Source organism: Dasypus novemcinctus, chromosome 27 (assembly GCF_030445035.2).
Source record: "Dasypus novemcinctus isolate mDasNov1 chromosome 27, mDasNov1.1.hap2, whole genome shotgun sequence".
NCBI classification, from domain to species: Eukaryota; Metazoa; Chordata; class Mammalia; order Cingulata; family Dasypodidae; genus Dasypus; species Dasypus novemcinctus.
The window spans coordinates 29,239,666-29,528,023 of record NC_080699.1 but is presented as its reverse complement, the minus strand read 5'-3'; the positions used below and the strand labels follow the sequence as shown (position 1 = coordinate 29,528,023).

The 288,358-nt window shown below is 46.0% G+C and overlaps 3 protein-coding genes, 1 long non-coding RNA gene and 1 pseudogene across 15 annotated transcripts in view; 4 read left to right on the top strand and 1 right to left on the bottom strand.

Annotated features, from left to right (window-relative positions):
• Window positions 1-3,297, top strand: part of ZNF202 (zinc finger protein 202) — a 17,767-nt gene extending 14,470 nt beyond the window's left edge. For both annotated transcript variants that reach the window (XM_058289471.1, XM_058289470.1), the window contains 2 exons: window positions 8-127; window positions 658-3,297. In XM_058289471.1, the coding sequence (XP_058145454.1) occupies window positions 8-127; window positions 658-1,649 (1,112 nt within the window). In that variant the 3' untranslated portion in view covers window positions 1,650-3,297. The remainder of the gene's footprint in view (window positions 1-7; window positions 128-657) is intronic.
• Window positions 3,298-74,896: 71,599 nt separating this feature from the next.
• SCN3B (sodium voltage-gated channel beta subunit 3) lies at window positions 74,897-106,877 on the top strand. 3 transcript variants are annotated; one of them, XM_071212389.1, is made up of 6 exons: window positions 74,897-75,107; window positions 82,665-82,828; window positions 85,146-85,371; window positions 90,703-90,841; window positions 102,440-102,523; window positions 102,914-106,877. In XM_071212389.1, exons 2-5 carry the CDS (start codon window positions 82,730-82,732, stop codon window positions 102,501-102,503), a joined length of 528 nt encoding a protein of 175 aa, XP_071068490.1. In that variant the 5' UTR covers window positions 74,897-75,107; window positions 82,665-82,729; the 3' UTR covers window positions 102,504-102,523; window positions 102,914-106,877. The 3 variants fall into 3 exon arrangements, with proteins under 3 accessions (XP_071068490.1, XP_004459600.1, XP_071068489.1); XM_004459543.4 differs by lacking the exon at window positions 74,897-75,107 and adding an exon at window positions 75,337-76,452; XM_071212388.1 differs by lacking the exon at window positions 74,897-75,107 and adding an exon at window positions 75,555-76,452 and having other exon boundaries at window positions 82,669-82,828.
• On the bottom strand, window positions 85,798-286,633 carry GRAMD1B (GRAM domain containing 1B). 8 transcript variants are annotated; one of them, XM_071212386.1, is made up of 21 exons: window positions 202,662-203,776; window positions 153,617-153,827; window positions 146,990-147,010; window positions 137,062-137,146; window positions 136,394-136,497; window positions 135,550-135,645; window positions 134,211-134,291; window positions 132,341-132,456; window positions 130,322-130,478; window positions 128,345-128,534; window positions 126,615-126,758; window positions 125,460-125,578; window positions 125,136-125,278; window positions 122,868-122,971; window positions 121,455-121,658; window positions 120,269-120,359; window positions 116,186-116,293; window positions 115,803-115,920; window positions 113,062-113,155; window positions 107,798-107,842; window positions 85,798-91,848 (listed from the first exon to the last, which is right to left on the bottom strand). In XM_071212386.1, exons 1-19 carry the CDS (start codon window positions 202,682-202,684, stop codon window positions 113,066-113,068), a joined length of 2,205 nt encoding a protein of 734 aa, XP_071068487.1. In that variant the 5' UTR covers window positions 202,685-203,776; the 3' UTR covers window positions 85,798-91,848; window positions 107,798-107,842; window positions 113,062-113,065. The 8 variants fall into 8 exon arrangements, with proteins under 8 accessions (XP_071068487.1, XP_071068485.1, XP_071068488.1 ...); XM_071212384.1 differs by lacking the exons at window positions 85,798-91,848; window positions 107,798-107,842; window positions 202,662-203,776 and adding exons at window positions 152,770-152,790; window positions 244,109-244,210; window positions 285,678-286,633 and having other exon boundaries at window positions 107,881-113,155; XM_071212387.1 differs by lacking the exons at window positions 85,798-91,848; window positions 107,798-107,842 and adding exons at window positions 152,770-152,790; window positions 193,004-193,066 and having other exon boundaries at window positions 107,881-113,155; window positions 202,662-203,721.
• LOC139437754 (uncharacterized) lies at window positions 142,431-146,580 on the top strand. 2 transcript variants are annotated; one of them, XR_011647645.1, is made up of 2 exons: window positions 142,431-142,586; window positions 145,366-146,580. It is a non-coding gene; the product is annotated as an uncharacterized lncRNA (long non-coding RNA). The 2 variants fall into 2 exon arrangements; XR_011647644.1 differs by having other exon boundaries at window positions 145,362-146,580.
• Window positions 226,568-227,450, top strand: LOC139437725 (cyclin-A2 pseudogene; annotated as a pseudogene).
• Window positions 286,634-288,358: the final 1,725 nt, after the last annotated feature.

Below are 288,358 nucleotides of genomic sequence, written 5' to 3'. Positions count from 1 at the left end.
TGAGCAGCATTTCCAATCCCCAGACTAGATGGGATCTCCCAGGTTAGAGAGGAAGAACCTTGGGTCCCAGATATCCAAGAGCCTCAAGAACCTCAAGAGACAGAAATCCTGAGTTTTACCTACACAGGTGAGGAATGACGAAAGGGCTCTTGCCCACCCTGGCAGTTCCTGCAGTCAGTGCTTCTCTCGCTCTAGGTTCCCCTCCCGTTGGTCCTGCTGTGTGTCCCTGAAAGTCACATTCTCCTCCTGTCCTTCTCTTTTCCACCCCTCCCATTATTTGTGTGAGGGATAATATAATGTAAAACAGTGGGGGGTGGGGAACCAAGCAAGCCAGTTTTTTGGAATTGTAGCTTTACCATTCCCTAGACAAGTCACTTAATCCCTTGCTCCTGAATCTTCTCATGGATAAAATGAGAATGATATCTTGGCATACTAAGGCTTCTTGATAATCACATGAGATAACCTATGAAGAAGCACCTGGCAACAGGTACTCAGTTGACTGATTATTTCCTTCTTCCCTAACCTCTACAGTTTTAAAATCTGGGTTCCACTCTGTATGGTCTTGCCTTCCTAAAACCCTTTTTTAAAAACCTTCCATTGCAGAGAAGTCTTCATACCTCTATAACTGCCTCTCTTCTCATCTCACCCTCTTTACAGGAGATAGGAGTGAAGATGAAGAAGAGTATATTGAGCACGATCTGAGTTTGGAAGATCTACATAGATCTATTTTGGGAGATGCTGAAGTTCCCCAGACTCCAGATTGGGAAATAGTCTTTGATGATAATCCGGGTAGACTTAACGAAAGGAGATTTGGTACAAATATATCTCAAGTTAATAGTTTCATGAGTCTTCGGGAAACCATGCCTCTCCACCCACTGTTAGGGAGACATCATAACTGCCCTGTCTGTGGAAAAAGCTTTACTTGTAACTCCCACCTTGTTAGACACCTGAGAACTCACACAGGAGAGAAGCCCTATAAATGTATGGAGTGTGGGAAGAGTTATACACGGAGCTCACATCTTGCCAGGCACCAAAAAGTTCACAAGATGGGCACCCCTTACAAGTTTCCCCTCAACCGGAAGAATATGGACGGGACCTCCCCGCTGATCCAGGCAGAGAGAGCTCCACCCGTGGAGAAGCCCTATAGATGCGATGACTGTGGCAAACACTTCCGCTGGACTTCAGACCTTGTCAGGCATCAGAGGACACATACGGGAGAAAAGCCCTTCTTCTGTACCATTTGCGGCAAAAGCTTCAGCCAGAAATCTGTGCTAACAACACACCAAAGAATCCATCTTGGAGGCAAGCCATACTTGTGTGGAGAGTGTGGCAAGGACTTCAATGACCACAGGCAGTATCTGGCTCACCGGAAGACGCACGCTGCTGAGGAGCTCTATCTCTGCAGTGAGTGTGGCCGGTGCTTCACCCACAGCGCAGCCTTTGCCAAGCACCTGAGGGGACACGCATCGGTGCGGCCCTGCCGCTGCAATGAGTGTGGGAAAAGCTTTAGTCGAAGGGACCACCTCGTCAGGCACCAGAGAACGCACACTGGTGAGAAGCCGTTCACATGCCCGACCTGTGGAAAAAGCTTCAGCCGAGGATATCACTTAATCCGGCATCAGAGGACCCACTCAGAAAAGACCCCCTAGCTAGGCCCCCTGTCTGAGGAGATCTACGCTGCACCCTTACCCAAGGATGGGCTGAGAGAAGGCCTTGTGTCAGCCTGGGAAGACCTTTTCGGACCGGCCCAGACCTCACACAACCTCTCTCTTGATTAAATAAAACCCCTGGGCAGAACCTCTTCACTTTCTCCGACACGTTGAAGATATGTTTTGCCCAGAGTCCAAACTGCATTGAGGTTTCTCCTTGAGTGGCAAGTTCCTGGCCTCTACCTCGGGGGTATGAAGTAAAGATTTAGAAGACTTAAGAGGTTGTGGCTACTATGTTGTCCAAAAAAAATAGGCTGTTGTATACCCCCAAAGACTACTGGCCAGCCTCAAGTTTAAAGTGGCCAAGGACAACCCTTTAGGCTTAATAAGGGACCAGCGTGGAGGTTCCTGTCCTGCCTGGGCTTCGATGTTAAAGCACACAGCCCTGAACTCCAGCCAGGAGATCTGGGTCCTGATGACTTTGCCACACATTCACGGGAGAACTGTACAAATCCCTCGCCATCTGAGTCACTTCTTAACCATGCACTTTCCTTTGATGCTGGGGGGAAATGGGAGAAGTACTTGATGGGTGAAAATCTCGAGGCTGCTGCTTTTGGACCTTTTCAAGCTGCTCCCTTCCCCAATGTCAAAAATGATTCCTGGTGCCAGACACTCCTAGACAAGGAGAGCTTAGTCAGTAGCCTCTGTTTCCTTGTGGGTTTTATTTTTTTTATTTTTACTTTTTCCTGTTAGAATACCCTTATGTTTTTAACTTCCCTGCTGTTCACTCAGACTCTTGGTTTTGTTCCTGGCACTTCCTACTGCGAGTGATATGTAGCATTTGGGTGCTCAGGGAATCGTAAAGCATAATTATCATCATGATGCAGTGATGTACATTCCCACATATGCACAAGCCCACCCGCCCAGCCTCCCACCCTTCACATGGGTTTGTGAGGGGATTCTGGAACAGTGTCGGCTAGTAAAGGCACTGTACTAATCATAGAATCAGGACTGACTGGGTCACCTCCTTTACATGAAGAAAACTGGAGAAGATCTGAGACTATGAAGAAATTAAGAAAAAGCGACTGCTGCTGGCCAGGGTCATCAAGACTATTCTGCCAACACCCAGTCCCCGTCATTCCTGTCACCATTCTCTGATGTCAGGGAAAATCCTGGACCCTGAGGAGTTTGCCAGTAGTATATGGCTTTCATGTATTTGTGCTGTTTGCTTTTTCTTAACGTGATTTCATTTTCATGTAATTAAGAACTAAGTAGTGTCTTGTGGCCCCAGGATCTCTGTTGCCTGATAAAGGTTACCATGGAGATGAGGCTGAATAATTATGACCCCTACCTGCTCTGTTTGGGAGTGGCAAGGACTGGGAAGACCATCCTCCATAAATGGAGCACAGGGTATGGGATTAAAGCATGAGAAGGGAGACTTTTCTGTGCCTGTTTCTTTTTCTCTATTACACAGTCCATCATGTGCCCATGGTGGGTTCACGAGACCCCGGCCCTAACAGCTCAACAAGGAAATTCTCATTTCAGTCAGTGATGCTATTCTGATGGACTGGTTTGGTTTTAATACCAGTCAACCATTGTCCTGGAAATATAAACATATGAAATAAATAAAATTAACACTGGCAGCCTAGTCGCCCTTGTTTCTGAAACTTTGCATTTTACCTATTTATTTTCCAAGGCCTTGGGACCCTAATGCTTCTAAAGATGATTAATACAAAGAGATGCGGCATACAGAGCAAGCAGTTTTGCATGAGGATAGAAAAGATCTGAGATGGTTAGTAGAGCCACAGGTGGAATATATGGGCTCTGAGATAAGATCTGAACCTCGAGTTTACGAAAGAGACTTTTCTAATATGCAGGCCTTTCTCAACCATAGAGTAGGGTCTAGCACAGTTTGTCCTGGGTAAAGGTCATGGTGTCAGAGTATCATTTTTCCTAGTTCACTCCATTAACAAAATACTGGAGGTGACAATAAATTGACTTTTTAGTCTCATTTACCTGCATTGTTGCAGTAAGTCAAAGTCTGTCAAGTCTACGTAAGGGAAAGTTTGTGAGACTGGTCCAGTTTTTTGGAGCATCAATTATTTCGGTTGCTCATCCCCTGCAAAGTTTCATAGTTTACACTCAATTCTTTGCCCTCTCATAAATTATTGTATTTTCTGAGGTTTCTGGAGGGGCATGCTGTCCCCCCAAATCCAAACACAGAGCCACTGTTAGCAGCAGCAGGGGAGGTAAGAGGAAATGAACAAACGAGCAGTGCAGCTGATTGGGGAGGTGAGGGGGCACAGGACACCCAAACAATTCAGAAGGGGTCCCCCTCCAGAACAGAATCCTGGCATCCTTGAATACCGCACTATAGGATTAATAAAAGTTTCTGGGGAGGAAAAAGGATTTTTAAGAATGTTTTGGAGGAGGCTATAATGTAGTCTTACATTAATTGGAAGCTTCGAGCATCTCTAGGTTGTTGGAAACTGTGCTAATAAAGGTATGAAACTTCGCCAGGTAATTTAGGAATATTCAGCCTCTTGCAACAAATTTCCAAGAGAAATACATGCAAAGGGAGTAGATAAAGGCAAAATATATTTTTCTTAGCTGAAACTTGGGCCTCAAACTCCAGAGCAGCATCTAGGGAACTACAGTAAACTCATGGAGAACGTCAAAGGTTGAATTAAAGCATGAAAACAAAGGCAGACTAAACTTGTTGCCACCTCCAAAGCGCAACCAAATGGTGGTTCTGATAGATGTAGCTGTTAACTCCGTTAACTAGGGAATAAGAAGAGTAAACAATGTCCCAATGAGTCCTGAAAGTTGGCAGAGACCAGTCCCAACCCTCTCAGGTCAGAAGAGCAGCCTCTAGAGCACCTTGCTGCATGAAAGATGACAAAAAACAGTGATTTGATTCATCAAAATTCCTGGATGGACGGCAACCCAAATGAGAGTGTAGGCTGAGAAATAGTAAATGATGGCATGCTGGGCAGATTAACTATGTGCCCTTGCACAACGCTATTTTAAAAGGTGGTTTTACCTCTAGCATGTCCCCCTGTGACTCCCAGCCACGATAATAATCTCCCCGAGAGATGTGTATCGACAGATTTTTTTTTCTATCTCCTTATATTTCTACTGATGTTGGCTGACTGACCCATTAATTCACTCAACTAAAAGCCCCAAAATGGGGCTCCACTTGCCTTTATTTTGGCAAAGTGATCAGTGCAGTGTCCTTCAGCCTTAGCATCTCCCTAGGAGGGGGATCACTAGGCCTAAGGAACAGGCAGTGAGTTTTCTTTACACACTAACCTTTGTCTTTAATAGCAAGAACAAACAAAGAATGGTTGCCAGGCAACAAAAGTAAGACTATCCCATCATGTGCAATTCCAGGTTTTATTGTGTGTGTGCTTGCTCATGTGCACACAAGTAGAAGGGGAAGATGGAATGCAGCTTGAATCCTTAAAAAAGCCAATCAGCACAGATGAGTCTTCTTGGGAGTCCTTAAAGGAAAAAGGGATGCTTCATGGGAGACTCAGCGCTAAAGGACAGAATAGTAGGTAACTGCAGCAAGACGAGCCGGCCCTCTGCAAAAGGGTATGAAGAAAAATAACCAAAACCTTCATATAAATGGAGTATAAATCCTAGCTTAATAATGTTCTGCGCAGAATGTGACAGTGGTTCAGAAAGGCCATTTGCACAGGAAGAGAAAACTGCAACTTCTCAGGGTTTTCTGTAAGACTGCTGCTCTGGCTCTGTGTGGTTTCTTCATTAACTGTAATTCTATTGATCACTTGGAAGAGTCCAAGGGACTATTTCTAAGAAAAGATTTCCGAAAGACTACAGCAGTTACTTGGTGCTTTCTTCATTTACCAAACCTCTGCAAGAGCTCAACAAAGAAACATTTTCCAAGGCCAGAGATCTGTGGGGTAGTCAGAAGAATACACCAAACAATGAGAAGGCAACCCTGAGCATCAGTACAAAAGCTTCCAGAAAACTGGGTCAACCGAAAAAAAGGGATGGGGGGATGGAGATCTCTGCTTCTTTCATTACCTTCAGCAAGATATTTTGAAAAGTCCTCTTTAAAATATAACTGTATTTTTAATAAATTACTGAAATAGAGAAGTTGCATCTAGATTGGGATGGAGTGATGAGAATCTGTGTTTTAACCTTGGTGAATTGTTCAAGACAAAAGCTAGAAGATAGTGGTTAACTCTGAACATTGGTAAGTATGCATTGTACAATATCAGGATACTGATTACAATAAAAGAAATAGTTTATAATTTTCTAAATAATAGAGGGAAAATTGGAAGTAAGAATTTAAAACAAAAAAGTGGGATGGTAATAGACGATCCAAAAACAAAACGTAAGCATAGACAAGCTGAGAAATAGAACTATAAAAATGATGGAAAGTCCAAATACATGAATTAAATAGACTAAATGCAGTAGTTAAATGATAGAGATTGTCAGAGTGGGCAAGGAATGTAAATGATAGCAATAGGCTATGTGCAAGAAATACAAAAATATAGTAGTAAAAGATTGAGGGTAAAGAATGGAAAGAGTAAAGGAAAGTACTAACCAAGAGAAAGCTAAGAGGGAAGCAGATGTGGCTCAAGCGATAGAGCTTCTGCCTACCATATGAGAGGACCGGGGTTCCTTCCCTGGGACTTCCTGGTGAAAAAGAAGAGAAAGCGTGCCCACGTGGCAAGTCAGTGCCTATGTGAGTGCCCCCGTGGTGAGCCAGTGCTCGCATGAGTGCCTGTGCGAGTGCCTGCATGGTGAGCCAGTGCCCCATGCAAGTGAGTCCCACAGCAAGATCGCAAGATGATTACACAACAAAAGAGAGACAAGGAGAGAGTCAAGGTGAAGCACAGCAGAAACCAGGAACTGAGGTGGCGCAGTTGACAGGGAACCTCTCTCCCCAGCAGAGGTCTCCAGGATCGAATCCTGGTGAATCATAGAAGAGAGAAAATCAGAAGACAAGACAACACAGACAGCAAAAACAGGCAGGGCAGGAGGAGGGGAAGGGGGGAAAATAAATCTTTTAAAAAGAGAGAAAGCTAAGAAAGTTATTTTAATAATGAACAACAAAAAAAGTAATACAAAAGGCATTATGAGAAGTAAAGGGGTCTGTATATTAAAGGTTCAATCCTCCAGGAAAATATAACAAGTCTAAATTTCTATATGCCTCATGAAGTAGCCTTAGTTTATATAATAAAAAAAAAATTGATAGAATTGCGTTGAGGAATTGGCAAATCTATCATTGTAGTTGGCAATTTAATGTACTCCTCCCAATTGTTGATAGATCAAGCAGATGAAAAAAACCAGTGAGGATACATATTTATACAACAGAATGTATTATCTTATGAGGAATAAAATTCTATGCCTACAATTTTAGAGTATATATTCTTCCCATACAAACATAATTTTATATAATTGCTAATATATTTTATAATTGCTAATATATAATGCAGTAAGTCTCAACAAATTTCAAAGGGTGAGTTACATAGATGATGGTCTCTGACCACAATACATTACTTAAAAAATCAACAAAAACTTTAAATTGTTTGAGACTTTAAAGCATTCTTATAAGTAACATTTGCATCAAAGAAGAGATCATAATGGTAACTCACTAATACTTGAAATGAAATGTAAATATTTCATATCAAAATTTGTAGGATGTAATGAAAATAGTACTTAGTAGGTTAGAAAAGAAGAAAATCTAAAAATTAATGAGCTAACTGATAAACGTAAAAATTTTGAAAACTAACAACAAAATAAACCAAAGAATGTGTAAAGGAGATAACTGCAGCAAGTAGTGACAAAAAAAAGCAATACAGTAGCTCAACTACGTGTAAAGCTGTAAAGCTGGTTATTTGAAATGACAACTGAACTCTGGCAATACTGAATAAGAGTTGGAACCAAAGAAATTCAGTAAGTAATGAGGAACTAAAGGATGGATAAATAGGTGAATAAACATAAATCAATATTGGTTTGTGAAGCAAAAGTAATGTGTACAGTTTAACAATAACATAAGATGGAGAGGGTAGTTGGAGTTAAAGCTTTCTAAGCTTTTAACACTATTGGAAAAATACTGAAGTCCTACTTTGTTTTGCAGACAGTAGTAATCAAGGATACATATTGTGATCTCTAGGTTAACCATTAAAAGAATAGTATGGACTGTGACAAAGAGGAGTTAAGGATGACACCAAGACTTTGTCTTGAGCAACGGGAAGAATGAATCCTAGATCCCTAGAATCTTTGGTCTCTGGCCAGTTCTCCTCCAAGTTCACCCAGGTGATAGCTGGAGAATGCCCCAGGGAACCAGCAGCTGCTGCAGATGCTATGAGCCCAGGAATAACATGGTTTGGAACCTTTGTCAACAAAAATTCTCCAAATTATTGCTAGGAGAGAAAGAGGTCAGAATTCCTCAGCCTGATACTCACTCTGGCAGCCAGTACACAGGAGTCTGTTAGGTGGAGCAGGAGCCCCCCAAATCTCATTAATGTGGGGGTTCCCTGAGCCCTGGCCCTTGTGCACTGAATTCTGAGCCATGGTTTTGGAAGTCGGCATTGTCACCAGAGCTAGAGTGGAGCTGCCAAAGGAAGAGGAAGCAAGCAGAGTGATCAGAGTGATGGCAAACGCCTGGCCCAGGGCTGCCAGTTCTCAACCAGAGACTCTCATCCTGGACACAGATTGGAGGCCAGCACCCAGGTGGGCAGGAGCTCAATGAACATCTCTGCGAGTGAGTATAGGGGAGGCTTCCTGAACATTAAAGAGATGGAGGAGGACACAAATGGGAAGATAGGGTCCATTTTAATCATCTAATTTCTGGGTTAAGGAGAAATGGCAAACTAAATTAATAGGAAAGTGACAAAATAGAGGAAAATTGGCAATGTGTATGTCTGGCGAGCATAACAACTCTACAGTTGTCCCAAAATTGGTGACATGGGCCAAGAATACCTGAACTGCCACTATCGGAGGCTAGAGACCTTCCTTGGGGTTTGCAAAGAGGTGCCCAGTTGACTTTGCTACCTCAACCACAAGAGACTGGAATCTTCCCTAATCCATGCCTCTGTGGTGAAGCAGAGGTTGCATGGTCTCACACAGACTTTCCCTTCCAACAAGAGGGCACTGAATCCACTTACAGACCCAGTTACATACAGTGGATGCAAACACGACCTAACAGTGCCCCCACACTGCTGTCCATTTCTGCTTTTGTTAAATAAATTTAAAATATAACAGTGATCTACTGGGGTGGTATAATTAAAAATCTTGAACTAAGAGGCAAACAAATAATGAATCCCAAGATGGTAGTGGGAAAGTTAAGATTGAAAACACCAGTATTATTAAGTTCGCAATAATTCTTTTTAAATGTTTTGAAAATACCTTTTTTTAACCTTTAAGTATCAGAACAACTACATTTAGAGCACTTTATATATGTTAATTTTCAGATGGTTCAAAACTGGTGCTAAGCCTAAGAGCAAATTTATTTCTGGGAAACGTAACTTTTAAAACAATTTCAGTGTGAAAAACTATTTTTAGGGACAAATTTTGTTCACATAAACACATATGGATAAGCTAGTATCGGATGTGGCCACAGTCATCAAGGAAAAAAAAAACATTTGTCATCTTTTACATAAGACCTATTGGCTGTCCCACTACTGTGTGTGTGAATGAACAACCCCACTTTTATATTCACATTTTTTTTGTGTTGAATATCTATTTTGAATTTAAATAATTATACTTTGATTCCTCAAAGCTTCTCATTTTACATAATTGATTTGCAATGACCTTAAACTGTAAATAAAAGAAATAAATGTGTGAAATAAAATTAATGCAAATGAAGAAACAAGTGAGAAAAAGGAATTAAAAATAGGTGGTACAGGAAAATGGATGTGGCTCAACCAGTTGGGCTCCTGTCTACCATATAGGAGGTCCAGGGTTTGATCCCTGGGACCTCCTGGTGAGGGCAAGATGGCCCACGCAGGAGTGTTGGCCAAAACGTGGAGAGCTGGTGCAGCAAGATGATGCAATAAGAGACACAGAGGAGAGAAAATGAGAAGATGTAGCAGAACAGGGAGTTGAGGTGGCACAAAAGACTCATTGCCTCTCTCCCACTCCAGAAAGTCCCAAGATTGGTTCCCAGACCCACATAATGAGAATACAAGCAGTCACAGAAGAACACACAGCAAATGGACATAGAGAGCAGACAACAGGGGGAATGGGGGAAGGGGGAAGAAATAAATAAAATAAATCTTTAAAAAAAAAGGTGCTAAAATAGATAACTAGTAAGATGTTAGCTAAAAACCCAATTATATAAATATTACATTAAATGTAAATGTTAAATACTCCAATTAAAAAACCAAGATTGTCAAACTACATACGTAAACATTTCTAGAGACATACCATAAATAAAAAACACAGGAAGTCTGAACATAAAAAGCACTCTTTAAAATGAATTGTCCACAGAGAATGGATATAACTAAGAAAGGAATAAGAAAGCCTACTGCAGTACTGGAAGAAGAGAGAACATGCTATGGGAAAGACTATCTGGATCCTGACAATAAAAGCAATTTGGGAGAAAGGAATGGGGATTTGTCGGGGGAGAGTATTAAAAGAACAAGAAACCTCTTGCTGCTTCTTAATTTGTGCCCACCAATCAATAACATTCATTCCTTGAGCCAAACCTGTTTGTGGTAGGCTGAATGCTTGATGCATCTTATTTTAATTATCAATATATAAGTATTTTTATTCTTATTTCACAGATTAAGAAACCAAGACTCAAGGGAAAGAAGTAACTTATTCAAGCTCACTTCATCATTATCAGAATAGGTGCAAAATTAAGACTGCCTGATTCCAAAACTAATTATTTTCACATCAGTATATTGCCTAGAATAAAACAGAGGAGAGGGGCTGTGGATTTCCAGGAGGAGAAAGAAGAAAAGGAGTAAAGGTGGTATTTGTATCATTCAAATACTGCTACATAATAGCACACATCTTGGTGGCTTACAACAACAAGCATTTACTTAGCTCATGCATCTGTAGGTTGACTAGGTTCTTCTTATCCCTGGATGGGTGTTCCTGGGTGTCTTTGCTCCTCTGAGGCATAGACTAACAGTCTATGGAGTGGCTGGGGGCTGCTCTCCTCTGCTTGTCTATCATTTTCCTGTGGACCCCATGGGGCTAGCCAAGGTATGTTGTTCTCACGATGGTTGCAAAAGCACAACAATGCAAGCCCACCCACCCAAACAATTTCAAGCCTCATGTCTCAAGTCTATTAACACTCATTGGTGAAAGCAAGATACATGGCTGAGCCCAACTCGAAGGGCAGGGACTTCCACTCTTCCTTTAGTGGGGAGGACTGTTACGTCATGGGGCAGAGTGCAGGTATAAGAAGAGGTGAAGACTGGGGATCAAAGTCACTCTTCCATTCCCAAGCAAGAGTCACAATTCTATTTTCTCAATACTTTAAATTCAAGCTAATTTGGAAAATGCTAGTTTTTATAAAAGTCTTCTAAGATTAGTCCTCACATCTACACAAGAAACATTTTTGTCTGTCTGTTTCCTTGCATGCTGATAAGATCAATACTTAGTAATGATCAACGGGATGATTAAAGTGCCCTATGTAACTGTATGGAAAAATCAAGAGCAAGAAGACTTGATTGCGCATGGATTTATTCCCTAGAAAGATTTTTATTTATTTGCTCATTCAACAAATATTTATTGAATATCTCCTAGCTTCTGGGCACTGTGATGGACTCTGTTGCCTATTCATTTATTCAGTCAACAAAATTAAATGCACCAAGAGCTGGGGGATGAAGAGGAAGATGCAATGATGAATGAAACACAATAGGCACAGAGGACTGTGGGAATCTGGGTGACAAGTAGCATTATTACTCAAGTTAGACACACGGGAAGGGACAATGTGTGGGAGAAGAAGATTGAGCTCAGTTTTAATTATATGAGTGTGAGCCAACTCTAGGTTATCTAAGTGAATATATCCAGGAGCTAGAAGTGGATCTGTTGTGGGAAAAAAAAAAGTCTGGAAAGGAGATAAAAGATTTTGGAGTAATTTCCAATATAGATGTAAGTTTAGGGATGGTAGAGGATGAAATATCTCAAAGGAGGGTGGATAGATTAAAAAGAAATACTGGCTAAGGATAGAAACCTGAGTTTACTAACACTTCCACCAAATAAAATTGAAGGCAAGATAGAGGGAAAGGAGGAGAACCAGAAGAGAGAAGTATTGAAAACATCCAAAAGAGATGAAAGTGTTAAGAGGAGTTAAAAGAAAATTTTAAAGGTGGACAGTGTGGTCAAATGCCAGTTAGTTCACTTTCGCTGAGGACTAAAAGAGAGCATTTGATTTCATATTAGATCAATTATGAAATGTGGGGCAAAAAGTAGATGAGCAAGTAGGAGTGAAGAGAGAGTGTGGGAATACAGAATGCTTTTGTAAGAAGCTTGAGAAGAAGAAAAAAGTGAGTGTGCCAGCTTGGGGAGATGCAGTGCCAACTAAAGATGTCAGCTTTTCTTGGAATAAAGGAGACTTGAAGCATTAGGGGAATCAAACTAACATTTATTGATTATCTGCTATTTTCCTGACACCATGCTAGGTGTTTTTATAAATATTATTAAATTACATAAGAAGGAACAAGGGGGGAGGAAAACATTAAAAATACCACAAAAAGAAGGATGATTGATGAAACCAATCCTTTAACATGATATGATTGATCAAAAGTACAGATTAACATGGAACAAGATCTCATTTGAGACGAACAAAGATGTTTAGGTGAATATAAAAGATGGTATCTTATAGACTGGGGAAAGGAAAAGTAAAGGGAATCCATAACTGATGGTTTCTATTTTCTCCTGTGGTAATTGCTATATTCATCTAAAAATGAGGCTCAAAAAGAGGAAGAAAAGTTGGAGCTTAGGAATTGAGGGTAGGTTGGTTAAAAACAATTAGAAGACTTTCAGAGAGAATTTGAGGAGCCAACTAAAGTGTCATTAGGGAGGGTAGAATGAAAATGTAGCTAAGACAGTCGGGTTTTACTGAGCTGCATCCTCAAGAACAACTAGTCCCACAAGGCCCCCACATCTGGCACCCTAAACCTGGAACCCTTCCCTGCCATATTTGCCAAAAGAACATTCCCAATGTTGTAGTTTCAACATGCTTAGTGGCAATGCTCCAATATGTGTTCATCAATTGTAACAAATGTACCACACTAATGAAGGATGTTGTTAATGTTGGAAAATGTGGGAAAGGAAGGGAGTGGGGCATATGGGAATACCCTATATTCTTTTTATTGAACATTTATGTAATCTAAGTATCTTTTTCAAAAATTAATTTTTTAAAAAGAACAAGACACACCTTCTAGCTCCACAACCTTTTAATGTCCCTACAGCATCAACCTGCACCCTAACTTATTTTGTTAAAATGGATTGTGTTTAATTGATACAAGTCTATATATAACATTTACAGACCTAGAGTGAACTAGGAAACATCCTCACCTCCCCTGTGATATTTTTCATAACAGTAGTTTTTGAAAAGTGGATTGGGAGTTTCAAAGTTTCAACCAAGCTTTGATCTTTTGAGAGAACATGGTAGAAGAGGAATCATTGCCTGAGATCAGAACAAACCTACTGTAAAGAACATAGCTATACACCAGTGTTCTTCCATTCTATCTAAATAAATATGCTGTTCAATCAGTCATTCTCATTATGGAGGGGACTGCTATATGAACAGGGAAATTGCTAGTTATAAAAAGTTTTGTTATTAAACTGGCTAACAGAATGAGTTGTTCTATATAAATAATTTTTATGATGAATTTTCTTAATGAAAATTTGCCAATAATTTGGTACAGGGCATATCAAGGAAAAGGTCATACATTATGGAATCATAGACTGTTAGAACTGGAAAAATGCATAGAGCACATCCAGTTCAGTCGTTTCCAATATATAGTCCCTGAACTACATGACAAATTGTTTGTTTGTTTTTTACTTTTATTTCATACACTCAGAAAGTATTTAATAAATATGTAATACTATGTAATAAGTATTGTTTGAGGTGTTAGGAAAATCACAGCAAATCAAAGAGGCAAAAATCTCTACCTTCATGAACCTTATATTATGTGCAGAAAGAGAAACAATAAAATAAGTTATTATTTAAGTAATGTAGCACATTAAAAGATAAATTCCAAGAAGAAAAAATAAAGTAAGGGAAGTGGAGAGGGAGTTCAGGGATGGGGCAGGTAGAAGGATAATTAAAGACTCCTCTGAGAAGGTGACTTTGAACAAGACGTGAAAGAGTTGGGGTAATGAGTCATGCAGACAAATGGGAGCAGAGCATTCCAGAGAGGAGATAGTGAGTACGAAATCCCTGAGACAGGTGCGTGCTTGTTATGTTTAAGCAAGAACCAGGAGACCCGTGAGCCTGGGACAGAGGGAGGAAGGGGAGAGAGCAGAAATAGATGCGGTTAGAGGGGCAACAAGGAGCCATGTCATATAAGTCCTTGTAAGCCATAGAAACGACTTGGGATAAGACAGGACCCGCTAAAGGGCATTGTTCAAACAATCGATATATGAACTCACTGCAGGTATAAAACATGTTGATAGCTGAGAATAGATTGCTGGGGAGCTAAGATGTTGGATGGGAGACTACTTGGCAGGCTAATGCTGTAATCCAGGTGAAAGATGAGCTTAGTTTGGAGCAGAAGAGTTGCAGCAGAAGTGATGAGAAGTGGTAGGGGTAAAATTTTGTATTTCAAATAGGATTAACAGGATTTGCTGGTGGACATGAGATATAGGAAAAAGATGACTGAAAGAACTGTGTAAGGTTTTGGTCTGAGACAGTGGAAGAGTGTGGATGCCACTGGCTACAATGGGAAGACAACAGCGTTGGTAGGTAGACCACAGGGCACCAAGACCATTAGGAGTGTAGCTCAGACATGGAAGAGGTGAGTGTCTATGAAGTTAGATATACTAGTGGAGATGTCATGTAAGTAGCTAATAGAAGAGTCTGCAGAGTAGGATTATAATTCCACCCATTTGTTAAGCATTCATTATACATCTGCTCCGTGTCAAGCACTGCATTAGGTATAATGACTGTCAAGTGCTCCGCCTCCAAGGAATTCATGAACTGGGAGGAAAGACTGGCCTTTAGCCTAATATCTGAGATGTGCTATGGGAATATATTAGGTAGTGTAGAAAAGGGATGGTCAACCTTGCCCAAAATGATGATTCAAGTAAGAGGTGAAACAGGGCAGTGTTTAAGAGTACAGTTTCTAGAAAAATAGACCTGTAGACCTGGATTTGAATCCTACCTCCATCATTTAGTAGCCATTTGACCTAATCTCCCTAAATTTCCTCAGATGTAAAATGGGGAGATTAATAGGTCCCTTAGAAGCCAACATTTTTATTATTTGTCCTATTAAACCAAATTACTTAAAAAGCAATGATATGATAAGTCAAGCTATTGCTGCCTCAGTTGTGAGACAACATGGGCCCACTGGGAAAGCCTGTCCATATTTTGGTGACCTCCTGACATGCTGATTCTTTCTCCTGCTCCTGGGATCAAAGAGAAAAGCAACTCCGCCCTTCAAGACCATTATGAGTGTCTGTTCTCACAGCAAAGAAGCCACTGAGGGGGAGAATGTTGCTTCAAATCAGTTTCCCCAAATGACAACGTACACTGAGGAAAATAACATTTTCTCTCTCAACTCAGATTCGTTCATTATGCCCACCCAAACTTACCAGACAGTTTTATCTAAGCCATCGTTAGCCCAATAATACAGCATCATCCTTAAAATGTCTGAAATTTGCAGCCATCCTATTAAATTTAACAACATGAGCCCCTTCCATTTTCAAGTAAATTCTATGGTGCCACAGATAAATGAAGTCCCTAAATTAATCTTTATTCTGTCTCTTTCTGCAAAGGAAATTAAATGCACCCACTGTATATTGAGTCTTTCCATTCTAGTCCCAGTTGTTGTGGTCTCAGTCAGAGGCCCTCATGGGCCTGGGCATCTCCAACAGCAGGCTAGAGAAGATGCCTGCTGGTAGTACCCAAATTGGCTCCAACTGATGTATCTCATTTGTCCTGCTCCTCCAAGATCTAAAAAGCTAATGAGGCATGTAGGATTATCCCAGCAACAGCCCCTCACCCACAAAGTCGAGAAAATGCAAGGAGGTTCCAGAGACAGTGTGACCTTTGCATCATTACCGATTCCATTACATAGCACTGTTCTCCAACAAAAATGATAGTCTTAGATTTGTGTTTCTATCTAAATCCCCATTTCTATATACAGATGCAAACACTAGGATAGTAACTTAAGGGAAGAAACGGTAAGTAAAAAATATATATGTGATAAAAAGAGAGGCAATGGGTCCCAAAGAACATCTTCTGGCAGTCTGACCTGAGCAATCTAAAGAGGTAAGTCAAAGAGATCAGAGTGCCTATGAAACTCAATATAAGTATCCAGGACCATGCCCAAGAACTATGACGTGATAGAAACTTGCTTATCCAGTGTGATGGGAATCAGTAACTAGTCAGCTAATCTAGAAAGCAAGCTAATCATTAAAAAGGAAACATTCATGCTATAAACATTTTACTTTATTTTAAAAATTAAATCTGTGTTTATTCCCTACTCTGCAAAGGCCACATTGAGAGTGGTTAATCCATCTGTATTTGAATTAGTGACTCTGGAGATTAATAACAGCAAACACATATCACTTAAACTATGTGCCAATCCCCTAAATGCTTCAGCTATGTTTCCTAATTTACTCTTTGCAAGACCCTATGAAGAAAGAATTTATGATTATATAATTTCATAGATAAAGAAATCGAGGTACGAAGAGGTCAAGTAACTTACCCAAGGTCACACAGTTAGAGACTAGTAGAACCAGGCAGATCTGGCTCCCAGTTCTTGCTCTTAGACATACTATACTGCCTCAAAACAGAAAAATGAGGGAAACGGACTTTGGCCCAGTGGTTAGGGCGTCCGTCTACCATATGGGAGGTCCGCGGTTCAAACCCCGGGCCTCCTTGACCCGTGTGGAGCTGGCCATGCGCAGTGCTGATGCGCGCAAGGAGTGCCTTGCCACGCAAGGGTGTCCCCCGCGTGGGGGAGCCCCACGCGCAAGGAGTGCGCCCGTGAGGAAAGCCGCCCAGCGTGAAAAGAAAGTGCAGCCTGCCCAGGAATGGCGCCGCCCACACTTCCCGTGCCGCTGACGACAACAGAAGCGGACAAAGAAACAAAAGCAGACAAAGAAACAAGACGCAGCAAATAGACACCAAGAACAGACAACCAGGGGAGGGGGGGGATTAAATAAATAAATCTTTAAAAAAAAAAAAAAAAAAAAAAAAACAGAAAAATGAACTTGATAGTAGCAAGAACTGTGCCTGAGACCACCGACCAAAGCCTGTACTCTGAGCTGCCCTGGTCCACGCAAATGAATGCCATTCTCCAACAAGATCAAGTTTTCCTCTCCTGCAGACCTGCAGAGCACTTGCAGTTTAAGGAATTACCACTAGGGGTTGTCTCCTAATGCTGAAGACTCATTCACTCCACAGGGAAGCTAGGTTTGCAAAACTGTAAGAGGGGGAGCACCCGGGGCTCAAGGGGTTGAGAGCCCGCCTCTCCAACGGGAAGCCCCGGGTTCGGTTCTCAGTGCCTCCTGAAAAACAAAAACAAACAACAAGCAAAACAAACAAAGAAACAACTCAGGGAAGCCAGTGTGGGTCAGTGTTGAGCATCAGCTTCCCACGTACGAGATCCCAGGTTCAATACCTGGCCCCAGTACCTCAAAATCAAACAAACAAACAAAACAAACAAACAAAACCTATAGAAGGAGTTAGTGGAAAGAAACAAGGAAATGTCTAGGGTTCCAAATTCTTGAAAGCTGCCCACGGCTGCCTCAAGTTTTCAAGAGATATATGGACAAAATCCAGGCTGCTTATGATGAGCTAGGTCTTTGGACCCCAAACTCTCAAGTGCAGTTAAGCTGGGAGGCAATGGATCCCAGAGAACATCTCGCACTTTGACATGAGTACTCTAAAGAGGTAAATCAGAGTGACCAGGATGCCTATGAAATTCAGTACAAAAATACAGCGCCATGCCCACATTTTGAACCCCTTTCCTTGTTATACCAAAAACCTATTACCCCTCCTCAGAACTGAAAAGAAGTTCGAGTGGGGACTGGGAAGGCAGCATGTCCTTACTAAGGCTAGTACCCCCCAATTTTATTCTTCCTTGAAAATGACTGGTCACCATCTACTTAAGACAGAAACCTGGGGTTTCTCCCACAATCTTCACACTCTTTCCTCTCCATATCCCATCAGTGATGCAAATTCTAAATTATTCTTAATGACCCACTTCTTTGCCCTCCCCTCATGCCCACTGCCACTGCAATGGCTCAGGCTTCATCATATGAATTATTACGACAGCATTCTAATAGACCCAACTCCTTTCAAGGTTACCCCACCATAATTCATACTCTACATAATTGCCCGCAACTTTATAAGTAATAAATCTTATCCTTTAAATTCCCGGTTTAAAATTGCTCAGTGGCTCCAACTCCTAAGCTTTACATGCAAGGCCCTTTGTTCATGCTGCTGCTTCTGTAGAAACTCACTCTTACCTACTTTCACCAGCTAGCTCCTTTTATTTTTAAAACTCAATTTACGTTCCACTTCTTCCAAGAAGTAAGTGTGTTGCCGTCTTCCCTGCATTGGCTTCTATCATGGTCCTCCACACATTATAGTGCAAACATCAGTAACTTTTCTGTCTTCTCCTGGAGGGCAGTAATGCCTTCCATTTTTGTTTACCCAACACCTAGCACCATGTGACCAGCTGGCCCATGCGCAGTTTTGATGCGCACAAGGAGTGCCGTGCCACGCAGAGGTGTCCCCCACATAGGGGAGCCCCATGCGCAAGGAGTGTGCCCTGTAAGGAGAGCCGCCCAAAGTGATAAAAGTGCAGCCTGCCCAGGAATGGCGCCGCACACAGGGAGAGCTGACGCAGCAAGAAGATGCAACAAAATGAGACACAGATTCCAGGTGCCGCTGACAAGAATACAAGCAGACACAGAAGAGCACACAGCGAATGGACACAGAGAGCAGACAACTGAGGGGGAGGAGGGGCGGGGAAGGGGAGAGAAATTAATTTAAAAAAATAAATCTTTAAAAAAAAAGTAGGAAATCAATAAGCATTTATTGAATAGTAATTTAATGTCTGAAGAAGTCTAGGAGAAGGTGTAAAAGTTGATTGATGCAGTCATAGGTTCTATTTGGAAACTGGGAGTAATGATAGAAGAAAACATGGTGTTTGACTCACTAACTAGCCTGAATTAGTGCACCCCCACACACACACAAATTCAGGTTCACCCAGAACCTCAGAATGTTACCTTATCTGGAAACAAGGGTCTATGCACTTATAATTGGTTAAGTTTAGGGTGGGCCCTAAATCCAGTGACTGAAATCCTTATAAGAAGGTCTTGTGAAGACTCAAATAGGCACAGAAAGGAGAACACCATGTGGAGATAGAGACAGAGTTTGGAGTGATGCATCTACAAGCCAAGGGTACCAAGGGTTGCCAGCACCCACCAGAAGCTGGCAGAGAGGCATGGAACAGAGTTTCCCTCAGAACCTCCAGAAGGAACCAACCCTTGCTGACATCTTGATTTTGGACTTGCTGGCCTTCAGGGCTGTGAGAGAATACATTTCTGTTGTTTAAAGCCACCCAGTGTGTGGCAATTTGTTAGGACATCCCTAGGAAATTAACATACCAATTGTTTAGTTTCCTAGTCTGCTCAAATCAAATACCATGAAGTGGGTCAGGTTTAACAATGGGAATTTATTCCTCATGGTTTTGAGGCTGGAAAAATGTCCAAATCAAGGCATTATCAAGGCAAGGCTTTCTTCCTAAAGACTGGATACTGGCAATCCTGGAGTCCTCTGTCACATGGCAAGGCACATGGCAGTGTCTGCTGGTCTCTCCCTTCTTTTCCTAGTTTTGTTGATTTCAGGGTCTTGCTTCCATGGCTTTCTCTCTGTCTGAATTTCATTCTCTTATAAAGGAGTCCAGTAATAGGAATAAGATCCATCCTGATTGAGATGGGTCATACCTTAACTGAGGTACCTTCATGAAAATTGAAGTAACCTCATGAAAAAGTCCTATTTGCAATGGGTTTATAGCCTCAGGAATGGATTAGATTTAAGAACTTGTTTTTCTGGGGGTCCATAACAGCTTCAAACCACATACCAATTTAATGAAGATGGTATTTTGGGCAGGAGATAAGGCAATGCTTCCTTTGACCAGATACCACACACCACAAGCCCCAGAGAGCTATAAGCAGAGAAGAAAGTAAGACAATTATTGAGCCTTTTGCCCCAAACCTCATTGCAGAACTTGAGTGGGTGCCACCTTCACCCTAAAGCCCAAAACTGAGTATCGGGTCTTATCAATCCAATGTGAAGAAATTCTAGAATATACCTGTGCACAAATACAAGAGGAAAGTTTATAGTTTAACCACACTGGAACAGAACATACATTGCAATGCTTAGAATAGAGCAAGCCTAAGACACTTGCTACCAGTCTTTCTCAAGTGGATTTGCTACCCCGGTCTATGCCATCTAAAAATGTGGCAGTGACTGAGAAGACCACACCCATGTGAACTACTAACTCGGACGGAGTCTTCACCCACAGGCAAAAGGGCACTGTGATCTAAACCTGACAAACCCATTGTATCCTTTCTCCTTCTTGGCAATGGATGGAAGAGGAGTGAATAGAGGGAAGCAAGAGTTGAGAAGAGCAGTTTAACTTTGCCACCTCCTCTTCCCAGCCACCAGACTCAGACAATCATAGATGGAGAGTGTTGATACACAAGTCCCTTCCCCACATCATTGTACCTCATAGCAAAGGATTTTACCAGGACCATCTCTTTTAATGTGTATCACTAATAAAGCTGAGGTATCACACAGCCTGCTGGAATTAATATTCGAAGGGAAAACATACCTAAATCCAGAGTCCTTGAAAAATAACACGTATTTTTACTAAAAGTTTTCATAAAGCAGTCAAGTTTTATAGCACACACCTTTCTGATTTTTGTGCCTCTAACACTGCCCACTGCCTAGCATATTGTAAGTGCTCAATAAATATAAGTTGAAGGAATGAATATAAATAAACAAACTACCTATTGTAGGGTATTTATGTTTCTCCTTTGCTACTCTCTGAGCAACTCTGATCTCTTGCATACCTTTAGCACCTACCACAGGGCTGGAATATAGTAAGTACTCATGAACCGTTTTGCTTATGAATTCTGAAGTCAACTTTTGAAAACATAAACAAGCACTGAAGAAATTTAAAAAGATCCCACCAGTTTAAACTCTAGATTTATAAAAAGGAAAGGAAAAAAGGAAACTTTAAAAAGAAAAAATTAAATATGCAAAAGCAACATGTCAAAAGAAAATTTATATGTAAGAGAAAGCTCAATTGACGTTGCATTCTCCACATCTCTTCTACTCTATCAACACCAGATGGCGACATTTTATCATGATTTGAACATTTTAACTTATTCGGCAAATAAATACTAGAAGGTATTAAGCTAGGGACTAATAATTTAAAAACGAATGACACATATACCTCAACATCAAAGAGATTGTAATCTATTGGGAGAGTAGTAGATAGTGATACATATAATTAGAAACTATAATAATGATGATACAAAATAATAGGTAACATGTTCAAGGGGTATAGCAGTTTGATATTTATGAATTCCAAAAAGAAATATTGGATTATGTTTGTAAACTGGTCTTTTCCTCTGGGCATATGAGATTATATTAGATTCAGAAGTTTGCTTGATTAAGTAATCAAGTAAACTTCTTGTGTCAGTAGGGTATTGAGTCCCCGCGCCTTGGTGGGTGGGGACTCACAGATAAAAGGTATAGCAAAGGACAGAGTTAACGGTTCTTAATGTTGGAGTTTTGATGTTGGAGTTTGATGCTGAAGCCTTAAGCTGGAGCCCCGGGAAGTAAGGACACAGAGGAAAGAGAAGCCAGCCCTGGGAAGAGAGGATCTGAGACAGGAGAACACAGAGGAATAAAGATGGCTCCTTAAACATGGCAGAAACCCCAGGGGAGAGAGACAGAGCTGTTCACCTGATAGTCTAGAGCTGACCTTGTGGAGAAAACAGATGAGCTGAGCCCAGAGGAACCCTGGAAGCCTGGACCCTCGCAGACATCGGCAGCCATCTTGCTTCAACATGTGGAAATAGACTTTGGTGAGGGAAGTAACTTATGCTTTATGGCCTGGTATCTGTAAGCTCCTACCCCAAATAAATACCCTTTATAAAAGCCAACAGATTTCTGGTATTTTGCATCACCATCCCTTTGGCTGACTAATATAAGGGCTAAAAGACCTGAAAAGACATTTCACAAGAGAAGATACTCAAATGTACCACAAGCACAAGAAAAAGTGACCAGTATTATTAGGCAAATGCAAATTAAAAGCTCAGTGAGATATTACTATATCCCCACTAAAATGACTAAAATGAAAAGAACTCAGGAAACCAAGTAATGACGAGGCTTTCAAGAACTGGAAATGTCACATGCTACTTAGAGGAATACAAATTAGTTTAACTACTTAGAGAAATGTTTGGTAATTCCAGTTCTGGGTATAGGCCAACAGAAATGATTACGTGTGTGAACCAAAGACATGTTCAAATATGTTCATAGAAGCTTTTTTGTAATAGTAAAAAGTGGAAACAACTCAAATGCTCATCAATAGTACAGTGTATAAATAAACCCTGGTACATGCATAATATATGCAATAAGTAGAATATTACATGGCAATGAAGGAATAAGTACTGCTACTTACAGCAATAGGGATGAATCTCACTAAATATATTCAGTGATAGAAGTCTGATTGTAAAGAGCATGTACCATGTGGATCTATTTATGTGAAGTTTGAGAACAAGCAAAACTAATATAGGGTGATAGAGGTCATAATATTGATTGCTTTCGGGTAGGGGGAAGTGGATATTGACCATAAGTGGGCAAAAGTGAGCTTTCTGTTGTGCTAGAAATGTTCTTCATCTGATCTGGGAACCACTACACAAGTATGTACATATGTAAAAATTCACCAAGCTGTTTAAGATTTGTGCATTTTGTAGTATGTACTATTCCTCCATAAACAAGTAAATAAAAGTAATAGCTAGCACTGTCGAATGTTTATTAGGTGCTTTGGCAGTTTGAGATTATTTTATGAATCCCCAGAAGAGAAAGATTATGTTTCCAAACAAATCTATTCCTCTTAGTATGATACCCTTTGGTTGCATTAAATTCAGTTGAGGGACATTTGATTAGATTACTTGGTAATATCAAATTAGGGTTTTTGATCAGACTATGTCAATGAGACATGACTCAGGTTGAGTCTCTGCCCACTTTTATCCTCTTATAAAAATGGAGACAAAGAAAGACATGCAGATAGACAGACACAGGAAAAGGAAGCTGCTGTGTTTGATCCTGTCATGTAAGAGAGAGGACGAAATGATTGCTTAAGCATGAAGCCCCAAGAGACTGGGCCTAAGGAGCAGCTCAAGAGGAGATGAACCCTGTTGTATGCCTCATAGTTTACAGCTGAACTCGGGAAGAAAGCAAAGCAGTCAAAACTGATACAAGAGGTCCAGAAAGAGACAAGTCCTATTCCTGCTTGCTCTCAGCTGAGCTCAAACATCAGAGAGATCAGTGGCCATCTTGCTTCAATACATGGCCACTGACTTTATTGAGAAAGCACTCTTATGGTGCCTCAGTTTGGACTTCTCATGACCTTAGAACTGTAAGCTTATACCCCACATAAGTCCTCTTTATAAAATTGAACCCATTTCTGGTACTTTACATCAGCTGCTCTTTGGCAAACTAACCAGAAATTGGAACCAGGAGAGTGGGTTCACGCTGTGACAATTAAATGCTGGTATGGTTTTATAGGTGGGCAAGTGGTATTTTATGGAGGAATTGCAAGATGCTTGATTCAAAGGCCTAGATTGCTTTGAAGAGACTGTTGGTAGGAATAAGGACACTAAAGAGACTTTTGATGCAGTCTTAGAAGTAAATGATGAAATTAATATTGGAAACTGGAGGAAAGGCAATCTGCATTTTAAAGTCACAGAGAACTTAGCAAGATTGACTCCTGATGTTGTATGGCAGGTAGAATTTTAAAACTATAAGTCTGGACATTTAGTCAAGGGGATTTCCAAACTAAATGTGGAAAATGCACCCTGGTATCTCCTTATGCAAAATGTGAGAGGAAAGAGATATGCTGAGAACTAAACTGCTGGACACAAAGAAACCAGACAGATAATTTGGAAAATTCCACACTTATGGAAAATATGCCCCCAGAGAATAGTGACCAATTTAAGAAATTAACTATACTTGGAACTTGTAAGTCAAGATTGGAAATACAGTTATCCAGGAAGAACTTGTGGAAAGTCTTACTGTCTGATGACTTGGACCTCCATTTCTTGCATGCTAAACCAACAAACTTTTTGCAAGATCTGTATGAATGAAACCACTGTCAGCATGGACTAAAAGGGACAGGGATGGGGGAGATTGAAGGGAAAATGGTGTAACAGTTTGGGATTATTTTTGTGAAACCCAAAAAGAAAAAGATTATGTTTATAAACTAACCTATTACTCTGCATGCCCTTTGATTATATTGGATTCAGTTAAGGGGCCCTTGATTAGATGATCTGTTAAGATTGCTTTGGAGTTGCAACTCCTACTCTCTGGTTCATTGGACTTACCCAGGTCAGCTAACAGGGAGGTGAAGATGGTCAACCACCACACCAGGGAATCAAGAGTGCCAACGACTGCAAGCAGAGGAATTGCATCCATCATCCATGTGGAATCTAAGTCCCCTCTTGATCCATAGTGGAGTGGACATCACCATCCCAGGGTCCACAGAATGGAGGAATAAAATATGGATTACAGTTGACTTACTGATATTCTACTATAAAACTATTGTGACTAGTAATAGAAGAAATTGTAACACTGAGGTGGAGAAAGTGGCCACAGTAGTTGCTGAGGGCAGGGAGAGGGTAGAAGAGATGTGGTGTGGGGGCATTTTTGGGATTTTGAGTTGTTGTAAATGATATTGCAGGGACAGATGCTGGACTTTATATATCCTGCCATAACCCACTGAATGTACTGGGGGAGAGTGTGAAAGACCGGGTAAACTACTATCTATGTGGTGCAGCAGTGCTCCAAAATGTGTTCACTGAGTACGATGAGTGTGCCACAATGATGGAGGAGGTTGTTGGTGTGGGAGGAGTGGGGGGGGAGAAGAGGAGTATATGGGAACCTCTTATATTTTTTAATGTAACTTTTTTTTGTGATGTATATATCTTCAAAAAAATACAATTCACAAAAATGATGGGGTGGAGGGTGGGGAGTGGAGTATATGGGAACCTCTTATGTTTTTTTAATGTTTTTTAATGTAACGTTCTTTGTGATCTATTGACTTTAATTTTAAAAGTGTAAAAAAAATAAAACAAATTAAATAATTGTAAAAAAAAAGATTGCTTTGAGGGCTTTTTTTTTTTAAGATTTATTTAATTTATTTATTTTCCCCCTTCCTTCTCCCCCTCCCCCATCCTGCTGTTTTTACTCTCTGTTTGCATTTGCTATGTGGTCTTCTGTATCTATTCCTCTTTTTGTCTTCTCTTCTCATTTTTTCTCCTCTAGGAGTCACCAGGATTTGATCCTAGGGACCTCTGATGTGGAGAGAGGCTCCCTGTTAGCTGTGCCACCTCAGTTTCTGGTCTCTGCTGTGCTTCACTTTGACTCTCCCCTTTGTCTCTCTTTTGTACATCATCATCTTGCTGCATGACTCACTTGTGCAGGCACTGGCTCATCATGTGGGCACTTGGCTTACCATGTGGGCACTGGCTTATTGCACAGGCACTGGCTCACCACACGGCACTCATGCAGGCATTTGGCTTGCCACAAGGGCACTTGGCTCACCATGTGGGCACTGACTCAGCTCGCAGGCACGCTTTCTCTTCTTCTTTTTCACCAGGAGGCCCCAGGAATCGAACCCTGGTCCTCCCATATGGTGAGAGGAAGCCCTATCACTTGAGCCACATCCACTTCCCTGAGGGCTTTCTTTCATTCAACCACATCAGTAAGGTGTGACTCAGTGGGTCTGATATAAAATGGAAACTCACTTGAGATAGACACATGGCAAGAGAGAAAGCACTGGCATTTTTGATCCTGAGGCCCTGTAGAGAGATGATCCATTTGCCTGATAGTATGCAGCTGATCTTGGGAAGAGAACAGACAGCTGAGAAGGCTAGGAAAGGAATGAGCCCTATGCCAGGAGAGAGATTAGGCTCTGAGAGACAAGTCCTATGCCAGCCTATAGCTGAGAGACAGGGAGCCCAGAAGGACAGGCTGAAGCCTCACAGTGATCATAACCGTCTTGCTTCAACACATAGCAACTGACTTCAGTGAGGAAACAACCTTGAATTGGACTCTTTAAGGCCTTGTAACTGTAAGTTCTAACCCCAAATAAATACCCTTTACAAAGTCAACAGATTTCTGGTATTTTGCATTGGCACCCCTTTGACTGACTAATACAAAAATAGCTTCAAGAGGAAAACTGAGGAAGCCGAGGTCTGGAATTAAGACATCTCCTTGGGCCAAGAGAGGGACTCCACCCATGTATATGAAAAGTTTGAGTGTGCCTTGGCATTTGAAGAGGGTGGCCCTTCTAGCTCAGAGTTGAGGGAGAGTTTGGCTTGCTCAGGCTACAGAGAGGGTGAAGCGAATTCTCCAGTGGTCTAGAGTATTAGGTCACCACCCACTGGTCTGAGGGGTTGGGTCTATTCCCCATAGATTAGGGAGAGTCAGGTTACCACTCCACTTTTCTGAGGAGGTTGGGCCTATATGCCAGACATTAGGGAGACTGTAGCTGCCATCTCAGTGTACTAAGGAGGTTGAGACTGTCTCCCAGAGACTGGGGACAGTGTGGCCATCACCCCAGTGTTCTTGAAGAGTGAGGTCTGGAGTTCAATCACCACCCACATGCTTGAAGAAGATGGAACCAGAAGTATGGCCATTGGGTAAGCCCTGGAAAGGGTGGTCCCCATGAGGCCCTGAGGAGTAGAAGAAGCTGTCATTCTAAGGATGACTCTCAGATTTGAAATCTAATGGAGTATGCCCTGCAGGTTGTCAGAACTGTTGGGAACCCCTGAGGCCTTTCCCTCCCAATTTCTCCTTATGGTGATGCGAATGATTATTCTATGTCTGTCCTTCCTTTGTATATTGGAAGCAAATAAGTTTGTAAGTTTCACAGGTCTACAGTCAGAGGGAACTTTGCCCCAAGACAAACTGCGTGCTTGTAACTGGTTTTTATATGATTTTGTACTTAGCATTGCTACTGAAATGATTTAAGGTTTTTGGAATATTGTGATGTAATGAATTTATTTTGCAACTGTAAAGACATGTCTTTTTAAACTATTTGGAGATTATTTTATGAATCCTGATAAAGATTATGTTCGTAAACTAATCTATTCCTCTGAGTGTGAAACCCTTTGATTGCATAATTCAGTTGAGGCATCATCGATTACATTACTTGATAAGACAGATTCAGGGCTTTTGATTGGACTAAGTCAGTGAGGCATTACTCAAGTGCAAGATATTTAGTTGATATAGCTGTCACAATAATTCTATGAGGCATGTCCAATGGCTAGCTCCAGTTTACAGATCAGGATGCTGATGGAGTAAATTAGGAGATTGGAGTGGTCAGGTCAACCAGAGGTGGGAGGGTAGGAGGATACTTCTAACATACACCACATTTACCACAACCCAAGACTAGCAGAGATAGGAAAACAGATGCCACAGAAAAGCAAATTCAAAAGGAGGGAATTTTTTAATGCAAATTTCAGGGTCATGCCCTGCTCAAGGCCGAGAGGCTCTTTGCCTACAGACATAGCCCTGGAGAAGGAGGGAGCACTGATTTGGAACCCGAAGACTAATCCCAGAGTGAACTTTTTGGGGAGTCCCTTGTCCTCAGAGCTCCTGAGTTTCCTCCTTTTAAATTCAGAATAATAATACTTATTTTCCAAGTTCTCATAATGTTTAAAAAATAATCTGTGCAAAATGCATAGTACTAGTTACTCATTAAACACTATATTTTGGTGTCTGTTTCTTTAAGAAACAGAGACCACAATGACATTGCAGGAAGTTCCACACAATAGTTATTTTAAAATCTAAGAACACTTCCCTGTTTGAATAGGATAAATGGATTTGAAAAGCTGTAAGGAAAATCTTCATCATACCCTCAAATATGTGAAGAGGTCTTAAACCCCAGAGTGCAAGAACTCCAAGGAACATTTGGGGAGAGTTGGTGAGCAGGTTGGAAGGCAGGCAGAGAGATGGGAAGACATGCCATGCTGAATCAGACCAACTCCAAATGCAAACAAATTAGGCAGACAATTGGGAATTGCCAGCCAATCAAAGTCAACTTTGAACAGAAAGAAAGCAGGAATAGAAAAGCACCGGATTTAAACCAAGAGACCATTTCAAGACTTGATTTTAGACCCAGAGGAAGAAAAGCAGAGTTTCAATGAAGTTCAATTAAGGCATGAAAAATCCAATTTAGATTGAATTGGTAGGCCTGTCTCAGCACTAGCCTAAGATGCTTATCTGATCAAGGCGCTGTAGTTCATATTCAAGAGCTTATCCCAGCCTTGCACTCTCTGTCTCTCTGTCTCCCTGTCTCACTGTCTCTCTCTCTCTTTCTGTGTGTGTGTGTTTCTCTCTCCACTTTCTCTGTCTGCCCCTCTCTTTTCCCTGCACAGATTCTCCCTCGTTCCTCCTGTGACCTTTGCACTCCTCGCCACCTTCTCAATGTTCCGCTTCATTTGTCAGTGGTCTGATATCAGATGGCCTTCGTTTTGGTACAGTTGTCATTGTCTTCTCCTGCACTGGTTTCTGTATTAGTTTCCTATGCCTGCTATAACACATAACCACAAACCTGGGGGCTTAAAACAACACAATTTTATTTTCTCGCAGTCCTGGAAGCCGGAAAACCAAAACCCTTGGGGAGAATCTGTCGCTTGCCTCTTCCGCTTCCGGTGGCCGCTGGCATTCTGGACATACGGCTGCGTGGCTCCAACCCCTGCCGCCATCTTCACATTGCCGTCTCTTCTGTGTGTCTCTGTTAGTGTCGGAAAAAATACGGCGCTTACTGGTCCACGGAGACTGAAATGACTATAGACAAAGAAAGATTTATTGAGAAGTTCTCCCAACAGAGGGGGTCTGAAGAACAGACTTCAGCCCCCTGCTGGAAGGTGGGACTTGAATTGATACAGAACTTTCCTAGGTGGGGGAAAGATAGTTGGTGGGAGGGGGTTGAGGGTCTGAGTGAAGTGCAGGGACCAATAGGAAGCCCTAGAGGTGAAAACTTTCCCTAGAAGATAGTGGGTTAGGGAGTTATGGTTTCTTGGAATTCTGCAGGAGATGTTTCTTTGTTCTGTAGGAATTTTATCTCCCTCTGATATGTAGGTAGGGAAGGTTTCCATTTCCCTTTACTCCCATCTCTATGTGGTTTCTTTATTTAACCTGTGGGGAAGCGCCCTGCCCTTAGGCAAGTAGGCTTGTGGGGGATGGGTTAGCCTTTCCCCAGTGCATATCAGGGGAAACTGAGCTACAGCTTGTTAATTATGGCAGTCTTCTAACAGTTAGCTTCCTTTGTTCCTCTCTTATAAGGACACTTGTGATAGATAATACCAGAAACTCTCATTTCAAGAGCTTTAACTTAATCACGTTACCCTACAAGCAATATTCACTCTTTTTCCAAATAAAGTAACATTTACAAATTCAAGAGATTAGACTCAATATCTTCATGCGGCCATTATTCAACTTAATATAGTTTCCAAGTCCTAGAACTACAGAAACATACGTTTGAAAAAGAAAAATCTCCTTTAACAATCCACTAACACATAGTCATCATCAAGAAGTTCTTCCTTCTTCCCTTTTCCAATCAGACTTTTGTCTTCCTGGCCCCCAAAAAATCCTTGCCCAGGCTGCCTCAGAGCCTTGCCCTTTGTTCCCTGCTTCTCTCCAGATGTGTCCCCAGCTTGCTGCCTCACTCCATCCAAAACTCTGCTGCCCTTTCCTCCTGGAGGCCTTTCCTGCACAGCCTACTTAAAGTAGCCTTCCCATCACTCTCCAGCCCCTTATAATTTATTTTTCTTCAAGACACAGGATACTACTAATATTGTTTGTCTCATTGCTTAATTTCTATCTCCCCCACTAAAATGTTTGTTTTCTGAGAGCAGAGAGTGTGCCTCTTTTGTTCACCCCTGGATCTCTAGTGCTTGGAACAGTATCTGACACAGAGTAAGAGCATGGTAAATATCTATTGGATAAAGGACTGAGAAATTTCACGCGGTGGGTGGCTGGGATGGAACAGAGAAAGCTTGGAAAAGACCTTCCCCCACTCCCTACCACAAACTCAAAGAACTGTGGCTGTGCTTCCTACCAGCTCGCATACCCCTGCCCGCGCCAGCTGAATGCCCGCCCCGCTGAGGCAGCAGCTGCCACCAGTCCCACCGGGCTTTCTGACCAGCCACCCGAAGGGAGTGGGCAGGGAAGCCATGAAGCAGGAAAAAGCAACCCAGGAGAGCAGAGCTAAAAAGGGACGGCCTTTGGGTTGCAGCAATCACTGCACATGCAAATGCCACTTGCTAATAACTAAAAATTAGATGTCACCTATTGGGATTCTCTTTGAGTTCTTAGCAGGAAAAGCTTCCTGTGATGCCGCACTTGGATGCGGTGTGAATGCCATCCGCATTCCTTTCTGGGGCCTCCAGGAGCAGTCCCGGGAAGGCATGGGGTTTGGGCACTCCCGCCTCCACCCCCCCTCCCCCACCAAGGAAAAGCGAAATTTGTCCAGGGTCCAGTAAAGAGCCATTCAAGTAGACAGGCCCTATAGCACGTGAATGCACAACTTAGATTTTAGAGGCAAGCCTCGATTCGGATTCCCAATATATATTACTAGCTATGTATTCTTTTTTTTTTTTAAAGATTTCTTTTTATTTATTTAATTCCCCTCCCCTCCCCCGGTTGTCTGTTTTCTGTGTCTTTTTGCTGCGTCTTGTTTCTTTGTCCGCTTCTGTTGTTGTCAGCGGCATGGGAAGTGTGGGCAGCGCCATTCCTGGGCAGGCTGCTCCCTCCTTCGCGCTGGGCGGCTCTCCTTATGGGTGCACTCCTTGCATGTGGGGCTCCCCTATGCGGGGGACACCTCTGTGTAGCAGGGCGCTCCTTGCGCGCATCAGCACTGCGCATGGGCCAGCTCCACACGGGTCAAGGAGGCCCGGGGCTTGAACTGCGGACCTCCCATGTGGTAGACGGCCGCCCTAACCACTGGGCCAAAGTTACTAGCTATGTATTCTTTAGCTAGTCTCTTACTGAGCCTCGGTTTCTTATCCATAAAACCAAGATAATGCCTATCTCTTAGAGCTGCTGCAAAAATAGACTGGTCGAGACTAGCCCGGGAGAGTTGGCGTGTAATTCCCCAAATGCTTTTCCAAAGGAATGTGGGGTGAGGAGGAGCGCTGTGATGGCCCGCACCCCGATATTCTTTGACAAGGCTGGCATAGGGGTGTGAACCAGCCTGACTCCGGAGGCCACCATTTGCATTTCGCAAGTAAGGAAAAGGGTCTAGACAGTAGAATGGATTTGCGCCAAATCACACAGTTAATGTGGAAGAGGCTGCTGGAAGGCAGACCTCAGGCTCCCAGGCTCAGACAGCACTGCTGTTCCAGGGTGTTTGCAGCAGCCCGGGGGCTGTGTCAGCCCGGCTTCTTCCACCACCACCCAGGCCTCAAACCACACGGTTCAGACTCGGCTACTGCAGCAGAGGAGCTCAGACTCAGCCACAGCCCCCTGGCCAGGCTCTCTAATTTTCCTTCCTCCATCCATCTGGCTTGTGACCCCCAAGCTCCTTACTCCCTGCCTGCTCCTAGCAGCACACCTCAGCCGGGTGGCCCCCTGGCCTGTGGCAGAGCAGAGTGTTTCCCGAAGATGGAATGAAGGGAAATTGCCAAGTCCCTTGGGGGATCGCTGGGCCCATGTGGCCAAGCATTTTCCAGGCTGGCTTTTGTGGGACATTTGATTCCTTTCCAATCCTTTAAAGCCCCTGATTTAAGCTTGATGGCGATATCATATCGCCAAGACTTATATACATTAAAAATGACAGCAAAATACAGATCTCTTAGGTCGCAGGCCACATCCCCGGAACGGCCTGTCACTACTCCCTTCCTTCTCCTTCAAAGACCATGGCTTGGAATGGAGGACTCAGGGTCTGGTTCAAATCTCTGTTGCCGCTCACTAGCAGTGTGACCCCTCTGTGCCTTGGTTTCCTCATCTGTAAAATGGGAATATAATATTCTCTCTCTCGGAGGGATATTGTGAGATTAAGTAAACTGAGACATGTAAAGCCCTTATCAAAATATCTGGAACAAGTAAATCCTTAATCAATATTGTCTTATTATTATTATTAGGAATATTGACTTCTCTCTTTAAACAGAAAATCACCGTGGATCTCCATCTGCCCCATAATATGTATTTCCCCCTCTTTCGGTCCATAACTAAATATATTTTAGTGTGTGAACTAATAATGGAGTCTTTCAGTGATGGTCTTCTTACCTGCTCTAAGGAGAAGCTCCCAGCTGGGTGGGGACCAACCCTGTTGAACTCTCTGAGCCTCACTTTCCTCCTCTGCCAAATGGACCTAATCATGTGTGTCTCGTACAGCTAAAAGGATTACCTGAAATAGCATCATCGACAAATGGCAGATAACCCTGGCATCCTTACACTGATTATCTGTCCAGGTATCTGGACTAATATTAGGTTTATCGACAAGAAATCATCTGTTTTTATGGGTCAGAAACCTTGAAATAGCAATTTCATAAAGCTCAATATAATAGCAATCATTTTAATTTTATTTATTTATTTATTTATTTTTTAAAGATTTATTTTTATTTATTTAATTCCCCTCCCCTCCCCCGGTTGTCTGTTTTCTGTGTCTTTTTGCTGCGTCTTGTTTCTTTGTCCACTTCTGTTGTCGTCAGCGGTACGGGAAGTGTGGGTGGCGCCATTCCTCGGCAGGCTGCTCCCTCCTTCGCGCTGGGCGGCTCTCCTTATGGGTGCACTCCTTGCGCGTGGGGCACCCCTACGCGGGGGACACCCCTGTGTGGCACGGCACTCCTTGCGCGCATCAGCACTGCGCATGGGCCAGCTCCACACGGGTCAAGGAGGCCCGGGGTTTGAACCGCGGACCTCCCATGTGGTAGACGGACGCCCTAACCACTGGGCCAAAGTCCGTTTCCCCATTTTAATTTTAGAAAATTGCAGCCAACATGTATGTAATGCTTCTATGTGCCAGACACTGTCAGTTTTGGTTTACATAGAATATGCCATTTTATCTTTATAACCCTATTAAATATATGCTATTATCATCAACATGTGTCAAAAGAAGCAATCAAGACACTCAGATATTCAGTAAATGTGTAAAGGTAACACAGCTAGGAAACGGCAAAGCTGGGATACAAGCCAGGGACTACCATTTCAGAGCTCACGTGCTCCATCCCCAAGGTCTGGGACCCCGTCCCTGAACCCCGAGCAGTGGCTCAGCTCCTGCCACCTGCTGCAGGAATGCTTGGATTGTTCGAGTCCCTGATTACGATTGGCTTCCCCCTAGTTTCTCCATCACTAGGTCTGTCTGTCCAAGGGACTCGACACCCCCCCCCCACTTTTGTTGGACGTCCCTGATGAAAAGTACTTTTCTGAATTGCTCCCCATAGCCTGTGTCGCCTGCTCACCCTATGCCATGTTCTGCCTACAGGACAGTTCTGCCTCTTGCACCTTCAGCTAAGTCTGTCCCTCCAGTCCTTTCCCCACTCCCAGGGGCGTTCTAGTGCCAAGTACCTGCCTTGCCCTCTCAGTCCTTTCCTGCTGTCTTAAGTAGATCATACCGCACGCTGCTCCTGTGTGTGACGCTGCAGGGAGAGTTCTAAGGAGCAAGGAGTATGAGACCTGGCTCCTGCGTATAAAGGGCCTGTAATCTCATTAGAAGATAAAACATAGGAAAAGAAATGCAGTAAAGGCCTAGCATCGGGGCCTAGCATCAGGGAGAGTATGAAGTATTGTCATCAAGATATAGCCCCAACAATCCCTCTTCTCATCTGCCACAAGTCCAGTATCCCAGTGTTACAGGGTACTCCATAGGGGTACACACTGAGCTTACCAAAGAGGATCAAGGTGGCAGAGCAGCTCCGTGGCATGTCACTCCACCTTCCAGTTCACTCCCTGGAGCTGCCGAATCCCATTCCTGACCTCACTACGCGTGCCCCTAAGACTTTCATCCACAAATCAGGAGGCCCGTGACTCTACCTTACGATCTCCCCAATGCCTAGCCTGGCTGGAGCATGGTAAACTGCAGCCGGAAAAAAACACAGTCTTTTGTCTTCGACCCACACAAACCACGCATTTTCAGGCAATATTTTTTTTCAGTCTCCCTTCTGCTAGCGGAGCCTCATTTATCTGTAGCCATTAAGTCTATCCACAGGCAGGTATCAGGCATGACTGGGAGGGAAATCAATATGAGCCAGTGAAATAAGATAGTGCCTCCCTCCTTTGCTCGTCTAAATGGGGAAAGCTTCCAATGGTGCAGAGAGCGGCTGATGCCCAAAGCCCTTTCTCTTCCCATGCACGGGAAACTCAGAAATTATTTTCTGCCAAGAATGTGGGCCAAGGTTAAATTCAAAGTCTTTAATGAGCTGATGAAGCCAGTCTAGCTTTCTCTCTCACGTGCTGGAGCCTATTAAGGAATCTGTTCTGAAGAGTAGTGAGAAGGAGAAATCAGAGACTTAATGGTGGAGATGTACCAAATGATCAGGCCTTCTATTTCCATGCAAGACCACCCAGCAAACACCCATCTTCTACTTCTAAAAGTCCACAGAAGCAAGCCTTTATTTCCAAACCCCATTTGTAAGACTTTGTATTGGAATACATCAGAACTTCTTTACTATGTCTAGCTTTTATTCATCTAAGATCATTTATTATTGATGATGACTTTTTCCCTGAGCTTCAATTGTCTAATAAGCTTTGGAACTTAATTTTCACCACCCATTCACCACCACTCATAGTAGATAATGGATAAAGTAGAGGAGGAAAGTAATGGTCATGGCACTGAGCTATAGCTACTGTACATCACCTTAGATAAGTGACCATTTTCACCTATGGAACCAGTCTGATCAGGAATCAGAGTCCATTAGGTTTAGGCTCACATATTTCTGTAATGGCTTCTCATGGGTCTGCTGTGGACAGCTGTGGTTGGCATGATATAATGCAGTTTCTGTGTTGTGGTATTATAAGCTCTGGGCTTGCAGTCAAAAGTCAGAGGGGCCAAGCCTAATCTCAAACAATTGCTAGCAATGAGCAGTTTGCTCTAGTCCAGGAGTTCTTAATTTTTTTGCTCCATGGACCTCTTTGCCAATCAGAAGAAAACCATGGACCCTTTACTAAGTGTACCCTATACTGTGTGTTATTTAATAAATATATCACACCAGCACCAACACATCCCCACAAAAATAATGTTTTTTGAATTTCAATTCAAGCTCATGGACCCCTTGTTAAGAACCCCTGATTCTAGTCATTTAAACTTCTAAGCTTGAGTGGCTTCATCTGTAAAATAGGAGGGAATAAGGCTATCTCTCAGAGTGATAGTGAAGCCTGAAAAAGATAAAGCATGTGAGAGGGTCAGGAACAATTCTGTGCAATGCAGAAGTGGCAGGCTAGTAACATTGCTGCTAGAAATCGCTCTTTATTAAATGCATTAGTTACCTAGAAGTCTTTTAATTCTGGCCTCTATGAGGATGCATGTACAATGTGGGTGTAGGAACTGTCTGCCATGTCAATTCCCGGTTTTGGAGGACAGTGTAAATTTTAAATGAAATTTCGAGATTGAAAATATATCAAGGCAGTAGAACACAGACCACATTACTGGGGTCTAAAAGCATTTGACTGAGATTGGTAAATAGTACCGTGGACTGATTAATGATTTCTGCTTGTTAGAGAAGGATCAAGGAGACGGGTTCTGTGTAATTTATTCCCCAGATGCTACTCAGGAAAGGGCTAGCCAGTAAAATCCATTTGTGGGTTGTGAAATACTTAGTGTTCATTTGCACTGATGTTTTACCATGAAAAAAAAAGTCCATTTATAAAGAGGATAGCAGGCATCAGGAAGTAAGTAGCACACTTTCCCACCCACCTGCTTATCCATCTTCAGGAAGTTGTACACTCAGGTTCCTGGATTTTGGATAAAGGATGGAGGCAGAACATGAGTTCCCTGCTACCCACACAGACTCAGAAAGCAATGGTCCTTTTTCCTTGGATCTCCTACTAAAGAACACCCAAAACCAGAACCCAATTACCCTGTGGACTACTTCAAAAGAGACCAGAAAAGTCCTTTTAGAGCGACAACCCATATTCCTTCATTTCCAGACTGTTCCCGGAAGGGAATTGCTGCAGAACCAGCAAATAGCCTGTTCAGACTGTCCAGTGGCCACTCCAAGTCTTTGTGGGAGGATGTGATCAGTCTCTGGAATGATGGAAAGAAGAGAATAGCCCATCAATTGTAGTTAAACCCTGGATTACACTAAGAAAGACCTTATCAGGGAATAAGACCTGCAGCACAGGGGACTTGCAATGGGATGCCCTCGTGTTACAGGGGCTAGAGAGCAGTCAGTCTAGATTGGAAAAAGAGGACAACAGTTCCGGGAACAATATATTCAGGAGAAAAAAAAAATGGAACTGTGCTAATACCTGATGATTTAAGTATGTGGAAAACAGCATTGAGACAGGGATTTACAGTTCTTTTGAAGAGTAGGAAGATTTGGTGATAAGGTCATGAAAAAGTAAACACATTTTAAAATGAGGCAGTTACTAACTTCAGAAGAAATGAACATGTGTACAAGAAAGGAAATACAGTTATCATACTCTCTTGATTCAATCAGAGTATTACACAGTAATAATAACATAATCCTAAAGTATAAAGAATAGCAAACATACATGTATATAGCTCGTTACAGCATACTTCTAAATGTTTTACCTCTGTTAAACTCATTTAACTCACAGACACTTGGTGAGGTGGCTATTTCAATCCCCAGCAAAGGCACAAATATTTCAAATTTGGCTCCAGAATCTAAGCATTTACCTACTTCCCTGTGCTACTTATGGATTTAAACAAAAAAGTGTGATATTCGCCCATATGCATTGGATTGCAGGGCAGCCAGTAAGTATTCTGCATGTCCCCTAGCAGTTACTCGATATTTGGACTATCACCCTTGGAACAAGAGTGGGAGAATGGAGAAGGGGAAATCAGAGGGTGAATGTGCTAAACCCTCTTCTGCTGTAAATGGAAATTGATACATATAAATAAAATAGAAGAAAGAGAGCTATAGCAGCACAAGCATATTATTTTAAAGTGGAGAGGAAAATATCAGAAGAAACAGTTAATAGAGGTTAATTGGCTGCCCTGAGGGGATGGGATTTTGGAGTGGAGAGTGAAAGGGGACAGCTTTCATTCCTGGAAGTCTTGTACTATTTGACTTAAAATTATATACTTGTATGACATTGATAAAAAATAAATAAAATTTAATTCAAAAGTGTAATAAGATCTCATCAGTTTAGGATTGTTTAGGCTCGTCCTGCGTGGAAACAGAAGCATAATCCAGTGATGCTTAAAGTGACTTTCTAGGCTAAGGACCTTGTAAAAAGGAATATTTAGTCTCAGGGAACAGCCTAAGGTGACTTTCATATGTTAGGCAGAAGGGCAGAGACACTTGTATGGAGCCACCTAAAATTCTGAGCCTGGAAGCATCTGCTGGCATCCTGCTCGTGTAGAAGTTCTGTAACAGACCCCTGTGCAGTCCAGAGGAACTCCTTTATGGAGAGAGACACTGAGCATGTTAGTGGATTAACTCCATCCCTACATACAAAAGATGAAGTTAAATTGCAACGAGGCAAGGAAGTTTGTGTGAGAAAATCAAGCCTCATCCCATTTACACTGGAAGGAAAGAGAAGATACGCAACCATTAGGGGACTATTTTAGAATTTTTTTAAACTTATCCATTTATTTAGCTTATTCTTAAACCCTTTCCTCTTGCTTTTTGATGGCTTCAAACACCTCCTCTGCAGCACCTACTGTCCTATCCGCCCACCAATTCTGGTGCCAGTTCTACTCGCTGTAACAACCCACTCTACTAGACTCTGAATAACCTCATGCAGGCACACTTTGGTAAGACTTGCCCCATGCCTGAGCTGGTATCCCTTAGTTGTTGTCCAGGAGATTCCCTGTTGACACTGGGCTGAAATACCCCTGGACCAGGTGGGCACTTACACAAGGGCCACTCAAAGTGTGGGAGCAATTAATTCGGTGTGATAGACCGCTGGCCAGTGGAAAATGGATACCATTGATAAATGCTTCCCTCTTCCTCCCCCAGAGAAGAGTCATTTTTAGCATGGGAGAGCCTGTGAAATCAAGCATCTGTTTCTGCTTGATATCGAGTGGTACCAACTTAGTGGCACACCCTGTGTTGCCTCTCCCTCCTCTCTCCCTTCCATACCCTGGGATCATATATCCTAACCAAGTCATAGCCCATAAACTTAAGCCTCAACCTTGTGCTGAGGAACCCAGACTTAAGGCTACAGAAGGTTAAATTAAAGGCCTTACCTAATATAAAGTAGATCATTTTAATTGTTCCTATAACTTTTAAATAACTTAAAAGCTTTCAAACAGAAATCTTCATGCCCAAGTGTTTTCGCTGGAGAATTGTAGAAAACATTTAAGGAAGAATTAGCAAAAAATTCTACACAATATCTTCCAGAAAACAGAAGTGAACTAAGCAAATCCTAACTCATTTTACCCAAATAATAAAACCAGACAAATGGAGTATCAAACACACACATGCACAGAATACAGATTAAAATTTCTCATGAAACTGGAAGCAAAAAAATAATAAGAAATCAAATCCAGCAATATATGAAAAGAATTATACACCACAACCAATGGAATAAGACTGGAATAAATCTCTAACCTTGCTTTGATTTTTGCAAACCAATCAATGTAATCCACCATGTCAATTAGCACAGAAAAGAATTTTGACAAGATTCCACATCTTCATGATTAAAAGTTTCATAAAATTAGGAATAGAGGGGAACTTCCTGACTTTCATGAAAGAATCTTTAAAAACCTATGACTAACATCATACTTAACAGTGAAAGACTTTCCTCCTAAATTTGGGAAGAAGGAAAAGATGTTCACCATCACTGCTCTTATTCAATGTATTAATGGAAGTCTTAAAGCAATAAGGCATAAAAAGTTATTAATGGGAAGCAGATGTGGCTCAACTGATAGAGCATCTGCCTACCATATAGGAGGCCTCCTAACCCATGTGGTGAGCTGGCACACGCACAGTGCTGCCGCATGCAAGGAGTGCTGTGCCATGCAGGGGTGTCCCCATGTAGGGGAGCCCCATGTGCAAGGAGCGCGCCCTACAAGGAGAGCCACCTGGCGCAAAAAAAAAGTGCAGTCTGCCCAGGAGTGATGCCGTACACATGGAGAGCTCATGTAGCAAGATAATGCAACAAAAAGAGACACAGATTCCCAGTGCCACCTGACAAGAATGCAAGCAGACACAGAAAAACACACACAGCGAATGGATACAGAGAGCAATAGACAACGAGAGGAGGGGGGAAAGGGGAGAGAAATTTTTTAAAAATAAATCTTTTTAAAAAAGTTATTAAAAGACTTACCTACTGTAAAGGAAGAAATGAAACTCTCCAATTGCAGATGGCATGTTTATCTATCTAGATATTCCCAAGGAATCAACAAAAATAGTTTGTAGAACTAATGAGTAAGTTCAGTGAGTCACAGGATACAAGATCAACACGCAGAAATCTGTAGCAGGGAAAGGCTGTGGCTCAAGCAGTTGAGCTCCTGCTTCCCACATGGGCAGTCCTGGGTTCAGTCTCCAGTGCCTCCTCAAAACAAAAACAAAAATAAAACAACGGGCAAACAAATGAAAAAAACCAACTCAGGGGAGCTGATGTGGCTCCATGGTTGAACTCTGGCTTCCCACATAGGAGGCCCAGGATTCAACTCCCAGCGCCAGTACCTCAGAAAAACAAAACAAAATAACTATTGTATTACTGTACATGAGCAACAAAACATGTGGAAGCCAAAAACTAAAAACACAATACCATTTACAACTGCTCCAGAGAAATGAAATACAAATCTAACAAAACAGGTACAGATTCAGTATGCTGGAAATTACAAAATACTGAAGAAATGAATCAAAGGACTAAATAAAATGGATATACTGGGTTCAAATATTGGAAGACTCAATATAGTAAAGATGTTGATTTTCCCCAAACTGATCTACAGTTTAATGCAATTCCTATCAAAATTTTGTAGACATAGACAAGCTTATTGTAAAATGAATATAGAATGGCAGAAGAATAGAATAAAGTAATTTTGAAAAAGAAAATAGGAGTAATCACTCAACCTGATGCTAAGACTTGGTAGGTAGCGACAGTAATCAAGATAGCATGGTGTTGGTGGAGGAACAGACAGATAAATCAATGGAATAGAATAGAGCCCAGAAATAGACCAATACAAATATACTGAATTGAATTTTTTATTAGAGAAGTTGTGGGTTTACAGAAAAGTCAAGCATAAAATATGCCACTCTATTGTTAACATTTTGCATTGTTGTGGTACATTAATTACAATTTATAGAAGCAAATTTTATGGGGACCTCATATTTTTTAATGTAACATTAAAAAAATAAAGACCAAAAAAAGCAAATTTTTATAATTTTATTATTAACTATAGTCCATGGTTTAACTTAGGGTTCACTGTATTGTACAGTTCCATGGGTTTATTTAAAAAATTTTAACCTAGTAACATATATAAATATACATACAACTTAAAATTTCCCCTTTTAATCATATTTAAGTATAAAATTCAGCACTGTTAATTGCATTCACAATGTTGTACTGCCATTAGAATCATCTATTACCAAAACATTCCATCATCCAAGATAGAAATTGTACATTTTAAGGCTGAGTCCCTATTCTATACCCTACCCCCATCTCCTGGTAACCTATCTTCTAGATTCTGACTCCAAGTTTGCTTATTCTAATTATTTCTAATTATTAGAATTATTTCATTCTAAATATGCCTGGCATATTTCGCTTAACATGATGTCTTCAATGTTCATCCATGTTGTCACATGTATCAACTTCATTCCATTTTATGGCTGAATAATGCGTGTGTATAAACAACATTATGTTTATTCCTCAAGTAATGGACGCTTGGGTTGCTTCCATCTTTCGGCTATCGTGAATAATGCCATTTGAACATCAGTGTGCAAATATCTATTCAAGTCCCTGTTTTCAGTTATTTTGGGTATCTCCTGGAGGTGGGATTTCCAGGTCATATAGTATTCTTGTATTTAGCTTTCTGAGGAACTGCTAAACTGTTTTCCAGAATGCAAAATGTAGCACCATTTTACATTCCTCCCAGCAATGATTGAGTATTCCTACTTCTCCACTCTAGCACTTGTAATTTTGTGTTTTTTTTATTAAACAGTAGCCATTCTAATGGGCTTGAAATGGTATCTCATTGTGATTTTGATTGGCATTTCCATAATGGCTAGTGATCTGATCATCTTTTCGTGTGCTTTTTGGCTATTTGTATATCTTCTTTGAAGAAATATCTATTCAAGTCTTTTGCCCAATTTTTTTAGGAGGTACTGGGGATTGAGCCCAGGACCTCATACATGGGAAGCAGGCACTCAACCACTGAGCTACATCTGCTCTCCAGTGAAAGAGTTGGGTTTTTCATTTGTTTGTTTGTTTTTAGGAGGTACTGGGGATTGAACCCGAGGCTTTGTACATGGGAAGAAGGTGCTGAACCACTTGAGCTACATCCAATCCCCTGCTTGTTTTTTAAATTGGGTGGTTTGCCTCTTTGTTGTTGAGTTGAAAGATTTCTTCGTATATTTTGAATATTAGACCCTTATGGGATATGTGGTTTCCTAATATTTACTTCCATTGTGTAGGTTGTCCTTTTACTTTCATGATAAAATCCTTTGAGGTACAAAAGTTTTTAATTTTGATGAGGTCCCATTTGTGTATTTTTTTTTTCTTTTGTTGTTCATGCTTTGGGTATAAAGTCTAAGAAACCATTGCCTAATACATGGTCCTGAAAATGGCTCCTTATATTTTCTTCTAGGAATTAATAGTTTTGGCTCTTATATTTAGGTCTCTGATCCCATTTGAGTTGACTTTCGTATACAGTATGAGAAAGGAGCCTCCTTTATTGTTTTGAATATAGAGATACATACTATTTGTTGTAGACACTATTCTTTTCAAATTGAATCTTTGTCCCCTTGTTAAAAATCAGTTGTGCATCAGGAAGTGGATGTGGCTCAAGTGATAGAGCATCCACCTACCATGTAGGAGGTCAAGGGTTGAAACCCAGGGCCCCCTGACCCATGTGGTGAGCTGGCCCACACACAGTGCTGCTTTGTGCAAGGAATGCCATGCCACGTGGGGATCCCCCCTGCATAGGGGAGCCCCGCACTCAAGGAGGGAGCCCCACAAGGAGAGCCGCCCTGCACAAAAAAAGCACAGCCCACCTAGGAGTGGCACCACACACACACAGAGAGCTGACACAGCAAGACGATGCAACAAAAAGAGACACAGATTCCTGGTGCTGCTGAGAATGCAAGTGGACACAGAAGAACACACAGCAAATGGACACAAGAGAGCAGACAATGGGGGGGAAGGGAGGGAAGGGGAAAGAAATAATAAAAATTAAAAATCTTTTTAAAAAAAATCAGTTGTCCATAAGTTTGAAGGTTGATCTCTGTGCTCTCAATTCTATTACGTTGGTCTATGTGTCTGCCCTTGTGCAGTATCATGCTGTTTTTTCCCCAAATCAATTTCATTGATACATATTAATAAATCATACAATTCATCCAGAAAGTACAATAAATAGTATTTGGTCTAATCACATAGTTGTGCATTCATCACTTCAGTCATTAGTAGTGCATTTTCATTATTTCAATACTACTGCTAATAATAAACAAAAAACAGACAAACAAGAAACTTCACCCCTCAGTCTCTCTCTTTCCCCTGCTGTACATAATTGCTATTTCTGGCTATTCTTGCACAATTATTTATTTACTAAGCAGTTTTATTCAGATATATTCACATACCATACAGTCTATCTAAAGTGTATAATCAACAGCTTTTAGTATAATCACAATGTTGTGCACTCATCATCACAAAAAGTTTTAGAGTTATTTCATTACTCCAAAAAGAAAAACTCCACACCCCTAACCCTACATAACCACTAATTAAAGTTCATCTTTATAAATTGATCTATATTTAAAATTTTACATAAAAGGAATCGTACATTATGTTACACAATATATTTGGTTCATAGTAATTCAATCCTACAGTATTTGTCCTTTTATATCTGACTTGCTTTGCTCAACATAATGTTCCCAGGCTAATCCATATTGTCATGTGCTTTATGACTTCATTTCTTCTTACCACTGCATACTATATCAACATGTGAATATACCACAGTTTGTTTATCCATTCATTGGTTGATGGACGCCTGGATTGTTTCCAGCTTTTGGCAATTGTGAATAATGCGCTATGAAAATTAGCGTGCAGATGTCTCTTTTCACTGCCCTCAGTTCTTCTGGGTATATACCAAGTAGTGATTGCAGGGTCACATGGCAAATTTATATTCAACTTCTTTAGGAACGGCTGAACAGTCCTCCACAGTGGCTGCACCATTCTGCATTCCCACCAACAGTGAATAAGTGTTCCTATCTCTCCATATCTTCTCCAACACTTGTAGTTCTCTGTCTTTTTAATAGTGGCCATTCTTTCAGGTGTGAAATGATACTTCATTGAAGTTTTGATTTGCATTCCCCTAGTTGTTGGTGATGTTGAACATTTTTTCATGTGTTTTTTTCCTATTTGTATTTCTCCTTTGGGAAAATGTCGATTCAAATCTTATGCCCATTTTTTAAATTGGGTCATTCGTCTTTTTATTGTTGAGTTGAAAAATTTCTTTAAATATCATAGATGTTAAACCCTTAACAGACATGTGATTTTCAAATATTTTCTCCCATTGAGTGCTGCCTTTTCATCCCTTTAAACAAAGTCCTATGAGGTACAAAAGTATTTAAGTTTTAGGAGGTCCCATTTATCTATTTTTTTCTTTTGTTGCACGTGCTTTGGGTGTAAGGTCCAAGAAACCATCACCTACCACACGATCTTTAAGATGTTTCCCTACATTTTCTTCTAGTAGTTTTATGGTCCTTTTATATTTAGGTCTTTGATCTATTTCGATTTGATTCTTGTATAGGAAGTGAGAATAGGGATCCTCTTTCATTCTTTTGGTTATGGATATCCAGTTCTCCCAGCACCATTTGTTGAAGAGACTGTTTTGTCCTATTAACATGGACTTGGTAGGTTTGTCAAAAACCAGTTGACCATATAGGTGAGGGTTTATTCCTGGACTTTCAGTTCTATTCCACTGATCAATGTGTCTATCTTTATGCCAGTATCATGCTTTTTTACCACTGTAGCTTTGTCATGTATCTCAAGGTCAGGCAGCAAAATTCCTCCCATGTCACTCTTCTTTTTTAGAATTTTTTGGCTATTTGGGTACACTTTCCATTCCAATTCAGTAACTGCTTTTTCTAATTCTTTAAAGTAAACTGTTGAAATTTTTATTGGTATTGCATTGAATCTATAAATCAGTTTTGGTAGGATTGACATCTTCACAATACTTAGTCTTCCAATCCATGAACACAGAATGTCTTTCCTTTTATTTAGGTCTTCATTGATTTCTTTTAGCATTGTTTTGTAGTTTTCTGCATATAAGTCCTGTCCTTCTTTGGTTAAATTAATTCCTAGGTATTTAAGTCTTTTTATTGCTATTGTAAACGGAATTTTCCTCCTGATTTCTTTCTCAGATTGTTCAGTACTAGCGTACAAAACATTGATTTTGCATGTTGGTCTTGTAGCCTGCCACTTTGTTGAAATCATTTATTGCCTCAAGTAACTCTGTGGTAGACATTTCAGAATATTCTAAATATAGAATCATGTCATCTGCAAATAATAAGAGTTTTACTTCCTCTTTTCCTATTCAGATGACTTTAATTTTTTTTCTTGTCTAATTGCCCTAGCTAGAACTTCTAACACAATGTTGAATAACAATATTGACAATGGGCCTCCTTGTCTTGTTCTTGATCTCAGAGGGAAAGCTTTCAACATTTCCCCATTGAGTACCATGTTGGATATGAGTTTTTCATATATGCCTTTTATCATATTGAAGAATTCTCTTTCTATGGCTATCTTTTAAAGTGTTTTTTATCAAAAAACAATGGTGGATTTTGTCAAATGCCTTTTCTACATTGATTCATGTGGTTTTCTTCCTTCAATTTATTAATGTGGTGTATTACATTGATTGATCTTCTTATGTTGAACCAGACTTGCATATCAGGGATAAATCCTACTTGGTCATGATATATGTCTTTTTTTAAATCCCCTCCCCTTGCATCTTGCTTGCTGTCTGCTTCTCTGTGTCTGTTCTCTGTGCATTCTTCTGTGTGTATTTTTTTTTAAATTTATTCCCCCCGCCCCCTTCCTTGAGGCTTGCTTCTTCTTTTTTGCTCTCTGTGTCTATTTGTTGCATGCTCTTCTGTGTTTTTTTTACTTGTCGCCCTTTTTGTTGGGTTACCTTACTGAGTTGGCTCTCCGCAGTGCTTTCAGGCCGGCAGCACTCTGTGGCGCTTGTGGGCCGGCTGGTTGGCACTTGGTGGCACTTGCAGGCTGGCGGCTCTCTGCGGTGAGTGGGCAAGCCTGCCTTCACAAGGAGGCCCGGGCATGCAAACCCAGGGCCTCCCATATGTTAGTTGGGAGTCCAATTGATTGAGCCACAGCTGCTTCCCTGATGTATGTCTTTTGATTTGCTGTTGGATTCTGTTTGTAAGTATTTCATTGAGAATGTTTGCCTCTATGTTCATTAGAGAGATTGGCCTGTAATTTTCTTTTATTGTAGTGTCTTTATCTGGCTTTGGTATTAGGGTGATGTTGGCTCCATAAAATATTTGGGTAATTTTCCCTCCTCTTCAATTTTTTGGAAGAGTTTAAACAGGATTGATGTTAATTCTTTTCAAATGTTTTGTAGAATTCATCAGTGAAGCCATCTGGTCCTCCACTTCTTTTTTTTTTGGAAGATTCTTGATGATGGATTCAATCTCTTTTAATGTGATCGTTTGTTAAGTTCTTATATTTCTTGTAGCATCAGTGTAGATTATTTGTGCACTTCTAGGAATTTGTCCTTTTCATCTAGGTTGTTTAGTTGCCATATAGCTTCTCATAGTATCCTCTTACAATCTTTTTTATTTCTGTCAGGTCAGTTGTAACCTCCCCCCTTTCATTTATGATTGTATTTATTTGCATCTTCTCCCTTTTTTTTCTTTGCTAATCTAGCTAGGGGTTTGTCAATTTTATTGATTTTCTCAAAGAATCAGCTTTTGGTTCTATTTATTTTCTCTGTGTTTTGTTTGTTTGTTGTGGTTGGTCTCAATTTCAATTTTTTCTGCTCTAATCTTTATTATTTCTTGTCTTCTGCTTGCTTTGGGATTGGTTTGCTGTTCTTTTCCTAGTTTCTCTAGTTGTTCAGTTAAATCTTTGTATTTAGCTTTTTCTTCTTTTTTAACATAAGCATGTAGGGCTATAAATTTCCCTCTCAAGACTGCATTCACTGTATTCCATAAGTTTTGATAAGTTGTGTTCTCGTTTTCATTTGTCTCAGTACATTTGCTGAATTCACTTGCAATTTCTTCTTTGGCCCACTGATTATTTAGGAGTGTGTTGGTTAGCCTCCACACATTTGCAAATTTATCTTTTTCCTGTCTATTATGGATTTCCAGTTTCATTCCATTATGATCTGAGAAGGTGTTTGTATAATTTCAATCTTTTTATATTTATTGACAGCTGACACAACATTCTGTATATGTCTGTTAGGTCTAACATGTTTACCACATTGTTCAAGTTTTCAGTTTCCTTTTTGATCATCTGTCTAGTTGTTCTATCTAGTGATGTGAGTGGTGTATTGAAGTTTCCAACGATTATTGTAGAGATGTCTATCTCCCTTCAGTTTTGCCAGAGTTTGTTTCATGTATTTTGGGGTAACCTGGTTAGATACAAAGATATTTATGATTGTTATATCTTCCTATTGGATTGCCCTTTTTATTAATATATAATGGCCTTCCGGATCTCTTATAACTTTTTTCCATTTAAATTCTGTTTTGTCTGATATTAGTAAAACTACCCCTGCTCTTTTCTGGTTATGATTTACATAAAGTATATTTTTCCAACCTTTCACTTTCAGCCAGTTTGTATCCCTAGGTCTAAGGTGAGTCTCTTTTAAGCAGCATATGGATGGTTCCTATTTTTTTTTATCCATTCTGTCAACCTGTACCTTTTGATTGGGGAGCTTAATCCATTCACATTTAGTGATATTCTTGGAAATGCATTATTTACTTCCACCATTTTATTCTTTGTTTTTTATATGTCATACCATTTTTTGTCTGTCTTTTTACTATTTAGCTGTCCTTTCTGCTATTCTTTCCTCTATACTCTCCTCCAGGCCTCTCTCTCCTGTCTTTTTCTGTCAGGTTCTAAGGCTTTCTTTAATATTTCCTGCAAAGGCAGATTTTGTTTGTTTGTGAATATTTTATATTCACCTTCATATTTGCAGGACGGTATTGATGGACAAAAAATTCTCAGCTGGCAGTTTTTCTCTTTCAGTGTCCTAATTGTATCAAACCACAGTCTTCACACCTCCGTGGTTTCTAATGAGAAATACTCACTAAGTTGTACTGGGTGTCCCTTGTATGTGAAGGTTTGCTTCTCCCTTGCTGATGTCAGAATTTTCCCTTTATCTTTGACATTTTACACCCTGAATAGTGTGTGTCTTGGGGCAGGTCTATTCAGATTTATTCTGATTGGGGTAGAGTGTGCTTCTTGGACATGTAAGTTCATTTCTTTCAATGACAGTTGGGCAATTTTCTGCTATTATTTCCTCAAATACTCTTTCTGCCCCTTTTTTCTTATCTTCTCCTTCTGAAACTCCCATGATGTGTATGTTGTTGCATTTTATGTTGTCAATCAACTCCCTGAGCTCATGCTCAATTTTTTTACATTCTTTTCTCTCTCTGTTCTTTTCGCTGCTAAATTTCAGCTGTTCTGTCTTCAGTATCACTTATCCTTTCTTCTCTCATTTCGAGTTTGCTGTTGTATACCTCTAATGTGTTTTTTATCTTACCTGTTATATCTTTCATTCCCATGAGCTCTGTTACTTTTCTTTTTGGAATTTCAAATTCTTCCTTGTGTTTGCTCAGTGTCTTCTTGATGTTGTTTATCTCTTTTGCCATATTGTCTTTAAACTCATTAATTTGCTTTTGGAAATTTGTATACATCTCATTAATTAGTTGTCTCAAATCCTGCATCTCTTCTGGGGCTTTAATATATTCCATTTTCTTAGTATGGTTTGTAATTTTTTGCTGATACTTAGGCATCTGATTAGGATGTAGTTTACTCAGATACACAATTTCTTTCTCTTTCATTGAGATTTAGTGGCAGGACTCTGTGTGTTACTGCTACTCTACGATTCTTGGTTCAATCTAAATCATTAGGATTGTCCCTGTTATTTGCTCAAAACTGGGCTCTGGGCCCAGTAATTGGATGTAGTCCCACTTCATAGGACCTTGGAGGAGGAGGCTATAAAGGCCAGAAAAACACTTTCTTACTTATTTTAAATTTTTTCGTGTGTACTTCCTTGGTCTGCCAGCAAATGGCACTCTTTGGTAGTCCTCTCAGTTCAATGCTTGGTAGGAGTGCATTTGTTGCAATACAGATGGGATCAGTATGAAACAGGTTCCTGCCTGGAGGCTAAGATCCTTATAATTCAAACTTACTGAGACAGATCCCCAGCCTTCTCTGGCAGCCCCTTCCCTTTTCCCAGGTAGGAAATATTTCCACACCCTTTTGCGTCCTCAAAAATCAGTCCTGGTTAGCAGAGAAGGAGATTGGGAGGGTTGTATCTGTTTAATCCATTGCCAGCTCCCAAGGCAAACAATCATGTGGCCCTCACCTAGCCTGGAAGGACTTGTGGGACACAGCAGACCAAATTTGCAGGTCAAAACCTGAGTCACCTTTAGGCTGTGTCCCTCTCTCTTTACTTTCCTGGGGAGGTGCATCCTCAAGAATCAGTCTCAGCTAGGAAAGAGGAATATTGAGAGGGTTGGATCTCTCTAGTCCTGTGCCAGCTCCCAGGGTTCCAGATTTTCTCAAGGTTCTTGGCTAAGCTACAAAAATGAATTTTAAGAGCAGGCCAGTTTAGTTAGGCTAGTAATTTATTAATGAATGGAGAGAAGAGAAATGGGAGAAAAATAACAGATATATGGGTCCCAGGTAGAGAGAAAGGGACTGAAGAGATAAGGAGGTCTGATTTACAGACAAAAATTCCCATTTAAGATTACAAATTCCCAAATTTACTTGCATGCTGATCCAAGCAGGGGGAGAAAGTGGCAAGAACAGGGCAAAACCATGGCTAGAACAGGGCAAGGGAAAAGGGCCGATTTAGCTCTACCTTGCTCTTTGAACCATTAATTATTCTGCCCCCTCACTAATGACGAGAGGAGTCCCAACTGTTTGCTGTTTTGATTGAGTATCCCACCCCTCAATCCCTCGGAAATGTCCAGTAAGACCCCTGGAAAATATCTGGGGTTTCCACTTGATTCCTGAGGAAATCTCATTCTGAATGGGAGTTCTCCAAGGTCCTCCCAGCAGCCATTTTGTGGGGTATCCATGGCCACGTGTTAATAGCAGTGGCTTTTCTGCCAGGTCCCAGATTTGTCTCTTTCTTCCCTAACTAGCCCCTTTACCACGGCAAAAAAATGGTGCAGTCCCACAGAGCCTGGAAGGGCTGAGTGGGACACAATAGACTAAATTTGTGGGTCAGAAGTTGAGTCAGCCTTAGGCTGAGTCCCTATCTCTCCACTTTCCTAAGGTAGTGGATCCCTGGAACCCCTTTGTTTGTAGCCACGGGCCTAGAAGTCTGAGTATTCTAAAGTATCTTTAGTGTCAGGGAGGGTACCAGAAGCAGCAGGTGCTGGCTTCAACTCACAGTTCTGCTATCGTGATTCCCCTTATTTGTCCCTCTCTCTTCTGGGCAGTGTCCAGTGTCCGCCTGGTGTCCTAAACCCTAGAAGATCTTTTTCCAGGCTGTTTCAGCCTATCCTCTAGCTATCTTTCTTGAGGAGAAGAGAGTCCCATATTTTTCTAGTCCACCATCTTCCCAGAAGTTCTCCCATGCTGTTTTGATTACTGTGGCTTTGTAATACGTTTTAAGATTGGGAAATGTGAGTCCTCCAACTTCATTCTTCTTTTTCAGGATGACTTTGGCTATTCAGGGCCCCTTACCCTTCCCAATAAATTTGATGATTTGATTTTCCATTTCTTTTTTTTTTTTTTTTTTTTTTATGGTTCAGAAACAGACCCTCACAGGTATGGTCAAGTGATTTTTTTTTTTCCTCAAATTCTACTCAATTTATTCATTTTAAAAAAAGATATTACATTAAAAAAATATGAGGTCCCCATTCGCCCCCACCACCCCCACTCCACCACTCCCCCCCCAATAAAACTCTCCCCCATCATCATGTCTCATCCACTGCATCTGGTGAGTACATCTCTTGATTTTCCATTTCTGCAAAGAAGGATGTTTTTGACTGTGGTTATGTTGAATCTGCAAATTGCTTTGGGTAGAAAAGACATCTTAACAATATTTAGTTTTCCAATCCATGAACTTGGAATATCATTCCATTTTTTTAGGTCTTCTTTGATTTTTCATAGTAATGTTTTGTAGTTTTCTGTGTAAAAGGCCTTTACAGCATTGGTTAGATTTATTCCTAGATATTTGATTCTTTTAGTTGCTATCATAAAGGGAATTTTTTCTTTATTTCTTCTTCCATTTGTTCATTGCTAGTGTACAGAAACACTACTGATTTCAGGGAGTTGATCTTGTACCCTGGTAGTTTGCTGAATTCATTTATTAGCTCTAGGAGCTTTGTTGTGGACTTTTCAAGATTTTCTGTATAGAGAACCATGTCACCCTGCAAACAGAGAAAGTTCTACTTCTTCCTTTCCAATTTGGATGCCTTTTATTTCTTTCTCTTGCCTAATTGCTCTGGTTAGAATGTCCAGTACAATGTTCAATAATAGTGGTGACAGTGGGTATCTTTGTCTTTTTCTTTATTTAAAGGGAAAGCTTTCAGTCTTTCACTGTTAAGTATGATATTAGCAGTGCATTTTTCATATATGCCTTTATCATGTTAAGGAAGTTTCCTTCTATTCCTAGTTTTCTAAGTGTTTTTATCAAGAAGTGGGGCTAGATTTTGCAAATGCCTTTCTTCATCAATTAAGATCATCTTTTCCCCCCTCCATTCTATTAATGTGATGCATTACACAAACTGATTTCCTTATGTTGAACCACCCTTGCATACCTGCTCTAAATCCCAACTGATCGTGATGTATGATTCTTTTTGTCTTTTAGTTAACTGATTCTTCCTTCTGCCAACTCCAATCTGCTGTTAAACCCTTCTGGTAACTTTTCATTTCAGTTATTATGCTCTTCAACTCCAATAGTATTGTTTGGTTCCTTTTTAAAATTTCTCTCTCTTTTTGAGATCCTAATATTGTTCATTTATTGTTTTCTTGATATCTTTTAGTTCTATCTCTGTATTTTCCTTTATCTTCTTGAGCATATTGATGATTTTTTAAAAATCTTTGTTCAGTAGGTCCACAGTCTAGTCTCTGTTGATGTTTTCCGGATTTTTATCCTCTTCCTTTGGATGGGCCATCATTTCCTGTTTCTTTGTCTGTCTTTGTTGTCCACTGTACACTTTAATATTTTAAAATGTTAACTCTGGGATTTATTTCTTGAGATACTTGTTTCTTGAGTTTGTATCTAGCTAGTGATATTACAGAGATTTCCATGAATAGTTGGAGCTAGTAATATTAAACAAATGTAAACAAAAACACCTTTCACCATCTTTGCAAATTAGCTTTGTATTGGTTGACACTTTCCTTCAGATTTCAGCTTTCCTATCAAGAAGGTCAGTCCAAGGGAAATGCAAAGTGCAGGGTCCTCCCTGTCTTTTCTGGGTCTGTGTCTTGTCCTGAGATTGTGCGTGGTAGTACCTTAGGGGTTCCCATGTTTACAGGAGTTTGAATGTTCCATCTCCTTCCCAGCAAACAAACCTTCTCCTTCTCCTGGATGTTCCAGTGCTGGTCTTAAATGCTGCCTCAGGGCTTCCACCTCAATTGTTTCTTATACTGCTTTCATCAGTTCAAGCTGCTTTTGCCTGAAGGACAAATTCTAGGAAGGGGGGACACATCAGAGGAGAGTTTCTCAAGCCAGTCTTTCCCCACCAGAACAAGACTAGAGACCCAGAGGGCTCCAAACTGCCCTAGGGCGGCGCTCAAGCAGGAGCCAGGAAGAGCACCAGCAGCTTCATCTATGGCTCCCCAAAGCTGCACCTTCTTGACTTGGCACCTGCTCAGCAAATGCAGCCCTTCAACTGTCCTCCACAGCTCTGAGCAAGTATACTGTCTTGAAGTCTACTCTGCTACCTTTGTCCAGGGCAGGTGGGGACGATGGGCATCCTCAGAGCCAGGTCTCCAGCAGTCTGTAGTGACTAATCAAAAGCAGTGATCAATGATCACACTAGTCCCCCACTCCCTCCCCCATCTTGGAGAACCAGATTTCTGTGTCCCTCTTTGGCACCAGCAAGCTGTGCCAGGGGTCAGACCCCACTGCTGCCTGCTGTGGAAGTAAGGGATGGCAATAGTAACTGCCAAGCAGAGAGAGTTTTGAAATAGTTGATTCCGACAGTTCTTAACTGTTTAATAATTGTTCTGGAGGAAAGACTGATTCCTAGAGCTTCCTATTCCACCATCTTCCCTCAGTTCCAAGCCAATTGATTTTTAACAAAAGTGCAAAAGCAATGTCTTTTCAACAATGGTGCTGTAATAATTGGACATGTTTGTGCAAAAATAATGAACCTTAACATAAACCTCACATCATATGAAAATTAATTCAAGATGGATCATGAATTATGTTTTAAATGTAAAACATAAAACTATAAAACTTTTAGAAGAAGGGAGTGGAGGTGGCTCAAACTACTAGGCACCTCCCTCCCACATTAGAGGTCTCACGTTTGGCTCCCAGTGCCTCCTAAAGAAACAAGGGAAAAACAGACAAGGCTCAACCAATTTGGACTCCTGTCTACCATATAGGAGGTCCAGGGTTCGATGCCCCAGACCTCCTGGTAAGGGCAACCTCGCCCATGCAATGAACTGGCCCACGCAGAGTGCCGGCCCACGCAGGAATGTCACCCTGTGCAGGAGTGTCGCCCTGCGTGGGAATGCTGCCCAGCATGGAAAAGCTGCCCCGCACAGGAGTACCAGCCGACACAGAGAGCTGACACAACAAGATGACACAACAAGAGACTCAGAGGAGAGAAAATAAAAAGACATAGCAGAACAGGGAGTTGAGGTAGTGCAAGAGACTCATCGCCTCTCTCCCAATCCGGAAGGTCCCAGGATTGATTCCTGAAGCCACCTAATGAGAATACAAGCAGACATAGAAGAACACACAGAGAATGGACACAGAGTGCGGGGAAGAGATAAATAAAATAAATCTTAAAATAAAAAAAGAAACAAGGAAAACAAACAGACACAGCAAGTGAAAAACAATAAAAGGGTGGGGATAAATAAATAAATAAATAAATAAATATTTTTTTAAATTTTAGGAGAAAATCTTGGGGTTAAGTGAAGATTTCTTAGATAGAACACCAAATGCACCATCCATAAAAGGAAAACCTAATTTGGACTTCATAAAAATTTAAAAACTTTTGTGCTCTGAAACATTTCTTCAAAGGATTAAAAGGCAAGCAATAGACTGGAAGGAAAAAAAATTTTTCAATTTTATTGATATGTATTAACAAAGCATGAATCCATCCAAAGAATATAATCAATGGTATTTGCTGTAATCACGTTTGTGCATTCATTATCCCAATCACTCCCAGAGTACTTTCATTATTCCAATAATAATAATAAACAAACAAAACTCATCACCTCTCAATCTCTCTATGCCTCACCTGGCAAACATAGCTGCTATTTCTTTTCCTTCTCTCTAGTACATTTGTATTGATATTTTGTAAAAACAGTCTTATATATGCACTATCACCCATATTCATGTTTTACATACGGTTTTACTATTTTATACAGCCCCAAGTTGCAGTTTTTAGCTTTCCTTCTAATAATATACATGACCTTAGACTTCCCTTTTCAACCACTGTCATACCCATACAATACGCTGCTAGTTACAAACGCCATGACATGCTGTCACTATTTCTACTCATTTCCAAAGATTTACAAACAATTTTTTTAACAATTCTGCACAGATTAACCCTCAGCTTTGCATTCTCTACCCTCCTCCTATTTTCTGGTGACCTATATTCTCTTTATTAATTCCATGAGTTTACACAGAATATTTAGTTCATAATACTGTAATCATACAGTATTTGTCCTTTTGTCTGGCTTGCTTCACTCAACATAATGTCTTCCAGGTTCGTCCATGTTGTCATGCTTCATGACTTCATTTGGAAGAAAATATTTTAAACCACATATACAACAAAAGCCTCATATCTATAATACATATTTTTTAAAACTCTGAAAACTCAACAGTAAAAAAACAATTATAAAATGTACAGAAGACATGGACATATATGTATGTGTGTGTGTGTGTGTATATATATATACACACACAAAAAGGAGATATGGATGACAAACAAGCACATGAAAAGATAATCAACACCTTTAGCCATTAGGGAATGGAAAATTTAAACCACAATGAGTTATTACTATACATTTTAGAACAATTTTAATAAAAAATAATGGAGAAAGTGGATTACTCATAGATTGCTGGTAAGAAAGGAAAATGTCACTGTTGCCCTGGGAAACAGCTTGGCCATTTCTTGTAAATCGAAACATGCAATGCAGTATGACCCAGTAGCTTCACTTTTTGGTATTTATCCCAGAAAAATGAAAATTTTTGTTCACATGAAAACTTGTACACGAATGCTCATTGCACGTTTTTTCATAGTAGCAAAGTACTGGTAATACTCCAAAAGTTTTCATGAAATACATGCTATTCATCCATATAAATGAATGAACTATTGATACCTGCAACAACCTGAAGGAAACTCAAGGGCATTATGTTTAATGGAAAAGTCCCTCTCAAACGGTTACATATGATACCACTTATAGTGCATTCTAGAAATCACAAAAATATAGAGATGGGGAATAGATTAACACCTGCTAGGGGACAGGGATGTGGTGGAGCACAGCGGGTAGAGTCAGATAGGAGGTGGTGTCCATACAAAACTTAGCACCAAGGAGTTCTTTTGTGGTGATGGACCAGTTCTGTATCCCAGCTGTGGGGTGGTTATACGAATCGGCACATGGGATGCTGCTGCATAGAACTATACCTACACACACGTAAATGAGTTGAGGTTAAAAAAACTGGTGAAAACTGCATAAGGTCTGTAGTCTAGTTAACACTAAGGTACTGATGCCAACTTTCTAGTTTTGGTGCTGTACTGCCGCCCGTCACCATTGGGGAACGCTGGGTGAAGAGTGCATGGGACTCTTTATACTAATTTTGCAACTTCCTGTGAGTCTATAATTGTAAAATTAAAAGATAAAAAAACAACAGAGAAATGAAAAAGTAACTAATTAAATCATAAACAAATACACACACAATCCCAAATTATCTACCTCTCCAAAATGTTAAAGCCTTTCGTGTGTGCTTTAGAGACTTTGAGGGACCCATTTCCCTACGCTTGAGATGGATGTGGGGATGGAGAGGAAAGGCCTAAAAGGAGGCAACAGCTAACGAGAACAGAGGGAAGTGAGTCAAATCCCCGGCAGCTACAAGAGATATATGCCCTGAACAAAGAAGGAGGCTACGGAGTTAAAGTAGGAAGCTGGCACGGAGCATGGAGAAAGTAACAAGCTGGAGCAAACCTGGGGTTGAGGAGTTTGGAGTGGAGGGAGGAGGGCATCTCTGCAAGGCTGACACCAAAAGGAGGAAATCATCTGGAGAGAGAACACAGGGGCAGAGCCTGTATTTCAGGCATAGCAGAGACGGCTGCTCAGCCTTGTGAGCCCTGTCCAACAATGAAACAACCCCTTGCTAAAAGAGCACTGCCACCTCTGTGGCCTCGGATAGCAGGAGGTCTGCTGGCTCACCCCTCTTTTTCCATGAGCCCCAGGTATATTAATAACAGCCATCGACATAACCTACAGTGGTGTCAAATTTTTACGTTTTGCTCAAAAACGTTTCATATCCACGGGCTCATGTGAGCCTTGCAATACATTTTCAGGGAAGGCTTTTTTTTTTTAGTTAGAAAATTAAGAAATACAGAGGTTTTTACCAACTCACATGGGTATAGTGCACCATTTCAGGTCTCCTGGCTGTGACAATCAACTCTGAAATATGAATTGAACGTCCACTATGTTTAAAGTATTTTCCTATCAGACCATGTCAACTCCTAGTCTGTGTACTCTCTTGCAATATGTACAGAAAATGAGATCCTCGGAGAAAAAAAAATCCGGCCTTATAGAAATAGCTCTGTTTTTCAAGGAGTCAAATGACAAAGGAAAAGCATCCTTTCATTTGTTTGTGAGTTTTATTTTTCTTAAGAAAGGAAGGTAAAATATGCAAATTGCACTCTGACTGGCTTTATGTTTTCAGGTATTTCCTGAGTGTTAGTCATACGTGGGTCCTGGATTATTCAGAATTTATTTTTATCTTCCAACCTCCAGCTGGAGCTTAGAGTGCTGTTCTTCGCCTGCTGGGTGAGGTTGCCATAGAAACTCTTTCAGGGGAAGCAGTGTCTCTCTTTATAATATTGTGGCTGCAACAGGGGCTAAAACAGACCAGCCATTCCCAGGCAGTACGAAGAGCACGCTGGACCCAGAAAATGCTCCACCCCCTCTCCTCCAAGATTTTCCTATGCCCCAAGATGTGGCATGTGCTCCCAATAGCTCAGTGTCCAAGGACAGAAAAGAACATCTATTTTGCTTCCTGAAGCCTCATGTTCACTAGCCTTGGATTGGCTGGAAAACCCAGATCTGAATTAGGAGCACAATGTGCTGGAGCTGACTTGAATGGGTTCACAAGATCAAATGTGTGCATCTTTTCCCAATTCCATGTTCAGGGTCATTGTGTTGGTTACTTGGAATTAGCCAGGGTGGGAGAATTTACACCACAGAAATTGCCAAGTGCTTCAAATCAGGGCTTTTTTTCTTTAACTGGCTCACTATTGAGCTACTTGAAGAACTCTATGAAGGGGGGCGGGGAAGCAGATGTGGCTCAAGCAATTGGGTGCCTGCCTACCACATGGGAGGTCACAGGTTCGTTTCCCAGTGCCTCCTAAAGAAGATGAGCTGATGCGACAGGTGGGCATGGCAAGAAGACACAATGAGGAGACACAATGAGAAAACACAATGGGAGAACACAACAAGCAGGGAGCAGATGTGGTTCAAGGGACTGGGTGCTTCCCTCCCACATGGGAAGTCCCCATTTCAGTTCCTGGTGCCTCCTTAAAAAAAGAGATGAGCCCACAGAGAAAGCACACAACAAACAGACACAGAGAGCAGGCAACAAGCACAAACAACAAGGGGGGGCAGAGAAATAAATAAAATAAATCTTAAAAAATAAAAGAACTCTATGAAGATTTAATATCTGATTCTAACTCCTCTGTTTTCCAAACATTACTGAATTACAGATGCTTTTGAGCCCAAGAGAAATAGAGTGAATCAAATTTATCTCTGGGACAAGATCCCAGGTCACTTCCCTAACTTGTACCATCTTTGTAAATTTTATGTACCTCTGTTATCACACTGTGCAGTTTTTTTTTAAATGTAAGTCACCTTAGCTGGGTTATCATCTCCGTGAGAGCGAAGATTCCTTCTTATAGGTCATTGTATCCTTAGTGCCAATACAGCACCTGGTATGCAGCAATTAAGTCAATGCATGAATGAATGTTAGAACAGGAAGGGCCAAGAAATAACCTCACACAGTTACTCTACTGGTAAGAAAATGACACCCAGGAAAGTAATAGTAACTTGTCCAAGGACACAAACCATATTAATGGTAGAGACAAGATGAGAACTTAGCTGACATCTTTTTAAGCTCTGTCACATTTTCACCTTGCTCCACTTGTCCAGCACTTGTGACCAATACCACATCTGAGCTGTGGCCTCAGCCTTTCCATTTACTTCTGATCATTACAGCCTACAGACTTGTTATCAGAGGAATGAGGAGACCCTTGCACTGGACTTTCCTCATCTTTATCTGGCTTTCTAGTATCCTTAGAGTAGTCCCTGTTCCTACCCCCAAAGAGAATTAACTATCAGGGAAGGAGCCAGGACACTTACATCTGACTACAGTGCCCTATTCTTTTTCTTCCTTCCCTTTCCTTCGGTGTCTCTCTTTCTCTCTGTTTTCCCACGTCTCTGTCTCTTCCTCTCCCACCTCACTCCCACCCTCAGTCCTAGAAAAGCTCCTTGACAAGTGGGAACCTCTCTTAAATTATAACTTGAGTTCTTTCTTTACAAATCTTTAATGGAAAATTCTGAATCTCATGAAGACTACAGATGCTCTAGATGTATAGGAGGGATGTTATATAAAAGGCAGTGTGAAGGGGAGCAGGTGGTGGCTCACGCAGCTGAGCACCTGCCTCCCAAATGGGAGGTCCTGGGTTTGGTTCCCAGTGCCTCCTGAAAAAAAACCAAAAACAAACAGCAAGCGAAACAAGCAATGAAACTAACTCAGGGAAGCCAATGTGACTCAGTGGCTGAGCACCAGCACCCCACATACAAGGTTCTGGTTTCAACTTCTGGTACCTCCTAAAACAAAAGAAAAAAAATGCAAAAAAAGAAAATCATATTAGTAGATTTTTGAAAAAAATGATCAGCTGTGCATGTGTAATGTTCCTAACACAATGCCTCGTTTTCTTTTCTCCCCTGCTCCCTTCCCTATAACCTTGGTTCAAAACTCTTCTTTCTCTTCTCCTCCTCTCTCCCCTCCTCCTACCTCTTCATCATCAAATAGAATCTAAATGTTCAGAATATGAGATAATGTGCCGAGTACTCAATAAAATACTGGTTTGTAATTTGATAATATGCTTCTGGTGGTTTTTACTAGCAAGTCCGGAGGAAAAAAGCATTTGCCAGATTAATATCTACCAGATGCTAGGTGAGATGTTGATTTACTCCTGCAAAGAGGCCACATCTGAAATAGTAGCTGCAATTGAAGTCCCCACCTGATTAAATTTATAATAATCCATTTTCACTCAGATCCATCTGCCTTCTGCACAGGTCAAACAGTCAACCATCGACACTAACAGAGTCACTCTGACCCACTCAAGCTAAAACACTGAAGACAATCTCTGGTCAGTGTACCCAATCAATACATTCATCTTGACTCTACCTTCTTTGGATCCATTCCCATATATATCCCCCAGATTTTTTCAATAAAAAGTGTCAAAATCTTGCAATTCTTTTTGTACATGCCTTCTCAGAGGTCACATTTGTACCTGACCTCCGGATGTTTGCCAGAACTTGAGTCTGTTTAGAGGTTTAGAAGCAATGAGAAGTGGTGAGCGTGAGTCCTGAGGACGCTCAAGTCTCCCAAGCAAGACAATTACCTCAGGAGAGGTCATTACAGGTCATCAAGGAAAGGTAAATAAATTTCCCCAGACAAGGGAGGAAAGGCTATTTCTTACTGGCAAAGGAGGTTCTGCAGAATTTTTGGATTTAAGGTTCTCAGCTTCTTCAGAATCTGCCCATATGTCCTCATCTTAATTTTCAGGGTCCCTGATCTTCCAAATCAATGCTCTAGCTTTATCATGAAAGGCCCTATGATGTTATATATGCAATTTATATTTAATCCAGCTACTTGGAGAACTGGACTTTGGGTTTGGTTTTCAGAAATCTCAACCAGAGCCTACAGGAGGTAAAGATTCATAACAGTTAAGTCAGAGAAACTCTGTATTTTTGTTTTTTTAAAACCTAGACATTGAGCTGGGTATTTAAACCCTGCACTCACTATTTTCTTTCTCTGAGTCCTCTGGTGAACTTGGAAGAAACCAGTCACCCCCACTGTTCTTTATTTCTATTGACATATTCTATGGCAACATCTACATGGTAATTCAGAGCCATGTCTCCTAGAAACACCTGACTCCAAGGAATTCCAGGTAATAATTTAAGTAACTGTTCTGCTACTATTAGTTCTTGACTAGTATCCTACTTACCAGTGACATCATAGCCATTGAAGCTTTACATCTAACCAGATCAGAGAAGCAATTCCAGATTCCCAGCCTTTAAGTTCTACAAGTAGGAAATTCTGGGAAATATAGATCCTAGCTTAATCAAGTTGACACAGCACAACTTAGCACAACTCTCTAGGGATGTGCAGTTAGAACCAAGTAACATTAAGAGTAAACCCAGAAAAGAATGTGGAAATACACAAAGACCCATCCAACCTGCAGAGAGACAGGAACAAAAGTGTGATGATAGTTGCTTGGGAGATAGTTTTTATCTGTGGAGCTAATGCTGGGAGGTTTAAAAAGCTGAGAATTGAGAAGCAAATTATCACTGCTCCCTTTTCATCTTGACAAGCTATTGGGTTCGTTGTTACCCTGTTCCATATTTTAAATATGGGCATGGGGAATGGAAAGTTACAACTCAACAAATCCCCAAAGAATCTACCCTCAGGGGATATATGTGCTAAATATTATTCTCTAACTGTGTTAGCTATAAAATTCTACGTGTCTTGCTATTGTAAAAAACATTCAGTATTAAGACATTTTCTTCACATAATTTATTAAAGCATTTTCTCAAGCTTCCTTTCTGATTTGATTTTAGTAGCTCTTTATGGAAACATGGAATCAGGTGGATGAACTAAATCACTTCTCGTAGTCCTTTTCAGCCCTCATTCTCTAATTCTACTGAAGTATGAAATACCTTCATTGCTATTTCCTAACATGTACATGCAGGGTGATTTTTAGGTGATATCTGACAAGATGGAACATAGTCAAAACAATTTGCATCTGTAGGGAATTTTGAAATTTACAAACCACTTTCAAGCATGTTTTCACATTTGAGTCTCAAGACAATCTGATGAAGTGAGCAAGGCAGAGATCATAATCGCCATGTTTACAGATATGGAATCATAGTCTCTGGGCTTTTAAAGAAGTTGCTATTTCCAGAGCTGTTTCAATTCATCACACATGATGTAACAGAAGTTATGCAGCTGACTATGGCTGCTGGGTCAGTTGCCTTTTTTCCACCCAGCAGTGATGATGATGATGGTTGCTCTGCTTCATCCCTACTTCATCATTTGGCAGTCCATATGACCAAAGGACCCATTTTGAGGTAGTACAAAAAGAATATGCTCTGATAAAAAGCTTAAGTTTGAAGAATGCCTCAATGGCTTACACACTTTGTGGCTATGGTGAGTTACTGAATCTCTATGAGTGTCAGTTCTTCCATTTTAAAAAGTGGAATAATAACATCTGCCTTGCAAGGTTGTGGAAATGACATTACAGAATGCATACTGAGTGCCTAGCCCAATGCCTGGCACACAGAGGTGCTCAAAAAATGTCATTTTTCCTCTTTAAATCCTCCTACTTCTTTAAGGTTGAATGCAGCATCAAAACCTCCCTCAACTCTCTCTTATTTTTCCAATTTCACATCTACCCAGTACCACTCAGCACCCCACTCAATTGTTTTTGAACTGCTTTATAGTATGTTCATTTTCATTCATTCAGCAGCTATATGGTGAGCACGAACTATTTTTTTCAGACACTGTGCTAGACTCTGTATATAAAATAGTGAAGAAAACATACATGCTTCTACCATGAAGGACCTTACAGTCATGAAAAAATCAGACCACATACCAATTAACACCAGATAACTGTGCATTAACAAGTAGTGATCAATGCTGTGTAGTCAAAGATCAGGTTGCTATATGGAAGACTAAGTTTAGCTTGAGAGGTGAAAGATGTTCCCCTTGGAGTGATATTTAAATAGAGGCATGATGGATCAGAAAGACTTAATCAGGTGATGATAGGAAAACAGCATCCTGCAGAAAGAGAGCAGCAGGTGTATAATCCCTGGCAGGGGGATACAAACACTTGGAAAGGCCAGTGTGCCTGGTGCATAATGAATGAAGGGGTGTGGCCTGAAAGAGGATGGAGAGAGGCAGGCACAGGCCAGATCATGCGGGCCCTGTGCTTAGGTTGGCTTTTCCCAGAAGCAAATTCTAAAACAACATTTTTAGCATCTACAGTTTGTTTAGGAGGTAACCCCAGGTAGAGGTGTAGGGAAGTAAGAGAATGAAAAAAATGAAACCAATGTATAAGATATTAAGCAGGTCACCATTGGTGGGTAGCCAGATCTCAATACCACTGGGAAGCTGGAGACAGTACATATAGAACATATACCAGGGGCAAGAAAGGTGGGCTCTTTATCAGCCAAATTCCCATGCTCCTTGGGGCATTAATTCTCTGGCACTTCTGGCTTACCCTGTGCAGGCCTAATATACTCCATGACCAGATAAACAAACCAGGGGCAGAAAGTTATAGATGAATGTGGAACACAGCCTTTGTACAGGTGAATAATGCCCATGATATTTGGGAAAGAGAATCAAGGAATCCTTATTGGACACATTATAGAGTTTGAATGTTATTCTAATTATAATGGGAAACCATGGGAAGATTTTAAGCAGTAGGGAGATATGATACAGTTTAGGTTTATTAGTTTTGTTTGCCCAGTTCCATTGTAAGAACCTTGAGAACAAAGAACATATATTACATTCCTTTAGCACTAGCCACAGTAATTACACAATGCTGCTTACATATTAGGCACTGAATAAAGGCCTATGATGGATCTAAGTTAATGGGCCCCAAAAGATCAAATTAAAGCTTTTATCTATAAAGATGTCTTGCATCACTTTCCATGAACTCTTTTAAAGTGGTCAAATGGCATATGGGCCACGTTAGTGTCCCGCGAGTTAACTATAAACTGGACTATTTGTAGGAAATATTTTAGAGAATTCAACCATCTGATGGGGTAATCTGGACCCATTAAACTCTGAGAGGGCAGGTGGAAGAGTAGTTGAGGACTGATGCAGATCAGACAGGCCCTGCTTTAAACCTTATCGACTATGGGATCTAAGTCAATTACTTAATCTCTTTCACCCTCATTTTCCTCTTCTGTAAAATGGGTGTAATAATAATAATGATATTTACCTGGCAGGGTTGTATAGAGGTTAAATAAAATATTATCTTCCCAGTATGTAATTAGCATTCAGGAAATGCCGCCACAACTGAATTTACTTAGGTTTATTCAGATAGGTTTTCAGGAGCTCAGATAAAGATTCACTCTCAAAGTAAGGCCAGCCACACAGTCAGGGGGACCTCCTAAGCCTGGATGTGTTTCTTCAAGCCGACACTTCAATAAATCTTCATTTCCAATGGACAATTCATTTCAGAAATGGACTTTCCCCTGGGAATGGCTTTCTGCTACACACATTTGGAGAGTGAGCAGAGGGTGCAGGAAACCCCAGCCTGGCACCTGCTCCTCCCTCCCCCAGCCCTCTCGGCTCCCTTATCAGCTCTAGTCCACTTACTCTCTAGAAGATTCTGAGTGCTATGCACAGTGAAGCAACTCCATGGGCTGCAGAAGGCCTGGTTAGGCCATACCAGAGAACTTACCTTTTTTTATTTGAATTTTTTATGATTTCAAAGAGATATGTTCTCCTTGTACAAACTTTGGAAAATGTATAACAGTATAGAAAAGCAGGAAAATAAAGCTATTTACATCCTGTTTTAGGATATGATTGTATTCACCCAAGACAAGTTCAGCTGAATATTTAAAAACAAATCCATCTGAAAGTCAATTGCTTTTACAGTGTCTCTGACCTAATTCTCCTTTACAGTATATCTTCCTTTCGTCTTGCTTTGACCTGTGTGAAAACCATAGGCCAAATACTGGGTCACTATTCTATGCCTCCTGTGTGTAGGTGTTCGTCCACTTTTGTACCTCTGTCCACTCTCTGGACGCTTGAAAGGGTGTCTCCATCTGATTGGCTGACAAGAGTAGTGATGCCCAGATCACAGCCGAGATGACACTGCCTGCTGGGGGCTACAAACCCAGAGCCGAGCAAAGATCAGCAGCTAACTGGAGACTAGTTCAGGCGAGGAGTTGCCAAGCCGTCTCCTAAGAAATATTCACACTGCAGGATTTGTTGCTGTTGTCAACATCTCACTACTGTTAGGACTTCAAGTGGTGTCTTCCAGTCCCATCTTGTTTGGTTGGGAACAGGGTATTCATTTCAAACCGACATCAGGAAATGGCTTTTTTAGAAGAATCTAAATAAAGCTCTTAACCTTGGCAGCTGTTCTGAACACTCGGCTTACCTCACTTGATTACAGTGAATTTCATGCTGCTGCATCAGGAACTTCTAGGAAAGCTTTGTGTGTGTTGGTGCACGTTCCATTGAGGGGATTCAAGGCAGGTGAGTCTGGGAGCCAAAAAGTGGAAGTTGTGGCTTCTCAACTCCACATCATGAAACAAAACAAATAGATTACATCAGCTGGAACAGAGTTCTCTCTATTGTTCATCCTCCTTCCTGCTGGAAAAATGGAAAAAAAAAAGGAAGAGACAGAGAAACATACCTAGAACCACATCGGGAAGATTTCCAGTATCTTTCAGACCCTCAGAAAGTTCTTCCTTAGTTCCAACCCAAGTTTCTCCAAAGGCCATTTAACCTCATCTTGTGTTCACTTCCTCTGAGATAATTTCTTGATACAAAGAGAAGTGGTGTAGGATAGGAGGTAAGCATTCTGCTTCTGATGTCAGACAAATCTGAGTTTGAATCCCAGAGTCTACACTTACTAGTCACATGACTTTATGGACTTGAACTTGCCTCTCTGTGTCCTGTTTCCTCATAAGTAAAATGTAATAACAACACCCACCTCTTAGGGTTGTTGTAAGGATTAAATGAGATTTTATATATATATATTTATATATATATAAAATAGTCCACAGTTTGGTGCTCAGTAACTATTAGTTACCAACATGTTAATAACAATGATTTATAGAGCATTTGCTATTTACCTGGCCCTGTAATCTCATTTTTAAACCTTGAATGTGAATTAGACTCTACACAAACACACCCTTTTTTTTTCAAGCCATCTTTCACTATCTGTATGGATTGGCAATTTTTCAGCCACTTCCTGATTATTGAAAGTAGAACTTAAAGGAATCTAAGCTCTTTTTTTTTTTTTTTTCAATTTATTTAAAACTCAAAATCATCCTGTTCTTGGTCAGTCTCAAAAACATACTGAAATCCTTTGGACTCTTTTCACTCTGGTCCCAAAGACAAGGCCAAAGCAATGGAGCATGAGTGGTAAGACTGAAAGAAGATGCAGATCCCTTCCTCCTAGTTTCTACTTCTACACACACACTACACACAAGGCTCAGGAAATGTATCTTCCTTCCTGCATAAAAACAAGAGATGTCTTCTCCTCTGAGATCTGACTCCACCCTCAAGACCTTTAAGGCCCAAAGGGACACCGACAATACACAGTTGCTTATTTATTTGGATTATATTTATGCATCCTAAATTCCAGGGGGAACTATGATGCTATTAGAATTCAGCTTTGTCCTTTCGTGAACAACCTCCCCTCATAATTGCCTCCTGTGCCCTGCTTTCCATTAACCAAGTCTTTTCTCATACCCTCACCACCCAACAATAGCAAATCCCTTGTAATCCTTTCCAAAGGAGGCTGCATCGTACACAATGGACTTCTACTCCCGAGGATGAGAAGCATCCATTATCTTTGCTCCCCATTGCCATATTCAGGCCATTGTCAAATCCACTTGAGTCAACTAGCTCTTCCTTATGGAGCTCAGACAATTCACTTTGTCAGTCTCTGCATCCTCCTCAAAGTTCTGTACCAACTGCCTTACAACTCGTCCATCTATTCAGTGATTTCTTCATCTGAAGGGTGGTTGTTCTCTCTACTCATTCCCCATCATCACCACTGGGGATGTCAATAATCCATGCTGATAATGTCTCTCATATTCTGGCCCCACATGTTGTTTTTCTTTCTTTTTGATTCCAAAGACCTGCCAAACATTCACCAAACTTCAGTCAAGTCCAGTCCAACATTAGGTAAATTCAGTAAAGAGTTGTTGACTTACTGATCTAGATGTAAACCTGAACTTTCTCCCTCTGTTTTGTTTCTTTAGATGTTTTAACCTTGTGTTTTGCTTTCGTTGCTTTTAAAAAATTTTTTCTAGCTGAATATTGGCTCACCGAAAAAACAATTTTAATTTGTACAGAACTCCTTAATTCCAAAATCCTCTATCTGCAGCATACTTTGGTCACTGAGCAGGACCTTCATAATTAGACTTGCTTATCTCTCAACATGGTCCCATATTTAAGATGACAATCACCAAAATGTCCTCTCTGACCACCATCTACTGCTATTCCTCCTATCTTAACTCCTTGCAACCTCTGAAAGTTCTTCTCTTTCTTATTGTCACTGCCAGTCACTCTATGATTTTTCTATTCTCCTTTTCTGTCTTCTCTGGATTTCACTCAGAAGTGGCATATGATTAAACATTTCACAAGCATACTCACCACCACCAGAGGATGCCTCAGGACCTTGAACTTCTCCCGTTCCACCTTTCCATTGTCCAGCCTTTGGAAACAGTTACCAAGTGCTACTGGAGAAAGCCTTGAAGCCATGTGTATTGGAGCCACCAAAAATTCATTCTTGGTTGAGTCTACTGATATTTACATCATTTTCATTCACCTTTTATTAATTTATCATCCCATTTCCCAGAGAATTTTCCTTAATCTCTTTTATTCTCCTCAAGGCCCCAGTTCTGACCAGTTCCCCTCTTATAGTAGCTGACTTCATGCTTGTTTTACTGAGATATAATCTCTCTCATTTGAGCAACTTCCAAATTCTTTTCTTCCTACCTCAACATCTCTGTGTATCCCTCCCTTTTCTCCTCCTTGTCTCCTAAATCTGAGGTTAACCCCTCAGTCAGCACTCCTGATCTAAGCCCCTTCTCTCCAGGGTACTAGGCCCCTCCACCCTTCATCTCCTTTCTCTTGCATCTTCAGTCTTTCCTCTCTGGTTGACTTCTCAGTTTTGCCCATGTGACCTTCCCTGAGAAAACCCTTCCTTCTCCTGAAGTCGTCTCTCATCATTTTCCTATCCCGCTCTCATTTTCACTATCAAATATTTTGAAAGTAGAGTCAGTTAAGCAACCATATCCATGATTTTTGCACCAGCACTTTTTGCTTAGCTTCCTCCATTGTGCCTTGCCGCCTCTCTCCTTTCTACTGAAACTTTTCCTAGAGATGATCATTGATTTCCTAATTGCCAAATCTCTCAGCCATTGTTTATTTCAATCAACTCTCTGCAGCAGCACTCACTGTTGACATGAAACATTCCCTCTCTTTACTCCCTGGCACAGCACTATTTTGGTCTCCTGCTATCACTTTGATCATTTTTTCCCATCTCTCATACTGTCTCCACCGCTTCCTCCGCCCTCCTAAATTTAGATATCCTCAGATCTCCTCTTCATAGTCTCTCCTTTAAATATCATTCATTTCCATTACTTCAGCTATCATTCTGTGAAGATGTCTCTCCAATCTTAATCACCAATCCATTATCTCTTCTGCAGACCCAACTTAAATTTCAAGACAAACTATCAGTCTCTGAAACACAAAATATACCAAACATGATCCAAGGTTCATATCTTCTCTATAATTTCTAATGGTATGAAACATCATCCCCATCTACGATGACTGGAGTGACCTTCTCTCACTTGCCCCACGTCTTATCATTTGCCAAGTCTAGTTCATCAGAGAGTGTCACACTTTCTCCAGATGCCGTACACAGACCCTTCTTTTCTCCCATTACAATTATCACAATCATTTCCCTATTTTTTTCCTAGTCTATGTTTCTTACTCTGCTGGGTTAATTTTCCTAAACCCATTTCAGATCACCTTACTCATATGCCTTGAAGTCTTCAACAACCCCCAGTTATCTATCAAACTAACTTCAGACTCCTTAATACACAGTCAGGACTATTTACTTAACTTTCCAATATCACACACCATTATATCTCTAAATATGTCCCGTATGCTAATAAACTAACTCGTTCACCTTCCCCACCTTAGGCTTGGAATGTGCCCACCTCTATGCTTTTTTTCATGTTTTTTCCTCAAGAATGCCATGCTTTTTTATCACTTCCTGTTGAAATCCTACCTTTGCTTCAAGATCTGTTTCAAACGTATTTTCTTCCTGTTTGTTTTCCTATTTGGGATGTAATTTACCTTTCTTCTGATCCTCTATAGCTTACTCTTACTCTGCTTTGTATGATAACCATTTGTGAAGGTGCCACATTCTCGCCACTGTGGTCTTATTCTCACTATAGGTTATGAATCTACTTAATGCTATTTTTAAGTACTGTTAGTTTCTGCAGTTTCAAAGTTGAATAAAAATTCCTCCTAATTTCCCTGAGAAATTAAACATCTTCTTACCCACAGGAAATCTGCATTTGTGTTTCTTACCCCCATTCCACTATGCACGTTTCTCATTCACCTGGAAGGGGAATGAGCTCCTGTTCCACTCCTAAGAGTGGAGAATATAGAAAAAGTGGCATACTTTCCCACAATGGCAAAATTTGTGAACCCCCAAGTTGGAAGTTTGAATGTGACTCTTTGTCCTTGAGGTGCAGACCACAGACTAGCGGTAGAGACAGCCCTAAAAGCACCCAGTTATAATATTTTTCATCAAGAGTAGTAGTAGAAGCGTGTGCTATGGGGGCTGTGGGAGTAGGGAAGAACAGGCCTGAAGGCACGGTGGAACTGGGAAACTACTCCACTAAGAAGGGTTTTCTCAGTGTGACTTCATTAATCATTCCGAAATGCATGCCTTTCCCAAACACTAGATGTGGTCATATTCTCTTGCAAATAATTACAGAAAAACAACACAGCCTAGCTTTTTAAAATTATGTTATTGCTTCAGATGGTCTGGTTTTAGAGGTCTTTCCTCATCCTCTTTCAAGTCCTGGAGTAGGCATTTTGGGCCCTATTGGGTCACATGCTACAAGGGAAATCTGTGTACCTGAGAATGGTGAGTGAGAGCAATCGAAGAAAGGAAGACAAAGAACTGATGGTTCTCATTCTGCCACATGCAAGCTAAGTAACCAGGTCATTTATCTTCTCTTGTATTTAGTTTCTTTAAAAAAAAAAAGGAACAATTAGCAAAAAACAACAAGCGGACAATGAGCAAAAACAATAAGCAGACAGCAAACAAAGAAAAGAGGGAGCCAACTCTTGAGCCAGTGTGGCTGCTGGCCTCCCGCATATGAGGTCCCAGGTTCAATCCGCAGTTCTGGTACCTCTAAAAAAAGAAAAAAGATAATAATTGTGCTTACTCTTCTAATTCGTTGTATGGAGTAAATGAGTTAATCCATATAAAATGCACAGCAATGCGCTGGAGCGAATGCATGCCCTCAAATATTGTTATGATCAAGAGGAGAATGATGAAATTGATAATGGGGATGCTGATAACTATTGAAAAGCTGATTATTTCTCATCATGCTGAAGTTTACACCATCTCTGTAAGGACTAAAGAAATTATCCAAAGTGGCATCTAACACCTCTTGGCTTTATAAGATTTGACAAGATCCAAAACACATCCACATGCATTATTGAACCTCACAGCAACTCTAGAGGGCAGACAGTTTGAGATGGAGAATAGGTTCTGAGAGGTTAAGTGAAAAGGTTAGCATTATTGTGGAGTAGAACTAGGCCTGGGACACACTTGGGGCTAGTTACGTGGTTTCTTTTTCTGCTGTTTCTGATGAGCATTGAAGAGAGTCAGAGCGCAACTGTTGTTCCTGCTCAAATATCAGAATAACAATAGTATTTATAGCAGCAGCAAAGGTAGTAATGACACTTCTCAAAGAGAACTTTCTTTGGAGGAGTCCTCTAGAAGATTGCACTTCAGGTACCAGCCACAATTTCAGAGGCCCAGGCCACTCACTTTTGGCTAAGTGGCTACAAATTTGGGGGTTCCAGCTACGCTGTGAGTTCAACAATTCATTAGAATGACTTCAGAACTTGAAAACCTTTGCTTACAATAAGAAGAGACAAATAGGGCAAGGTCTGGGAAGGTCTCAAAGGCAAACTGCTCCACATGCAGTCAGGACACATCACCCTCCTGGCACAAAAATGTATTTTCTCAATCATGGATGCTCTTCAAGTGCCCCAAATTTATAAGGGATCTCATTATCTTTACATAGGCATGACTGATAGAAATACTGTCTAAGTGGCTGAGCTCATTCTGCAGTCCAACCTTCCATACCAGAGATTGGGGAGGTGGGGCTGATAAGACAAATGATGGGGCTCAAAGCCCCAACCCTCTTAATCACACTGTCTGGTGTGGCCAGCCCCTCCTCTAAGACTGCAGGTGTGACTGGCCCCTCCTTGTTCTCTTATTAGCATATGAACTATCAGGTGTGGACCTGGCTTCACCAAGAAGAACAAAAGGCACTCCTATTAGGGAAAATTCCAAAGACCAGCCAACTTTTTCATTATACCACACACACAATTCTTGAAATATATTATAACTTTTCTTTTGAGGAGCTTGAAGCACCATATCAATTTCATCTCCTTTATTTCCATTCAAATGCTTGGAGCATCGTAACTACTTATCAACAGCTCTTTCCTGGAGGGCAAAGCTATGGGCTCCCTGGAGACTGGTGGGAAGCAGAGTGACGTGGGGTCCTTTTGTACACCAGATGGTGTTATGGGTGGAGCTAGGGTACTCCTTAGTGCCAGAGATGTTCTGGTTTTCCTGGTCATTCAAATGGAACTCAAATCAATGTAAAAAACATTTCTGTTCCCATTTTACCTGCCAGATTCTCTGCAATGAGCAGATCCAGCAAGGGATTGTATAGTCTGGTCATTATGTTTCCTGTTGTAATCCCAAACTTTCTTGGCCAGTGACAGCAACTACACAGCTGGTGGGCAGGATAAGGAAATTTGAGTAGTCTGATAGCTCTCAGTCTTTGTGTTCTTGGGCCACGATTTAAAATAAAAAATGAGGGGGTGGAGAGAAGGGGAGAGAAATAAATAAAATAAATCTTTAAAAATAAAATAAATATGTTTCACCCCTCTCCTCATCCCAAGGGCTGTGAACTAATTTTAAAAACCCACTGAAAGCAGCAAAAGCAGGTCGTTTGGCTTGCCTGGGTTTGGCTCTGATTTCTGCACCTTGACTCTTAGTTCAGGTATATGTTGTTTTTGAAATGCTCTACCTCACATTTTCTTGGGGTTCTCCCATGCATCAAAGTAGCCCGTAAGGATTCCAGACCTTCTTCCTTGTCCCTATTTCTCCTGTTCTTCTCCAACCCCTACTCTCAGGGGATAATTTTGCTGCCCACTTTGCTAAGACCAAGAGATGTATTTTAAAGTTTCCATTCTTTATCTATACTCAACAGTGTCACTGCCAGTACTGCTGTCTCTAATTCTTCCCCCACAGTCTTAGTGAAATGAATTCTTTCTCCCATGAAAACTAACCTCTTTCTTTATATCTCAGATACCATTTCTTCTTCCCTCTCTAGAGTCATTCCTTCCCCTCCACCACAATGTCTCTGAAGATCTCTCAGGCCCCATACTCCCTCATCCTCTTCCTCAACTCTGAATATATTTGGCTGGAGTACCTTCTAAGGAGCAGTGCCCCTCTCATCTCATACTTTCTCTTCCCTGCCTATAGTGGCATTGCAATTTTCTGGTTCTTTTATTTCCTTTTTTTTTTTTTTTCTTTCTGATCCTTCTATTGACACTGGCTTCAGCTATTTACTCTTCACACTCCATTCTCACTCCTTCATCCATTTACTTATTTGTTCATTCTGGATCATAGAGGCCATAATATCTGCCTGATACCAATCCAGACACTGGGATACAGCAGTGAACAGGTCAAACAAGGCTCCTGTTTTCATTGTCTCTACATGCTTGTAGAAGGAGACAAAATAAGCAAATAAGTAAAGGGAGACAAAATAAGCAAGTAAGTAAAGGGAAAATAAGTTGTGAATGGTGATAGAAGACACAAAGATAAAGAAACAGGGAAGATAGAAAGTAACTCCAGGTGAAGGTGGTGGGCAGGAAACCAGTTTAGAAATGATGACCAGGGAGTGGCCCTCTAAAGAGAAGAAGTCATTTGAGGGAAGACCTAAAAGACTAGAAGCCAGACATGGGACAAAGAGCATTCTGGGCAGAGGGGACATCTAGTGTCAAGGCTCCATGTTGGGAAAAGCTTGATAATCTTGAGGAGTATTTTTTTTAAGTGTATGTAGAACATTGTGGACAAGGCAGGGAGTGGTGGATATGAGTGTGGAGAGGTGGCCAGGGGAGACGTTGTTAGGCCATGGTGAGAAGGTAGGATGTTATTCTAGGTGTAGTGGGTGCTATTGAGAGGCTTTAAGCAAGAGAGATCTGTGTTCTTAAAGATTATAAAGTTGCTATGGCTACTGTTTGGAGAATGGAATGGATGGTTTCACCCATCATCTGTAAGGGGTGGTGATCACTAAATTGGAAAGGGTTAAGAAGACATAAGCAAGGAGGAATTGAAGCCAAAATGGCAGAAAAGAAGAAGGGATGGTTGAATTTAAATGAGCTAAATGTACTTCGGGGAACTTAAGGAAATAGCGAAAGTGACTGGAAGTCACTGCCAAATATCAAGGATAACAGAAGACTGAGGAGAGCAAATGCCTCCATTTTCAAAAGAGGAGACGAGTGGGAAGGTACTTAGGGATATTAGAGGCCAGTACATTTTTCCTGAGACCTCATGCAAAATCCTTAAATCAAGTATTTAAAATGGGGCCCCTTTGATAAGGGGGAAATATGTTTATTAGGAATCAGCATGATAGACCTAAGAGAAAACTATGCAAAACTAAGCCAAATTCTTCCTGTGGTAGATGTGGTGGTAGGGGAGTATGTTAGAATTATCAGCCTGAATATATCTTTTTTTTTTCTAAATATATCTTGATCATCATACTTATCTTAAGTTCATCAAAACTTTCAATCAAATCCTAGAATCTCAAAGATGATTAGAACTTTATCAATAATTTATTTCAAATTTCTAAGCTATAGAAGTTTGTTTGTCTTTTCCATACAACACACCAATAATTGGTTATATAACAACTGTTTGAATTTAATAAAAAGTTATTCATTCCACTTTGGAATGGTTTGAAATGTATTGCTGAAAACTTGATTCCACATAAATGGAAACCATTGATCTTCTTTTCTTGGAATCATTATAGGTCTAATTCCTCTCCCATAATTACTTTTGTTTTAAATTTTCACAATGTGCTATCCTGTATAAATTGGAAATAGGAAGATGTGTTTCTGTATTTATTTATGATTGAGTGAACCACACTAAAGAAGTCTAATTAGTCGTGCATTGTCAAGGAGCTAGATGAGGTACCCAGAAGCATGCCAAAAGATTGTTTTTCGCTTGTTTATTTTTCTTGTTCATTTAAAAAGTCTGTTTGGGTCAAGTGATTGTCAATCTGAGGAAAGAAACGAGGCTAAAGAAAAGCGCGATGTTGAATGTTGAATCTGGGATTCAATAAAAGTATGAACAGGATGTGATAATTGTTGAAACGAATAAATGTTAACAGCAATCAAAATTTGCCATATTAAGAACAAAATGACTCTGCAACAGGTCAAGTGAAAAATACTTAGATTTTTACTGACCATAAGCTCATTGTGTGTGAGATGTGGCCGTAACTGCGTTTAAATAGATGTACCCTCTAAAGCAGGGGGTCTTAACCTTTTTTGTTCCACAGACCCCTTTGCCAGTCGGGTGAAAACCACAGACCCCTTACTAAGTCCACACTGTGTATTAGTTAATAAATATAGCCCACCGGCACCAACACATGCCCCGAGGAATGGGCTCTTCTGAATTTCAGTTCCAGCTCACCGACCCCTCTCTCAACCATCATTCCACCGGCTTTGCACTGCTCAGGTCAAACCACAGGGTCAACATCAGCGCCTCTTCTAAGGTGTCACTTTGAGAATCATGCTGAAAAGTAAAAATCCTCCTGAAAGAGCAACTAGGATGGCTAGAAGTTAGAAACCACTAAGAAATACACTAGAAGAAGCATACGAAACTTATCCCTAAACAGACAAACAAAATACTAGAGTGGGGAGTGAAGAAACCCGTATTGGTTTTTTTGTTTGTTTGCTTGTTTTTTTGTTTTTTAAAGAATTGAGTTGTATTTCACTCCAGAAAACAGTATGAAGGTCACTTAATGGGATTTAGGGAGGAAAGGTGTGCAGAATTCAGTGGAAAATGCAGAATAGCCTTAAACGTGTGAGGGACTCGCTTGTGAGGGCGTAACCTCTCACCACTGGAAAAAGGCCAAGCCCACTCGTCCGGAACACTGTTGCGGGGATCCAGGAATCGCGAAGGAGGATGGCAACTTTAATTTCCCTTCCAAGGCTCATAGGTGTGCCTCAAGGGCGGGGCTTCAAAAGAACACAGAGTCGATGGCCTCGTAGCTCGCCGCCCGGCAGGAAGATCCCGTCCTGGGGCCAGGCTGCTGCCCTGTGACACATCAGGAGGGAGAATTTCCTGCCGCCGGGTCACTTACAGCCACCTGTCACTTTGGAATAACAGCTACCCCTTTTGGAAAGGGCGCGGGGGTGAGGAGAGGGGAGGAGACGACGTTCCTCCACCGCAGTTCCAGGCATTCCTAAACTGTTCCGTCAATTTGCGTTTGTAATTGAATTTCAAGGTTCAGGTTTCCCTTTCAGAGATGGGGCGGGGCGGGGTTGGGGCACCGAAACAGCTGCGAGGACTAAGGCGTGGCTAAGAGTTGGAAAACCACAATCTATCTGCATTTAAATAAAAATTTTAAAAAATTTAGAGCAAGAGGGAGGATCGCCAGGAACCAGAGGGAGGGGACGAGGAGCCCGCCTTGGCCCCCACTCCGAATGCCACTCTTGGACCGACTTTTGGATCCCTCCAGGGAGAAATGAGGTGAACAAAGGAAGAGGGGCACCCGCCTTCTATCTCCACTTCCCCGAAACAGGGAGTATCTTGCTGCGTTCGGGGTGCCCCGAACCAATTCATCAAGGCTAGACAAAAAGATAGAGCAGGAGGACCGGAGGGGACGGGGTCGGGGCGGGGGGCGCCGGGCCTCGGGCTGCGGACCGCGCAGATGACATCACTGCCCCGAGAGCGACTTGGCCCTCCCCTTCCCGGAGCCGGGGGCGCGCCGGGCCGAGCGGGAGCCGGAGCTGGGTGGCCTGGAGGGTGTGAATTTGTGCAAGGAGGTGCGCGAGTGCCCGGGAGAGGCGTGCAGGCGAGAGGGCGAGACCCGCAGAGGGTGGCGAGCCAGCGAGCGGGGAGCGGCGGGGCCCCGCGTGGGCGCCGCTCTGGGCTCCGCCCCCGCTCCGCTGGGCTCGGGAGGGGCCCGCCTGCTTGGGGGTGGGGAGTGTGTGCACGAGGGGGTGGGTCCAGGGTGGCCGTGCGGGCGCACAGCCGCCTGCGCAGGACGAGGCTGACAGAGGCGCAGGAGCCGGAGCGCCTCCGCAAGGGGCAGCTGGGCACGCGCCACCGAGGGTCGGGGCCCCGCACGATCCCGGGGCTCGCGCGGGGCAAAGGGCCCGCCCTGCCCACCCGTACCACCCCTGCGATCGCGGGCCCAGCGGGAGCTCCCGCCTTCTTCCCGACCCCTCCGGACCTTCCCGGGAAGCCGAGGACGCGCGCGGACGGGCCCGACGGGGAAGGAATTCTCCAGGCGGCCCGGGTGGCATCGAAGGTGGCGGACACGCCCAGCTGGAGATCCGGTCGGAGCGCAGGAGGTGGATCAACATGGACCCCTTCGACCGCCCGGCCGCCTAGAGCCTGCGGGGCTGCTCGCGTCCGGGGGGAGCTTCCCGGGAGGCGCAAACGCGAGCGAGGCCCGGGAGCGAACGGGCTGTCAAGTTCCGGGGTGGGCGGGGGAGCTACTGTCCGTGGTGCTGACTCGGATCCCGGCAACCGGCTCGGGAGCGAGAGGAGAGACTGGGAGAGCGCGCTGAGCTGCTGATCCGCTCCACCGAGCTGGGGCGGGCTGCTGGGGTCGCTTCAGGCTGACACCACCCCCTCGACCCTTAAAGCCCGCGGGGACTCCCCAGTCTCGGGCGCTTGGCCCTTCTTTCAATCAGAAAGTCGCCCCCGTGGGGCAGCTCGTCCCAAAGGGTTTCCTCGAAAGTGTCTGAGAGGGCGCAGTCCTCGACCCAGGGCATCTCTCAGTTCAGCCCCGGAAGCCACCAGCCGAAAAAGATGCCAGCCTTCAACAGATTGTTTTCCCTGGCTTCTCTGGTGCTTATCTGCTGGGGTAAGTACCGGCACCCTGCCGTGCGAGGTGCAGATAACAGTAATAATGCTCACAATTACAACGCTGCTTGATGTCGTTGATGACAGAAAGGAGCCCTGGTTGGCTTCTCTCTGTGCATCTCTGCCAAGCGTGGAGCCCATAGGGATTCCATGAGAGCTGGGATTTGGAGATTGGAAAAATTCCGCCCTCTACCTTGGCCGCTTTATTCCAGAATCTCCCTTGGTGGTTCTTCCATCCCTCCTCCAGTTTCCTGACCATTCCAAAGGATTTTTCCCCCTTTGCTGAAAGGAAATGCAGTCACATTCATTATCAAAAATCCCCTCTGCTGCAGTTACATCTCATTCTTAACGAGGAGCTAATACTCATGATAATCTTGCAGGGTCTTCAAAATAGTTTCCCTATATTATACATATATGCTACATGCGTGCATTCTGAGAGGGAAAATACTTTAGTTGTTGATCTACCTGCTTAATTTTAATAATGAATGGGAGGAAAACAGGTTTCAGCTATTTGCTCTTATGTATTTGATAAAGAGGGAACTGGGATTTTTTTTTTTTTTTAATGAAGATGTGGAGCTAAGATGATTTGGTGTTTGTGGAGCTGGGTTGTTTGCCTTTGAAAATGAATAGACCCTTGATATTCTGCTGTGAAGAACTGAGGTGACCTTCTCCCTCCAAATAAGGGAGTCCTGCATTTGCAACTGTAAAGCTGAGCTGGGGTGGTGTCAGAGATGGGCTTGGAGTGGGGTGAATGAATGTGTGTAAAAGGGAATTGGTGAGTCTACATGATAGTGTCTGAAAATGGCATGGAGCAAATGTTTTACTGTGGGTCAGTGTTTCTCTCTAGTGTGCTAGTAGGTCTGAGCATGATGGTGTAGACATCTGAATGCACTGGTGAGGGTATGTTAGTGTGTGCATCCGTGTGTGTGTGTGTGTAGGTCTGGGTATCTCTGACTTGGTGTCTCTGATTTGAGCCTCTGATCAAATATAGATGCTCTCCAGTTGATGTATTGCTTTATGTGATCTTAGCTACCTTACTCCATGCTAAAATCAATAACCAGTATTGTTGAAACAAGCTCCCATGGTTGGCATGAAATCCATTCTGCCTGTGCAGTGGCAGACATGCTGAAGGGAATCACCTCTTTGCCTTAGTATTACTTTGTCAAGCCTCCAGGACTGACTCTGGCTGCCAGCATTATGTGAATTTTGCATGTGACCGGAGGTAGAGCCAAGCTTTCTGTTGAGCAAATGCCTGATGAGATGGGCTAGGAAGGTTGAACAGGGAAAGTAATTCCAATCCCAAGGGCAGACTCACCGCCCTCCATCCCCAGTAGAGTACATCAAGCCAGGAGCTGAATCAGACATAATAGGTTGCCTATGATTTCACCTACCTTGAAGATTTAAACTGAGATTTTCTCAGGGGAAACTAAGACTAGCGACATGAGGCTGAGGAGAGGTTATTCTAGCTTGTTAGATGAGATGGATAGGGCTGGGTTTGATAGAATTCTTCAGAGACTTAAAGACCCTCTCCAAGCCCTAATAATTCCTTATCTAAGTTTTTAGGGTCCCTGCCTGAATTCTTAAGGAGGGGAAGAGCATAGTATAGTCCAAGAACCTCTCTTCTGGGACTTGAGAAGGCTGGGTTGGAGCCGTAGCTCTCTGCCACTATCTTACTATGTAATAACCTCCACCCCGGGTTCCTCATGGGTAAAGTGAAGAAATTGGAGCACACAATCTCTAATATCCTTTTCAGTTCCACCGCTGAATGGTAGGGAAATATTTACAGAATATTGCTAGAATTGGCAGAGTGCCCAATCCTCCCCCCTCTCCCCCCCAACACACCCAAGACCTTTGGAAGAAGTGTGTGCATTACACTCATCCTTGCTCAATCTCAGTTGCTTTGTAACCTGAAAACCTGAATATTAGTTTACCAAACTGAAAAGCTATAGAGGAAAATAGGGGTGGTTCAGGAAAATCTGGTTGTTAAATGTAAGAGGGAGCACTTTGCTTTACGATACCATTTCATTTTATTTGCATGTAATTCCAGTTTTGGAAAGCACTTGGATATGTTCCCTTTTCCCAAGTTGGTTTTTCACATGATACCCAATATGAATGGAAAGAATCTTCTCCGTTCTTTTATTTTCTGCATATATTTTAAAAATTCCCTATTTCCTTTAATAAATTATATGATGATGATAATGATAATAATAATAATAATGTACACCTGCCGGGTGCCTTCCAATTTACTATTTTCAATCCATTACTTCTTTGAATCCCCATTACAAGCCTATGAGGAAATCAAGGAAAGTAGTATTGTTTCTAGTTTAGAGATGAGAAAATAAAAGAGAAAGTCCTTACTAACAAGTCGTATGACCAACCCCACAGTTCAAAGGATCAGGAATTTATACTGCTAAGGGCATGCAAACAAGGACGGGTGGACTTTGCAGCCATTTTGCAGTGTAACCAGGACCTCATGAGCAGAGTTCTCACCTCTTGAAACTGGAAGGAGTGGAGCTTTTCTCTGGTGATGCCTTGGATTATTGTCATCTCAGGGGTAACTCAGGAAAGAGAGAGGCTGTTCTACAGGCTGCCATGCCCCATTCACCATCCCTACTGCACAGTCTACCTTCTCTTCTTTCACTTTGAAGAATGGACAGTGCCCCCAGTTAAAGTCAGCCCATCCACTTGTGCACTGGGGCACATCTCCTCTTACCTAGTCAAGGATTTTAATCCAAAAAATTATTCCCTGTAAAATCCTGCTACTCACCTCCACTATATCCTTTATCCAAGCAAAACCATCTCTCAGTTCTATCACTCACCATAATAGCCTCTTAACTGTCCTTACTTCTGCTCTTGTCCCCCTCCATCCCCTCAGTTTATTCTCAACATAGCAGTCCATTCAAAACCCTCCAGTGCTCCCTATTTCAATCTAAGCCAAAGCCTAAGTCCTAACCATGGCTTACAAAGCCATCCAGAACCTGGCCTTGGCCTCACTCTCCTCAGCTCTTTCTATTCTCATCTCCATGCTTTACACATTGATCTCCTTGCCTTCTCTTGGCAAACACACTCCCACCCTAGGGCCCTTGAATTGTGGTTTGCTGTGTTTGATCAGTCTTTACCCAGATATCCATATAGCACACTCCCTGCTCTCTTTCCTCCAGTGTCTGCTCAATGTCACCTTCTCAGTGAGGCCTTCTCCAATGACCCTGTGCACTCTCTCTCTCTCTCTCCTCTTCTCTGCTTTATTTTCCTCACAGCACTTACTACCATTTAATATTGTTTATTTTCTCTGTCCCTGCACTGGAATGCTACCTCCATGAGAGCAGGGATGGTTTCTGGTTTGTTCCCTGTTGTATTCCCAGTGCTTAGAGCTGTGCCCACTACACAGTAGGCACTCAATATATTTGTCAAATGGAATGACAACTAAATGAACAAATAAATGAAGGACCACATAACATTGACAAGGGACATTTGTATAAGGCATGCTCACATAAATTATTCCATAGAATTCTCATAATATTAGATAATATTTTCAACATTTTGTTGATGTATAACCAGAGTCTCAGGGAAGTTAAATAGTAGATCAAACCCAGGCCTTCCATTGCCAAATACCATCTTCATCCTACGTCTATAATTGTAATTCTAAATTCCTTGGAACATTTTCCTCTTCTGCATTCAAGGTCATCATCTTGAACTAACTTATCCTTACCACCTCTCATTAATTATGAATGTACTCCAAGGTTCTGTGCTACACAGAGTTCTCTCTGTACACCCTCTGCCCCTTCTGTTCTCTCCCAAACTTTTAGACAGGCCACACCTTCTTGTTTGCAAGAACTGTCATCAAGCCTTCAAACTGGTCCCATGCTGAAGATGTTTCTGATGAGTTCTTCCTAGAAGTGGTCCCTATCTGTTGAGTGAAGCTCCCCATGCAGAAGCCAGAGGCCTCCTGGTGGACTGCAGATAAGACCAGCCTCAGCTTGCTTGAGAGTTTTAAAAGCAAGTCAGTTTATTTTACCTTGATACTTAAAATGCTAAGTTAATTACAGTGATACTAGCTTTTAAACTCAGTGTTTTAAAATGGAATTCGTTGCCCTCGAAGTCAATCATATACAATTTTAAATTGTTTTTGTTCAAAACTACCTTATGTCAGTCTCATTTTAATTCCTAAATAAAGTTTTCCTCTGCTTTGAGCGAGAACTTGGCTGTCAGTAGATAACAGGCTGACCTTTTACAATGGATTGGGATTTAAATGACAATATGTACTTTTTCAAAGGGGTTCTATTTTTATGGTTAGTTCACAAGAAATTAACATAAGAAAGAGCATTAGAGGTCCTGAAACAAGAATCCTTGCTGGTCATCTTACTTTTTTTTTTTAATCTGCTTTGTACTGATGTTATTTTTAAGCCCATGGGTTTTTGATGAGTTTAATTCAAGTATAGCTTTTAATGTCATACTCAGAAGAGTAGATTTCATATCTTTCATAATTTTTGCAATTTTAAAATTTTTTACCAAATTAATTTTATTGATACATATTCATAAAGCATAAATCCATCCAAAATATTCTGTGTAGTCACATTTGTGCAGTCATCACATCAATCATTCTTAAAGCACTTTTATTATTCCAATAATAATAACAATAAACAAAAAACAAAAAACAAACAAAACTCATAACCTATCAATCTCTCCACATATCCCTGATGTACATAGCTGCTATTCTTTTTCCTTCTCCCTAGGATATTAGTATTTATATTTTGTAAAAACGTCTTATAGATGCAATAGCACCCACATTCGTGTTTTACTTGATATTTTATTATCTTATACAGTCCCACGTTACAGTTTTTAGCTTTCGGTCATCTTACTTTTGCATCTTCCAAACAAAGAAGTGTCAACAGCTCTAACACTAGGAGATTCTTTTTTTTTTTTTATTAAGCTATATTTACATCTTCTGAAAACTTTTGGAGTTAGAATCTAATTTCTCTTCCATGGTCGATCTTCAAATATTTGAAGACAGATACATTCTGTCTCAAAACTAAACATCCTTATCTCCCAGGACTTCCTTCCCAGATACTGTCCTGAGACCCTACCATCTTGCTCTCCACCCCACGAGCTCATTCAACAACTTGTTTTGGAAAATGTGATGCCCTGAACAGATCATGATAGTCCAGATTTGTTCTGAACCATGCAGAGGAACTGTTTCTCCTTCATTCTGCACACTGTACATGTGTTAATGCAGCCCACACTTGTGCTTGCTTTGTTGGCAACCTTGCCCACTTTTGATTCATTTGGAATTTGCCATCTGAACTGCTTGCTTTGGATCTGGTGGGCAGGTGGGCAGGAATGATAAGTCCAAATTTCCATGTGGCATGCCAGGTGTCCTACAATTTGACCTCCCTCCAGATTTGTCACTTTGTCTCGCTCTCCTCCTCCACATCCATCATTGCTCCAGCCTCGTGATCAGCTCACTCTTTTCCTCATTGCTGCTCCATCCTCCATCCCATGTCAGAATGACTTACATTTTTCATATCACACAGATATAATTATCTGTCTCCCTGGCTTTAAAATCTTTGATACCTCCTAGTACGAAAGGCATGCAGAGTTCTTCTCAACATGGGTCCTTTCTGCCTTTTAGCCATCCTTCTCTTCCCTCTCCCTAGACCAACCAGAAGTAATTGCTCCTCTGAGAGCAGAGCTCCTCACCAGGAAGTCACTTGCCATGGCCTGGCTTAATCATAGACAGGAGGGTGTGTGCTCCCTGCTAGACTCTAAATGCCTTTAGGGCCTGGTTAGTGTTTTGTTGCTCTTGGTACTTCTAGCCAAGTATAGGGTCTGGCATAGAGTAGATTTTCAGTGAATGTTTCTTGAATGAAAGGAGGGATGGTTGGTTGATGGAGGGTTACTTGATGGATGTCCTTTCTTACCACCTAGCCTTGAAATCTTTGAGTGCAGGGCTTGATTACATTCTGTGCTGTATCTACCCTGCTTCAAGGGAAGACTTTCGGTGAAAGTCTGTAGCTCATCCATGTCTCCTTAGCCTGCCTGTTCTGAGTGGATGCTGCCCACGGTGCGTGCTCAGGAAGCATGGGTGAAGGTGTAGAGGCACGACCATGGCTATTTTCAAGTCTGTCTCCTAATTCTTCTTCTCTGTCCCTCCCTCCCCTCTTTGTTTCCCAATGCCTATCTCCCCCACCTACCTCACCCTCGTCCTCTCCCCAGTCAGCCTCTGCTCCCCGGTGTGTGTGGAGGTGCCCTCAGAGACGGAGGCCGTTCAGGGCAACCCCATGAAGCTCCGCTGCATCTCCTGCATGAAGAGGGAGGAGGTGGAGGCCACCACGGTGGTGGAGTGGTTCTACAGGCCCGAGGGCGGTAAAGATTTCCTTGTATGTGTGACTGCTGACGCTGTTTTTCTTTTGCTGACCTCAGCTGTGATATGCCTGGCTCCTGAAAGTCTGGGGCAAGGCCAATCTGACCAACGCTGACTCTTTCGTCTCAAGGCATTGACAGGTCCTCAGCTGATAGCTGACAGCCTTGGTTTAGCCTAATCTCAGTGAAAGGAAGGGCACTCAGCCAATTGCAAGCACCAGTGGTTACAAGTAGGGGGAAGGAAGAGAAAGAGATTACCAGTATTTGGAACCTGCTATGTGTGAGGCATCCTACTAGGCACTTTGCAGATGTTTTCATTTAATCATCTGACCAATCTGATTAGATGGATTACATTGGTAGAGAAATTGAGATAACTTTCGGCATTGTTAGATAAGACAACATAGTTTGTCTAAAATAACTTTCACAATCACAGTGAAATCAGAATGGCAGGGATGGCCAAGACAGATACTCACTGGCACAACCAGTACAGCCCCCAGTGGTAAAATGTTGAGCTATTTCTATACCAGATGGTGGATATTTGCTGTGCCAAGGCACCCAAGTGGCGCCACCGCCATCCTTCGCTCCCTGTCCTCTCTTCTAGGAGCCCCTAGACCTCCCCATGATCTAGAAACTAAGGGATTAACCCCTGGCAGAGCAGGGACTCTCAAAGACTGTTCCTGAACCACAGCTAATATCAGTTCTGTTTGGCACCAGTGCTGAAGTGGCTCTTAAGTATTTTGAATGCCACCTTGAGGATTACCATTATTCACACTTTCACTGACTCTGGGGGCAGGTTGCCTGGGTTTGAGTGGTTTTTTTTTTTTTCCTTTGGGTTTGATTCTTAACTCTACAACTTATTAGCTCTGTGTTCTTGGACAAGTTACTTAACATCCCCATGCCTCCATTTCTTCATCTCTAAAATGGAGATATAACCCACAGCTGCAGAGCCTCACTGGTTTGCCATGTCAGGATTCACGAGCTCTGATTTTTAATGCATTGAGAATAGTTCTTGGAATGTAGTAAACATTATATAAATGGCTGCTGGAGAAAAAATATATATACATAAATGAGGAAGCTGAGGTTCAAAGAATAAGTTCAAAGCCAACTAACTGGTAAGAGAACTTAGATTCGAACCAGGTCATCTGATAACAGATATAAGGCTCTTACTATTGTACCACCTTTCTAGAGGCAAGTTCCTCTTCCATGAAAACTTTAAATAGAGACAACAGCAAGTTGAAATTTGTTCTCTGTGGCTTTTCTAAAGCTGAACGCATTTTTAACTCTAGGCTGTATGTCCCCTCTGATGGGTTTGCTCCAATCAGGCACTGAGACTACGAGCAGCAGAGACTTTAGCAGAGCCTGGTTCAGGAGGCTTCACTGCAACATATTGGTGAAGCTGTGACTGCAGCTAGACCCAGGCAAAGGCATCCCAGGTATCTTGAGGCCCCTGTGGGCCTCAGGCCTGATAATTCACCCGCTGTTTAAATTGCCTTCAGCTCTTTCCAAAGTGAGAAGAAGGGGGCTCAGAAGGAGGAAAAGAAACGTAAAAAATCATGGAGGAGCCAAAGAGTGGTGCTATGCCTTTCTGCTAAAATTGAAATCTTGTCTATCTACACTGTCCCAGACAGCAGCCAACAGCCCTATTTGGCTATTGGGCTTTTTAATTTTAATTTTATTTAACTTCTAGTAATTTAAATTTTAATGTAAGTAGCCACAATTGGCTAGTGACAATCAGAAGGGACAGAACAACAGTAGATTAAAAAAAGTTGTATCCAAGAAAAGACATTTAGAGACCAGATTTCAGTTATAATTGGCCCCAAAGCAAAAGACCTGATGTTCATCTGTGACATTTTAGCATCCTGGATCTCCTTCCCGTGGCCTGGTCCTGACTCCCCAACATCACCCCACATCCCCTCAATTCTCCTCCATGAGTCCCAGCTTGGACAGTCAAGCTTTGAGGCCAGGCATACGAGTATCTTCATTCCTAGTGAAATCTCTCTTGGTCTCTGCTCCTTGTTCTCTCACTGACTGCCCCCATGACACTCCTTACTCTTTCTCTTATTCTCTCTTTTTGTCTCCTTGCAATCCATTCTTCTTAATTTTCCCCTCCTGGCCTCCTTGTGTGTTTCACTCACCTTCCTTTTCCTCTCTTTCCATCTCCCTTCCCTTGCCACGTGCACATGCCCTGACTTTTGCTTGCCTGTGCCCATCTTCCTCTGCTTTTCCTCGTCCCACCCCTACATTGTGTGTTTCCTTGTAACCTTGTCCCTTCTCTTCCCTGTACGTGTGCAATCCTCTCTCCTGCTCTGCCCTCCTCTGCTTCTCTCCCTACAGATCTATGAGTATCGAAATGGCCACCAGGAGGTGGAGAGCCCCTTCCAAGGACGCCTGCAGTGGAACGGGAGTAAGGACCTTCAGGACGTGTCCATCACTGTGCTCAACGTGACTCTGAATGACTCCGGCCTCTACACTTGCAACGTGTCCCGGGAATTCGAGTTCGAGGCACATCGCCCCTTTGTGAAGACTACGCGGCTCATCCCTCTCCGAGTCACCGAGGAGGGTGAGACTGGGTTCCCAGAGTCCCTAGGGCATTGATCTTGGAGAAGGAGGGATGGTGGGTTTTCACACAAATGAGACCCTAGAGGAGAGTGCAAAAACCCATGTATTTGGTCAGTGGTGACCCACTGACCCATCTTGCTTTAGTGGCCAGCTTCCTGCAAACTGCCCAACCCCTTTGCTACTTTCCTCAAAGCAGAAAGGCTTGGAGATGATAGCACAAGGACCTCTTCCTGGTCCCTTAACGCTCATTCTAAGGAAAGAGGGTCTCCTCCACGATGCTTCAAACTACCGACTCAGCTATCCCTTCTTCTCTGGCCCAGGTTGAAACTCTGACTCAGGGGGCTCAGAGAATTCTCATGAAATTGTCTGTAAGCCTTAAAACCAGTGGATGCTAAACTTGAATAAGCCTCAAAATCTCCTGCAGGGCTTCTTTTTTTTTTTTTTAATTATTTTTATTTATTTATTTAATTCCCCTCCCCTCCCCCGGAGGTCTGTCTTTTTCCTGTGTCTTTTTTGTTGCGTCTTTTTTCTTTGTCCGCTTCTGTTGTTGTCAGCGGCGGCTCGGGAAGTGTGGGCGGCACCATTCTTCGGCAGGCTGCTCCCTCCTTCGCGCTGGGCGGCTCTCCTTATGGGTGCACTCCTTGCGCGTGGGGCTCCCCTACGCGGGGGACACCCCTGCGTGGCATGGCACTCCCTGCGCGCATCAGCACTGCGCATGGGCCAGCTCCACACGGGTCAAGGAGGCCCGGGGCTTGAACCGCGGACCTCCCATGTGGTAGACGGACGCCCTAACCACTGGGCCAAAGTCCGCTTCCCTGCAGGGCTTCTTAAAACCCAGACTTTCTGATTCCTTAAGGCGGGGGTGGAGCCTGGGAATTTGCATGTCTAGCAAATTCCCTGATGATGTTGACGCTGCTGGCCGGGGGCCACAGTCGAGAATCACTACTGGAAACCAAAGTCTAACAATCTTTTATCTTCCTCCACAATAATCACACACACAACCCCTCCCACCTGTGGCCTCTCTCATTACATAATCTTATTCTTCTCTGGGAGAGGGGGACAAATTGATAGCGCTCTAGTCTTTGGCTTAAAACTTTCAGACTCCCACAACTAGTTTCTTGTTAGAGTGGGAAGTCCTTTTGGCAATCTAACTCAAATCTTTCTGTTGCAATCTGTCTGAGAGTCTTGGGGGTGGGTGTAGAGGGAACTTGCACAGCGCTCTTGGGACTCAGGACTATTGCCCCTACCCGCTCAAAGATGTCCTCCTTCACGTGTCAGGAGAGCGATAGCTGCATCTCCCTGTGTGTTTTCTCATCCAGGCTAAATAATCAGCCCAGGGATTTAGACTTTCTCAGACAATCTGTTTCCAACACTTTCTTAGCATTTTCACTACCCGCAAGATTCAGGAGGGTTAGCAGGTTACGGTGTGGGGCGTGAGGGAAGAGGTCAAGTCTAAGAAGAGCAGTGTCCTTTCTGTAGAATGGAGGCTAGGGAGCCCGACTTCCAATCCACAAGTGTATTTCTTTTTCATCATAAGCTATTGTGATAAAAATCATGGAACAAGCTCAAGAAAGGACAACAGAGAAAGAGATTTAAGACAGCATGCCTCAAATGGGACTCACGGGCCACGCGAATCTCGACCTGATGAGTCACTTCCTTTTCTGAGCCTGTTTCCTTTCATGTAAAATCAAGGGCCTGCTTGTAAGCTCTCAAAGGTACCTTTCTGTTCAGAAAGTCCATTATCCTCTTTGTTTACGCTCCTCTCCTCCCTGGGGGAAGGGAGCTTGGCGCCCTCTCCTGGCCACCATTGGGAACTGTCAGTTGGGAACTGCCCCACAGTAGGAAGGGGCCTCTCTCCACCTCCTGCTCTCTCTCAGGCTTACGCCTCCAGAGACCCTGGTGAGCAGCCGTGGAAAGTGTGACAGAGCTGAGCCATTCTGCCTGCCAGGCACCAGTGCAAGCCTTGGGTAAGAAAAGAAGAAAAACAAGTTTGTTATCAGAGAGACATAGACTCTTGGGGTTTAAGCGCTGGAAGGAAGCTTAGATATCATTGAATCCAGCGGTTCTGAAAAAAAGAGTGCATCAGAATCACTCAGGGGGCTTCTCACTAATGTAGACACCACTGCATCCCCCTTGCAGGTATGAGTCCAGCAGGTTTGGGGTGAGGCATGTGCAAGCTGAAATGACTCCCCAGGTGACTGAGGGTGCAGCTTATTTTGTGGATGGGAGAACAGAATTCTGGAAGAGCGAGGAGCTTGCAAATTAGCACCAGAAGAGGGTTGAGAATCCAAATCTTTGGCCTATTGGACTAGCAGTATTTCCATGCATCATGTCCTTGCTCCATTCCCACTGTCACACTCTTCTCACTAGCTTCAGGGCTATACCCTCCGCCATGACACACCACCTCCTCTCCATTCATATGGTTCCAGAGCTTCTCCCCTGGTTCTCTCTTTCCGAGCCTACATCAGGTTAAACTCTCACCTCCTGGCCTAAGACAGAAATTGGAGGCCTCTTTACCTAGAGATGACTGGAAAAAAAGTAGAGCTTCCTGTGTCACTACTTATGGGCTATTGCATTTTTAAAGAGATGGCATGCTGTAAAGCAAACACATCACAAATGTAGTATTAGACGTAGCAAGCCCATAGTTGTGGGGCCTTTCTCCTGAGCCCTAAGCTGCATCTGGGATCTCCAGTCCAGTTAGGAATCATGAGTGATCCTGGAGCCCTTGGACTGCTTCTATGAGCTGAAGGTCAGGGGTGGCTGTGCTGGACATTTTTTTTTTTAAGGTACCAGGACTGAGGATTGAACCTGAGACCACATATGTGGGAAGCCAGCATTCAACCACTGAGCCACATCTGCTATCTGTGTGGTACTTTTAATGCAGAAACCCTTGGGGATGACTTGGGCTCTATGGATAACTGAGGACCACGAAGATGATTTGTTAATAGGAGCTGATGAGGGGAGGGCAAGCTCCAACCTACCGTCCTTCTCCTCCTCCTAGGAAGGAGTAGAATCAGGACATTTTGAACATATCATCTTTTAATTGCCATTTTTTTGTTGGTCATTGTAGCAGTTTGATATGGTTAGGATTCCAAAAATAGATACTGGATTGTGTTTGTAATCTGATCTGTACCTGGGCCTGATTGAGTTATGATTAGGGCTTTAATTGGGCCACATCATTAGGGCATTGAGTCCCTACCCACCAAAGGGTGGGAACTCACAGATAAAAGGCATGGCAAAGGACAGAGTTGCGGGTTTTCTGATGTTGGAGTTTTGATATTGGAGTTTGATGCTGAAGTCTTAAGCTGGAGCCCCGGGGAAAGAGACAGAGCCATTCACCTAATAATCTACAGCTGACCTTGTGGAGGAACCAGAGGAGCTGAGCCCAGAGGAACCCAGGAAGCCTGAACCCTCACAGATGTCAGGAGCCATCTTGCTCCAAAACATGGAAATAGACTTCGATGAGGGAAGTAACTTATGCCTTATGGCCTGGTATCTGTAAGCTCCTACCCCAAATAAATACCCTTTATATTGCCCAGCAGATTTCTGGTATTTCGCATTAGCACCCCTCTGGCTGACTACTACAGTCATGAAACAAAGAAGGCCAATGTTCATATTATTCATTCAACAAATATTTATATTCCAGGAGTAGACTATAGGCTGATAATTCAGAAATAAATACGATGTGTTCTCAATGAGCACACAGAGAAGAGACATAAACACAGGAAGGTTTCACAAAGGAAGGGACTCTTCAGTAGAGTCTAGAAGAATGATAGGGAGATGGAAATGCAGGAGAGAATGTTGAGACCAAGGGAGCAGTGGGGTATAAGATGCAATCTAAAAAGAAGAAACTGGAAGCAGCAATGTCCACAGATTCCAAAAGACCACAGTGTATATGTGTGAGAAGAATGAAAAGTTTTGCTGGTCAACCAAATGGAAATGAGGTGGGAAAGGCTGGGTTGTGAGGGGCCTTGTATATCATAGTCATGGAGTTTGGGCTCTACCCTGAGGGCAGCATGGAATGCTGAAGGGTTGTAGGCAGGGAAGGGGCAGGATCAGTCTTGTGTTTCAGAAGAACACTATGGACAGCCTGGTTAGTGCACTGGATCCTCCAACATTCATTTCTATTTGGGTTTGGGATGAATATGGTCCTTGTCTTCTGATCTGGATGGAAGATGAACTGGGAAAGTCCTTGTTCATGAGCTGTACTGTTTTAATCTAGCCTCATAGAAAACATGCCCAAATCACTGGGTGGTCAGACTGTGTTGACTCTGCAGGCATTTTCCAATGCCCTTTCCCCAGAGACGTCACCCTCCACCACGTTTGTAGACTCAGATGATGTAGGTGGTTGAACTAAGGCATGTTCTTTACATCTTTTTAAAAAATATATACTTTATTTTTTAAAGATACTTAGGTTACATAAATGTTACATAAAAAATGTAGGGGATTCCCATATGCCGCACTTTCCCACATTAATAACATCCTTCATTAGTGTGGTACATTTGTTACAATTGATGAACACAAATTGGAGCATTGCCACTAAGTGTGTATTATATTTTACATTATAGTTTAAACTCTCTCCTGCACAATTTTGTAAGTTATGACAAGATATATATTGGCCTGGATCTGTCATTGCAATGTCATTCAGGACTGTTCCAGTGTTCCGAAAATGCCCCCATATTGCATCTTTTGTTCCCTCTCCCTCCCTCCAGAACTTCCAGGGGCCACTGCCTCCACACCAATGATAAAAGTTCTTCCATTGCTAGAATAACAATAAGTCTATAGTAGAATAACAGTAAGTCTACTCTAGCCCATCGTTCATTCCCCAATCCTGAGGATTCTGGGATGATGAAGCCCACTCCATTTACATCTTTGTAGACTTTTACAACTCTCACAGGATATTCTTAAATACATTAAGTAATGTAAAATCCACAGTATCTGCAACTCTGCCCGGTGGGAATTATTATTCTCATTTGACAGATTAAGAAGCTGAGTCTCGAATAAGAGAAATGACTATTCACACACCAGTAAGTAGTAACGTGGGGCGCCAACTATAATTACAAGGCACTGATTTGAGTTTCTTCTGTGGCTCAACTTCTTTTACCCATCCCTCTTCCTCATCCCTTTCTTAAGAGCATCTGATGAAATTTAGTGGGAAAGCTGACAGCAAGAGAGTCAGATGATATGAAGCTCCTGTGACACCTTTTGGATTTCCTTTAGACCCAATGCTTTAAGCCATACCTTAAAATCAGGCCCCATTTGTCTGCTGTCCCTGAAGACAGCTAGAGTGTGTTGGACATGCTCACTCTGAGACTTATTCTCCCCCCTGTAGCTGGAGAGGACTTCACCTCCGTGGTCTCAGAAATCATGATGTACATCCTCCTGGTCTTTCTCACCTTGTGGCTGCTCATTGAGATGATATATTGCTACAGGAAGGTCTCAAAGGCTGAAGAGGTGGCCCAAGAAAATGCGTAAGTCAAAGATGCCTGGTAATAATGATAACGAAGAACTTTGGAGTGCTTGTTCTCACCACTGAGGTGCTAAGCAACTACACACACCCTCTACCTTCTTCCTCACACCAACTTGTGAGGTAAGCACCATGACTATACCCATTTTATAGATGAGGAAACTGAGTCTGGGAGAGTTTGTCCAACGCTGTTATAAGGTTGGAGTTTAGGCCTGCTGGCTTTGGACCTGCACTCAGTCACCACACCATGAAATTAGCATTATCATAACCATTTTATTGATGCTGAGGCAGGCTCAGAGAGATTGAGTGGCTTGCCCAAGGCCAAACTGGAAGTGAGAGGAGAGGCTGGAATTTAAACCCAAATCCTCTATTCCTAAGCTCAACGGTTTTCTACCGTATTCAGCAGTTTACTCGGCACCATGGATCTCAACAGGCCACCTGAGCCCTGCCCTTTATTAGCTGAAGAACACCAAGGGACATGGTCCTCCTCCCCCACCCCCGTACCCAACCCCCATCTTGGCAGCAATTGGATACCAAGAGTCGGAGTTCTCACCCCCCAGGGACTGGCTTGAGGCTTGGCCATTGTCACCAAGGTCCTGGCCACCCCAGGAGCACATGTGAGAATGATGGGCTTTGGGGGTCCCTGAGGCCCACTGGGCCTATTATTTGGGCATAGGAAAGATCGAACCCTCTCAGATGTACAATGTTAGCAGTATTGCTGGGGAGATAACCTAAAAACCCTAGACTATTACCACCTAGAAACGCTTGATAAAATACATAAAACATAATTTCACATGAAGTCTATGATACCAAGGAAGTAAAAAAATAAAATCACACAACTGACCAAATATGAGGATAGAAGGAAGTCCTCTGCTGGGGGAGGTTGTCATTTCTGATGATCTACATACTTGGGTTTTAAATGCCCATGCCTGGATGGATTGTGGACATTCTTGGGTCTGTATAAGGAACAGCAGGAATAGAGACTCTAGGAGAGCCAAGATACTCAGAGGGCTATAACTCAGGCAAAAAGAAGAACAAAAAACAATCAGCCCACCAACTCAGGGAAAAGCCAAGGAAACCTATCTACTTTGGCCTGGTTCTGCACGAGTAAAAAAACAAAAGATTCTTGAGAATTCTTAACGACAAGCCTGTTCTCACAATATTTGGGACTTAAATTTATACTCTATGTGATCTAGAACCCCTAAGCTAAGAAATTCATGAAAACATTAGTGAATTTTTCATATTTCATTTATAGTCTTGTAGAAGCAATTAAAAAACCATTCTGAAGGGACCCAATTTTTTAGAATTTAAAACTCAGTGGATTGGCTCAAAGAATATTAGATACATGCAAGCAGAAGATGGATATGAGGAACTTATGCAGCACAAAGATAGGAAAAGATGGATTATAATATATTTAGTTCATAATAGTGAAATCATATTGTATTTTTTTCCTCTTGTTTCTGGCTTGCACCACTCCACATAATATCCTCCAGGTTCATCCATGTTGTCATATCCTTCATAACTTCATTTCTTCTTACAGCTGAATAAGAATATTCCTTCATGTGTGTATACCTCAGTTTGTTTATCCATTCGCAGTTGATGGACACCTGGGTTGTTTCCATCTTTTGACAATTGTAAATAATGCCACTATGGACATCGATGTGCAGATGTCTGTTCATGTCACTGCTCTCTGGTCTCCTGGGTATATAATTAGTAGTGGTATTCCCAGGTCACATGGCAGATCTATATTTAACTTCCTTAGGAACTGCGAAACAGTGATTGTACCATTCTATATTCCCATCAACAGTGAATAAGCATTTCTGTCTCTCCACATCCTCTCCAACACTTGTAATTTACTGTTGTTGTTTTGTTTTAACTAGTGGCGATTCTAGTGGTGTGAAATAATATCTCATTATAACATTGATTTGCATTTCCCTAATAGTCAGTGATGTCAAACATTTTTTCATGTGTTTTTAAATTATTATTATTATTTGTATTTCTTCTTTAGAAAAATGTCTTTTCAGGTCTTCTGCCCATTTTTTAATTAAGTCATTTGTTATTTCAATCATTGAGTTGTAGGATCTCTTTATATACCATGCATATTAGACCTTTGTCAGATGTGTGATTTCCAAGTATATTCTCCCATTGAGTAGGCTACCTTTTTATCCTCTTTACCTTTGAGGTGCAGAAATATCTAATTCTGAGGAGGTTCCATTTATCTATTTTTTCTTTTGTTGCTCGTACCTTGAGTTTAAGGTTTAAGAGACCCCCCACCCACTTATAAGGTGTTATAAATGTTTCCCTACATTATCCTCTAGGAGTTTTATGGTCCTGGCTTTTATATTTAGGTTTTTTATCCATTTTGAGTTAATTCTTATATAGGGAGTGAGATAGGGGTCCTCTTTCATTCTTTTGCTTATGGATATCCAGTTCACCCAGCACCATTTGTTGAAGAGACTGTTCTGTCTCAGAAAAGTGGACTTGGTAGGCTTATCAAAAACCAGTTGACCATAGAGGTTCGGGTCTATTTCTGAACTCTTAATTTGATTGATCAATGTGTCTGTCTTTATGCCAATACCATGCTGTTTTAACCACTGTAGCTTTCTAATACACTTCAATGTCAGGAAATATGAGTCTTCCAACTTTGCTCTTCCTTTTTAGGATATTTTTGGCTATTTGGGACCCTTTTCCTTCCAAATAAATTTGGTAATTGACTTTTCTGTTTCTATAAAGCAGGCTGTTGGAATTTTGGTTGGTATTGCATTGACTCTATAAAATCAGTTTTGGTAGAATAGACATCTTCATGATGTTTAGTCTTCCAAACCATGAAAACAGAATGTCCTTCCATTTGTTTAGATCTTCTTTGATTTCTTTTAGTAGTGTTTTGTAGTTTTCTCAATACAGATCCTTTACATTCCTGGTTGAATTAATTCCTAGATATTTGAGTCCTTTTGTTGTCAATGTAAATGAAATTTTTTTCTTGATTTCCTCCTCAGCTTGTTCATTACTAGTATACAGAACCACTAAGAATTTTTGCATGTTGATCTTATATCCTACCAATTTGCTAAACTCATTTATTAGCTCTAATACCTTTGTTGCAGATATTTCAGGATTTTCTAAATATAGGATCATGTCATCTGTGACTAGTGAGAGTTTTACCTCCAATTTTCCAATTAGGATTCCTTTATTTTTATTTTCTTGCTTAATTACTCTAGCTAGAACTTCTATCACAATGTTGAATAACAGTGGTGACAGTGGACATTCTTATCTTCTTCCTGATCTTAGGGGGAAAGCTTTCAAATTCTTTCAATTGAGTATGATGTTGGCTCTGGAGTTTCCATACATGCTGTTTATTATGTTGAGGAACTTTCCTTCTATAACTAGCTTTTGAAGTGTTTTTATCAAGAAAGATTGCTGGGTTTTGTCAAATGCTTTTTCTCCATCAATTGAGATGATCATGTGGATTTTTCCCTTCAATTTGTTAATGGATGTACTACACAAATTGCTTTTCTTACATGGAACCACCCTTGCATACCAAGAATAAAACTCACTTGATCATGGTGCATAATTCTTTTAATATGCTGTAGGATTCAATTTGCAAATATTTTGTTGGGAGTTTTTACATCTATGTTCATTAGAGAGATTGGTCTATAATTTTCTTTCCTTGTAATATTTACCTGGCTTGGGTATTAGAGTGATGTTGGCTTCATAAAATGTGTTGGATAATTTTCCCTCCTTTTCAGTGTTTTGGAGAAGTTTAAACAGGGTTGGTATTAATTCTTCTCTAAATGTTTGGTAGAATTCACCTGTGAAGCCATCTGGTCCTGGACTTCTGTTTGTTGGAAGGTTTTTGAAGACCATTTCAATCTCTTTAAATATAATTGGTTTGCTGAGTTCCTGTATTTCTTGTAGAGTCAATATAGGTTGCGCCTTTCTAGGAATTTGTCCATTTCATCTAGATTATCTAATTTGTTGGCATACTCATAATAGCCTCTTTTGATCCTTTTTATTTCCAGGGGGTCAGTTGTAATGTCCCCCCTTTCATTTCTGATTTTATTTGCATCTTCTCTCTTTTTCCCTTTATTAGTTTAGTTAAGGGTTTGTCTACTTTATTGATCGTCTCAAAGAACCAGCTTTTAGTTTTGTTAATTTCCTCTATTGTTGTTGTTGTTGTTGTTCTCAATTTCATTTATTTTTGCTCTAATCTTCATTATTTCTTTCCTTCTGATTGCTTTGGGATTGGTTTGCTGGTCTTTTTCTTGTTTCTCCAGGTATTCAGTTAGGTCTTTGATTTTAGCTCTTCCTTTTTTTAATATAGGTATTTAGGGCTATATATTTCCCTCTCAGTACTGCCTTCACCATATCCCATAAGTTGTGTTCTCATTTTCATTCATCTTGAGATATCTACTAATTTCTCTTGTAATTTATTCTTTGACTCACTGACTGTTTAGAAGGGTGTTGTTTAGCCTCCATATATTTGTGAGTTTTCTCCTTTTCCACCTATCGTTGATGTCCAGCTTCATTCCAGTGTGATCAAAAAAGGTGCTTTGTACAATTTCAATGTTCTTAAATTTATTGAGAGTTCTTTTGTGGCCCAATATGTGGTCTAACCCAGAGGAAGATCACGAACACTTGAGAAGAATGAGTACCTTATTGATTTGGGATATAATGTTCTGCATATGTCTTTCAGGTCCAACTCGTTCATTGCATTGTTCAAATTCTCTGTTTCCTTGTTGATCGTCTGGCTAGCTGTTATAATTATGTGAGTGGTGTGTTGATGTCTCCAACTATTATTGTAGAGATGTCTATTTCTCCTCTCAATTTTGCTAGGGTTTGCCTCATATATTTTGGGGCATCCCCATTAGGTGCATAATATTTGCAGATGTTACTCCTTCCTGGTGGATTTTAATATATAAAGACCTTCTGCATTTCTTATCATTTTTTTGCATTTAAAGTCTGTTTTTTAATGACACCAGTATAGTTATCCCTGCTCTCTTTTGGTTACTATTTGTGTGAAATATATTTTTCCAACTTTCATTTTCAGTCTACTTGCATACTTGAGTGTAAGGTGAGTCTCCTGCAGACAGTATATAGATGGCTCATGTTTTCTTATCCATTCTGTCAGCCTGCGTCTTTTGATTGGGGAGTTTAATTCATTAACATTCAATATTATTACTGTAAAGGCATTACTTACTTCAACCATTTTATCCTTTCACTTTCATATGCCATATCTTATTTTTGTCTGTCTTTTTATCCTTTTGGTTACCTTTTTAGATAGTCTTCACTTCTCCATTCTCCTCCAAACTTCTTTCTTGTCTCTTCTGGCTGTAGAACTCCCTTCAGTATTTCCTGTAAAGCTGAATTGTTTATGAACCTCTCTTTTTCTTAAAAAGATTTATTTATTTACTTTATTTTTCTTTACTTATTCCCTCCCATCCCCCGATGGTTCTCTCATCTATCTGCTCATTGTTTGCTCACCTTCTCCAGGAGGCACCAGGAACCCAACCCAGGAGCTCCCAGATGGGAAGCGAGTGTCCAATGGCCTGAGCCACATACACTCTCCATGGGCTGCGGCATCTGTTGACTTGTGGCATTTGTTCATTGCAGTGGCATTTAACTCATTGAGGTGGCAGGTGGTACCGAGCCTTTTGCAGCAGAAGGCGGCATCTGCTTGTCTTCTTTTAGGAGGCCCCAGGACCTGAACCCAGGACCTCCCCTGTGGTAAATGGGCACCCAACTTGTTGAGCCACACCCACTTCCCTTATGAACTCTCTTAGTTTCTGTTTATCTGTGATTATTTTAAACTCACAATATTTGAAGGACAGTTTTGCTGGATAAAGAATTCTTCACTGGCAGGTTTTTTTTCAGTACCATAATTATATCATACCACTGCCTTCTCACTTCCATGGTTTCTGAAGAGAAATCCATGCTGAGTTTTATTGGATATCCCTTATATGTGATATTTCGCTCCTCCCCTGCTGCTTTCAGAATTTTCTCTTTCTCTTTGTCATTTGGCATTCTGAATACTATGTGTCTTTGGGTAAGTCTATTTGAATTTATTATAATTGGAATCTGCTATGGTTCCTGGGCATGTATATTCATGTCTCTCATGAGAGTTGGGAAATTTTCAGCCATTTGTTTCTTTAAATACTTTCTGCCCCTTTTCCCTTCTCTTCTCTTTCTGGAATGCCTTGTAACACATATGTTGGTGCACTTCATGTTATTATTCAACTCCCTGAGCCTAGGTTCACCATTTCCCATTATTTTCTATGTTCTTCCATCTTTTCAGCCTCAGCTGTTCTGTCCTCTATGTCACTGATTTCTTCCATGATTTCAAATCTGCTGTTGTATGCCTCTTGTAGTCTAAATTTCACTTATTGTGCCTTTCATTCCCATTATGTCTGTTATTTTTCTATCCAAGGTTTCAAAATTTTCCTTGTGCTCATGCAGTGTCTTCGCAATGTCTTTTATTTCTTTAGCCATGTTGCCCTTCAACCCCATGATTTGATTTAGGAGATTTGTATGAACCTCAGTGATTAGTTGTTTTGTTTTGTTTTAAGATTTATTTTATTTCTCTCCTCTCCCCCACCCCATTGTCTGCTCTGTGTCCACTTGCTGTATGTTCTTCTTTGTCTGCCTGCACCCTCACTGCACTGGGAAACTGCATCTCTTTTTTGTTGCATCATTTTGTGGTGTCAGCTCTCCATGTGTGCAGTGCCACTCCTGGGCAGGCTGCACTTTTTTCACACAGTGCAGCTCTCCTTGCAGGGTGCACTCCTTGCATGTGGGGCACCCCCATATGGGGCACCCCTGTGCGTGGCAGCTCTGTGCATAGGCCAGCTCACCACATGGGTCAGGAGGCCCTGGGTATCAAATCCTGGACCCTCCCATATGGTAGGCAGACGCTCTATCAGTTGAGCCATGTCCGCGTCCGATTAGTTGTTTTAAGTTCTGTGTCTCATCTGGAGGTTTGATTTGTTCCTTTGCCTGAGTCATATCTTCTTTTTTCTTAATATGGCTTCTAATTTTCTTCTGATGTCTAGACATCTGATTATGATGCTAAATTTACTCTGATGTTCAATTTCTCTCTTCCCTAGGGATTTACTGTTAAGAAGCTGTATGCTACCACTGTTCCTTGATTCTTGGTTCAACTTGTTCTAGATATTTAGGATTTGTCCCTGCTTAAGTGGGCTAAGGACCCAGTAATGGGTGCAGGCCAGTTTTCAAGAGTCTTGGAGAGGGGGGCAGTAATGCACATGATTGCCTCTCTTAGTTATTATTATGTTTCCCTTCTTTGCATGATGGTGCTCTTTGGGAAACCTCTCAGCTTAGACCCCAGATACTAGAGGGGAATGGAGTCACTGTATTCCCACCCTGGTGGGAGAAGCAGAAGCAATGTCCTCAGGATGGGCCAAGCTTCACAAAGTTTCTCACAAGTTGCTCTCTTCCCTTGGCTGACCACACCTTCCCTCCCCCCCTCCTCAGCAATCAACCCAGGGCAGTAAGGAGGGTGTCTGAGAAGGCAAATTATCTTTAGGTCCCTTTGGGCCCTCAGGGCAATTTCATGTCCCCACCTGGCCTGTAAATGTGTGACCTCCTCCAATGTAGCAGACCAAATTTGCAGACCAAAATCTGAATTTTCTGTAGGCTTTGTCCCTCCTCTCCCCTCTCTTGGGAATAGGACCCCTGAAACCCCCTGTCTTCAGCTGCAGCAGTCTCCAGCTGCTGCAGTCCCCAGACTGTTATTTTCTCCAAGAATGGGGGAATGGGTGCCAGCAGCTGATGCTGCAGCTTTACTCACAGGGTTTTTCCAGCCAGCTGAGACTCCTTTCTCTTCTGGGTTGTGTCTTGCCTTTCCCTAGTGTCCTAAATCTCAAAACAGCCCTCCAGTTTCTGCCTATCCTCTAGCTATTTTTCTGGGAGAGAAGTGATCCCTCTGCCTCTCTAATCCTCCATCTTCCCAGAAGTCCTGATTTATCATTACATTTTATACAAATGCCTTTTAGATCCTGTAGGAAGTAAAAAGTTGGAGTTACAAATTGGCATCTATATTTACCCATGTCAGTATCCTCACTGGAGATCTTCATTTCATGCTTTGAACTATTGTCTATTATCCCTTTCTTTCAACCTGCAGAACTCTTTTTGACTTCTCCTGTAGGGCTTATCAAGTGGCAACAAACTCCTTCAGCTTTTGTTAATCTGGAAACAAAATCTCTCCCTAATTTTTCAAAGACAGTTTTGCCAAATACAGAATTCCTAGTTGGCAATGTTTTACTTTTAGCACTTTAAATATGTCATCCCACTGCCTTCTTGCCTCCTTAGTTTCCAATGAGAAATCAGCACTTCATCTTATTGATGCTCCCTTGTACATGATACATTGTTTCTCTTTTGTGGCTTGCAGAATTCTCTTTTTATCTTTGGCATATTACAGTTTGATTATGATAAGTCACGGTGTGGGATCTATTTGAGTTTATCCCGTCTGGCATTTGTTGAGCATCTTGGATGTGTATTTTCATGTTTTTTGTTAAATTTGGGAGTTTTCAGGCATTATTTCTTTAAATATTCTGTCTGTCCCTTTATCTCTTTCTTCTCTTTCTGGGACTATCACAATACATATGTTGGTATGCTGGACTACGTCCCACATGTTCCTCAGGCTCTGATCACATTTCTTCATTCTTTTTTCTTTCTGATCCTCAGACTAAATTATTTCAATTGTCTTATCTTCAAGTTCTCTGATTTTTCTTCTGCCAGTTCCAAAATGCTGTTGAACTCCTCCAGGGAATTTTTCTCTTACTGTGGTCTTCAGCTGTTTGGCTCCTTTCAATGATTTCCATCCCTCTATCAATATTATCTTTGTGTTTATCTATCATTTTCTGCTAGCTCTTTACCCATGTTTTTCTTTAGCTCTTTGAGTTTGTTTTTAAAAAAATTATTTTCTGGTATGTTCCAGGTCTGATCCTCCTCACTGATGGTTTCTGATGCTTTAATCTCCTTTGCCTGGGCTATTGCTTCCTGTTTCTTTGTAAATTTTGTAACCTTTTGTTGGAAACCTGTACATTTTGATATTTTAATGGGTTAGCATTGGATTTAGACTCCAAGGTTTCTATTTCTCAAGCTTTTATCTAGCTAGTGTTATGACAAAGATTTCCTTGAATACTCAGAGCTAACAAAAAGAGAAATAGAAGGAAAAGAGAAAACAGCTTTCCAGTTTTGCAGATTGACCTTTGTGAAGGTTCTTCCTCAGAACTTATCTGTTCAATCAGTTTAGAGAATAGCTCCAGGCCAAAGCATAGGGGCCTCTCTGATCCTTTTGGCGCATGTGTCTAGTCTTGGACATGCATGTGTAGCCCTAGGAATTCCCTCATTTACATGGTCCTGAATGTACCCTCTTCCTTAAGAAACAGTTGCCTCATGGTTCCAAGCATTGTACTGTATATTCTACAGCCAGCAATTCCTTACCCTGGGCAGCACAGCTTGACTGCTCTCCTACAACATTCTGTAGGAAAGTTCTGTGAGCTGCTACCTATATGCAGGGTAAGTTCTGGGACAGCAAATCCATTAGACTAGATATACATGCTCCCAGGATGTGACTCCACTCCCTCCAGAACCTGGACAAGGAATCCACACTGGGAGCATGGGCCAGCTCCACACTAAGCTGGTAAGAGGTGGCAGAGGGGATTGCCAGTGTGTCATGAGATTCTACTACTGCTTTTAATTAGCCTTTTTCTTGACTTAGCACTTGCTCTATTACTTCAGTCTTTAACTATTTTCTGGAGCTTTGAGAAAAATGTTTCTGCCAGTGTGTGCTGGTTTTTCAAAGCTTCTGGGGAGGATGGATCCCTGAAGCATCTCATTCCACCTTCTTGATCAGGGTGGGGCCTCCCCTTCATGGAATTTGATGAGCTAATCTTAAATGGTGCATGGAAGACCAAAAAGCTGAGAACAGTTTAAACTAAGGGACGGACAGATTGTAAATTATGTTAGGCTTTGTGGACTACATAGGGTCTCTGTTGCATATTCTTTTTCTTTATTTGTTGGCGTACAACTCTTTAAATATGTGTCTTACTTTTCTGGCTGCTAGAACAAATACTATACAATGGATTGGCTTAAACAATGGAAAATTATTGGCTCACAGTTTTGAGGCTAGGAGAAGTCTAAAATTGAGATGTCAGCAAAGCTATACCCTCTTCCTGAAAACTATGGTGTTCTGGGGATGGTTGTCAGTGATCCTTGCTCCTTGACTTTTCTGTCACATAGCACTGCATATGGTGATGTCTTCTCCTTTCTCCTTTGAGTTCATTGACTTCTAGCTTCTTTCCATGGCTTTCTCTGTCTAGGTCTAATTTCCTTTGCTTATAAGGGACTTAAGCCATATTGCATTAAGGCCCATCTTCATTAAGTTTGGGCACATCTTAACTAATAACATCTTCAAAGGGCTTTTAAAAATAGCTTTACACCTACAGGACCAGGAGTTGGGACCTGAAAATGCCTTTTGTTGGGGACATGAGTTAATCCTCAAAAACATATAAAAACCATTCTGAGCTCATGGGTCACACAAAACCAGGTTGGAACTAAGCATTTGGACAGTAGTGTGCCAACCCCTTCTAAACCACTTCAAATTAAAAACAAGATGTTTGGATAATGTGGCTGGTGGTACTTGCCATATTAGGTTTGAAAATTTCTTTTAGAGCTTTCAACATAAGACAAAGGCATTCAAAATAGACAAACAGAACATAAAGCCCCCAAATACAAACATGTACATATAAAACATAATATGTGACATATATGGCATTGCAATAATTGAAAGAAGAATGAACTGTTTAATAAGTGGTATAGGGGCAATTCCTTATCAATATAGAAAAAAAAATTAGATTCCCCATCTCTCACAATAAACAAAAATAATTTGTGAGTAGATTTAAAGACAAAGTGAAGTGCAAAACTTCAAAATTCTATAAAGGGAACACAACAGAATATCTTTATTACCTTGAAATAGAGATCATATCTTAAAATACAAAAGGGAAAAATGGTAATTTTCATTACATTATAGATAAACTCATTGTTCAATACAAGACTCTACAAAGTTTAGAGGTAGACAAAAGACTGAGAGAAAGTATTTTCAATATGAAACCATCAAAGAACAATCCAGGAGAAAAAGAGAGATATTACAGAAGAAAAACAGGCAAAGGAAATGAATACTCAAATTACAAAAGAAACCCAAATAGCCTATAAGTACAGGAAAAGATGTTCACCTTTACTCGTAATCAGGGAAATGATAGTTGCTTTAATGCAACCATAATATATAATTTCACACCATTCAGTTTGTCCACAATGATAGTCTAACAATACTAAGTCCTGAGGACAATGTGGATAAATGAGAAGACTCAAATATTGCTGGTGGGAGTGTTCCTATGCAAATACAAAAATAAGCTCATTGTTCTAATCCACTGAAAGGGCCATTCTGGTTTTCCCTTGGGAAATAGAGCCAGAAGACAATGCCAAGTTGTTCTGTAGACATCCCTGATGCAGGGCCATTCCTTCCTTCCCTTGTGTTCCCACCACTGGGTACTAACACACCGATTCTCTTCTCCCATCTGTCCTGCAGGTCTGACTACCTTGCCATCCCATCAGAGAACAAAGAGAACTCTGTGGTGCCGGTTGAGGAATAGAATGGAGAGTGTGGCTTGAGGTGATGTACAGGGACTTGGGAAGAGGGAAGTGATATGGGTGGCAGGGTTTACAGCATTGCTGTTTCCCACAAATAAAGTGGCTTTAAGTTTTGGACTCTTAGGTAAATTTCTACCCTACCCAGGGATCCCACCCTCAGGATATATTTCTTAAAATTGATGCCCATGTCATAAATGTCTCTGTGTGATGTCAAGCTCTTCTAAAGGTGGGTTCCTTTGGCCTGAGCTGTGGGACAACTTGAACTCATTACTCATGGTGACAATGATATAGCAATTATCCATCCCCGCTTTTGTAAGGACATAGTTTTAGTCAGTCTTTGGGGTGGACTGGACTGGGCTGGGCTGGAGTAAGTGGGCTGGGAATTTTCAGTGACTTGTTTTATCATTGGTAGGTGGCCTGAACACTGAAGAACAGGACATCCCAGGCTCAGTGATGTCAACAGCATCAGGAGGGTGCCCCAGGGGCCACACTGCTTCTCTTCATGCATCCATCCTTCTATTCATTCATCTATCTACCCACCCACCACTGAGCTTTCACCTCTGACTTCCTAACTCCATCAGAACTCTGCACATCATAAGGCTTTGCCAGAAGTGAGAAGCCAACATTTCCACATGGCCTCAACTTCACTCTGCCCTTGCTTTCAAGCTTGCAGCTCCCATGCCAACTGGAATTCTCCCTTGTGCTCCAAATGACTTTGTACATGTGCGGGAGGTAGCACCTGCCTCCACCCCTACATGGTTGGAACTGACTCATTCTTCATTGCTGCGAGAGAGTGGATGTCTTAATGGAAGGAAGCAGGAGTGATTAGTTGTGGTAAAGACAAAGAGTGTAATGAACTGGAATTCCTTGAAGTTACTGTTTCCAAGTTTCTGGCTCATTTGGCAATGACATCAGAGCAAAGCATGCCCCTCTAGGTTCTCCAGTGAGAAATGGACTAAAACACTCTCTGGAGCTGGATACCCCAGGGCTGGGACCCCAGGTCCTAGGGCTTAGGGACCCCAGTATAAAACTGTAGCTTGGGATGGACCTCATCTTTCTAAGAAGCCAAGGACAGGGGATCTGGGAAGGACTAATAGCAATTTAAGTGGCTCTTAAAAATCAAACATGTTCCTGATCCTGTTGGGATAACATTTGTATATGCTCTGCCAGGAACATACCACCATGAGGATAGATGGGAGGCATTTTTTTTTCTTATAGGCGTTGTAACTAACCTTTCTAAGTTCTTCCTCTCAAACTTTCTGTAGAACAGTATTACTCCTCATTTTACAGGAGGCAACTGAGACTCAGACAGGGCTCAACTGAATGAGAACTTAAGAGGATGAAATGAGCTGAGGTAAACCTTAGGTTCTGCCCAGTTTTCATTTCCCCAGATGGGATAATTTGGTTTCTGGAAAGATTTTCAAGTTGAGCTTGGCTTCGACCATGCACTTTCACAAACACAGATGAGGGTGGGTAGATACCGAGATAGACCTGAGAATTTCCTTTAAGATTTGTACATCTGGAACATCCTCCAGGAGAGTTCATCTAAGAATATTTAAACTAAAAAAGATGCTTTTCAGTTGTAAATAGATGATGAGCAAATGAGCGAAATGAGAGAGGAGGGATGAGCGAGGTGACTTCTGAATATTCCATATATGAATCTGTAATGCCCAGATTTTTTTCTCTCCAGATTTTGGGAAAGCAAGCGAACACTGGAAAAAATCTGAGTTAATATCTCATGTATTTTAATTGATTGTCCTGTATCCTAGTGATGAAGAGGGGAAGGATGCTTTAAGGAATATAAGAGGATGGATGTGACTTCTCACTGGGGTTCATTGACAGAGCTGACCTTGAATTTGGGGATATTTGGGGGAAAAGAGCACACTCCACTGGCTTTGGGTCTGACACAACAAGCTCTTTTTTTTTTCATTTTTTCCATTCTGGGAGAAGTACTTGAAACAAGTCCTTGAATACATATTTAAGATTCAGATTTTATTGAAGAAAATACTTTCAATAAACTCAATGTTCTTCTCATTGGTAATTTTCCCACACAATCCCTCTGAAATGAGAGAGAATATAGATCATTTTTCTAGTTTTTTTAGAAAGGGAAATAGGCCTGGATTAGTGAGAGGTTTTCCCCAGTCTCATGACTGGTCATTGGCAGAGCTTGCAGTAGAAGCAAGCTACGTACCACGACTCAACTTTCCTCTTGGTTCCAGCAGACCACGCAGCCATGTAATCAAGTAGTATGTATGATTGCCTTTTTAAACAAACCCAACTCATTTGATGCTTCCTGAAATATTTGTAATGAAGCGGAATAGTACCCATTCTTTCTTTCTTATTTATCCTCTACAAGTTATTTTCTTCTCTATTCTTCTTTCTTCGACTTCTCAACTCTGTTCATCCTTGATACTTTCATTAGGGCTGTGCAGTTTACAAAACATTTTCATTTCCATTGTCTTACTTCTTCTCCACAACTAGCCCACGAATATTAATATTCCTGTTGCAAATGAAGAAACTGAGACTCTCTGAGGTTAAGTGGGTATACCAAATCATAATGGCTGGTAAGTGGAGAACTGGAATCCAGTCTTCTGATTCCCAGTCCAGTTCTCTTTCCACTTAGACCACAGCTGCTTCCTTTCTGCTTTGATTCTTATATTTCTATCTAATCTTTGCCTCTCTTGCTTGTCCTGAGATGTTCAATATCTTCTCTTAGTCTTAATCCCACTCTACAGCTGCATCATAATTTTGTGTCTTGGTGGATGCTAGAAATGTGCTTTAAGAGTCAATCTCATATTGTTTCTCCCTTTCTGGTTGGTTTATACATAGTTATTTCTCCTGAATTGACACTGAACTTCTTCCTGGTAGACTTGATCATGACTATAGACCTATAAGGCACTGTGATCACCAGCCAACTTCAAATCCTCATTCCTCCCTATTTCTTCCCCATATTCCTACAAAAGACCCAGGCTAAATCTGCATTGCTCTGGAAGCTTTATCTGACATGCTGTTGTTTATTAAAGGGCTCAGAAGAGTTCCCAAGGGCTACTACTACTTTAGAAACCACATCTATTGTCTCGGTGCTGGATATTTCCCATGACTGCATCCTCAACACAGTTCACTTACAGGCCAAGCCAGGCTGGGTCAGATCTTCCCTTTCCTACCACTTAACAGCCATGAACTTGATTGCTCAACTCACCTGGCCCCATAAGCACCTTGCCCTGTTGAATCTGGCTGTCAGCTAAATCTCACAGCAGAGAACCTACCCTTGTATGGAAATACTTTTGTCAGTGCCTGTCCCTTTAATTTCAGTTGGTTTAAAAGCATTATCTTTACTTTCTCCCTCCCCCCAAACACCCACATATCTGGACTAAATCTTTTCTGAGTTTCTGGTTTCTCCTTAGAAGTGAAAACTAGAAATATTAGTAGGAAAGGAACTTTCCAAAGCAGGAAAATGCTGGGAAATGTGTAGAGAAGTGAATGGCTAAGAAAATAACTTCCTCTCCTCCATTTCAAGCCTCCAAAACTACAGATCAAAAAGGAGAATACACCTATCTCAGAACCCAAGAACCTACCTGACATAAATCAGAGGGGAAAAGCTGTGTAATTGTACCTTTCCAGGAATAAGGCAAGCAAAAGCTAGACACAATTGAGTATATCTTGGTTCCTCTTTCCCAATTTAATATGGAAATGAAGGTGGCGGCTTACTCTCACCTCCTTCTGTAAATGGAAAATTCCTAACCCAGTGAATTAATCTAGTCACTGGTGCTATGTATCTGAATAGTACCTGGTGTGTTCATTCATCTGATCATTCATTCATTCTGCAAACATTTCTGTGTCAAGCACTAGTCTAGACCCTCGATGTGCCTCATGGTCTTAAGTTTGAAAAATGTCATCACCCTAACCTTCCCTAATCTCTGACTCTAACCTGGTAGATATCTCATGTTCAGTTTTCCTCCTTTCTTGAGTTCTTGAATAGTTCTCTTTAGTTTCTTGAGGTTATAGATATAAGTAGATAAGCAAGTCTAAGTTATAGATCAAACTCAACCTTTATCCTAGGCTTGTCTCCACATCCTTAGTTGGCAAGAGCTGCATCTGATGGGCAAGGTGTGTGATGAAAAGGGAAACCTCTGAAGGCCAAGTGCTTGTAGGGGTGTAAACATTAAATAACTCTTACAGTCTTGCAACTGATGGAATTATTTTCCATTTGAAGTCACCTTCATGTTGCTTTTTCTTGTTTTTTTTTTCCCACAGCCAATCTTTTTCTGAATTCTAGCAAAGTTGTTCCTGATCACTCAAGCCCTCAACAACCCAATGCCTGTATGTAGTGTTTTTAAATAAACACCCTGTTCATGCCAATAAAGTGTCTCTAAAAACTGCTTGCTGTTTTTTTTCTACTTAGTATGTGCATCTGCTATGCGTATTATGTGTTCTCAGGTAACACAAATAGCTTCTCCATGGCTTTTTAAGTCTCAGACTGGTTCCCACCTGCCATCTCAGTCTCCAGGAATTTCTGAACCCACAATCAGTGGATATATACCCATGGAATGAAAGATACATTTAATAGGCTATAATCAAGCATATACTAGAGATGTGACACACCAAATCAAAAGGCCATGAGGTTGTGATTATACTAAAAGCCGTTGATTATACACTTGGGATAGACTGTACGGTATGTGACTAGAACTCAATGTCAAACTTATTTAAAAAAAAAAAAAGGCTACGAGCAAACGAGTGACATGTTCCATTCACCCATCTGATGTCAAGTATGTTTCCTAACCAAGTGGCAGGAGCTAAATGCAAGGAAAACCTAAAGAGGGGTGAGGCCAAACCAGCTCCCGGCTCTGTCAGTTCAGGTAATATAGGGCAATAAGGCAAGGCTGACTCCCAGTGTCCATCTTCCTGGAAATGCCAAGGCCCCAAAAGGGAAAAGTTCAACAAGAAATTGTCACCTTGATTCACATTCCGCAACAATCTCCTATAATAACCATGGTACTGATTGAGACTGAAAGCAATTTTAAAAATTATCTTAGTATAGTACTAGCCACTATACTAAGAAATAAAGACATATTTATAAATATTATCTCTAAAACACTTGAGGTGTGGAGTAATGGATGAGGTCCAAGGTCTCAGAGCCAATAAATAGTGATGCTGTGATTTGGACTCAAGTCTGATTCCAATACTTATGCATTCTACTTGATCAGGCTGCCGTCCTTCCCTGGGAAGGTGGACATTGGGTAGATGTCTGTTCATATGTGTGTAAGTGTGTATAAACACACATACTCTCAGGACTTACTGTGATCACATCTGGGAAGACAAGCAGCACTTGGGACAATGGGCACTAAAGAATCAAGCAATAAAGACGCACATCACTTATTATTTGTAGTTCAATACTTTTTTTTTCTTTTAATTCATACTGTACTTCCATGGCTCTAGCTACTTTACATTAAGATTTGGCTGGATCGCCTTGTATGTTTCTAGGTACTAGCAGTAAGTTTTCAGACCTTGCGCACAGCGCCAGGCAAAGTACAGTTATACATCCAAATACAGATGGCCAGACAACTCGACTGCTATCAACCTGTGTTCTTTCCCAGATATGGCCCAATGCATGGGTTGGGGCTCTTCCCTCTTTCTCACCCCACTCCACCCCATGTCAGGACTATCCAGGGGCCACTACAGCCTCTGACCCTTCCCTTCCCACCTTAGAGTCTAGGTTGAGTTGGGGGGGAGGAGCACCATGGGTTTGGGAAGACGGTCTGGTCCATGCAGAGAGTGGTCTGGCCCCAGAATGCAGGATAGGGAAACGTGGGAAGCCACACACTATTGTTGGCAAAAATGGTTGTTTTTATTGTGCAATCTTTGCACGTGCCACCCAAGCGCAGAGCCAACTCCCCAGACAGAGCCAGCTGTCTTGCCTGGAGCAGAGGCTGCCATTTTGCTTCTTCAAAGCATCTCATGTTGAGAGAAGCAGGGAGGGCCAAAGGGCAGAGATGGCAATGTTCCTTAAGCCTTCACATGTCAGGGAGATCATCTGGCGTCAGCTCCTCTTGGCAGGCAAGGTGCTTCTCACCAGCAGCCAAGGCTCCGATCCCGGCTCCCAGCCTGCTGCAGACCTCGCGTCACAACAGAAAACAATGCCCAAGACCCCTGAGCTGTCACACTTAACACCAAAACAGGGAGTTGGCTGGGCCATCGCAGCTGTGACTGGAGCAGGTGTGAGGTAACAAGGCTGGGCAGAGAGGTGGGGAGGGGAGCTCTCTACACCGTGTGCAAATTCCTGCCTCCACGTGGGGAAAGCAGGGGTGTTAAATGATGGTCTTCCAGAAAAACGCTCCTCTCAGACCCAAAACACATCTTCTGGAAGAAAACAGAGGTGGAGGCAAGTGGGGCCCGCCCACTGGGAGTTGGGGATAAAGGTCAAGATGTCAAGGAGAGAATGGATGATTGTCCCAGAGCCTAGAGACAAGGGGTGGGGGAGGGGAGAGAGGAAGAAAGGTCCTCCAGTTTCCTACTGGAGTGGGCAGTGGGGTAGGGAATGGAGAGAGGGAGACCACTGCCCGGCCAGCTGGGGGAAGACAGAAGAGTGCGATTTCTTCTCAGGAGCCTGGAGAGTTAGGGCTGGCTTGGCTGCCCTCAGGGCTAAAGTGGCACGGTATGGCACAGAAAGGACCCTTCTGGGACCACACACAGTCCAGAAAGTTTCTTCTCTTGGTCCTTTCTCCATAATCTCTGCCTAGAGATGCTGCCTTTGGAATGTACTATGCACAGTCTAAGCTCGGGGAGGAGGGATGGGGTATGGGGAGAAAGCAAAGCCTTCCTCTTGAAGGCTCTGGGTCTTCCAGAGTCCTCCAGCTCCTCCTTGTGTCCCCAGGCTCTTGGTGTCAGTGCTCTAAGGAACTCTAAGGACTCCAGCCAAAGCTTCACACTTCAACCCAACCCCTAATGGGGTTTGTCTGAGCCAATAGAGAAGTGCTAGAACCAGAAAGACTTCTCTTCCACTGTGTCCTTTAGCAAAGAGGAAAGATGGATAGATGAAAGACTTCATAGTCCAGCACAGAAGATGGCTGGATCTAAGATGGGGCCCTTCTTGCCATTTACCTCCTTCTCCTTAGCTTAGAGAAAGTCCAAAGAAGGGTCCCTGCCCAAAGACTTGGTCAAAGAAGAAAGAAACACCCTCTTAGGTTAATACTGAGCCAAGACAGCAAGCCTGGTCTCTGTCTCTTGCCTCTCTCTCTAACTGGGCTTCCCTAGTCCTCCTAGCCTGTAAAGAAGTTTAACTACCTTAGATTTCCTGGGAACCCAGATACTGTCCTGACATTCATCTAAATATCAGAGACTCTAGCCCAGAAGGCTTGTTCCTTCCTGGTAGGGTATCTTCTAAATCTGAGAAAGCCCATCCTTGCCAGTCTCTGGGTTAGACTCCTCAAGACAATGCCAAAGACAGAACCTACCTTAGAGATAACCTAACCCCAACTCTCTCCATTACAGATGTGAATCCTGAAGCCCAGAGAGGGGCAGTGACTTGTCTAGGGCCACAGAATTAGTCAATTGGATAGGCGCAACTCAGTGCTCTTACAGAGAGCTTCAAGTTGCTGATCTTACCAGCCTAGGGTGTTACTCCATTGTTCCAAGGAGGCAGCAGGGAAGGAGGGAGAGTTGCCTGCATGATTAGCTTCTCTCAGGTCCATCTTTGCAATTCCTCTACTGTAAGCTGTAGTTTGACCCTACAGCTGGTATTCACCTAGTCAGAAACTGCAAATTCTTTGAAAGCGAGGGCAAGCTCTTAAATGTATTACCACATGAATCCTCGCAAAAAGACTCACGTGTGACCCCAGAGTTCTAACCTGAACAATAGAGGGGGGAAAAGCTCTAGCTGGAAGAAATAACAAAAGGATTGGTGGTTTTGATGTTGCCTTGCAGACATCTACTAGCCTGGGCTACTGGCCAAGTTATGATTCACAATGCCCTTTGTTTCACTCCCAGACTTTATCTGCAAGGGTGAGCCCCCTTCTCTTTCATAGGTTATTGAATAAGGGGAGAAAGCTTTTGTCTGGGAGTGAACAGTTATTAGTTTTCTTCTGGCTTGAGAGTCAAAAAATTAATGGAGCAGAGCAAGCCCACAAGAGATCTCTGATTCTTAGAAATGGAGTGGATTGAGAAATATTCCCTCTATGTGTTCATTGTCTCCTGGCTTCAAATCCCCAGAAAACAGAGTTCCTCTGACTCACAAAGTGCCCCACCCCCCCAACCACCACCACCACCTCCTCCTCCTCTGAATGGTCCTGAGAGATAAAGCTAAAGCAGAAAAAGCCTCTGTTAGCCAGGTCTACTGCTATCCCTTTACTCCCAGCAAGGAACCTTTCTGAAGCCACCCCCAAAGTCCCACCATGGGCCCTGTAAAATTTAACAATTTAAATAAATGGTTATGTCTGGAATAAATTAGAGAATTTCCAATTTTTTCTTTCAAAACTTTCTAGGAATCTCTTTGGCTTCTGACTACTCCAAGGGGGGAGTTTCTAACACATCTGCACTGCTCCTGCGCAGGGCCCAGGCCTCCACCCTCACCAGTGTCTATCGGTCCAGGCAGAGGACTGAACAGGAACCACCTGGCCTCTGGGCATGTGCACCCTTTGCAGGTTGCATTTAATTCAACGTCCTCACAGTGCATTTCCTAGGAGAGGGATATCAATTCTAAATGGCTGTCTGGAGGCTTCTCATCCTACTCCCCAAGGGGACATCGTGGACATGGCTCTTGCTGTCTTCTCATCCTGCCTACAGGGCAATACCAAGGCCATATTCTCAGGTAGATTGAAAGCTGAAAATTTTTCTTCAATGGCCAAAGTGGGATGATCAGATGAACTCCAACAAAAGAACACAACTTGATATTTTCGGGTAAATCAGTGCATGATGATGGTCTGGGACGTTCCTTCTGCCCCTTGCATCCAGAGGGCACAGGAGAAGAGCAAGCAAGCTTGGAGAGCTCTCCTTGCCAAATTGGCTATGATCCTTTCCTGATCAAGAACCTCCCGTGAATTCTTCCTGGGGCTGGCAAGGCTCCGTTGACCATTATATGGAGAAAAAAGAGCTTAGTGTAGAAAGGATGAGAACCTGCCCAGAAGGGCCCCCACAAGATCAGAAAAATGCCCAGGTCCTCATGGATCAACCCTGAAAGGCCCTTGATGATTCACTCTTCTAAATCAATTTCTTTCTACTCCTTAATGATCTTATACGCCTCTGGTTCCAGAGACCAAAGCCATCTTTCCTTCCCTTACTAGAACCCCAAGGTTGAGTACTGGAGAACTGGGATGGTGCCCTTGGGGCAGACACTCCATCTGGTCTTCTCCTGCCCAGAACACATGTACCTTTGTACTTTTGCCCAATCTTCTTCCACGTGCAAAGTATCTCAAAGGGAGTCTCCCCTGACTAAAGTTGGTTCTCCAGTGAGAATAAATGATGCCAGCACCCAACTGGGTGATGTGGACTTCAGTGCTCACTGTTCAGATCGCTCACACAGTGTTCTCTGGTCAGATGCACAGTCCATACGTTGTTAGGGCCTTCACCTTCCCAAATCCTGGGGGACCTGGGACTCCCTGATTTGTCTTGGCAATCACACTGGCAGCTCAAAGGGAAGGAATGAGAGCCACAGACCTGACTTGCTTAGTCACCACCAGAAGAGGTTTAACAAGACCAAAAATGTTCCACCCTGGCTAATAACCAATGTGCTCTTAGGGCACAGAGACAAAAGGACTTTAGGCACTAAAAAGTGACACTTTACCCAGATCCAGCCTGGGTAAAGACCAGAGAGAAAGAGAGTGGGAAAGTAAGAAATTCCCAGCCCTGACTGGGTCTAAACCCTGTATAGGTTAAAGGAAGATGCGGGGGGGGGGTGATTGAGGAGAACACCTTTGAAAACACAAGTCCTCAGGAGCCTGCAGGTACAAAGCCCAGCCCTACACATGCAGCCTTCCTCGCCTTCCCAACAGTCCTCTCTACCTGGCTCTTGTCCATGGTCCATATAAAGCGAGTGGCTTCATATGGCAGAGCTTACCTTAGGCTCCTTCTGCCCTTGAGGCTTCCTTGTTCAAAAGAACATTTGAGGAAGCACAGGCAGAAAAGATGATCCTTTATTTTGGAAACGAATCAAAAGAGGATTAGGGAATGAAGCACCTTAGCAATGCCCCCTTGAGACTTCTTTTCAAGACTCCAGGGTCTTCACAGGCATAACTTTGGCTCAACAACATTTCCCTTCGAAGAGCCAAGAATGGCCAGCAAGGGAAAGGGTAGGAAACAGGGGATTGGGGGAGGGGAATCAGAGGAGGTCGGAGCTGAGAGGTGGTCCCTGCCCTCCTCGGCCCCTCCACCAAAGGAAAACGTTTCTCCAGCCAGCACAGGAGATGGTCCCGCTCCTTCTCCCTGGTACATAGGCATTATCTCTTTTTAAAATCTGTATATAATATATATATTTATATTCTGTATATATATATTTATATATATATATATATATTTATATGGTCTATGTACATGTATTGCACAGGCCTCTTGCAGCCACCCTGTTCCTGCCTTGTCAATGATAGCGGTTCCTCTTCTCTTCACTTTCTGATGTGTAGTCACGGGACCTGATGCCATTCTGAAGGTTGATGAGTGAGTCCTTCATCTGGAAGACAGGGACCCCCAACCCAACCCTCAGTATGTGCCTTGAGTGGGCTTCTCCACCCAGCAGGCCCTGCCAGAGAACTAAGGCCCCCTGAACAAGGCTGACTTTCAAGGGGCAAAATCTCAAGTAGCAAGGGGATGGCCAAGCTATCACGAGGAAACCCTGGGGTAGGACTTGCTGTGTCTCAATGATTCGTGGCCCTGGTATCACTGAATTAAGGAGTCTTTCAAAGCATTCACTTTGCAGAACTGCTCAAGTCAATTTGGTGTTCCCACTGATCCTGAGTATACCATACTCTTATCTTTGTACACTTTGCCACAGTGTTCTCCCAGTCTGAGATTCTTTGCTCTTGCCTATTCCAATCCTCTCCATCTGTTAAGACCCTGAACATATCCACACTTTCTCTGGCTCACAGCCATCATTCTCCATAGCACACACTGTAGCTCTTGACTGCATGCATCTTTTACCACTTTACTTCATTTTTGTTGGGGTTGGACATGTGTCTTATCCCTCCTGTATACACCCAAAGGTGCCAAGTGGGGATCTGAGTTGGTACCCCCATCACTGAATTAACTAAGCCTCTTTTTAAAAAATGGATGCATTAACATTTTTAGGTCACGTGGAAGTCTGAAAGGGACAGTTCCAGTGGTAGAATCCTGAAGTGGTCTGTCATACCATAACATGTTTAAATATTGTCTCAAAGTAAACTGCTGTGGTAACTCAAGACAATTAGCATTTCTTGGGTAAATGGTTATGCACTTTGAAAACCTTCCTAATCTACCACTTAATTCTCTCTGGTTCTTCTACAGCCTCTACTCAGTAGGGATCAGGGGTCCACTACTGATGACCTTTAAAGCTACTTTTAAAGGGAATGAAAAAAAACAACAACACCTATCTCAATACTTGTAGTCTATCACAACATAAATCTGAGACCTCCAAGCTCCAATTAAGGAGTCTACCCAGAAAGAGAATTCTAGAATGGGAGAGACTTCTGGCCCTGAGTTCCAGTTTAGTCCTCTGGAATTTTACAGTAAGTCTAACTCTTCTTCTGTTTGGTGGACCTCAATGTCTGAAGACTATCTTGTAACCATCCCTCACCTCAGTCTTTTTTTTTTTTTTTTAAGATTTTTTATTTATTCCTCTCCCCTTCCCTACCCCCCACCCCTTGTTGTCTGCTTTCTTTGTCCATTTGCTGTATGTTCTTCTGTGCCCACTTGCATTCTTGTCAGCAGCACTGGGAATCTGTTTCTTTTTGTTGCGTCATCTTGCTGAGTCAGCTCTCCATGTATGCAGTGCTGCACTGGGCAGGCTGCACTTTCTTCGCATGGGGCGGCTGTCCTTGCCAGGGCGCACTCCTTGCACATGGGGCTCCCCTATGCAGGGAGCACCCCCGTGTGGCACGGCACTCCTTGCGCGCATCAGCACTGTGCATGGGCCAGCTCCACACAGGTCAGGAGGCCCTGGGTTTGAACCCTGGGCCTCCCATATGGTAGGCGGATGCTCTATCAATTGAGCCAAATCCACTTCCCTCAGTCTTCTAAAGCGTTTACCTTTAATTCCTTCCATTACTCTTGGTAGGACAGGGTTTCCAAACCCCTCATATGCTGTTTGTCCTCTCTGGTTAAAGTTCCCTCCTTAAACATGGCTCCAAAGCTAAACATGATACTCTAAACACACTAGCCTGGATCCTGATGGCTGCAGGAGGACTCCCTCGCCTTAATTTAAGGCTAAGACCAAAGGGGAAATCAGATTTAACATTAATGAGTGCCATCACATTCTGGCAGCAATCCCATTTGGCAATGCGGATAATTCCCATTTTATAAACAAAGACACTGTAGCTCATTAAGTCCCTTCTTAAGGTCATAAAACTTGTTAATGGTAAAATCAGAATTCCATCTCAGGTTTGGCTGGTTGCAAGACCTCACAAGGACACCTCCTTAGGAGGAGAATTTTACTGTAATGGGACAAATCCCGGGTCATCTTAATTCTCCTACAAAGGTATCATAGCCACCAGGTGGGAACACTTTTTATAAGATGTTAAATTCTTGTGGGGGAAGTAGGAAGACACCTCCCCAGATAAAACAAAGTTAATTATTGGTTTTGCCTCAAGTGGATTTTCTTACATAGCAGGATCTGGTTTGGAGGAATAAAGGCAACTGTTGTGCAACGATGTTATGAAATGAAGACAGCACAGCCTTCTTTCCATACAGATAATCAGTGCCCTACAAAGGAGCAAGGCACTGGAGCTGTGAGCCTGCGTGTTGAGTGTTTTAAGGGCAGCGAGCGGGGCGGTAATCATCAAAAGAAATTAGAAAACATGGCCTCGGGGAAGACGAAGCTCTGTAAAAAGGGGGGCTCTCCGTTTAAATGCCTGCCAGGTGGATATGTGTTACCACAACAAAACCAGTTCTTTTTTTCACCTAACCTACAGCTTTCCAGCTGCACATCCAGGGTAAAGTTTCATTATTCCAAGTTTTGTGTCCACTCAAAGACAGCTTTAAAATGAGCACCCTGTGGCGCCCTGGGGGAAGGATGAATGGGAAGGTGAGGGCTGACAGGCAGTGATGGAGATGGTGGTCCTTCTCAGCGCAGGGAAGGAGCTCCTTCTCCAGAAGACTAGGGCAAGGAGAGAAGGTAGGGGTCTCACCTGGTCAAGAAGCATCACCGAGGATTTGATGATCTCCCTCCATTTCTGGAGCTCAGTATCGTGGTACTTTTGTTGGGACTCTAAGAGCTGGGCCCATTCTGTCTGAGATTGGGGTAACCTGTGGGGTAGAAGAAGGGGCACCCAGCAGTTGGCGTTAGGCTCGGCAGACTGTCCTGTGCTCCCAGACTCCGGAAGGACAGAGCGCCTCATTGGAGTGCTTTGTCTTCTGCTCGCCGGTTCCCAAGCCCCCCAAATTCGAAGCAAACTGAAACTAGAGGGACAGACTCTCAGCTGCCCCCTCCCCGGGCCAGGGCCGCAGGGCAGGCCTGGGAGGCAAGACAGGGCGGGCTGGAGCTGCGGCCGGGGGAAGAAGCCAGGGTTACCTCTCCTGGAGCCTCAGCCCCTGCCAGGCGGTGAGGGTCTGGGTGGTGTATTCCAACATCCAGAGTTTGTAGAAGAGCATCATGTTTAGGACGACCAGCAGCACCAGACTAAGGGAGACACAGGGCGACAGGCAAAGCTCTGAGGGGTGATCTGAGGAAAGCATCCTCTCTCTGAGAAACAGGGAGCCCCGCCCACCCAGAGGCTGCTGTCCCTGCCTGCCAGGTTGTCAGAAGCATTGCAGTGAGTGGATAATACAAAGGGATGGAGGGAGGGGACTAGAGAGGGAGGAGCAAGGTGGGGGAGGGGGGGGCGGGGAGAGAGAAGCCTCTACACTGGAGGTGCAGGATGCAGCGGTAAAGCCATGGAGAGGTATGTCGGGTGAAGGAATTGGAAAGGAAGGATACATGAATGTCACCCAAGAGCTGGGTGCCCAGGGAAGAGAGGTCAGGTGGAGAGGAGAAGAGATGAGGAGGTGAAAGAAGTAATCATAGAGCCAGTACCTGAAACAGATCCTAATGGGAGCAAGGAAGAAAAATGGGAGGAGGCAGAGGTTAGAAACAGGCCAGTGTGGGCAAGGGGGACACTGAAGGTAAATCAGGAATGAAGGTAAGGGTCTACGAGAAAGAGAGTCTAGAAGCAAAGATACAATGGGTGGGTGAGTAGACCCTGCAGGAGGACGCAGCTGTAGCCAGGCTTAGTGTTTCACAGGTGCTAAATGTTGGTAAGCTTCCTCCCACCCACTCCCCACTTTAGGATCCAACTGAGGATGGTTCCAGGAGAAATTCCAGTGGGATCCCAGCTCAGCCCCTGGCTTATGCCTCACAGGAGTCAGCAGAACTTCCTAAAGCTGCAGAGTCTCATTCTCCCCGCACCTCGCCCTGTCCTGCAGGGGCCACAAGGACCAGGTGAGGGCTCCGAGAGTCTGGGCCAGAGCTGGTTGGACACAGGGAGTGAAGGATATCCCAGGGGCTGGAAGACCCTGCAGGCAACGGAGCCCCCAGGGCTCTCTGCCTCACTGGCTGCCCAAGAGCACTTTACAAAAGAAGTTCATGGGATGAAGAGCTGAAGAGACAGGCGATGGGAGGTTCCAGAGACACATGGAACTGGGTACACATCCTGGCTCACCCACCACTGAAACGTTTCTTAACTCCCGATCTAGTTTTTTAACTCCTCTAAAACGCAGTTTCCTCCACAGGGACAGTAACGCCTACCAGGTGGGCTAGCTTTGTGGATTCTAAGGAACGTTATCAGTGCATGCAGCCCTCCTTCACACAGGAGGCCTTCTACCAGGGATGGTTATTACCATTAAAGAAGATGGCAGAGGCGCACAAAGGAAAAAAGGAGTTGACAAAAATGGGAAGATTTAAAACAAATGGATGGAAGAAAGGCCAGCAAAGAAAGAAAAGCTCCCAAAATGCCTTTTAAAGTGTGTGCATGTGTTGTATATGTGTGTGTGCAATCCTGTGTCGTTTGTACCCCTGACCTGCGCCAACCCACGGGGCAACTCAGCAGCGTTCTTGAGTCTCTGGGTTCTGTGCAAGAATTGCTACGTTTTGGGTTGAGTTTTGACAGGGCCAGCGTTACACATACAAGCACACAGTGGTGGTCAGAGTGCCCACCAGTCAGCCCGTGCTGAATCAGCAAGGAAACCACCTCATCTAAACGGGGAAAAGTGGCAGGAGGGCTGAGTCACCACGGCAGGCTCGCGGCAACCCCTGCTCCCAGCACTCCACGGACGTGCGGTCGGCTTGCCCGCTGCCTGCGTCCTGTGTGGTTCAATTCTAAGGTCGGATTATCCTAAACCAGCCAAACGTTAAAGCTGGTTAAGGCCGTTCTATACAAATGGCTTAGGTGAACAGGTTGTCTCTACTTAACTCAGTCAAAATGCAGCAAGAGTGTGGACACAGGGCTAACCTGCGGTGACAGTGGTCCACCTACGAAACCCAACATGAATCACTTGAAGTCGATGGGGTGCAAAGTGAATTCTCCTGGTTTGATGGTTGGCTTTGTATTTAATTTTTAAAAAAACATCTTGGATTCTTAGGCTAGAATGAGAAGAATTTTAAATCTACTCTTATGCTACATATACATATTTGAAGTCTTAATAATAAATAGGTGATGTCAGTGCTGGACGGGGAAGGCAAATAGAGTTTTCTCTCCAGCAGGGATCTGTACATTATTTAAATTGGAGAACTGCTGTAAAAACAAAGAGGCTGAGAAAATAGTGGCCCTCTCACGTTCCTGCAGCGCAGCCTCAGAGGCTGTCCTTGGCCACCTTCCTGCTCCCATTCCCTTCTCTCCTTGGGTGATGTCATTTGCACCAGAGCTTTCAAGCTCTGCAATGGTCAGGCTAATGTGTCAGCTCAGCCAGGTAACTGTGCCCAGATGCTTGGTCAAGCAAGCACTGGGCTAGTTGTAATACAAGGACATTTATGGACTTTAGTCACCGGTGACTTCACTGCATAGATGGTTGGTCACATTTACATCAACCAGGGAGATTGCCATCAGCAACGAGTGACATTTTATCCAATGCCTTAAAAAGGGAAGGGATTTCAGTATTCAGAGAGAATTTCCCAGCTCATCTTTAGACAGTCAACGTCTCCCAGACACTCATCAAGAACCTTGGTTGGACTTTCAGCATAGCCCCTGGTTTGCAGCCTCCCTGTGGAACGCGGCCTTGTGCATCCCCACGGTTGCATGAGAGAATCTTAGAAATCTCATACTAGTGACAGGTATCTCCTGTTGACTCTGTTTCCCTAGAGAACCTTAATAAAGGCTCCAATAATTAAACCCACAACTTCAGGCTGAACTTCCCACCCAAGCTCCGGGCCCACGTCACCAAATGCCTGCTTGTCCCCTCCACCTGGATGACCCACAGGGATGCAGACTCAGCCATCTGGAGCCCAGAGTGGCTCTTCTGACAACTTCCTGCTAAGTTCCAGATTTCTGTTCAGGAGCCAGTCGTCTATGGTCACTCCAATCAGTAATTCATCCTCCTTAGTGAGTAGCCCAATGGCTGACCGCTCTTCACCAACTAGTGTCTCTCAGCGCCACGCCCTCCTCTGAGGATGACAACGAAGATGCCCTGACTGCTGCAATTCGCCCCTCCCAGCTCCCGAGCCCCCTGTCTACAGCCTTCCTTCTCTCCTCCGCTCGCCATCTTGCCAGCAGAGTGAGCCTTCTGTTCTTCCTTTCAATTCATTTCTGCCCATGTCACTCCTGGGCTTCCTTCGGTGTTTGCTGAGGGGGAGCCTGTGCCCTGGTCACTGCTGCATTGAAAACGTTTTCAGTGACGGCCAGGCCTTAGAAAGCCAGCGCTGGGTGCCGCTTGCCCCACAGACTCCCTCCGTCCATGGAAGGGGTGAGATGCCAAGGTAGTGAGCTGAACGGAGGGGATGAGCTGCCTGTTCGGAGATGACCTAGCTGCTTCCTGCTTTAAATAATCTGGAAAAGTCCTGAGCAGGCTATGGCATGGGCCTATGCTTCAGAGACACGAGGCCTCTGGCTTCTACCTTCCTATCTCTTGACTCCCTTTCTCCCTAGCCTGGCATCTTCCACTGCCAGCTATCCAGCCTAATGTTTAGCCATGTTATGGCAATTTTTGTAAATAATTTATGTTAAAGTTTAAGTGCACACTTGGCCCTGGATCGGAGTCATTGATTTTCTCTGGTTCCTCTGCCAAAGTGTGGCCCCCATGAGTTTCTCGTGCCTGCCCACAGAGCAGATCTACTGCACATCTGGCAAAAGGATGTGCAACCTCCTAAACACCCTGCAACAAATCTACTTTAGCATTTGTTCCATCTTAGTAATTCTGAGTTTCCTGTCCATCTCACCCACTTGAAACGGAGTTCCTGAAGGGCATGGGCACTGTGGCATTTTCTTTTCAATCTCAAAGGCCTACCATAGAGTAAATGCTGAATAAAATGGGGGAAAGGGTGCAAAGAGATCAACAGATGGAACGACCATGTAGAGAGAAAAGAATAGAAGGCAGAGAAGAAAAACCAGAGGCAACAGTGTGGGTCCCCGTAGGCCTGGAGGGTGGGAGAGGGAAGGCGGCCGGTGAGGGAGCTGGAATCCCTTACACGCAGCTGATCACCAGCAGCAGCTTGGACACACTCTGCAGGTGGAAACCACTGGGGGCATCCTCGGGGATATGCCGTGTCTGCGTGGAGCCTGTGGAGAGAACGGAGAGGCCGTCGCCATCGCGGTCCATGGGCCCGCCAATGGCTGACGTGACACCAGCTGTGCAGAGGGCTCCAGGGAGTGCCCGAGACGCCGCCCTCCCTGACGCCCTTGCGCCAGCGCCATAATAGATACAAAAGCCTTCCAGAAGAGGGCCCCTCAAGGGCAAGATCACGGGCAGGGTCAGGCAAGGTGGACATTAAAGAGTCGCGGAACAAATGAGCAAATCGACAGACCTACGTAGGCGGGATGTGCAGATGCAGGACAGAGTGGTCTGCGGCTACGCAAAGGGAAACGGTACCTGGCTGGGGCTAGAGACAGCCTCTGGCCCTGGCTCTATCCGTGACAGCACACAAGGCTGGGCAAATCGCTTAACCGCCCTGAGAGCCAGTTTCCTCTCATGTAGAACAAAGGGGTTGGACTGAACCCTTTGTTCAAATGAAACATTACTCAGAAATCCTTCATGCGGAACCAGAAAACACGGGCACACTCTAGCTAAAGCTGGGGCGAGGGACTCGGAAGCTTGCCATCTCCTCCTTCTCCTGCCTCCCCCGTCTAGAGCAAATGAACCCCCCCCCGGGGATGTGCAGAGCACAGTTAGTTGGAATTTAAGGTCCCCTTAGAGCTCCAGGTTTTCATGATTGGGCAAAGCCATGACCAAAGCACAAGGCGTTCACACCCAACACCAGACTGGAGTTTAAAGGGCGGAACGAGGAGAGAAAGAAAGAGCAAGAAACCCAGTGCCGGGCAGGGCAGGGCAGGCCCTCCCCTGGTCTAAAAGGTAATCTCCAGGGTCTGGGCTTCTCGCTGCACCTTTGCCAAGGACCTGGGAGCCACATACTTGAGCCTATGCAGGTGGCCACAGAGGGTGGGAGACGCTAAGCAGAGCACAAAACGGGTTCAGCTGGGGCTGCGGAACCTGAAGAGCAAACAGAACCACGCGGTGCACTGAGAGCCTCAGCTATTATAATGAGTCATGGGCAAATTATATACAACTTACTCACGGTGCAAAACGAGCGGGAGTGCACGTGCAATGGCGCAGCCCAAAGCCCTCCCCCACGCGGCCCAGCCCCACCTGGCGCCCACCTGCCACGTGCTTGGTCCTGTGGCCCACGTCCTCGTCCGTGGGCGTGGTGACAGGGCTCATCACCTCCTCCAGGTGAGGCACCCGCAGGTGGGCATGCGGGCGCTTCCTCCTCCGCACCGTCGAGGGCTTGCTGGCCTTCTCTTTGGGAGACTGTCGGTGCATCTCGGCCAGGTAGGTGCTCTCCGTCTTGGTCAGCTCGCTCTCTGTCAGAGCCGAAAGGGCCCTGTCAGAGGCCATCGTCCCATCCCTCTAACCCAACATGGTGGCCTCAGAGGCCACTCTCTCTGCTTTGATCAAGACCTCGACAGGAAGCATTTCCCCATACAGGGCTCTGGGGCGTTGGCTGGGAAGGCACAGGTCCCAGGGGGGTACCTGTGAGCCTCAGGAAGTACTTCTGGGACGCAGCCCAGCCCACCTCTCTCCTGGGCTGCTCAGCATTGCATAAGGCCTTTTCTTCTCAACGTCTGCCCCCTCATATATACATTTTGGGCACCTCACATGCTTCCTAATAGATGCATTCACAGGCTATTTGCAGACCTTAACCACCGTATCATTAGATCAATGGTTTTTAATGGAATTTTTTGAGATCACTGATCCCTTACTGATACTCATAAAAGTTACAGACACATGCTTTAGAAAAATGTTCTAGTAATAAATTTAACCAAGGATAGGAAAGACTTATACACTGAAAAGTACAAAATTCTGCTGATAGAAACTAAAGTGAACCCTAAATAAATGGCAAGAAATCCTGAGTTCAAGGATGGGGAGACTAAATATTGTTAAGATGTCAATACTACCCAAACTATCATGAAGCCATGCTCATTCAATGAATCATATAATCGCTATCAAAATTCCAGCAGCTATTTTTTTTTTTTTCAGAAATGAAAAAGCCAATTCTCAAATTCATCTGGAATGGCAAGGTGCCCCAAATATCAAAACAATCTTGAAAAAGCAGGAACGAAGTTGGACATCTCACACTTGCTGATTTCAAAACTTGCTACAAAGCGACACCAATCAGAACAGTGTGGTACTTGTACAAGGACAGATATAAAGACAAAACTGAAGGCCCAGAAATAAACCAGAGCATACACTGATGACCAAGTGACTTTCGACCAGGGTGTAAAATCCACCCGATGGGAAAAAATCTCTTCAACAAATAGTGTTGGGAAAACTGATATATACACACACGACCACGCACAGAAGCTGGATCCCTATCTCACACCATATACAAAAATTAACTCTAGAAAATGCACGTGTTCACATACCCCCCAAATTCTGTATTCATTTCTGGGGCAGACTTAGGGACCCCATGAAAACAACTCATTGTCTACGTCTCTCTCCCCACTCTCCTTTCCCATGTACAGTTCACTCCTTTCTCCAGCTCCACCAGCAGCGATGACCATAGTGCCCACCTAAGTGGCGGAAGTAGTCCTCTAGCCCACTCCAGAAGTTCTTCTCGATGAAGGTTTTCACTAGCCCCCAGGGCTGTTTTCGGTAGCGCAGTTCGGTGGAGACCCTGAGGAACGAGCCAGAGACAAGATCAGTCATTTCCTGGGTGGACCCTTCTAGGCTGGAAAAGGGAAATTCATGTTTAAGACCAGAGCATCTTCACATCCGTTCTGCACTTTACAGGTTAAAATGTCCTTTCATCTCATCTCATCTTCCTGACCAACTTTGAGGATGGTGGAGCACGTGGGTTTAACCCCATTTTACAGATGAGAAAACTGAGTGTGAGATTCTTAAAGCAGCCCAAAGGCTAATGACAAGGGCTTCTGACCCTGAGCCCAGAGTCCTTCTTCTGACAATACTCTGCTCCGTCCCGGAGGCTTCAGATGACCCCGAGGCGCTTGCTAGCTGACCGCGGAAGGGTCTTGGCCTGGAAATAAACCCCTTTAGAGCAACTGACGCTGAAAGGCAAGCAGCATGGCCCATCCATTTGGCAGGGTCCTTCTCTCCTTCTCCAGTCTAAGCATGCTCTCCTCTTCACTATCCCCCAAGCCCTGCCAGCTCTTGCTCTGGCTAAGGAGCCTCCCTGCCAATCACTGTTTCTCCGTTGCCCATATCTCTTGCCATCTCAGCAGCTCTCCTTCTACATAGCAGCCCTCCTTTCTGCCCCCTCCTTAGGGGCATCTGCATCCGTCAGTGTGTTCTCCCACCATCTTCTCCCCAAGTTTAGGGCTGCCTGTTCTGCCCTCATCACCCTCCTCAGGGATGCAGCCCCCACCCACTCTCTGATGGGTGTGTCTGATGTGAATGTACCCACACTGGGAGCCTCTCACTCCCCCACCAAAAATCTGAAGGGCACCTGTTGCAAGGGTCTATTTAAGGTCACCTTGCTACCTCTATTTGGACCAGGTAGAAAAGAATAGTCACTGGAAAAGCCTCACAGGAGCCTGCAATTTAGAAACTTGGGGGGGGGGCAGGGGGGGGCAGGGAGGACAGAGAGTAGAGGGAATGGAAAGGAGAAAAAGGATGGGAGGGAAAGAACAGAACAAAGGAGAAGGGAATGGGGAAGGAGCAGATGCTCAGCGAACAGCACAGAATCTAAAATATATTGAAAGGATGAAAAAGAGTCAGGCCCTCCTTGAGGTGTGGTTCTCCAGCTCTTCCTGATTTTTTTTTTTTTTTTTGGTACCAGGAGCCGGGAATCAAACCCCAAAGCTCGTATGTGGGAGCCAGCGCTCAACCACCAGGCCACATCGGCTTCCCTGAGTTGGTTTTTCCATTTGCTTTGCTTATTACTTGTTTTTGTCATTTCAGGAAGCACCAGAAACCAAACCCAGGACCTCCTTGTATGAGGGGGGAGCCCAACTGCTCGAGCCACATCCACTCCCCAACTCTTCCTGATTCTTGAGAGATCTGTTGCCTTTCACTCAACTGCTATTTTATTTGCACTACTTCAACAAATATTTGTTCCTTACAACCAAAAGAACTTGGTTGATGATACAAATAATCAAACTGATTATTTTCAAGTGAGTGTGTGTCCTGATTTTTCAACGAGACTGCAAGCTTTCTAACATCAGGGTCTGAATGTCTTCCTTCCTTTGAAGGCATGTCATAGTGCTCAGGACAGGACCCTCCCCACAGAGAACACTGTAAGTGACCACTGAGTCAACATCCCGGGACTCTAAAATGCGCTAGGTCCTGGGAATAAAGCGGTGGACGGCATGGGAGTTCTGCTCTCCAGAAATGCCCCTCGTCGAATGGCAGATGAAAGGCAAATCACAACAGCAGGTGGCATGGCAGCGAGAGCACGGCTCTGCCTTTCTACGACCCCGGTTCTGCTCTGTGGAGGAATTCCCAGCAGTGATTTAACCTGCTGAGTCTCAGTTCTATCATCTGGAGAACGAGGCCGCCACCTGTCTTGCTGGGTCTTTCTAAAGATTCCTGCTAATGTAGGTAAAACACCTATGCTGTACTTGGTAGACCACAGACAACAAATAGCAGCAGTTATACAAGTTTTCCTAAAGAGAAGTACTCAAGTGCAGAAAAGGGCACACTTGGAGAGAATCATTAACTCCGTCAGGACAGGGAGGTGCAGGCTCTCAGAGGCTTCAGGGAGGAGGGGGAGAAAAAGGGCAGCACATCCCCACCCTCCTCCCTCCGGCTCAGGAGCAAATGGCTATCCTCTAAGGGGAAGCCTGGACCCGCACAGCCCTCGGGCCCCGCAGACTCTGCACCTGAGCCGACTCTTGTTCCGAGCCACGCGGGTGAGGGTGTAGCGATTGATGGTGTAGAAATAGTCGTGGTATGGCACGTCGTGGGTGAGGACCTCGGCGTCGATCACGTAGCACTCGCTCTCCTGGCTCGCCTTGTACATGGTCTGTGGGGAGGGCAGGTCCGTGGCACAGAACCCAAAAAAGGACAGGCCCCTCCTCCTCCGTCTCCCCCACCCCACAGAGCCATGGGCCAGGGCGGCCTCGTTTCTGTGCCAAACAACACTTGCATCGGGAAACTTCCAGTGCCTTCCATCCCACCCTTACCTGCCGCTGCCCCGCCCTTACCTGCGTCTCCCTGACAGTGGCAGTTTTGGGAGCCAGCGGGTTGGTGAGGGTGATGGTGTAAAGGATCACTCGGCTCTGATTCCCGTTCTCTTCCTTTTTCCAAGGATGGAAGATGATATCTGAGGTGGAGAGGCGCCTTGGAATGGGCGAGGGGAAGACGCGCCCCCTTCCCACTCCCCAATTCCCCCTCCAAGTGAGCTGCTTTTGCTGTGCTTGCAGCCCCAAAAGGAAGCCAGCGAGCGCCTGCAGGCCAGGGGTGGGGCGGCGAGGCGGAGGGGGGCAGGGGCCGGGGTGGGAGGAGGGGGCAGTCCTGAGCAGAAAGAGGCTCATTGTAGCATTGCCGAAATTCTGCACAGGGCTCCAGAGTGCTGACTGTTCCTGGGGCTGGGGCAGGAGGTCCCCGGGGCCACCTACGGGGCTTCTGGCAACACTGGAGTTACTGTGACCAGGGCCTGGATCCCTTGGGAACAAGTCCTCTCCTCTACGGCGTGACCTCGGGGTGCCCTCAGCATGTCCCCTCCTCCCGCAGAGGGTCCGCTGGTGCCCAAGCGGGTTTTCACAGGAGGCTGCTCAGCAGCAATGCGAGGCCAGGCCATGGGGCAGGACATGGAGGAGGCCGGGAGCACCAGCTCCTCCTCAATTCGCATCCTGGCCCAGGCACTTTGCAGCTGCAAGATCTCGGGCAAGTGATCAGAGTCTCTTGGAGTGTCAGGTTCCTGCTCAGTATCAGGAATCATGATCCCCAGCACGCCGGGCAGTTGTGAGCGTGCAAAGAGATAAAAGGATGTGCACGGCACATGATGGGTGCGTCCCGCTAAGCAGGGGCTGCTATTCTTCCTGCAGCGGTGAGCTTTGTGAGGGCAGGAGGAACTGGGCAGGCCTTGCTTGCTGGGGAGTCTCTGGGGCCCAGTGCCAAGCACCTGGTGCCCACGAGGCCAGAGGCAAAGCTGCCGTGTACGTGGGAGGAGTGGGCAGGCTGCACCCCGGAGGGGCCTGGCACCGGGTGAGGCAGATGGCACCGGGGCCTGGTGCCATCAGCCAGCCTGGGAAAGGAAGATGCTGGAGAAGAGGTGGAAGAAGGGAAGAGGGAGGGAGGGAAAATGGAGGGGGGTGGGCAGTGCGGGAAGGGGCGGGGCGGGAGGGACTGGCACGCACCGGAGAAGCGCCGCTGCTCCATGAAGTCCCTCTGGAAGGGCGAGTCGGTGAAGAGGAGGTCATAGAGCTTGTCCACGCTGAAGTTGAAGACCTCGTTCACGTACTGCCGGCCACTCAGGTCATCATAGAAGGCCTGGACCTCCCCTGCACAGAAGGGAGGATGAGGATGGGGACAGTGGGGACGGCCCATCTGTCTATGGTTAAGGTTGAGGGGGGAGAGGCCATGGAAGGGGCTGGCAAGCTCGTGGGCTCAGCTCTTGATGCCTTTGCTTCAGCCCCTTTTTCTTCCTGGGAGGCATACACACACCCCCGGCTTGCATTCTATCCGTCCATCCCTTACAAAGAGTGAGGGAATATACTCTTTGCTTTTATACTTTCAAACCTTCCTAAGTGGCTCTGGGACTAAAAGTCAAATAAATGATGACTTTCTGAGCCTGCCTGTACTCAAAGCATCAGTTATCGTGTGTCTACATGTTGATCACCACTGACGAGAAATGGCCCCATGGCCCCTGGCAGAGAGGTGTGCTCCAGGGATGCTGGCTCCTCTGAATGCTGTTGTGTAAAAGTGTCTACGGCTAGGATAACCTGAGAGGCAGTAACCCTTACGTCCATGAGGCCTGCTCTCCTTCCATAAGGCAGCCTATTTCCCTCCGACTCAAAAACCTTAATTTTCTGGCTTTGCTCTCTGTTACACGAGCTTGGAGGGGGGCTGCTAAAGGCGACTCGTCCCCACTCATCAGCACCTCAATCCTCAGTTCCTGCCCTCACCATGGTGTAGGTCATGGCAAGCAGGACGCAGCCCGCTAAGCCTGAGGAGGTCAAGAAGAACTCATGAGCACCCTACAGGGCCAGCACCTGTGACTGTTCAGGTGGGGGGAAGAGTCACATCTTCACGTGCATGGCGCCCTCAGGTACCACGCAATCTGTGCAGTCATCTGCACTGGTCCTGGATTCTAGATGGGGGTTGGGGAACCAACCAAACCATTCCAGGTGGCCACTCCAGGTGCAGCAATTGTCCAGAGATGAGGAGGGGAGCACTATCAGCATTGACTCACTCACTGGAACACCCACCAATTCCATGGTGGTAAGCCATCAACCAATTTAACCAGTACTCTGAGAATTTGACTTCTCTCCAAGGAATGCAAGAAAGCAGTGTTTTCCTATATAAGGTCCTAGAAGCTGACTCCACGCAGGGGTCAGGGTTATCTATTTGGAATAACTGGAGAGATGCGATGTCTCCAAAATCTGTCTGACCTGGCAACACTTTTTCTTCTTGCATAGTCTAAAAACCCCAGGCTGGAGTCGTCACTAACGAGGTTTGCAGCTGCCTTCAGGAAGTTTCCACGAAAATCTATTATTTCCAGGGAGCAGCTGATGGGCACTTTCCTAGTGGCATAAGAAGACTGCTTCCCTTGCATCTCTGGAAAGGACAGAGACGCAAGGCAAAGCGATGCCAACAGGGGGTACATTTAGTGATGAGACTGGAAGGCAGCACAAATCATTATCTATTGAGCAAAGAAAGACAAATATAGAATGATGAGGATCCTGTAGCGAGTACCTGGAAAAAGGGAACTCATGCTCATAACAAAGTGTACCTTTTTATAAAAGTTCTGTTTTCCACCTTCTACCAGGAACCTAGAAAGTGACTCTGGCCTCCATATAGGGACATCCTTTCAGACATCACAACAAAGCAAGAAAGGGCCACTCTGCACCCATTTTCAAATGCCCACCTTCATCATGGGTGTCAGAGGAGTCACTGAGCTCAGTGGGGATGTCCTCGTTGTCATTGAAGTCCAACGAAGGGGAGTTCACAGGAGCAATGATTTCAATCTTCTCCCCTATGATGTTGTCAATGGCAAGCTCCTTCTCCAGGGGCCCATCGCCCTCCAGCACCTCCTCCTCCAGGGGCAGGCCATCAAACTGGAAAGGAGAGAGAGCAGTCACCCAACAGGGCAAGCTGACATGGATCTACTCTCCCCAGGTAGATGAGGGTGGGCCTGGCTTTGGGAGCCCTCATATTCAAAACACAGCCGTGGGGAGCAGATGTGGCTCAAGTGGTTGAGCTCCTGCTTCCCACACGAGAGGTCCTGGGTTCGCTTCCCAGAGCCTCTTAAAAACAAACAAACAACAAGCAAAACAAATGAAAATACCAATTCAGGGAGCTAATGTGGCTCAGTGGTTGAGCACCAGTTTCCCACATACAAGGACCCGGGTTTGATCTCCATTACTTCAAAAACAAAACAAAACAAAAAACACCACAGCTAGGCTCAAGTCCTGCTCCAGGGCTTCTCCCCAGCACCACCGTGGAAGACGAGTGAACAGTCTAAGGTGCTGCCCTTCTTTTGCTGGTCACATCTCCCAAGTTGACAGTGAGCTCCTTCAACCTCAGCCCTTCTGGAGCCACACCTCTACCATGTGGTAACAATGTCAGCCTGCCTCTAAAAGTATCTTTTATTTCTAAGAGCCCAAAAGGTTTCACAGGCATTTTTAAATTCATTTTCCCACTGGCCTTGGAAGGAAACAGGTACACATCCTGCCATTTTAAAGATAATCTCGGGTAGCAATGCAACTAGAAAAAAACCTTGACCAAAACAAGGAAAGGGTAAAGAGAAATGAGTTTATATGGCTAAGAGACTTCAAAGTGAGTCGGGAGGTCATTCCAGAGGTTACGCTTATGCACGTCTCAACAGGAGCCCACTCACTGCCAAAGTAAATATTGCCTCAAATAGCAGGGCTCCTGAGGGCTCTGGAGACACCCAGACACGACAGTCAGGGCAGACTGCTCAGGAGTGTGGTGCCCTGCCAGCGGCCCTACTTTGGAATTTATGCTCCCCAGGGTGACAGAGTTGGACTCAGTTGTGGTTTGCCTACACATGGCTGTTTTGCCCCTTCTATTTGAACCTATAGTTAGTAATGGAGTTGATAGATATATGTCCAAGAGACTTAAATCTTTGGGCTGTCCATGTACCAGTTGGGCCCTGAACCTCAACAGAGTTGCAACACCTACTCTCTAATTCATTGGACTTACCCAGGACAACAAGGAGATGATGATGGACAAGAACCACCTCAAGGAACAGAGAGAGCCTGCAACTGCAAGCAAGATAGTCCCATCCATCTGCTTCATGCATTCTAAGCCCCCTTTCAATTAGAGGTGGAGTGGGCATCACCATCCCAGAATCCTCAGGATTGGGAAATGAACGATGGACTAGAGTGGAACGATGGACTAGAGTGGACTGACAGGTATTCCACTATGAACTTATTGTGATTCTGGCAATGGAAGAACATTGATGTGGAGGCAGTGGCCACTGGAGGTTCTGAGGGGAGGGAGAGGGAAATATAGGTAATTTGGGGGCACTTTCAGGACTTGGGAATTGTCCTGAATGACACTGCAATGACAGATATAGGCCATTATATATCTTGTCATAAGTTAGAAAAATGTGCAGGGAGAAGCTTTTTCTAATGGCTTTCATCTGCTCGGAAGTCCAAGAAAGTCTTGGATCCCAGGCACCCAGAGCCCAGCTCTGGACTCTGGGACAGTATTAGACTGGAGAGAGCCCATGTGCTCCAGGATGCTTCCTTGAAGAAGCTGACCACGAGGCAACCATCCTCCCCCTCTACCCACGCCCCACGTGGGGCTCTTGTGGGGTTAATGAAGGAACCATTGGCCCCCATGTTGCAGGTGGAAGCCCAGGACCAACGGCCCATACCGAGACGGGGGCTTCGCTGCTGCCCGTGGATGTCAGTGTGCTGTTGGTGATGGATTTCTTTGGCAGCTGTGGACTGGCATCCGGCTTGGTCTCTATGCTGCTTTTGGATGAGCTGTCATTCACTTCGTTCTCTTCTACGGGGATCTCCTCGCAGTAGCTGAGAGGTGGGCAGGGTGGTGGGAGAGAAGACACCAGTGAGCCTATGTGAACGTCAGGGGTCAAGAGCCTTAGACCCATCTACCCTTCCAAAACGTGGGGCTTTCCTGCTTTCTTGCTTGGTGTATTATCTTCCTCTTATCCCAAACTTTCCCCTGAAATCTCCTTCGGCACCCTCCTTAAACCATTACTCCTCTTCAACGATTTTCCCCATTGGTACCCATCCCAACCTGACTGCTCAAATCCAGTCCCTCGACTCTGAGCATCTGTTCTATTTCTCACATAGTGAGGAGGACAGGACTCTGAGCACAGGGTGCTCCATCGTTGGTCCTGCCCAGATTCTAGGTCATAATTAACTTTTCTGCATTGTACACCTGAGAGCAACCCTCCCCCAGATGAAGGTGGGGGCACCATACTGTCACCCTTATCATCATTAATATCTGACTTAGACTTGACAATACTATTTCCTCATCTGGATACATAACAACCCTGAGTAAATCATGATGTACATTTTAGAGAAAATCAGATACTCACAGAGATTAAGTGATACCACCATGAAGTATCAGAATTTGCACTTGAGCCCAGTCTCCGAACTACACATTCAGTGCTCTTATTCCTCTTTTGTTCCTTTCATTCTCCTCTGCCTCTCACATTCCCACCATGCCTCCAAACTCAAGCAAGCTTTAGGTCAGTCAATTCACAGTTCCCATCTTACTCAACCTATCAACAGCTTGTGATGCGGCTGAGCTCCCTTCTCTAGAACTTAAGAGAACAGCTCCTTCTCCTTAAAACAAGAGCATGGAATGGAATGACATTCCTTTCCCTTACAACTCCCTTCCCTTGACCTCCAGGATGCTGAATTCTCCTGGTGCTCCTCCTCCCTCACTAGACATTATTTCATGAGCTGCTCCGTTGTTCCTTCTTTTCCTTGGAGCACCCCAGACCCAACTCTTGAATTTCTTTTTATATTCACTCAGTCACTTGGTGATTTTAGCCAGTCATGGCTATCCATTAATAATTCCCAAATTTATGTCTCTAGCCCAGACTTCTCCACACTCATATACCAACTGCCCACATAGCATCTGCACTTGTGTCTAACAGTCATTTCCATTTTAACTTGCCTAAAACCAAGCTCCTGGTCTTCCCCTAAACCACTTTGCCTACAGGATCGTCCATCTCCATTTGGCACAGCTCCATCCTTCCAGATGGTGAAACAAACCAAAAACTTAAAGTCACACTGGGTCCTTTCTTTCTGTCACATCCCACACATCTCATCCACCAGCAAATCCTTCAAAATATTTCTGGTTCTATATTCAAAATACATTCAGGTGACTATTTTTTACCATTTCTACTGCTACCCTCCTGGTCCAAACCACCGACGCTTCTCATCTAAAGTATCTAAATTATTCAGTAGCCTCTTAGCCAGTCTCCCTGCTTCTGCCCTTGCTCCCCTTCGGTCTATTTTCAACAGAGAAGCCAAAGTGATCTTGTTAAAATATTAAGTCAGATCTCAGTTATCTGCTCCAAACCTTCCTAAGGCTTCTCATCTCCCTCTGAGGAAAAGCCCCTCTTTACAATGGCCTAAAGGCTCTTAGAATCTGGTCTGTCTCCCTCCCTCACCACATCTCTGACCACTTCCCCTTTCCATTCTGCCACACACTGGCCAGCCTGTTGTTCCTCTGCCTGGAATGTTCTGTTCCCAGAAGCCTCCATGGTCCATTCCCTCACATCCTTCATGTCCTTACTTGGATGCCACTTTCCCGGGGAGGCCCCCACTGCTGTCCCACCCCCTCCTCAGAAGAGGGCCTTGTTGGAGAGGGCTCCCGAATCCCTGGGCAGCTCCCGCCACCAGCCCTCACTCACCCCATCGTGTTGAAGTCGTCGTCAGGGGGCACGTAGTCCTCGTCATCACTGGTCAGACCCAACTCATTCCCATAGCACTGGTGGACAAAGTGCCAGAGCTCCTTGGGGCACAGAGGCTGCAGTGGAGAAGAGAGATGACTCTCACCTTCCTTCTCCAGCTCTTCCCTCTACGCAGAGGCCCTGAGCTGGCTTGCCTCTCCTGGAGGGTAACACCCAAACAAAATCTCCCTCGCTGGACCACAAGGAGAGCAGCTGCCTCCATGATAGCCTCATCTGCCTCTCCTTCCCTCTCTTCAGGGATTTCAGCAAGACACCCATCATTTACCTAGGAATATGGATTTTGCAAAGCTAGGCACTTGGCCCTCCTTGCCTCTTCCCTCAACTCAAGCTTTTAGAATGACCAACTGGACCTTTGAGGGTGGCAACTATCCTCACCATTTGCTCCTATTTATGAGGTACATGAAGGGGCATAACCCTGGGGCCAAGGGGAAAGTGGGGGGGATGGCCCAGAGGTAATCACTGAACTTCTGATCTGGACTCTTGTGCCCCATCTACTGCAGAAGTCTCCTTCTCTATTGATGGTGGCTACACAGGCCCTGCTGGATCACTTCCAGGAATGAGGTTTAAGCTCAAAGGTGGCCCATTCCATAGCCATTAGAAAGAGCCCAACATTCTCATAGGCTAAGGGGCCCTAAAAGTCATCTCAGCCAACCCTGTCTCAACCACCTGAATACTTTCTTCTTTAGGCTGAAGCCACATCAGTTTGCCTGTGGTTCTATTCATTAGTTCTGCTTTTTTTCCTAATTACATTGGGTGGCTACACAGCCTCTTTGAAAGGACCACCCTACCAATGCCAATGATTTAGTTCATATGACACTGAGTTTCCCGAGAGAGGTAAAGGCATGTCAAAGAATTGAGATCAGAGGTGGAGGCTATGAGTGAGTCTCAGGTTGGAAGGAAAGGAAGAGGTGCTAGGGAGAAGTATAATAAAAAGAGGGCAAGAGCATTTCATGAAAACAGAAGGAGCCAACTATCTTAAAAAAAAATTTTTTTTTTTAAATTAAAGAATGTTCATCAGGCAGAACTTGAACAGTTCTTTTGTGAGGACATTTGAGAACCATATGGATGATCCTATGTCTTAGAAGGACAGCAGCTGTGAACTGAACATTCAGACCTGCCAGTGGAGACTCAAACACATTACCCTTTTACCATTCTTGATGGCTAATACAGGGAGAAGGTTTCAGCTCAACCAAGTTACCAGAATTTATAATAGAGCTCTAGACTCTCAGGTTAGAAGAAATTCTAGATAATAAATCCACTCAATTTCCTTTAGAGAGTAATGAGTTTGGGCTAGAGTCAAGGCAGATACATGGATATATTTATACTGTATGTATACATGTATACATGTATGTATGTATACATACATGTATGTATGCATACATACACGTCATATATATCTACACACACACGTATAAGTGTACATACACACACTTCTTCTGTCTCTTGTTTTGGGGTTGGAGACTGCTGCCCAGCACCCCTACCCCATCTGAGTGGAAGCTCTTTAACGCAGGGACCACGGTGTCTTCAAACCCTTGAGCAGTCAGTTGATGGGCCTGAAGTGACTGGAGGATGAGTGCCTTACTCCTGGCAGCTCAGAGGCCCTTCATGTAAGAGGATCTGCTACTTTCAGGACCTGGGTCAATACTGCGAGATTGAGCAACACCACAAGTCTGGGGATTCCTGGAACCGTGAAGGGACATGAGTTTCTTTGGCACTGGCTAGTGCTATACCACGGGGCTCACCCCAAAACGGAAAGATCACTAGGGGGATGTGCACCCTGAGACTGAAGGAGGTATGGGGCGGTACTTACCTTTTCAAGGAGAGCATTCTGCCAGAGCCGGAACATCATCATGTATGTCCTATCTCGGGCCCCAAATGAAGTGAAAAAGTGCTAGGTTGGAAAAGAAATGGTAAGAAATGCCTGTTCAGACTTATAATGGATGGAGACACAGAACTTCTTTCTTTAAGAAAATCTACTAATTTCATCCTGAAATACCACTGACTCTCAATTACCCGTGATGACAGCACAGACACATTAGTGATGGGTCAGCACACTGAAGGCCTGGATAACTGGGAATTCTAGGTCCCTGCAGCCTTCACCCACGCTTTCCTCAGGGATCCTCACTCAAGTCTGAAATGTTCATCTCTATAAAAAATCCCCTTTGGTTACCTACCAGGACTGGGTAAGCAGTGAGCCGTAATCTAGGCTCAAGGGAAGGAGAAGACAAACTCATGGACACTCCTTTCCTTCATTTATTCAACAAATAGTTGAATACCAGAACTCTTCTACATGGTTGGAAACAAAACAGCAAGAGGCTATGAGTGGCAGCCTTTTATATTTTGTAGGAAGCAGGCCATGGAAACAAGACCTGGCTGAGCCTGGGCAGGTACCAGATGCTTCATAAATGCTATTTCACTGGAACCACACAAAAGCCTCAAAAAGTAAACAGAATGCATGGAAGGGAAACAGAGGCTGGTGAGTCTGGCAACACCTATTATCACAAAGCTTGTTAGTGCAAGGGCTACAACTTCCCCCAAAGACTATCTGACCCTAGAGCCCCCTGGTTCCTGACAGTGACCTCCTCAAGTCCAGGGAATTGTAGACTGTGTCATTGGCAGAAACCTTGCCCACCCATAATCCTGAATCTAAACCCTTCAGGCCTGGATAGAGATGAAAAATCACAGCGATTTTTCCATTCTAAATTTTATCTACCATATTTTCCCCATATAATTGGACCATCCATTTCCTAACAGACCTCCTTATCCCCTTTGAGCTATCACCAACCAGGCTGATATATAATGATAATTTATATCTGTAGAGAGCTTTACAATCTGGTATTTTCAAGCAGATGCTATCATTTCAAACCCTGTTAAACAGGTACTGTTGGCTCTATTTTACACATGAGGAAACTGAGGCTTAGAGACACAAGATACAGCATGCCTACAGTAGCAGGGCTCAAAGCCAGGTGTTCTCCACCCCACCAACCAATTCAGAGTCCCCCCCCCACCGCTCAGAGTCCCACCACCCTGCCCACCATGGAGCGGGTTCCAGCAATTCTGCATCATCCCAATCCTATCGGCCTCTATGTTAATGCAATGTAAGGGAGTGGGGGTATGGGGAGTTCAGTCCAGGATGGGACCCCACATACCTTTTCTGAATCAGTGCAAACTTGGATGGCATTGGGAATGAGGCGAGCTGTTTTCTCTTTAGTCATGGAGCAGATGTCTTTCAAACGGACTGTCAGCTGGCATTCCCACAGGAATAGAGAATGGGTAACAGGTAAAAGTCAGGCAAAGAGTGTGCTCACGGCACCAGTTGAGACAGAGGAAATCAGGTCACAGTTCATATATCTCTATGCCTAAAAGGGACCTTCTTAGAGCTCATTAGGTTTATCCCCTTATTTCTCAGAGGCCATGCAGCTAGTAGTGATTCTTGGTCCACTGACATGGAGCTTTCTCATGTCTATGCCATTTGCAAACTGTGCAGCAGTCCTATCATTATTTGCCACTGACAGAAATGCAGTGGTGCTGGATGGGACCGTAAAACCATCTACCTCTCTCCCTGTATTATAAGATGGGGAAACATAGGTAAAGTAAAAAGAGAAGACTACCCTAAAATCATGCAGCTAATTATCTGCAGAATCCAGAAAGTGTACAAGCCAGTCCTTCTGAGTTCCCCGGCCAATGTCCTTTCTACTTGGCTCTGCTGCCTTCTGCTGTGACCCTTGCCAAATATCCACCAGCATTTGTCAATAGCGACTGCTCTCCATGTTCCCTTCCACACCCAAGAAGGAGGGGGTGGAAGATGTGACCGAGGAGAGTCCATTAACGGGACTCAGAAATGGGGACCCTGTAGGACTCAGAAATGTGCTTTTGTTCACTATGCCAAGCTTGAGGGAGAGCAGGAAGTCAGTAAAAGGGAGCAGGCAGGGGCAGCTTGCTCAGCCTCCGCCCCAGGGACAGTCCACAGGGGCACGCGCCCCAGCTCTTTACCAGAGTTTCCCAACGGAAGATGTTGCTGTAGAAGCAGATCCAATTTTCAGAGAGGTAGAGTCGGCCCTGAAGAAGAATGTCTCTTTGGAGTGCACAGGAGTAATCTGGGGTGGGATGAAGAAGAGGGGCGCTCAGGGGCAGGAAGCGTTTTCAGCCAATCACTGCGGACGAAGCACGTTGCCCCTCCCACCAGTACCAGGGGAGCCTGACCGTCCACCCGGACAGCGGGTAGGTCACACTTGAACTGGAGGCCAAGGATGTCCCCAGCAACTCAGGAGCAGGAATACAAATGATGCAAAATATGCTACTGCCTCAGAGGAATGGATGCACGAGGGGAGGGGGCAAGCGAGCCAGAGGTAGAGAAGGTCAATGAAAGTCAGCTAGCGGCCCCGGCCTCCCATTCAGAATGACCCCCAACCCCTTTGGCTGCTTGGCCAGCTACAGAGATGTCTCCTTCTGGGTTCTAGATCTGGAGGCTGCCGCTGACGTGGCTGGGCACGAGCTCCAGCTGCTGGGGCCAGGCTCTGGACAGCCTCACTCCCCAGTCTCAGACAGTCTTACTTGGGCTGGCTTAGAGCCAGCTTCCTCCTCTACAGAAGCAGCCTGCGCCCCATCCCTGGGACTCCCAGACTTCTTCCCTGCTCCCCCTCTGAGGTCGCCCAGCTCACCCACAATGAGGCGCTCCGTGTCTGGAAGTTGCTTAAAGAGCTTTCTGAAGTCTTCATTTCTCTGCTTGTAAGTGGGGCTTAATACCTGCGAGACAATGGGCCAGGTTTAACAGGAAGCACCCAGGTTTTGTGGGTTCAGGGAGGAAGGTGAGAACAGGAGGGGCGCTTGCTTGAGTGTTAGAAGGCAAAGACAAGGTGATGTTAACCCACAGGTGCCAGAAGGACGGGAGAGGCAAAGGTGCTTGGGACAGAACAACCAAGTGGAGGATGTGATACTGCAAAGGCCTTTGTATCCAGCAGCCATCAATTAGAAGTCAAACACACTGAGCCAGGGGCCCACACTACATCCTAAGGGCAGCAAGGAAGGAGGGACCCCTCTGGGGAGCTTCCTGGGGTCCATGCCTGCCGTGGCTCTCCTGACCTCTGCCAGCAGGCAGCCCCACCTGGACAGCAAAGCACTGCTTCAAAGGGGCTCCTCCAGGCCCCAGCAAGACCCAAGCGAGGATGGTGCCCAGTGCACCAGCCAGAAAAAGGTCACTGCCAACCAACCCGGGAAACACTGGGCTGTGTGTGAGAGGTATTTTAAAAAGAAAAAAGAAAAAGGACTAGTCCATAAAACTCGTCTTCAAGTAAACAGACGGGTGGAGGATCTAAAAGCATACCTGGCACCTGGGGCACTGTCCTTCATTCCCTCCCCATGCTTACAAGCTCATCTAAACCCAACCCTTACACTACTGCTGGGAACAGAGGCCAGAGAGCAGTCGCCTGGCCCGTGAATTCGGATCTGTCCCACTTCAGTGCTGTGCTCCCCTGCCCTGCTGCTATGCTGCCGGATCCCCGTCCCCACCCTCCACCCACCTCACTTTTTAGGGGTACCTCGGTGAGATTCTTATAGCAACAAACTGCCTTCGCAAATCCTCCTTGGAAACCTCATGAGCCAGCTGAATAGACAGGAATCCTGCCGTCTCCGAGCTTATAATTTGAATAAAAAGGATGCCTGCCCCGTCGATGAAGGGCACCCAAGGATGAGGCCGATAAACAAGCACACAGCCCGGGAGCGGCCACACCTGCGACACAGATGCACTGCTCTGCCTGCTTATACACAGACAGCGTGGCTGACCCTTGGTGGGAGCGCGTGCCACAGGCGGGGCGACCTGGGGAGGCTCACGGAGGGGTCCTGGCCATTTCTACTTTCCCGCCCATGTCCCTGGGTATCCACTGGCATCCCACTGTGCCACAGTCAAATGAGCTTTCTGCAAAGCTTAACGGCCCACGAAGAAGCCAAGGCTGTGGCCTTGACCACTCAGCAGCAGGCACTGACCTCCTGGGCTAAGTGGCCCGATGATTTTTGTGCTATAGGGAATAGGAGCATGTCAGGAAGCTAGAACAAGAAAGAAAGGCCTGGCTTGAGAATGGGGAGGTTTTCCCGGAAGAGAGAGATGGTGCTTTGAGCCACCTTGTCTACAGTTAATTTGAATTTTAAACTCTTGTTCTTGGCTTATTTATAAAATGAGTGAGGCCTGCATTTGTGGGTGCCTTGTTGCCTCCCCCAAAGGAATGCTATGGTGTCAGGAAACCCCAAACCTCAAAAATCACTGGCCATGTTTTCAAACCAAGTATCAGGACCATTGGGAGTGGATATCTGAAAGCCAGCCTGTTGTGCGACATCTATGGCTGGAAAAGACCTCGGAATACAACATTCCTCTGGCCCGTGTATTAATCTCAAGCTGGTACTGAGATATCCAATCAGCTGGCCTCCTTGCAACAGAGAATACACACCTGACATTTGTAAGCGCTTAGTCTGACAGTCTAGAGCTGCAATTAAGCTGGCGTGTGATGAGTTGTGACTATGTGCCGCACTGGCATAAGCCCTGCACGTTCGTCAGTTCATTTGATCAGGGAGTTGCTTTCACTATTCCATTCCATACATGAGGAAAGAGAAGTTAAGCAACTTGCCCCAGGTGCATGGCTACCTGGGAATGGACTGGGAACCAAGCCTGTCCAACCAGAACTCCTGGGGTCGACTGTGACTCTAGGTTGCCTCGGGAGAGGAAGTGCTCACCGTCCTTGAGCCAAGATGGAAGCAGCATGGACATCCCAGAGGGGCAAGCTCTCCTTTGAGATAAGACAGTCCCCTACTTGGGGGGGTCCCCACCAGCCATCTACACCCCTACGGGGTCTTCACAAAGTTCCACTATCAGCCTGAGGACCAGCCTACAAGTGGCCCCACAGCCAGCCCCTTCGGGTGCAACTAGCTAGCAGGGATCCAATTACCTGGAACCCATGAGGTCTCCTATTTCTAATTTTCTTTCCATATTGGCCCCTCACCTTTACTTCTCTCGTATCCAAAGAGCAATGGACTCAGACCTCTATAGAGGTGGGGTCTGGTCCCCTTCACCCAATGGCGGGTGCGTCAAGAGAGCAGCCCCTCTCCTCTGAGGGAGGCTAGAGCTGCAGTGGGAGGGGAGGCCAAACCCAGCCCTGGTCTCTGGGGCCAGGAAGTCCCACAAGGATGGCTCAGGTGTAGAGATGCCTTAATGCCGGCTTGTCAAGGCAACCCTTATTCTACTGGGCAAGCGCGCATCACGGGTCTGCCTTCCCTCACCAGAGAGGCGCACGCCCATCACGCACCCCCTTGCAAGAGGCCACACGTCCTCACCTCCCACACCCACACCTCTAGAGCAATCTCCTCCTGAGGCGCGGCCTGGCCCACCTGTTCTAATTTAAAATTGTCAAAGAACGCTGGTTCCAGGCTTGTCACATCTCAGGCCCTTCCGGGTAGCAGAGCAAAAATGGGGAATGACGGGGGTCGGCCCAACTGTCACCCAGGCACAGAGACACCAGGTCACACACTCACGGCTGGGATTTCTTCAGATCCGTGCCCGCAAGAGCGTTCAGTACCGGCAGGCAAGTCGTGAAATGTCTTCAGGCACCACAGCAGGGGCTGGCTTTCCCGCTCCAGCAGGAGGCTCCAGAGGACCCCAGACTCCGTCAAAGCTTCCATGGCTCCCCACCCAGGGGAGCCCGGCTCCCAGAGAGCCGATTGCCCCCCGGTCCCCCCGGAGGGAACCCGGCCGTCTCCCCTGGGCTCCCGGCGGACGGGTGGGCTTCTGGGCAACGGCCTCTCCTCTCCCGGAGCTGGGGTGGCGGCACGACACCTCGCCAGGTCAGCCCGGTGCTCGGGCCGCGCCAGCCGGCCGCTCTCCCGAACTCTGCTCCGTCCCCTGCGGCCCCGCGGGCACCCCAGAGGGGTGTGGCGAGTAACTCTTCCTGCCAGGGCAGACAGTCACTCCAAAGCGGGACAGGCAGAGTTTATGCAGGGGAGGGGGACCCCGCAGGAGGTCCAGAGGTCCGGCTCCCCCCAGCTTCTCCTGCACGACGGGGTGACTCACAGTCTGTCTCATAAGCCAGGAAGGCGCTCAAATGCCCAGCTGCCCAGCGCCGACCTGTCCACTGAGGGGCGTGTTCAATCGCCCAGCAATCTCCTACCCCGGGCGGAAACTGGCAGCCGTGACTCACGGCCCTTGCCCTAGCAGAGGCCACCGCTGGCTGCGGCAACAGGGCCTGCACCCCCTCGTCCCCCTGAGCACTCCCCTCTCCTCCCAGTCCCTGCTCTCGGCTGACCAGCAAATAACGTCTTTGGTCTTTGTTGGAGTTACCGGGGGCAGGAGGGAGGGAGGGAGGCAGGGCAGGTGGGCGGGCAGGGCGCAAGCCCTAGACATGCTTCAAGTTACAGGATCTGGGTGATGGCCCTGGCCAATGTCCTCCAGTAACCCCCGGCCGAGCCGGCCTCCCCGGCAGATGTTTCCTGCAGTGGAAAGTTGCTGGCTGGGGCTTGGCGGGGGGAGGGGAGGAGGAGGTGCCAGGGGCACTGCTGTCCTGGTGAAATCTGAAATCTGAGACTCAAGAGGCCAGGAGCGTCTTTGGAGACACTCTCGCCTCACTGACCCATCCAGGCCCAGCTTCCCGGGAGCTGGGAATGTACAGGCTCTAGTGTCAGCTCTTGGGAAAAGGAGCGTTCAACAGCTTCCGGGGCTGCCTGAAGCAGCCCCTTCCTTTGCTGGGGAACCCTGCCACACCTGGCGCTAGCTGAGGGGTGGGGAGCAGGGGGAATGGGGGCAGATCAAGGCCAAAAGGATTCCCAGACCGCTGTGCAGGCCTCGAGGGCAACAAGGCAATGCGGAGAGCAGAGCATCTGCTCCCTAACCTCCCCAGTCAAAAGAAAACAGTCAAAGCCGGGGAAGCTGAGGTCTAGACACACTCCAGACATACAAGTTTTCGCAAGGAGTAGACAGCACGGAGACTGCAAAGATACGGATTCTTAGGCTGCTTCCAGGAAGGCAGGCCCCTGACATAAATGGGCCCCTTTCCGTTGCTTCCCTGCTCTTCCCTCCTGGGTTGTTCCCACTTCGCCAGGGGGGTCTTGGGCGTGCCCAGGACACGTGATGGTGGAAGGGGCCTTGGTCCTAGGAGTCTCTGTAATTCGACAAAGCAGCACTCAAACCTCAGTGTCCTTACAAGAGACAAAGTGTCACTTAGAAAAAAAATAAGTAGATTCCTGGGTCTCAAACCCAAAGATTCTAATTCAGAGGAGCCGGGGGTCTCCCAGGTAAACGGTGTTGGAGAAAGTGGGGAAAGAAGAGCGAACTCACGCACTGCTTTCTAGATGTGCACAGGCTGGGGCCGATGCCACCCCCAGGCACCCGCAGAGTAACTCTCCGCTGGACTACCATCCTCTCCAGGAAAGGTCTAAGTCTTAAATGCATTCTATCTTTCACAGCATTCAGCGTGATGTGTTTCCACTATCAGGGGCTCCAAAATTATTTGCCAAACGAATACATTCCTCCACACCTCTAAAACCGCTCCTGCCTGCGCTGCGTCTTACATGTACGTTCACACACACAGGTCCCCGATTCTGTATGTGGAACACAGTCCCTGCCAACCCTCGCCAGCACACAGCTGAGCCGTCTCCACCCTGCCCGGGCAGTCCTAGCCTAAGCAGCAACTCCATTTTCCAGTGTGACCAGAAGGACTCTCTCCTGGCCACGCCAGACCCCAAGATATAGATAATAGAGGCTGACAGAGCCAAGAGGTGCTGGGTCCTTATGGTCACTCCCCCGGAAAGAGCTGAGTATCACCAACAGTCTGATTAAGCTGATGACTGTTTGGGTGGTGATGGGGGTGAGACAGGGGCAGGGTACACCCAAAGAGATAACAGCCCGGGGATGCTTCTCAGTGTGCATCAAGCCTTTGTCTCCCCTACCCACTCCTTAAAGGCTGGGGAGGGCAGGGCAGCAGGCAGCTGGAACCTGCAGGAGAGGGAACTGGCCCCGGGCTAACTATTAACTCTACTGCAAACACAGGGAGCTGGGACCAAGTGGTACTCCCTCCCCGGGAGAGCAGGAAGAAGGGAGGGGTGGAGGAGCCCAGGAGAAAAACAGAGGGATTCTGGCACAGCACTGATCTTACCTAGGAAGAAACCGGGAAGACCCTCCAAGGAAATCCTGGCCTCCAACCAAATCCCGGTAGGGAGAAGCCAGATATGGGATAAGGGGACAGGAGAGAGAGGCGGAGGTGACTGAGCAAAGAAAAGGGGGAGAAGGGGGGTGAAATGTAATCCAGAAAGGTAGAGGAAAGAGTGGGCTAGGGAGCCGGGTCTCATCAGGGGAGACAGGACAACTCTTGAGAAAATTAAGGATGGTTGTGGGCTGGGGCTACTGGGGGTCAGGAAGAACGTTCCAGTTACTGGGTAAATAATAAAAGTGTGGTGGACAGGGCTAGAGGAAGTTGGGGCAGTTTCTAGGAAGAAACAAAACAGTCTGCCAAGGTTGTCTCCAGCAGCTGCCCTTTCAGCACCCCCACTCTGCTCGCTGCCCCCCACCCCAACATTCTGCATCCCATCACTCCAGGCTTATAGGCTGGGCACGTGACAGCCAGACTCACAGTCATTCCATGGAGCCGGCACCGGTCCTCCCTGCTCTCTAGAGAGCTGCATCCCTATCCAGGGACATCAGGGACTGTGGGTTCTAAGTCTCTGGCGGCTGCCAGGGTCTGGGCTACTGTCCTATTATCTCCTTGTGTGCCCACGGACACGATGACCAGCAGAAGATCTGAGGTAGATGAGGAGGATACATTTGCCCACCCTGAGGCAGCAGGGATGAGACTTTTGTAACCAAAATAAATCTTAATAAAATAAATAAAAGAAAAAAAAGTAGAGTGGCAAGAGCAGAGGGTGAGGGGTTTAGGGGAGTCGATTGCCAAGAACTCAGGGAAAGTGGAGAAGACAAGACCTTCAAACTCCATTCCTGACCTGAAGATCCCAGGCTAGGAACCACAAGCTCGCATGTCCCAGCCTTTCCAGGTGTCCGCGGGGCTCAGCCACTTCCCTCTGGGTGCCCCCTCTTTAGATCAAGGGGGTCACCACAGTCAGATCCTCCCAGCAACCCCCACCCCGGCTAAATGGGTAAAAGTAAGATACTTTTGTATCTTTCACCCACCCCTCTACCAGACAAAAGAGGGGTGGATGAAAGGAGAGGGGCTGGGCAGAGAGTGGGGTGGCCTTCCTCTCCTAGGAGGCCTGGGCTCCCCCAACTCCCCTCCAGTGGGTCTGCGATGCTCTCGCAGCCGCCGGCATCCCCAGAGCGCCCACCCTCACCTGAATCTGGCCAGGTATGGAGGGGAAGGGGCGTGACCGTCCCCAGGGCTGGGGACTGCAAAGCCTTCACCCCCCCCCCCGCCCCCCCACTGTTAATTCTAATGCCTGACGGAGCCTCCAGCATGGGAATTGCAGGGGAGCCTATGCCAGGGCCAGGAGAGAGGTGAGAGGGCTCCGTGCACCTGTGCTGGCCTCAAGCAGGGGGCAGGCAGGTTTCTAAAGGGAGAGCAGGGAGAGGTCCGTCTGAGCAATCCCGTTCCCAGCACCATCAGGGCCCCCTGGCAAGCACAAAGAAGGCAGCTGCCGACTCCTCTCGGCATGTGCTGCCTCTGGGGCAGAAACCACGGGAAGGAAAAAGGGGAAAGATAAGGGACAGCTGATCACGGGCGAAAACGCCAGGCGTGGGCCAGCCGCGGCACATGGCTCCGGGGATCTCTTGGCACCACTCGGCTTCCCACAACCTGCCTAGCCTCAGCCCCTTCCTCCCAAGGCCCACCTGCCCCTTCCATCTCCCTCCTCCATCTTCATCCCATTCTGGTCCCCAGCCCAGCCCTGGGTCAGGAAGTTTAGGGGGACAAGGAGGGGTCAGCCCATGGCTGCAGGGGTCAGACGTGGGAAGCCACCTCAGCAGGCAGAGGAAGGGCCGCCTGGAGACTCTGAATCAAGCAGGGGAGGAGCGGGAGCAGCCTGGCACCGTTCGTCACTAGGTCCCATGACGTGTCACCCCTGAGCTTCTGGGAGAACCTGAGTGTGAGCCTCTGAGTCCAGGAGAGAAGTTCAGGAGGGAATCATTAAACGCTGCGCAGCAAAGAGCTCCTTGTGCGCCAGCCCTCGGCGAGTTAATGATTTGTTCTGGGTGGAGATTCGATCATGTTCTGGGGGTGAGGGGTGGAGGGTGAAATGAGAGCCTACAATAAAGAGGGTGAGAGGGAGGAAGGCACAGGGAAACAAGCATCCTGGAGGGTGATTTGCAGCACCGATGAGGCGCAGCTACTGAAGCATCCTCCAACTGCGGGGGGAACCCGCTGGGGAGGCAGGGGCCAGGCCTGGCGCCTCTGCCACCTCCCCACAGCTGTGCACCGGAGCCCTGGACTCCTGGTCCCATGTGGTCCCAGGGCCATCCCCCCACCCAAGCGCCTCTTTCTAACCTGTCCCCGTGCCAAGTGCTCAGACACCGGTTCTGCCCCACGGATGCTTGGGACTGAGGGAGAAGAACATTGAGCTGAAAAGGATGTGGGGAGAAAAGGAGAGGCAGAGGAAGCCATGCAGGAGAATGGAAATCAAGAAAGAGGAGGAAGGTGGAGGGAGAAGAAAAGAAAAAAAGAAGGAATCAGAGTGCAAAGGATAGGGAAGAATTCAAGGAAAGGAAAAGTGAGCAGCAACCTGATCTACAGGGAGAGAGAGAGACAGGGGGAAGAGGCAGGCAGTCAGCAGTAAGGAAGAGGACGCACACATCCAGATTTTGATATTTTAATTACCTAACAAGCCTGTGGCCTGGTGTTTTCCCTTCCCACTTTGGAAACATTCAAGTTTTGCAATATTGGTCAAAAGGAGGGGGTGGGGAAGTGGATGTGGCTTAACGGATTGGGCTCCCGTCTACCAGAGGGGAGGCCCTGGGTTTGCTTCACAGGGCCTCCTTGTGAAGGCAGGTTGGCCCATGCCATGGTGATGGAGAGCTGACGGCCCACGGAGCGGAGGAGAGCTGGCGCAGCAGAGGAGAGCTGGCGCAGCAAGATGACGCAATGAAGGGAGACAAACAGACACAGAAGAACACGCAGCGAATGGACACAGAGAGCAGACAGCAAGCAAGCGGCAAGGGGGGGTGGTAAATAAATAAAAATAAAAAAAATGTGGGGGGTATAAGGCAAAGGATGCTGGTTTCCCCAGAGGAGCCTGGCCTGGGGCAGCTCCCAAGGAGGCAGCTCACCTTCCTCCCACATCCCTTTCCACCCACAAGGTGCTTCTCTCTGCACCCAGGGTGAGGTCTCTAAGCAGGCTGGGGAGGCCACGATGCCGGGGCAGGACCATTGGGATTAAGGGTGGGTGGGGGGAGACAAGCAATCTGTGGCTTCTCTCCCATCCCCAGGCCACCTTGGCCCTCCACGCCCCTCCTATCAGCACAGCCCCCCCGCCCCCCTACCTTGTTTGGTGCTGGGCGGGGCCAAGGCTGGCAGATTGAAGGACAGCACCTGGCAGAGGCACTGAGCAGCGGGGTCCCAAGCCACGAGGCTGAACAACACCCGCCCGACTTTGAGGAGTCGTTGAGTACCACGTGGAAACACCCCTCCCCCCCACAACAAGGGATTCTGACGTAAGCCCCGCCCTTAGGCTCAAGCTTCCCCTCTTCTCCCCGCTGCCCTCCCCCCAACCAGAGTGCCCTCGTCGACATGGGGCCACTCACAGCCCGCCCCCCGCCCCTTCCCCAGGCCCATTCCTCCCACTCAAGTGCAGCCCGGCGGGGAGGACGCAGGCTCAGGGAAGGCAAGACGGCATCTGAGGTCATGGTTGCAAAACGCGTCCCTCCCCTGGGCAGCCCCGGAGGACAGAGCACAGCGAGGCAGGGAGCCAGCCGCGAGACTTTTCAGGGGAAAGTTCAAACGCCTGCAACGAAGGCTGGACGCCCCAGAGGACGCGGCGGGACGGGGACTGCTTACTCCACCGTGTGGCCACGAGGGACCAAACAGCTGCCTCAAGCAGTCCTCAGGGAGAAACTACAAAAGGGTCAAGAGCAGCGGCTGGCTTCTAGAAGGACCCGCCCTTGGGGCGCCCAAGGGGATGCTGAGGACAGAAGTCAATGCCATGAAACGGGCCAGCCTCTCTACTGAGGGAGGAAAGCTTTCGGGCTAGGTCTCCCCCCACCATGGCTAGACAGGGGAAAGAAGCTTTGCTCCTGAGTTCAGGCCGCAGTGCTGCCCCCATCCTAGAATTCTGTCTGCCCTTGGAATTCCCATTCTTGCCCAAACTGCTGTCCTCCTTTAGGGCTGGAAGAGCTCTGCCTACAAGCCTCGGCAAGGTCAGGGAAAGGATGGGCTATTTCTCCTCGGTCTCCCTGCGTCAAGGCAACCGGTGCTGCTACAGAAGATAAACCATTTTATCTGGTTTGGTGGGGAGGGGGCTGGTGAGGGGGAAATCCCACCTTCCATATCCCAGCAATTGGTCCAAGCCCACGGGGGAGCCAAATTGCCCTCCACACCTCTCCATTCCCCTGCCCACCTCCACTCCCCCCTCCCCACTGCACATGTAACCCAGCAAGAAGAAAACAGGAATACTTACGTTATACCAACTCTGGCTTTTCTGAAAGGACAAAATAAAAGAGAAGGTACAATTAGTCAGGGAAGCGGTGGTGGGAATGGCCAGCCTATCGCTGGCCCCAGGGGGAAGGTGACACAGACAGCAGAGGACGGGCAGGGGGGAGGAGTCCAAATGCAGCTGAAGGCAACCCTCGCTGCTGCTCAGGAGGGGTCCTCCTTTCTCAAGACAGCTCCAGAAAGGAGGCCCCGAGAGCAACCCATGCTGGAAGCCCCACCAGCGGGGGCGGCAGGCAGCGGCAGCACCAGCCTAGCTGGGAGGGAGTCGGGGCCCATCGCAAGGTCCTTCCGATGGGGCTGAGGGATGCGCCGCGGGCATCCAACACCCTGTCCCCCGTGGGCCCTGCCCAGAAGCAAAGTACAGCTAGAGACCACCCGGCCTTCTGCTCCAAGGCAGCCCGTCTGCAGGAGGCAGGATGGGGGAGGTGGCACCCTTGGAGAGAGGGGACAAAAAGGGGCTGCCTGAAAAGTCCTCAAACCTTGCTCTCCGTGAGCTGACCTGAGAACTCCTCTTTCTACCCCAACTGGCTGGTTGCTTCTGCCACAATAACAGGGGGTGGCAGGGGGCTCCACCCTGGGAGGGAGGTTGCTCCCAACTCTGTCCTCCCCTCATCCAGGCCAGCGAAACCAGACTCCACATCAGCTCCAGAATTCAGGTGTTCTCCATGCCCAGGCCTGCACAAAGGCGACCTGTCTTCATGTTAACTCAAAACTTTCTTAGGGAAAGAGAAAGGATGGCTAAGATTCTGCCTCATCTGTTTCCAATCCCAATGGCCGGGAGTCCTTTACACACATCCCATTTGGAAGGTAGATGATAGGATGGATGAATGGATAGATAGATAGATGATAGATAGATAGATAGATAGAGATAGATAGATAGATAGATAGATAGATAGATAGATAGATAGATAGATAGATAGATAGATAGACAGACAGACAGACAGATAGATAGGCATAGATCACACACCACACACTTGCCTAAGACCCACCCCTTGAGGTATTGATACCATAGCTTTGGGTTGGGGCTGGGCTATTTTCATGCTGAAATTCATAAAGCTTTCCAAATGCAGGATTAAGGTGGAGACGTATGGGCTAGAGGAAACTTTGCCTGCAGGTCAACCCCTTAGCTCCACCCAGAAATGGGGGTCCTAGAACAATCAGCCAACTTCATCCCCTCCGCCTGGTCTAAAGGGGCCCTGGTCCTGTCTCAGAGGATGCTGCGGGTGCCCGCGTGCCTGTGACCCCTGACCTCAAGCCCACCGGAACTCAGTGGGGATCTTCCACCCTCAGTTGGAAGGAGCTAGAAGCAGGGAGGTGCAGGGCATGCGGGCTGGAGCTAAGTGGGTTTGTTTCAGCCTCACTCCCGACCTCACCGGCCACAATGTGGCCAGTGGGGCAGGGGCAGGGCAGGCTCCCAACCCCCCTCGGCCAGACAACCCCCACAGTCCTTTATGTGGTCACTTCCCAAAGAGGCCACCAGGCCGGCCCCAGCCGGAAGTCACATCCTCTCCTCCAATCCGGATGCTCTTGGCAGATAAAGGAGTCAAACCCAAATACTCAGAACCAACTTTTCCCATCACTGAGGGAGTCCAGGGAATCCTGGCCAGAAACTGATAATCCACCTCCACAGCACCTTGGCCAAGGTTTGCCCACGTCTGGAGGTGGGTGAGAGGAGCGAGGAAGCTGCACCTGACTCCACGGGCGCTCTAGGGCGTCTTACTTCCTGGGTCCTCACGCAGTCGCCCTGAGCCTGTGTGCAAGTGAGAGGCGCGGGGCAGGAGGCTAGGCTGGTCACGAAGCACACCTCCCCACGGAGGGAAGGAGGCACCCCGGAAGCTGCCAGTCTCGTCTGTCCCCTAGTTTTCCTGCGTGCCGTCCAACCAAAGCCAGTCCTCGGATACCTGCTTCCAAGCTGAGAAAACTCCCCATGTGCTGCCCTGCACGGGAGACCTGGGGAGAGATGGGGCTACAGGAACCTGGGCCCAAGGTCCTTGATGACTGCCCCTCCTGCCCAGAAGCAGCAGGTGCTCCTTTCCACGTCCTGGCACAGAGAGGCTTGTCCCTTCTGACTCTGCTGAGAGCAAAGTGCTCCAGCCAGGCAAGCCCCGTCCTGTCCCGAACCAGTTGTGGGAGACCTCTCTACGTAACATGTGCTCAAGGAGGATGGAAATACGATTCAAGAGCGAGGACTTTTCTCTTTTCTCTCGGCTTGAGACTCTATCCCTAACCAAATATCCACGGGCGGATTCAGAGCTGCACCCCTCTACCCAAGAGTGCCATGGGGAAAAAATGGGCCCCCACCCCTCCAGGCAAATCCATCTGTGCCCCCTGAGAATACCCACTCTGGGCAGGAGTTTCTGAACTTTGACAAGCCTCTTGGAGCCTAACTTTCTGCCCGTGGCACTGCTTCCCCCGGGACAAAGTCCTCAAGGAGCTGCCAAGAGTGGGAGCCCAGGCTCGTGGAGGACGGGGAGTCCGTGGGGTGCTGCCTCCGAGGCTGAGAGGGAAGGTTCCGGGCAGCTGCCTACCCCTGGAGGTAGCCAGAGCGCCCTTACCTCGGGAGAGGGCTGGGGGGGAGGAAGGGCAGACCTCGGGCGGGGGTGATGGGCACTCTGCTCAAAGGGGAGGCGGGGGGCAGAAAAACTACGTGGAAACAGAGCCGCTGGACGGGGAGCTGAGCAGAGGACAAGCCAGCCCCTGAGACAGAGCCGAGTTACTGCGAGGTGGTTTCTGCCCGCCCCCACCCCAAATCTAAAACGATCTCCCCAGTGCAAAGGCTGGGGGAATCTGGAAAATGGGCAGGGAATGGGGAGACGGGGAGGGGCCGGAGGAGCACAGAAGCTAGTGGGAGTTAGAAAAGAAAGAACTTCTTACTTTGATCAGGTTAAGTCTGTTATACTGAAAAGGAAGCCACAAATATGAGAACTGGAGGAAAAAGGTGTGTGGAGGGGAGCAAACAATGGGGAAGAGGGGCGTCAGGGGCACAGAACCGGGTACACCCTGGGGGCCCAGGGCGTGGCCAAGGACTGGCCACAGCCTCAGGGCTCCACCCTGGACTTCAGATGACCTGAGTGGGAAAACCACTCCCTCTAGTGGCCAGAAGCCAAAACCACAGAGCAGACACCTGGTGGTGGCAAAAATGCCAGGTGTTCCAGGTGGTGGAAATGAGTGTGTCATCCTTTTGGTCCACTCCTCCCGGCTGGGCTGCACCTAGCGAGGGCCAGCCTCAGCAGTTCAGCTCCAGTTCCCAGGGGTGGGAGCTCAGGATCACCTGGTCCCACCCCTACATACTAACCAACGAGGACACAGAGGGACAAAGAAAGGGAGAGCACATGGAGGCCCAGGTCAGAGTCAGCTGACTCCAGGGTCTCCCAGAGAGACAATTCTCCAGCTTGCCTGAAAAAAATAAGGGCATGCCTCCTCGAGAAGCTGGACAGGAGCTGGGGGTGAGGTGGCCTAGCCAAGAAATCTCCTTAACTAGTAGAGGCCTGGCCAAGGGTACAACTGGTCAACCTGAGACCAGGCTCCAAGGAGGGATGGGGGTATCCCCACTACTCTAGCAGACCTCCTCCTCTCTTCCCCTCACCTCTGCAGCTTCCCCTCACTTGCTGCGCCAGGCCCTGGCCTGGCCAGAGCTTACTTCCTATACTGGTTCTTGTGTTTCTCCTCTGAGGTCAGTGCATCCGGCCCATGCATGTCCCAGACCCAGGCCCACCACAGCTGCCTCCAATTCCACCTGGGAGGGCACAAGGCCCCGCCCCCCAGAATCGGCCCCACTTCTAACTGTGTTTAGAGGATGGTGGTAGCAGTGGTAAAGGGAATGACATGAGAGGATGGCAGCAGGTATCTAAAGCCAGGGAGCACTGGGGATGGGCATCATCTCAGCCCCATCTCTTCACACAAGAGGAAAACCTCAACTCTTTCAATCACCTCCATTTGTAGCTCCTCATCAAAAGGGGCCAAGATCAACTCTCTGTTCACGCTCAGTTCTTAGCCCGTCCATAATCCCTCATGTTGGCCTCTTCCAAGTCCCACTCAGACTTCTAGCCCTTTCTCAGGGCCACCAGCCCCCAAAACTTTTCCAGGCTATCCCACCCATCATAAGGTTTCCCTTGTCTCTGAATCCATACAACATCCAGAGCCGCTCATACGGTTCTCAAGACAGAATGAGTTTGTAGATAACCTGGGGTCCTTTTCTCATCTCCCTTCTAGATGGAACACTGCCTGGGGGCACAGACCTGGTGTCTGAATTCCTGTCTCTCCAAGAAGACCTACCATTTAGCAGGTGGAGGGGGTGGGGAATCCTCACCTCAACCCATCACCCGCTCAAAATCATCACTCAACAAGTGGTGACTGATGACCATAGGTACCATTCTAGAAGCTCACTGGAAACCGACTCAGTGCCTTGCTAGACATAGGGGTAAGAGAGTAAGGAAGCTGAGAATTTCACCCTAGCAAGAAAAAGTGCTCAAAGACACTGGACAGGGGCAGAAAGAAGGAAGACACTGACTCCCATGTCAGGCTATCTCTGTTCGCTCCAAACCTGGGGCCACTAGCACCTCCCAGTCCCCATGCCAACCTAGCCAGAGGCGTGAGAGGCTCAGGAGGGGCTGGCAGGGGCCACCTCAGCACCCCACCTCCAGACAGGCCTGCATCTGGGCCATGTGAGCCCACGGAGAAGTGCTGACTCACCCCCGAAGGCAGCCAGGAGCAGGCACTGAGAATCCCGTCAAGATGTGCCTTTAGCCTGAAGGTCACAGGCTGCAGGATTAGCCCTGTGGTCGCTTGTTCTTCCTTCAGGAAAGGGAACAGCTGTTCACCCTCCTCCTCCCCAAAACGCTTTCAGAGACTGGAGACTATTATTAAATCATCCCCCAGCTTTCTCCTCTTCAGGCTACATCCCACCCCCTTTCTCCATGGGTATTATTTCCTGAAACCTCCCATTCCAAAATACCACTGCTCTCCTTCAACCCCTTCTGAGCACCCTGGGGACCCCCCGCAATCCCGGGGTGTCTGGCAGCTCTGGCCAGGCCTCCCTGACCTGTCACTCCTCTCAGTGCCTGGTGGGGGGGCTACTGCCCCCACTTACCAGCCTCCAGGCACAGGCACCAGGCCCTCTGGTAAACGTTCTGCTCTCTGCTCATGAGCCAGGATCCCCGAGGACTCCGTGGTCCCCTGGGCTGGGTGGTGGGGCAGGAGCAGCGAGGGGGCTCAAGCTGGGCGGCTCTCGGAGGGCGGGTGGAAGGAGCGGGCCAGGGGGAGCCCTTGAGGCCACTGCTGAGGAACAAGCACCAAGAAACTCACCTCTTAGAATTCAGGACCCTCCATCAACGAGTCCTGCCTACCCCAATCCTACTGCTAGAGATTCAAAGTTCAGCCCTCAAGGGGCTATGACTGGCTGGGGCCTACTTCCCCCGCCAAGAAATGAAACTACCCGCTGTCAGGACTCTGCTTCCAGAGGGCGCCATGTAAGGGGAGAAGGAAACAACCATGGTTTCTAGCTAGAGGCAGTGTTTGGGGAGCAGGCAGGGAAGGCGGGTCTGCTCTCCGACTTGGGGTGCAGTAGGGACGCTCCCTGGGTAACTACAAGCCAACCAGTCGGGGTGGCAGCTGGGCTGGCCCTTGTGCCAAAGGGGCCAAGCGAGACATCCGGGCCAGAATCGGGAGGGGGCGGAGGGAAGGGAGGGGGATGCTACAGACAATTCGACACTAGAGGGAGATAAACAGAGACAAAAGTTGGCTTACTTTTGAGAGGCGCTTGTGAGACTAAGACCAAGCATGCAAAGATGGTATTTGGGGAAATGGTGGGGAAGAAGAGGAAGAACAAGAAATCAGAAGACACATTCAGGTGGGAAGCCAGCTCCCCCACTTCGTGCCCGGGGGTCTGCACCCCTTCCCCAGGGCTTCTGAATCCAGGTTCTGAAAAGGTTCTAGAAGGAGCACGTAGGCAAAGGCATCTTCTGCTCCCCAGAGGACTGCAAGGGCAGAAGACAATCCTTGGGGAACCCTGACTGGCTCAGGGCCTTCTCACACCCCCTTGGGGCTTGTTTTCTGTGTATCCTTAGGCCAAAGGCCCTGGGCTAAGGTGGTGGTTCTGACATAGCTGGGAGGGATGGAGGGGCCTGCCCCACCCTTTCTTCCAGACTTACTGGGCAAATTAGTACCAAAACTAAGGCAGGTGCAGGACAGGAAGGAAGTTAGAAATGGTGTTCTGGGAAGTTACCTGAGGACTGTCTTTCTGGCAGAATGGATATCCCAAGTGAAGCTCCCTTCCACCCCAAATTTGGTGGGTAGGGACCAAATTAGGAAAAAGTAGCAGGGATAAAGAGGCATCCCCCCTGACCCCGAGAGCATCCCTCCTCCAAACTTCAAGGCAGGGGACCCTCCCTAACTCCCAAAGAGAGGTAAACCAGCCTCAAGGGCACAGCAGTTGTGGAATCCTTTCACTAGCCGAAGGGGCCTCTCACAGAGCTTAGCTGGGAAGACCCTTCACCAGGTTCTCCCCTGCCCACCCCACCCTGGCCCTGGGGAACAAAGACTCTGGGAAACCAGGGCCCTTCAAGTCAGGAGCTTCCAGAGGGGTCCAGCTCACCTTGGAATTTTTGCCACCACTCCGGCCAGACTGTGAGGAGCAGCTGCGCTGCACCCCCTGTTCCGGTGTGGACGGGGACTTGTCAGAGGAGTGATCGGAGCCCTTCTCCACCATGGTGTCGCCGTCGGTGTTCTGGGGGGTTGGCGAGCGAGAGCGCTTCCGGAGGATGGGCGAGCAGGCCGGTGTGCTGCGGTTTGAGTTACTGGCAGTGCTGTAGCGGCAGATGGACAGAGGGATAGGGTGGGAGGGATGGGGAGGGGGAGAGACAGGCCGTCAGTGACTGGAGGCCAAAGACGGAGCCAAAGAAGCCAGCTCAGGGAGCTGGGGAGAAACGGGAGGAAGGGACCCAGTTATGGACTTTTCTGCACCGTAATACTGCTCCTGGCCAGGAGAGGGCGGTGGTGCCTATGTGGAAAGAGCAAGAGGACTAAGGGGAAGGAGGGCACTTAGACATTTAGATATCCATCCATCCATCCCCCAATCCATCCATCTGTCCAAATACTTTTTGAGCTCCTATTATAGTCCAGAAACTGTCTTGGGCACACAGAATGTAAGAACTGAAAGAGTCATCAGAGATTGTCCAATAATGTCAGTTCATTTTGTAAAAGCTGCAAATCCAAGGTTTCTAAATTTTGGGGGGACATTTTTGTCCACAGAAATAACAGTAATAGTGCTACTTTTCAAAGCACTCACATACATATTATTTCACTGGGTCCTTAAAACATCCCACTGAATGAAGTAGTAATGACCGGTGTCAAAATCCCTATTTTAAAATGACGACTAAGACCAATACGTGGCAGGGAGAAGCTAAGTATCCTCTGATCACAGAGGACTTAGAAACAAAATGTGGATCTTCTGACTGTAACTCACCCACATCATGCTGTTTCCTTGCAGACATACTGGTTCCAGCTTCCCCTGCCCAGGGTTGGAATGAACCCAGCCGAGATCTTCCCATTCCATAGCCCTCTTCCCCAAAATTCATTTCCAACAGGCCCCTGATGCATTCCACATACCAAATCCACTTACATGGAGGCTTATAAGCTGTATACAGATTTCCTAATTGAGCTTTAGCTTGTGTTGTTAATGGACTACAAGGAGAAGAGATGACAAAACAGAGGCAAGAAGAAAACTGAATGCAGGTAAATTCTAATAGGTGCTTGCTTTGCCTTGAGAGAATGGAGAAAGGAAAAAGGTGAAAAAAGGAAAATGTTAAGAAGAGAGAAGGGGGAATGTGAGACTGGAAAGCCAAAGGGATACCAGGGGAGAGGGTGAGAATCCCCATGTCCCACCTAATGAGCATCCCAGCACAAGTTCCTAAGGGCCCTGGGAAGCACTCTCGGGAAGCTTCATGCCAGCCTTCCCTCAGGTAATGGAGAACAGGGTTGGGACACTGGCATTTGCATGAAGACCCCATTGCAAGGCAGATGTTCCACTGGATGCTCGTGCAATGAAAAGCAAAGCAAACCCTTCTCAGCAAAATATGCTACCTGAGGGTCGTCAGCAGACAGGGGGAGAACAAAGCCCAAACCAGCAAGCATGGGGATGGAAGAGATGCAAGGAGGTGGGGAGAGAGAGAGCTGTAAGGTTCTAAGGGAAACCAGTGGGAGAAGACAAAAAGGAAACCAGACAATGGGAAGAAAAATGTGTCCAGAGGAGAGATGGAGAAAAATAAGGCCCAGTGCTTCTCTCCAACCCAAAACAGAATTCACGTAAAACTCTCATTTATAACACTAAAAATAACTGTTATTTAGGGAAACCTTAAATGCCTCTTTCAGAATAAGCTCTTCAATTTCTCACCACATCCCCGACCACCCTTTATCCACTGACGCTCTAAACTCATTTATTTTCGAATAGGACACCGTGTCCCATTCCTCCGATGAAAAAGCTGAGCCTTAGAAATGGTGGCAAGTGGATCCCTGAGGTCAGGTCTCCTGGAGGAAACCTCGGAAAGTTCCTAAAGGTCAGACTCAGGTGTTCACCTTTCTGGGCTGAGCTTTCTTTTTCTTGGGCCAATTCCCACCCAAGGCTAAGAACTGCAAGGATTAAAGTGTCTTCTAGGATTACTTTCCTGCAGAGCAGCCAGGAACTCTACCCCAATCCCAACTGGTTTGCTCAAAAAAAGTACAAGAGTGTGGATGACAACGTAGCACATGCCAACGCACCCACAGCGTGCCCTGGTCTCTTCCTTAGATAGGGTCTTCCTCACACACGGCAATTCCTAGCCATGGAATGGAAAGATCTCGTTATCCTTCTCTAAGCCCTAGTGGTAACTGAGTATCAAGGAGGGGCTCAGGCAGAGAAGGCAAAAGAATTCCCAGTTGGAGGCAACTTCAGGCATCCCTCACAGCTCCAGGTATCCAAAACAACAGGAATCTCAAATGAGCATGAGTGAAATGTTCATGAGAACACCTCGTCTCCTAGTGGCCACTGAAGCTCACACTATAAATGCCACCCAAGAATCTATTTACCTAAAATCCTGCCTGCAACACATCAGTCAAAAAACTTACACTGTTGCCTGCCACTTCAATCTCTTTGTACTTTTAAGGCTGATCACCTTCCTTCTAGAAAATTCCCCTCCTCTTGCTGCTGACACTCACCTCTCTCTTCTAGTCCTCTTCTGCTCCACCCCTGGCTCCTCTCTCACCACCCTGCCTGAAATTTAGTCCTTCCCCAAAGGTGGGTCCTTCGCCTCCCCCAGCTCTCTCATGCTTTTCCTTGACGTCAACGTCAGCTCTAAGCAGGGGACTCCTCTATTTCTGGCTCTGATCACACCCTCTGGCTTCAGGCCAAAAGTCTACTACCAGGTGGACATTTCCTCCAGGTAAACACCTCACGATTACCTCAGATCCAAAATAGCCTGCAGTCTTTCCCCTCCAGCTCTCCTCCCACTGCTGCCCTCATTCTCCAAGGTTCCATCATTTCTAAGTCTCTCAGGCTGCAAGACCTTCTCCCCATTTCACCCCACAAAAACGAAGTCACTGATTCCCATCAATTTCCATTTCCATAAAAGCTCCTTAACCCATCCTTCCTTTCCATTCCCAAGCCCCAGTTCAGGTTCTCAATGCTTCCCACCTAGACCATTCTGAGAGCTTTCGAAGTGGTATCTGCCATCTCCTTTTCCTCTTATATTCTCACATTCACACCCCTTTATTTATATCTTCAAGCAAACCTGATAATATCTTTCTGCTCCCCACTAGCACCCATATTAAAGCCCCAATTCTCTGGAATGGAATTGAAGTTCTCTACTGAACACAAGGTGACACCTATCAATATTTCAATTCTTTATCTCCCTTATACTCTTAAAGAGTTCCCATATTCTAGTCCTACATATCTGTTCCAGTTTTTTTTAAGATTTATTTTTTTAATTTATTTCTCTCCCTACCTCCCCCCCCCCCCCGCCCCAGTTGTCTGCTCTCTGTGTCCATTCGCTGTGTGTTCTTCTGTGACCACTTCTATCAGCGGCACTGGGAATCTGTGTTTCTCTTTGTTGTGTCATCTTACTGTGTCAGCTCTCCGTGTGTGCAGCGCCATTCTTGGGCAGGTTTCAATTTCTTTCACGCTGGGCGGTTTTCCTTACGGAGCACATTCCTTGCACATGGGGCTCCCCTATGCGGGGAACACCCCTGTGTGGCAGGGCACTCCTTACATGCATCAGCACTGCACATGGGCCAGCTTCACACGGGTCAAGGAGGCCTGGGGTTTGAACCACGGACCTCCCAAGTGGTAGGCGAACGCCCTATGCATTGGGCCAAGTCTGCTTCCCATTCGCCAGTTTTCTTAAGAGTCATCTCCTTTTCGCAATCCCTGACTTCCATAAAACTCACCACTTGTACCTGAAGAGCCCTGTCCCTCCCTATCTACCTACTGGATTCCTGTTTGGCCTTCTAGACCCATCTCAATCCCACCTTCTCCAAGAAGCTTTGTTAGACATCCACCACTGAGCACCCTGATGCTTTTAACACATTCTACCTGCATTGAAGTTAAGACTTTCCTTCTAGGCTGCACACTCCTGGAAGCACATTGCATTATCCCGCCCTTCCTGCCCAGCAAAGTGCTGTGTCTACAATACGCCCAGGAAGCATCTGCGGGCCTGAAGCCTGTCCTCACACCCAATGGTTTTAGTCCCCAATACCACAACAGCACCTGATTCTGTGCCTCCAACCTGTTAGTATTCATAAAAACGGCTACATGAACATGTATGAATTCCTGGCACCATGCCAAGCATTTATTATGTACTACTGCATTTATTCCTCCCAAGCAACCTATGAAGTCTTAACAGATGTTATTATTAATCCTATTTTACAGGTGAAAAAGTTTAATTCTTCTCTGATTAAGTAATTGGCTCAAAAGTCACCCAGATGGGAAAATGACAGGACTGGATTCCAAAGGTAGGCCTATCTGTTTATAAATTTTGTTCTCAGAACCAGGCATTCAATAATGTTTATTTCCTTGGTGGATGGAAGAAGAGTGGATGGGTGGATGGATAGAGAGAAGGATGGATGGATGGGTGGTTAGCTGGGTAGGTGGAAAGAAGGGAAGAATCACCTTCCTGCCTCCAGTCTCCAATCCATTTTCTATTCTGTTATCAAAATGAGCTCTCTAAAAAATGAATTTGGCATTAAAAAGTCCTCTTCTGCTTCCCTTTAGAATAAAATCTGAATTCCAAACAATGGCATTTAAGTTCCTCAATTATCTTCCTAGCAACCCTCTGCCTCAGCCATTGAGGCTTGTTTACAGATGCTTCCGCCAGGCTCTCTCACTCTTCCCTGCCTTGCCCTTCTCTCTTGATGGAACGTCATTTCCCCCTTCACTCGCTCCTCCAGCAACAGAGCTATGTTTATACTACATGATTGAGTCCCACTATCCCCCTCACTCCCCCATGTTCTGCCTCTGGTCCTTCATGATGTAAGAAGAAATGTTTAGAGCAATAGTTTGGACTCAGCACAATCACTGCTAGCTTGCTCGGTTCCTGAAACACTGTTAAAAGGCACCTCAAATCCCACAGATTTCAGTGTCCTGCTGAGTAAATAAAACCAATTCTTATGCATCTTACCTGTGACACACTATGGTGTGCCATTAATCTGCTCCTGCCACCATTATTATTAAAAGTATTGCATTATATTTCAAAATTCTGAGACTTAAAGCTAAGTCAGGCTTTAGATTTGCTGTAAGTAGAGAGGGGAGACTGACACTGGGTTGGCTATCGGACTGATTCCCTTCCAGTATTTACGGATAGTACATCCCAAATGCAGTGCCTCATTTGGAGGTGTCTGGAGTCTTGGAAGCTTGACTACCCGACGTTCTCCTACAAATGGGCCTTGAGAGCTTGTTTGGAGGTTCAAGCAGGGAAACGCAGCTACTCGTATACCCTTGACTGAAGAACAGTCCTCCTCTAGCGGGGAAGTTTGTCCTCTTCAACCAAGCATGCGGCTTTGAGAGGGACACACGTGGAGCAGTGAGGGAGGAAGGGGACACCCGCCTAGCCAGCCAGATCAGTCGAATGGACCCTGGTGATCAATGGGGTGACAGATGTTGCAGTCAGATCGCCCTCCCATCCAGTCCGTCTAACTCATAACCTCACACACGAGAAACTTGAGAAATAGGGAGGTTAAGTGCCGGGTCAAGGAGATAAGGCTTCATATTTAGCCCGTTAGTTCCACAAATATTTACTGAGCACCTGGCATAATGCTGAGCATTTGAGGCCATACAGTGAATAAGACGGAGCCTTGTGCTTGGGACACTCAACAGCTGGGAAGGGCAGACAGGACACCACTTCACACCCACTAGAAAGGCTACTGATAAAACCACAACGCAAAATAACAAGTGCTGGCAAGAATGTGGAGAAATAGGAACACTCATTCGCTGTGGGCGGGAAGGCAAAAAGGCACAGCCGCTGTGGAGAACAGTTCGGCGGTTCCTCGGAAGGCTACACAGAGCAATGCCATTTGACCCAGCAGCCCTATCTCTAGGTACACTCAGAAGTATTGAGGGTAGGGCTCGAACAGACACTTGTACATCAATGTTCACAGGAGCATAATTCACAATTACTAAAAGATGGAGGCAACCCAAGAGTCCATCAACAGATGAATGGCTAAAGAAAATGTGGCATAAACATGCACTGGGATATTATTCAGCCTTAAAAAGGCATGAAGTTCTGATACACGTGACAACATGGATGAACCCCGAGGACATCACGTTGAATAAAATAAGCCAGACACAGAAGGACAGATATTGTATTATTCCAATTACATGAAATACCTAAAATACACAAATTCATAGAGTCAAAAGATTTTTTAATGGGTTATCAGGGGCTGGGGTCAGGGTAGGATGCAGAGAGCTAATGCTTCATAAGTAAAGAGCTGTTTGGGGTGATGGAAAAATTTTGGGTGACGGTGATAGTAACACAACATTGTGAATGTCATCAATACCACTGAGCTGTATACTTGAAAGAGGTTAGAATGGGAAAGTTTATATTAGATGTTACCAAAATAAAAATTAAAAAACAATAGCATATAACTGTACAACACAAAGAGTTAGCCCTAACAAAGACTATGGGCTGTGTAGTTAATAATGCAATAAGAATAATACTGGGGAAGCAGACTTGGCTCAAAGGATAGGGAGTCCGTCTACCGCATGGGAGGTCCGTGGTTCAAAACCCCGGGCCTCCTTGACCCATGTGCAGCTGGCCCATGCACAGTGCTGATGTGCGCAAGGAGTGCCCTGCCACACAGGGGTGTCCCCGCGTAGGGGAGCCCTACACGCAAGGAATGCGCCCCGTAAGGAGAGCTGCCCAGCGTGCAAGAAAGTGTAGCCTGCCCAAGAATGGCGCTGCACACACAGAGCGCTGACACAACAAGATGACACAACAAAAAGAAACACAGATTCCTGGTGCTGCTGATAAGGATAGAAGCGGTCACAGAAGAACGCACAGTGAATGGACACAGAGAGCAGACAACGGGGGGGGAGGGGGGGAAGGGGAGAGAAATAAATAAAAAATAAATCTTAAAAAAAAATTGGTTCATCAATTGTTATGAAGATACCACACATACACAAAATGATAAGAATAAGGGAACGTGTGAGGCTGGTATATGGGAATTCTGTAATTTCTGCACGATAGTTCTGTAAACCTACAACTACTCAATTTTTTTTTTAAGTGGAAAAAAAAAGAATGGATTAGAAGGAAAACCAGTATCTGGTTTTCAGTCCAGGGAATGGTCTGATGGCTCTGCATTCGGAACAGGCACCATGGGGGGTTCCGGTGCACTCTCAAGTTTGAGAACCACTATTCAGAAGGAGTAACCCTGTAAGAATCAAGGGATAAGTGACATATCTGCCTGAAGTCAGAGGGCCCTGCTAGGACTCCTGCTGTGTATCAGCTCTCCAGCAGAAGTATCTGGGTTTCTCGCAGGCCCAGTCTGAAGTTAATCTGATGGGGAGTAAGTGTGAGGACGTGGCGAGACAACCCAGTGGGTGACGGGACCCTGTCACCTTTTTTTTTCAGCTGCGGGAGACCTGGTCATGATCATTAGACGCCCAAACCCACAGCCACATGACAAGCCCCTTGTGCCTTCCTGCTTTTCGCAGCAGGTGCTAATTCTGATGTCGTAACAGCCACATACCATCCCGTGCTGAGTCGGAAGCTTCATTTATATACTTGACAGTTCCTTATGACGCCACTACAAGCATCCATGAGGATTAACCAGCTCCACTTTGAATTCTCCCATAGCACAAGCTCAAGTGCCTGCAATGGCCAGACCTCAGGTGTAACTGCATAACCCTGGCATGAACTTCACAGGCTGTGTGCAAACGCCTCCTTCGGTAGTTCTGCCCATACCTACCAGTTCCAAATTCAGAGTTTATCAGGACTCCCTGAAGATGGTCCTTCTCTACATTCCTGCTCATCTCTGAGGGGTGTCTTAGTTCCTCTGCATGCTCATGAAATCCCAGGATGGTAGGAAGGAAAGACAGACCCAAGCAGAACCCTGCAGAAAGCAGAGATGGACAGAGCCACAAATCCAAGCAGGATGCCAAATTCTCCTTAGAGAGCAGGATCCTGAGTCACATGAACAAAATCCTCCCACGCCTTGCTTCACTCCTTATCTCATCCTCCTGGAGTTCCTGGTCTCAGCCCCGTTTATCCAGGAAAATAAAACCATTGTTCCACATCCCTGAATTGACTGGTGGTACATATAAAGAGAGTTTTTAAAAAAGCCAAAAAGAAAAAAAAGAGAGAGTCAAATCCTCTCACTTTTTGGTCAATGGGACCAATGACCATTGACAAAATGGTCAATGGGAAGCAGACATGGCTCAACTGACAGAGTGTCCATCTACCATATGGAGGGTCCAGGATTTGATCCCCAGGGCCTCCTGACCCCCGTGGTGAGCTGGCCCACGCGTAGCGCTGCCACGCGCAAGGAGCGCCAAGCCACTCTTGGGCACTCCCACGTAGGGGTGCCCCATGCGCAAGGTGTGCGCCCTGCGTGAAAAAAGCACAGCCCGCCCAGAAGTGGTGCCGCACACACAAAGAGCAGGCACAGCAAGATGACGCAACAAAAAAGAGATGCAATTTCCAGTGCTACCTGACAATGCAAGTGGATGCAGAACACAGAGAAAATGGACACAGAGAGCAGACAACAGGGGGGAAGGGGAGAGAAAGAAATAAAATAAATCTTAAAATAAAAAAAAAGTCAATCCATTAAAGAAAGAAAAAAGATCAAGGCGACCAGAAGCAGTTGAGTGCCTGTTTCCCACATGGGAGGTCCTGAGTTCAGTCCCCAGTGCCTCCTAAACAAACAAACAAAAAACAAGCAAGCAAACAAATGAAATAACCAACTCATGGGAGCTGACGTGAGTTCCTACATACAAGGTCCCAAGTTCAATCCCCAGTCCCAGCACCTCAAAACAAACAAAAAAAACAGGTCGAGAGAGAATACAATTGTCCACCAGGGGTTACCAGGCAGCTGGACGTCTCAGCACACTTGCACTTTAAGTGTACCTCAAAAGGATGAGAAATGCACTTTTGTTCTGAGAGGAGTCCCCCATGACTGTGAAGGGCACCCCTCTTTTTTTGTGCCTGTCACTTGGTATGAAAACCTGGGGGCAACTTACTGCCTCCGGGTCCAGTTTCCTCTCAAAACGAAGAGCCAGCTGTGCCTTTTGTGTCAAACAGTGATTCCCTGGTCGAAGGGGTAAGGCAGCTTTTAGAAGAGGTGCCTTTTTATTTTTTTTTTTATTTTAACTGCACAGAGGTTCTCATTCCGATCTTGCACTAAAACCGGGTCTCCGCCTGGTCCCAGAGTGCCCCACCGCTCTGGCCTGGATTGAGCAGCAGCACATTGCCTTTCAGCTGGGGACGGGAAGGCATTGGCCCAGGATAAAGCCTTCCTTTCCTATCACAGGTCACACAAATGCCACCTGCAGACCCGGAGAGTGGGCCCCCCCCAATTGCTGCAAGGGCGAGATTTTGATAGAGATCTTGTTCTCTCTTCCTCTGAATGGCTAACAGTATCCCGAACTTGCTGAAATTGCCCAGAGGCTTTCTGAGTTGGACCTTGGGGTGAAGGATGCCAGGTGCAGAAGGACAGGTTTGGTCTGAAATTTGGACCCAACAAGGGAGAACTGGACTGTTGCCTCGTTCAGACCACTCGCACGGATACCTTCCAATGGAAGCCCGACAATTCTCCAGACTCACTACCTAGCCACCGGTCATCCAAACACTCGCTCAGTGTCCACACTCATCCAAGCACCTCCTCTTTTTGCAGTCCATCCCTCACTCATCTCTACAGATGTTCTGTAGGTAGCTCAGCATACTTCCTACAGCTAACAAGCTCCAATTACTCTTCTTTCCCTGTCTAGTTCAAATACGTATGGAATTTTTTTTTCATTTTTGTCATTTTACGAAGGAATTGAAAGATGGCAGAGACTATCCAAAACATGAGAGTCAGCTGCCTGATTTAACAAGTAGACATATTATCATTAGGGATCTACTTAAGCCTGGAATGAATTACTGGCTGTGGGAGAAAGTCCTAGCCATGATGAATTTATCAATTAACACGAGGGCAGGGTCCATGGGAAGTCTTTGGTCAATCAGAGAAGAGCAGCATTTCAGTTACCCTTCTCCTGGAGTTCTTGGTCCAGAAAGGTGATGGGTGGAGAGGGGGCTGGTGACGGAGCCAAGGTTGTTTGCCATTCCTACTCAAACCAAAGAGAAGAGTCCCATCACCCCGACGGCTGGAGCCTCCATCCATCCTGCTGGCCCCCTTCCTGGCTTTCCTGCAGCTTCTGTTCAGCCCCAGAGTTTGGAATTCAATCCAGGAACAGGCATGACAAACGCTAGTTTTCATTCCCATGGAGACCAGTGTCTGCAACAGAACCAGGACTCCATGCCTGAAATACCCAAACAGCCTGACCCACTTTTCCTCCCTTCCTTCAAAAACAAAATGGGTTTGCATTTGGGCCTGCCAGAGTTGGGGGAGAAGCGAGGGCTCCTGTTATCTCCGCAGATAATCCGGAGGGGAACAAATTATTACAACCTTTGAAAATGCCGATGGTGCCACAGCACCAGTTTCAGAAGTCACACACGAGCTGTTTCACCAGAAAGGCTTGTCGACTGCACAAAATCTATCACCCTTTCTTTTCTCAAACAACTGGAGGGAAAGGTTCATATCCCTTAAGAAAAGTACTTAAAGACCAGGTATCCAACTCCTTCTGGGATCCAAACTCAGAGGACCCATTCCCCCACTTTCTCTAGTACCACTCTGTCCCTCACTCTATTCTAGCCTGGTGAGTCTTTCTGTTTCTTGAACCACAAAAGTTCATCCCTGCCCCAGGACATTTGCAATTGTCCCCTCTGCCTGGAACTCTTACTCTATAGAGTTTTGAAGGGCTGGCTCCCTTTCAGCCTCCACACTGAACCTCAAATGCCACCTCCCCTGGACAGGATGTCTTGAATGACCAAGACTCCATCTAACCTGGCCTCCCTCCCCTCCCCTACATATCACTCCATTTTTCTCTTCATAGCATGTATCAGGAGCTGAAATGATCATTTTTTGCAGCAGTTTAGCTGTTTAGCACTAGACTGAAAGCTCTAAGGGGTGGGGGCCTTATCTACTGCATTTTCCATAACTTACCATTCCTCCAGCACATGCAGTGATCCCACTTATGTACTGCATGAACAATGCAGGTACTGCATGCATGTTCAGCCACTCTGTTAGACGGGTCTTTCTTAAGTTCCCCCCAAACCTACCTTCTCAGAACACCCACTGGTCCTTAGTCTGACTTCTGGAGCCATGAGAAATAAAATTATAACATCACTTCCAGTCTACTGCTGGGCCCGGTCACTTGGTCTAGACATCGGGACATAGGAGTTTAAATCCTCAGTTGCTTTGTGCCCTGTAGAAAAATCACTTTAACTTTCTGGGAACCTGTATTCAAATGAAAAAAACATCTGCCTTATTGGGGTGAGATGCAGAATCTTAAAAAGCATAAACCTAACTAGACAGCACAGTAAAGAGTTTCCTGGGGAGTGGATGTAGCTCAGTGGCTGAGTACCTGCTTCCCATGTATGAGGTCCTGGGTTCAATCCCTGGTACCTCCTAAAAACAAACAAACAAATAGACCAACTCCCTCATTGGGAAGCGGATGTAGCTCAGTGGCTGAGTACCTGCTTCCCATGTATGAGGTCCTGGGTTCAATCCCCAGTACTTCCTAAACACAAAGAAAACAAAACAAAAAACTAGTAAAGGGCTTTCTATAATTGCTTAGGGAGCAAAAAAGTGTTCAAAGTAGGATGCAAATTCCCAATCAGAAACTGAATCCTCTCTCTAAATCCTGTCCTTTCTGCCTGGCGAAGACACAGGGTGAGAATACAGAGTGTTGCTATTCACATCTTCAGCTAGTCCTAGCTCCACAGGGCTGAGAGGATAAGACTTAAGAGAAAAAGGAGATACTGGAATGAAAATAGGAAATTCCTGGTGTTTTAAAATTTTTGTTTTTCTTGAGACTGTCCCCAACAGACTGAGGATGACATTTAAAACAACCAGGGGCCAGTCCTGCTGGGCTGGCAGGCAGCGTGTGGGCTGAGCTACAATGACAGTCTGCAGTCTGGAAGGGGCATTTGTAGTCATGTCATCCCACCTCCCACAGGATGCAGGAATTCCCTCTGCATGGCCCTGATGACAGCCGTCCAGCCCCTGCTGGATATCTCCAATGAGGGGGCGCTTGCAAGGTGTCCTCATGCATGCTGGAACAGCTCCGAAAGGACTTATGAGGGCCCTGGTGCTTGTTTACCAACAACTCTCTGTGATCATTCCCTAACCACCTGTCTGTGAGCTTAAGAGTCTTGAGAAATTAAGCCAGCCTTGCTGAATCAATGTAAGTCAACCAGCATTTACTGAGCACCTCTTATGTGTCCCCAACTTTGTAATACATATTCATCGTGAGGACCCCACCAGAGGCAATTGTCATGGCCCTCTGTATCTGCACAATATTAGACATGATATTGGGCATATAGTAGGGACTTAAAAATACTTTTAGGGGAGTAGGTGTATAGATCAGTGGTTTGAGTGCCCGTCCCATGTATGAGGTCCCAGGTTCATTCCCTGGTACTTTCTAAAAAAAAGAACTTTTAAGCTTGACTCAGTACAAATCTAAGGACAACCCCACCCAAATTATTTCAGAAGCCTCAACACCAATGGGAACCGGACCTTGCAAAAGCAGAAAGGCACTAAGCTATCCCAGGAAGCCCATTCCTTGAATGAGATTTCCAATCCATTGGAAGGCCACAAGCCACTGGAGCAAGGCCAGGAGGGGTTCAACTGAATAGAACTTCCAGCAGCTTCCGGGTTTGCTCATCAGGGGCCCCTCCCCCATCTTCAGGGCAAGGGGAAGGAATCTGTGCAGGATCCATCCATCCATCCATCCATCCATTCATCCAACAAACATCTGAGAGGACTACTCTCCATGTCAGGGAATGTTCTAGGCATTAGGGATACAGTCTCTACTTTCAGGGAATTTACAATCAGTGGGAGAGACAGACGTGTATGTAACCAGCTAACACCATGTGACGAGAGCTCCTGGGGCTCAAAGACATCTTTCCCCTTCCCCAGCTGTCAAAGGATCTAGGCTGAGGTACCAGGGAAGAGCCAACCAGGAGAGGATTCGGAATGAGTTGGCTTTCCTGTGTAGGATCTGGGAACAGACCACTCCTCGCTGAGCTTCAGCTTCTGTTGCGTGAGAAGGAGAGTGAACACAGTGTGATTCCCTCAACATCCTAAGAGGAGGATGACACCGAGTGTGTAAAAGATTCCCAGGGAACCACTGGGGAAAATGGCAGGTCAGAGATGGAAGGACTCAGATCTAAATTAGGCAAAGGATCCAGAAACAAGATCCTGGTAACCGGGAACCAGTGTCAACTACGGCATCCCCAGCTTTCCCGCTGGACGGGGCCATGTCCCGAGGCACCAGGAGGCGGAGGCAGCACTGCGAGAAGGAAGTTCCCATTGGGCAGTGGACAAGGGGGCCGGAGGCAGGTGGGAGTCTCGACAGAATTGGGTGAACCCCTCCCCTCCCGTCACTCCTCCCCAAACTAACCGTTAGGGTCCCCAGCCCTAGAGAGCCAAACCTCACCCTTTTTATGTTTTCTGCTAGAGACCAAAATGAAACCAGCCAAAGAATAACCATTAGGCTAAAACCCCAGAAAGCCTAGAATAGAGAGGACCCTAAGAGGGCAGCCACCCTGCCTGGTTTCAGACAGATGTCCATGTCACCCAAGATGGTCATTAACCCAGGGGTTCTTAACAAAGGGTCAATGAGCGTCAATTGAAATTTTTAAAAAAACATTACTCTTGTGGGGACACGTTGGTGCGGCTATGATGTATTTATTAAATAATACACAGTACAGTGTGAACTTAGTAAGGGGCTTGTGGTTTTCCCTGATGGGCAGAGGGGTCCGTGGAACAAAAAAGTTAAGAAGCCCTGCATTAACCTATCAGGGAAAGAAATTTCTGGACCTCCCTCTGGAACCCTTCTCATTGTCTTCTGCTACCATCAGGAAGTTCTTGTTCATGATTTTTTTTTTAAAACCTTGTATGCTGCACTTGGTACCATTTACTTTTAGTCCTTCTCAGACACAAAGCCAAGTCATCAGCCACAACCACCTCCGCTACTATCCTCCTTTCTGCTGATGAGACAATTCTAATTCCAAAAACCTATTTTCAGAAGTCCAAGACACTTTGCTCACAACATATCCACCAAGACTTTGTTTAAACTAAGCTCTCATACCTCATGAGACAGAGACCTCATTACCTGACGATGGCTCATTCCACCTTAGGACAACACTGATCATTTTTATGTTAAGCTCAAACTGCTTCCTCGAGCTTCCTACCAAAAATCCTATTTCTGCCCCCTTGGGGGTCACAGAACAAATCTAATACTCCTCTTCCACTTGATATTTGAACCTGGGCCTCATGCTCCTCTGTCTTCTCATCTCCAGACTAGCTGGTCCCTTCCGTCACTCCTCACATGACACGGCTATGCATGACCCAGCCGCTGGGGTTACTTTCCTCCAAATGCATTCCAGTTTGCCTCAAAACCCTTAAATTGTGGAGCTCAGAAATGGTTGTAATACTGCAGAGAAGCGGTCTGATCAGCTCAGAATAGAACAGAAGCATCACCCCATGTACTTTGGAAATCAGACTTGAAACAGATATTTTTGGAGTCATCCTCTGAATCAGGGGAAACTGGAATTAGTTACAGTTCTCTTTTGAATCTCAGGCTTCAACCTTAGCCCACAGGCTAAGGAGAGTGAAATATGTGTGTGTACATCCCTGCGAGGACCACACACACACACCCTCTGCCCCCAACCAGCCAAACCCAAGTTGTGGAGGGATGATGAAGAATCCATCCAGCCCTGACTCGGGATATACTACAATTCTCAACATTTATACGGATCTCTCCAGAGCAGATGCAAAACCACAGCCCTTAGTGATTCTTCTCTGGGGACCTCAAGACTTTGGCAAACGTCTTTCCTCCTACGTCAACTGTTTGTCCCTTGGACCCTTATGCATGACTTATGGATATACTGAAGAATTGCCTGAAGAGCTGAGCGAATATCAGGGGCCCTGAAGAAAACCGAATCCTCTGGGAGAGCCGATGGGGCTCAGTGGTCGAGCACCGGCTTCCCACATGCAAGGTCATTCACTTCACATTCTTCCCAGGGGGGCCCAGGGGCTCATCAGGACTTTACTGTCTAATTCAGGGGTCAGCAAACTACGGCCCACAGGCCAAATCCACCCACTGCCCATTTCTGTACAACCCATAAAGCGCAGAATGGTTTTTACGTGTTTAAAAGGCTGAAAACAAATCAAAAGAATAGTATTTTGAGAAATGAAAATTACATGAAATCCACATTTCAGAGTCTAAATAAAGTTTTATTGGAACACAGTCGAACTCATTCTTTTGTAACCTATTAGACTTCTGCTCTCCAACAGCAGAGTTGAGGGTTTGTGACAAAGACCCTATGGTCTGCAAAGCCTAAAATATCTACCACCTGGCACTTTACAGAAAAACTTTGCTGACCGCTGCTCTACCAATGCCTGACCTCGAGGAAATCTTTTCTGTGAGCCTGTTTCTCCTCTGTCAGGTGGAGGGGAGGGTGTCTGTGTTTCGCACACAGCAAAACTGCTTGCTGCATCCGCCCATACAACAGACTCAAGGGAAGGGGTTGCAGGCGTGCTCCCACCGGCAGCGGCAATTTGAAGGGTGAGGGAAGAGAGGAAGAAGAGGTTGGCTTTTTCCCAGGTAGAATGATGAACGCGCCCATGCCTTCAGTCTCTCTTCAATGGTGATGCTGCAGTTGTTGAAATGCCTAAATAGGTAACCAGACTAGCTGATCCTCCACCTGCCAGCCACCCCAACCTCCTCTGAGCTCTACTTCCTATGGCCTTGACTCCGACATTCCACACCACAGGCAGCTCCAAGATCCCCTTCCCCTATTGTAACCACAGTCCTTTCTTCCAAGGCTAGCTTTGCATCCAGACTTCTCTAACCTGTGGAGTGCTATCCAAGGCAAAGGCTGGAAATAGGCTCCCCATCCAAGGCTAGCTGGGGAGAGAGGAGTAGAGAGAGGCAGAGGAGGAAGGGAACATCCACAGAAGCAGAGCTTGCTAGCAAGTGTCAGAGAAGGTCAGGAGGCACAGATCCGTTTCCCCAGACCTGGCTGAGCTCTTGGCGGAGTCCCCAGGGAGACCGAGAGCGCCAAGTCCACCCCCACCCCTCCACTTCCCTGAACCGAGCAAATAACCAACAATGCAAGGAGGCGTGGGGGAGTAAGGCCCAGCTACCGGGTATCCATTTTCTCAGAGCACATGGCAAATCTCAGAGCCAAATGCAAGCTAAACCAAAGAATAAACAAATCCCTTTATGCCTGAGACAGGGGAGCTATCAGTTTCCACTCCATTCTCTCCTTCTACTAGGCAGGTCCATCATTCCTCTACAGCCCTCTCCCTGTAGGAGAAGAAGGTCTGTCCAGACCTAAGAGGGAGGCCTGCTCCGTATCTCTCAAAACCCTGTCTCCGGCCCCTTCCTAACCACAGCTCTGGCCCCTCTCCCCGACCAGGGCCCACCAGACTGAAGGGGGTGGGTGGGTAACAGGAGCACATGGCCTGGCCACACCTCCCCCAGGCGCGCCCGGCCACTCTCCATGACGCACCGCTAATTCAGTCCTCTGCCCTCCTTTCTCCAAGTTAGAGGCCCGGAGGTCTTGCCAGCCAAGGGACCCCACCGGCCCCAACCCACCCTCTCCCTCCACCCTACCCCTGGCCCACCCCAGGTACTCCAAAGCTCAGTTCCAGGGTGCCAGTGGAGGAGAGAGTGGAGAAAGAAAGGAAAAGAGAAAAGCCTGGGGAGGGAAAAGGATGTGGCATCTCCGCAGCAATGATGTCATGCCGGCTGCTTTCGGATCCCCCGAAAAGAGAACAGCAGCAAACAACATGGACTCCGGATTTACTGCGCCTTGAAGGGCTGGTGTTCTTGCTGCTCTGAGCAGCCTGTGCCAGCTGGCACACAGCCAGGCAGCAGGGGCCTTGCTCGGCCTCCCAGGGCCCCAACGCTAGGCCCAGAGCTCCCCTCTTCAAAAAAAAAAAAACAAAAACACAACAATCCCCCGAGGAAACAAAGATAGACTGACACACACACGCACACACAAGCGTCGCACGAGCGTTAGCACTAACCTGGAGGCCATTAGGAACGGTAGCAGAGTGCAGTGCAGGGAGGAACTCATTCATTCATGCATGGGGCAGGGGGGCGGGGGCGGGCACCGGGGGCCTGGGGAGCTGGGGGGGCACTCGCCCCCATGACCCTCTCAAAGCCCTGTGTCTAACGGGGGAAGGCAGCGGGGGCAGGGTTCTCCTAAGCTGGGGGAGCTCCCTTTCTCTGCTGCTCCGCACAGCTCTGGAATTTTAAGCACGACTCCCCTTTATTTTCTTTGCTCCCACCTCCCTCCGCGGCTACTTGGTGTGGTCGTGCAGCCGCGCAGACGTCCCTCTCTCCCTCGCCCTTGCTCCCTTTCTCTCCCCCTCTCCCTCGCAAACAGCTGTTCGGGCAGCTCCTGCACGCAGGCGCACAGGCACACTCGGACACGCACCCCTCTCGCGCTCAGACACACACGCACACACGCGCGCTCACACACACGCCCTGCCGCCTGCCGGTTTACGTAATGCAACTCTTCGGTGCCGCCGTCGGCTTGCCGGCTCTCGATTATTCATGCCCGCTTGGAGGACCGAGCCGTGGGGGCTGCAGGCGTTAGTTCCTCTGTATCCCCAAATCTGACAAAACCCAAGATGATGCTCCCGGGAGGTTTTGCTCCCTTTGCTGCCGCCAGTTATTTCCCAGGTGTTGCCGATTGGGATGACCCGAATGGAGGAGGTGGCCCTAAATTAAAGCACAGGCACAAGGCTCAAAATAGAGGCTGGCATCTTTCAGAGGATGACAGCTGCCCTCGCACCCCGAGCCACTGGGAATAGAGGAAAAGAGGAGGGCAGGACTGGAGACCAAAATCTGCAAAAGAAAATGGCTGAGGGGATCTTTGGGGTAGCAGTCATCAGGTTTCACAGGCAGCGGACAGTGACACCCACTTCTTGAGGCGGTCAGACTCTGACAGCCGAGAAAAATCACAAGCAGGAAGGACTTACATTCATGACAAAGCAGGATCATATGCATTTTCAAACTCTAAGCTAGGCCTCCAAAAATCACTTTTTTCCCTTCTGTCCATTCAGTACTGGACCTGAAACAGAGCCCCAGACGACTGTTCTACCAGGCGACAGGAATTCTATTCTGCAAGGATATTAATGAACATTTGGAAAGCTGTTTAGGCTTTAGGAAGCCTTTCGCTCACACTAATTAGTTTGATCCCCACAACCATCTAGCAGGTAAGAATGCTGAGCCCTAGTGAAGCAGAAGGTCTTCCAGGAACAAAGTGGCTGATCTGGGACTCCAGAACATTCCATGGTAATTAACTGCCTAACAGCCCGAGTATGCTTATGAGCATTTGGAGAAGCACTGTCATTTTTTGAGGGAAGCAGATCAACTACCACCACAATGTAAACAAAAACAAATAACAAGAATGATGATGGGTAGCTCAGGGCTTCTCCAACTTTAACCACCCGGGAAATGCCCATGTTGTTATGCCAAGGGCCGTGCTTTGAACAGCGAAGGGTAAGCCTGCGCATTCTATTTCTTGGGATGGTCCTAGAAGACAGTTTTGTCTGCCTCTTGCAACCACACAGGGTAACAAGGTAAGGTGAAGACTAATTATAATCCAATGATGTCACTTGTACTTGCTCCTCCCACTCCTTCCTGCTCCCCTTGCTGAGAGCTAATACTTCTTGGGCATCTGTTGGCAAAGCCTCATTCTGGGAGTGCCAAGCCCAGCAGGCTGGTCTCAAATGGTCTTTCCAAGACTGTTTGTGTCTGTAGCCTGTTGGTTGAACATCAGTCTCATGGCACCTCGGAAGCACATGGGCTTGGGCCCTCTGGCCCTATCTCAGTTACCTGGGGCAATCCCAGCTCCCAAGAAAGATTTACTGGCATTGTCCTGGGACACCAACACTGCCCAAATTCTATCCATCCCTACTTGAATGAATGGCTCAAGTCTCACCTCTTCCGAAATGCCATTCTCATTAGGTACAGTCTATCTGCCTCTTCTCTGTTACTCCATGGAAAGATCTTGGACTTGGGAGTCAGCTCTGGATTCAAAGCTAAGCTTTGCTGCCCTGTGCCTCTCTGCCTTTGAGTAAGTTACCTACCCACTCCCACCCCAGACTCAATTTCTCCACCTGAAAAAGGCAATAATATGCCTTTGCTCCCTTACAATGTTGAAAAGATGATTAAATAAAATAAAGCATGTACCCTTCCCTTACAGACTAGAGCACACAATTTAGAACTTAATTGTACATTTGGTTCTTCTCTCTGTTGATTTTATCCTTGGGAAGATTGTAGGCTGTCTTTCATGTCCCTCCAACATGTAGGAGTTGTGGGTATAACACAGGTATTTGGTAACCATCGTTGCACTGATTGTCCTGTCCTCCGTTAAGATAGGAGACGAGGACTGGTGGAGTCAAATGGCACCTGCCTTCCCCACCCACTAACTATGTGACTTTGGACAAATCAAGCTAACTTTTCAGGGACTTGCCTCTTCTACTATAAAATGCACAAACTCATCTTTCTTCTAAAACAGCTCTACATAGCCCTATATTGTTGGTATTTTCATGGTTTAGATTGATAGCAATGGGTTACAATTACAGGCTCAGGGATCAGACAGACATGAATGCAAATGCTGACTTAATGGCCACTGAAAAATAAGCCTCCCTAAGCTTCAGATTTCTTAATCTTTAAAAACAGTCATAAAAATAGCACAGCATCTTACTGGATTATGTGAGGATTAAATGAGATAAACACATATAGCACGGTTTTCACTGTATCTGATAGGGTATGTATCTGCCCAATAAAAAAGAGCTAGGATTATTATCAACACTGGTCTAAAACAATAGCTTTTGTTGAAAAACACAACGAAAGATATATTCTAGTAGTAAGCCTTTGAGTCTGGATCTAAGAAAGTTTTGGGTTAAGTTGTGTGAGATACTAATCTGGGTACTTCCTCAGTTACCAAAATGTTTACCTGATCCTCCCAAAATGGACCCTGATAACTAATATGAGTTACAGAACAAACAAATCAGAGTCTGTGCATTCAGTGTTAAAAAAATGTAAGCCTTTCTTTCATGATTTAGAAACTCCTCCCTTTAGCTACAAAAACTAAATTACTCTGATAATAGCAAAAGAGTACTTAGGATGTGCAAAGTAATATGCTAAGAGCCTGATAAAATTTAATCTTACTAATAACGTTAAGCAGTAGGTTTCTCGGTTTTCGAAGGAGGAAATTAAGGGGTTGAGAGTCAAATAGCTTGTCCATAGTGTGTGGTTAATAAACAGTGCTGCATGTATCTCTTACCTGAGTCATCCTCTTAACTGCTACATTGCATATGGAAAAAGAAGGTGTTAACCTGTCAGGAGTAAGGCTTGGGCTTTTTTCCCCCCTAAGTGTTTACAGGTTTATACTAAGTCACCCATACTTCCTCTTCAGGTCCTCCTTGAAAGTAGCAGCACAAACTCTGAGGTGGCCGGCTGGGTCCAGTAGTGTACTCTGGGACCAGAACCAAGCTAACTGGACTTTCACAGATGAAATTATGCCCCCGGACTCCAGCTTCACTTTCTTAATAGGTGAGCTATTTGGTGCCTCAATTCTCAAACTGTTTTTCTGCATAAGTGAATTTGGGAAATTGAGGCAAAAAAAGGTTTCTGGATTAAACCTTTCCCTTAGAGATATGGAAAAATGTTATTAGCTTCTATTTTTGAAGGGAAAAGAGGTTCTGAGATTCCTGTGCAGTATTAAAAGCACTTTCCAAAGAGCACCGTAGAGGAATCAGGGGGAACAGAGAGAGAAGTCAAGGTATACCTGCAAATCCAACTTAACCAAACAGTGCCATACAACCCAGCCCTGTTCAATCACATCTTATCAAAGGAATGTCAGTGTCTACACAGTGTGCACAGTATCTTGCACACATCAAAAACTTAATAATATTGTTGACAAGGGTGTTGATAAAGGATAGGTCTTATTTTATCTCTGAACCTTTCTCCCATCTCAGTGAAAACAAAAGACGTCTTATATAGTAAGTATTCCAACCATTTTAATTGAATCTGAATTTGTTGAATTATAGGGAATAACAGGCGAAAGTGAGCCTGCTTAAATCAATACTGTCCTTGAAACCGTAGATGTTTTTATAAAGCACACAAATCTTAGGTGGCTCCTGGCTCGTGTGGGGAAGGGCAAAGGAGGAAGAGGATCAGAGATTGAACATATACTGAGGCACAGCTTCGATGCACTGGCATATATTATTTTATTCTCTTATAAAACTTTAATCTCATCAAACAGATGAGGAAACTGAGGATCAGAAACCCATCCTGGGGAAGCAGATGTGGCTCAACAGATAAAACGTCCACCTACAATATAGGAGGTCCAAGGGTTAGATACCCAGGGCCTCCTGGCTCATGTGGTGAGCTGGCCCATGTGCAAGGAGAGCTGCCCCATGCAAAACTGCAGCCCACACAGGACTGGTGCCACACACACTGAGAGCTGACGCAGCAAGATGACTCAACAAAAAGAGACACAGATTCTCAGTGCCACCTGATGAGAATACAAGCAGACACAGAAGAACACACAGTGAATGGACACAAAGAGCAGACAATGGCAGGCAGGGGGAGGAAGCCTATCCTGGCCCAAGGTCACAAAAATATTTGTAAAATATGTGTTTTCACTATACCCAGCTACTTCCATAAATAAATAACTACTAAGTCATAGGCACTTAACAGGCTATTGCTTTTAATCATAACCTGTTATAATCATAATATTGCATTAGTCCTTAAAAAGGAGACTGGGGGGAAGAGCATATGGCTCAAGCAATTGGGCTCCCGTCTACCATATAGGAGGTCCGGGGTTCGCTACCCAGGGCCTCCTGGTGAAGGCAAGCTGGCCCGTGTGGTGAGCTGGCCCACACCAGTGCTGGCTCACGTGGAGGGCTGGCCCGTGCAGAGTGCTGCCCTGCACAGGAGTGCTGGCCCATGCAGAGAGCTAGTGCAGCAAGATGACACAACAAAAAGAGACACAGAGGAGTAATAAGAGACGCAGCAGACCAGGGAGCTGACGTGGCACAAGAGAATGATCGCCTCTTTCCTACTCTGGAAGGTGCCAGGATCAGTTCCGGAGCCACCTAATGAGAATACAAGTAGACACAAAAGAACACACAGCTATTGGACACAGAGAGCAGACAATGGAAGGGGTGGGGGGAGAATAAATAAACAAACAAATAATCTTATTTAAAAAAAAAAAAAGGATTGCCTGCAAGGTAAATTTCACTTTTCCTACTTGAGCCATTTATCAAGTACTGCCCTTCGGCTCCAAATCCTCCCTTCTTTACCTGGCCGGGTGATGCTGGAACTGTACCGTGTAAGCGTTTCTCCTTGGCCAGATGGCACATGATGAGCCTGGTCAGCAGAGGGCACTAGAGGGACACTGCAGGTGGAAAGGGCTTCTCCACCAGGTTCTGGTGTGTCCTAGTCACCCCCAGCCTCCCAGCGGGTGACGGTTCCCCACTCATCTGTCCCAGCCTGCTGTACCTTAGGCACCTTCTGTGCCACGCAGTGGGCCACGGCCACTTCCTCTCCAGTGAGCTCCGAATCTTGGCCTTGGGTGAGAAGCCCTCTTACAAGCTTCTTCCTTCTCTGGGCATTCCACTTCAGTCCTAGTGGCGTGCCAGCTGCCTCCACCAGCCACTCCTTCTTTCTTTGTCAGCCTCTCTACACTTTTACTTGTGAATTATTCTTCATATTCAATTTTCCCTGTTCAAATTATTGGTGTGGTTTCTGGCTCCTGACTGGACCTTCACTGCTACACTAAGATACAGATGAGTAAAAAGAAGCCCAGATGAATAAGACATGTTCCCTACCCCAAAGCTAGTCGGTGATGATAAAATGGCTAAAACCTTTTAGAATATACTGAGAGCCGGACATATATATTTCATAAGGGTTCGCTCAATTAATTCTCACCATCAGCCCCACTTTACAGATGAGGAAACTGAGTTACCACCAAGATTAAATCATCTGACCCAGATCACAGAGATAGTAAGCAGAGAAACCAGGACTTGTCTCCCAGCAGTCTGACTCCAAAGTCCATTTTTAGTCATTCTATAACGCAGAGTGAAAGAGGGCTAAGGAAGCAGAGGTGGAACACAGAAGCACAACAGTCCTTTGAGAAGTCTGGAAGAGGGAGAAAAAGCTAAATTGCTAGCCAGGGAGAAGCACACATGTCCCCAAAATTCAAGATGAGAAGGGGCCATTAGGGTCTTTTAATTTAGTCCCTTCGGTGTTAAAGGGTTGGTAAACCCTGGTCATCAGGTTCTCTGCAGACCCTATTAAATAACTTTTCCAGAATTAATGATCAGGATGTCACCCATGTTTTATGAACCATTAACACAAGAGACCTGATGTCCCACAGATTTCCACCCTGCCCTCTCTGAGGTCTCCATCCCAGACTCATCCACAGAGGCTGGGTCGAGGCTGTCTGAATGGGTATATTGATTGCCTCTGACCCAACTGTAACTCAAGACCTCTCATTAATACTGCATCTCTCACATGAAGAGCAGGGATGTCTACATAATTAAAACCTGAAGTAAGACATGGCCATAAGGAAGGAGGGGCGCGGCGTGGAGAGAAGGAGGTGGGGACTCAGATGGTTCCAACGCTCTCTCTCTATGGCAGGGGTTCTTAACCTTTTTTGTTCCACGGACCCCTTTGCCAGTCAGGTGAAAACCATGGACCCCTTTCTCAGAATGCAGTGGCAGATACTTTTATGAGAGTCAACATCGGCATGTCTTTACATTTTAGGACTATTCCAAACTATGTTCTATACCTTTCCCATAATTTCAATTCCTGGTAACCTAACACCGTTCAACATCTGTTCAAACAGTCATTTCCAGCAAACGTTTAGAAATTCGAGTTTTCCCACAGCATCATAAAACCATCTCTGCCATTCTTGCCAACGTTTTTGCAGGCGGTCATCCACTGCACTCAGAACAGGCTATGTCAAAAACGATACTAACGCCACACTCTACTGTGCATTATTTAATAAATATATCACACCTGCAGCAACATGTCCCCACAAGAATAATGTTTTTTTGAACTTTCAATTCAAGCTCAAAGATCCCCTGAAATCTTTCTATGAACTTCTGGGGGTCCATGGACCCCTGGTTAAGAAGCCCTGCTCTATGGCATACCACCATTGCACCTTATCCAGGTGCCTACATTGTAGGTCAAACTTTAGCATGGACCCCTTTATGCAGGTATAAAAGCCTCTTCTGGGGCCAAACACAGCTCAGCAGGATGGAAAGCCCTAACCTCTAGCCCACCAGCTGAGTGGGGTTAGGGTTCCTTCTACTCATTAGCTAAAGCCTAATTCACCACGCAGACCGACCCTCTCTCCCAGTTTTCCTGTAATCCTCTCCAAATAAAACAATTAGGTTTGTTTGGCATGACTATCTTTCTTAAGTGTGGACTGGTTCCTAGGCATCGCCTTTTCTTTCTAAATGTTCTCAACCATCAAATCTAGATTTTCAGCCCGGATCAATTATAAATCCACCAAATGGTCTGTACCAGTGGTTCCCAACCTTTGCTGCACTTTAGAATCACCTGGGAGTTTTCACACATCACAGTGCCCAGGCTGCATCCATGCCAATTAAATCAGAATGTCTGGGGGTAGATGCCAGCATCAGTACTTTTTACAAATCCCCCCAGCTGACAGTAATATGCAGCAAAGCTTAGGAACCACTAATCTACACCATTTTAATCTTCATTCTCCAGTAGTATAGTATGGAAATTACTTTTGAGAGTAGTGACAGTCTAGTGATCTATATTTTCTGGAAGTCAAATTGTTGGGGTTTTTTTTATTCCAAGACATTTATCTTCTTTTTTATTATTTTCCAGATAATAACCAAAGCTAACACTCATTAATAACTATGCACCAGGCTTTGGTAGACATTTCATGAAGGGTACATTGGGTTATATCTCATTTAATCTTATTATTCCAATCTCACAGAAGAGAAAATTGAGTCAGCGAGATTATAAGCACATCTGCAAATATGTGTACTGAGATGTAATCCACCAGGCACAAGAGACTGAAATAAGTTGAAAATGGTTAAATGCTCCCATGTCATCTTTCCCCCTACCTTTGGTTTTAATGTGACCCAATTACATTTTCCCTTCACACAACCCTTATCTGTTTGCTCTTTGTTTTCACTCTTTTTCTGTTTTTTGTGTGTTTTGTTTTCTTTAGGAGGCACTGGAAAGCAAGCCCAGGACCTCTCATGTGGAAGGCAGGTACTCTACTCCTTGAGCCACATCCACTCCCTGCTCCTTCGTTTTTGCTTGTTGTCTGCTTGTTGTATGTTTTGTTTTCTTTAGGAGGCACCCGGAACCAAGCCCAGTTGAACTACATCCACTGCCCCAATTACATTTAAACCCATTTTGGTTTTGAAAATTGCTCTTTGAAAGACAAGTTCAACTAGGTAAGTTTGGTGAGATTCTGAAATGCAGTGACAAACAATGAAACGTCCTTCCCTTCCTGCCTCTTCAGGACAGGAGACAGGCGTCTCCACAAGATGGCAGGAACAAAGGATGCACTGCCCCAGAGAGAAGGCACAGTGCCCTACACATCAGGGCATTATGGCATCATAGGTGGGAAGGACGGGGCAAGGCACTGGAGTCGATTCCGGGGGGTATAAAAAGTGAGATTGGGGGAAATAAGGAAGTCAGTTTATGGTCGTGATTCCATGGGAAGCAGGTAGGTAGCAGGAGCTCAGGTGGAGCCTGGGAGCTGCAGCAAGGCATGGAGAAATGAAAGGAGAAAAGGTGAGGATGACGACAAAGGGAATTCAGGGACACCGGGCAGGACTCAGAGTCCCACTTCAAAGAGAATATCCAAGGGCAAATTGTTATCTTTCTAGACAATCATGACTGCCATATCCGAGGGCAAATTGTTCTCTTTCTAGACAATCATGACTGCCCAAGCAGAACCAGAACCTGCCAGGAAGGCGGCTAAAAATGGGGCTGGAGACCTTTAAAACCTGGTCTAATCTAAGCTTCCATTATGCAAATGAAAGCACTTAACCTGCCCACAATAGCAGGACTAAATATGGAAGGGGATTAAATAATTACATAAACAACTCAGTCCAGTGTTCTTGCCACCATCGGGAGAGTCACCAAGTTCTAGGTGTAGCCTGCCACTAACCACTATGACTTTCTATACATGAGCGTACCTCAGGGGAAGTTCTGTCGAAGAGAGACACCATTCACTCTAGGAGGGCGCTCACGAAGATCGAAAGAGGCAAGGCATGTAGAGAGACTGGGACAAGTACTACGGCCCAGAGTCCTAGACAAACGTAGGACTATTGTGTGCAGTGGTCACCACGGTGCGCTGCTCCCTGCGGAACGAGGCACTGGTTTCCCCAGCTGCCCAGAGAACGAGCTGCTTAGAGGTCACAACTGTGCCCCTATTGGGAACAGCCCTTGGCCAAAGGGAGCAGTGTCAGTCAAGAGTATGTCCCCTCCCTGGGGACAGGCCCCATCCAATAACTAGTCCATGAGAAGATGCAAAAGATCTGCCCCTTGGCCTCAATTTGGGATAATACTGCAAGGGCCATCCAAGCTCCAGAATTTTTTGTGCAACTGGCTGAGGACTATCGCGGCTGCATCAAAGCTCAACATCTCCCTCTGCCCAGTCCCGACTCCATCACTGCTTTACAAGTGTTGCTCCCAAGGGCAATTTCCAAGAAACCTCTTGCCTGTAAATCTGTCATGGGTTTTTTCTTTTCCGGAGTCTTTTTCCAACCTAAGACATATATTCATTACACCAAGGAATGCAGGTGAGCAGCGAGGAGGCAGGGCATGTTGTTAAGTTTAAGGAAAAGGTCCCATTTCAGGCTCAGGAACTCAGGGGCCCTGAGGCAGGCAGATGCTCCTGCTTTGGCTTCCACTCCCACGCCCACTTCAGGATGCGAGGAGAGACTCCGCCCCCTCTTTGCAGGGGTAAGCGACCTTTCCTTAATCCTGGATTAAGGTCTTAAAGAGGGAAGCCTGCTTGCTGGATGCCCCAGTTAAGATGCTGACACGTTGTACTCGAGGACAGATCTTCAGGCTCTCTGCCACATGATGGTCCCCTCCACCTCACTCCACCCCATGGCAGTATCGATACAAAACACAGTTTCCCATTTTAACCACTCTCAGGTATACAATTCAGGGGCCTTCATCACATTCATAATGTGCTATATCATCACCACCATCCATGAATGGAATTTTTCCAAAACTCCAAACAGAGATTCCAGACCTATTGAGAAATAACTCCTGGGAAGCAGACTTGGCCCAATGGATAGGGCGTCTGCCTACCACATGGGAGGTCCGCGGTTCAAACCCCGGGCCTCCGTGACCTGTGTGGAGCTGGCCCATGCGCAGCGCTGATGGCACATGGAGTGCCGTGCCACACAGGGGTGTCCCCCACGTAGGGGAGCCCCAAGTGCAAGGAGTGCACCCCGTAAGGAGAGCCACCCAGTGCAAAAGAAAGTGCAGCCTGTCCAAGAATGGCGCTGCATACACAGAGAGCTGACACAACAAGATGATGCAACAAAAAGAAACACAGATTACCAGTGCCACTGATAAGGATGGAAGTAGTCACAGAAGAACACACAGCGAATGGACACAGAGAGCAGACAACTGGGGTGGGGGGGAGAGAAATAAATAAAAAATTAGAAAATAAAAAATAAAAAAAAGAAATAACTCCTTATATTTTTTAATGTAGTATTTTTTGTGATCTATGTATCTTCTAAAAAAAAGACAATTATAAGAGAAAATTTGCTATAAAATAACAATAACTCCTTTGAGAGACACCATATCTGCAGCAGCCTTTGGGCGCTGGGAAAGGGGAAGAGTGGGTGAACCAGGCCCCAGGGGCAGGGGCACTGCTGGGGGGCTGGCGGTGGCGGGGTCAGCAGCCCGCATCAGCCATCCCGAAAAAAAAGCAAGGAAGAGAATCACCAAAAGCAGGGAAAAGTGGAAAAAGTTTGAGAGAAGGACCAGACACAGTAGGATCAGAGTGCTACTGTTTTAAGAGCAGGAGCTGCAGAGCTTGAAATTACCCCTGAAAAATTCTGGAATGTTGGGCCCTGCACCACCTCCTCATAAGGAAACCAGAGGCAGCAGGGTATACAGAGCATGCCACTTGGCAGATCACTGTGTAAATTATTTTGCAGGAATACAAACTGAGGCCCTTCAGTTCATGAGAACTTTGAATTGACCCATACTCTGTGATGTGAGCTTTTTTCTCCTTAGTTTTCGTCTTACTTCTTCACTTCTAGTTCTACCCACTTACCAAATATGATTGACTCATGCAGGTGAATTCAACCATCACTGCACAGTTTAAAAAAAAAAAGAAACAGCCTTTCATTGTCCCCTCCCACTCCTACCCAGCCCCTGGTAAGCTGAAATCTACTTTCTGCCCCTATGAATTTGCATATTCCAGGGGTTTCATAGGAGTGGAGTCCTATTTGTCCTTCTGAGTCTCCCCAAGTCCGCTCTTCTTCCTTTAACCTGCAGGGAACCTGCCAGCCCCTGCACTGGGAGTTGGTGAGGGAGGAAGGGGAAGCACATGGGTAGGGGGGAGTGGCATGGGAGGAAAGGGAGTGGGGTGTGGGAAGACCACAATGGGCTAGGAAGAGTCCCGACCAAAGAAATGGCCCTGTCCCCGTTTGGGGGCTCTTGGCATGTACCAGAGAGGCCGCTGTTGCCTCCTGGCCCCGTTCCACCCGCCCACGGGTCTCAGGGGGCTGGTCGGTGGGGCCAGGACAGAAAACCCAGGCAGAGCACAAAGCAACAGTGCAAATTTTCAAGCATCCTAACCCAGCATGAAATTGTAACGGCCCTGATTGGCCACAGCACACGTGCATGCCCCTCTTTAATTCAGACTGGACTCTCCAGAGGCTACCTGGAAGGGCTCTTATGCAGTGACTGAGAAAACTTCCACGATTCCTCTTTCTAGGGATGGGAGAAGGGGGTGGCACAGAGGCCTGGACTTCCGAAGGTGCGGTCTAGGGCCTGCCTCTCTGCAGCTGTACCCAGCGCTTGGCGGGCGGGGGGGGGGGGCGGCTGACGCGGCTTGGACGTCTATACGGCGGAGATGATCACATCCGGTGACATCTTGACCCAGTGGCCGTTTTCCCCGTGCACGTCCAGCCACGGCAGCTGGTCTGCCCAGTCACCCTGGGCGGTTCCAAAAAAGACCCCTCCTAGGTAGGGACGCAGTGTGTACACGTCTTGAGGCTGATTCGCCTAATGGCAGAGTACTGGCAAGCAGCAATCCAAAACTCCCTTTGTAAGACCGCATCTGCCTTCGTGGGTATTAGGCACCTAGGTGACACCGGTGTGTGACCTTGAACATGTCCACCCCCCTCTGGGCCTCAGTTTCCACCTCTGAGAAGGGGCTGGGCTAGATGACCCCCTGGGTCATTTCCTGTTCTCAAAGTCCACGATTAACCCCACACTGTTCACAACTGTGAATAAGCAGCAAGAAAGACAAGCTCTGCGGCCACAGAAAGGACGGCAGACAAGGTAGCAGTCCTGACCTCAACAAGCAGGGCCCGTGGCCCTGGCCTTGAGCTGCTGAGCGCTGCCCTCCTTCGCCTTTCTCTCCCCTGCCCAAATCCCTGCCTCCTGCTGACTGCCTCTCCTCTTCCCACCCCTGCATCTCGTGTCTCCAGAGAAGAGGGAGGACACCAGCAGGGGCTGGACGGGGCCTTCTCTTTCCAGACTCTAAGCCAGGACCTTTAGAAGGTTTTGGCCTGGCCTGCCTCTTCCAGTCGAAGCCTCATGGGGGCTGGAAGGGAACAGGGCGGGAGCCCGTTGGGGACGCAACACAGAATGACAGCCCCACACCCTCCACTCCAATCCCTCCTCGCATCATCACTAATAAGGTGCTAATCAAAAACAAATTCCCTCCCCACAGGCCAAGCCTACTGATCATTCAGCAATGCCTCCAGCAACCCAGACTTTGGAACCTGCCGGATGTAGAGGATGTTATAGAATAATTCTGGAACCCTTAGGGCAAGGACCTTTGTTCGGCAAAGTCTGGGAGTCTGGTCACCAGAGGGCAAAAACCAGAAAGGTCAGAATGGATCTCAACTATCAGGTGGCTGTGAGAACAGCTGAAGTCCACTTGGGCCTCATCAACAGAAGAGAGTGAGAGGAGGCGATGACCGGACCACAAACAACGCTGGTTAGGAGCTTACCTGGAACGCAGCATCCAGCTGTAAGTACCACACTTTAGAGGTGGCTAAATAAGACAGTGTGGGTCTGGAAAGCATGCCCACTGCAAAACTTTAAAGGAATGAGGGATGTTTGGACTAAAGGAGGGATATCTTAAAGTAAATAGGTTATCAACCATTTGAGTTTGAGAAAGAGAAGAGAGAAAACCAAAGGAGAGAGGAGGTTTATTTTTGTGTTTCTCCAGAGGGAAGTTAACAGATGGCATAACTTAGTTTGAAACAATTGGGAATTTTCTAAAAATTTAGACAGCCAAACGCCAGAGAAAGCTAGCTGTAGGCGGCGAGCTCCTAGCCACGAGGCCAGTGTCACATCCCCACGTCCAGGCTGATCTGAACGAACCTCTACAAATCTTCCAAATCTAACACATCATCTGTTGCTGAACAAAGCCCAGGAGGGGAAGACACACTGTGAGGCTCCTACATAGGAATTAGCCCAGGAATTCCTACATAGGAATTGGATTTTTATACTGAAAACTCCTGGGATCTCCACCTGCTTCTACACTATAGTTCCTTCTCCTCCACATTAAGATTTAAGATCCTCCCTCTTTTGTTAGGGGCCAGAAATACACCCACAGACTCCAAAATCTCCAAAGTGGAAAGGCTTTTTGATCTCACCCAGCCCAGCTGCCACCCAGAGCAGCGATCGCTTATGCAGTTTCCCCTAAAGAAAAGGTAATAAGCGTAGGAAAGGAGAAGAACCCAAGGGATCGTTTCCATTAGCCTCCAAAACAGTGAATCAATATTCATAACTAACAGGGCATTAGTCACATCCTTCCCCAAGCAGGTTGGCAAAACTTTGTTTCTCAACAAGGTAACCCACCACCACCACCACCAAGAACAGCAATGCTCCTGTGAAGCTTCCTGGGAATCCTGTAAACTATGTTCACGTGGGAGTGAGTGGATGCTAGGGAGCCTCTGCCCACTGCTGGATTTGCTGTGTATGCTGACATTTGTAATCAAGATGGAAAATATCCATGTGACGTGCCCTGGAGAACTGGCTTGTTTTCTAAATAAGTTGGCACTTGACTCACTCAAATCCTGGTATCAAGATCTATGCAATACCATTCCCTGGTACGTGGCACTAGAATTCTCTATCTGCGCCTTTTGTCCAGGCTTGATTATTTCCCAGAACATCCCGGGGGCAGGTAGAAACCAGACAGCTCAGTCCTGCCAGGCTCCAAAAGACTGGATGGAGATCTACACCATCTCTGGATGTCTCTCTCCCAGTCGTCTCCAACCTAATGCCAAGTTCATAGCAGCTGGACAAGAGCTGACTGCTGAGCAATGAATGCAAAGAGAAATTAGAGAGCACGGGAAGAAAAAGAAGCCTTCTACTGGGTACTAAACACGGGAAAATTTAGTCCAACAGGATAATTTTCAGAAAAGTAAGGGTTGAGCAAAACCAAGAAGTTATAATAAAAACTTGGATGCATGCTGAACCGTAGTGCTCATTTTGGCATAACGGTGCCTCTGAGAATACCACGCACTGGCACTCTTGGTTGCACCCACCCCAACCCCACAGAAACACTTCTGTGTGTCCAGGAAGACTGTGCAGGGGGTTAAATTTAACTCAGGGGATCGAGCCGGGTGTGGGTAGCAATTATAATACCTTGTATTTATGCCTATTTCTGGCCTGCAGCTTGTTTTCTCTCCCTTCAATTCCCTCTGAAGCAGTCGGAAGGCCTTAGAGATGTGGCTCCTGCTCCTTCCTCCGACAGTCCCTGTAATGTTCACACCACCACATCGCCCAGGGGTGGAAGTCAGGCTGGGACTGTTCTCACTCCATAGGCCAAGAAATAAACGGCAGGGCCACCCACTCAGAGCAAGTCACTAAGACTCACCTGAGGAGTGGGCCCAGGCCCAACACAAAGAACAGCTGGTCCTTTGCTAAAGCATCTCAGACTTCCCCGCCCAAAGCCACAGAGTCAGGAGACTGCACCACCAAAAGATTATTCAAACAGTGCTTTCACACATGAAGATTTCAAGAAAATGTATATCATGCTATCACCATGCCAGTTCTATTCTAAGAATTTTATTAATATCAACTTTTTAATCCTCCTAACAATCCTACTCAGTAGGTACTATCCTTATCTTTATTTTCATAAGTGAGAAAATGGAGGCACAGTGAGCTTGACAGACTCACCCAAGACCGCAGATATGCTTAGCTGGTGGGGCCAGGATTCCACCCCAGTGGGCTGGCTCCAGGGTACCTGCTCTTCAACATTAAAGAGAAGCTGCTTCGCTCAAAACCAGGGGCCCAGCTCAGAGATTCTGATTCCGCAGGTCCCCGCGTGAGTCTAGGACCAGCCAGAGCTGGGAATTATTCATCATATTGGTGGTTCTTAAACTATGGTCTGGGAAGTGAATTTGGCTCAATGGAGAGGGCGTCTGCCTACCACATGGAGGTCCAGGGTTCAAACCCAAGGTCTCCTGACCCGTGTGGAGCTGGCCCATGTGCAGTGCTGATGTGTGCAAGGAGTGCCGTGCCATGCAGAGGTGTCCCCTGCATAGGGGAGCCCCACGCTCAAGCAGTGCGCCCCTTAAGGAGAGCTGCCCCACACGAAAAAAGTGCAGCCTGCCCAGGAGTGGCGTTGCACACACGGAGAGCTGATGCAGCAATATGACGCAACAAAAAGAGACACAGATTCCCGGTGCCGCTGACAAGAATCCAAGCACATGCAGAAGAACACACGCAGAGAACGGACACGGGGGCGGGGGGAAGGGGAGAGAAGTAAATAAAATAAATAAATAAATAAATCTTTTTGAAAAATAATAATAAACTATGGTGTTCTTGCTGAAACTCAGATTCCTGGGCCCCAGAGGTCTGGCGTTGGAACCAAAAAACTGCACCTTCCACAAGCACCTGAGGTGGTCCATGAAAGGCACTTAGAGGAAACGCCACTCATCTCATGGGGCAACTCCCTGCGGCCTGCAGCGGCCAGTCATTCTCCTGCTGGAGTGGCTGCCCGGGGCAGGGGGAGCTGAGAGCTGTGTGAGGGCCACTCTGTGCTTTAACCTCAGTGGCAAGGCTGCCTTGAGACGGTGGGGGCAGGGGGTTGACCCGAGAGAGCTCACCGTCCCTCCACACTTGACATGCTGCGCGGAAGAGGGGGACACGCGGTCAGTAACGGGAACAGAAAGAAAGACTGGGCGGTCTGGGCCCCCATCTCCCCTTGCCAGAACAATGGCCTCTTCAAATCCCTGGCATCTGAACTGGCAGAGGGCCACCAGGGGAAAAAAAGAGTTCCCTGTCCCTTTAAGGACGCCCTCTCTCCACAAAGGTCAGAAATGCCAGCGAAGCCTGCCCAGCGGCTGCCTTTTTGCCACTTTGGTGCCCCGGAGCCTCTGGGCCCTGGGCCAAGGCTCCTCCTTCGAGCTGGTTCTCTGGGCACCTGCTGTCTCCTAAAGAAGGCAGAGCACCCGGGTGGCACCTGCCCCTGCAGGCCAGGCTCAGGAACCGCTGAGTGGAAGGGCTCACGTGCTCATTTGCTTCTCAAAAAACACCCTCCCAGGGTGGGTTAGCAGAGAGGCAGGGTGTGGAGGGCATAAAGAGTGTGGGAAGGAGGAGGAGCAGGGGACAAAAAGAAAATGGGACAAGAAATGGGTGCTCCAGGAGAAACAGGAGACTTGAACCAGAAGAGCCAAGGCTGAGCAATGACTGACGGAAAAAAATCACAGAGGAGGGAGTGGAGTGGAAAGGAGTCCAGGAGGAAAAGGTGGGTGGAGGGCACAGCAGGAAATGCAGGGCAGTGGTTGGGGCAAGGGCTTTTAGCCTACAGGCTGGGTTCAAATCCTACCATTCGTGTGCCTTGGGGCCCCTTTCCTAACTTCACTGGGCCTCAGTTTCTCTATAAACGGGGCAGACATGGAACAGCAGATAAATATCAGAAATGAATAATGTCTATGATTAGGGTACTGGTCACCCCATGTGGGTCTCGGAGGCAGCACAGATGGTGGCCTCCAGAGGCCTGAATCCCAGGCGACACCCCTAGCTCCATGTGCCATGAGGGAAAGGGCCATTCACTAGAAAACTCCATGGTTCATATTAGTATGTATCGATAAAATTGATTTATTAAATAAATTTTAAAAAGAAAAGAAAACTCCACGGCCTGGCGCAAATTATCATTCTCATGGAAAAAGCAGGGGCTGGCAGGTTTTTTTCTATAAGGGGCCAAATGGTAAACAGTTTGGGCTTTGCAGACCAAAATCTCTGCAATCATACCTGCATAAACTTAAGGATGCAAAAGCAGCCACAGACAATATATAAATGGGAAATTGTGACTGTATTCCAACAAAACCTTATTTACAAAAACAGGTGGCTAAAATACATATATGGGATTTAGTTTTATGAGATGTGAATATCATCAAGCTTCTTTCTGTATTTAAAAAAAAAAAAAAGCGGCAGGCTAAACTTGGCCCACGGGTCATAGTTTTCTGACCCATGAAATAAAGGACGGCATGAATGGGGGGAAATGGTGAATCCTGATAGGAGATGGAATAAAAAATCTGGAGGCAGAGTCCTATTATTTCCTTACTCTTGTATCTTGGGCTGTGAGTACTTACCCCAAATACTTGGCTTCCAGAGGAAGTTTTTGGCTAACACCAGTCAACAGGCACTGACTCCTCGATGCTGGTTTCTTAAGCACCTGTGTCTGGAGTTTTCTCCATCTCTCTCTGCACCTCAAACTTTCTCAGATAATCCATGCATGTCTTTGCTCCTTTGTTGACCCATTTAAATAGGAGAGTGCCGACCGTGTGCCAGGTATATTTTGCCGAAGAACACTTCTCCTCAGCCTCAAGTGGAGCAGGAGGGTTGGGACGAGGCAGATACAAGTAGGGTTCTCTCATAAGGTCCCTCTCTGCGGTATTTATTTCCTGCTCCCAGGTGTCTGTCTACCCAGGAGCTCAAGTACTGCAAAAACAACTTTCTCAACTGTACTAACAACTTTTATAACGGCAATTTCTAAATGGCACTCCAAGCAGGAAGAACAAGAAAGGCTGAGAATGAGGAAACAGTGAGATCCAAAGCAAAGGAGATGGGAAAGGAAGCAAAAATAATAATAATTATTATTTTAAATAAGGGCAGAAGCACAAAACTGCTGTCTGAATATGGGGCTACAAAGCCCTGACCAAGGAAGCAGATGTGGCTCAAGCAGTTGGGCTCCCTTCTACCATATGGGAAGTCCAGGGTTCGATGCCCATGGCCTCCTGGTGAAGGCAAGTTGGCCTGGTGGTGAGCTGGCCCACGCAAAGAGCTGGCCTGCGTGGACTGCTGGTACAGCAAGATGATGCAACAAAAAGAGACACAGAGGAGAGACAATGAGACGCAGTAGACCAAGGAGCTGAGGTAGCACAAGAGAATCAGATCACCTCTCTCCCACTCCGGAAGGTCCCAAGATTGGTTTCTGGAGCTGCCTAATGAGAATACAAGCAGACACAGAAGAACACACAGCGAATGGACACAGAGAGCAGACAATGGGGTGGGGGTTGGGGGTGGGGACAAGTAAATAAATATATCTTTTAAAAAAAAAAGCCCTGACCAGCAGAGGCTTCCCATCTCTAGAGGCTTTTGTAACTTCACTGGCCCCTTGCAGGGACAGTCAATCCTGCCCCAGAGTTCTGACGACTCCTTCGCTCTGCAGAGAATGGCTACAGTCTCAGCTTTCCTTCGAAGAGATTTCCCTAATAAACTCCCAGAGCACACTTGAACTCTCCAGCATCCTTGGGAATTTTCCAGTACAGCTCAGACTTGCTTATGTATCTTAATTGAATATGCCTTATTCATGGTCTGTGAGAGCCTCAGGACTGTGCCCTAACTCTTAGACTGTCACCTGCTCAAATTCGCATCATGGACCTCCCTTCTTTCTACATTTCCTCCACAGGACCTGTAGCTGGCAAGGGCTCTCTCTCCCCCTTTGCCTGGCCAAGGCCGAGCTTCAAGAGAGGAGTTGCCGCTACCCTACAATATCCTCAGTGACCTGCTCTCCTGTTCATGCAACCATTTGTTCGTGCATTCAACAAAACATGTGGAGCGTTTGTATGCCAAGCAGCATGCTGTAGATCATTATATATTTCATTTACAAACTCACTTAATTTTCAAACCAACCCTACTACGGAGATCAGTAGTATTAACACGCAGCTGGTACACAATACCAGAGGTGATTTTGGAAAGCCTTATTGAAAATGGGGGTGGCGGATGGGAAGAGGCCATCACACTCCGGAAAAAGTCCTCATTTGCCTCAGCGTTCTGGGAAAATGCACCTTGTCTGTCATAATGCCTTCTCATCCCAACACTGAAAATTTAGTCACTCAAGTTATGGAAAAGTAGATAAAATTTTATATCACACTGGACCGATGCAGTCACGGAAGGACTCAAAGTATAAGTGAATGGGTATACACTCAGGGGTGGGGGGAACTTTCTGTGGATAATACCAAACACAGAAACCATAAAGGCAAAGCATGATTGACCCGATCACATTAAAAACAAACTTCCGTGCACCAAAAATCAGCCTGAAGTTAAAAGATCAAAGGAACTCTGGGGGGGAAAATACTTGCAATATGTATGACTAAGGTTAGTATCCTTATTATAGCAAAGAGTTCTGAGCAATGAGAAAGACAAACACCTCTACAGGAAAGTGGGCAAAGGACTAAAAAGGCAATTTGCAGAAGAAATATAAATGGCTAGTAAGGAAATTAAAGGCATGTCATCGATGATCAAAGAAATGCAAATTAATGCAACTCTGAGATACCATTTTTGCCATATCAGATTGGCACAGACTGAAAAGAACAATAGCACCAAGGCAAGCAAGGACAAGGGGAGGAAACCAGTGCCCTCATAACTTGCCGGTAGGTGTGTACATTAGAAAAAATCTTTCCAAAAGACAATTTGGCAATATGGATCAAAAGCCTCTAGCTATCAAAAAAAAGTCTTTGACCCAGAAATCTGGCTTCTAAGTTTTTATCTGAAGATTGTTAGTGATGACATAAAAATAAGAAATAAGCTAAATGTCAAAAACAAAGATTAGACCAAAACACAGTGTATACTTGACAATTCTAACTTTAACAGTAATTATAGAAATCAAAATGTATTGATATAGATCCATGTATTTTCAAAATGAAATTTTTTAAAGAAAAAAATGAAAGTAAATTTATTGATATAGAGATATTAATTAAAGCATTTCAGAACAGTATATAGAATGAGTTATAAATTTTATCTTTCCATGTATAATATCATAGAAAAAATAGTTATTAAGACATAAACCAAAATGTCAATAATAATTATCTCTGAGTGGTGGTACTATGGCTAATTTTTCTTTTGACTCTTCATATTTTCTAATTTTCTACAATGACCATAAAGTAACTTGTGTTTCAAAAACTAACAAACAAAAAAACAAATATTCCAAGTAACACTACTGATAATTTTATCTTCAAAAAGTCCCTTAATTTTGATTTTCAAAGAAGAAAGATACGAAAGAACTTTGCAAAGTTCCAAAACTTCAATCTTCCAGCAAATATCTTTGTAGCACCAACTATGTGTACAGCCCTGCAGAAGGTACAATGAGAAAATAAAACAAAATTTAGGATGACTTCCTACCTTTAGAGATCTAATGTGTTATAAAAGACAGAGTGGTCTTTAATACAAGACAATAAAATAAAGGGAATCAAAGCAAAGTGCTTAGGGAATGGAAAAGACCTATTTCCTACTTGAGGATGAGATAGATCTAGGAAGATTTCTTCAAGATGATACTGAAGCTAATTTCTAAAGGATGAATGGGATTTCCTCGGGCAGAGAAAATGGAATAAAAGGGAAAGATTTGAATGATATAAAAAGGTGCACGACATGCTCTGAGAATGATGGGTGTAGCACAGAGGCTGGGATGACAGAGTTTACAGAAGGAGTCAGTAGATAATGAGGCTGAAGCCAGATTGGAGAAGGCCTTGAACAGCATGCCAAAGTGTCCGCTGTATTTTTGTAGGCAAAAATTCTGTTTTTGAAGGCGGGATCTAACCTGTATGACTGTGAGAAAAACAGACCTGAAAATTGAAAGAGATCAGTCGGGTGGCCACTGCAATAGGCCAAGCAAGCTTAGGAGGCTATGAATTAAAGCAGTGGCCGTAGTTACCGGAAATGGACGAGAACAAATCAAAGAGACACTGCAGAGACAGACCTGACCAGGTGGGGAATGAGGAAGAACAAATCGAAAACGGCATGCTGGTTTCCTATGTGAATGACTGGGAGTGCAGGATGAGCAGAGAAAGTTGGATGGGAGACTATTATCAATTTGTTTTTCTTGCAGTGAGTTTGAGAAGCTTAGCCCATTCCCAGAAAATCAGGAGCAGAGAGAGGGGTGCAGATCTGGGCCCCTGGTAATGGTGGCTAAGGGTACTTTGCCTGGTGGTAACAATTATTAATACACTTAGCACTAACAACCAGCTCAAAAGTGGTCCTTACTTGGATCTAGAAATAGATCTAGGACAGTTGAGCCAAGGGAAGAAGCGAAGACTGAAACAAGCAAGAAAAACTAATTCTGTCGCTGCATACACCATACTCTGCATTTAACAGAGTTGAGCCCTTACTGCTCCAAGAACGGGATTTTTATTTTAAAAAAAAAAAAAAAGAGTACTATCATGGCTGCTATAAACGTAATGGTTTACACAAAGATGCTCCAACAGCAGAACGACAGTGCCTAGCTCCTGTTACCAGTGGACCTCACAGGGGTACAAATTCATTTTGATTGTTGATATCAAAGAACATGAAATAGAATCTCTTGGTTAATGAGATCCATGGGTGACAAAGAAAAACAAAAATCATCTGAACATGCTAGAGTTTATAGATGCAAAACAAATAAAAAGGTACATTTTAGACCAAAAAAAGACAGTGCAGGAAGAATAATGTACGAATAGCAAAGCAGATCACCTTTAGAAGCCTGCTGGTCACAGTTCCCCAAATTTGCATCCTGAGGTTTGTCAAGTTAAGCCTCTGAAAAACAAAGAGGTTTTGCATGTCATTTCATAATACCTCCGGATATCAACTATGACCATTCCATAGGGATAAAAAGTTGAGGTCGCCGCAGGGAGGCTATTATGAAAGGATAAGGCTTCCAGTCTCAGGAGAAAAAGATCTTAAGTGAAAGACAAATCTATTTACACTACAGCAGGAGAGGCATCTGAGTCCCTCCAGTGGAATTTTCCTCTAATTTGCAGCATTGGGGAGACCCTAACTGAAAAGGGTGATCCAGTACTGGCTCCCCACCCCACCCCAGCAGGCATCCCTCTAGGGCAGGGCTCCTTAACCTTTTTTGCCCCATGGGCCCCTCTGCCAGTCAGGTGAAAACCACAGACCCTGTACTAAGTCCACACTATACTGGATATTATTTAATAAATACATCACCTCCACATCAACACATCCCCAAAAGAATAATGCTTTTTTGAATTTCAATTCAAGCTCACTGACCCCTGGTTAAGAGTCCCTGCTCTACGGCAAGGACCTGACCTGGCTCTTACCTTTATAGTCCCACAGCCTAGCCAGTGGGTGCTCAGGAAACCAATGAATACAGGAATCAGAGAGGCTAGGAAGAATCCTGCAGTAACCTGGGAAGAATAGGTCATCTACTCCCAAGATCCTTGCCCTAAAGTTCCCTGAGGTTGGAAGATCACATCTGCTGCCCTAACCTCAGGGATCAGCCTAGAGATGAGCGCACTGGTGCCCTGGCTCAAGGTCACAGACCCAGGGACAGACCAAGTCTCCAGTTGAGTGATCAGGTGACCTACCTGGGTGGGACAGGAAAGGGAAAAGATCCCATGATGAGCCCAAAACATCTGATTAGCGAGGCTGTTAACTTGATCGGAAGGGTCAAACTGATAAGTGGTCTGGCAGCAGACGCGGGAAGCTACTACAGGAAAGATAAGGGTGAGTTCTCTGTGTCTAGGTGGGACTTGAGAAACAATAGTGGCTTTTAAGTCTGGAGGGCAAGGACTATAACCACATTTACTTTGTTCAATGCCAAACATAGAAGATTTTAATTGGGACTAACAAGTACTTGGTGAGAGCAGGGTGCCAGGCCTGACCAGTTACGAGATGGGTATGATCAGCCCCATTTTACAGACAGCAAGGCTTGGGGAAAGTACCCTGCCCATACTCATCCAACTGCATCTGTCCACGGCCATCTGCCCCAGTGTCAGCACAAAGAGGCACCAGCTGGAAGGGAGGCAGAGAAGCATCATCTACCTCTTCTGGGTGGGAGAATCCCAAGCCCACTCTCAAGAACCCAGAGTATGCTCAGTTCCCCAGATTTGCATTTTCTGGGGTTTGTCTTCCTAACCTTTGAATTCTTATATAAATCTTAAAAATAAACTCTGAACAGCTTCAAACAAGCAGGTCATGTTCTAATGCTTAATCGGAGAGTGAAGAGACAATGTCTAATTATTCCTTTTTAAACTAGACCGATACATTACATGAACTCTCTGTGTGGACACTGGGGGAAGCAAATCCTAGCACCCAGAAAGGTTACTCCAGCTCTTCTGCCAACCTCTTCTGAATGGCTACTAAGTTTAAAGGTCCAGATTTCTACCAAATAAGCACTCTTTTCACACTTCATCCTTACTGTCATTTCTAAAGCTACCTTTCATAAATATTCCCAAGCCGTGCACTGCCTCCATTTCTCCTACCTGCAGAGCTGCTTTGCATTTCCAAGCCCATGGGTGGGTCCTTCTGAGCCTGAGGGCCTCTCCAGCTGAGTCCTGCAAACCCAAGGGCCTCCTCACCTAGAGACTGCTAGTAAGCCGGTTTTACCGCTTCAATTTCTACCCCAGCATCCCACATACTTCTCTGTTCTGATCAGGCTTCTCAGTACTCTCCTTTCCACTCAGCTCTGTTTCGGTTTCTGTGGCCCAGTTCCGGTTCCCTCCCCACCTGGGAGACCCCCACTCCTTCTGAAAATCTCATGCCTATCCTTCAAGGATCAACCCACCTCCCACCCACTCCATCTAGCCCTTCTCGATTTATTTTGCCTGGTACTATTTTCTCCCACTCTCTGTTTCTGCAACATCTTTGGCATTTATAATTTGTATCTTAAAGTGCTGTCTTCATAAATTATCCTAGAACGGTTCTCTTAACTTTCCTAGAGTATCAGTCTCTTCTTTTCTCATGAGTAAAAACCTGTCTTCCATTTGCTTGCTAATTATTGTGGTTAACCTCTAGTATTTTCTAGCTGTATGACCTTGGGCAGATTTCTTAACCTCTCTGTGCCTTAATTTACTCATCTGGAAAATCTATATAATTATAATATATATAGCTCAAGAAACTGCTGTGAGCTAATATACTTTAAAAATTGTAATTGTATATAAGCTATTAAGTATTAGCCATTATTATTAATTTCCTTATTAGCAATCCTATTACTATTACAGTGCCTAGGACAGGATTGCTAGTTGAGAGATCCACTAAGAACTTACCACTGTACTTGCAAAGTACAGGTACCCCCATTTGCCTAAATTAGGGAGCAGTCAACTTTCTATAAAAGGCAGATAATAAATATTGTAAAACTTTGGGGGCCATATGGCTCTGTCAGAACTACTCAACTCTGTCACTGGAGCACAAAAGCAGTCATAGACAATTCATGAACAAAGGCTCATGGCTGTGTTCCAATAAAACTTTATTTACATGAAGGTGGCAGGTCAGATTTGGCCCACTGGCTGTAGCTTGCCAACCCCTAGCCTAAATGAATTAATTTACTTATTTTTTTTTTCCAATAGATATTCATTGAGTACCTACTGTGTGCCAAGTAACTGACCATACAAGGATAAATAAGGGAACTAATGTCCTTTAAGGGGCTTATGGTGTTAGTGGAATAAACAATATGATGTTGTTGCTATAAAAGGGTAAGGCAAGCAATTTAGACATGGAGAAATGAGGCTGAGGAGACAGGCTAAGGCACACTTTCTCAGGAAGGGGTCAAATAAATATTTTGGGTTTGCAGGTTATACCATTTCTATCACAACTATCCAACTCTGCTGTTGTAGTGTGAAAGCAACTATAGACAACTGACAAACAAATGAATGTAGCTGTGTTCTCATAAAACTTTATTCATGGACACTGAAGCCTGAATGTCACATGGTTTTCACATATCATAAAATATTATTCTTCCTTTGATTTTTTTCCCACAACTATGAAAAAATGTAAAAAACATAAAACGTTCTTACCTTGTGAAACATATGGAAACAGAGGGCAGGCTAGATCTGGCCTACTGGCTCCATGTGCCCATCCCTGGTCTAAAGTCACATAAGGTGCTCCATGATATCATAAATTAAGGCCTTTATTCTACAAGGAGGAAGGCACTGACAGACTTTTAAGAAGGGGAGTGAACCATCAAGCAGCTGGGAGGACATGACTGGTACTCACCAAAATGTCCAGTTCACTTCAACTCCTCCCATTTGGAAGCCTACAACTCCCAGCTTTCCTGCGGTGAAGCAGCCAGATACTTAATGACACTGCACCACTTCCAAGGAGAAGCCTTTAAGAGCCAGGCTCTCCTGCCCCTGTGGGGATTATGAGAAGGTGCTGCAAGGCAGTACAGCCTGGATCACTGAGTTACCACATGGAGGATGGTTTCCCTGGAGAATTTTTCAGAACCTCAGTGGTTCTGGAAACTTATGATTAATTAAGTAACTGAGTTTGAGGGTGCAGGCAGGGCAGGGGATGTTACCATGCCATCACCGAGCCTATCCAGTTTAATTCACCATCTTTCTGCAAATATATAAACCAAAGATTAGCATTAAGGATAAATCAAGATAAAAACCATCTGGCACTATCTAGTTTATCCTATCTCTTCACCTTAACAATTCATTTAGGGAACAAAACACACCTAATCCACACCCTTCTTGGCAATTCAGCGAAAGATCAGAAATGTTCTTCTCTTCTACAAGCTCTTTCATTGGAAACTCTAAACAACTCTTCGAGGAATAAAATTCTGTGACATTAAGTCTCAAATGGTCAGGACAAAGGGTTCCTAACAATCTCTGCCATCAAGAAGCTGACATTCTAATATATTAAATCCGTTTCTTCTTAAAGTCCTGATGACAGGGACAACAAAAACAAAACAAAGCAACGAGTGTTTATTGCTGCTTATTTCAAGCCAGGTATTGTTTCCAAAGTAGAAACTGGACAAGTAGGGGAAAGGGTTTTCCTTTTATGAAATCTGTAGAGCAGAAGATTTGAAGATCCTTGCACTGAGCTGCTCAGCTCACTCAGGCATTTATATGCTTAAATGACCAGCACTCAATGCCCTGGGTTTACTGGAGCACGGCAAAACCCAGATTCCCATCCCACCAAGTAATAAAGTAAATCTCACACTGTTAGGAAGAGGGCTGCCTGCCAGAGGATATTTGTGAATGAATATTTAATATTTTCAAATGAAGGTTTATTTTTCAGTGTCTCCTGCTGGCTAAAGGACAATCCACACTGCCAGTGACCTGCTCTATCAGGACCCTGGCTTTTTTCTAAACCATTAGTAAAAAGAAAGCTGGGAGATCCATGAATCCTAATCCCACTTTCAAAACCACCACCTCCCAAGGCAAAAAGAAGTCACCTGCCACCCCCACACGGCAGGTCCAAAGGTGGCTGCAAGCTTCTGATTCAGGAGTCCTCGCCCCAGAATCTCAGGCCGCTGAGTGACCCCCAGCCCTCTGTCCAATTCACCTTCCGCTAAACATTTCAACAGCTGGAAGCCTGGCTCTCAAGGAGGTGGGCAGAAGCTGTATCCAGGGCTTCCTCTTCGTCCAGAGTAAACCTGTCGCAGAAAAGAACGCCCAAGGATGGACACATGTTCTGATCTTTACCCTCTGGAGAAAGAAATTCTAAGCTTCTTCCTTCTGGCAATTTAAACCCCTCCTGCTACAACCTAAGCTACTGCTTCTCTCTTCGATCTCAACCAGGGCTGAAGAAGGAGCAGAGCTTCATTCCTTAATAGAATAGAACAGAGCGCTGGACAACAGACCTTAGGTATCAGATAAAATATGCCTGATCATTCACTGCTGCGAAATATGGGGGAGCCCTAAAAATGAATACTAGCCAGTCGCCTGGTAAGAACGTAAGCGAGCAGGTTCTTGTACACGGCGCTCATCTTCCTAAATAAATAGTGCAAAAGCACCACGTTGCTGGCTCACCCACCCAAGCACAGAGAGAAACTCAAAAGTTCTCTCCTCTGTAGACTCAGATCTCATCACAGAAAAGCCCCCCACCCCCACTATGTCTCAAGAACCACACGCTCAACTCTATTTTTCTGCAGAATCAGATCTTCCTGCACACTTTCCTGTAGGTCTGTGGGGACAGGATCTAACCATATCCAGGCAGATATTAAAGAGAGAGTTCCCATTTTTGTAAAATTGTATTTGGCTGAAGAAGGGTCCTGGGAGCAAGAATTAAGACAGATGCCACTCACGCCTGCCAAGTCCTGTGCAGACCACAATCATCTGTAGAGGCAGCTGCCCCATGAACTAGGAGGCCTGCTAAGAATTGGAGGATGTGGGGGCACTACCGAAAGTAGGAACATCTTTCCTAAGCACCACCAGAAAAAAGAAAACAACCATTAGAAGCTCAAGAGGACTGGTGAATTGTTCTTTTAAAAATGTTTATTTTGTGGTGTCTTCATAGGGTGGAATATTATGCAGCTGTAAGAAGAAACGAAGTCGTAAATCATATGACAACATGGATGACCCTGGAGGACATTATCCAGACACAAAAGGGCAAAGACGGTATGACTGCATTCCTACGAACCAAAAAAACTGTGTAACATATTGTATGATTCAAAAAAAATTTTTATACATACGATACATTTCACTGAGAAATGTATGTTTTTAGTCAACTGTTTTCTTTTTAAATTGTTGTTTATATTTTTAATTATTAAATGTGCAAAATAAAGTTTAAAAAAAAAAAAGTTTATTTGGCTTCCCAAGTGCTACATGACCTGAACGGCTCAGCTCTGACCACAACCCTGTCTGCCGGGTGGGCCTCCTCCATCAGCCACCTCCACCGCTGCCCTTATCTTGTGCACCAAGTTAGAAAAAGACGGAACCATCTTTTGCGGCAGTCTCGAGCCCCTGCCCTAAAGTGGGGGAGGCTGAAATGGGAAGAAGATTTCTGTCTCGCAGTCTGGCCAGTGGCAAGTACTGACACACATCATGAGCCTCGTCATCGAGAAGGACCTGCTGTGCTAAGCACACAAGTCCATGGGGTGCAGGATCAGGACTTTGCAAAGCACGACTTCTGCATTCCTAAAGCCACCCAGCCTTCCAGACCCCCGCTCAAGGACCGCTTGCTCCTTGAAGCCCCTCTGCTACCCCGGCTGAAATGCATTTCCCACCCCCTGTGAATCTCTAAAGTATCTGCTGCTCCTTGCGCTCGTCTGTCCCTTAGCATTTACCGGATTGTTTTGTAGGTTTTGGGTATGTGTGAGCACATGGGCCCACGTCTGTGCGCGTATCTTATTCCATCTGTGGGACTATCAGTCTCTAGAAAGTCAAGGCAATGTCTTTTTACATTTTTTTAAAATTCGCACAATGCTGAGGCACAAAGCTGTGAAAAGAATAAATACTTGGCCAGCATTTGTAGAACGAAGGGATGGATGAATAAATGGCAGAGCGACCCTGACCCTGCTCTCCGGGAAAGTACGCCCACCACAGACACACCTTGCTGTTGCTGTGACAGTACCGGCCTGGAAATTATGGTCAAGTCGTGGGGGTCTGAATTCTGCCTCTTTCCCTAATAAACTGCACGAATTTAGTGAAAACACTACCACTCTGTTCCTCAGTTTCCCTTGCTCTAAGATGGTGATGCCAGCTGCTTCACAGGGTTATATAAGGATCAGATGAGATCATGCATTTCCATACTCTTTTAAAAGTCGAATTCATTAACTGAGTGAACAGAAGTACAGAGACAGCAGAGCAGGAAAAAAAGCAAATATATATAGTACGGTATCATGTACAAGCACAAGTGCATTATAGAAAAGCAGCCAAGGGCAGGTGAGCTGCTGGAGAGAACTCACATCCAAAATCTGATTCCTATCTGTATGCGATCATGCAGGTAACTCTGTGTTTCCCCATCTGTAAAATGGGGCTTTTAATCATCATCCTGTAGTTACTATGGTGCCCAATGCCTAGCAAGTGCTCGACTGTTGGCTGCCATTATTCTTACTTTTATCAGCATCACCATCCTTTATTATCCCCCCAACACATTGCAGGTATTCTAGAAATGTTTCCAGAGATGATTCAAACATTAGAAAGTTAATTAAGCCCTCCCCTTCCATATGCACGCAGGGCTTTCCAGAACAAGGCAGCCAATATATTCAGTCATCCTGCTTCTACCAAACCTATGAGGAGGGTGGGGGGCAGCCTGACATACCATACCACCAAGGCGAGCCGCCTGTCAATCCAAAACATCTACAACGCAACTGTGGGGCTCGGGCCCAGGGCCAGAACAGGCCAATATGTCTGTACAGCGTGAATCAGTGAACCACAGGATCTAAGCGTATCCAGGCAGATATTAAAGAGAGAGTTTTCCCATTTTTGTGAATTTGGCTGAAGAGGACAAGGTTTGCTCCAATAACAGTTTCCAGCTTCACGCTGCTCCCCGGGTTGAAATGCCTCAAGAGATACTCAGGGCAGGTTTTTCAAAGCAAACATCTTGGCATGTCCCTGGGGGCCCAAGCCAGGCTGAGCCCAGAGGTGTTCTGAGTTAAAGTGATGTCTCATCCTGAATGATGGCCAAGCTACCCTGCACCCCAGGCCGGCTGTGCTGACAGCAGGGAGCACAGCCCTGCCGAGCGACTCTGAGGAGGAGCCCAGCGTCCCTGCTCTCCCCGTGGCACCCGGGCTTGCCTCGGAGGCCTCACCTGAGCCGCAGACCCAGCTCGGCTCTACTGGGGAGTGAGGGGACAGCGTAAGCTGCTGATGTGGCCCAGAATTCCCAGGATAGCTCCCAGGCCAGGGGGAACAGGGCACCTGGCCCGAGAAAGCAGGGGCGGGGAGAGCTCCATACACCTCCACCTCCCTTCCCCAATCCCTGATGAGGGTCTTCAGCCCAAAGGCTAAAGGGAAGAGGGGGGGCAAACCAGATCTCAGGGGAAAGAAGCTACAGGAGAAGTGGTCACCGATCCTCACTTCTGGAGACCTCACTGTTCCCAAGAGTTAAGCTTGCAGGAGCTAAGAGTCTCCCTTTCCCTTCTGCAGAGTCTTTTCAACCACCCACTAAAGGATCCTCCTTTCTGGAAGAGGAGGGCTGGTCTAGATTAATTCTATCTGACTTTGATCTAGGTTAAGGGTTTTCTGGAAAGCCAGGTGTGGCCCAGAGCCAGTCTAGGACTCCATGGGTTAAACTGCCGGGGACCCATCCCTGACTCTGAAAACCATCCCCAAATCCAGAGCGGTCACCTAGGCAGGACACGTCTCTGCCGGGAGCCTCCCCCAAGCACATCCCCTCTTCCCACCGGCACCCCGTTCAAGGAGAGAAAGATCCAGCCTAGCCCAAGGAGCCTTTTCCTCCGGCAGCCACACACACAGCCCTGCAGGGAACCCGGCACCAGAGCCCTCTCCGGCATGGCCAAGTTTCCCCAGGAAAATCCACACCTTCTCAACGAGATAAAAAGCTAATTCACCCACCCATTTGATCGTGGACAAGTGAGAAGAGGGAGAGGTGAGGGTTTTTTTAAATGGACAGCACAACTATTCTGACTACTTCCACGGTTAGAACACAGCTACCAAGCACCCCAAGCAAGAAAAGCCTTTCACATCCCAATGTGGAGCACAGAAAGAAGCATTTGCAAAGTCCCAAGGTGTGTGCCTGTGGTGGAGGTGGGTCCACCAGGCATTCTAGAAGACAAATTCTGGCCCTCATTTTTCTCTCCATCTCCTGGGAGGGAAGCTGCTCGGTCACAGGGTCTCCTAACCTTTTTCGTTCCATGGATCCCTTTGCCGGTCAAGTGAAAATCACGGACCCCTTTCTAAGTCCACACCACACCATGTATTGTTTAATTAATATATCGCACCCAAACCAACATGCCTCACAAGAACTATGTTTTCTGAATTTCAGTTCAAGCTCATGGATCATGGACCCCTTAATACAAACCCCGGCTCTAGGGGGTCAGAGACTGCCCACCGGAAAGCGAGGGGGCCCTATGAGCCAAAGTGAGAAGGGCCCCCTCAGGATGTGAGCTGGGCTAACGCGGTACAATTGCACCATCAGCCTGAAGCCGAGTCAAGAGAGGGTTCTTTCTTTAAGTTCCTTGCTGTGCACCACCCCTTAGCACCCCCCTCAAAGTTGGATAATCTTTTCAGCTCCAGTTTGATTCTCTCCCCAACCCCCAACTCCCACATGCGCCCAAGGAAGGAGCTGGCATAAATCACTGCAGAGGTACAGAAGCTGGGTGAGCCAGCCAGGGTAGTGCAACTTTGCAGAGTGTGCGACACCCCGCGAGGGCGAGGGCCCACCTGCAAGAAAGACCTCTGTAGGGTGCTGAGGAGGTGGGGGCACACGGGCTGAGGAGAGAGAAGGGAAGGAGGGGACGGCTCATCCCTTCTCTACTTACCAGGAGAGCTTGAATCCTTTCATTAGTACAGTCTCGATAATCCACTGACCGTGTCCTTAGCATCCCCGTAATAGCTCCGGAGGTCCCAGGACATATTTGAAAGGATGACGAAGTCCCCAAAGAACAGAATCCCATGTAATGCGACTTGAACACAGAAAGAGAGAGAGAAGAGGGCGAGAGAGAGAGAAAGCGCCAGCCGAAGAACTGCGACCGCTGCCGCTTCCCCCTTCCCTGGGCTCAGAGACCAAGGGCAGCGCCTGCACACCCAGCCAGCGGCTGGAGCTCCCCGGCCGAGCTGCTGCTGCCACCGCCGGTTTCTGATGAGGATGGGAAACGCTGGCAGGACCACAAAACAAGCCGGGGAGTTGCCGTCAACAGGCCAGGGGCTGGCCAGCCACCCACCCTCACCTCACGCCACCGGCTCAGACCTGCCTTGGGGCAAGAACTCAGGGAGGGCCAGGAAGGAGAGCGAAAACCTAGCAGAACCTGCACCCCTCTTCCCCCAGGCGGCAGCTCCCGCAGCTCCATATAATCTCCTAATCAATGCAGTACCCAAGCAAAGCACTGCCAGCCACTTCCGCCCATTTAAAGACACAGCACATGTTTTGTCCCAGGATGGGACGGAACGTCAGGGAAAGGGTGGGTACGGAATTTGGCGCAGGAGAAGGGGAGAGCGGCAGATGTATCTGGGAGCGAGCACTGCACAGGCGGCCACCGGCAGGTTAAAACCTACCCCCCATCCCCGTGGGGGGAGGGGAGCCTCGGCCCCAGGCTCTCAGCAAACCTCGGGAATCCTAAGCCGAGCTGACCTGAGAGGCCCCTTGCGGGGTGCGGCCAGGTGTCCGAAGGAGGCAGCAGGAGACCACCTTAAGTGGAACGCTCACCCACCTCGCTGGAGGCGGGGCGAGTGGCTGCAGGCGCCCGCTGCAGCCCGCGGTTCACAGAACGCTCAGTTCTCTTCCCCTGCTGGAAATTGCCACGACTTCGACTGCTCAGGCGCCTGGTGAGGCAGCAGCTTCTGGTGAGGAGGCAGCGCCTGCAGTCACCTGGGGCCAGGGATCCTTTGAAGGTGGCCACGACGACCGAATTAGGATTTAAGCAACATCTTTCTGGCCGATACAAGGACACCCAGAGGACTCAGACCAGGCACTGCATCAAGTGAAGAAGGACCAAGGTCTTCACCTTCAGCTTGACGCACAGTCCACTGAGGAGGGGGAAGTGGCTCCTCAGAGAAAACCCTCCAAGCTGGGGCCCAGGAGTTCCGGTCCCAGCAACGTTCCGGGCGTGGGATTCCTTTTTGCCATCCCCTGCCTTTGACTATCTGGGTCAATAATGCGGATGGGTGAGAATGAATAAAGAGGAGATTAATTATGAAATAGCAACCTTCTGCTGAACCATAATAAGCCGTTCCCCTGAAACCTGCCCCCAAAGCATCTACACCCATGCGTTGCATGCTGACCTTCTAAAGCCACCGCTCTTCAGAAAAACTGGAATGCAGACCCCTGGTAACACATGCGTGCCTGGAATGACTTGCTTCCTCTTTAGAGAGTAAGCCCCATGAAGGCAGGGACTGTGTACCTGGAGCTCTACACCCCCCTGACTAGATGGAAGTGCTTGCAAAGACCAGGGGTTCTAGAAGCCCATGTTTCAAGGAAGTGGCCTCGTTCAAATCTAACAAACGCACTGCACTCGCCCTCCAGGGTGGTAGAGGTACAACAGATTCCGGGAGTGCACAGAGTTGTCCGTTATGATCTAGATAATTCACGCAAAGGGCCTCCGGGATCATGTGCTCTGGTCCCTAGGCAAATGTCACTTGTACTCCAGGTAGAGTGAATAGTCTCATTATGTGACTCTGCTGCTTTCCTCGCCAACTGCTCCTATCACAGGTAATACACAAAACCTGGAGCAAAGCTTCTAAATATTACATTATAAGCACATTATCTTCCATGTTAAAACTCTTTGGTTTTTATCTCTTAATTAATGTAGACTCATAATAAATCTTGCTATAAATGACTTTAAAAGTATACTTGGCTTTTACTCTTTACCTATTTAAAAAAAAACTGTCCTTTATGACCACTAATAGTAATTTATGGAGGGCTTCCGTGAGGCATCCTACTAAGCATTTTACATGCATTATCTCGTTTAATTCTCACATTTCTATTATGAGGTAGTAATAGGCATTATTTTATAGATAATGAGGCTGAAGATTCAAGAATATAGTGTCTTTTTAAAATTTCTTTCTTTATTTATTCTCCTCACACCCTGTGCAGCTTATTTTTTTGCTGCCTATTCTCTGTGTTCAATCACTGTGCATTTTTTCTGTATCTGCTTGTCTCCCTTTGTTGCGTCATCTTGCTGCATCAGCTCTCCAAGGCACACAGGCTACCAGCTCTCTGTGGCGCACGGGCCAGCTAGCCTTCACAAGGAGGCCCTGGGACACGAACCCAGGGCCTCCCATATGGTAGACAGGAGCCCGACTGATTGAGCCACAGCCGCTTCCCAAGAATATAGTATCTTGATATACCTATTGCCAACCAGCTGCATGTTAGAGATTTACATGCAAGCACATCCAACTCCAAAACCATTCTTTTCATCAATATGTATGATTACAAGCAATCTCCTTCCTATCAGGCAGGCTGATTTATAAGGGTGCACATGCTCCCAGAGCAGAAAGAACCCAGCAATGGGTAAAAAAAGAGACTAAATCATGTCAGCCTCTTCTATTACCGGTGAGTTGGCTGGCTTGAGTGCCAGTGGGTGTGTGGGTGTGATATGAACATGAAAAGGGAAGGAAGGAAAAGAGAGCTCAGAGTGTTGGGGAGACGATCATCACCCTTAAATTGCTCTTGGCACTTGTAATTTCTGAAACCAGCCTCCTCACAGACCATTTTTTCTCGTTCATAAAGAAAACCTCAATATACAACACACACATGGCTCTGAAGGGCCATGGAACCACTGCTCTTTCCCTCGGCCAAATGAAAGATTTAAGATCAAGCCAAACGGAAGAACAGGGCTATTCGATTTATTTCTCTACCTCTTTTATCTTCTTGTAACTTTGTATTATATGAGAAATTCCTTGACTGGCAAACTGTCAGCATATTCCAGATTACTACGGAGGTTAGGGGCATTGGAGATCTAGAGATTAACGGTCACACATGTGCAATCCATTCTCCCCTTCTGTATCACTCTCTGCAATCTGGCTGCCTCTTGATATTCACATTTCAAGAAGGGCAAGAGGGAAGTAGATGTGGCTCAACCAGTTGGGCACCCGCTTACCACATGGGAGGTCTTGGGTTTGGGTCCCAATGCCTCCTAAAGAAGATGAGCAGATGCGGCACCCACCACAATGAGCAGATGCCACAAGCCAGCAGATGCCGCAGCCCGTGGGGAGCAGGTGTGGCTCAGGCCACTGGGTACCCACATCCCATGTGGGAGGTTCTGGGTCTGGTTCCCGGTGTCTCCTGGAGAAGGCCAGCAAAATAATGAGCAGACAGACAAGAGAACTATGGGGGGGGGGGGGGGCGCGCGGGTAAGGAGTGGGGGGGGAATAAATTTTTTTAAAAAAAAGGAAATTCTTTTTTTGTTTGGGGAAAACTAAATTCCATTTCAGGCAATTTGGCAGACAAGGTATTCTGATGGACCTCCCTGCTAAAAACAATTACAAATCCTAGATGAAACAAAACATGTAGAAAGAAAAAAGAAATTCTGCTAAAATGCTTAATGAGCCAACAAAAGAGTAACGAATATTTAGAGGCCAAAAATTTAGTGAAGACAGAAACCCATTACAGAGAGCCTTGGGGAGGAGTTTCCCAGAGAGGGCACTTGCAGGACTGGTGAAATGAGCTTCGGTTTCTAGGGCCTCACAGAGTATGGAGCACAGGTTAAGGCCAAAAGCCCACGAAAGAGGAGAGGTGGAGCAGGAAGCCTCAAAAAGTAGGTGCCACAGGTTATAGCCTCGCAGCAAGGGTGATCCTGAAATACACTTGCAAATGCTGCCCAGGAACTAAAAGAAAAATTGCCTGTCTTAAACCTGGGCATTGAATGAAAGGGGGAAAAATCTCTCCTGGTATATCATAATTACAAGCTGATTCCACCCAGATTATAGCCTGAGAGCACCCCAAAAACCTTAGAAAAAGGCAATGTCCATAACAGAAAAGACTGATAAATCCAACCACAGCAAAATTAAGAACTCCTGATCATCAAAAGAGATCATAAAGAGAGAGAAAAAGAAAGGCTTTTCTGGAAGAAGATATTTGCAGCATATATAACTGAAAAAGGAATTGTTTGGAATTCCTACTGATCAATGAGAAAAAAGACAATGAGAAAAAAGGACAGATGATTTGAGTAAGCACTTTCAGAAGAGGATAGAGGAAAGATCAATAAACAATAAACGTATACAAAGGTGCTCTATTTCACTAATACTCAGAAAAATGCTAATTGAAACCCCAGTGAAGGCAGTGGGTGTAGCTCAGTGGTTGAGTGCTTGCTTTGCATATACGAGATCAGGGTGGATTCAATACCCAGTGTCTCCTTTAAAAAAGAAATCCATCAATTTAAAAAAATGGGGGAGGGGGAGTTGGTGGAGGTGCATATTGATTCAACTGTGAAGTTGAATCCCCTTAGGAGGCACCCACCAAGAAGCCTCATAGCACTATTTGTAGAAGCAAAAACAAAATAACTCTCTCACCAGCAGAAAGGCAATGGCAGGGAAGCGAACGTGGCCCAGTGGTTAGGGCGTCTGGCTACCACATGGGAGATCCGCGGTTCAAACCCCGGGCCTCCTTGACAGGTGTGAAGCTGGCCCATGCACAGCGCTAATGCACGCAAGGAGTGCCCTGCCACGCAGGGGTGTCCCCCACGCAGGGGAGCCCCACGCACAAGGAGTGTGCCCGTAAGGAGAGCCGCCCAGCGTGAAAGAAAGTGCAGCCTGCCCAGGAGTGGCGCCGCACACGGAGAGCTGACACAACAAGATAATGCAACAAAAAGAAACACAGATTCCGGTGCCGCTGACAACAACAGAAGCGGACAAAGAACACGCAGCAAATAGACACAGAGAACAGACAACTGGGGCTGGAAGGGAAGGGGAGAGAAATAAATAAATAAATCTTAAAAAAAAAAAAGGCAATGGCATATACCACTAAAGTCATCACTGCCACATGCAACAAAGGTGGCGAAACATCAGGCACAGTGAACGTAGATTTGAGTCAACAGAGAATCAGAGTATGATTCCAGGTACACATAGTGAAGGAACTGTAAAACAAAACCATGTATCTGGGAAAGGAACTCTAAACTGACCTTTAGGCCTGGGTTACAAAGGGGATACTGGCAAAGAGGCGCACAAGTTAGACTCCCCACGCAGCCGTAATCAGATTTTGGAAAACAGCATAAGGGAAAACACTGAAGCTCTGCTCAATCAGTTTCGGGCAAGTTTCCTTCTGCCTCGATGTGCCAATAAGCAGCTAGAACAGAACTGGCCTGACAACTGCCACGCCCCCACCTTTATTTTGGAGGGGTGGAATACCATAAATTCTCAATGCCCACCCCCCCAACACTTTGGAACTCCTGCTTTTACTTGGTGTTGCCCAATTTGATATGTATATATGCACACATATATACATGATACATTCATTTACTTTTTAAAATTAATTAACTAATTAGTAAAAGCAAGGGAATGAAAAACCCAACTTTCAGGAAGCTGGGCACCTCTGAGGAAGAGGGAAAAGAATGGGATCGGCAGGAGGCTTCCACGGTGATGCCAGCGTGTCTTTACCCTCGGGTGAGAGGTACACCCATGTGTGTTTCACTTTTCGTCATACTTTATACATCAAAACAATTTGAAAAGAAACCAAAGTCATTAAGAAAGCAACCGAACATCAATTCTCTTGGATTTTTTTTTGGTGAGCAAACTTGAAGAAAAGGGCAGAGTGGTGGTGGAAAGCTTGACTATGATAATGTCCTGTGTTACCTGCATTTCCAAAAATCAAAGTTCATTAACTATGAACTATAGCATATATTTCATGTATTATTTCCATACCCTTCTATTATTACATCTTTGGCAGTGATGTAAGAAGAATTAGTGGTAATAATCTGATATTATCTCATAATCTGTTAACAAATGTTCCACAACAATGCAATGTGTTGGTAGAGGGGTGTTGTATGGGAATTCTACACATATGCATGATTGTTTTGTTTTTTTTTGTTTGTTTGTTTTTTTTAAAGATTTATTTATTTTTATTTATTTAATTCCCCTCCCCTCCCCCGGTTGTCTGTTTTCTGTGTCTTTTTGCTGCGTCTTGTTTCTTGTTTCTTTTTCCGCTTCTGTTGTCGTCAGCGGCACTGGAAGTGTGGGCGGCACCATTCCTCGGCAGGCTGCTCCTTCCTTCGCGCTGGGCGGCTCTCCTTATGGGTGCACTCCTTGCGCGTGGGGCTCCCCTATGCAGGGGACACCCTGCATGGCGCGGCACTCCTTGCGCGCATCAGCACTGCGCATGGGCCAGCTCCACACGGGTCAAGGAGGCCCGGGGCTTGAACCGCGGACCTCCCATGTGGTAGACGGACGCCCTAACCACTGGGCCAAAGTCCGTTTCCCTGCATGATTGTTTTGTAAGCTCACAACCTCTCTAATAAAAATATATTTTTAAGAAATCCAAGTTCAAAAAAGCTAGCCTTCCTTCCCAAGGCCATGGAGATTCAAAAGTTTGTTGTGCTGGGAGCAGGTGTAGCTTCAGTGGTTGAGCACCTGCTTCCTACATAGCCCCCCCCCCTTCAATCTCCACTTCTGGTATCTCAGAAAAAAAAAACAACAGAGAAAAGTTTGTTGTGTTTACAAGTCTTAAGATGAGGTTAGCTTCGTTTTACTTTAAGCCTCTTGCTACAAAGGTTTCTTCCAAACTTTACAGGATTTGGTTCAATGAAGGATGGGAACAGTTCCTTTATGATTTGAGTAGCTTTGACTTTCTCCTAGGAGCCCCAAGCCCTCCCCTGCCCTAGTATTGTTCTTTCCTAATCATCCAACAGCAACACCTACGTTTCTTGCTTCATCCCTAAGAAGGGCCTGGAAGGGTGAGCAAGGTCCTTCCACCACCACTCAGAACATGATGTGGGGACCCTGCATGCAGACCCGCAAGCCCCAGGCAGGGCCCAGGAATCCGGGGAGGGCTGAACCCTCAAATCAGCCCACTAGCGGCAGAGCACAAGGGAGAACCCAACCCTACCCACCTCCCACCTCCCCATCTGTGGCTCTTTCCTGCTATGGGAAGCTCAGGCCTCCTCGTGACCTTGGCTAAGTCACTCCCAGCCTCCTCCGGCGCCGTCTCTGGAGCAAAGAATAAGGGACGCTGGATGGCAGAACCCTGTGGCCCCTCCAGTTCAAGTCCAGGATCCTGCGCGGCCTCCCTCGCCTCCCTCGGCACCCCTGCCCCTCTGCCTAGGAGAGGGCTGCAGCATTTGGGTGGGGCCGGCAGAACTGGGGCAGGGTGATGCTGCAGTCACACGCTGGGGAATCAAAGCTCCAAGCCCAGGCAGGGGAGGCGTCAGGCGCCGAGAGTGTTATATTTAAGGAGCGTTTTGGAGGTCAGGACGCTAGAGCAAGGAGCAGCGGGGGAGGGAGCCGCGCCGAGAAGCACTCCATTTCAACAACAAGCCTCTGCTCCGTCCTCTAGCCAGAATCCTCTTCCAGACTCCGGGCTGCAGTCAATAGCGCCTGTGTGAGGGTACCGGCAGATGGCCAGAGCCAGTCTGGTCAGGTGCTCCCAGCACGCCCGGCCCCTCCCTCCCGCCCCGGCCCTCTCCTCTCCCCACCCTCTGCCACTATTAGTCACTGGTTGGGGGCGATGGTGTGGGCTGCGGGCACTGGCCTGGCCTTCTGGTCTGTTCATCTGTGTCAGCTCCCAGCGTGGCGCCTGCCCGCCTGTCATTCGAGCGTGTGCACACGCCTGCCCTCCGTTCCCTCCGTCCCCCAAGAGGTCTCATAGGAGAGGAGAGGCTGGAAGACTCTAGAAGAGCAGGCAGAGGTCTGTTGGTTTAAGAAAGCTCCCTCCTGCCCCCAAGGATTTAGTTAGGGTGAGCGAGCAAACAAAAAGATAAAATCACTTCCCCTATCTTTCTCCTCCCTCCCCCCCAATTTACAATCTGTGAATCCAGAATGTTCCTTCAGGCAACCAACAGACTAGGCAAGGTCAAAGCCAAGCTCCAGTTAACTCCAACCTGCCCAGAGAAGCGATGCCAACAGGGTTGACGTGGAGCAGGGCTTCCAAAATGGGGGTCTCTGTCCATTTGAGAGTCTAACCTGGCTGTACACACATTGTGCCCTGTGATTCTCACAACAACCCAAGGAGCTGTTACTGAACCAAAGGTTATGGATGAAGAAACCGAGCTCAGGGAGATCTACTTCTCTTCCCAGTTGTATCCCAACTACTGGCCCTTAGATAAGGCAAAAGAAAAAGGTAAAAGGTGAGGGAAGCATTCTACCAGAGTGCCACAAGCTCGCATGAATTGGAATGACCTGCCTTACTTGCCTCAGACCCCAGCTAAGCTCGCCTTCTCCACCCTGTGTAAGCAGCTCATGGCCTCCCTTCTCCATGGAGACTTTCTGGCTTGATGAGAGAACATGAGCTTTCTGGGCCATGCTCTGTCTGGCAATGGAACTCCTGAGGAGGACTCCGTCTCTCTACCCTATTGGACAGCCCCATTTCCTTCCACCTCCCTAATCATTGCCCCCGCTTCCAGAACACTCAACTGCCTGACACAGTGTGGGCTTATCTCTATGTCTTACTCATCCTGCGTCCCGGATGACAAACCCCCTCTGCTCATAGTAAAAGCCCTACTGTCCCGAAAACCACAAGCACCCCAGAGACACCCCACCAAGTAAGAGAGATAGAAGCTGCTGGATGTCACTCATCGTTCTAATTCAATGCATCGTCAAAGAAACCCCTCTCCTGCCAGATTGAAAAAAGAGGGCAGATTTCTAATTACCCTCTTCCTCCTTCCGGTTTATACTCAGAAGATAGGTGACTGAGGGTGTCAGGAACCCAGGAAGACACTTATCAACTCAGGTTGTCTCACAGAAGGAGCACCCAAACACCCACCGCCAGCTGCTCCATGCTCTCCTTCCACCCAGTGGGGATTTCTCCTCTTTGAACTAAATTACATGTGTTACAATTAAACAAATAGACACACTGAATATGAACTTATTTTAAGAGTGAAATTCTCCTGGCCAAGGACAATAACCTATTGTTGGCAGAGAAACTGCCTGCTGTTATGACAAGCCTAGAAAAACCGCATTCTTAACCGACAGAGGCCTGACCCCAGTCCTGAGGTGTACACCGTGGTTTAGCAAGGAGATTCTGGACTTAGACTGGAGTTCAAATCCGTACTTAACAGCTTTGTGACCTTGAGCAAGTTACTTAATCTCTATAAGCCTAGGCTTCTTCCTCTCTAAAAAGGCGATGATACAACAACTCAGAGGGTTGTTAGGAAAAATCAATGGCAAATCAATTAAGTGCTCAATACATTTTAATCATTATTATTATCATTATTTCCAACCAGGGTACTAATACTGTATATAATGAGAGCAATGGCTCCATTCCTATGCATCCTAATCTACTTTTTATCCTTTAACTAAACAATGTTTTAAAATTTTCCCATGTAGATTTGTGTGTGATATTTCTCTTGGGTTAGCCAGCTATTTATTTATTCAAAATAGCAATTTTAAGAGTTATTAATAAGAGTTACTAATAAGTTCATGACACAGGCAAATTATGGTGATATTTCAAAGATAAATCTGATGTTCTTAATCTCTAAAAGCCTATAATCTAAGAAGAAAGATAAGACACAGGCATTAAATAACTATATTAAATAACTAGGCGGCGGACTTGGCCCAGTGGTTAGGGCGTCCGTCTACCACATGGGAGGTCCGCGGTTCAAACTCCGGGCCTCCTTGACCAGTGTGGAGCTGGCCCATGCACAGTGCTGATGCCCACAAGGAGTGCCCTGACACGCAGGGTGGCCCCCACGTAAGGGAGCCCCACGCACAAGGAGTACGCCCCGTAAAGAGAGCCACCCAGGGCGAAAGAAAGTGCAGCCTGCCCAGGAATGGTGTCACGGAGAGCTGACACTAACAAGATGACGCAACAAAAAGAAACACAGATTCCTGTGCCGCTGACAACAACAGAAGGGGTCAAAAAAGACACAGCAAATAGACACAGAGAACAGACAACCGGGGTGGGGGGGAGGGGAGAAAAATAAAGAAATAAATCTTAAAAAAAAAACCAACAATATATAAAGTAATACTTTCATAAGAGAGCAATAGATCATCAAAAGGACAGATCACTTCTGTTTTCCAAAATGGGCAAAGATTTGTAATTATTATGCCAATATTTCTATCGACTGACAAGTAATGGTGAATATTCTCAGCAATTCTATATTAATTCTATTTGTGATCACTATTTCTTGGTTAGTCAGGTCTTAACACAAGAGTTAGCCAGATAAGGGATGCAGCATTTTTCATCATCCTTTATGGAGGCAAGCGCTTCCTATCTGCATGACAGCTGAACAGATAAGTGCCTTCGGAACCTAATGCTACTACCACTGCCAATACATACAGGTTTATATGGATGGAGAGACTCGGTTGGATTTTGCAAAGCTTCAAAACCATCAGGACATTTTCTCATAAGTGCCTTAAGGTTGAAAACAATGTTTATGTTCACTTGTGTTGTTCCATACCAAGCCACCACCTACCACGGGCTGTTCAGAGAGCCCCAAAGGCTGGTAGAGTGCCATGGAAGAGTTTTCACATAGATCTGTGAAGAAGTGAGAAAATTAAGGACAATGTGGTGACTTTGAAAATATTCAAATTCAATTTTTGATAGCATACCCTTTTTAATTTTGTGTCAGTCTTTAAAACCATTTAATACTAAGAGGACAGCTGAGAAAGACTACTGATGCTTAATATATGTAGAAGTTTTAATTAACTTGACTGTGGAAATTATGGATAGAGTTGATGGTAACACATTATAGTGAGTAGTAGCTGGTTTATAAATGAGATTGTAGCTGAAAAGGGTAGTCTAGGGATGTAAATGTCAACTGAAAGAAAGCTAGAGAATAATCTAGGGATTGAGAAACACAGTAAACCCAGAGGTGGATTAGAATTGTGGTTGATGATACAGATGCAAGAGTGTCCTTCTGTGAGCTAGAACAGACGTACGTCACTATTGCAGGGTGGTGTGAGTGTGGAGAAGCATGGGAAAAATCCAACTATATGACCTATGGGCTATGGTTAATAGCAATTCTGTAATATTCTTGCATCTATGCCAAAGATGTACTGGGGTGATAATGGAGGTGTATGGAAAAAGTGTGGCAAATGTACGCTATGGACTATGGTTGGTGGTAACGGTCTGATGGTATTACCTAATAATCTGTAACAGAGGTTCTCCTATGGTGTGATGTGTTGGTGCAGGGGTGCTGCATGGGAATTCTACACATGTGCATGATTGTTTTATAAGATCACACCTTCTGTAATAAAAATATGTTAAAATAACAATAATAATAGGGTGGGTTGGGGGAAAATACACCAAATATAAGATATGGACTACAGTTAGTAGTAATATTTTGACAATATTCTTTCATAATTTGTAACAAATGTTTCACATTTGTGTAACAAATATTTCACAAATGCAAGGAGTTGGTGGTGGGCTGATGTATGGGAGCCCTGTATGATTTTATGCATGTTTGTTTTGTAACTTCACAACTTTTACTATACACTTCTTGTTTATGTATGTTTGTGTATGAATGATATACTTCAATAAAATTTAAAAATTCTTTAAATATGAATAATGATGGTGGTCATTATATAGTTTAGTTGTGTTTGTTGTTATCGTTCACGGGTAAAAAAAACATGTGGCAATTCTGTGTCAGTCCTCAGTTGTTTTATTTTCAATTTCTCCATGAAATCAAGAAGTCCAGACTCCCCTATAAGGCCTTCTCAGTTCTGAGGTCTCGCCCTACTCGAAAGAAAGGCTCCACTTCATAACTGCCGTGATGGGGGAATGTAAAGAGCTCCTCCAGCCAACTCCCTCAACTTCTGGGGGTCATGTGGGCCACAGAAGTTTCCAATCTATTCTTGAATGTTTTAACAGTGCCTTGGATATGCATGCTGGCACCTACCCAATGTATATGAACAATTATGGCCACTCTCCTAAACTCCAAACCAACTTCCAGCTGTTCCTGAGCAATCTGCCCTTGGCATGATGTTCATGGTCTCTTTGAAACCAACATGGATCAATGACTCTTCAGTCTCGCTCCACACGCCCTGTCCCTGACACCAACAACGACCAATCGCCCAGTCAGAAAGCTGGAATCCACCCTGGACTCTTCCTCTTTCATCTCCCATTTAACTAGGTACCAAGTCATATTGTTTCTAGCTCTCTAAATATGAAGGGCTTGTCTCCTGCTATCAGTTTTACTGTTAACTGCCTTTCAATTCTCACCTTTAAGTTTGCAGTGAGACTTACCCTCTCCCATCTGTTTATCTACCACATTTTTTTTTAAGATTTTATTTTTTATTTATTTCTCTCCCCTCCCCCCCAATTGTCTGCTCTCTGTGTCCATTCACTGTGTGTTCTTCTGTGTCTGCTTGTATTCTTGTCAGTGGCACCGGGAATCTGTGCCCCTTTTTTGGTTGCGTCATCTTGCTGCATCAGCTCTCCATGTGTGGCACCACTCCTGGGCACGTTGCACTTTTTTTCACGCGGGGCGGCTCTCTTTATGGGGCGCACTCCTTGCGCGTGGGGTTCCTCTATGCGAGGGACACCCCTGCATGGCATGGCACTCCTTGTGCGCATCAGCACTGCACATGGGCCAGCTCACACATGGGTCAGGGGGCCCTGGGTTTGAACTGCAGACCTCCCATGTGGTAGGCGGACGCTCTATCCATTGAGCCAAATCCACTTCCCTACCACATATTTTTTGAGAATCTATCTTATGCCAAGTAAAAATGCTAGATGCTAGGGGTTTGGTGGGATAAAAACAAACAAACAAAGACAATAAAAACACTTAAGTCCTGCCCTCAAGGAACTTATAGACCAGTGGGAGAAAGTAGACATATAAGAAAATAAAGTGTCAGAGACAGCTCAACACAAGGAAAGTATCCACTGTCTACCTTGCAGCCAGAGAATACTTTTTCAAAAGCAATTCTAATGGTATCTTTTTTTTTTAATACTTCAATAAAATTTTATTTTAAAAAATATAATATAGTATTACAAGCGGGAAATTGACACTGATAAAGATTTACATTTCCATCACCAAACACACAAGAAAGAATAACAGTTATAAGACATTCCAGCTCAAAAAGAAAACAGAAGGCAAAAAGGAGTCACCAATTTCTAAAGTTCTGAAATCTTGCCAAGCATATGTTGATTTCCCCCCACCCTGAGATGGCTCCCTCATATGTCTGCTCATTGTCTGCTCATTGTCTCTGCTCATTGCTTCTGCTCATTGTATCCATTCGTTGTCTTCTTGTCTTCTTTAGGAGGTACCGGGAACCAAACCTGGGAACTCCCTTGCGGGAGGCGGGGGCCCAACTGCTTTAGCCACATCCCATGGATTTTTCTTGATTAGATTTAAAAGCCTGGGCATAACTGTATGTGGCTCTCAATTCTGCCCTCTGGGCTCTTTGTTTCACCCCCTTGATCATCCTTACTTTATTCATAAGGTAAGGCTTTATTCAAAGGTAGCTTGTGTTTGTAGATGAGTAGTTTTATCCACCTGTTTCTTGTTAGTAGAGTTTTGAGGGTCTTTCTTCTTTTAACTTTATTTTGTACATTTAATAATTGAAAATATAAACAATTAAATAATGGTATCTTAAAAATCCTTCAACAGTCCCAGTAGCTAAGCCCTCTAAGCTCTGTACGAGGCTTTCAGGGTACACTGCTTCCCCGTTGCCTGTCTAGCTTCACCATCTGCCACGGGTCTTCCACACGCCTAAGCCCCAACCAGGCCCAACTACGAGCCGTCACCTGACCTCACCGCGCCCACCGCGCCCCCGGGTGCGCCCCCTCTCCTTCGCCCGCCCAGCACCCTCGGCACCAGCAGCCACCGTCTAGTAACCTGCCACAGTGTGCCAGGCAGTTCACACCCGTTATCTCATTCAATCCGCAGAGCAACCCTGCCGGGTCGGAGGCACCACCCTCGTTTTACAAATGAGGAAAACGAGATCAGGAAAGGCAGAGGCGCCTGGCTCAGGCCGGAAGGCGACAGAGCCAGCGCGTGGACCAGGTACGCCCAACGCCGTGCCGTGTCTCGGTGACGTCCCCTCTCTTTCCTCCCCAGCCACCCACACACACACTTCAGCTCTCAAATCCAGCATTGCTTCCTTCAGAAAGTCCTCCCGGCCTGCCCGGGCAACATTAAGTCGTCCTTCTGCGCTTCCCCTGAGACTTGCACTCCTATTACCACCCTCATTATGCTGCGCTGTCATAATATGTTCACTCCTCTGTCTCTCCAAGCACCTGGAGCGCCTCCAGGGTGGGCACCGTGTGCCATCCATCACTGAGCTCTCCACACCACTCTCTGTTGGCACATAAGAGGCATTTAATAAACAGCCCTGGGATGAATGGATAAACAGATGCTTCCCAACCTCTTTCTGAAGGTTGAAACAGAAACCCCCAGAATGCAATTTATCACCTGTGTATCATGGCGATGCAATAAAAGAGCTCTGAAATTCCGACTCTGGACAGGCAGTCCTCCTCCAGGAATCAAACAGGGACCCCAAAGAGGCAGTGATGTCATCAAGACTGACCGCAAAAGCCATTTCATGCTGGGGTGATTTAACCCAAAGCACTGGTGCCCAATATCGAGGCACATGCCAGAAAAAAAGAGGAAAGGTGAAGGCTAGGGGGGTACTTTTACATGTCTTTAGATATTAAATAAATGATAGCCACATCATATGCAATTGGCTTACCAGTGAGCCTCAATATGAATCTTGACTAAATGGTTCAGTTGCTTTTACACATTATCAGGGTTTTAGAACATCTGTCACAACATGTAGGTGCTCTTTGAAATTGGGCCACAGAATGCAAACAGGCTCTTTTGGGGGCATCTTCATCAGTTAAACGTTCTTTTTTTTTTTTTTTTTTAACTTTGATACCTTTAATATAAAGGTCCTTAACCTTTTTGAGATGCCAGGCTTCCAGAGATGTAATGAAACATGGATACTCTCCCCAGAAAAATTCACTGACATACCAAGTGAAAGAGGCTCATGGACCCTGTCTCCTAAAGCTCATCCAGAGACCTTAATGGTTCATGGGCCCAGGTTAAAAACCTCTCAGCTAACTCTTTCCGAAGTGCTTGGATTCGAGAAGTTACAGGAAAAGAATCACAGTTCTGGGGTTAAGCGGGATCCGTTTCTGTGATGGTACTGTGCCAACTCGGCCAGGTAACTGTGCCCAACTGTTTGGTCAAGGAAGCACTGGGCTAACTGTAATACAAGAGCATTTATGGACTTTAGTCACCATTGACTTTACTGCAGTGGTAAATCATAGATAGCTGATTACAATTACATCAATCTGGGAGACTGCCATCAGCAGTGAGTGATGCTTAACTGAATCAGTTGAATGCCTTAAAAGGGGCAGTGATTCCAGCACTGAGAGAGAGTTTCCCAGCTCGTCTTTGGACAGCTAGCATCTCCCAGAACTCATCAAGAACCTTCACTGGACTCATCAGAGCCCCTGGCTGCAGCCTGCCTGCGGGACCTGGACTTGTGCATCCCCATGGCTGTGTGACAGACTCATATAAAATTGCAAACATTGACAGATATTACTTGTTGATTCTGTTTCCCTAGAGAACCCTGACTAATACAGTTTCCATGATCAATCAGATTTACTTTCCTGATCAAGACGGTGAAAGCAAATGCTAAACCCAGGAAGGCCCAGCTCCAGGGTCTGATTCTAGGCCTGATCCTATAATTTGCACCCTGAATGAAGGGATGGCAAGAGCCTAAGGAAAATAAAGCTCTGTTTCTACCTCCATATGTAAATGCAGGCACAAAGCACAAACAAAAATACCTAAACTACCTGCAGGGTACCCTCCCAAACCACACCTTTCCCAGGGCACTCACCACCACCACCCCTGCCAGAGCCAGTGGGCTGACACCAAGCAAGGCACTTAAATCTCAAAAGCTAGCTTGGGAGCAGGTTGGTGAAAGGTAGGCCCTGGCAAGAGACAACACTTGAGCAACCCAAGGCAACGATGTCACGGCCAGACAGCAAACTGCTTGGAGCAAATCGTTTTGGATCTGGAGCACGGTTACAGATGCCCGCTCCCACGGCTGCCGCCGCGCACTGCCAAAGCGTACAGCACTTTGCACCAGCCCTTGCTCAAAGCGGGTTCCTGAATGTTTGTGGAAGGGGGGAAAAAGGAGAGGGGGGGGAATCCAGGGAGGTCTGCTCTCGTCTAGTTTTGCTCTCCCTAGCTCCTGTCTTCAAAGAAAACGAAGAATTTTAACAGATCTAAACTGGCTACCACCACGGATGTGTATACTTTCCACCACTTGGCCGAGGAGGAGTCAAGGAGCATGGAACAGGTCCCACGGCATGTCAGGGTGGGAGAAAGGGGCAGCAAAGCCGGGTGGGCAGTTCCCAGGGACACGTCTGAGCCAGTAATGACACATACCTGCCCACGGGACCCCTGCTGCGTGGCCTCCGGCCTCATTCTCTCTTCCATACCCATGCAGGGCACCCAACCTGCTCCAGAAGTCTGCACCACCTCCAATCTCCCACCTCTGGGAGAAAGGCGACCCCACCATCTGGCCAGTAAGGAAGGCCCCCAAATCCAGGGCTGGGATATTCTGGAAGAACTACAGGTCTCTCCCTGCTCACAGGGGTGGGGTGGGGGCTACGGATTCATCCCCATCCACTGCCTGTGGCTCCAGCTCCTCATGTGGAAAATGCACCAGAAAACACACTCCAGCTGGCCAGCAGGCTGCAGGAGGGGCTGGGAACCTACCTCAGGAACGCCCTCTAGCGGGCCTACACGGTCCGAGCGAGGCGGCGCCCGGCACCGGTCCCCTGGAGGGCCGCGCCCCGGCTTCCACTGGGGCCCGAGATGAGCGGTGGGAGGGGACAAGGGCAGCACCTGCCCCTCAGAGCCCACCTCCCCGCCAATCCCGAGGCCAACATCTGCTGCAGGGGGAGGGGCAGACGCTGCCTCTAAGACGGTCCAGCGACCCCGCCCACCCCGTGGACACCAGGAAGGGGGTGAAAGGGACCCCAGCAGGTGGAAAGAGAGCGCGTAGATGGCCAAAGAGGGATTAAGAAAGCACTGGGCTTGGGAAGAGGAAGAGGAGAGAGAGAGGACAAAAGACAGGGCAGGAGAAAGAAGGGGGAAACGAGGCACAGCTAAAGGGACAGACACAGAGGTCAGCCCAGATACGCCCCCCGCCCGCCCCTGCCCTCCCACCACGACTGCTGAGCACGTAAAGAGCAGGAGGGCTCTCGTGCCGCCCCTCTCCCGAGGATGTGCTGGTGGCGCGTCCCTCCACCCTGGCACAGCCCCCCGGGGGCTCAGAAGAGAGTGGCGGGCCGAGGGAGTGGAGGGGAGTAAAAGTGAACCGAAGGCAGAACTTGCCGAGCAAAGCCACTTACGCACAGTGCGGCCGGCAGCATTTCCATCCTACCTTTGCTGTCGCCATATCGGCCGGCTCCATGATCGCGGCTTGGCCTAAGGCGCAGCGGCACCGTCCAGAGAGAAAAGGCAGAGTCACACACAGGCCCCCCGCGAAGGACAAACCACCCCTCTGGATGCAGGGGGGATGGGAGGCCTGACCCTCTGGGCCCGCCTCTGTCGGGAGGACAGGGAAGAGCCCTGAGGGCCCCCGGGCAGCCGGGGGGGCCTGGCGTGGCCCCCACTGAGGCCGCGCTCAGGCTGAGTCAGGGGGCGTCTCCCCTCGCTGGGTTATTTCTTGGCAGGAAGCAAGTATGGGTCTCACCAGGGCTCCCCCTGCTGGGGGCAGAGGGCACAGGGAGGGCGGCCCTGCCCTCCCATCACCCGACTGGTACCCACAGGTCAGGCAGAAGGGAGCATGTGGGAAGAGCCAGCGGGCGGGTGCTGAGCAAGTGCTGGGGGTAGCGGGGAGGGGGCAGGCTAGGGGCTGATGGGGGGCGGGCGTGAGAACCTCGAGAAGAAGGTGCAGGCACTCAGATGGAAGCAGAAAGCTGCTGGGCGAGGAGATGCCGGAGCCCCGCACGGCAAGGACGAGAATGCGGAGGGAGAGGAATTCGCCCGGTGAAGCCACTCACCTTGCAATAACATTCAGAGTGACTGAGGCCTACCCAGGAGCCAGGAGCGGGCGGTTCACACCCCCCCTCCCACTCCACTCCCAGAGACTCACAGCCTCTGTCTAAAGGTACATGAGAGCAGCTGGCAGCCCGGCTGGCTCTGCAGAGGCCCCTGGCTCTCGCAGAGCAGCCTGATTGGAGGAGCAGGATGACTTCACCCAGCCCCATTCATCACTCTAGGTTTCCTGCCCAGCAGGGACAGGCCGCTCTGCTTGCAGTGGCTCCAGCTTCCTCACTGGCCTACTTTACCCAGACAACCTGGGATAGGGCTGTGCCCATCAGGGGCGGCCAGGGGAGGCATCAGAGCACCCCCAGGCTCTGGAGGGAGCAGGGGAAAAGGGCTGCTCACATCTCCAGGGGAGCGCAAGGGCTCTAAGGCTTAAAGCAGGCACACGGGTTCACTGGCTCCGGCTGGCCAGCATAAATCCTAAAGAGCAATACCCCGCCGCGAAACCAGCAAGGAAATGAGATTTTATGAGCCGGTGAATCCCTGATCTTCCTACCAGGGGATTAAACACCATTCAAATCTCCGAACACCTTTCTCTCAATCAGGAAGGATAATCTATGGAAAAATAGATCTGTGTCCTCAGAAATGCCCAGTTACCTTCCCTCCCATCACCTTTGCCTCCCTCACCCCCAGTGCTCCCAGCTCTCCTAACGTGCCAATCTAGGCTTGCTATTAAGACATTCATTCCTTCAGGCTTCAGATCCATCAAGGTGGATGGGGCCTTAAACTTCAGCTGCACATTACAGACAGGCAAGCAGGGGTGAAAGACAGACTCTATCTCCCACAGATCACTCCCTAATTCACATGGCCTCCTCGCAGACGGAATGATGCAGATGGAGAGATGCGGAGAGAAATTATCCCTCTTAGTTTCTCCCTACCTTCCTCTCCCTACCCTCTCCCAATCCAGCCCTGGGGCATTGAAAAATCCCCCCGCTAAGCAAGGGTTAAATAGAGAGCCTGAAATATAAAAGAATAAAAAGGCACTGGTGGAGTGATCACTCGTCCGTTTCCACCTACGTTTTCCCTCATTCTTCTCTGCTTCTGTTCAAGCCAGACTGCACAATAAAACCTGGCATTCAGGTCAACCAACACAGACTAGGAAAGAGTTTTCCGAAGGAATTACACCACCACCAATTCTATCAGTCTGGATGAAACAGTAACACTCATATTTGTATAGTGCGCCATAATTTACAAAGCGTTTTAAAAATCTATAACCTCATTTGACATGCATAGGAACTCTTGAGATAGTTATTGTTTTCCCCATGCTAAAGATAAAAAAACAACAACTCAGATTCAGAGAATTTAAGTGACTTGCCCAAGGTCACACATTCAGTATAGCATGGAGGGGGTGCGAACCACTCCCAAATTCCTTCCACTAAACATCAGGCTACCAAATTTCTCATCACTTCACACTTCTTTCCTCCTCAATCTGCCCCCCAACTTCTATTTCCTATTACTCCAGACTCAGCATATAAAAGCTCAACTTATTTTACATTTCCCTCTGGGCCCCATTTTTTTTTTGAAGTAGGCAAATTAGAAGAAAATGCATTACCAAACAGTAGAAAAAAATCTTGGGAATCTCCAGACATTAATGTGTACATTTAGACTAATCTCCTGTGTATACAGTGAAAACTGTTTTTTTTAAAAATCATCAAAGATTTACTTATGAGCATTTTATTTACTAAGGCAAAAAAGAAGACCAAGCCACCTTATCAAATAGATCAACTACTAAGATTAAAATTAAGGGGGAAAAAGAGAGGTTGTGTATCCTGGTTCCTGGAGGTCTTTTTTCCCAGCCAGTATAAGCAAAGCGTTGATCGTTTCTCCCTCTCCTATCCCAACTGACTCTAGTAACCAAGAGGCACCAAGTTCCATAAAACCACATAAACAGGACAAGGATGAGAGCAGCAGAATGTCATTTAGTCCACTGGGATTGGTTTCCTTTGACTCATTGTCTGGTTTCTATAAGCCCGAAAGCAGGGGTTCTTAACAAGGGGTCTGGGAGCTTGAATTGAAATTCTAAAAAGCATTATTCTTGTGGGGACGTGCTGGTGCACGTGTGACATATTTATTAAATAATACACAGTATAGTGTGGACTCAATAAGGGGTCCATGGTTTTTACTTGATTGGCAAAGGGGTCTGTGGAACAAAAAAGGTTAAGAACCCTTGCCCGAGAGTAAGCTTACAGATGTGATCAACTGGTAAAGATGCGAGGTTTTGCTAGCACTACATCATCATCATACCTCAACAAAGGTGTGGAGTGGATGTACTCAGTGGTTGAGCATCTGCCTTGCATGTACAAGGTCCCCGGTTCCCAGTATCTCCTAAAAAAATACAAAGGTGAGGGTGCCAAGCCAGTTTCCCACATGTCAGCTCAAATGCCCGGGATGTTCCTTTTGGCGGCCTGCAGGTACTCTCTGTTCCAGGGATGACAGTCGAACATGCAAGCAGATGGAGAGCGGAAGGCTATACCCGTGCAGGAGGATACTGTGAATTCATTGAGATCACATAGAGGAAAGCAGACATGGCTCAACTGATAGAGTGTCTGCCTACCATATGGAGGGTCCAGCGTTCAATCCCCAGGGCCTCCTGACCCATGTGGCAAGCTGGCCCATGCACAGTGCTGCCACATGCAAGGAGTGCCCTGCCATGCACAGCAGACAACAGGGGGGAAGAGGAGAGAAATAAATAAAATAAATCTTTAAAAAAAAAAAAAAGATCACATAGAAATCAGACCTGTGTTAATGGGAGTCCACCTGGTCCCACAGCAGCCTTCCAAATGACCAAAAACATTTACCTACAGGTTCTTCAGGGCATTAAGCTGTGACCCAGTCCTGGGTGGTGACCATAAGCTGACAGTGGGTTGAAGAGCTGCTGAGCACATGATATTTTATAAAGCAATTTATATATGTCTTGAACTCAAAGCAGTAGGGAGAGTGCTATTCATTACTGAACAGAAGATGGGGCAATGGATAAAAGGGGAAAGGAATAGGTCCCAGGGACCAAAGAAAATCCCAGGAAGATGGAAAAGGGGATGACACTGAATGGGAAAAAGGAAAGAAAAACTGATGCAAAGGGTCTAATCAGTGAGTCCACACCTCTGCTGCTTAACAGAAAGGACTTTAAACAATTCCTTATAACTATCACCTCGGTCTACTCTACACACATTTGCTTTTTGAACTTGAGAGCAGAAGTTCCCTCCCCTGCAACTTCAGCTCATTCCATTTTACCTAAAATTTGTGAAAAGAGAGAAAGGAGTGGGGGGGAAGAAAGAGAGAAAGAGAGGAGAAATGCCTTTTTATAATATTATTTCTTCTCCAAGGCAATTATTTTTATTAGTTATTTTACCCTAAATACTATTTTGTAACTTGTTACTCACTGTACTTATGCACCCGGTTAAGACAACAAAACAAAACAAAAGCTAGATGTTTTTAAAAAGACTTGAGTGCGTTTAGGCAGGCGAGGGGATAAAGAGGAGTGGGAGGCACAGGCGCCCAGGTTTTCTGAGGACAGCGCAGAGGCCAGACGCGGACACAGCACCTGCTCCTTTAGGAAGCGCCTCCCTGACAGCTGCCCCGTGGTGGGAGGAGCTGCCCGGAAGCCGAGGGCTGTTTCACTCCCCGGTCAGAGCAGCTTCCCCCAGCTGCACTATGGGACATGTAGTTCTCTGAGTTAAGGGCAGTCGCACGACCATTATTTGCACCGCTATTTAGTGTGCAGCTCGATATCACTGCCTGCCCACAGTCTACAAATACACGTCAGACTCCTCTTTGTCAAAAACGGTGGAACCCTCCTCTCCAGAGACCAGACGGTGACCGTATACTGAAACAAGGACAGAGTCACAGAACTGCAGGAAGCTAGAAATAAGGACGCCGTTGAGAGGCCACTTGACGTACTTACAGAAAATGACAGCTTCTCTTGAAAGCGGAAGACTGAGAGAGGAAGGAAAAGGAAGGGAGAAAGAAAAGGGGCATGAAGGAGCCAGAGGGAAGAGTGTGTGTGTTCATCTGAGCGTGTGGGGTTTCTAGGTGGCCGCAAGGCGACTTCACGCCTCCTCTGCTTGTTAAATCATCAACCCTGCCCTTCAGAGGAGGTGCCACGCACATGGGTGAAGAGCGTGCATCTCAAGCTGGACGGCTCGGGCTCGAGTTCTGACTCGATCTCCGTGCGGCCGTCGTTGGGCAAGTTACTCAGCCTCTCTGTGCCCTCATCTAAGACAGGATCATAACATCACTCTCTCACAGGCTACTATGAAGATTGACTGAGATGACATTCGGACAGGGCTTAGAACGGTGCCTGGACACAGTAAACACGACACAAGTGTTAGGGGCTTACTGTCTGTCATTCAGTGATTCGTTTCTTGTCTTCCCCTACTCCGTGGGACTCCAGAGCAGAAAATTTTTATGTCTCCCGGACAGTCGATGATGATAGCGGTGTAAAGGGCAGAAGACAAACACACCTACAACAGTAGGTGAAGAATGACATCAAAACGGGGCACGGTGGTGATTAGACTAAAGAAAAGGCTGAGGATCTGAGCAAACAACTACAACCAGAGATGCTTTGGGGTAACACTTAATGGTAGGGAACATCCAGGCAGACCTGGGAGATAGTTTGGAGGAAAAAGTCAGCAAAGAACAGTAAGAACGAGGCTAAAGAGGGAAAGAACAGTCATGAAGAAAATTAGGAAATTTGATAGGGTTGGAAACAGGAGGAGAAAGGAGACAGCGACTGAAGACTAGAAGAGGCATTTCAGCTGGAGGATTGGACCCAAATGCCTGAATAGCTGTGAGAGAAGAGAAACTGCCCGACAGGAAGAACCTGGAAGAGCCAGGTGCTCATGTTGGAGAGTTCAAGGTAGAATTGGTCTTGCAAAGCCATACTGACCTCTGGAGAAGTCGGGTGAGGGTGAGGGCATGGGAGGGCTCGGGGAGGAAGAGTTTCTGAAGCTGGTAGGACAAGGAGAGAGGGAGAGGGGAGGTGAGGCTTAAGGAAAGGAACTAGCTACGCCTTAGGAGCCAGTCGCCTATCCTGGTGCACCCTTGGCTGTGGGGAGACATTAAAGAGGAGCAGAAGGGCTCTTCCAGGAGTTGGCTTGACTGGTTGGTGGGGCGGAGCGCACAGTGCTTGGCGCCGCAGGCTGCTCTGGGGAGCAGTGACATTGGGCACCTCTGCGACTCGCAAGGCAGGCTCGGTGCTGCTAACGTTGCAGCAGTCGGCTCTCCAGGAGGCCCAGGAGAGTATCCACCTGAGAAGGCCGTGCCTTTCCAGCAGCCACAGGCGGACCGGGCAGGGCTGGCGGTGTTGAAGGGAGGGAACCCGCGAGGTGCAGCGCCGCAGCAGAGGCCCCAGACGCGATGGGTTGTACCTCCTAAGGATCTCCCTGTAAATGAGGAGCAGGTCGCTGTTCCTCCCTGGAAAGCAAACACTAAACAACCTGCATTCACCATTCACGTGGGTGAAGCAGAAAAAGAGACTCAGAAGAGGCCAGCGGAATCTAAACAAACAGAATGTGAAGATGTCCTGGCTTTTAATTCAGCTGGTACTTTACCTGCACCAAGAAAACCACTGGTACCTCTTGATTATCCAACGGATGGTAGTTTTGAGTCACCACATACTATGGACAGTTCAATTGTTTTAGAAGATGAAAAACCAGTGAGTGTTAATGAAGTACCAGACTACCAAGAAGACATTCACACATACCTTAGGGAAATAGAGGTTAAAAGTAAGCCTAAAGTGGGTTACGTGAAGAAACAGCCAAATATCACAAATAGGATGAGGGCTATTCTTGTGGACTGGCTAGTTGAAGTAGGAGAAGAATATAAACTACAGAATGAGACCCTGCACTTGGTTGTGAACTATACCGATAGGTTCCTTTCACTGATGTCCATGTTCAGGGGAAAACTTCAGCTTGTGGGCACTGCTGCTATGCTATTAGCTTCAAAGTTTGAAGAAACATACCCCCCAGAAGTAGCAGAGTTTGTACACTTTACAGATGATACCTATACCAAGAAACAAGATATGAGAATGGAGTATCTAGATTTGAAAGTCTTTGCTTTTGACTTAGCAGCACCAACAGTAAATCAATTTCTTACCCAGTACTTTCTGCATCAGCAGCCTACAAACGGCAAAGCTGAAAGTTTAGCAATGTTTTGGGGAGAGTTAGGTTTGATAGATGCTGACCTGTACCTAAAGGATTTGCCATCGGTTATTTCTGGAGCAGCCTTTCATATAGCACTCTACACAGTCACTGGGCAAAGCTGGCCTGAGTCATCAGTACAAAAGACTGGATATACCCTGGAAAGTCTTAAACCTCGTCTCTTGGACCTTCACCAGACCTACCTCAGAGCACCACAGCATGCACAAAAGTCAATAAGAGAAAAGCACAAACATCAAAGTATCATGGTGTTTCTCTCCTTGACCCACCAGAAACACTAAGTATGTAACAGTGAAGAGACTGCTTTGTTTTCTAAGATGTAAATCATTCAAAGTATATGGTGTACAGTTTTTTTATCTTAGGTTTTAATTTTACAATCATTTCTGAATACAGAAGTTATGGTCAACTACAAATTATGATATATATTACTTTCTAAATGGTTTTCATTTTTATGTCTTTTGTACATGTAACTATCTTAGATATTTGGCTAATTTCAAGTGACTTTGTTAAGCAAAGTATTAATAACGCCAGCTATCAGGATAATAATTAATAAATTGATTTGGAAAGCTTAAAAAAATAAATGGGAGGCAGTGGACTTGGCCCAGTGGATAGGGCGTCCATCTACCACATGGGAGGTCCGCGGTTCAAACCCCAGGCCTTCTTGACCCGTGTGGAGCTGGCCCATGCGCAGTGCTGATGTGCACAAGGAGTGCCATGGCACACAGAGGTGTCCCCCGCGTAGGGGAGCCCCACGGGCAAGGAGTGCGCCCCATAAGGAGAGCGCCCAGCACGAAAGAAAGTGCAGCCTGCCCAGGAATGGTGCCGCACACACAGAGAGCTGACACAAAATGACGCAACAAAAAGAAACAGATTCTCATGCCGCTGACAACAACAGAAGTAGACAAAGAAGACGCAGCAAACAGACAGAGAGAACAGACAACTGGGGTGGGGGGGAGAGAAATAAATAAATAAATAAAAATCTTTTAAAAAAAAGGGCTCTTCAAGTTCAAGTCAAGGCTGGATCCACAGAGGGGGACTGTGAAGTCGTCAGCTTCCTACAGTGGGTTGTTTAGGGGCGCTCTTACCTCAAACAAAATTCTGAGGTCTTTGCTGGAATCAGCATCTGTCTGTTTCTGAGTTCCTTAGGGGAAAACAAGATAGAGGACAGACCCACTCTCTATAGCTGCTAGCAATTTCTGAGACCCCACAAGCAACAAGAATGTAAGTGATATGGCTTCTAGAACAGTACAGGGCAGTGTATCAAGGTGGGTAAAATCTAGGGTCACACTGCCTGAAATCAAATGCTAAGCCAATCCTTTAATAGCTGGGTGACAGCTGGAAGGTGTCTTTTGGACCCCAAAAGATCATGCCCTTAGAGCTAATCCATTTCTATGCTTACAAATCTATTGTAGAAGGGACCTTTTGATGAGATTTGGTTAAAGGACCTTCCTTTTGATTAAATTACTTTGGTTAAGTGCCTTTGATTAGACTGAGTGACCCAGGGTGAGTCTTAATCCTCTTACTGGAGTCCTTATAAGTGGAAGGGTACTACAAAGCCACAGACGCAGGAAAAAAATCTGCAGAGAGAGATAAACCCACTAAGCAGAGATAAAGTTGCAAGAGCAAGAGGCTGAAAGCAACGTGGCTTCCTTTCCTTTGGCAGGTCCCTCCTCCTAACCTGTCTTCCTAAAAAACCAGGTGGGAGTTGTCCTGCCAGGCAGACACCCCTGTCCCCCCAGGGTCATTGCCCCTGCCTTCTTCCTGCTGGCTGGGGTCTGATCACCACTGGAAGGGGATCAGATGGCTACTCCTTCCTCTCTGGTTCACCACCAGGGGTGCTGGGGAGCCCAGTGGAGAAAGAAAAGGAAAGGTGGAAAGAAGGCTGGCTCATGAAAACACCTAAGGGACAGGGGCTTCACCCGGTACCTGCAGAGAGGTAAGAGCACAAATAGCTCAGTTCTGAGCCCAGGCATAATCGAGAAACTGAAAGAAAGTATCAGAAAGAGATGTTGCCAAACAAAGAGACGTACTGGAACTTTCTTGCACCAAGCTTGTTAAAATCCTAAAGCACTTCTCAAAATCAACAAGGTTCATGAAAAGATAAAAAACAAAAACAAAAAACCCTACTTCGCCCTAAGGCATATTGACTGGATTTGAAGTTGAGAATCAATGAGGTGCTACTCTCTTGTTAATTTTTTTTCCTGTCCTCTTTGGGTTTGAAACTTTCCAAGGGGTAATCATATTACAGACTCTCTCACACATCTCCGCATCTGGAGTTGCAGTTCTGAAAGCGCCATCAGATCCAAGAAAAAGCAGAAATTTCTACGGTGGATCCCAAATGCTCCTAAAACCACGTTTCCTTGCTCAAAGGGAAGCCATTAGTGTTATAAATAAGAACTTGAACTCCAGAGTTGAATCCCAGCGTGCCACTTTATGGCAGTGCACAACTGGACAACCCAAGTCTGTTTCCTTATTCAGAAAATGGGTTACTATTGTGATTAAATAAGACTGCACACGGATGCAGTATCTAGAACTATTTTGTTCTAGACACCACCTATAGACTGCCTATTTTAGGTCTACATAGGAGCTGTTACAATAAATAACAAATAATACCTCAGAACTTAGATTGTCCCCACAAACTAAGCACACAGGCACTCCATGTTGTCTTGTGTTTATTCTTCACATTTGTATATCACTTGCACCGAGGTTCTTTTGCAGAAAAGGACCTCAATTTCCTTAGCAAATTTCCCACGATGGAAGTTATTTACTCAAAGGCAGGTGACCATTTGATGTAGGAACTGAAGTTCATGAGTCAGGAAGGAATACAGAATAGGTACTGCACATCCGCAGGTCTATGTTCTATACCTCTATTTACAAGACGACTAAGTTAAACTCTCAGCAAATGGGACTCCACCCCATCATTTAAGATGCCCAGAAAAGGAAACACAGGTAACAGATGCTTCACTTCTAACAAAGAGCAGCTGAAATCGTGGTGGAGTCACGTCAATAAACCAGAGTCTCAAAAGCCTAACCTTCGATTTATTTACTCAGCGCCCCCCCTTCTTGCTCATTTAAAGGGCACAAGAGAGGTTCTGTGTTTGTGCAGGGGAAGGAGAATAGGTAGGTATGTACTCACAAACATTGCCCACTACCTCAGCCCCTCACCCCATCCCCCTGGGCCCTTTTTAAGTAGGGCAAGCACAGTAGATTCTGTGCATCTAGAGGGAAGATTTTCACCTTCAGACTATGGAGAAATGGGGAAGAGAGGGGGAGAGGGCCCAGCAATTAATTGCTTGTGGCTCACATGCCTGATGGAAAGAAAAGACGCACTGAACAACCTGGATAGTTGCTGACAGGTAAGATGAAATGATTAAGTTAATTACACACCCACTCACCTTTCTCCTTGCTGTAGGATGGTGATTCTTGGGTCATGGAGAAGCCGGGTAAGGGAAAAAGGAGCTGTGCACAGGTACGCGTCTCCCCAGGCTGGCGTTAAAAAGGGCACTAGAGGTTCCCTAAAACTGCAGGCACGGGTCAGGAATGGGACACCCGGGCCCTTCCCTGTCCCAGCCTCAGTAAATGGTACGCTTGATACCAGCTGGAGCAGGGATCCCAGACGATTCTGAAGTGCATTAAAAGGTTAAGGACCACAGCCTTAAAACCGTGGTCTCCCACGGTGGCCGCTCATTATAAAGGGGATATGTACATTTCTCCAGGGTAATGCAGGAAAAGAAATATCAGAACTTGTATTTATATTTATTTTTATCTCATCCTCTTTAAAAAATGTGTTTCAATGTGCTATACAATATGCAAAATATTTTGTACAGTGGTTATTTACAGATGATTTATATAAATAAATGTGTACATTTATACTGGTGGTACCTGCTCAAAACATGTTTACTGAAAGGGGTTTGCCACCAAGCTGGAGTATTGATTCCTGCCACAAGGAATTCTTAGAAGTCTAGATGAGAAAGCAAGGAGTGGGCTCAGCAAACAGCCACGCTGGGGTTACCTTATGTATCAGTGAGGTGTGTGGAGAGAACGCAGGGGTTCTGCACCCCAATTGCACCTCAGTCCTGGAGGAAGAGGAGGCAGAGACCACAGTAGAGCGCGGGGCCGGCTGAGGCTGGATTCTCTGCCTTGAACCCCCGAGTGGCCCCCACTCAGGTGCCCTCTCCCCCTGGCTCACAGGAGGAGGGGATCTCTCCCAGCAGGAAGTAGGGGTTCGGCTGGGGAGTGAGCCTCACCATCCGTCCTGGCTGTCCAACTCTAAATCCCAACTCTGCCATCAGCAGGGAGGGTTTGCTGAGTTATAATTAATACTCTGCCCCTCTTCTCAGAAAAGAAGAAATGCTGGAGTAGGAGAAACACAGAGCAGGTGACGGCTACACCTGCAGACAGTTCTGCTGACAGCAGCAGGAGCCAGAGACGAGCTCAAAACGGGGAGCTGGGGGGGGGGGCAGACAGGAGCACCCTCTTGCTTCTCTGCCCTTGCCCCAGGTCAGAGCTTAGCCCAGACCTGAAAAACATCCTACTCCTCTGCAATCTGAGGGCCTGATGCGCTGTCTTCCACAAGACCATCTGATTCCCCAAGAGGATGTGTGTTTAGATCCGAAAAAGGGGAAAACTTGAGGGGCATTCACAGATCAAACAGTGTCCGTTACTACAGACATTTCACAAAGACTAATCGATGTACACAGAATCCCACGATCAAGGAATGTGAAGGCTGGGGGGCAAAAAAAAAAAAAACACCCTGCATTATTCCCTTGTTCATTTCTCTCGGAACAAATGTTTTTGAGTACCTCCCATGTGTCCAGGCACGTGCTACATGCTGGATATACACTAGTGAAAAGAACAAAGACGGTCCTGCTCTCCTACAGCTTAGGGACAGGCCGGGGAGACAGACCACCCAAGTCAGCAAACAAATGCAATTATAAAATGTGATAAAGACCAAGACAGAAAATAACCCCGTGTGGTGGTGCAAGCGCAGGGAGAAAACCTCCCAGGGCAGGGTGGTGCGAGAAGGCCTCTGAGACCATGACTGCTTACAGCTGGGGAAACTGAGGCTCACGGAGGCGTGAACAGTGAGTTGCTAACAGAGAGGAGGGCAAGCTCAGGTCCTGCTGAGTCGTTCCTCTCTGCCGCTGCTCCCTCCTGCACCAGGCTGCCGTGACAGCATTGTTCCTGCCACCTGAGCGCGAGAAGCCCCCGGGACCCCTTTTGTCGTTATTTACAATGAAACGCAAAAAAGAAAAGAAAAACAAAACAAAACAATGAAACGTGTCCGCTGCAGCATTTGAATGAAGTGAGCCCCCTTCTGAGGTCGGGGCTCTTCCCAGGCAGCCGGAAGGGGCTGAGTGCCTCCTGGCCCGCACCCCTGCAGAACCCCAGCAAGGCTGCCTGCACATGGAGAGCACTTCCACACGCCCAGTGTGGCGGGCTCTTCACCTCACCCTCAAGGCAAGTGAGGCAGTTTACGTGACCGGCTTCCCTTGGCAACCAAACACCGCCTCCCATGGACCGATCCACGGTTCACCCAAACCAAGTCCTCAAACTCCCAGTTCTCTAGGAGCTCAAAACTCACCCTCCACCTAGCTGGTAGGCTTAGCAAAAACCTAGTGTTGGCTGCTGATAACAACAACAAAAGCTCCCTGCACGGAGTGCTTGCTACATGCCAGGCACAGCGCTACGTGCTTTTCCTAGTCCAGCTCATTTTCATCCACTGCACAAAGCAGGTACAATGTCTCCAGCTTTCAAAGAAGGAAATGGGTTCAGAGAGGATAAAATGATTTTCTGAAAACACTACAGCTAGTGAGCGACGGAGCCAGAACTTCAAGTGAGGTCGCTGGGTCTCAAAGTGTTACTGGGTCCCACACAACCATTGCTGGCAGAATCCTGTCCCTGCCACCAGTGCCACACGGAGGACGAGAGAAGCCCTGAGTCTCGCATTATCTGTTGTGCTTTGTGCAAGGTACTGCACTGGGTACTCGGTACCCGAGAAGTCTTCATTCGCTCAGAGCACGGAAGCAGCCCGTGACCACCCCTGAAACGTCTGTCCTGAGATCGCCCCTGGGGGGACCTCATTGGACAAACAGTCCCTGGCAGCGACGCCTGTGTGTGTTGAGAGACCAAGAGAATCCAGATCGAGTCGCCTACTACCTCTAGCCTCTCCCGTGGCTTTTCTTTCTCCTTCCTTTTCTCTCTGCACCCATGTCTCCCGTCGTCCCTTTTTCTCACTGCTTTGATCCTCTTCACACGCAATAAAGCTGCTCTGGAGCTTCCCTCTCTCTCCATTGCCTGCCAGCCTCCAAATTCAACCCAGATTCTAGGGGCTGGAACATCTTCCTCCTCCAGAAGATCTCCTGCTGCTTCTCACGGAGGCCGAGGCACAGAGCGTGCAGCGCTGCCCTCAAGCCCACCAGGCCTGGGGCCCCTGCCCCGCCTTAGGTAAACGCCTCCACCCCCTGCTCACACCTCCCACTCCGGCATCTCTGGCATCAGAGCAAAGTGGTCAAACGAGCAGATCTAGGCTGAATACACAATCAACGCCCCCCAACACCTCACTTGTAGGTCCCGATCACCAGAAGGGCATTTTAACCCCCCAAATACACAGCACCTCTACTCAAGGGACCCTACACCAGACAGAATGCACTTTCTCTATAGCTCCTTGTCCCTGGGGACCTCCAAACTCTTTGCCAACTGAAGTAGGAAAAGGATTTTGGAGAGGAAAAGGATTTTCCCCGGGAAGTTACAAAAAAGGACTAGGACAAAACCTCCCAGCCCAGCGATCCCACCATTGCAGGGCCACTCGGCTGGACCCCCTGCAGCCTCTCTTATGGTACCGTCACTTGGCAGGAGCTACAAAACCCCCAAACACTCCTGCCCCTGGGAAGAGTCCCAGGAGATCCCAAAAGAGCCAAGGGTAAATTCCTTGCGCCCTGAACTCCAGGGGGCCCTGCCACCTACTTGGCTCGGAGAAAGGACAGCCTCTTCCTCAGGGAGGAGACGTGGTAGTGACAGGCCTGCTTGACGGCCGAGCTGCAAGAGATGGTCTCGGAGCGCAGATTCTGCACCATGCTGGGCCCGGGCCAGGGCAGGGCACATGGCACCTGGGGCGCCCCCTGGAGCTGCGTGGAGCTGCTGCCGCTGCAGTTTCCCCAGCTGTCGGCCGTGGACTCCTGCACGTCAGCCCTCTCCCAGCTGTTCAACACGAGACACAGGCAGGTGAGGGGCCCAAGGGTGGGGGAGCCTGAAGTTCCGTATTACCAGGATCCCCTGTGCCCTCTGCCCAAGCCACCGTCCCTAAGAGAGCCCTTCTCCATCCTTCCATGCCTGGCAGCGCTCTGGGCAGTGGGTCAGTTTCCTTTCCTCCTTTGTCCTCAGACAGGAGGACGGAGCTGTACCTGCATGTGATGTCAGCTGCCGGGGCCAGAAGGGGGGAGGGCTACCGGCAGTGCTCCCACAGGGAGTGCTCCTTGGCACCTTCCCCACGGAGGGAGCTGCCTGGAGAGATCACCTGAGAGTCCACAGGGCCGTGGGGAATTCACTAGCCAGGCAGGAAGATGGGGCAGTATGGAGTGCTCTGGAAATAGGCTATTTTGGGACTATTTCTGGGATAGAATAAGCAGAATTTGAAAACATCTTTCCTTAGTCTAATAGGAAGCTGTATGTCCCAGTGGCTAGATGTGTTGAAAGTAGTGGGCCTGGATTCTAGTCCTGCCACATCTCCTGAGACCTGCTGTTAGACCCCAAATGCCACTACCTGGTTCTCCATTCATTTTTCCATGAATTCCACGTACATTTTTTGAGCAATTACTCTGTGCCAGACACAAGGCATACAGCTCCTGTCTTCCAGGGGCTCATCAGCCAGTGGGGGGACCCGTAAGCCAAAGATTGTACACAAGCAAACAACAGTCTATGGCTATACTTGAAAAACAGTTGTTAGAATACAAGGTCCAAGGCTCAAATCCAGAGCCTCCTGACCCACGTGATGAGCTGGCCCACACGCAGTGCTGATGCGTGCAAGGAGTGCTGTGCCACGCAGGGGTGTCCCCCACATAGGGGGGCCCCCATGCAAGGAGTGCACCCCGTAAGGAGAGCCACCCAGTGCAAAAAAAGTGCAGCCCGCCCAGGAGTGGTGCTGCACACACAATGCTGCCTCAGCAAGACAACACAACAAAAAAGAGACATAGATTCTGGGTGCCGCTGACAGGAATACAAGTGGACACAGAAGAACACACAGTGAATGGACACAGAGCAGACAACTGGGGGGGAAGGGGGAGAGGAGGAAAAAAAAAGAATACTTGCCCTCCCTACCACAACTGGAAGAAATGTCTGAGTTCCAATAAGGCAGGGAACGTCTTTTAAGAGGTTCAGAAAGAATACGATACAAAAATTTCCCAAATTAACTTTATTTCCACTCTACCTTCCCTGATCCTAGGCGATGATCCTATTACAGAGAAAACAGACCCTGCTGCTTCCTAACCTTTCTAGCCCATCACCCATGAACTCACCTGTATCCACACCAATTATTATCTCCAACGGAAGGCTAATTCTTTCACCTTGATCTTGAATCCTATGACTCAACTCTGGAGACCTCTCTTCTTCCTCACACTCTACATCCAACCCCTCACCAATTCCTGGCTATTTTGTCCTCTAAATACATCTTGAATTCATTTGCTTTTTTTTATTTTCACTACCACTATCCTAAGTTCAAACTACCAAAACTCCTTGCGTGAACTATTGTATTGGCTTCTTTTTTTTCTTTTAAATTTCTCCCCACCCCCTTGTTTTTCACTTGCATGCCTTTTCGTCTTCCCTATTTCTTTAGGAAGCACCAGAAGCCCAACCCGGGACCTCTGATGTGGGATGAAGGTGCCTAATCACTCAAGCCACCACCTCCACTCCCTGCTTTTGTTGTGTTATATTTCTCCTTCCTGCATCTCTTGTTGCATCATCTCGTTGTGTCAGCTCACCGCGCCTGCCCGTGGCATCAGCTTACTGTCTTCTTTTAGGAGGGACCAGGAACCTCTGCTTCTTCCTTTGTTATGTCTCTCATTGTGTTTTTTTCTTTTTGTGTCTATTGTTGTGTCAGCTTGCCGGCAGGCTATCTTCTTTAGGAGGCACTGGGATCCGAACCAGTGACCTCCCATGTGGTAGGTGGGAACCCGGTCACCTGAGCCACATCAGCTTCCCTATATGAGCCTCTTAAATGGCCCAGCTGATCTCCCTGCATCCTCCTGGGCAGCCTCCATTCTTTCTTGCAATTCAAGCCATCTTTTCAGAATGCAAATCTGATCCTGTCACAGCCCTTTGATGGGTTCCCAATGCCTTGTTTTTGGAGAGAGGTGAGGAGGTACCAGGGATTGAACCCAGGACCTCACACATGCACAGCAGGTGCTCAGCCACTGAGCGACACCACTTCCCTCCTGATGGTTTCAGAGTAAAGACTAAATCCTTGTCATGGCTAGCCAAGCTCCTGCCTCATCTCATCTTATCTGTCTCATCTCGCTGGTTCCTCCCCATCTTTCTAATCTGAGCTTGAGCATTACAGCCTTCTTCCATGCCCCTTGGCCAGGTCGAATTTCTCTGATACGCTCTCGTAATTATGTTCCCTTACTTTAATGCACACCTTACCTTAATGCACATCTCCAAGTTTGTATTAACACTCAATTGTGTTAATATTGTCTCCTCAACTGTGCCAGAAATTCCATGAGCATATAGTACATAATTGATAACTGTTTGCTGAATGACAAATGAACTATCTCCTCTTTGCAACTCTCAGCCTTAACCTATCAGTTTCTATTTCAGTGATAATAAAAGTGTTTGTGTCTCTCCATATTAAAATAAAATGTCTCCTCAACCTCCTCTGCCTTTTCCTCTAGGTATCCTCCCTGCTTCTTGCCTTCCCAGGCAAACTTCTAGAATGAACTCTCAAGGTTCTGGCTCTTCTCTCTCCCTTGCACAGACTCTTCCCAAACTTCCTTACAGTCCAGCCACCAATACCCACTCATTCCTCCTTCAGAGGATGCCTTTTCAGCCTCAGCTTACCTATTTCCACCCTTTGACTCTTCTTTCTTGCTTTCATGTTATTTCCTCCTAGTTTTCCTGGCTTCAGTGTGCAAACCTCTGCAAATTCCTCCTTCCCTTCCCTTCTGCTAAACTTTGCTAATCCCAAGACTCTTGCCTCAACTACGTTCTTACTGATGTGCTCTTCCAAGTAATTACTTTCAAACAAATAGATTTAGTCCTGTCTTCTGAGCTTTGAACAGGCAGAGCTAACTTCCCAGTGTATCTCTCCCCCTGCAAGCTCCAACAGCACTTCCGACTCCTACACATGTCCAAGTTAAACTCACCACCACCCCCGCTCTTCAAATCTGCCTGTTTCCTTCCTTGACCCAATATTTTAGCAATAGTAATAGTTATAATAATTAATAATAACAGAAGCACATACCTAATACTAGCACTCCGCCTTTTTTTTTTTGAGGTCCGAGGGGGTCGCACATTGAACCCAGAACCTCCTGTGTGGGAAGCCGGTGCTCAACCACTGAGCCACACTGGCTTCCCAGAGTTGGTCTTTTTTTTTTCGTTTGTCTTGTTTGTTTTTGCTTTTTTCAGGACACACCAGAAACCAAACTCGGGACCTCCCATGTGGGAGGCAGGTGCTCCACACTCTGCCTATTCACACACACGTACAGTATGGACTGTTATTACACCCATTTTATAGATGAAGAGAGTGGGTCACTGAGGTGAAGTGACTTGCCCAAGACCACACGGCACGTGGCAGAAACAGAATCACAACCCAGAACCACAGCCTCTAGACAACGACACCTTTTATTTGCAACCCAAGCTAGAGAACTGAGGCCCACAGTAGACAAGCCCCTTCAGCCCAGGGGTACGTCCTGTCAAATCAGCTTCTCAAGTATCTTTAACTGGTTCCTTCTTTTCTGACTTCCCTGGCAAGACCAGAATCCAGAGCCCTGTCCTGGTCTCAGCTGAAATGCCACTGCTTCTGTCAGCCCAGCCCGGGGTGGCCCCTGCCACAGTCTATCACATCACCTAGAATTTTCTTCTTAGCACTTACTACTCAGTGTTTCTTATTTTTTGTTGTCTATCGTCTACCACCCCTCACTAGAAAGGGGAGGCACTGTGGTCAGCTCGTTCCTTGCTGTAGCCTCAGCACCTGCAAGAGTGGCTGGCATGTCATATGTGCTCAGCGCCCCTTGTTAAATGAGGGAATGAATGGGCAAACTATTACACAGTTTCCTTCCTTATCTAGCTGCTTCCAGTCTTTCTCCCTGAAATCCATCTCCCACAAAGTGAGACCAAAGTGATTTTTCTCACAAGAAAATCTGGCTGAGACCTGGGTACCCCCTTTTTCCAAATCCCTCAGGGATGCTCCATCATCTCTGACTATAACCCACTGCTTACCACAGGAGGACAGCCTGCCCAGCTCCTCTCCGCCTGCCCAGCTCCTCTCCACCTGACCAGCTCCTCTCCGCCTGCCCAGCTCCTCTCCGCCTGCCCAAACACGCCTTCTGGTCACTCGCCAGCCACCACGTTCCTAGGACGCTACGCTCCAGCAACACTGAAGCAGCTGCAGTTCCCAGCAGTCCCTGCTTCCTCACGCCTCCGTGCTTATGGACACCATGTCCCCTCACCTGGGAGTGGTGTCCATGTGACAGGCTCCTCCTCACCTGGCCGCTCCCGGGTGAAGCAACCCCCACCCCCACTGAAGCCCCAAGCAGGGCAGGTGTGTTCTCCCCAGGCAAGTTTCAGGACTCCCCTGAGCCTCCGTTTCCTACACTCTAACACGGAGATAACAGTAGCAGCTACTTGACAGAGTTGTGGAGAGGATTAGATTAAAAAGTGCTTGCGAGATTCATCGCATGTGTACCACACAAATGCAAGGTGTTAACAGGGGGATATGGAAACTCCGTATTTTCTGCATGATTTTTATGGAGACACACAACTTACTTAATTAAAAAAAGAGAGAGAGAGAGAGACACTGTGCAGGGTTTGGAGCACAGAGTAAGCACTTATGTACAAAGGAAGCAGGCGCTCAACCACGGAGCTACACCTGCTCCCCTTTACTTTGTAAACAGGGCAGGAATATCTTGCCATAAGACAGCAGGCTTTTAAGGCGGAATACCATGTCTTGATTTATTCAGTAATCCTTAGTGTCTACAGCTGACATTTTGAAGGTGTTCAATATTCTGCACATTTTTACCATCTCTGCTTCTTCAAGGACAGAAGAGTATAGATCTGCTGAGAAACAGAGTCAAATCTCAGAATAGCCACAATCATCAGACTACCAGCAGCTACCATGATATATGCCAGGTTCTTTACATATAAAGAATAAAAGAACATAAAGAATAAAGGAAGTATCCTTTATTCTTTACAAGAACATGATAGACTTTAGAATTTTACAAACAAGGAAACAAAGGCTGTCGAAAGCTAAGTAAATTGATTTTAAAAATGTACCATTTGTCTGGTTTATCGGACTTACCCTGGCCTGCTAACAGGGAGGTGAAGAAGGTCAACCCCCACACCAGGGAGCCAAGAGTGCCTACAACTACAAGCAGAGAACTGCATCCATCATTCATGTGGAATCTAAGCTCCCTCTCGATATAGAGGGGGAGTGGACATAACCATCCCAGGTCCACGGGATGGAGGAATAGAGAATGGACTAGAGTGGACTTACTGATATTCTACTATGGAACTGTTGTGATTAGTAATGAAAGAAATGGTAGCACTGATGTGGAGAAAGTGGCCATGGTGGCTGCTGAGGGCAGGGAAGAAGAGACGTGATGTGGGGGCATTTTCAGGACTTGGAGTTGTCCTGGGTGGTACTGCAGGGACAGACGTTGGACATTGTATGTCCTGCCATGGCCCACTGGGTGGGCTGGAGGACAGTGTAAACTACAATGTAAACCACTATCCACGTGGTGCAGCAGTGCTCTAAAATGTATTCACCAAATGCAATGAACGTCCCACGATGATGAAAGAGGTTGTTGATGTGGGAGGAGTGAGGTAAGGAGGATGGGGGTATATTGGGAATGTAACATTTTTAAAAAAATAAAGAAGGAAGCAAAATGCACCATTAGGGGAGTGGATGTAGCTCAAGCGGCTGAGTGCCTGCTTCCCACATACGAGGTCCCAGGTTCAATCCCTGGCCCTGATTCCTCAAAAAAATAAAAAATAAAAAAATTTTAAAAAGCACCGTTAAGAAGAAACAAGGAAGGTATTCAAAACTCAGGTTGTCTGCCTCCAGAGCCTTATGCTCTCTCCACGACAGCACGGGGCCGGCCAGCAGCCAGTGAACTCCCATTCGTCTCTGTAGCCTGGACTCCGACAGGCTCCCCGCAGACCTGGAATGAAGAGCGGCGGCCCCCAGGCCGGCCTGCGGGAACGGCTATCTGAAGGCAGGCTCGGGCCCAGGAGCCAGGATGCCCGGCTCCTGTCCTGGTGGGCCTCAATTTGCCTGCCACTAAAAGGCTTCCTGGCCAACTCAGACCACATTTCTGTTGAAACTAACATTGTTCGCATAAAAGGTCCTTAGGAAAACACTCCTCTTTCTACAGTCCTGACATCCTGAAGTCCTGCCATTGGGGGACTCTTCTAAATAAAGATCTGGGAGCTTGAAAGATCTTTGGTCCCGTGGAGGCTGCACCTGGGAGCTAGTGTTTGGTAAGTGTACCCCTGGCTCCATCTAAAGCATGAAAATGGATTAATGCCCACCCCCCAATTTCAATACACATAAACAACTCTTTGGGCAAGTTATCTATTTTACCCTGCCAGGGTACCAAAGGCTTTCCTTCAAGATAGAACACTGATGTAAGGGGAAAAAAAGTTTTTTAGAAGGCCTTAGGTTTGGACACCATATTTTATCATGTTGTCATGTGGACATTATTTTTCAGGCTAGCATAAAGTAGCTATTTTGTTTTTAAAATAGTATGTCCAGTCTGAACCTTGTGCTGGGACAAGACAAAGAAAAATCAATGTTTGGGTCAACCAGCTGATACTACATCTTATGCTGAAGGAGTATAATGTTGGTTTTTAAAACAGAAGAAATCCATGTTAATTTCTGGCCTGCTCCACAACTACCGTCTGTCGTATAACTGACTGCCGGGCCTGAGAATGATGAGCAACCACGGAAAAGGGCCCAAATTGCCCACGGACACCTGATCATTCTCTGCCCGTGACAGTGACGGCACCTGCTCCACTAGGGAAGTGGCAAAGGGTCAATGAGATGACCACATCCAGGCCCCGGCTGGGGAGGACGTGCCACCCTCGCTGTCGGGGTGCACTGCCTGCTCGGTTTGGCTCAATTTGGTCCCAGATAGAGGAGAGGGAGCCCGATCACCACCCGGCCGTAAATCTCCCCAGGGCCTGGATCTTAACCCTGGCCCCAGGCTGGGACATCACAGACCAACATCCGATATGCCCCAGAGAGACTTCTAATTGGGTGGAAACATACCAGAGGAGGGATGAGGTGCAGCGTGGAAGGGTTTGTTCTGAGCCAAGGCTGGGTGATTAATTAGCGCTCTGGGGACAACGCGTTCTCTCCAGAAGGAACCCACTGGCTGAGAAAGGAAGGAAGGCTTCATTCTGAAAGGCCACGGCGAACGCATAGCGAGTCCGAGTTTCAGGTGGGGGGTCCGCCAGGACCGCCACGGGAAGCCGGCTTCTGATCACAGCCCTCTCTGCTCCCCACACTGCCCAAAGCGAAATGACACACAACAGCCATGCACGCATGAGATTAGGGCCCAGGATGAGAAGAAAAGACAAGGAAGAAACCTAGAGAGGTGTTCTGGACAAAGGTCTGGATGTGAATCCTTTATAACACAGGCAGAGAATGAGCTAGAATAGAACTGATGACACCGTACCATCCCAAAGAGCAGACAAAAGGCAGGGCTCTTTCTGGCCGGCAAGCAGCCATGTCTTAGCTTGGTTGAAGGTGCGCTGGGAAACACACACACGAGGGTATGTGCAACTCAGCACTTGCTCGTCTCACCTGGGAATGCCCGAGGAGCAAAGATATTACAAGAGTGGAGAGGCTGGCAAGCACGGGGCTGACAGAAGAGGGGCCGCCAAGGACACATGGCCAGGAGCGGACGGGGCACTTGCCAGAGACGCTTGGCACGCGAGAACTGGGAAGAGAGTCACACTGAGGGAGCTCTATGGTCCTTCCACTTTGAGAGTCTGCTTGTTGAAATCCAGAAAGCCCTGCAGAAAGCGTGGGCCCTCTAGGGACTGAGGGAACTGCCCTCAGATCTAAACCCATTAAGCATCTTGACAAGAATGACAGTTTTGGCCCCTTGGGGGCTCCGTGTTTCTCTCTAAATTGATGAGCTGAACTATTAATTTTGGCTAATAATGGGCACAAAATGAGCACTATGGAGGAACTCAGAAGACTTTACAATCTGAAGAGCTAAGGATTAGAGAAGGCCCCCTCTCTCCCCTAAGGCACTCAGCTTTTGCTCCAACATTTCTGTGGAGGGGATAATAGATTACTTTGCAAGGCCTTTGTAGTAGGCTCTAATCACAGAAAAGTTCTTCCCTATCCTGAACTGGAGTCCTTCTTGCTAGAACTTCTATCACTCTAGTTCTATTGCCTAGTCCTTCCCAGTTTTTAAAGAGTGCTATTACACTCATCCTTAATCTTCTCTTTCCAGGCTAATGCCCTTTCCTTGACCAAACTTTTAATGGTATAGTTATCCTAATCCCTCTTTTCTGGAATCTATTGATATCCATTTCCAAAGAAGTGGGCATAATCCACCAGGCATGATTGCACTATTGGAGACTACACTGAAATCTGGTTTGGTTAGGTTTTAAATCCATGTATCACACTCCCAGTAATTAATTCAAAACTTTCATAGAGTGTTGGGTACTTGTGCCAGATTACTGGCTTAGATTTGGCTGGTGAATAAAACCTCCAAGTACTTTTCCACATGAAATCCTGTCAGATTAGGCTCCCCATGGCAATCTTACACTTGAGAAATTAATCCTTTGTACTATAAATATATAATAATCACATTTTCTTTTTAAAAGAATATCTCTGTTGGTTTCTACCCACTGCTGTATTTGAAATGATACCAAATCTTGATTTTATCATCCATGAACTATTCTCTACTCCCTCTCAGCTGGGTGTCCACCATAAATATGATAAAAGTTCTCCCTTCTACTTTTTCATGTAATTTCTTGATTAAAATGGTAAACAGGGCTAGACCAAAAACTGAGCTCCATGGTAGACCAACTGAGACTTCCTTTTAGTTATAACATCAATACAGTCAACTCTCTTTGGGCACAGAATTTGAACTTGCTACAACAGTTCTACCTCCCTCTACCATTCCCTGACATTTAATGGCATCTCTCAGGCACTCTATGAACCAGGCGCTGGCTGGTGCTCACACTGAGTACATCAGCTCCTCAAACTAGCATTCAGGAGCCTCCACGTTCTCATTGCACTCTATCCCTCCAACCTCATTCTCCATTAGTCTGGAAACACACAACTTACCTAATTACATACAATCCACTCCAGTCCAACCAGGCTGGCATTCTGGTGCCGCCTGGTGCCGCACATGCCCTCCCATGCCACACAACTTTCCTCAGGCACAAAATACCCGTTTCCCGCCTGACCCAGACCACAGCCTACCCTTACGGTGTGGCTCAAGTCCTAAGCCCCCTGTGAAGTCTTCCCAACATAGCTGGTTTCCCACATACCAACTTCTTCCCTTGAACTCCAAAAATCTTTAGAACTGGACCCTCTGTGTTGCCCCCTGTCGTTTCCTGAGTGGACACCTTGTCTTTTCAGTCAGCCCAGAAGTCTAACGGTTTCTATTCCCTTCATGTGACCACAGCTCAGGCACGAGATAGGAGCACAATCTTAATCAAACATTTCACCCAGTCCCCGCCAGCTTTGCCTCCAGGCTGCTCCTCAGCATTTGCCTCTACCTTTCTTCCCGCACTCGAGGGCTCAGGAACCGGCTGGTGTCATCGTCGTGGCTGCTCTGCTGGCTGCTCTGCTGGCTGCTCTGCTGGCTGCTCTGCTGGCTGCTGAGGAAAGACACAGGATATGAACCGTTAACGTTCAGCTTCTTTCTCAACCCTGGGGGAGGGCATTTAGACTTCAACCAGACAAAGAAATAGGATTACAACATTTTAAAGATACATATCCCCCACCTAAGTTTACCACAAAGGCTGTATTCACAGACAATGGAGGTGGGAGATGACATAAATTTGGTCACACCTAACAAATACCTGTTGCTAGCCAGGCAGAGCATTAGCTCCTGACCTGTTACCGTGCTCTTCCCTGACTATATTTCAATGAGCAAATGTCTCCTGCCTTCTCTGGACCTGGGCCTCTGAATCTCTGTGACTGGATAACAATCCCATAATCCCATTCTTCCTCAACCTCACCCATTATGCCTCATTAAGGCAGAAGTCAGGTTGACCTGGTCTGTTTCTCTATCTCGAGGGAAGGTGATGAGGGTGAGAGGTTAAACTACTCCTTAAAGTCTTACAGGAAGATGTTTATGTAGCATAAGCTCACAGTCAAGAGTTCTTTAACATGTCTTACATTTTGGTAACGTGAAATTCAACTGTCTTTCATCTTCACTCTATGGTCACTGGAGAAAAATAAAAGCTGTTCAGATACTTCATTACACTAACTGATCATTTAGCTGATGAAATACTTTTACCAGTCACCAACTATTAACTACTTCAAGCATCTGATAGTTTAAATCAGCAGGAGAGTCAGATCTGGCATCATGTGAGCTAAGAATGGTTTTAAAAAAAATTTTAAAGGAATATTTTGCGACACATGAAAAGTATACGGCATTCAAATTTCACCAACCCCAGCTTTATACAGATTCTCTTCATAATAAATTTCCTTTGCCATAAATGTCTCTGTAATAAAGGCTCCTCCTTGGTAGACAGTCCACTACAATAAGGTGTAGTCACCTCTATAGAGTATATCCTTTAGGTTATCTCCCCAGTAAACTACAACCTCTTTGAACAACAGTGCTTACTCCAGTGCCTTTATGCTCTCAACCAAAAAAGCTCATTCTTTTTTGTGGTCACAGTCATCTAGAAAGAAGTAAATGACCTCAGAAGCAACATATCAAAATTTCCAACACACACTCACACAACACCAGAGCAGGCTTATGCACAAAGCCCCCACTGCCTGGCAGAACTGTGTACACTAACTCTTTCTCGTTCCTTTAAGAGAAGAGCTTTCCACGGAGCACTTTTTTTGCCTCTTGCTCGCCATGGAGCAGCTACCCATCACTTCCACGTGGATGATTCTGATAGATTTGCCCATTTAAAAATCCTTATAACAAAACTGCACTACAGTTTTGATGACCCATGGGATTTCTTACATTGTGGCTGCTGATCTGTTAGATGTATCAAGCAAACCTCCTATATACAACACCTGGGATGTATGTTCTATCAGAGTAGGCAGCCCACAGAATATTGGAACTCAAATTTCAATGCCCACGCAGTGCCAGAGGCAAGCATCAAGAAATTAAAGATGATATACGTCCCTGGCAGTACGTGTGGGAAGAAGAAGAAGGGTCTCTGGGAGCCTCTGCTTCAATACCACCTAAGCCAGTGGGGCTCAATCACCCAAATGACCACACCAGTATTAGAGTCTTCCCCAAGGAGGAGGTCAGACTTGACTCCATTTGAGCCAGGATGGGCTGGTCCTTCCTAGTTCCTTACCCTCCCTTAGGCAAGTAAACTTTAAAGCTAAGCTGAGCCCCTTCAATCAGAAAAAGAATGGGCATCTCCATCCCCAAATCCTCAAGATTGGGCAATGAACAACTTAAGGAGGAATGCAACTATGGACTAAAGTAGACTTATGATTATCTTAGGAAAGGAAGAACTTGTATTACTGATATAAAGGCAGTAGCCACCAGAGGTTCTGAGGGGAGGGAGAGGGAAGAAGAAGTGTAACATGAGGTACTTTGGGGACTTCTGAATTGTCCTGCATGACATTGCAATGACGGATACAAGCTATTATACATCTTGTCAAAACATATAAAATTGTGCGGTGCAAAGTATAAACTATAATGTAAACTATAGGCCACGGTTAGTAGCAATGCTTCAATATGTGTTCATCAATGGTAACAAATGTACCACACTAAAGAAAGATGTTGTTAATGGGGGAATGTGAGTGTGGGGGGAAGTGGGGTATATGGGAATCCCCTATGATTTTTATGTAACAATTATGTAATCTAAACCTTCTTTAAAAATAAAAAATTAACTAAAAAGAAAAAAGAAAAAACTAAGCTGATAAAGGGGGCTACCCAGAACCAAACAACAATCTACCAAGGTTTCTGAAAAATAATCCTGAGCTGATATTAACAAGTAATCCCACTAGATGACGCTGTGGGCCTCCAAACCAGAACCACAAGGCAAACCAAACCAGATCTGCGGGCACCAGAGCTAGGATCGACCTTCGGGCTCCCCCTGCTGGCCTTCCCATTGCTTAGAAAACAGAGGGTGGCGACGACCACCACAATGGATCCCCTTCAAATTATTTAATGGCTCTAAATAATGAAGAAACATCAACCTGCATACATTCCCACCATAGTTACATAACGCCCTCTACGAGTCCAGATGTTGCAACATACTGCCTGGGTTCAAAGCCCAGTTCCTCCATTTACTAGTGAGTTGGTTAAGGTCACATTCCTTATCTACAAAATGATAGCTGTTTCCTTCATTACAGTTCTTACCTTGTAAGGCTGTTGTCAGGGCTAAAGAACTAACATACGTGAAGTTTAGAAAACAGTGCCTGGCATGTATTAAATGCTACCTAATGCCAGCTATCATTATGTGCAAGGCATCGTTTGGGGGGTTATGAAAAATAAAGACCTGACTCAGATGAGGATCCTGTTTTCAAGATACTTAAATCTGGAAAGTAAGATTTAATATAAATAACTACATTTAAAAGCAGAACATGAAAACTCTTAGAAGCACATATTAAATGCCAAAGGAAAAGCCCCCATTTCCCCCGCAATGCATTTTTAAGAGACAATTTATTCTCTTCAGAGTTGTCCATTGATCCTAAACACGACTGTTTTTTTTTAACCTCTGCTTATTACACTCATTCACCAACAATGTCTCTTTCCCCTAGGATTTTATTATGAAATAAAACTGGTATAACAGAAGACATTAAGCTCTTCAAGAGCTATTATTATTATGCATTTTACTTAATGTGAGTGTACACAGACCATGAAAAAAATCACATACCCTCAATCTTATACCTTTGAATGGTCTCCACATGCTATGGAATAAATTAATTTCTGTCTCTGTTACTTGGTCTAGATTTTTTTTTTCTAAGGTACAAGGAAGTAGGGCAAGGAGTGATTGGAAGCATGTGGCCTCCCGAGTAAGGAGTGCTAGATTTGAATCCAGGTTCTATGACTTATTTTGCTGGTTAACTTGAAATAATCACTTAAAATCTCTAAGCCTCAATTCCATACATGTACTGTGATAATACTGTTTAACTAAAACGAGCAAAAGAACAGTAGCAGAAACCCTGGTTGGCTGATCCAGTGCCCTTCCAAATCTTCTTCTCTCTAACCTCCTTCTAGCTTGAGAGGTTTTGGACACAATTTTGGTCAATGGTTGTATGTGGAAATTTCCTGAAAAGGACTTCCCTTCCCAACTAAAAAGACAAAACTTTGGGTCTTAGTTCTTTCTTCCTGTTACAAAGGATATGGCTGTCTGGAGGCACAGCAGTCACCTCATAGCCACGAACAGAAAACCACATGCCAAGAAAGGCACAGAAGGAAGTTAGGAGGAACCTAGCTCCTTGATGACATTCTTGAGCAGCTGGACTTGGTCTAGGCATCACAAGGCTTCTTATCGTGTGACATCAATCGCCCCCATCTAAAAAAAAAAATCCACTGATTGTCCAGTTTTTAAAAAAATGCAACACAGAGGGAAGCGGACTTGGCCCAATGGATAGGGCATCCACCCACCATATGGGAGGTTCAAGGTTCAAACCCCGGGCCTCCTTGACCCACGTGGAGCTGGCCCATGCGCAGTGCTGATGTGCGCAAGGAGAGCCAAGGCACACGGGGGTGTCCCCCGCATAGGGGAGCCCCATGCGCAAGGACTGCACCCCGTAAGGAGAGCTGCCCAGCGTGAAAGAAAGTGCAGCCTGTCCAAGAATGGCACCGCACACATGGAGAGCTGACACAACAAGATGATGCAACAAAAAGAACAAAGATTCCCAGTGCCGCTGATAAGGATAGAAGCGGTCACAGAAGAACACACAGCGAATGGACACAGAGAGCAGACAACTGGGGGGAGGGGAGAGGGGAGAGAAATAAAAAATAAATCTTTAAAAAAAAAAATGCAACACAGAGAATAGAGAAAGTTCTGAGCCAGTGAGAGAACAGCTTCGATAACAAGGTTTTCACACTGACACTTGAAATTTGGAGAGATTCAGGACAAGCAGAAATAAAAAGAAAGGGCTGTCTAGTTCAGCTCCATGTGACAAACATACCAGGCCCTGTGCTAGGAGGGGGCTGTAAGGTGATGACGACATGGAGTTCACCTTCTAGGAGGCACAGGTACTCCCCCGTGTCTTGAGGTGCTTCAACACTAGAAGGAAGGCCAAGGTGCAGCAAGGTGCAGGTGATGGGCACCTCTGCTGAGAGTTTTCAGGAAACACTTCAGAGACCTGAACACTGAGCAGAGGAGACTGCAGATAAATGCATGGTGGCGCAGGCAGAGGGGGCGGAGAGCCCGCCTCCTCCAGGGCCTCTCTCCTCCCACTTCAGAGACTTGTTTATTTTTTATTTATTTCCTCCCCCCCCCCAGTTGTCTGCTCTCTGTGTCCATTCCCTGTGTGTTCTTCTGTGACCACTTCTATCTTTATCAGCGGCACCGGGAATCTGTCTTTTTGTTGCATCATCTTGCTGCGTCAGTTCTCCATGTGTGCGGCACCACTCCTGGGCAGGATGCACTTTCTTTCACGCTGGGCGACTCTCCTTACGGGGCGCACTCCTTGCACATGGGGCTCGCCTACACAGGGGACATCCCTGCGTGGCATGGCACTCCTTGAGCGCATCAGCACTGCACATGGGCCAGCTCCACGCAGGTCAAAGAGGCCTGGGGTTTGAACCGCGGACCGCCCATGTGGTAGACGGAAGCCGATCCATTGGGCCAAGTCCTCTTAAACAAGTAGATGGATGCCAAGCACCCCTCCATTCAAGCCCATGCAACAATATTGTCGAGCAGAGCTTGGAGAGATTCAGACACTGGGTCCTCACATAGAAAACACTCTTGGTGCTTCCCTCCGATGAGTCTTTTGGGGTGACAAGGGCCCCTGGCTACCGGGCAGCTCGCCCTGTTCCCTAATGGACCTGCCAGCCTTCCGAGGCCATGACAAGAGCAGCCACCGCACCGGCGTGTTTATGGAGGAGGGGAGGGCCAGGATGCCGAGGGCCGCATCGGCCAGGGCCTTGGGGGACAGGGCTCCACCTGTCCTACAGCTCAAGGCAGTTGAGAAGAACTTGGAGAGCGTCCAGAAGAGGAGATTAACGGATGAGCGTGTCTGCTAGAGAGTCTGATTTTAAGAACCGTAAGGATTTGGAACGACTCGGCTTGAGCATCGGATGATCAAAAGGTGGTTTTGTACTGCAGTGAAGGGAACTTGTGCTTATAAAGCAACTATTTCCTGTCCCGCCAAGACAGCGAATGAAAGAAACAGGCTGGCTTAAAGCCCTCCTGTTGCAAGTTCAACACAAACAGAAATACTGTATAAAGTAAGTTTCGAATATGCTACTAAATAAGGCAGAGGAGCTCTTCTTTAAAATCAGGGATGCCCAAGAGGGAAACGAGCTGAAGCGCATCCAATCCTTTCCCACCGGTGCTAGCGCGCCGAGCTTATCCTAGAAGCCACGCTGGGAAGGGCATCCAATCCTTTCCCGCCGGTGCTAGCGCGCCGAGCTTATCCTAGAAGCCACGCTGGGAAGGGCTAAGGATAAAACCTCTGTAACTGGAGCCCAAGTACACCCCAGAATGCAGAAAATCTCCAGGCAATGCCCAGGAAGCTCTGCGTCGTAGGCTGGGTAAATCCGCACGAGTCCACGGACCTCCAGTCCTCGCCCCCCGACCCGATGGGGCACGGCCTCTAGGAAGGTGTCCTTTTGCCCTCCAGAAGGTACAGCTTTGTTGCTAGGGAGACTGAATTTGGCGAATTCTCTGAGCAAGTGCTTCATAAGTAGAAACAGCCCTTTTCTCTCCCAGCCAACCCTAAAAAGATCACAGCCTTCTAAACCTCAGAGGGGTGTTTAGAGTCACGTGCTTCTACGCTGTAACTCATCACTCGCAGAGCCTAACAGGAATTGTGCATTTACCCTCAGTCGGCTGTGTAAATTCATTCATCACGTTTCTTTGCTTTGGGCTGAAATCAGAGCAATTTAGTATGTTAACAGCAATTTCACGCAGATTGGAAGCTTCAAAAGGTTCAGAGTAGCAGTTACGTCTATTTCTTCAATTAATAAAATTAGGGAAATAAATTATTTTCAGCAATGGGGTGTAGGAGGTACAGCACAGAGAAAAACCAGCTGGCTCTACTTCTCAGTGGCCTTATAACCTTGGCCAAGTCCCCTGTCTTCTCTTATCCTCAGTTTCTTCCTCTGAAAAATGGGGACAATAAATTACCATTTATAGAACTGTGTTGAGGATTGAGGTGCAAGTAATCCAATCCCAGAATCTGAGCTCAAGATTTGGAATCAGGAAGACCCAAATTCTAGTCCTCATTCTGCCACCTTAGCAGGGTAATACTGGGCAAATTATGTACCTGCTCTAAGCGGCACATGGGGGTAGCAGCACATGCCTTAAAAGGTTCCAGTGAGGGTTAGAAATGATGGATAGAAAGTACCTAGGGCAGCATCTGGCACTTGTACCATAAACAGCGTTTATCAACAGCACAGACAGATGTGATTTGGGGCACTGCCAACAGCTCCCAATTTCTTATACCACATGACTGGAATATTCTCCAAAACTACTTAGAAAACAACAGCCCGGGGATGAAAACTGATCATGTGTCTTCAAAGTTAGCAGGACTGCCTCTGCTTAATGGCTCCCGTAAGGCAGTGGTCAAAGATTCAGGGAAGTCAAAATCCTATTAAATCTCTCTCTAACTCATTACAACACACTAATACTTCTCTATGCAATAGTTCTTTTGCCTCTAAACATGGCTATGTCTCTTGCCTTAAAAAAAAAAAAACTCTTTCAACTACTTTATTTTTCTTTCCCTTCATGATCATGTTTCACTGAAAGAATACAGTACTTGGTGACTGCCAAACATCAGTCAAAAATCATATCAGAATAAGTATGGAAGCAGATTCCTTGGCCCTTCTCCAACCTTATACTAAATCAGAATCTGAACGTCTCCAGGAATGTGTATTTTTAAAAAGCCTCCTGGTGATTCCCAGGAAGGAGGCCCACTGGGCTTTGCGCCCACCTTGTCTACTTCCTCACCCACAGTCTCGCCCGTTCACCCACTGCAGTCTGAGCCCCAACTCCACCACTCGTTGGGTTTATCACCGAGGACCCCCTTTCCTGCCAAAGTAAAGGACAAGTCTTAAATCCTAACCTTCTTTGACCATCCAGGCATATTTGACATGGATGACTATTCCCATTCTGGAAACTCCACTCTTCTTACCTTCTATGACACCACCCTTTCCTGGTTCTTGGTTTTTATCCTATGTCTGTTTTTCTCTCCTTTTTTAGAGAGCTTCATGAACCTGTCTGCTCGACCCTTAAATGTTTCTCAGGGGTCGGTCGGTCCCTCATTTTATCAATCATCCAGTATAAACCATGTCCCAGGCATTGTTCTAGAATCCAGATGCAGGGTATAGAGCAGTAAACATAAAGACAAGGTCTCAGCTCTCAGGGACTACACATTCTATCAGGTTCCACCCTCTTCAAGCTTTACAGTAGGACTCCCTAATCTAAGATCCAAGGACCTTTGAAATTGTTATTATATTATTGCCCAATATTGTACGTTCACAGGAGAGGGGGAACGGAGAACTGCCATCCAATTCTCCAACAGGCCTGTGACCCATAAAAGGTTCAAATCCACTACAATATAAACTCTTTGGGGGATCTCATCCACACCCAAGACTTTGACTCTGATGGGTGCGCTGACAGCTTCCAAATACAACAGGGCAGAGAGCGGAGCTGTCCAAAATAGCCCCTAGACACAGATGGCTATTTACATTTAAATTAAGCAAGAATTCAGTTCCTTAGTCATACGAGTCACATTGCAAGCACTCAACAGCCACATGTGGTTAGTGACATTCATACTGGACAATACAGATACAGAATATTTCTATCATTGCAGAAAGTTTTATTGGACACTTGACCTTAGAGGTCTCAAGATCAAACCCAGGTCTGAGTTTCAGTTTTATTGTATAAGTAGGAGCATGTTACTTAACCTCTCTCTACATCCCTGTCCCCTCACCTATTATGAGGGCTAAAATGGATCATTAATATAAAGGGCCTAACAGAATGCTTAGTAAGTTATAAGTGCCCCACAAATGTTGATACTTGTTATTATAAATTGGCAGTGTTGCTAAGCTCTCTTGCATGTCCCAAGAAAATTTCATTCTCCCCATGTCCAATACTTGAATTCATCATCTTTTTCTCCTCTCCTTGTACTCCACAAGGAAAGATTCATTCAAACTAGAAATATACTCCCACATCCAAGTCCGCTCCAAGTCCCAATTCTTTACTATCTTGCAAACCCATCTGTGTTCCCTTCATCACCCCTACTGCCACTGCCAAGCTCTCATCACTTCTTGCTGGGATTACTTTAACAGGTTCCTAAGTGCTTTTCCTGTTGCCAGTCAGGCCCCACTGCAGTCTACCCTCTACACTAATGCAACACTGAAAAGAAGATTTTGAGCACATCGCCCCTTCTTGCTTGTAATTGTTCAGGTTTCCCATAGTTGCAGAACAAAGGTCAAACTCCTCAGCTGAACAATAAAAGCTTTCATGATCTGACTGCTGCATGCCTCTCCAGCTTCCTCCTCTCTCACCTCCACCCCAGGACTTCACTCTAGCCCTACTCTGCTTTTGAACTTGATAACTGCACTTAACATGGTTACATAAGTGAAATCCTTATTCTTAGGAAACGTACATGGAAGTATTGTGTGTTCAAAAAGCATGATATACACAACCTACTCTCAGAAGTTTAGAAAATAGATTAATAGAGAACAAGACAGCGAGCTGGGGTGGGACAGAGAGAGATGGACAAATAGAGTGATAGAAAAATAGAACAGGACAGAAAGACAGAATGATAAAGCAAATGTGACAAAAATGTTATAATTGGTGGATCTGCGTATCTGGTGTGAGGGATGTTGGAGATCTCTGTATGGATTTTTGTATTATTTTTGCAACTTTCCTGTTAGCTTGAAATATTTCCAAATATAAAGTTTAAGGGGAAAAAATGTTCTGGTCCAAGTCAGCTATCCGTGTGAGGAAGCTCGAGCTCATGCTCAGCAGCACCACCATCCAGCCATGGACAGGAAAAGACGCAGCTCTCCAGTTAGACATTATGGGTAAAAGGGCTCACAGGGAGAGATTCTAAAGCCCAAGCCTACCTTTTTTTCCTTTTGAATTATCTATGAATTTTAAATTTCATGTCAATCTTGGGTTCTCACGAACACAAATAATCAAGCTCTGGTTGAAAAAAAAAATTCCTTCTCTCCAATGACCTGTTCTGAGATGTTTTTTACAAAGGATAAAGAACCCCTCATCCACAATAAAACTGTAGGCCTCTCATCACATACAATTAAAAGAATTATACTTACTCCATTACATTCCTCAAATGGGCTCTACAGAAACTGAGAGAGAAAAATTATTGTAGCTTAAACTTTCAATTGCTTGCTCTTAGCCAAAGGAGCACTCTGCTTTTTTCTAGTTTCCTACATTCTAGTAGCTCCTTGGCCCCCGTCACTACTTAGCTTCATGGTGAAATCTAAGGCACCCCAAAGAGAGAATTAACCAGGTCACTTACTTAATCTACTCAGAAGATAAGGATGACAACCACATGGCTCCCCAGAACTTGAGAGGTGTGACGACTGGTCAAGAACTTGAGTCTCAAAAAGGCCAGCTCCTCTGTCCTCCTTGTCCTCCCTCCCCACCTTCCAGCCTCTAGAAAATGCCACGCCACCCAATCCAGAGCTTTCACATTAGAGAAGGAAGTGCTGAGAAGCTACAGAGAATTCTCAAACCCAGTGCAACTCAGGAGCCATTTGGGTTATCCAGAGATAATCCAAAACATTATTGTGGACATGCAGCTGTGTCCCGACCCATTTATCTAAGCTGCTTAAAACGAGGACTTGAAGTTCCTCCTCTATGATCCCTCTCACAGGGACAAGTCATACACCTTTCCCCAGGATGAGAATAGGGATGACACCTCTGTTCCTTACGACTTCCCAACTCTCTTCCCGCCAAGGACCCTTAAGTTATATCCCCCAGCCACCAGGTCTTGAAGGATATAAATGACTAAATACTACTGGTCGCCTTATTAATTTGTATGTGTGTGTGTATTAGTTCAAATACACAGCTACCGCTCAGAACTTCAGGTGAGCTTCCAATGACATGTCTCACCACCCTGGGCTGATCTAAGTCAAGTCAAAAGGAACTTCAGGGAGCGGATGTGGCTCACGTGGTTGAGCTCCTGCCTCCCACACGGGAGGTCCCAGGTTTGGTCCCTGGTGCCTCCTGAAAAGAAAAAAAAAAAAAAGGCAAAAAACAGAACAAAAAAAACCTCAGGAAGCTGATGTAGATCAGTGGTTGAGCACCAGCTTCCCACCCACAAGGTCCCAGGTTCGATCCCCAGTCCCTAGTGCCTAAAAAAGAAAAAGAACCTTCATGTTGTCTGTTGTTTTATTATAGAGAAATACATGTATGGTTTCTGTCATCAGGCTTTTGGAAATGTTCAAAACACCTCAAGGAACTCCTCCCTCAAAGGATCCACTGACTTAGATAATCAATATACAAACTCCTGGGAAGCAGCTGTGACTCAATCTGTTGGGCTCCCGTCTACCATATGGGAGGCCCTGGGTTCGTGTCCCAGGACCTCCTTGTGAAGGCAAGCTGGCCCGTGAGCCACAGAGAGCTGACGACCCATGCAAGATGACGCAACAAAGGGAGACAAGCAGATACAGGAAAAAAAAAAATGTATATATATATACACACACCCACAAACTGCTATTTTCTTGATCTCATCTTCACTTCTTTTCCTCTGCCAACCTCAGAGATGCTGTCCCTAGAGGTTTGTCTACAGCGTCCATCTCTTCTTACTTGCATATTCTCCCCTGACAATCTCATCCCAATCCATGGCTTCAACAAGCCATATGTTGACTCCCAAACTGGTATTTCCGGCTCTGACTTCTCCATCTAGTTCCAGTTCCATGTAGTCAAATGTTTACAGACATCATCAAAACCCTGCCTCTGCTGGCTCCTCAATCATGTCCAAAACTACCCATTCTTCCCTCTGATACCTTCACCTTCTCTTCCAGACAACTCAGATCTGGGCCTACCTTCACTCAGCCACCTGTATCACCACCCTTCCACGTAGCTGTCCAAGGAGACTCAGACGTCGCCTTGGCCGTGCCCTCCCTGCCACTCCACGTGACCGATGTCACTGAGTCCTGTTGCTCCTACTTCTGAAATGTCTCTTACATCATCTTCTCCTCTCTAGCCCTACTGTCCCTGCCATGGCCCAGAGGAAAGTACCAGATTGCTGCATAAGAATCTCCTGGGACCTTTTCTTTTTTTTTTTTTTAACAAAATAGGTTCTTACCCCCTGCTCACACAGAATCCTGATTCAGGGGATTTGGGGTGGGGACTGAAGGGTTTTTTTTAACAGGCATCTCACATTTGCAACCTACTGAAGTCTACCCTACTGAGATGGCCCCTTAACTGTGCTGGTAAATGTTTAACAATCAGCTGGTGGGGGGACGGGGGGACGACACGGATTAGTATCATTTGCCGATTTCTGTGGGGTAAATACTGCCACCGTGGTTGATTTCAAGCTACCCACATGATGTTGGGAAGTGATGTGCACAAACAGCCCCTACAAGCTGATACAAGCCAGTTCAGCACACTGCTGCACCTGGGCTGCCAACTTTTCCCTTCCAAAGTGGCCCTAAAGGGAAGCGGACTTGGCCCAATGGATAGGACCTACCACATGGGAGGTCCAAGGTTCAAACCCCGGGCCTCCTTGACCCATGTGGAGCTGGACCACGTGCAGTGCTGATGCGCACAAGGAGTGCCCTGCCATGCAGGGGTGTCCCCCACAAAGGGGAGCCCCACGTGCAAGGAGTGTGCCCCGTAAGGAGAGCTGCCCAGTGCGAAAGAAAGTGCAGCCTGCCCAGGAATGGCGCCGCACACACAGAGAGCTGATGCAGCAAGATGATGCGACAAAAAGAAACACAGATTCCCGTGCCGCTGATAAGGATAGAAGCGGTCACAGAAGAACACGCAGGAAATGGACACAGAGAGCAGACAACTGGGGGTGGAGGTGAATAGGAGAGAAATAAATTTTAAAAAAATAAATCTTTAAAAAAAAACAAAAAAACACAAAGTGACCCTAAATATGCTTCTTCCCCAGCTGAAACCCCTTTGAGGGCTTCCAATAATGTCCCAGAATACAGTCCACAGTCCCTTGCCTGGCATACAAGGCATTACGACATGAAATCAATTTTCCCTCCCAACTTTTCAGCTCCCCCTGCCTAAAGTTCTACCTAAGCCCCTATGCTGTGTTTACACTGAACCACCGGTATTCCCCAAATATATGAGCATACTCATTACCCCACTTGCACATGTTGTCCCCTCTGCTTCGAATGACTCTTCTACCTGACCCCACAGGCCCCACCCCAAGAAGTACATCATCTACCCTGGCCAGCCGAGCCCCAGGTCATGCAGAAGCTTGGCTGTCGCTTCCCAATGCTGGATTTAGAGATTAATTCACTGACTTTCCCTTTGCCTGATCCTGGAGCTCTGCTCCCAACGAGCCACAGAACAATGACAAATCCAAGCCTGAGCAGTTATCGCCAGTGATTTGGTAACTCTGAGCATGTCTTGGAGAGATGCTATTGACTGCATGATAGGAAAACACCCTTAGTGCAAACCCTGGCTGGTTTTTTGCAATGTATTCAAAATACATTGAATGTGGGCGATAATACGTTGTATTAAATACTAACAATAAGCTTGCACATTTAAACAGTGCTTTCTGGTCTGCAAAGTGCTTCTATATACATTCTCCCATTTGATCATTCTACCTTCATAAAGTAGATAAGAAATATTTATACTCTTCAACTTTAAAGATGAAGAAAATAAAGTTTAATAGGGTTACAAGACGTGTCCAAGATCAAACTACTGGTGAGCTGAGGAACAAGGATTTCAATCCAGGGATTGTGACCTTGAATTCTTTGTTCTCAGTTTCACCATGAGCACACTACAGTGCTGGACAGAAGCACCCACTTGGAGCTGGGAAGGGGTGGGGAGCCAGGACGGCCCAGTGACAGACTGCAGTGGGGTGGCCTGGGAGGAGCTCGAATGGTCATTCTGCTGCAAATTATCAGTTGCCCCTGCAGTGCAGGAGGCGCCTACCAGCCAGAAAGTAAGCAACAGCGTCTGGGAAGTCCAGTGCAGCAAAAAACTTGAAATAAGAAGTGCAAAAGTCTGCCCTGACCAGTCAAAGAGCACTTATGTAAGATGGGAGAGTTTGCCAGATGAAGACGCCTTCCACTGAGGTCAGAGAAATAAAGACGTTTCTGATCACAGCTATGGAAAAAAAAAAAAGGTGTGGGGTGGGCAGAACCTGTGCCTTAGAGTAGAACTGTCTCCACCGCCAGCTGGTGAAAACACTACAGGCGAGTCAAAAGACAGAGAAACGTGCCAGGGGGGAGTGCCAGACTTCCTAGAGCTGGAGCCAAGTTAGAGAGACTTATAGGAGGACAGTGAAGGCTTGGCCTGCAGCCCGAGGCGGAGCCTTTAGGGAATCAGAGGCTAGCATCATCGCATCCTGCATGAAGGCAGGATTCACATGGCGAGGCCAGCCAGCTGCAGAGTGACCCTCGGGAACCAGTCTTAGCGACAGTGCCAGCTCAATTCTATTGTCAGCTGACGTAGGAGCAGGTTGGTTTAGGAGCCAATCTGGAGTAGACTGGGACAGCTGATTGCCCAGAACGTTTTAGAAGACACGGAAGAAAAAAGTAGTATTTATGTTTGATTAAGATGTAAATTAAGAACAAATAGGGAAGGGGATTTGGCTCAAAGCAATTGGGCTCCCATCTACCATATAGGAGGTCCAGAGTTTGATACCCAGGGCCTCCTGGTGAAGACAAGCTGGCCCATGCAAGGAGTGCTGCCCCATACAAGAGTGCTGCCCTGCACAGGAGTGCTGGCCCATGCAGAGAGCTGGTGCAGCAAGATGACACAACAAAAAGAAACACAGAGGAGAGACAATAAGAGATGCAACGGACCAGGGAGCTGAGGTCGCACAAGAGAAGGATCGCCTCTCTTCCACTCTGGAAGGCCCCAGGATCAGTTCCCGGAGGCACCTAATGAGAATACAAGCAGACACAGAAGAACACACAGCAAATGGACACAGGGAGCAGACAAAGTAGGGACGGGGGAGAAATTTTTTAAAAAAGAACAAATATGTTTTCAAGATTTTTTTTTATGACTATAACTTCCCAACTGGTAGTTAATTTTGTCAACATCTGTTTCTCTGTAGTTAATAGAAGTTAAAATTTCAAAGAAAGAATCCATGAGCACTTGAGAAGATCTCAGATCTTCTGGATATATACCCAGTACTGGTATTGCCAGGTAAAGGGGCAAATCTATATTCAACTTCCTTAGGACCTGCCAAACAGATCTCCACAGGGGCTGTACCATTCGACATTCCCACCAACAGTAAATAAGCGTTCCTTTCTCTCTACATCCTCTCCAACACTTGTGGTTTTCTGTCTTTTTAATAGTGGCCATTCTAGTAGGTGTGAAATGATAACTCATTATAGCTTTGATTGCATTTCCTTAATTGCTAGTGATGTTGAACAATGTTTCATGTGATTTTTTGCCATTTGTATTTCTTCTTTGGACAAATGCCTATTCAAGTCTTTTGCTTATTTTTTAATTGGGTCTTTTCATTGCTGAGTTGTAGCACCTCTTTATATATCATGGTTACTAAACCATTATTGGATATGTGATTTGAGATGCAACGTTCTGTATATGTCTATTAGGACAAGCTCATTTATCATATTGTTCAAGTTCTCTGTGTCCTTGTTGATCTTCTGTCTAGTTGTTCTATCTAACAACGTGAATGTTGTGTTGAAGTTTCCAATTATTATTGCAGAGATGTCTATTTCTCCCTTCAGTTTTGCCAGAGTTTGCCTCCTGTACTTTGGAGCACCATTGCAAGGTGCTTAGACATTTACAACTGCTATTTCTTACTGGTAGATCGTCCCTTTTATTAATATATAATGACCTTCTGCATCTCCTGTAAGTTTTTTGCATTTAAAGTCTGTGTTGTCCCTGCTCTCTTTGGTTAATGTTTGTATGGGGTATTTTTTTCCAACCTTTCACTTTCAGCCAATTTGTATCCCTGGGTCTAAGACGAGTCACCTGTAGGCAACATATGGATGGCTCATGCTTTTGTTTTGCTTTCAATTTTTTGAGGTACTGAGGGCCAGGGGTTGAACCCGGAACCTCATATGTGAGGAAGCTGGCACTCAACCACTGAACCACATCAGTTCCTCTGAATTGATTTGTTTTTGTTTTCTTTGGAGGCACCAGGACTACCCATGTGGGAAGCAGGGGCTCAACCGCTTGAACCACATCTGCTCCCCTTGTGTTTTTTTAATTCACGCCGTCAGCACTGGGAATTTTAATCCATTCATACTCAGTGATATTACTGCAGATGCATTATTTACTTCCACCATTATATTCTTCAGCTTTTATAAGTGATATCTTACTTTTGTCTGTCTTTTACTCTTTTGGTTGTCCTTTCTGCTAATCTTGCCTTCTACACTCTCCTCCAAGCCTCTCTCTCCCATCTCTTTCTTTCTTTTTAATACTTCTGCAAAAGTGGATTCTTTCTTTGAACTCTCTTAGTTTCTGTTTATTTTTGAATATTTTAAACTCACCTTCATATTTGAAGGACAATTTTGCCAGAATAATTCTCAGTTGGCGATTTTTCTCTTTCAGACTAATTTTATCACACCACTGTCTTCTTACCTCATGGTTTATGATGAGATCTCTAAACTAAGTCTTACTGGGTGTCCCTTGTATGTGATGGTTTGCTTCTCACTTGCTGCTCTCAGAATTTTCTCTTTTTCTTTGACATTTGGTATTCTGATTAGAATGTGTCTTGGATAGGTTCATTCGGATTTATTCCATTTGGGGTATGCTGTGCTTCTTGGACATGTAAATTAATTTCTTTCATGAAAGTTGGGAAATGTTCAGCCATTGTTTCCTCAAATACTCTTTCTGCCTCTTCCCTTCTCTTCTTCTTCTGGAACTCCCAGGACATGTATTTTATTGCAATTCATTTTATCATGCAACTCCCTGAGCCCCTGCTCAATTTTTTTCCATTCTTTTCTCTGTTCTCTCTTCCATTTCAGCTGTTCTTTCTTCTGCATCACTTATTCTTCTACATCATTTAGTCTTTCTGCTATCATTTTGAGTCTGCTGTTGTATGCCTCTAACACATTTTTTATCTCACCTATTGTGTCTTTCATTCCCATAAGCTCTGTTATTTTCTATTCAGGTTTTCAAATTCTTCTTTGTGCTCACTCAGTGTCTTTTTTTTTTTTTAATTCCTGCTCCCGATAGCTCCCTCATCTGCTTTCTTGTTGTTTTTTATCTTTTACTGTTCGTTTTTTGCTCATTATCTGCTTGTTGTCTGGTTTTTTTTTTCTTTAGGAGGCACTGGAAACCAAGCCAGAGACCTCCCATGAGGGAGGCATGCACTCAACTGCTTCAGTCACATCTGCTCCTTGATTGTTTGTTTTTGCTCATTGTCTATTCATTGTCTTGCTCATTGTATTTGCTCATTGCCTGTTTGTTGTTTTTGTTCAATGTCTGCAATGTATCCTCGTTGTTTGCTTTTCTTCTTTAGGAAGCATGGGTAACTGAATCCAGGACCTCCCATATGGCAGGCACTCAACTGTCTAAGCCACATGGGCTCCCCAGTGTCTTTTTTTATTCCCCATGTCTTCTTCTTTTTTCATTTATTTCTCTCCCCCCCCCCAGTTGTCTGTTCTCTGTGTCCATTCACTGTGTGTTCCTCTGTGTCTGCTTCTATTCTTGTCAGCGGCACTGGGAATCTGTGTCTCTTTTTGTTGCATCATCTTGCTACGTCAGCTCTCCATGTGTGCGGTGCCACTCCTGGGCAGGCTGAACTTTCTTTTGTACTAGGCAGCTCTCCTTACAGGGCACACTTCTTGTGCATGGGGCTCCCCTGCGTGGGGGACACTCCTGCATGGCACAGCACTCCTTGCATGCATCAGCACTGCGCATGAGCCAGCTCCACAAGGGTCAGGGTCAGGGAGGCCCTGGGTTTGAACCATGGACCTCCCATGTGGTAGACAGACGCTCTATCCGTTGAGCCAAGTCCACTTCTCCCCAGTGTCTTCTTGATGTCCTTTATCTCTTTAGCCATATTGTCTTTCAGCTCACTGATTTGCTTTAGGAGATTTGTATGACCATCATTGATTAGTTGTTTCAAATCCTGTCTCTCATCTAAGACTTTGATGTATCCCTTTGCTTGGGCCATTTCTTCCATTTCTTAGGATGGCTTGTAATTTTCTGCTGATGTCCAGGCATCTAATTATGATGGTGACTTTAATCTGATGCTCAATTTCTCTCTTGCATAGGGATTTAGTGGCCGGGGCCATGTGTTACTGCTGTTCTTTGATTCTTGGTTCAACCTGTTCTAGGTCTTTAGGATTGTCCCTGTTAGTTGCTTAAATCTGGACCATGGACCCAGCAATGTGTTGCAGACCCACTAACAAGGGCCTTGGGGAGGGAGGCTAGAAAGGCCAGAAAAAGCCTCTCTGACTTATCGTTCATTTCCTCGCATGCACTTCCTGGTCTGCCAGCAGATGGCACTTTTCGGCAGCTCTCTATGTTCAAATCCTGGCGGGAGTGTGTGCACTGCAAGACCAACTGCCACATGTGGCACAGGAGCCTGCCTCACGGCTACTCAGAGCCTGGCAAATCAAACTTTCTCAGAGGCTGTTCTCCAGCCTTTGCTGGCAGCCCATTCTTTCCCAGGTAGGAAATAATCCCACTCCCCTCTGCGTTCTCAACAACCAGTCCCAGTCCATAGGAAAGGTGAGAGGGTGGGATCTCTTCCCCAAGGCTAACAATAGTCTGCCCCACTCAGCCTGGAGGGGCTCGTGGGACACAGCAGACCAAATCTGTTGGCCAAAAGCTGAATCAGCCTTCGGCAGTGTCCCTCTCTATCTTGTTTCCTTGGGGATCCATGACCGCCTTTGTCCATAGCTACTAGCCAGAGGCCAGAGAATTCTAAGCTGTCTACTCTGAGAGTGGGGGGAAAGGCTCTGGTAGCTGAAGCTGCAGCTTCTACTCAGTTTTTCCACTGGGATTTTCTTCCTGTGTCCCCTCTCTCTTCTGGGTGCTGTCGAGCCTTCCTCTGGTATCCTAAACCCTAGAATATTTTTCCAGGCCATTTCTGCCTGTCGTCTAGCTACTTTTCTGGGAGAGAAGTGAGTCCCTGTGTCCTTCTCATGCGCCATCTTGCCAGAAGCTCCCCAAAAGCCTTATATTCTGACACAAGAGGGCCAGGGAAAGAGGCACCCAAGGAGAGAAGCTGATGCATCTGGAAAGAGAGGCACACGATTGGGTCCCAACAGACAAATGAAACATGGAGTGAGGAGCCAGTGTGGGTATTTAGGCAGAATCCCACAATCAAAGACAAATGTCTCCAGGGGCCACAGAGCTCAAGGACAAACATACTATAGGCTGCGCTGCTTCCCAGAGAGTCCTTTCAGCTTTCCTGCTTTCCTCTTCCCTGCTCCTCTCCCACCTCCCATGCCTCTCACCTCCCAGCACCCATCCAAATTCATTTGCCCTGACCCCCAAAAAAACTGGCTTATGATAAATCTGGTCTCTCATTTTTTCCAATTAGAAGAAATAAAAACAGTCAACCAAGTAAATTCTGGTCATTTACAAACTGACAAAATTGTCTCTCCGGGGCCTGAACTTGGAATCAGGATGGGTTTTAGTTTGCCAAAGTCTGCCAAGGCAATACACGGGAAATGGGTTGGCTCTTACAAGGGTGCTTTATTAAGTCATAAGCTTACCGTTGTGGGGGGGGGGGGGTTGAAAATGTCCCAATCAAGCTTTCCTCAGACATGCTTTTCACCCCAAGGACCAGCTGCTGCTGGCCCTGGGTTCCCTTCTCCTACAGCAAGGCACCAGGCGAGGCACACGGCGGCACCTGCTGGTCTCTCCCCTCTCCTCCGGGACTCGGGGCTTTCAACTCCTGGCTTCAGCGGCTTTCTCTCAGCTTCTGTGTCCCACTGATTTCAGCTTTTGGTTCCCAGAGTCGTCTCCCCGTTTGGGTTTTGTTTTTGTTTTTTACCTCTCTGGCCTATTTTCTCTGTATGTTCATCCCATTCATGAAAGATTCCAGTAAAAGAATTAAGATCCACCCTGGGCTACACTTTACTAAAAGTAACTTAATCAAACAGTCCTACAACAGGCTCACGTGCACAGGAATGGACTAATTTAAGAACATAATTTTCTGAAGTCCACAAAAGCCTCAAACCACTGGACGCCTGGGTGTAACAATCTGATCTCTTTCGACAATTTCATTTTCCACACAGAACTACACTACTTCTGTTCCAAGCCCTCTGACAACTTTCTGATAAGGTATACATCATTCACGGTCAACATTTCATTAGCATGAAGGCAACAGGTACTGGATAATGGAACAAAAGAAAACAAATGGAATAATCCACAAATCATTTCTTTTGGGTTTGAACATGTTAATGAAACACATACACACATATATATATTCCCAGTTAAACTCTTGTCCTATATCCAATTAAGCTTCTTCAAGTTCAGCTCAAATATCAACAGTCTGGGACCAACCCAGATGGACAATGGCATACAAAAGATTTTGATGATCCGCAAGTAGATAACTGATTCATTCAAAATCCATTCAAAGAACATTTATGGAATTGCAGTCTGTGCAGTGAAAAGATGAGAAAGCAAGATTTGGGTGGGCCAGAAGCTGTGCTAGAAGCCGGGTGAGACAAGCAGCCTAAGCCCTAGCCTGCACTTGAGAATCTCAACATACGTTTAGGGATAGAACTTAAAGTACAGAGATATTTATGAACAATCAAAAGTTCCTATGACAGAGGAAGGGGAAGCTAACGTTTTGAACGCCTACAACATTTTCCCCATACTATCTCACTATAAGTCAGTATTCAAGGAAAAAAAATTCTTCTCTTTTTTATTTTTATTCAAACTTTATTCCATTCTTCTCAATTTCTTTATATCCAGAATACCATTATCCCATTTTCTGTAACCAAGTATCCCTCACCTAACTCTGAGGACAGACCATTAACTATCAATCTACATTGTGGTTGTTTTTTTCCTAAATATTTATTTTATTCCCCGGCCCCCTCCTGCCCTGCTGTTTTTGATGTCTGTAACATCTTCTCTCCTCTAGGATTCACCAGGATTCGATCCTGGGGACCTCTGATTGGGAGAGAGGCTCCCTGGCAATTACATCACCTCAGTTTCTAGTTTCTGCTGTGCTTCACCTTGACTCTCCCTTGTCTCTCTTGAGGCATCATCATCTTGCTGCGTGACTCACTTGCACGGGGCACCGGCTCACCACGCGGGCACTCCCCCGGGCACTCATGCTGGACACCGGCTCACCATGCGGGCACTTGCGCAGGCGCTGGCTTGCAGTCCAGGCACGCTTTCTCTTCTTTTTCACCAGGATGTCGCAGGGGTAGAACCCAGGTCCTCCCATATGGTGGGCGGAAGCTCTATCAGGTGAGCCACATCTGCCTCCCCAACGTGGTGGTGTTTTGTGGTGGGTTTTTTTTCGGTCTTTATTTATTTTTTTAATGTTACATTCAAAAAAATATGAGGACCCCATATACCCCCCACCCCCTCACCCCACTCCTCCCCTCATAAGAACAACCTCCTCCATCATCATGAGCCATTCACTGCACTTGGTGAATACATCTCTGAGCACCGCTGCGCCTCATGGTCAATGGTCCACACCATAGCCCACCCAGTGGGCCATGGGAGGACACACAATGTTCCGGTAACTGTCCTCTCAGCACCACCCAGAACAACTCCAAACCCCAAAAATGCTCCCACATCACATCTCTTCCTCCCACTCCCTCCCTTCTTGATCACCTAAACAGTCTCCCTAGAATGACCTCTGGCAAGTCCTTTTCCAAGCTCAGGGCCAAGCAGGCAAATGCACTGGGGTGTGGTCTGAATGCTCTGCGTAACCCTGCTGGGCTATGAGCGGTAACATGACTAGCCCATGCATCAGCTGACTCAGCACTGGGGGAGAGGGGGTTACAGGAGCACAAGGGACTAGGCAGAAGGACCTGCACTCCAATCACCAATTCCCAACTGTAACTACCCATCTGCAAAGAGGCAGCATAAAACTATCCCACTCCACACGGCCATATCACTCAAAAGGCTCCTGTTCCCTTCTGGCCGTTCTGCTCATTCCTTACATTTCAGTTAGCAACCAAGGGCATGACGAGATGGAAGAAACCCTCACCTTCTACATTTCCTTATCTAGGATACAGTTCATCCTATAGATCAAGAGTGATTTCCTTCTAACTCTCCTTAATGTTCATATCCTTCTGAAGGGCAATTTTAGTGAGAAGGTAATGAATGATATTGGAATGGCCAAGATCCATTCCCCAGCTCAGATGAGCAAGTGAGAGCCTCACTGCAATGAGATAAATTAGTGTTTGTGATGGCCAGTTGCCCAAGAGTGCAGATGTTGGCTGCAAATGTGCTAAGACTACTTCTGCTTTCATCATACTTCCAGTCTTAAAGTTACCTGCCTTTTTCTCCTTTCTTTCATTACCAAACTTCTCAAACTGCTGATTTACACCAGTTGCATCTATTTCCCCTCTAGACACTTCCTCACTCCCTGCAATCAAGCTCCCATCTCTACTGCTTGACACAATCTGCTCTCTTACCAAAGGTCACCAAGGACTCCCTAATGACCTTTTTTTCCTGTCTCAATTCTTTCTGACACTTCTAAAGCATTTGAAAGGATTCCTCCTCCTTGGGAAAAATAAAGTAATAAAAAAGAAGTACTCCCCCCCTTGGCTTAATTTTAAAATAGTACTTAATGAGATCACATCTCTCATTCAGCAAGCATTTATGGAGCAACTACTATATGCCAGGTTTTATTTACGGGGACACAAAGATTTAAAAAGGGAGCAAGAGAGATATAGCCCCTTCTTAAGGAGCTTACTCTCTAGTGAAAAAAGAGACATTTAATTGAACAATGAGATTACATACAATAAAATAACTGCTTCCTAAAGGTGGGATGGTGAAATGTATATACAAAGTGTGGTACTCAGAACAGAGAAAGAACACCTGGGCTTCACAGAGATTTGAACAATGTGTAAAACTTCTACTAGGCAGATAACATTCTAAATGGAAGAATCAGCACGGGCCAAGACACACATATGCACGAAAAGCAGTGCATGTCGGCCAAGGACCACAAGCTCCAAACTGCTAGAAATGAAGGCTGAGGTGGCAATGGCAAGAGATGCTTGTGGACAAGTAAGCAAACTCCGCATCGTGAAGGGTCTTGTGTGTCCCAGAAATAGGATTACACTTCATCCTGGGGATGAGCAGAAGGCACTGAAGAATCCTGAACAGGGGGGGTCAAGTGTTTAGTTAAAGAAAACTAGGGAAGTGGACTTGGCCCAGTGGATAGGGCATCCGTCTACCACATGGGAGGTCCACGGTTCAAACCCCGGGCCTCCTTGACCCACATGGAGCTGGCCCATGCGCAGTGCTGATGTGCGCAAGGAGTGCCCTGCCACGCAGGGGTGTCCCCCGCGAAGGGGAGCCCCACATGCAAGGAGTGCACCCATAAGGAGAGCCGCCCAGCATGAAAGAAAGTGCAGCCTGCCCAGGAATGGCACCGCACGCCGCTGATAAGGATAGAAGCGGTCACAGAAAAACACACAGCAAATGGACACAGAGAGCAGACAACTGGGGGGGGGGGGGGGGGAAGGGGAGAGAAATTAAAAAAAATAAATAAAATGAAAAAATAAAAGAAACTAGAAGGGGAACGGGTGTAGCTCGGTGGTTGAGCACCTGCTTCCCATGTACGAGGTCTCAGGTTCAATCCCCAGTACCTCTAAAAGCAAAAAAACAAACAAAAAGCAACTAGTAGGGTAAGAGGGAGGCCTAGAAAGAAGCCCCTCTCAACAGGGCAGAGAAGAAAAAGGCGCAAGCTAAAGTAAAGTTCTGAGGATAGAGAGAACCAGGGAGGGAGGTGCTTAGAAGGTACCTGACTGCAAAATCTGGGGAAGAAGAGAAATAAATCTAGGCTGTCCTGTTTCCCCTGCTCGCCACCTCTTGTGGGCAGTTCTGCCTTCTTTGGTACCCCTGCAATCTTAGCACAGTGCAAAACAATGGCAGGTAAGCAATGAATACCTGCTGATTGGCTAATTACTTCCACCATCATCAATTAGCAACAAGACAAGTCTATAGCAAATTTCCAGTGAGCCTTGTACCTTGGGAAGAGAGCAGGAGGATTGCTACAGTAAGTGATGAAGGAAAGAAAAGCCCAGGGTACAATTTCAGGAAACTCCAGCTGGGTTCTACAAAGTATACAAATGCATTCATCTTGGAGTCATGCATAAGGAGCACTCGCCTAATTAAAAAAAAAATGTGGAAAACAGCACAAGGACAGTGAGCTGGAGCCCTGGAGCTGGGGTCAGAGGTCTGGATCCAGCTCTGGTTCTACCACCAACTCGGCAGGACACAGAGCACGTCACATCACCATTTTGAACCACAGTTTATCTATAAAATGGACAGAAGGTGCTAGGCTATCACAAAGACCCTTTCTACCCTTAAACATACAATTAAGCAAAGAGAGAATCATCCAGGAAAATGAGTCCAAAAGCAAAGTGGAAGCTCACAGATGGGCAGAGAAGGGAGTTGCCAGCGGTCCTAAGATGTGTGAACTAACCAGAGCTATGAGGTGGCATTGGCTGGAAAGTGGAGGGGTGGGGAGGGTGAGGCAAGCCTGGCAACCTGGGAACAGATGTAGTTTGGAAGCCGGGAAAGGCAATAAACAGGCACAGAGATAAAGAAATTTGGCTTCCTGGTTCATTTCCTACATAGCTCTTTTTGACCCCTGCTGCCTTTTATTCCTTTTTTTTTTTTTTTTAAATAGACTCCCCTTAGTTGACTCCCTTCTTTGTTTGCTTGTTGTTTACTCATTTGTTTTGCTCACTGTCTGGTCATTGCTTTGGGTTTTGTTTTGTTTTGTTTTGTTTGCTCATTGCCTGCTCGTTTTTCCTCATTGTCTGCTTGTCGTTTGCTTTTCTTTAGGATACTGGGAACCTGGGACCTTGAATGTGGGAGGCAGGCACTCAACCACTTGAGCCACATCCTCTCCCCTGCCTTTTATTCTTATTCTAGTTCCAGACTCTTATCTTTTTTTTTTTAAGACTTATTTTTATTTATTTCTCTCCTCTTCGCCACCCCCTCCCCATTGTCTGCTCTCTGTGTCCATTCACTGTGTGTTTCTTCTGTGTCTGCTTGTATTTTTGTCAGGTGGAACCAGGAATCTATGTCTCTTTTTGTTGCGTCACCTTGCTCATCAGCTCTCCGTGTGTGTGGCGCCACTCCTGGGCAGGCTGCACTTTTTTGGTGCGGGGTAGCTCCCCTTGCGGGGTGCACTCCTTGTGCATGGGGCACCCCTACACACGGGGCACCCCTGCATGGCACAGCACTCCTTGCACATGGCAGCACTGTGCATGGGCCAGCTCCACACGGGTCAAGGAGGCCCTGGGTTTTAACCCTGGACCTCCCACATGGTAGGTGGACACTCTATCAGTTGAGCGACATCAGCTTCCCTCTATCTTTTTATAAGACTATAATTCAACTAATAAAATCATGGACCAACCAATCTTTAGGGCAAGAAGTGGCCTAAAAGATCATCTAGTCCAATGCTTTCCCTTTCAGAACAGGAAAGCAAAGGCCATAGAAGTAGAAATGCACGTAAAGTCCCAGAAGTACTTAAGAGCATGATAAAGAACAACACACAAGTCAGCCAACTCTCAGCCTAGCTTGTCCCACAACACTTGTTCCCTTCTGGAACAAGAAGGTAGAGAAGGCCTCTGACATTTTTTTCTCAACCTCCTTGGGATAAGGATAACTGCTAACGCTATCCATTTGGCAAAATGCTTGTCTCATGCTCCATTTTCCAGTGCTTTTTATAAGCCAAGCTCACAGGGACATAGCAGTGAGCAGAAAAGGCAAGGGCCCTACTCTCAAGGACCTTAAATTTTTGTGGCTTAAAGAAGGATGCAAACGTAGGAGACAGATCACGAGACTGCTTGATGTTCTTTTGTGAAGACCAGGGAAGATCAGGTTTCTTAATTCCTGTGGGCGTGTGGCCCTTTTGATTAGATTCCACTAAGGGCCCTTGATCAGATCACTTGATTAGATCACTTTTGCTTATACTACATGAGTGCGGCATGACACAGAGTGGGTCTCCACCCTCTTGCTGGGTCTTAGATACACTGAGAACATACAAAGACACAAAAGCCACAATTTTGACTCTGCCATGTAAGAGACGACTCAAGGATCGCTAAGAGTCGAGGCTGAAGCACAAAGCCCACAAAAGGCTGGACCCATGGAGCAGGTCAAGGCTGAAGAGCCAAGGCACATGCCTGATGACCCACAGCTGGGCTCCCTGTGAGCCTTGAGGGGAAGGCAGTGACCTCGACAGAGGACCTCGAGAGAGAATGGCTGTCATCTTGCCTTGCCACGTGGCAGGATGCCAGGATCTACCAAATAGCTGACTTTGGTGAGAAAGCATCTCTGATGATGCCTCAATTTGGACATTTCACAGCCTCAGAACTGCAAGATTTTCCCCTAATAAAATTCCCATTATGAAAGCCAACCCATTTCTAGTACTTCGTATAGGGAGCCCTTTGGCAAACTAAAACAGATAAAAAACAAAGCAACAAATAAAAGAATAAGATAATTTCAAAAGTAAATAGTGCTACAATGACAATAAAACTGAGGGGTAAGAAGGAGAGTCCCAAAAAAGCTCAATAATATATTAGGCTCACACCAATAATAAGTGGCAGAGTCTGGTCCTAAATCCATGCAGCTCACTCACTCCAGAGTCCCTGACCTTCCCAACTATGCCACACCAGGGCAAGTGCCTGCACAACAAATACTTACAAAAGACTGACTGAATGCACATAATCCAAATGGTCCCCAGTGTATTTTTAATTTGGAAGAGAATATAGAAGAAGATTCTAGTGATATCTTTGAACCCAATCTCTAACTCACGATAAGGAAAACACAGATTATAGTTTAATCAAATACCTTTTTGTTTCATTCTATATCTGTATCTTTTGGGAGAGGAATGAACTTTGCTTTTTTTTTTTTTTTACTTTCCTAAATATTAAGCATGGCTCTTACACATCTTACTCTCAGTACAAATTAAAAAAAATAATTATCATTGACAGTGATGGGGAAAAAACAGATCACAGTGTTCAAAAGAGTGTAAGACTAACTGCTCATAAAATATAATTTCACTATGGCACAGTAAAGCATTTCTCAAAACCTAAGAATTACATGTACCAGCCTCACAAATGCAGTCCCACAGAAGACGGAATCAGCATTTCAGAGGGCACAAAAGCTGATCCAAACCCCACGAATGCCTCCTCTCTCTCTCTTAAAGACTCTCTGTACACCTTACCTTGGCTGTTTTTCACAAGTTCTTCTCGTCTTTCCAGAAGTTCTCCCTCAGCATCTTCTCCCTAGCACCCAGAGCCTCTTCACTCCTCATTATACTTCACGCCAAAGAGTGTCACCAAGTCAAACTTGGACGGCAATCCTGGTGTCCACTCCTTTAGAGTCCTCCCCTTTAGAGCGTTACGGAAGGACCGAATGACCTGAAACTCAAGACTCCTGAAGCCACATCGCAGGAACTGCAGCACCGGGCAAGACAGGTGCAGCTCTCCCACGGCTGGCTACACGTCACCTTCTCCGCTCCACGGGAGAAGCGGGACCACCCTCCCAAGGTGCCTGGGGAGCCTTAGAGCTGCCTGAGCAGATCACCTCAGCCTGACCGCTCTCTGGACCACTGTGTTTTTCCAGGTCCACCAACCCCAAATGACGCAGCAAATGCGATAGTGAGCTGTCCTCCAGAGCAGATAAGCATGGCCCTCAAATGACACCAATATGAAGACACACCGTTCCCTTACAAATTTAAAGGGGAGGCGAATAAAAAATGGTGTGCACCAGGCCTTGAGTGAGCCTCACCTTTATTATTTCATCTCATCTTCAAATCAGACTACCAGGTAGGTATTATCATAAGCCCCTATTTATAAAGGAGGAAACTGATGATGCAAAGCAGCTGGAACTTTCCTCCGTGGACGCAGGCTGGAAATCACCGCTGGAATGAAAGTCACAGGCAGTGGCTGGGAAGTCATCCACTTGGGTCTTGTTAGAGGTGGGACTGGGATGAACAGCACTGTGCCAAGTAAATTAGGAAGTAAGAGATAGAAACACATTGTTTCTCAGCTGTTCCCAATCACTCTCCAATTCTCCATTACTCAGCCCTAGTTGGGTTTACCTCATACTCACCTATGATAGAGCGGGCAAAGTCTAAGTCTTCCTGAAGTGAGACAGACAGATCTGACACCAAGGCAAGGTGTTGACATCAAGACAAGTATCCAGATCCAGTAGGCAAATTTAAATTTCTTTTTAAGAGTTCAGGACACCATCCCATGACCAAAAAGCACCTAGATTGCACGTACCCCTAGAGCTGGGGTTCTTAACAAGGCATCGGTGAGCTTGAATTGAAATTCAAAAAAACATTACTCTTGTGGGGATGTGTTGGTGCGGGTATGATATATTTATTAAATAATACACATTATAGTGTGGACTTAGTAAGGGGTCCATGGTTTTCACCTGACTGGCAAAGGGGCCCATGGAACAAAAAAGGTTAAGAACCCCTGCCCTAGAGGATATCCAGGTTTAAAAAGAATTTGTATAATATACAGATATGTAAATATATAAATTCTCCTGCACCCTGGATGGGAGATGGGGGAGTAGAGTTATTTGTTCCCAAGTGTTTCTTATTAATTCTTCCAGGCTACTACTGAGCTGATTAAGAGAGTAAAAGTGAGCCATTTTCAAAGGACTTGCCCCACAAAGGGGCCTTAAACTAGTAGTCAACTGGAGGAAGTTGCTTTAAGGGCTTTAGCTTCTCCATGGCTCTAGGGGAAAAGGTCAGAAAAACACACAATTTCCTAAAAATACCTAAAGTTTGACACCTTTACATCAATAGTGCTTATGAGAAACAAAACAGAACTTTTGCTTCCCCTACCTGTCCTCTGCTGGAGAAACCAAAGGGAAATTAAATGGTCCTACATCTAGCAGAAAGGAGAGAAGCAAATCATGTGGTTATTCCTGATTCCCACAGTCAACAAAGCACTGGCCATCTTTGCCTGTTCCGTGAAATGAATGAACCAGGCCCTGTTTTGAAAAACTGCTTCTGCTTTCCAAGTGAAATGTCCACCCAGCTCCACTTATCAAGGATGGTCTACTAGAGAAGGCATCCTTCACAATCAGCTTGGGTCAATTACCAGGATCACCATACTCAAGTATGGCTGTTCTCTCTTTGAATGCACTTGGCACTTTTTAAATGTACATTTCTTTGTAGGACTTGTGTTGACTGCCTACTACATGCTCAATAAAAACCTGCCGTGGAACAAACGACTGATGAACAATAAATGAACCAGACCAAGTCCTCCAAGGGCAAAGGTCAGTCAAAGCTCAGTGGTCAGGACACAGCAGACAAGCAAGAAGCGTTTGCTGAACCTGTACGCTCCCCTCTCTGCAGCTTGAACATTTAATTTGTTCCTCCAAAGAACGGCAAGGGGAAACAAGGGGGAGGTAAAATCCAGTCAAAGCTTCTCACAGGAGTTGCCGCTGTAAAAGAGGGAAGGCATGTTGAAAGAGCTGTTTAAAATGTTTGGTCTTATTTTCCATTTCCTGTGGAGTTTAATTACCCAGATTGTTAGCACTTACATATAAATTTTGGCACAGTGTCAGATATATACATGTCCTGTACAATAGAGAAAAAGGCCCGAATTTAAAGTGACATGATAACCACTTTTCGAGTCCGGTTTCCACCATTCCTTAGTTTGGTATGAATGTGGGTATGTTTCAGAGTTGTGATTTCCTTACATGCCAGATGGGCATACTCATTACATCTCCCCCATAGGATGTAATGAATTGCCAGAGCCAAAAGCTTGTTATTGGAAGGCCTGGTATGTGGCAGGCACTGTGGAAAGTGCTGGGGCAAATGCAAAGAGTAATTATATTCTGCCACTGCCTCCAGGAGCCCATGGCCTCATAAGAGCACGCTGAAGAGAATAAAGTGCTGCCCAAATTAAGAGCTACGATGAATTGCTGGTGTATGCATTGTTTTCACTTGTGTCCATGTTGGTACCATTCTCTGCCACTCTGACTACAGGCTCTAAGGCAGGTATATGACGTCATTGTCACCTCTTTCCTCTGTACCTTTACCGGCCCCCCCCACCCCCCACCCCCGCCCCTTCCCCAGCCTTGGAGCCTTGAACTATTCAAAGCTCTACACTCTACGGTGGCAGTGGCGTGGCGCAATAAATGGTATTCACTGCCTGACTTCAAGGCTGTCATTAGCATGGCTAATAAAGGGTCATTTCTATAGGGAGCCCTTTGGCTCTTGGCTTCTACTGGGGTCAAAAAGGGGAAGAAGACAAACACCAGACAACTGCTCTGGCATTGGACACTGCAGACGGAGACTGGGCTTAATACCACAGTCTCCCAAGGTCGTGGAAGACGTCATAGCAACAAATGCATCTGCATTCCAAATTAAATTAAGTTCTACCACCAATGGGGCACAGGGAAAAGGGGGAGATTTCCCACATTCAAACACTAAGCCCTCCCTCATCCCATCTCTCTCTCCAAAGCAAGGAAGAAGACACTACCTCTTACAACTCCTGATTTCTGAATTTTAGAAAACAAATTAATTCCCATTTCAGTGGTCTGCCCACCTAACTTTAGCTTTTAAATAAACGGGGATCCACACTGCATTGTTAATTTGGTCCCAATCTGCCTAGACCCACTAGGAGGTAAGCTCTAGGAGGGCAGAAACTATGGACTTAGTTCCCTCTTGATTCTGGTCTCTAGAACAGTGCCTGACACATAGTTTATGTTCATGAAGTAGTTACTGGATTAGTAAATAACAAATAAACAGGGTGGAAGGAAGGCTGCATCTATTCCCAAATCCTCTTCTGCAGGAGGAACAACTGTTGCCCTGACCTGGAATCAGAAGGCTAGAAAAAGGGTTGCATTGCCATGGCAACCATGGCTCCAAAAATAAAGGCATCCTTTAAAGCTGCCATGGGTCTTTTGGGGTCGGAAGGGGGTGGAGAGGAGAGGCTAACCACCATCTGCAGACCACACCAGGGTCCTGGGTCAACCACCATTCAGTATATTGCTTCTAATCTGCCCATGTTCTCTGGAGCCACAATTTGAAGAAGGTCCATCACTCTCCACCTAACTATGCCAAATCTGGCTCCTATGAACAGAGATCACCCATAGAAGAAGAGCATAGTCTCTGGTCTCTAAGCACTTATAGTCTGGTGGAAGACATAAAGAATACAAAGAAATTCACAGAAAAAAAATCAACAGACTTGAAACAAACAAGCCTACTCATAATCACCTAGATGTACAAAACTCGCATATGAGAGGGTGATTATTCAGGTTCAAGGGGATGTCTTGCTTTGCAAAATGACTTACAACAGAATGCCGTGAAAATCAGATTTCTTTATAACTTTTCATTCATGTGATCTTTCATTCATTCCCTGAAGGCTTGTTCACTGAGCACCTTCTCTGGTCCATACACAGTGCTTAGCTGGCACTGAACGAAACAAACCCTGGCCCTGCCTTCCCGGTCTATGATCTAGTAAAGGATATAATGTGGCCAAGTGACTCCAGTTCAGTGCAGGAGACTTTACAAATATGGATGGAATAAAGAGGTGAGTCAGGAAATACTTCCTAGAAAAAAGAGCAACTAAGAGAAGCCCAAAGGAGAAGAAGGACTTGGGGTGGCAAAGTGGGTCAGTGTTATAAAAGAGGAATCAATCTGAAGGAACAATGTGTGTGAAGATCCTGGGAACCAAGGACAGCACCCCCTTCAAGGACTCAAGCTCACTCTGGGTGGAGGTAAAGAGTCCCAGGAGGGGGAAGCGGCTGTGGCTCAATCAGCTGGGCTCCCATCTACTATATGGGAGGCCCTGGGTTTGCGTCCCAGGGCCTCCTTGTGAAGGCAAAAGCTGAACCATGAATTATGGAGAGCTGGGTCAGCAAGATGACACAACAAAAGGGAGACAAGCAGATACAGAAAAAACGCGCAGCAAATGGACACAGAGAAGAGACAGCAAAAGAAAAAGGAACAAGCCACAAGGGGGGGGGAATAAATAAATAAATACATCTTAAAAGTGGGATCACAAAGACCACTCTGGCTGCAGAGTGAAGACTAAAGGGGGTTGGCAATGTCACCAGGTAGACCAGTTAGGCAGATGCTTGTATAATATACACAAGAGCTGGGGATGGCCTAGACGGACAATGCCGATGGAGATGAGAAAACAGGCCTGAAGAACACTCTCCAGGGAAGGAAGCCTTGTGAAACAGAGGGTTCCCAATCCCCAGTGTAAGAAGAAAGTGGGAGCAACTGGCTTGGAGGGAAAGATGATGAGTTTAATTATGGACAGACAAGCTAAGTTTTGAGGAACACCCCACTGGAAACGCCCATTAGCCAGCACGTGGTAGATACTTAACGCTTAGAAAGAGACAAGGTCTGAGATATAAATGTTAGTCACCGTCATACAGGAAAAAATAAAGCCTTGAGAGAAGATGAAATAACCCAAGAATAGTGGTTAGAAGGGGAAGGAGGCAGAGGAGAAGGAGAAATAAGAAATCTGGAGTTAGAACTAAAGCAGACCGACACTGATGGGGCAGACAGAGAAAAGGAGCCCATAAATTATAAAAACTAGGCTTATGTGATGTTTTGCAGCACCCATCAAGAGATCAGAAAAATGACATCTCAGAAACAACCAGAAAAGCAAAGAACCAGTGTTCCAGCTTCACTAACCAGAGGAGAAGACTTGGAGACCCAGGAGGCCTCTAAAACTCTTTTCACTTTGATTAACTAATAACATTCCCGTAACACTTCATGGACACCTACTTAATTTTGTCTAACAAGATGAAGCAGTAACTGAAACCCTCCATTTTAAAAACGGGAAAGACTGAGGTCCAGGAGAGATTGAGTAACCTGCCCAGGACCACTCGGAGAAAGCATCGGCAGAACCAGAACCTCCTCCACGGTGCCTCAGACCAGCTCTTGGACTGGCAGCAGCTCTTGTGGTCCTCCCTGAGCTACATGAGCTCGATGACTGATGATCTGGTTCCATCCTGGGCACAGATGGGCTCCCCGGGACATAGGGTGGGCTGGACATGTACTCGGGTTACAGGAGACTTTTATTCTAGATCCATCTCTACCCTGACCAGCCTTGTGGCCTTGGAGTCCTCCACTTCCTCATCAGTGAAATGACCTCACAAATCCCACCTACCATGAAGACTGGATTCTGAGATAGATGCTGAACAGAACTAGACATGCTGACAGAGTGGCAGCTAAGGGAGAGTGAAGGCAACACCTACACGGTGAGACCTAAGGGACCCTCCTCTCTTGCCCTCCCAGTGTATCCTTTTCTGAGGCCTCGTTATTTTTTTTATGTTTTAGGGTAAATCCTACGTTCTACTAAAGTATCTTTTACAAGATCTCCCCCACTGGGCTGTGTGAGCTGCTCAATAGAAGGGTCTCTGCACACAAGCACAGAGCATAGCATCTCCTTGGAGGTGCCCAATAAATATCTGTTGAACTGTGAGGATGGCCTCTCCTAAGTTATCTACATTTTCAGTTGTTTCTCCCTGGCTGGGAAATGAGGCAGGCTGATAGGTAGAAGCTTTTTAGGAAGCAATTCAAGCATGGAGGAGGCACTTCAGAGAGAAAGGAAGCGTGAGTGTTCCTAAGAACTTTGAATGGGCAGGCCATATCACCTAATTAATAACAACAATGAAACAAAAAAACAAGCTTTAAACTTTTTTAATAGAGTTTATATAAAGAAATCCACCCCTTGGCCAACTCTGTACTCCATTTTTGCTTAATGGTATGAACCATAAAGGAATTCAGGTTTATAGGGCTTAGGTTACCTACTGAACCATCACTGATTATGGAAATACTTTCTAAGCAACCTAAAACTAGACAGTGTTTTACCTTTTCTTTATGTCTTTCCAAACAGGCACTCTCAAATTTTAGAAGAGTGTGATACAATGTTAGATAAAGAAAACAAGCTATAAAGACTCCATTCATACATGATATTAAAAATCAAGATATGTGCCTTAGGTATAAAAAGGATAAACGGTTATTTAAAGTAGTCATGATAGGCTTTTTAGCAAAATACTCATGTGTAAATTGTTTCTGGATCTTAAAATACAGAATCTACTTCTTTCTTTAAAGATTTAACCAGTTTTAAAATGTAAGCTTAAAAAGATGAATATTGTTTTGAGAAATAAGAAAAAATGGAAAATTCAAATGTACTTGGCTGACACCTCTTCCAGTAAGTCTGCAGGGTTCCACGGACCCCAGTGGAGAAACAGTGAGTCCAAATACTTGCTAGTACAAATTCAAGGCTCTCCCCAGAATTAGAAGCAGCAACCCAAGTTATTAATAATAAGTCTCTGAAGGAATACTCTCAAAGGACCCAGACCAACTATTCTTCTACCTTCGCTAAGGACAAACAGGTGACAATGAGTTTGAATTGTACCATGGGGGATTACAGTTAGATTATAGGTAGAACTTTCTCAATAGCATAGGGTTAAAACCTAGAAAGAAGTAGCCAAGAGAGGCGGTGCAAACCTCTTTCCCAGCAGTCTCTTTCAAAAAGTGAGATTTTCACATGTCAGGAAGCTGTGGTTTATCAAGGCCTCGGGTAGAGAAAGCACACGTTGAACCCAAGCTAAGGGCACACTGTCGCCTGGAGCAACTCCACCCTACTCAGAGTAACCTTTGTTGCTGCCATTCCATCCGACCCTGAGAATTAATAAAAGGTCAGAAAGAGCTTCAGAGTGTAATGACCCAGACAGAAAACAAATGCTCGCCGGATCAAGGCAGGTTATTCCGGGCGGTCAGCCTGGCACTGACTCGCATACTTGGGGGCTGGAGATGAGGACGAGGCTCAGAGAGGCTCAACCACCCGAGAGGGGTCTGAAACCCGTATTACAGACGCATATCACCCTGACCACGCATCCAGAAATAGTGCTTCCCAAACTCCTTTTTTTCCTCCTCATTCCAAACTTGACTTGCCCCAACCCTGTGGACTTATGTTCTTCCTTACCATCTACAAGTAAGGGGTACAGAAGAGCAGATGAAAAAGTCCCTCAAGAGACAATCTGAATGAGAAAAAATATATATGGGGAAGATAATACCCCAAACACGGTACTAATGATTGGGTCAGCATTTATAAAATTGTGAACTTTTTTCCTCTTTCCTACTATCCAAAAAACATTTAAATTAACCAGTTATTTTATTACACACACCATACGCATGGACTTTTATAACATAAAAATTCTTTCTAAGACAACGAACTGGAGAATCCTTGGAGAAGCTCAAAAAGGTGTCACTCCCCTACCTGTCCATTATCTTTCCACATTTTCCTAATGGTTGGGGCAAATATTACAAGAGCTACCCCCACTGGCCCATGTCCAAACTGGGCCCCCAGGCAAATTCTTTTTCCACGGTTGCCACAAAAGAAAGGGGAAAAAACAAGTGGGTTGTTAATTGTTCACTCTGCCCCCTCATTTCCTGGCTGAACTTGCCAACCAGAAGCGGCAAGACCCAAAAGCCCCATAGGCACAGGCACTAGGCTGTGGACAAGCAAGAGGCTGAGACGGAGAGACCTCCAGAGAAGCAGGATGCCCCGGAGATGTTGAGAGGTTAATCAGAAGGTGCCCTGGACTTTGGGGCAGAAGCCCCAGCTCCAGCCTAGCTCTGCCACCGTGACTAGCCAAATCGCCTTAGTTCTTTTTTTTTTAATATTGACTGATTTCTCCACCCCACCCCGTTGTCTGCTCTCTGTGTCCATTCACTGCGTGTTGTTCTGTGTCTGCTTGCCTTCTCATTAGGCGGCTCCGGGAACCGATCCTGGGACCTTCCAGAGCGGGAGAGAGGCGATCATTCTCTTGCGCCCACCTCAGCTCCCTGCCTTAGGTCTTTAACTCATGCTCAAATCAGGCGGCACAACCCAAATGTCACCCCGACGGCACATGTGCAAAGGATGCAGAAGAAGAGCTTCACACCACTGACCAAAAAAGCATCAGGGCCTCAGATGAAAAGCCATGGTTTCCCCATCCCTGTCTCTCCTTCCACCACTAGAGTCTTCTCAAAGACACAGCCTACAATTTCCTGGTGGTGATTTTGGGCCATCTTATCTGAAATGAAAACCCAGGCACATGGTCTGAACACAGAGTAATATATATGAAATCAGGACTATCTTTAGGAGGTGGCATGGGACTGTCCGTAGCAGCATGGGGCGCGGCAGGAAAGTCCCTGACATCTCGCTTCACCAGCCCGAAGCATCGCCATGCTGCATCCCCTCTCTCACTTGAAAGCTCATACTGGATTTTCTGTTATGGCTTCCTGATGGAAGCTTTACCATCTTCCCTGAGAGAAAGAAGCTTCCTCCAGGCTCCAGCATCAGTGAGGAAGAGCTCACAGATCCCCACGATGCTAACAGCTATGTCTTCCTTCACATCAGGTACAAGTCACCTCACTGATTTGGGCTATAGAGGGGAAAAAAAAAAAACTCAAGAAGAAAGAGGCCCCAGGAAGAGCCCTCAGACCTCATAAAGCTCTTGCACACAGAGCAACCCAACAACCAGCTCACCAGGCCTGCCTGGCCCTGCATCAAAACACTTGCTCCAGGGTCTAGAGTTCACCCACTGGGTCAGGAAGGCAATTCCCCACCGGCAGTTCAGCCATCTGGAAGCCTTTTTGAAAACCTCTGAGTTACCCTCGAAGCAATTATCAGTGACCAGCATAGCAACAGGTGGATATATAGTACCTGGGAGAAGCTAACTGGGCAGGGCCGAAGGATTGCCTGGTAACGTGCCCCAAGTTCATCTCAGTCTCTTGCCCCACAGGTAACTGGCACCTGCTGAGTGCACAACCACCATGGAAACTCTCAAAACACCAACTCCCCCAGAGGAAAGTGGCCAGCTTGAATCAGTCCACCGGGCTCCGGCTCGCCACCTTCTCTGTTTCCACAAGTTGTTTTAATCTGGAAACCGCATCTCTAGCCACAGGCTGGCTGCCTCGCACGGAGCATTCCACCACCAGACCAAGTCAGCGTCCGCTTCCGCACTTTGATTTCCCACAACCTGACACATTTCCCCGCAGCGGACCGCCCACCCTTCCTCCCTGCCTTCAGAACTGCCCCCTTCACACCTGCACGCTCACAAACACACGAGGGCCGAGATTCCAGGCCCTGTGCAGGGAATGCAGTGTACCTGTAAGGCAGCAGAAGGCTTTTCCTCAGAGGAACATGGGTCAAATCCCAGCCTTGCTTCTTACTAGCTGTCTGACCTGGAGCAGGTTAATCTCTAAGCCTCAGGTGCCTGGGCTGTAAGATTGACCTCAAGGGTTTGTTGTGAGGATTAAACATGAGAATGCATAAAGGGTGCTTAGCAGAAAACTTGGCCGTGGTAAGATCCAAGCCCCGCCCTCCAGGAACTACGGTTCTGGAAGAGATTTTGGCTAATGAACCCTAACTGGCACTGATTATTCACTTAATGTGCAGACAAATCCCAGATCTCTTTTGCATGTGTTTGCGGCTTTGTGTTAAGAAAGAAACGGGCTTTCTCTCTCCCACACTCCCTGGGTTCTCCTGCGTGGCAGGGTCTCCATGGGGTAGGGAGCTGCCAGCGGCCACCTGCCCATGGGCACAACCACCCTGCTGCCCTGGAAACTGAGCTCAGACCGGAAGCCAGCATCCCTCCCAATGGCCAGAGGAAGAGGATGGAGAAGATGAGTCTACCAGTGATGTATATTCATGACCTGCAAACCCACACACCAGCCAGGCTGGCATGAGAAAGATGACCTTGTCTACCAGGCTGGGCAGAACCAGGCAGGGAGAGGGGCAAAACGAGGGGCCAAGCAGAAGCCTGAGGTTTCAGGTTGAAGATACCCCCTTGCTGCCAACCTGCTGGACTGCGAGCAATGGCGACAGGGTAGGGATGTTATACACAACAGGGGCCTGAAGGGGGGGGGGGGGGGGGGGGGGGGGGGGGAGGCGGAGCAAAGGGCGAGAATAAGGAGGCCCCCCAGGTGCTTCTGTGTCCCCTGGAAAGACAGCCTGCAGTGGCCATCTGCACCAACTCCCTTGCCCCTCGTCTGCTTTCCCTCCCCACTCAGGGAGCAATGGCAGAACATCAGGTGAGAAAAGGTGGCTCCGTGCGAGTTCTGACTTCTCGTCATTATCAGCTGGTCAGACAGGGGCTTCAGTCCACCGTGTGGGTTTCGAACAATCATCTCTACCAGTTATAGGCAAGGATTTACGGAGACGTGCAGGTACTAATTCTAAGAACTTGTGCCATCAACTTCAGTCTCCGTGATTCACTGAGCTCAGAGGGCCACCCGGTCAGCAGGAAATTGTGCCCTCTGACGGTAAACAGTGGCTAAGACAAGAGTTCTCAACACACACGGCTTCCAGCCTCCACCTCACCATGTGTCCATCCAGCTGACACAGAAAAGCAAGAATTATCTTCCTCAAATATCACTCTGAGCAGGTCCCTCCCAGGCTCCGGAACCTGCAAGGGCTTCCCATTGAGGTGAATCCTCGTTGTACATCTGTATAGAAGGTCGCAATACATCTTTGTTAACTGACTAATTGAAATTCAAGCTCCGTGCCATCAATCACAACCACTCAGTAGGCCCATCAGCTCACTCCCCTCCGTTTTCCACACTCCACATTAAGACCACACTTGGCCATCCGTTCCCAATCTTCAAGCCAACACACCTAGAATGGTGTCAGAAGGAGGCATCTGGTCCTTCAAAACTCAGCTCTGGACTCCTCTCCTCCAAGACATTTTCCCTCACTCATGAATAAGAATCCCATTCCAGGCAGAAGAGAAAAAGGAATCGTTCCTTCACAGAGTATGACATTATTCATCAACACACACCCACAGATCCCCCTGAGAAGTCAGGTGCGGTGCTAGGCAGTGAAGATACAAAGATGAACACGACAAGATGGGACTCAGAGGATTCCCGTGCTGGACCCCTGGACCCGCAGGTCTCCAAACCCACCCATGCTGACTTTATCATTTTCTCCTCTCCTTCCTCGGGTTAAGGAGAAGAGAGATGTTTCCTGCTCCCCTTTATGTTTTCAACATTGTGCAGCCGGAAATCAGCCGGTGACTTCAACCCCTCAGAATGAGTTCCATCTGGGGACGGGGGACATGAAAAGGAGAGATGCCCTGCTGGGCCTGGCATGCTGTTCTCTCCCACCACACACAGCATGCACACACATGCACCCCTAACCCATGCTGAAGCAGAGCCACTTTCCAATCATCGTTTCCAAAGAGTGTGCTGTGGGAGGAGTCCCGGGTGCTGCTCTCCAGGACACCTGAGGATGCAGTGGCACAGGTCCACTCCCAGTGCGACACTCAGGCACCGTCATGGCAATAATCCTGCACTTGCACACAGCAAGAGGAAGCTGACAAAACACTTTCCCATTAGACCTCACATTAAGCTTCAGATATCCTCTTCTGCAGATGAGGAAGGTGAAACTCAGCGAGGTGAAGTGAGGTATTCCCGGTTCTATAGCTAATAAATAGCAAATTTAATTCATGTATTTTTTTACTTAAAGTGAAACCTACATCTCCTGACCTTAGCTCCAATAGTCTTTTCACTCTTTTGCCTCTAAATGCTAAGCCTTTCTCAGGCAAGCTTGCTGGGCATCTACAAGAGCCTGATCCTCTGACGGCTTCTTTTCTTTCAAAAAGAAACCTTCCATTTCCAAGGCCTCAGAATGATGGGTTTTTGCTCTAGCCCCAGTCCAGATAGATTCGAACAGGAGGTGGTATAACATAATGGAGTAGAGAGTTGAGTCAGACAAAGTTGGGTCTGAGTCAAGAGGTTGTCTTTCACACATTCTTGACTTTAACAAGCCCCATTTAGAACTGCGTTAAACTATACCTAGGAGTAAAAATGCCTTCCTGATATTAAGAATATACCCTGCACTCCCACAAAAAAGAAGATTTTACCACCACACCCTCCGACATTTCTCAAAACCAGGAAAACCTTCCTTAAATCCAACTAAATCCACTCCCATCCCCACCCACCCGGGAATGCAGGATTCATTTACCCATACTTTGCCCTCTGCATACATGGCAGAATCACAGCCAGAAGAGTCTCTTAAAGGGTCTCTGATATTTGAAGGGAAGGCTGGCAAATCATGAACTCTTTCAGTTCAAGATTAGCTCCCACCAAGCCTGCCCTGTTTCCCTCTGCTCTATGAAAAAGGCAGCAAGATGAACTATGAGATAACTGTTATACCAAGGGCCATGAAAAAAATCCCAGAACCAAGGTCTAGGCATGTTTCTTCATGGATAGACACATCCTGTCCTTGTGCCCAGAAAAGAGAAACGCTTGAAGGCTTAGAAGGTTCATCTTCTGCATTTCTGACCCAGGTCCCCATCCCTCAAAAATGCCCGGCTCACCCTGTTTCTTTTGTCTTTCTCTCTATTGTTCCCCTTTACTGATCTCTTGCCTCTGACCTCATACTTTCCCCGCTATTTTCTAAGTTTGTTTTTCATGGTCGGAGCCTCTTCCTCCTGGAAGTCTTCACTTTTCCAGGGTCCTTTTTTCTTGTACTTTGAGTACCACGTGGCATATTTTTCTTGCGATGGCTCCATCACCTTCATAAGAGTGAAACTCAAGTGTCTTTATTTCTTACACATCTATCCTTCCACCCTCTGCTTCTCAACTTCCACATCCCCTCTCTCTAGGCAGCACCCCCTTTCAACAACCATCACTCTTAGGTAATACCAGGATAAGCTCACAAGAGCATTCAAGAAACGCTTGTTGAAATGAAATGAATGAAACTGAACAGACTGGGAAGGGTTCCAGGAAAGATGGTCTATTGCTCAGCTGCCTCACCCGAGAGCACAAACCACTGCTGTTAGGGACAGGGTCCTGGCCCTCAAAGTAAATGGAAAGGACACACGGCATCAATGAGCCAGAAGATCCCCTCAACTCCCCAGCCAGGCGTGGGCCTGGCAATTAAACCCAGCTCCCCGAAGCCCCCCTGTGACGCAGGCTGAGTGGGGAACACCCTATGATTTTCTATACCAATCCTCAGCATGGGGAAAGTGAGCTTCCCACACTACTCAGATGTCACACTTACCTAGTCAAAAAAAAAAAAGAAAAAAAAAAGCTGGCACAAACCACGGTGGTGTGGCCACGCCTAGATGCCTGAAGACCATCATGTGGTAGGAACCCATTCATTCCACGTGAAAACGGCGCCGCTTCCCCCCATGAACGGCCAGGGAGGCAATCAGGGATGGCCAAAGGCGAAAACAATAAAAATAAAAACTGAGATGGATTTCAGAAATATAATTTTAGGCCAGGAGCCATTTAACCTCACTCTGTGCCTGCTATCGCCATCCGAAAAAATGGGAGTAACAAGAACACCCACCTCGGAAGAGTTTTTGAGGACTCTGCATAGTGGACAGCACATGGTAAGGGTACAATAAATACTAGCGGCTCTTCTTTCTCTTGTAACTCATTTTGCTGTGAGGATCAAATGAGGCGCAAAGCAGCGCAGACCCCCATGTAAGTGTGCTGTACACTGCGTCGCTGACCCCTGGCCCTGAGTTGGGGAGATGGGGGGCAAGCGTAGAAGCTACGGCACCCCCTGGCCCTGGTACCAGGAGCGAGCCCGGATCTGGCCCTGGGAAAGCCGCCTGCATTCCTCCGGGAGGTTTCCCGCCACCATGCCCTGGGGGCCTGGACGGCTCCGCGGAGCCGGGAGGAGGGACAGGGCAGAAGGCAGGGGGCGGGCCAGGGACCTACCTGCTTTCACTGCACTCCTTCCGCTCCCTCACCCGCAGCCACTTGCGGAGGAGAAAGCGCTTTCGGCGCGGGGAAGCGCTGGGTGTGGAGCAGTTGGACCACGGGGTGTCCTCGTCGCTCGAAGGCGTGATCTCGATGGACGGCAGCTGCAGGAACTCCTTGCCGGGGGCCAAGACGCCGGGCAGGTCCCGGGCCAGGCCCGCCTCCAGGCTCTGCTCCTGCACGTTCTTCATGCGGCGCATCTTGAAGCGCCGGCGGCGGAGCGTGGGGGTGGACGAGCTCGACCAGGCCGGGCTGCCGTCGGGCGCGCCCTGCGGCTCGGGGAGCTGCAGGGCGGGCGGCTGCAGGTTCTCCATCGCGCTGGCCGCCGGCATGGGGCTCCCGCGCCTCGGCGCTCGCTCGGGCAGCGCGGCTCCGGGCTCCGCCTCCCTGCTCCCCGCCCCGCCGCACTCGCTTCCTTCCCGTCTCCCGTTAGGAAACCCGCTCAAGCCGCCAGAAGGGCAAGTTCCTTTCCCCGGAGCGCCGCGAGGCAGAGAGGGGACGCGGGGCGGCCAACTTTCCCGCGCGGGCGGCCTGGGCTGTCGGCGCCGGCGCGTCCCGCCACGCGTGCCGCCACCCGCTGCCCTCCTGGGGCTGCCCGCGCGCGCCCGCTTGTTTTTCTTCCGCTGCGCTCCCTCGCTGGCTGGCGTCTGGCCCCGCGCCCCAGGGGGCCGCTCGGCAAACTCTCAGCGGTTTGCGTCGGGCAGACCAGGTTGCGGAGCCGGCGTGGCGCTGCAGGGAGGTGGAGAGCGGGAGGAAGAGGCAGTGGGAGGAGGGACAGGGAAAGAGAGAGAAAGCAAGCGAGACGCTGGAGAAAAACAAAGGAGGAGGAGCAGGGGGCTAGCAGGGGGGTAAGGGGAGGTCATTTCGGTCCAGAAAGGGCATGCACAGGCAGTCACAGCGAGTGAAACTGTACCCGGAATCCTCGGGGGAGGGCTCTACCTCCGCGGAAAGGCTGCTCCAATCAGCCTCACGAAATCGGATCACAAACCAAACTTTCTCAAAGCCAGGATTGGCCACGCGGCTCTCATTAGTGTAACTCTCTGCTGCTTCCTGGGAGGGGGGTGTCGGGGGAAAGCCAATGAATTCAGTTTTCACTCTCCCCCACACTAGCGGACTTTTCTGCTGAATTTCTTCTCTTAGGAGAGGTGCTCTCTTTGAATTATTGGGGGGAGGGGAGGGGAGGTGCGATGAGAAGGCAAGGTACCTGGAGGCTGCTTCCAAAATGACAACCTGACAAGACAGTTCCCCCGTGGGATGAGCTGAGGACACCGAACATGACATACCAAAGAAAGACAGACAATAGGGTCTACAGACAAAGGACAAACAGGACCAGTGAGGAAAAGGGACTGAAACCTGTATATCGTCAGTGACCCTGTCAATTCCGTCACCCCTTCCCAAGCGAAGAATGAAACTAGAGGAGGCTGAGCACCCACAAGGAGATGCATCCAACAAAGCCCGAGGGCGTCACAAGTTCCCCTTTACGTTCCTGGGGGCTGATTCACTTCTGTTTCAGGCTGCAAGGGGGCAGGGACTGGGTCACAAAAGTTCTAGAGTGTCCCCAGGTCATGGAACCTAGGAAGGCTGCGTCAATCCCAGGAGTGTCCCCAGATGTGCTGACCACTCGTTCTCAACACCGAGGGCCTGTCCTAAGAGGCGGGCCCTTGCCCTGATCTTCCTCCATCCCCAGCCCAGAGCATTTGCCCCCCCCCCCAGTAAGTCCAGCAAAAGGGAACCAAAGCAGAGCAGGAAGACTACAAACAGACCAGAAGGAAGAACACAGATTTTCAGTGAAAACAGAAAAAGACCCACAATCCTCTCTGACTCTCCCTGTGATTCCAGTTTCTATGCGGGTGCCCAGCTTCTGTGCCAGGATGAAGTGCAGGGGATCATTTCAAAAGTGCCCACAGGCTTAGGGAAAAAATCACATCCCTAACGACCCCAAGAATTCACCAGAAGAAAATAGATTTCCCCCGTTCAGCAAGACATCCAGCATGACAGCTGGCCCTGGGCCCACCATGAAGCATCTGACACATGGAGCAGGGAGGGGGGCATCTTAATGTTACACAACCTCCAAGAGGCCGTGACCCTGACGGAAGTAAGCCTTGCTCAGGGAGACAGATACCATGGCCAGGAAGCCAAGGCCAGGTATCCCCGTAAACAACTCCCCAGAACCTTGGCCTTCGTGCCTCTGATTCTTCCCCAGATCCGGCCATGGGCTCTCTTAGGCCTGGTTTGGTATCACTGCATTTGAACTTCCGGATGTGGCAAGGAGAGGAGAAGACCCCTTCGCCTCAGGTGTCAGCCCCGGCGAGGAGCGGGACACCTCTTCCGGCCCTGGGACTTGCTGGGCAGCAGCTCCCAGCTCCGGGATGCGGAGCTGAGCCAAGGCCCAACAGAGTTGTTCTCGGCCTTGGATTTCCTCCAAGCACCAGGGCTTTGCAGAGGATCTGATAACTTCCCAATTCGAGGAGCTGCCTGCTGGGCGGGCTGCTGAAGTAGGATGCCAGGGGTCTCAAGTGTTGAGGGGAGAATGGAGCTGGGACACTTCGGTTCCCTTGGAGGCCAAACACGAATAAATAAGAGAAGGGCCCGCCAGGCTGGGGCCAGAAGAAGTAGACGGGCACTCTGGGGAGAGGTTT

Coding starts and splice junctions, on each gene's coding strand:
- SCN3B (XM_004459543.4), top strand. CDS start 76,398: ATGCCAGCCTTCAACAGATTGTTTTCCCTGGCTTCTCTGGTGCTTATC. Junction 76,453..82,664: donor TCTGGTGCTTATCTGCTGGG/GTAAGTACCGGC, acceptor TCCTCTCCCCAG/TCAGCCTCTGCTCCCCGGTG. Junction 85,372..90,702: donor TCTCCGAGTCACCGAGGAGG/GTGAGACTGGGT, acceptor TCCCCCCTGTAG/CTGGAGAGGACTTCACCTCC.
- GRAMD1B (XM_071212384.1), bottom strand. CDS start 286,051: ATGCCGGCGGCCAGCGCGATGGAGAACCTGCAGCCGCCCGCCCTGCAG. Junction 134,292..135,549: donor TTTGCACTGATTCAGAAAAG/GTATGTGGGGTC, acceptor TTTCCAACCTAG/CACTTTTTCACTTCATTTGG. Junction 116,294..120,268: donor CTGCTGGTGATCAGCTGCGT/GTAAGGGATTCC, acceptor TGTCTCCCTTAG/TCTGGTGCTGCTGGTCGTCC.